Below are 258,521 nucleotides of genomic sequence, written 5' to 3' on the forward strand. Positions count from 1 at the left end.
GTCACTAGGAAAAGGTGGGTATAGGGGACTGGAGTTCCCTGGGAGGGCAGGACCCCAAAGGGCAGGGGCATTGTTGTAGAGTAATAATAGGAGGAAAGGGAACTGTGGGCAGGAAGGGACACAGGGTCTAAACCAGTGCAGAAGACAGGTAACTGAGGGTGAGACACTCGCCAGTAGAAGGTACTCCAGTGATGAAGAGCTGATTCCCTGAATGACAAGCAGGAGATGCTGCAGCAGTGAGACATGATCCTGTTACATGTGGTTAGCAAGAAAGAGGGGATTACTAGAGATGAACCTGCAAACAAAGGTCATGCAGTACTTGAGGCAGTAAAATAACAAAAACTGTTCTAACCCTGAGAAGGCAAGTTGTGCCTGACCTATCTGATTAGCTTCTATGATGAAGTAACTGACTCTGTGGACATGGGAAAGTCAGTGGATGTTATATACCTTGACTTTACCAAGACTTTTGATATGGTCTCCCACAATATTCTTGCCAGCAAGTAAAGGGAATGTGTATTGGATAAATGGATGGTAAGATGGATAGAAAGCTGGCTAGAAGGCCGGGCCCAGTGGGTAGTGATCAATGGTTCGATGTCAGGATGGCAATCGGTTTCTAGTGGAGTGCCCCAAGGTTGGGTTTTAGGACCAGTTTTGTTCTGTATCTTTATTAATTACCTGGATGAGGGGATGGATTGCACCCTCAGCAAGTTTGCAGATGACACTAAGTTGGGGGGAGAGGTAGACACGCTGGACGGCAAGGATAGAGTCCAGAGCGACTTAGACAAATTGGAGGATTGGGCCGCACGACTCCTTGCTGCTTTTGCAGATTCAGACTAACGCAGCTACCCCTTTGATACAAGAAATCTGATGAGGTTCAACAAGGATGAGTGCAGAGTCCTGCACTTGGGATGGAAGAATCCCAAGCATTGTTACAGGCTGTGGGCCAACCAGCTAAGTAGTAGTTCTGCAGAAAAGGACCTGGTGGTTACGGTGGATGAGAAGCTGGATATGAGTCAACAGTGTGCCCTTGTACCCAAAAAGGCTAATGGCATATTAGGTTGCATTAAGAGGGGCATTGCCAGCAGATCCAGAGGTGTCATTATTCCCTTTTATTTGGCTCTGGTGGGGCCACATCTGGAGCATTGTGTCCAGTTCTGGGCCCCCCACTACAAAAAGGATGTGGACACATTGGAGAAGGTCCAGCAGAGGGTGACCAAAATGATGCTCCAGCCCCCCAATATGACCTATGAGGAGAGGCTGAGGGAGTTGGGTCTGTTTAGTCTGCAGAAGAGAAGAGTGAGGGGGGATTTGATAGCAGCCTTCAACTTCCTGAAGGAGGTTCCAAAGAGGATGGAGAGAGGCTGTTCTCAGTAGTGACAGATGGCAGAACAAGGAGCAATAGTCTCAAGTTGTGGTGGGAGAGGTTAGGGTTGGATATTAGGAAAAACTATTTCACTAGGAGGGTGGTGAAGCACTGGAATGGGTTACCTAAGGAAGTAGTGGAGTCTCCATCCCTAGAAGTGTTTAAGTCTCAGCTTGACAAAGCCCTGGCTGGATTGATTTAGTTGGGATTGGTCCTGCCTAGAACAGGGGGCTGGATTTGATGACCTTCTGAGATCTCTTCCACCTCTATGGTTCTATGATCCTATAAGTTGCCACTTACCAACACCCGTCAGCTTCAAAACTTATGGCAAGAGCCAAATATTTTGTTTGATTTTAGTCCTCATTCAAAACACAGGACATTATTAAACTAATAGACAGGGCCTTTGGTCCTTACCCAGCAATATTTCATTAAAGATAGAATGTACATACAAGTGTATGTAACTAATGAGTAGATGAAGAAATATAGCTGGAGGATGAGAGGTAAGCAGGAAGATTTAAAATGCAAGGTCTTTACTGGAATAGTGAGAATGAATTACCAAAAGCTACATCAAAGAGAAAATGTTCTGAGGGCATTTATGCCTTTCTATTCAATATTTGTATGGGGAATGGATGGGAATATTAAAGTTATAATTGACTAAATTATTGGAAATATGTCTAAGCCCTTATATAATCACCCCTGTTTGATGTGCCTGAACATACAGTGGAGGACAGTATGGTAACAAGATCTTGATTTTTTTTTCTTCTTCTGTCATTTTTTTGAGGAATATATTCCATGCTTCCTCTCCACTGGATTTCTTCATGCTACAAATATTTATGCATTTTCCTTGATTATATGTAAAGTTGTATATTTGTTATGATTTCAACTGTCCTTGATAAAATTACAGAATAACATGCAACCAAAATCAGTCATCTATAGCCGTGTTTCTCAACCAGTGGTACGAGTACCTTCAGGGGTAGTTGAAGTCTGGGGAGTATGTCAACACAACTGAAATTTAGAGAAAACTGAATTTTTGTGTTAAGTTTTACAGCGCTTTATTATTTTTCTACTTTTTACACCTAAAAATTTAATCACCCACCCGGTTACGATTAAGTTGTTTAAACAAATGTGTTGCAAAAAGGTAGGAAAAAATTGTCTCAACTGTAGGTACTGGGGGTACTTATAATTTTTTTGTAAAAAAAAGGGGTACAGGCAGTCCCCGGGTTACGTACAAGATAGGGACTGTAGGTTTGTTCTTAAGTTGAATCTGTATGTAAGTCGGAACTGACGTCCAGATTCAGCCGCTGCTGAAACTGACCAGCGGCTGACTACAGGAAGCCCGAGGCAGAGTTGCTCTGCCCCGGGCATCCTGGAATCAGCCTCTGATCAGTTTCAACAGGCTAAATCTGGACGCCAGTTCCGACTTGGGGACGCCTGGGGCAGAGCAGCTGGGATGCTGCTGGGTTGCTCCAGTAGCACCGCTGAAACTGACCAGCAGCGGCTGAATCAGGACGCCTGGGGCAGAGCAGCTGGGGTGCTGCCGGGTTGGTCTAGTAGCGCCCAGAGTGGCGCTGCGGGACCAACCGGCAGCGCCCCAGCTGCTCTACCACAGGCGTCCGGAGAAAAGCCTGGACTGCTGGGGGGGGGTACTAGCTGCGCCCCCCGCCCCCCAGCAGACCAGGGAGACGCAGGCGGGGGACCGAGACGCACCGTGGTCCCGCTACCCGGGTCCTCCACGGCTTTGCTCTGCGTCTCACTGGTCTGCTGGTCTCCAGCAGACCAGGGAGATGGGGAGGAAAGCCGCGGAACATGCTGGCAGCGGGACAGTGGCAGCTCGTCTGGGCTGTCCGCTTCCTGCGTGCTCCGCGGCTTTGCTCCCGGTGTCCCTGGTCTGCTGGAGATGGTCCCCAGCAGACCAGGGACACCCGGAGCAAAGCCGGGGAAGTGGAGGGGTCCCGCGCCTCTGAGGCTTTGCTATGGCAAAGCCTCAGAAGCGCGGGACCCCGCCGCCGCTGCGGCTTTGCTCCTGGTGCCTCTGGTCTGCTGGGGACCGTCTCCAGCAGACCAGGGACACCGGGAGCAAAGCCTCCGCCTCCCCGGCTTTGCTCCAGGTGTCCCTGGTCTGCTGGAGACAGTCCCCAGCAGATCAGGGGCACCCGGAGTAGCTTTTCTCGCCCCGGAGGTCGAGGTGGCGGGACCGCTGCGCTCTGGGCGGTCCCGCTGCCTGCGAGCTCCGGGGCGAGATAGCCCCATTCGTAAGTGCAGATCCGCGTAACTCGGGGATTGCCTGTACTTTATAGATCAGTGTTTCTCAACCTTTTTTAATAGTCAGCTAAAATTGTTACTTCAGTTTACAATTGACACCATGACTTAAATAGCTACATGCTTCATAATTTTCTGGGGGAAGATTAGAGGTAGGATGGAATAAAGAGGAAAAATTGTACCTGGACTAGAAGAAGGCAAGGAGGATGACAACGAGGGAGTCATAATTTACTCTATGCAAAGAATGTTATAAAAATTATTTAATTAGGGTCAACTTGACTGCAGTAATAAGCAAAAATCTCAAACAGGAAGGATCACCAGCAGGTTTTTACACGAGTCTCTCTACTGTAATGTATGTTAAATGACCCTAGAATCAGATTAGGTCCTTTGGTTATCACAGCAATTGATGGTTCACGCTAATTTTGCTGATTAGAAAACAGGAACATATTTTTTTCCTTGAGATGATAATTCTTGCTCATCAGCTAAATTAGATAAATTATAAGTCTTTATTGCCATCTTACTGGTTCTACCAAGAGTGTGTATATTTTTCAAGCAATAGTCATATTTTGAATACTTAATATGATTTAAGTTACACAGTTCATTCAACAAGAGCATTGTATCTGGAGGAGAGTTCCAAGGCATGAAGCACATAGAGCAGCTCATAAATTGATGCTCTCCATGATATTCTGCCATGCAGATCTGGGAGGAAGGTGAACCAGCTAAACTGATTAGAAGATCCTATTGTCATTGCAAAACAAAAAAGTTTGCTGAACCAGTTACATGAAAAGTCATGTGATAGTACAATCTGCTGACAACGAATAAAACACTGTTAGCTGCCATAGTTACTAACCAAGTTTTAATCTTATTGCAGGCAGGCACAAACCTTGTTTAGAGGCAATCATGATAAACTGATTATAAACTCCATTTAAAAAGTGCAGTACATGTTGAACATCTCTCAGGCACCTTCAGGACCTGAGCAGTGTCGAACCAGAGAATTTGCTGAACCAGGGAAGTCAATATTGTCTAGTTGCATTACCAACACCTCCACTGTTTACTAGGCTCTAAGGGGTAAATTAGAGCTAAATGACTGCACAGAACACTAAGGGTGCATCTAGACTGGCAAGATTTTGCGCAAAAGCAGTCGCTTTTGCACAAAAACCTGCCAGCTGTCTACACTGGCCACTTGAATTTGCGCAACAGTACTGACTTTGTAATGTACAAAATCAGTGCTTCTTGCACAAATACTTTCACGCTCCCACTCGGGGAAAAAAGCCCTCTTGCACAAGAATACTTGCCCAAGAGGGCCAGTGTAGACAGGGAAGAATTGTTTGGCGCAAAAAAGCCCAATGGCTAAAATGGCGATTGGGGTTTTCTTGCGCAAAATCGCATCTAGACTGGCCATGGATGATTTTGCGCAAAAGCATCTTTGCCAATCTAGACGCTCTATTACAGAAATATGTTTAACCGAAAAACTTTTCCGTTAAAAGTATTTCCACAAAATCATGCCACTCTAGACGCAGCCATGGAGCTAGGACTGGTAGCTGCAAACAAACTTTATGAGACTGCAGGAAACTTGGCCACACCCATGGTAAGTGGATATCTAGCTAAAAATCATGCCTGATCACGGATGTTGCTGGACCAGAGTGCCAGACTAGAGAGGTTCAACTATATCGTCAAAGCCTTGCAGAACTCCCATTGACTTCATCAGGTATACCTAATAAACATTTAGCTACTATAATGATGAGCATAGTATATCTGCTTTGATAAATACTCCGTCCTCATTATCTTAGTATCTAACACCCAGATCCACAAAGGTATTTAGGCTCCAAACTTCCACTACCCCAAAGTGCTTATTTTGCTCTCTGAACTCTGCATAATTTTTGCAAACTTCCTCCTTTTCAGGGGTTTATATGTAGAAAGGTGGTCTCACCCTGTGTTGTAACAGAGGCCTCTACGTTTAATTGTTTCCTTTTTATTTTAGGGCACCCAACAACAGCTGTGTCTAGACTGGCCAGTTTTTCCAGAAAATCAGCCGCTTTTCCGGAAAAACTTGCCAGCTGGCAGCTTGAATTTCCGCAAAAGCACTGACTTCCTACTGTAAGAAATCAGTGCTTTTTGCAGAAATACTATGCTGCTCCAATTTGGGCAAAAGTCTCTTTTGCGCAAAAGTTTTGTGCAAAAGGTCCAGTATAGACAGCTGAGATTTGTTTTGCGCAAAAAAGCCCCGACCGCGAAAATGGCGATCGGTGCTTTTTTGCACAAAAGCGTGCTTAGATTGAGCACAGACGCTTTTCTGCAAAAAGTGCTTTTGCGGAAAAGCATCCATGCCAATCTAGATGCTCCGTTAAAAGCATTTGCAGAAAATCATGCTAGTCTAGATGTAGCCAACCTATTTTTACGTATAGCTGTTCCCTTTCCTCTTACCTTCTTTATTGTCTTTCTGAGAATTGCTCTCCCCCACTTCTTTTCCTTTTTTTTTTCTTTCCCTTGTATTGCGGGTCCACTAGTCTGTTCCTTTATGTGCCTGTACGTTAATGATCGCATGTTCTGTAATGAACTCCTGTGAAGTCCTCTGGGCTATTTTCTTGTTACTCAAAATATGTGCAAACCAGTGACCTACCACATCATACATCCTACTTTTCCACTATATAGGAAACTTCCATATCTTTCTGCTTAAAGCTACAGCTGACTTGAAGGGAGGTTATACATGCAGAATGATAGCACACACAAATCCTGTGTCAGAAGTGGAATAAGTCCTTTGAAGTCACTCATTTTCAACTCCATCCTGTAGTAAATGTACATAGGCAAAACTCATTAGTGTATGTACATTTAAAAAATTAGCAACATGCCTGCTGATTTAATCTTTAAGGCTAGGGTAAGAACATAAGAACGGCCACACTTGGTCAGTCCAAAGGTCCATCTAGCCCAGTATCCTGTTTCAACAGTGGCCAATGCCAAGTGCCTCAGACAAATGAGCAGAACAGGTGATCATCAAGTGATCCTTCCCATATCACCCATTCCCCACCTCTGATGGGCTAGAGACACCATTTCTAACCATACAGCTTAATAAGCATTGATGGACTTATCCTCTATGAATGTATCTAGTTCTTTTTTGAACCCTGTTAAAGTCCTAGTCTTCACAGCATCCTTTCTCAAGGAGTTCTGCAGGTTGACTGTGCATTGTGTGAAGAAATGCTTCATTTTGTTTGTTTTAAACCTGCTACCTATTCATTTCATTTGGTGACACCTAGTTCTTATGTTATGGGAATGAGTACGTAACTTTTCCTTATTCATTTTCTCCACACCAGTCAAGATATTATATACCTCTAGCATGTCGTCCTTTAATCTCTTCTTTCCTAAACTGAAAAGTCCCAGTCTTTTTCATTTCTCTTCATATGGAAGCCATTCCAAACCCATAATTTTTGTTGCCCTTTTCTGAACTTTTCCACTGTTATATCTTTTTTGAGATGAGATGACCACATCTGCACACAGTATTCAATATGTGGGCATACCATACAGAGGTAATAAGATATTCTTGGTCTTATTCTCTATCCCTTTTTCTAATAATTCCTAACATTTTGTTTCCTATATGACTGCTGCTGCTGCACATTGAGTGGATGTTTTCAGGGAACTACCCACAATGACTCAAAGACTTTGGGTGGTAATAGCTAATTTAGTCCCATCATTTTGTACGTATAGTTGAGATAATGTTTTCCAGTATGCATTAATTTGAATTTATTGACATTAAAATTCATTTGCCATTTTGCTGCCCAATCGCCTAGTTTTGTGACAGCCTTTCGAAGCTCTTCACAGTCTCCTTTGATCTTATCTATCATGACAGTTTAGTATCATTTACAAATGTTGCCACCTCACTGCTTACCCCATTCTCCAGATCTTTTATGAATAAGTTGCATAGGATTGTTCCCAGTACGGAACCCTGTGGAACACCACTAGTTACCTCTCTCCATTCTGAAAACTGACCATTTATTTCTACCCTTTGGCTGTGTCTACATTGGCGCAATCTTGCACCAAAGCGGCTGCTTTTTGTGCAAAAACAGGCTGCCTATCTACACTGGCGGGGAGTTCTTGCGCAAGAACACTGATGTTCTAATGTGTGAAATTAGTGTTGCTTGTGCAAGAACTATGATACTCCTGCTCAGGAATAAGCCCTCTTGTGCAATTGTTCTTGCGCAAGAGGCCAGTGTAGACAGGCAACATGAATTTCTTGCGCAAAAAAGCCTGATGGTTAAAATGGCCATCGGAGCTTTCTTGCGCAAGAAAGCATCTACACTGGCACGGATGCTCTTGCGCAAAAGCACATCTCTTGCGCAAAGGCACATGCCAGTGTAGACGCTTTCTTGCGCAAATACTTTAACCCAAGAACTCTTGCGTTAAAGAGTATTTGCACAAGATCATGCCAATGTAGATGTAGCCTTTGTGCCTATCTTTTAACCAGTTATCAATCCATGAGAAGATCTTCCCTCTTATCCCATGACAACTTTACTTAAGAGCCTTTGGTGTGGGACTTTGTCAAAAGCTTTCTGGAAGTCTAAATACAGTATAGCCACTGGATCCCTCTTGTCCACATACTTGTGACCCTCCCCTCTCTTCCCCACCCCCGCCACAAAGAACTCTAGTAGATTAAACAAAAAACAGCACTATGTAGCACTTTAAGTGCTACATAGTCCTGTTTTTTGTTTCAGCTACACCAGACTAACACGGCTACATTTCTATCACCATTCTAGTAGATTAGTAAGGGATGATTTCCCCTTATAGAAACCTTGTTGACTTTTCCCCCAACAAATTATGTTCATCTACGTGTCTGACAAATTTGTTCTTTACTATGGTGTCAACTATAGTAATTTGCCTGTTATTGACATTAAATTTACTGCCCTGTAATTGCCAGGATCACATCTAGAGTTCTTTTTAAAGATTGACATCACATTAGCTATCTTCCAATCATTTGGTACAGAAGATCATTTAAAGGATAGGTGAAAAACCACAGTTGGTAGTTCTGCTATTTCACATTTGCGCTCTTTCAGAACTCTTGGGTGAATGCCATCTGGTTCTGGTAACTTGTTTCAGTTTAGTCTATCAATTTGTTCCAAAATCTCCTCTAATGACACCTCAATCTGCCCTGGTCTACACTAGGGAATTATTTCAAAATAACAAGCAGACCATCCACACTACCAAGTCTGTTATTTCAAAATAATAAGCCGGATATTTCAAAATAATAACTCCTGCTTTCCATGAGGAATAATGCTTATTTTGAAATAGTGGTAGTGTGGATGCTCCATTGTGTTTTTTTGAAAACTACTTCCCAGAGTCATTCAAAGTAATTACTCCCCACTGCTTCCTGGGCCTCTAAGTTGAGGTAGTGCATCCATTAAAAATATGTGTCCCGGATTGAAGTGTCATTAGAGGAGGTTTTGGAACAAATAGAAAAACTTAATGTTAACAAATCTCCGGGACTGGATGGCATTCATCCAAGGGTTCTAAAAGAACACAAATGGGAAATTGCTGAGCTATTATCTGTGGTTTGTAACCTATCCTTTACATCAGCTTCCGTACCTAATGACTGGAAGGTAGCCAACGTGACACCAATATTTAAAAAGGGCTCTAGAGGCGATCCTGGCAATTACAGACCGGTAAGTCTAACGTCAGTACCGGGCAAATTAGTCGAAACAATAGTAAAGAATAAAATTGTGAAGCATGTAGAAGAACATAATTTGTTGGACAAAAGTCAACATGGTTTCTGTAAAGGGAAATCCTGTCTTACTAATCTATTAGAGTTCTTTGAAGGAGTTAACAAACATGCGGACAAGGGGGATCCAGTAGATATAGTATACGTAGATTTTCAGAAAGCCTTTGACAAGGTCCCTCAACAAAGACTCTTGTGTAAATTACATGGCCATGGGATAAGAGGGAAGGTCCTTTCTTGGATTGAGAACTGGTTAAAAGACAGGAAACAAAGGGTAGGAATAAATGGTAAATTTTCAGATTGGAGAGGGGTAACTAGTGGTGTCCCCTAAGGGTCAGTCCTGGGACCAATCCTTTTCAACTTATTCATAAATGATCTGGAGAAAGGGGTAAGCAGTGAGGTAGTAAAGTTTGCAGATGATACCAAACTGTTTAGGATAGTCAAGACAGAAGCAGACTGTGAGGGACTCAAAGAAGATCTCACCAAACTGAGTGACTGGGTAACAAAATGGCAAATGAAATTTAATGTGGATAAGTGTAAAGTAATGCACATCGGGAAAAATAACCCCAACTATACGTACAGTATGATGGGGGCTAATTTGGCTACAACAAATCAGGAAAGAGACCTTGGAGTTATCGTGGACAGTTCTCTGAAAACTTCCACACAGTGTGCTGCGGTGGTCAAAAAGGCAAATAGGATGCCAGGAATTATTAAGAAAGGGATAGAAAATAAGACCCAGAATATCTTAATGCCCCTGTATAAAACTATGGTACGCCCACATCTTGAATACTGTGTACAGATGTGGTCTCCTCACCTCAAAAAAGATATTTTGGCCTTGGAAAGGGTTCAGAAAAGGGCAACTAAAATGATTAGGGGTTTGGAACGGGTCCCATATGAGGAGAGGTTAAAGCGACTGGGACTTTTCAGTTTAGAAAAGAGGAGACTGAGGGGGGATATGATAGAGCTCTATAAAATCATAAGTGGTGTGGAGAGGGCCGATAAAGAAAAGTTATTTATTAGTTCCCTAAATAGAAGAACTAGAGGACATCAAATGAAATTAATGGGTAGCAGGTTTAAAACTAATAAAAGAAAGTTCTTCTTCACACAGCGTGTAGTCAACCTGTGGAACTCCTTGCCAGAGGAGGCTGTGAAGGCTAGGACTATAATAGAGTTTAAAGAGAAGCTAGATAATTTCATGGAGGTTAGGTCCATAAAAGGCTATTAGCCAGGGGATAAAATGGTGTCGTTGGCCTCTTTGTCAGAGGCTGGAGAGGGATGGCAGGAGACAAATCGCTTGATCATTGTCTTCAGTCCATCCTCTCTGGGGCACCTGGTGCTGGCCACTGTCGGCACACAGGGTACTGGGCTAGATGGACCTTTGGTCTAACTCAGTACGGCCGTTCTTATGTTCTTATATGTTCTTATGTTCTTATGTATACACAGCAACATTATTTTGGAATAACTGATGTTATTTTGAGATAACAAAATGCATGTCTACACAGCAAGCTGTTATTTTGAAATAATTTCAATATGGAGGACTTCTTACTCCAACTCCTGTAACCCTCATTTCACAAGAAGTAAGGAAGTCAAAGGAAGAATGTTCTTTCTTCAATTTCCTGCTTTGCAGACAGCACAAAAAGCTGAATTAAGCTATTTAAACTTCAGCTATGCAATTGACGTAGCTGAAGTCCTGTATCTTAATTCGACTTTTGCCCTGCAGTGTAGATGTGCCATATGGGAGCCTGCCTTGGGCTAATTTCAACATTACCCTGTAGTGTGGACAAACTATTTTGATTTTGTTATTTTGGGAGTTATTTCTTCAAAATAAACTATTTGGGAATAATTTCCTAGTGTAGACATGCCCTTTGGGATTATTCCTCAGATTTGTCACCTAAAAGAATGGCTCGTGTTTGGAAATCTCTCTAACATTCTCAGCTGTGAGACTGATGTAAAAAATTCATTTAGTTTCTCCACAATGACCTTATTGTCCTTGAGTGCTCCTTTAGCATCTCAATCATCCAATGGTCCCACTGGTTTGTTAAGCAATAGGTTTAAATTATAGTAAAGTCTGTTTGGATTGGACATTAGGAAAATCTTATCTGTCATGGTGGTTAAGCACGGGAATAAATTGCATAGGCAAGTAACAGAATCTCCTCATTGTAGCTTTTAAGAGCAAATTAGACAGTCAGGGATGGTCTACTTGAGATAATACTTAGCCCTATCTTGAGTAAAGAGAATTGGACTAGAAGACCTGTCAAGGTCCCTTTCAGTCCTATGTTTCTGTAACAGTCATGCCAAATGGTTATTATTAGATATAAGTCTAATTTTTGTGATTTCCTGCTATGTAGACGTAATGTTCTGCAGAACAATTATCTCAGGGGACTGGGAGTTCTAGTTGTAACTTGTGCTTTATAATGAACAGTTATCCATTTATTCTCCCTATATGTCCCCAACTCAGTCCCACTGGTTGACCAAACTAGGCTCAAATTCCACCTTTGGACAAGCACATAGCTCCCATCAACTTCATTGGGATCTATGTTTGTGTAAGGGAAGCAGAATTCAGCTCTTTGTTTCACTGTACACTGTTCATTGATTATGGGATGAGTTGCCACTTGGTAGCTGGCATTATTTCAGTAACAAAGATCAAGTCAGTGGTCTGTTAATGGCACCTTCTTTAACTATAAAAACAGACTCAAAATGTCTGATCCATATTTCTGCTGAATATCCTTCATGGAAGATGAGATACTATAATTCCCCACCACCACCCTAACTTGAATGTCAGTTCTGCCTGCCAGATTAGCAACTACTTGCGGTCAGCATTGTAGTTCCAGTAGTTAATTGCCTCACACAACTCTTTTTTTAAACACAGCATGACTTCTCAGCATGCTTCTTTCTTCAAAGAATAGCCTCATTAGAGATGGTCTGGATACAGACTACTCTGAGAAGGACAATCTCATTAATAACTTTCCCTCCTGAAAGATAGATATTTATTTTCTAAGACACTTTATTGTTTTTATATTCCTGTTTCTACTACAGTGTTTGACAGGGTTTCCTGAACTCCAGCATACAAATCCCATTTTAAATTAAAATATATAAATAAATAAAAATGTTTATTTCTCAATTTTTTACATCATGACATTATGAATATAAGTTGAATATTATTTCTCAGTTAAAGCACAGCACATCTCCAAATGAGAACTGCAAATCTGTAAGCCTAATAATAAGTTTGTAAATATACCAAATAGCCATGAAGAGGTAGATTTTGAGATCTAAGCTACAAGTTGAAGAACTGTTCAAATACCACTAAATCCTTAATTCTACAAACATCGTTCATTTGAATTCCCTGCTATTTACTCTGAAAAGATTTTAAGAATAAGAACCTAAAAACTGTCTTGTCTGTATGAATATTAATGCATCTATGGCATTTTTCCTCACAGCTGGGATTTGTGCCAATTCTCTTAGCCAATATTTCTCCTCCTAGGATATTACCCTACAGGACAACCCAACTCAAATATAATGAACTTGAAACTGAAGGACAAATCCCTCACCAGCCATCATCTCTTTGCACCTAGGCCTTAACACTATAGTTTATGCATTCACATACACACCAGAGGCAGTCTCAAATCCTCACACACTCTTATGTTTCTTAACCAACTCACACAGAAATTTGACTGCCATTCATCAGCAAAACCCAAACAAGTCACAGCAGAAACCTTTCCTTTTTCACCTGCTACTATAATGTCACACATTCTGCAGCAAACATTCCCCCTGAGTTAAGGCCCTTGGAGTGTCACCATCCCATTTATGTTCATTCGGATGAGAATATCTTGATTGAACACATATTCATCACCCTGTGGGCAACAGAGACAGGTGCTTAGTGAAAACAAGTGATTTCTGTGACAAACAGCCAATCCTAACTGCATGGATTTTTTGCTACAGCTTTAATTTTTAGTCTAGCTGACATATTTATATATTCATTGTTTCCACTGTGTAGCCAACACATCTCCTTGTTATAGCTAGTACATTTCAGTCTCCCTAGAGTGGAGTCTTTTGGGATCTAAGCAATATACAGCCAAATTCAGTACGCATTTCTTGTGACAGAAAGTCAATGGCCAAACTCCTAATGCCTTAGTGAGCTCAGGAGTTCACCCAATGTGTTTGTTTGTTTGGGGTTTCTAGTTTTATATGTTATCAAGTTTTTGCAATTAAGCCTACTAAAGTGTGTGGGGGGGAAGAGGGGACATTTGCCCCAGGGAGTCATAGAGGCCTAGAATTGGCCACCACAAGGGCGGGCAGAGCCTTAGACCCCTTTGAATTATCATAGGAGTGGCGGAGCACTGCTCTGTGCAGTTTTGAGGGCTGGGAGGAGGGTGCACCATAGTATGGGTGGTGCCAGGGGCGGATATAGGGCAGGGTGAATGGGGCGGCCGCCCCGGGCCCCGCGCTTAAAAAAGCCTCGTGCATGCGCCGTAGCGCCACCACGCATGCGCATGGCGTCACGGCGCATGCGCCATGGCAAGGGGGGGGGGCCGCAGAGTTATGCTGCCCGGGGCCCCGCAAAATGGTCATCTGCCCCTGGGTGGCGCTAAGGGCTGGTTGCCCTTGGCTCCACCCATTCTGGGGTGCACAGAGCCAGGCTCTCTCCACACCTTGCCTCAGGGCCCAGCAAGGCTGTCGTCCCTGCTGTTTGCCATCCAGTATAAAGACATAATGACTTAGATATTTAAATTCCTCTTTTCCATTGATTTAAAAAAAAAGTAAGAAGCCTAACTACTTTTGAGGGTCTGGGTCAATGTTCCTTTAATTATCTGTAGCATTTGAATTAAATAAGAAAATACAGTGTGTGTCATTAATTGATTATGTCACATAGGTAACAAAATATCTGACTTTGTACAATTTACCTTCTTTTCTAAAGGCTAATTACTATAGGAGATCTGGATTTCCTTATTGTCTGAAGATCCCCAACAAAAATCAGTCCAGACACTTTACTACTTACAATGTGGCTCTGCAAATTTAAAAATGATGGTGGAATGTGAGCTACTTATTACTCACATGGGTGGCCATTTTTCAGTCAATAGCTAGACTCATATCTGTGCCTAGACTTAACTGTGGTAGTTGTTCAAGGTATTTTTATCCAATCACCAAAACGAAAGTTGCCTAACTGCTCTCCGTCCTCAATTTGTGGACTGTACCACTCCAGCTGAAAACACCATCATTAGAACTACATTATGTTTGAGGTGGAAAATGAAGATAACAAATCTGAAAAATTCCTTTCCCCTTAAGCAGATTACTGTAAAAATCAGCAAGGAATCCTGTGGCACCTTATAGACTAACAGATGTATTGGAGCATAAGAATAAGCTCCAATAGATCTGTTAGTCTATAAGGTGCCACAGGACCCTTGTCGCTTTTGCAGATCCAGACTAACACGGCTAACCCGCTGATACTTGTAAAAATCAGGTTATTTATTGAGCAACTGTTGTTCTACAAATGTGTTTCCTAGTCATTAATCCATTTAGAGTAGAAAAAGTCAAGCTATCCCCAAAGTGGATGTAGCCAGACAGGAACCCCCACCTGTAACATCCATCTTGCTTGCCTGGAACATACAGGGCACACACAGAGCAGTAAAATCAGCATAGTCTTTGAAGCCTTGACAGGAGGCCCAGATATGCTAGCTCACAGTGACCCTGGATGGCTGTAAACAGAGATACGCCAATTGTTGACCTCGAGGCTGCGAGAACTGCCTTGGCTGGCACCTATATTGATACGAACACACACTCGTCCGGGGGGGGAATCTCCCACCCAGTAAAGAATGTCCAGGACTCACAATTTAGCTATCTCTCTTGCAAGTGATAGAAATGTAGCCGTGTTAGTCTGGGGTAGTTGAAGCAAAATGCAGGACAATGTAGCACTTTAAAGACTAACAAGATGGTTTATTAGATGATGAGCTTTCGTGGGCCAGACCCACTTCCTCAGATCAAATAGTGGAAGAAAGTAGTCACAACCATATATACCAAAGGATACAATTAAAAAAATGAACAAATATGAAAAGGACAAATCACATTGCAGAACAGAAGGGGGATGCGGGGGGGGGGGAGGGGGAGGAAGGAAGGTAAGTGTCTGTGAATTGATGATATTAAAGGTAGGGAGAGTGGGATGTTTGTGAGTTAATGGTATTACAGGTGATAATTGGGGAAACTGTCTTGGTAATGGGTGAGAGAGTTCAAATTCTTGTTAAGTCCTTGTTGGCAAGTGTCGAATTTTAACATGAATGACAGTTCAGAGGATTCCCTTTCAAGTGCAGATGTAAAAGGTCTTTGTAGCAGAATGCAGGTGGCTAAGTCATTTAGAGAGTGTCCTTTCTGGTTAAAGTGGCAAGAAACTGTTTTCTCTTTGTGATCTTGTCTGATATCTGTTTTGTGGGCATTAATCCTTTGGCGAAGTGTCTGAGATGTTTGTCCAATGTACATAGCAGACGGACACTTTCGGCCACTATGGGTATAAAGATGGATCCAGCAGCACACTCACTCTGAGCATCAATCTACCATCTATCTGCTGGTTGGGTTAGGTGATTGGCCTCCGAAGTTTCCACAGGGACGCCCACCTCGTATTCGTCTTTCCTAGGAATTGAGGGACCAGCCCTGGCCTGATACACTGGAGTTGAGAGGCCCAGAAGGGGGTAAATATTATACCTGGATGTGTCTTTTGTCTTAAGTGTACACATAGACTTAGAGCTCTTTAAAGATTAAGCTGTCACTTGGTACCATTATTTCTATTTTCTATCTTTATTTTCTTTGTAATCATTTTTAAGACCTATATTTGCTAGCAGTTAAGAAATAGAGCAATAGCCATTGTAACCATATGATTTATAAGCTTCTTTAATAAACCTGTAAGGGTGCGTCTAGACTGGCAAAATTTTGTGCAAAAGTGGTCACTTTTGCGCAAAAACTTGCCGGCTGTCTACACTGGCCGCTTGAATTTGTGCCAGAGCACTGACGTTCTAATGTAAGAATTCAGTGCTTCTTGCACAAATACTTTGATGCTCCCGCTCAAGGATAAGCCCTCTTGCGCAAGAATGCTTGCGCAAGAAGGCCAGTGTAGACAGGCACCTTAATCTTTTGCGCAAGAAAGCCCGATGGCTAAAATGGCCATCAGAGCTTTCTTGCGCAAAAACGTGTCTATACTGGGCACGGATGCTTTTGCGCAAAAGCATCCATGCCAATCTAGACGCTCTTTTGCGGAAATACTATTAACAGAAAAACTTTTCCGTTAAAAGTATTTCCGCAAAATCATGCCAGTCTAGACGCAGCCTAACTGTTATGCTTTAACCTGACTCCTTCAGTTGCTGTTACAGAACCAAGCACAATTTAAAAGAACTCCAGCCAGTCATAGGGGCAGACGCAGGCAGAGCTGGGCGTTTGGATTGTGTCGCCTCCAGGGGGCAGATCCGTAGGGGCATCCGTCAGCCTTCCGTAGGCTGCCCGCTACGGAGAGACCCCGGTCCTAGCAGCTAAAGACATGGACGTAAAACGTCTCAGGGTGCCCGTCGGCCTTCCCTAGGCTGCCCGCTACGGAGAGACCCCGGTCCTAGAGGCTAAAGACATGGATGTAAAACGTCTCGGGGTGCCCGTCGGCCTTCCCTAGGCTGCCCGCTACGGAGAGACCCCGGTCCTAGAGGCTAAAGACATGGATGTAAAACGTCTCGGAGTGCCCGTCGGCCTTCCCTAGGCTGCCCGCTACGGAGAGACCCCGGTCCTAGAGGCTAAAGACATGGATGTAAAACGTCTCGGGGTGCCCGTCGGCCTTCCCTAGGCCGCCTGCTGCAACAGGAACTCGTGTCCTAGCAGTTGAAGACTCGGGTGTATAAGACACACACACGCACTGCCTTGACCATCAGCTGATAGTGGAACATTTCAAATGTTATCCAAGTCTGCCACAGTAGCTTTACCAAGTGTTTCTGAACCTTTTTGAACCAGAAATCAGCTTGCTGCCTTCCTCAACTGTCAGAAAGATCTCTGGTATTGGCACCGGTCCACAGGAATGTTGGCCTAGTCCAAAAGCTTTATGATAACAATGGCAGTTTTAGCCCAATAACTGCTAAAACCCAGCTGCACTACAACTGACTAGATACAACTATTTTTAAAATGTAAATGCAGAACTTCTTAAAAGAAAGACAGACAGACACAGATACACACGCCCACTCTTCTGTACTCCTGATCAGTGGGGCCAACAGCCTCACCAGACCCCTGGACAAGGTGGAGGGGACTGCTCTGCACCCCCAGAAGGGGTGGGACCTCAGGCATATGGGGTGGGGATAGAGTTAGGCAGCCCTTAGTGTGACCAGAAAGTGCTGCACCTCCCCAGACATCGCACAATGTTTCCCATAGCTACATTTACATTGGCAAGATTTTGCGCAAATACTTTAACGCAAGAGTTTTTGCGTTAGAGTATTTGCGCAAAAGAGCATCTACACTGGCATGTGCCTTTGCGCAAGAGATGTGCTTTTGCACAAGAGCATCCATGCCAGTGTAGACGCTCTCTTACACAAGAAAGCTCCAATGGCCATTTTAACCATCAGGCTTTCTTGCACAAGAAATTCATGTTGCCTGTCTACACTGGCCTCTTGTGCAAGAACAGTTGAGCAAGAGGGCTCATTCCTGAGTGGGAGCATCATAGTTCTTGTGCAAGAAGCCCTGATTTCACACATTAGAACATCAGTGTTCTTGTGCAAGAACTCCCCGCCTGTGTAGACAGGCAGCAAGTTTTTGCGCAAAAGCACCTGCTTTTTCACAAAATCATGCCAATGCAGACACAGCCATACTGTGTGGCGTGGCACTCCAGCAACAATTTAAAAGGCCCGGGGCTCTGGCCACTGCTGTTGCCACAGTAGTGGCAGCCACAGCTGGAGATCTGGGCCCTTTTGTATCGCTGGACCCAACGGCAATTTCCCCCAATTCTGCCCTCCTCCCCTTCAGCATCACCAGGCCTGTTCCTGATGGTCTTTGCTGTTCAAAATAGTTCTGTGGCCAGGCACACTTCTTTTACAGCATGGTTTTGTGGAGGTAATGTCATTAAGGAAAACAGTATTTTTTAGCTGTGCTATCTATACATTAAAAGCAATCAAAGTTCATGCAACTCTTACATTGGTTCTCCTGTCAAGTTTTGGTTACTATTTGTCATTAAGAATTAAGCTCCAAAAGCACAGGTGTAGTTTGCAGCATTTTGTGACGTGCATGCCATTGAGATTATAGATGTGTAACACGCTTTCATTTTGACTTTGGCAACCTTTGTCTTGTTAACTAATTTATGTTCAAAATTTGACTTCTTCAACTATAGTCAGATGGGGAAAGTCCTCCACATTCAAGTAACTATAAAAACTGACAGGTTTATATAACTGAGAAGTTAAAGCAAAAACAAAAAGAGTTTACATAAAGCCAGTCAAAAGAAGCATAAATTAATAAACCCAGAAATATGCTGACATAACCAAAGACTCCTTCAATGATGTAATAGGCAAAGTCATGTGGTGGTTGTTCCATAAGTAACTGCAGAAACTTTTTACAGGTTGGTACAGGAATTGATAGTAAAAATCTGGAAACATGTAAGCACTTCTTTTTAACTAGAAATGATAGTACCTCTGTGGCTGCAGAATGGGAGAAATATTTTTGGCCTAAACTGTTTTGGTGTGGGTTACTGGGTTCTTCTGCTTGTTGTGCAAACTTGTCTAATACTGGTGCCATTCACAATGGCTATGTCTAGACTGGCAAGTTTTTCCGCAAAATCATCTGCTTTTGCGGAAAAACTTGCCAGCTGTCTACACTGGCCGCTTGAATTTCCGCAAAAGCACTGACGATCTCATGTAAGATTGTCAGTGCTTTTGCGGAAAAACTATGCTGCTCCCGTTCAGGCAAAAGTCTTTTTCCAAAAGGCTTTTGCACAAAAGGGCCAGTGAAGACAGCAGAGATTTCTTTTCTACAAAAAAGCCCTGATCGTGAAAATGGCGATCGGGGCTTTTTTGCGGAAAAGTGTGTCTAGATTGGCCACGGACGCTTTTCCACAAAAAGTGCTTTTGCGGAAAAGCGTCCATGTCAATCTAGACGCTCTTTTCTGAAAATGCTTTTAACGGAAAACTTTTCCATTAAAAGCATTTCCGGAAAATCATGCCAGTGTAGACGTAGCCAATAGGTCATTTCTTACAAAATTCTCAGGATGCAAAACGTTAGTATGTATGCACTTTTACCCCATAGAGTTCAGGGGGCATATTCACAAGTAAAGTTATGTATACATATCCCTGAGTATCATAAGATCAAGACCTCAGAAAGAGAAAGTTGCTGTTAATCAGACAGCATGAAAAACATGAAATTATGTCATGTTTTCTACTGTATTTCTCCAGTATTCCACTAAACAATGTCTAAATGAAACTTCATTTTTCAGATTTTCTTTTAATTGACTGTAAAATATCTATGCAACTCCATACATTCAAAAAGATTCTTTTATTCTATATCACATCATTTATTTTCAAGACTCAGGGATGGTCCATTGTGATTTTTTTTTTATTCTTCATAAATGCATGTAATTATATTCCCAAATTTTAATTTAGATGAAAATAACCATGTACAAATAATAGTATGCAAAAAAGTTCTTGAGCAGTTGAATTTCTTTGGTATTTGTGATTTTTAGCTCACTTTGGGAGAAGCTTTGCTAATGAAGCTTTTGAAGCCCCAGTGGCAATGTCTGATTGTAATTGCTGAAAGGTGCCTCTCTTAGAGGTTTATTTGCACTAATCAACACCATGTTGTGCCTCAAAGCTAAAGTTCTCTTAGATGCATTGCTCCTACTGGGTTATTCTGCAAAAACTAAACAGCTTCTTCTGTTTACTTTTGTTCTGGCCCCATATCTATTTTTAATGGAATCCTTTGAAGCTATTCTCTAAACTTGTTGCACAGCAGAAGGTTTATAATTTTTTAAACACATTCCTCCCACGTTCACCCTTTTCTCCTCCTCAGCCCCCCACTAAACAAACCTTTAGCAAAAGCATTAATGTAAAATATCCAACATCTTACAACAGCTTTGAATAACCACATGGCGCTTAGGTACTGAATCCATTAAAATGACAGATTGGATACAGAGGTCATTTCTAGTAACAATCAATGTATATTTTCATGGTAGTGGCAATTTGGAAACATTGCATCCACAATGCTGAAGTGTGCGACAGTATTGGCAGGTGATTTTTGTTAAATAGTTATAGGGGGCTTTGAACAACACATTCGTGGCCTGGGTTTTGCTATTATAGTTCCTCAGTATGGTGGAAAGGGGTCATGAGTTTAATTCTCAGAGTTTGTTATCAAGGGGAAAAAGACAAGTTTCCCATTTATTGTTCACATTAATCTTTGATCCATTAGCCGCCAAAATTCCATTAGATAGTTTTCAAGGAAATTAATCCTGAGGATTTTGAAAGCAAGTCAACAATTGATGTGAGATACTGAGTTACTGAGCAGCTGTCTGTTCTTCTGATCACTTTGCCATTGCCATCTATGTTGTGCTTTGCTCCTCTGCTCAGGCCTGTGCTCATTATAGAAATTCCCCCATTTTCCCAAGTTTCCCTCTCCTCCATAGTCAGCTGCTTGTCTCATTCAATATACAGCTTAGGAAGGAAGGTGGAAGTGGTCAGAGGGAATCTGGCTCTTTAACACCAATCTTTGAGTGGTTCCTAAATCAATTTTTACAGACCCTGCTTGGTATAATGGGAGCTTTTTCTGCATGTGTCTTAGTACTCATGGATTTGCAGGGTGTTTGTCATACTACCATTGTTGCCAGCTGAAAAAAAAATTTGTCTGAGGCTTCGAGAAAGTTTGGAAAAGTACAAAATGTCCTCCTCACAAATCCTGATTATATGTACTGGAGAAAGGTAGCTGCTCCCATTTCCTCCTCACATGCACACTGTCAACAGATTTTGAGAAGATGAACTTGGTAGCTGTGCAGTGCTGGAGAAGGGGGCTTGGGCCCTTGATCAGAACTGTCTAGGGTAATGGTAGAGCCTTTTCTCTGCAGCCTGGCAGGGAGACAGCTATGGCAAGTATGAGAGAGTGGTACTGTGAGGCATGCTTGGCTCCCCATTTTTTTAAGTCCTTCTAGTTCCCCTATCCTGCTGTGTTGCCCTGTGCTGGATGTTGCAGAAAGGGGAGATCTGAATGAGAGCAGAAAGCATTCCATAAGCAATTTTGGAAATACATCCTAAATAAAGTGAGTTGGAAGCAAGCAGTTCATTCAATATAATAAAGCCACCAAGCATAACTGGCACTACTGCTTGAAAGCCTTAGACCTAAACAAATAGGGAGACTGAATTATGACTTTCCTTCCAGACAGGGTGAACCCTCCAGGACAGAGCTGAGATCACTGACTAGACAGAGCCGAAGACTCTGAGCAGTGATGATTCCAGAGTGCAGAGATATAAAGAGAGAGCTTATAAAATATTTTAAAGCAACATTAACACTGTCATGAGCACAGGAAAAAATACAGACCTAGATTTATATGGGAAGGTTTCACTTTTGTGATTGCAGAAGTTTCACCTTTGGGAAAAAGAAGTCTCTGCGCTGAGGTTTTAAAAAACAAGGTCTTTTATTGAATGTGTCTACGTGGTTAGGTAAGGCACTGGGACCCAAACTGCTTGGGGTTCTATTCCCAGGGAACATGCACTGAGTGTGGGAGTTGGACAAGTCATTTAACCTGTGAATGTTTCAGTATCTCTATCTGTACAATTCAAATAACGCCACCTCACAGTGTGTTCTGAACATTAATATTTGTAAATGCTTGTAACATGTTCCATGCCTGCTAGAGACTCTCTGAGACCTAGGGAGATGCTAAGGTGTCTGAAAACATGTGAAGTCAAGTCTGTTGCTTAGAAATGCAGTTCCATATCAGCCACACAACATCCAACAAAGAATTCAATCAGCTTTATTATAGGTAAAAACTCACATACAGTTTTAAGATTGTTTTAAAAACTATTGTTTAGTAACCTTGCTGTCTGCATTTTCAGAAAAACAGAGCACTTTGCCATCATTTTCCTTGGTACATGTGTAGTTAGCTTTGGTCATGGGACTATGGGCTTCTCCTTGCTACAATTTTATATTGGCCTGTCAAAAGTTTTTGATACAATACCACAGAGGCCAATTAAGACTCAAATTATTACTTAACAACTTGAAGCTGCCTAAAGCTAATAGATATATGTAATTCCCCAGGCTTATTAAACTTTGCAGGAATAAAGGTAGGGGCTGTTGATGAAAGCAAACAGAATACGAGCAGTATGTAATAGGTAGTGCTGGAGACACAAGCCTGCTTCCCATCAGCAGCCTTTGGAGGATCCTGCTGTCTATCATAATGGAAAATTTCCAAGAACAGACAGCTATAGGGCTACATAATCTGATTGTTTCTAAAGCACGAGGGGTTGTGGGGGATCAGTGTTGCCAACTCTCTTGTCTTAATCACATCTCATACTTTTGGGAGGATTTCAAAGCCCAAATTCTAAAATCAGTTTATTACCCAAGAACTTGAAAAGTTGAATGCTACAGATTCAAAGACCAGGAAGCAAATAAAAAGCACAAATTCATCCACACCTAAACATCCTGCAATATTAGCATGTGGTTGGACAAAGAGGAGGTATCTGGACTGTGACATTCCCCAAGGTACCGTCTGGATGGCTGAACAGCTGTGTCCCCTAACCTCTCCAGTTGGGGCACCTTTTGCACTGCTTTGCTGTGCGAGCAACCACACATGGTCTGTTCACACACAGCCTGTAGCATGCAAAATAACTTTCAGCTGAATTACATGAGTGCTTTTAGTCAGCCACTCCTGACTTATATTACAGAATGACACTAACATATTCCCAGTTCCTAGCTAGTCTCCAGAAATGAGCGTTTTGTAATTCCTAACTCTTTCTTTCTGAACAATTAAAGCTGAGAGGGAGTCTGTCACTTCATGCACAGACCCTGTTATCTCAAATGGAGGTTCCCAAATAGGTCAGTGCTAAACACCCTGGCTTAAAAGAAACAATAAAACTAGTTCATTAATTAAAAATAGATTTTTAAGTGATTACACGTAATGATGGATAGTGTCAGAATTGGTTACAAAGAAATAGAAGCTAAATCACAAATGAATACGTAATTTAAGCTAAGTGTACTTAAACCAAATGGCTTTCTCTCATACTATGTTCATAACAGTCTGGCAGAATTCCTTCAGTCAGGAGAACTCTCTCAGTTCAGTGATGCTTCCTGGTTCAGTGGTTCTTTTCAATGTTGTTGATGCTGTGAGCAGAGATGAGGGATGACACATGTTAAATGGCCTCTGTTCCTTATTTTTGTCTTTTTCTCCTCTGCGAGAGTCATCTGAAGCAGGAGGTCAGGTGACAAAGTCTGTTCCTTTGCCACAATGTCATTTTTTTCCCCTCACACCCTTCTTCCTGCCAAAGTATCATCACTTAACCAATAATAATTTATTTGATTATGTTGACACCTGAGATGTTGGCTAACTTTTATCTCTGGGGAAACTTGTCTGAAACTGTTTCCCAAGACTTTGGATAATGCCATACACAGTATAATTTCATAACTTTACATACAATGTTGTCACACATATTTTACCAGGACAATAATGATCAGCAAATTATGAGTTTTCAAATGATACCTCACAAGGCATACTTTGTACCATATTTGTATCCTCATTTTGTAAAAAGGATGGACATGAGGGTACAAACTGTCACATGGACAAAGTAGCAAATTATGTTTTGTATAATGAGATACTGTAAAATATACCAGAAGTCATTAAACAGTGCTTTCAATAGAAAAGATTAGTCTAATAATGAAAATTACTTTGATAAATTGATCACTTGTCAGGTGCTGCTTTGAGGCTCCTGGATTCATATTCATTTTTCCACACCTTAACTTACAATTTACCCCCCCCCCTCCACACACACACACACACACACACACACACACACACACACACTGCTGCCTTTACTGACAGAGATATCATTGATATTATAAAAAGGCACTCCCTGTAGGCAGGAAGAAAAATTAACTCACTCAGACCTATAGTAGGGAAGGTTTTATAACACAAGCAGCACAGTAGCCTGCATACTATTTCTTTCAAACACTCTGAGGCAGAATGGAGCTGGGGAAGATTCTAGGCAGCCGCTCTACAGTGAAGCAGAGTGGGGAGTGGCTGGATTGTTATGGGACACAAAAAGCCACATCCATTGGGGAATATTAACTTAAAAAAACAGAGAGAGAGAGAGAGAGAATGAATTGTGGACACCATATATCAGCCTCAAAGACATCCCTGCCTCCTCACACTTTTTTCCATGTGAAATTGGAGGATAAACATAAGCCTATAGGGTTGACTACAGCAGCAATAGAAACACAGCAAAATAGTGTCTGTCAAACCCCAAAGGAACCCTTCATTAGGGTTCAACTCCCAGAAGTATATTGCAAATAATCGAACACAGCCAAATTCACAGCACCTCATTGCACTTCCGTTTTGTTTCAGCTATGTGGAAAAGACCAGACCAGTCCTTTTGTTCTCTGAACTAAGGGGCTACGTCTAGACTGGCTTGATTTTCTGCAAATGCTTTGAACGGAAAAGTTTTTCCGTTCAAAGCATTTGCAGAAAAGAGCGTCTAGATTGGCACGGACACTTTTCTGCAAAAGCACTTTTTGCGGAAAAGCGTCCGTGCCAATCTAGACGCGGTTTTGCGCAAGAAAGCCCCGATCGCCATTTTTGCCATCGGGGCTTTTTTGTGCAAAACAGTTTTTAGCTGTCTACACTGGCCCTTTTGCGCAAAAACATTTCCGGAAAAGGGCTTTTGCCCGAACGGGAACGTCAAAACATTTGCGCAAGAAGCACTGATTTCGGACAGTAGATCGTCAGTGCTTTTGCGCAAAATCAAGCGGCCAGTGTAGACAGCTGGCAAGTTTTTGCGCAAAAGCAATTGCTTTTGCAGAAAAACTTGCCAATCTAGACGCAGCCAGAAAGTTGAGAGTCTTTCCAATTTGCTTTGCTAGTGAAAACCATTTTCAACAGACTTGAGGGGAAGAAAGAGATGCAGATGTAAGTAGGGTCTGAATCACTGCTTCCAATGCAGCCAGCTGGAAGGGGACAGGAATCCTGGGTGTGGTTATGCTCATTCAGTTGTTTGGCCCTGTAACGTATTCAACTGTTATGTAAATACAGTTCATGCTGGAATGGGAAAAAAAATCCTGGGTGTGCTTATGTAAATCCAGTTCCACCAGTGCAATAGGCTTGATGGATGCTTGTTAGAATGGTATTTTTCCTGTTGTAACTAATTTGGCTGTTGTGGGATCACAAACCATGTTAACCTTAAATGTAGGAATTGTAAAATATGACACCAGTGCTTGCAGGAGAGACATCGTCATTGGTAAAGAATCTCGGATGGACAAGCCTTTCCCTTCCAGACTCAAGTGGCTTGGATGGGGGGAGGGGCAGAAGGAGCTTGAACTAGCAGGCTACATGCCCTCCAGGCATGAGCTGTAAGACTAATTCAACCTGTTTCTCTCCCTTCCCCTTCTCCTCCCATCTAATGATAGAACTAAAGCAGACTCCATGAGGAGTCCCTTTATTTTTTGCTGGCCTGCACTGTGGGCCAAGAGCTGAAATCTCTGAGAGCTGAAATCACTAGATTTGGCCCATATCCAAACCCATCAACAGCAGGTGGCCAGCAGGGCGGCTGACAGGCGGATGGTGGGAGTGGCTGGCAGGAGCAGCAGCGACTGGCCAACGGAGTGGGTGAGATGTCTCCTACCCCCACCCACCCAGGGGTGGGAGGTGAACTCTGAAAATCACCTCTGAGCTCTGGTCTGCCCTGACCAAGGGCAGCCTCTGTGAGTGGGGTATGGAGAAAGGTTGAGCACATGACTGGGATACTTACATTGCTGGACTTGTGAGCCTGAGAGGCAAAGCACGTTGCTCAATGCACTCGAGCTGGGCTGGTTACTCCTGGTTTGGTTATGAACTCTGTTTGTGGTGTTTTCCCAAGTTAATGCCACGTTACTTCCCTCCCTCTTTCATTAAAAGTTTCTTTTCTACGCTCAGACTCTGTGCTTGCGGGCAGGGAAGCATTCCCTCTCAGACGTGCCCAGGGGTGTGTGTGAATTTCCCAGGCTCCTGGGTGGGAGCTCGAGCCAGTTCTATGTGGGAGGAACCCCTAGATATTGAACCCGGCCCTGGCTGCTGCCAGTGCTACCTGGCAGAAGGGTGACACAAAAATTCCTGCCACCCTATTTTGGACATTCCAATCAGGAGAATGTCTACACTACTGAGTTTAGTTGAGGAAATTAATGTTGACATGTAGAAATTGCCAATTAAATAAATACAGTTTGCAAGCCTTGTTCACACTTGCTCCATCTGTCAACAGACTGTGTCCACCTATTTAGCTCTCCCATCACCAGTGAGTGTGTATCCCACAGTGCCTGGTGATACCACCTGTTGCTAGTGTTATGGGACAGTGGAACAGAGGGCAGGGCATCTCGGGACCATGCAAAATATCTCACCGGGCATCACTTGATTCAGGGGCTTTATTCAGAGACCCTGTACGCTCTTTTACCAACTGCTATTCTCTGCACTGCTGAATCTGCAGTGAGAAAGAATGGACCGTGCACTTCTCTTGCATGCTCCGCTAACTGCTGTTAGGACCCGGCCGTGGCAGCCGAGATCATCTCGAAGTTATTGACAGAGGAAGAAGATTCAGAGGAGCTTGACAGTGCTCGTAGTTAGGCCCGCCAATGGGGGAGAGGGCCCAGTGATTCAAAGAGGCCCGGGGCTCTCAGCTGCTGCCCCTATCACAGTAGCAGCATCAACAGCCAGAAGGCCGGGCCCCTTTGAATTGCAGCTGGTGCACCACGGCGCTTCCCCGGCTGCTCCACGTGACTCTGCGGACCTGTCACAACTCATGGGTAGCGTGAATGGTTGGCATGAGTGACCTAACAGTAAGTGAGCTGAAGGGAGGCCATGCTAAGGTCTGAGCAAGAGCCCCAAAGGATTATGGACTTGTTAAAGGTATATTTGGGCTACTGTGGGTTTTTCCTTTTGTTCTGTGATGCGGAACCGAATGCACCTTGTGCTACAGCCTGATCAACTGGGCCACCATGCCCTTTTGTGACGGCCTGGAAGGAGGAAGGGGTGCGCCATAGTCCGGGCGGCGTTGAGAGTTGGCCATCCCTACCAGGCACCTTTCTGCAGATGCAGAGCTCCTCTCCCCCCTCCATCTTGCCCCAGGCCCACAGTGGCTGTCAGCCTTACTGTCCACGATGGCCCTGTGCACTGGGGCTGCCAAGATGCACAATGCATAGAAAGGAATCTGTTGACGTGCATTCCTATATTGTAACATTTCATTACAAACCCATTTTCCAACATTTTCATTCACTGTGTCACTGACCTTTGCAAGGAACCCATCTTGGCAAGTGTCATGATCATGCTGAGTGGGGAGGAGGCTGATGGGTGTGCATATGGACAAAAGAAATTCCAGACGGGGTTTGAAAATTCCTGTTGCAAGGACATAGCTCTAATTATGCCACACTTCTCTACCAGTGCGTAATCCTCTGGCAGACACCTCCCTGCGCAGGGTAAACAAAGAAACCAAGGCACAGCTTTCACCCGGCTCCAGATGCAGCTCACCCATGTTCCACTTTGGTTCCTGCCCAAGCGATTGATGAATGGAAGGGGCTAGTGCCCTACACTGGGAGAGGGGCAAAGCAGCATGCCATGGAATCTGAGCCAGAAAAATTGACAAATACCTCTCCAAGAGCTTTAATAGCCTCTCTCTGCGGGACTCCATTGAAATCACAGCAAGCAGCAACATGGTGGTCAGTCACATCGAGTAGCCTCAAGGGTATGTGCAGCTAAAAGTACCACAGCCAGCTTCCCACTTGGCAGTCCTGCACTGCTGCTTACCCTGCATCTTATCCCCTGCTTCCCGGTCCCTGGAAATTCGCTGTTCAGACTGGCTGGGTCTGTCAGCAGTGGAGAAAAGTTCCTGGCTGCCAGACACATTTAATGACGTGCTGGGAGACCCTCATCCTCATCTACCTGTGAAGTATCCACCGGGCTCTTGCCAGTAGAGATGGGGTCACTACCAAGGACAGTGTCCACCTTATAGAAATGGCAGGTCTTCGGGAAGCACCGGTGCGTTGTTTCACTTTGTGGGCCTTGTGGTAGGCTTGTCTGACTGCAGCATGTCCCACTCCTACCCCTTTTCACACAAGGATCAAGAAATGTGCCCGTACGCATCCCAGTTTCTATAGTCACTCACAGACAGAACTGAACAGACTCCTCTCCCCATCCACTTATCAGATCCAGCAGTCTAAGTGCAATGGTCAGGCATGGCCACCATATGCTGAGCCCACACATTGAGGGGAGGATGTCCCAGATGCTCAGGCTGCAGGAAATGGGATTTAAATTTTATGGGGTGTGCAAGGGGGCAGGGTAGGTAGTTGGTCTCCTGGCTGAAGGGCAGCAGAGTTCAAACTGCTGACCAGAGGGGCTGATTGGGAATTGTGGGCCACTTCCCGGAGGCCATAATCAGTTACAAAATGCCACAAGGTGTCTTCACTGCATGTTTGTCAACAACGCGGGGAGGAGAAAAGACAGAAGTATCTCGTAGAACTGGAAGTTTTATGTAAATGAAAATGGCCATTTTTTGCAAGAAAATTCACAGTGCTGCATGCACGTTCATGCATTTTTGTTGACAACACATACTTTTCTTCAACAAAACTTGCCAGTGCAGAAAACCCCTAAGAAGGCAGTGGGGAGAAAAGGTGAGGACCAGTAGCACTCTTCTCACCCAACAAAACAAAACACCACAGGGATGGGTGTTTAGTCATGCAGAAGGATTCCTCCGTTTACTAACAGTAGTGATGTTTTTCTTCAAAGCACTGAAAATTACGTAAACATTCATGAATAAAGCCTCAGTTCTAAACACTCCGTGGGGCAGATTTTATACATAAAGAAACAGATACAGAAAGATGAAATCAAAAATACCCAAAGTGGCATACATTAGAAGTGGAAATGTACAGGAAAAGAGCCCAAAATATTTATTCCCTCTTTTTGTGTCTAAATTCTGGACCACACTTCCTTCCTTCCCTCATTAAAATAACTCTCAACCTGATGTTTCCATGAGAAATTTCCATTATAGATTTGAAGACTCTGGGTAGTCCTCTGCTGAGATCTTCAGTACAGGAAAACTCTAAGATGCCACCTTTTTTAAAAAAAAAATTATTTTTTTTTTTTTTACACGTTTGGGATGTTCGATTTTTACCTTTCTACCTCAAATTTAAAATTTTCCACTTAAGTTGAACACAAAATCAAACTTGCCCTCATGCTTGACATGGATCTACAAAAGGTCAAATAATTATTAATGAAAATGCCATTTTGTTTATATAAATTCTGTTTTTGACAGAGATGAAGTTAAGAAATTTTTACTCCTGGCATCTTATTAATACTGTTTCTCTGTAAAGTTCCTCGGGCAACTATAGAAATAATGACTTAAAACTTCAACAGAATAATTACTTACAATGTAGCCATTTTTAAGATGGAGTTAGGATGGGATTCAAAAATACAATTTGTTCAGGGCCTTGTTCTTTTTTTAGAAAAAGGAATGTGAAACATACACAATTACCCTAATGTATTTCAATGACATTTTGGTTTAAAGTCAGTCAATTCCTAGTACAATAAGGAAAATGGTGTCATTTAATTACAGAACGCAGCCATCCAAAGCATTTTTCTCACCATTTAATTTTGGAAACGTAAGTCTCAGATCTTACCCAGAACAATATTAGCAAAATTAGAATTGGTAAAAGAATTGGTCAAACATGTCATTTATAGGAAATTTGTATTTGTAGCTGGTGCACCAGGATGTCCTGATTATTCAAATAAATGGATGTATCGCAACACTGCACTGCAACTTTCTTCTTTAAGGCCACTTTTAATCTGAAAGGAAACTATACGAAAAATAACACAATTGTTATTTCTCATCAGATTTGCTCTCTGATCAGAATCTGGCCAGTTGGTTCCAAAGCAGAAAAGAATTATGCTGCTTTTTACTCTTACTAGCCCTGCAGAGCCAACACAGGCAAGAGGAAAGGATCTGGTTTCTCATCTAGTTAGTGCACCAACAGAACTGTTAGTCATTTTTGCCCCTATCTTGACCGTTTTTGCCTAAAAAACCCACCTCTCCATTGTTTTTCCTTTTCCTGAACTCTCTCTGTCCCCATTTTTGTTTTCACAATGTTGGTTCTCCCACATTCAAGAAGTGTGATTCCTGAAGGGCTCCTATGCCTGTCTCTGAATGGCATGCTTCGTGTGTTACATGCCTGGGGGAAGGCCAGGTTGCCCAGAAGCACGGATTTGAATTTCCCATGCTTCATTTGCATAATGGTGTCCGGGCACTTTTTCGAAATACCCTATTTTTAAAAATGCTGTCTAGACGGGGTTATTTTGAGAAAAACCCTTCTTCTGAAATAACTCTTACTCCTTAAAAAATGAGGCTTAAGGGTTATTTCGAAATTCAAATCCACACTTCATTTGCAATTTCGCTCAGCTGCATTTGCATTCCTCTCTTGTAAGAGGAACGCAGTGTAGACATTCGCCTGCTGTGCTCCGGATTGCATGATCTGAGGTAATCTGGGTCCAGGTATGGTAGAAACGGACAAGCAATTCGCAAAGGATGGGGAGGGATCCAGGACAGTGGTTGGTGCTCTGCCCTTGGGTGCACCCTCAAAAGTGGGGTGTACATCTGGGCAGCTGTTTGGAGGAGCCCTGATGTTGAGCAGAGGAGGACTGATGGGGCCCTTGCCTATTATTTTGTCTGCCCTATGACAGCCTTGGGATTGTCGGGGAGGGCCAGAGAAGAAATGCGAGAGAGGTTGTGACCAAAAATGCCATCATCAAGGAGCAGGCATATGACTGCCCAAGGACTGACTATGGAGATGCAAATCTGTCTTCTCATCAAAGAGTCCAGTTCCACCCACAGGCAGTCTCTGTATGGTATGCTGCACCTCTGCGGGGAGACCAGACACCTATAACCATTGCTGTGGGCATAGTGTGGGCAGCGAAGTCGGCAGAGTCCAGAGCTGCTTAGAGAGCATTTTGGTGACCGTGTGGCCTTTCTGCAATACCGCCATAAATTCCTGCCTGGCTTCTGGGGGAAGAAGGAACTTAGAGAGCACATACCAGGAGCTGAAGGTGTAGCAGCTAAGGAGTGCCTGTTAGGGTTGCCAGATACTTTCACAAAAACTCCCGAACATGGCGGGGAAAAAATTGGTTAAGCAAGAAAAAAAAATCAGCGTGCCTTTAAATCCCCGAGCTCTGCGCTCCCCCCGCCCCCGCCAGAGGCAGCAGGGGAAGAATGTCCCCATGGGCCTCTTGTCCAAGAGAAACAGAAAATACTGCACATACTGCACACTGTACTCTCCTTTTTTTTTTTTTTTTTTAAACCGGACAGGGCCACAAATACTGGACTGTCCAGGTGAAAACTGGAAACCCTAGTGCCTGTTGATTGGATACCCACAGCAGGAAGTCTCCAGCTGAATAAACCTTATGCCCAAAAAGGTTCAGCATCTTGGTCTCCTTATTCTTGGGCATGGGGCCCAGCTGTCTTTGGTGCTCTCTGTGGCTCATGGCATCAACCAGCAGTAACCCTGGCTGAGGATGAGTGAAGAGGTGTTTGTAACCTCTGTGGTGAGAAGCAGTGCCACTCCATCTTCTCAGCCCTGGGCACAATGGTTTGCCGTAACACAGTAGTGGTGGTCTGAATGGATTTAATAATAGGCAGATGCAACACTTGCTAGTCCCTCGGGCCAGGGTATGTCCCCTGTGGGGTCCGATTCCTCCACCACCTCGTCCTGGAAGATGAGGCTCTGGGTCAGATCCTGGAGTCAACAGAAGGGGGAGACAAACAGGCCCGCCACCACCTTGTCCAGGGATGACAATGATGATACCACAGGGAAAGCAGGAGCCTCCTGTCCTGTAGGTCTTCTCTCTACCTGCTGCAGTTGATCTGGGAGTGTTGTTAGGGGTTGTAGCCTATCAAGTTACTTGCCTAGCGTGCTAATAATATGGTTGTGTTAATTTAGGTTAACTAAGTAATAGCTAAGAGCTGAAATGCAATAAATCTGCTAAAGGCTGTGCCCTGCCTGCCTAGTGCCTCACACTAGAGCAACTGGGGGAAGGGTGGCATATCAGCCTGGCCAGAGGGCTACACTCGGGGGAGTGGGAGGCTGGCCTTGTAAAACCATTGCTCTCAGCATTCCCACAGGCCCTTTGTTAGCTTGTCTGCCCATTGCAGTTTGTGGAGGCCCACTGAATACTAGCACAGCAGCACTCAACTCCTTGGGGGGCTTTGCCATTGATCCACCTGGGTACAGGTCTGTGCCCTTTCTTAGCTGGGGCCAGGACATGTTGGTATATACGTCTAGCAAGAGCCCCAAATTAGTGGTCCTGATGCTCGTACCTGTCTGTGGACATATGCTGCTTGTCTTTCCCACAGCCAACCACAAGCCTGTTGGTGCCATGCACTGACTGGGCTGCGTGGCAGACCAGATGCCATTAGGTGTAGGAGCAGCATGGGTGCAGTACAGCCCAGCCGTAGGCTGTCTGGTGAGTCAGGTTCCCCTGCAGTGCAGTGGTTCCTGCTCTAGGGTATAACAAGATGGTGCAGCCTCTGAATGCACCTTCTAATGAGCGCCATGTCTGCATTAGGGCAGGATTGCACTTGAATGAAAGAACATACATAAGCTCACAGTCCAGGTCAAGTAACACAGGGGTTATATTTTATCTTTTGTCCCTGCTGTAACAGGCCCTTTGCAAGAGCAGCAGAAGCTGAGGTGAGCAGACTTCCGTGGTTGAGACATGGTCTCACCCAGATACCGGCCATAGCTTGTTTATAGTTTCCTGGAACTGAAAAAGGGGAACTTAGGTCTGGACCTTTCACCCACACAGGATGGTAGGAAAATTACTCTCAGACTCAGCAGATGTATTATTATATAAAAGTCCCAAACAATTGGTTCAGGTGGAGTTGAGTAATCAGGACACAGGTTACGATAGAGAACCACAAAGGCCCATGGCAACGAATTGACATACATGTTAAATAAGTTAAGAGCAATGATACATTGATCAATAGGAAAAGAAGGCTTCAGCATTAGAAACATCCCCTATTGAATATTCATCAAACATGTTCTCGTCAGCATCACTCGGTATAAAAGTGGGACCCCAGCTGACGGGTGATGGGGAGCAGATGTCATAGTCCTTGGAAGGGCCAGAATGATGGCCCCTGGTGATGGGGAAGATGAAGATAATGACCTAAGATTGTTCTAGAAGGAACGATGTAAGTATATAGCAAGGAAATATGGATGCACATTCTCTGTCTTATGAAATCGGGTGTTTGTGACTGTGCTAACCGTATTAATAAACTATATTTGTAAATATACAAAAGTTTCTATAGTGTGAATGTTGCAGCTGTGCACATCAGGGTTCTCAATCAGAGAATAATTGAATACTGGGCCTGATCCTGGTACAAAGAACCTGTCAACCCTTAAAGGCGAGTCATTAGAATTTAAACAAAACCTTAGATCAGGCTATAGGTGGGGACGGTGCAAGCACTTGCTCACAGTGGCCTACAGGTATCTCTGACACCAGAGGGGTACTGAGGAGGCAGGTGGTGGTACTCGCATGGAGGATGTGACAGAGTAGCCCTGGAAGGTGGCCCTTGCCCTTGGCTCTAGTCGTATGCCCATGGAGTCCAGAAGGGCTATTGCATAGACACCTGCCACTGGGGAGGCCAAGACGGCGCTGCTGAATCCGGGTGCGGGTGTCAGGAATGGTGCCAGGAGCTGGAGCAGTACAAGAGCTCCAGGAGGCAAAAGACTCGGCGTCAAGATTCAGACACGTATTCCGATGCTGACCAAAGGGGAGCCGAGGCCAATGGTGCCGGTGATCTGTGCTGAGGGGAGCATCTGGGCTGGCTCATGCTCAATGACTTTCCCCAGTGCTGCCCTGCCAGCAGCACTGAAGATGCCCCTGGTGCCGATGTTACAGGAGGGCGCATATGGTGTGCTGCAAACAGTGCCATGGGCACGGGCACCAATGCTGGAAGGATGTCTGTGGGCAGTGCCACAGAGGCTTGGGCAGAAGAAACAGGTGGTGGCACCAGGGCTGCTCTGGGAGGCAATGCCGGAGTCAACCCACGAGGTGATGCCACCAGTGGAGGGAAGGTGAGACTCATACAGAGATGGTGCCACAAACTCAGTGAGGTCCTGAGCGCCCTTGAAATTATCTGGTGTGGAGGGAAGATCCAAGTGCTCTTCTACCACTACTGGCTCTAGAGAGCCCACCAACCAGGACTCGACCACCCACCCAGGGTGCCAGAGCTTATGGTGCTGGGGTCTAGGTGTCCAGCCTGGGTGAGCTCACCATGGTACGAGCTGCCTCTGGGACATTGCTAAACCTCCTGAAGGAAGAATGGCCTGGGTCAGTCCTCTACTTCTTCAGCATTGGGAGTGTGACCAGTGCTCTGTGGACAAGTCTATCTTATGCAAAGGGGATAGGTGCTGGTGAGCCTGCCACTCGTGGTGTGGTGCCGAAGCCTCCCGCACCTTGTGGCGTAGAGGCTGCAGCCTGAGGCTGTGACCAAAGTGCTGACTCCACCAGGAGACATTTAAGCTGCTGGTCTTTCTCCCTTTTAGTTCTTTGCTTAAACCTCCTGCAAATGCTGCACTTATTTTGCAGATGACGTTCTCTCAGGTACTTCTGGCAGACAGCATGAGAGCGGCCTCTAGGCATATCATTCCCACACTTGGAATCACAGAACACTAGAACTGGAAGGGACCTCAAGAGGTCATCGAGTCCTGTCCCCTGCCCTCACGGCAGGACCAAGCACCATCTAGACCACCCCTGACAGGTGTCTATCTTACCTGCTCTTAAATATCTGAAGAGTTGGAGATTCCACAGCCTCCCTAGGCAATTTATTCCAGTGTTTAATGACCCTGACAACTAGGAAGTTTTTCCTAATGTCCAACCTAAACCTCTCCTGCAGCAGTTTAAGCCCATTGCTTCTTGTCCTATCCTCAGAGGCCAAGGAGAACAATTCCCCCCCCCCTCCTCGTGACACCCTTTTAGATACTTGAAAACTGTTAGCATGTCCCCTCTCAGTCTTCTCTTTTCTAAACTAAACAAGCCCGATTGTTTCAGTCTTCCCTCATAGGTCATGGTTTCTGCACCACCTCTCATCATCTTTGTTGCTCTTTTCTGGATCTTCTACATCTTTCCTGAAATGTGGTGGTCAGACCTGGACATAGCACTCAAACTGAGCACACTGTTTGAAGCCCTGGGGTTGCTGCATACCCCACAGAGTAACTAGCTAGAACACAAAGCTAATCTTCACTGCAAAGAACTATGAAGAACTATAACACTAAGGTCTAGCAGCTTGCAAAGCAAGAAGTCAGAAACTCCAATGATTATCACTGGAAAGAAGGAACTGAGCAGGCATCACATCTGCAGGAGTGTGTGTGTGTGTAATATATATACAGCGGTGTAGGCACCTCTCCGGAGGGTGCTACAGCTGACCCAACAGGTACTGCTAGGGCCGTGGTCACCAACTGGTCGATCGTGAGGGCTCGACCAGTCGATCGTGAGGCGTTCGGGGCCCCCCCATTTCTCCCCACACCCGAGAAACCCGACTACCTACCTCCAGCAAAAATGGAGGTAGTGTGGCTTCCTGTGGGGTGCACGGAAGTCCTGCAGCTGAGTGCCACTTCCGGGGGTTCCAGAAGTGTGCTGGCTGCTCCCCTCCCTCAGGTCTGTGGCGTGCCAGAGCTTGCGGGGCGGAGGGAGGTCCCCAGAGGAGGCGTGCGCCAGGGCTTCCCTCCTCCACAGGAAAGGGAGTTGGTCCCAGAGGAGGCGTGCGCACGCGGGGGGAGGGGGCAGTTGGCCCAGGAGGAGGCACGCGCGGGGGCTTCCCTCCTCTGCAGGGGGTGGGGAGGGGGTTCTGGGAGAGGGCTGGTGCAGGGGACTCCCTGTCCCCTACTGCAGAACCCTGTCTCTTCCCGCCGGCACACTGTCCCCTCTCTCCTGTTCCCCACTGGCACCCTGTCCCCTGGTGCAGAACCCTACCCCTCTCCCCTGTGCCCTGCTGCAGAACCCTGCCCCCACCCCAGCACCCACTAGCATCCTTCCCCAATACCATGTCCCCCCACTCCCACCAGCACAGTTGGGGCCACATTAGTGAGGCTTGGGGGGGGTTGGGAGGAGGGTTTTTTTTTTTTGCATCTCCCTTGTGGGGCCCCAACTGACTTTTCTGTGGGTCAGTGACCCCTAACTCAAAACAGGTTCCCTGCCCTTCTCAGAAATAAAGACAAATTGCAGAAACTTCGTGTGCTTGACTTAGTATTTTATTTAAAAATGAAGCCTGGCCAACAAACACCCAATTGGGGCCAAGCCCCCATCTGGCCACAGCATTAGGACACTCCTGCACCCCCTCAGAGCCTAGATCCGAGCCTATCATACACTGGAACCCCCTGCCCTGAGCCCTTCACATACCCCAACCCAAATTCCTGCACCCGCATAGCCACAAGCCTGTGCCTTGCATAGTACTGCAACCCTCCATCTGACCCAACACTCCCCAGCCTGGAGACCCCTCCCTGAGCCAGCATCCTCTTCTCCACCTCCTCCTGCATCCAGATTTCCTCCTAGAGCTTCCATCTCTGACCCCTTCCCACACCAAAATCCCTCATTCACACCCCAGAGCCTGCACCTCCTGTCTCAACCCAGCAAGGGTACGGCTAGACTACAGTTTTTCCAGGATTCCAGAAATATCCTGGAAAAACTCTTCCACATCCAGGGATGCATTTGTCCTTCTGTTTTTTTTAGTGGAAGAGCAAACATTCTCTTTTGGTCACCCCTATATTCCGTGTTCCACGAGAAATAAGGGGGATTCCAAAATAAGGGGTTTTTCTAACATTTCATCCAGTCTAGACAGGCCAAATGTTGGAAAAACCTCTTCCTATATACGAATTGGAAAAAAAGTGGTAGTGTAGAGTGTAAAAGGGCTGGGGATAGCAAGTGATGGAGAGAAGAATAGAGATGGCAGGACTTCAAGGAAGGGGTGGAGTCTTGGGGGAAGGATGGGGCAGTAGATCTTTGCTTGTTCTGAGATTTAAAAGGTGATCTTGGGTGTAAAAAGGTTGGAGACCACTGTGCTAGGGAAATGTCTTCTGATCGTGCATGTGGCATGTACACACACATATTGGAATGCATGTGAGCAATCACTTGAAGAATCATAGAACCATAGAGCTGGAAGAGACCTCAGAAGGTCATCAAGTCCAGCCCCCTACTCAAGGCAGACCAATCCCAATTAAATCAACCCAGCCAGGGCTTTCTCCAGCCGAGACTTAAACACCTCTAGGGATGGAGACTCTACCACTTTCCTAGGTAACCCATTCCAGTGCTTCATCACCCTCCTGGTGAAATAGTTTTTCCTAATATCCAACCTGGACCTCTCCCACCGCAACTTGAGACCATTGCTCCTTGTTCTGCCAACCATCACTACTGTGAACAGCCTTTCTCCATCCTCTTTGAAACCTCCCTTCAGGAAGTTGAAGGCTGCTCTCAAATCCCCCCTCACTCTTCTCTTCTGAAGACTAAATAGACCCAACTTCCTCAGTTTCAACTCGTAGGTCATATGCTCCATCCCCCTAATCATTTTGGTCACCCTCCGCTGGAACCTTTCCAATGCATCCACATCCTTCCTGTCATTGGGGGCCCAGAACTGGACACAGTACTCCAGATGTGGCCTCACCAGAGCCCAATAAAGAAGAACAATCACATCTCTGGATCTACTGGCAATGCTCCTCTGAATGCAACCTAATATGCCATTAGCCTTCTTGGCTACAAGGGCACACTGTTGACTCATATCCAGCTTCTCATCCACTGTAATCCACAGGTCCTTTTCTGCAGAATTACTACTTAGCCATTCAGTCCCCAGCCTGTAACAATGCTTGGGATTCTTCCATCCCAAGTGCAGGACTCTACACTTGTCCTTGTTGAACTTCATCAGATTTCTTGTGGCCCAATCCTCCAATTTGTCTAAGTCACTCTGGACTCTATCCCTGCCCTCCAGCGTATCTACCTCTCCCCCTAGCTTAGTGTCATCCACAAACTTGCTGAGGGTGCAATCCATCCCCTCATCCAGACCATTAATAAAGATGTTGAACAAAACCAGTCCCAGAACCGAACCTTGGGGCACTCCACTAGAAATAGACTGCCATCCTGATATCAAGCCTTTGATCACTACCTGCTGGGCATGTTTTCTATCCATCTTACTGTACATGTATCCAATCCACATTCCCTTAACTTGCTGACAAGAATATTGTGGGAGACCATATCAAAAGCCTTGCTAAAGTCAAGGTATATCACATCCACTGACTTTCCCATATCCACAGAGTCAGTTACCTCATCATAGAAGCTAATCAGATTGGTCAGGCACGACTTGCCCTTCGTGAATCCATGCTGACTATTCCTGATCACCTTCCGCTCTTCCAAGTGCTTCAAAATGGATTCCTTGTGGATCCCCTCTATGATTTTTCCAGGGCCTGAGGTAAGGCTGTCTGGTCTGTAGTTCCCTGAATCATCCTTCTTCCCTTTTTTAAAGACAGGCACTACGTTTGTCTTTTCCAATCATCTGGGATCTCTCCTGATCTCTACGAATTTTCAAAGATAACGGCCAAAGGCTCCGCAATGACATTTGCCAACTCCCTCATTACCCTCGGATGCATTAAATCCGGGCCCATGGATTTGTGTATGTTTAGCTTTTCTAAATAGTTCCTAACTTCTTTCCCTACCAAGGGCTGTCCACCTTCATCCCATATTGCATCACTTAGCACATTTGTCTGGGGGCTGACCTTGTCCATGAAGACAGAGGTAAGGAAAGCATTAAGTACTTCAGCTCTCCCCATATCATCTGTCACTAGGTTATCTCCCTCATCCAGAAGGGTCCCCACGCCCTCTCTGATCACCTTCTCTTTGCTAGCATTCGTGTAGAAACCTTTCTTGTTATCCTTCACATCCCTTGCGAGTCACAATTCCACTTGCGCTTTCGCCTTCGTGATAACTCCCCTGCATTCTTGAGCTATACATTTATACCCCCCTCTCTAGTCATCTGTCCAAGTTTCCACTTTTTGTAAGCTCCCCTCTTGTGCTTAAGTTCATCAAGGATTTCCCCAGTAAGCCAATCTGGTCTCCTACCATATTTGCTTCTCTTGCTACGCACTGGAATGGTTTCTTTCTGTGCCTTCAAAAAGGCTTCTTTAAAATACTGCCAGCTCTCTTGGGTTCCCTTCCCCTTCATGTAAGCATCCCAGGGGATTCTGCCCATCTGTTCTCTGAGGGAGTCGAAGTCTGCTTTTCTGAAGTCCAAGGTATGTATTTTACTACTCTCTTTTCTTCCTTTGGTCAGGACCTGAAATCTACCATCTCATGATCACTGCTTCTCAGGTTGATACCCACCTCTACTTCCCCTATTAGTTCCTCCCTTTTTGTGAGCAGCAGATCAAGCTGCGCACAGCCCCTGGTCGGATCCTTCAGCATTTGTACCAAGAAGTTATCCCCAACATTCTCAAAAAACTTCCTGGATTGTCCGTGTACTGCTGTATTGGTCTCCCAGCAGATGTCAGGGTGATTAAAGTCCCCCATGAGAACCAGGGCCTGCGATCTGGAAATTTCTCTCAGTTGTTTGAAGAAAGCCTCATCTACCTGATTCAGCGGCCTGTAGCAGACAGCAACCACAACATCACTGCTGTTGCTTGCACCTCTAAACTTGACCCATAGACTCTCAACAGGCTTTTCTCCCTCTATATACTGGAGTTCTGAGCAATCATAATGCTCTCTTACATACAGTGCAACTCCTCCTTTTCTCCCTTGCCTGTTCTTCTTGAACAGTTAATACCGTTCCATGACAGCGCTCTCATCATGCGAGTCATCCCACCAAGTCTCTGTTATCCCAATCAAATCGTAGTTCTTGGACTGGGCCAGGGCCTCCATTTCTTCTTGTTTATTACCCAGGCTTCTCGCATTGATGTACAAACACCTTAGATAAACAGCTGATCACCCTACCCTCTCCATTCGAATCAGGGGTCCTCCTTTGTTGCTTGTTCCTCTTTGCATTTCTTCCCGGTATTCGACTTCCCCACTCCCCTCAGGGTTTTGGTCACTGTCCCCTAACGAACCTAGTTTAAAGCCCTCCTCACTAGGTTTGCAAGCCTGCCTGCGAAGATGCTCCACCTTCTTTTTGTTAGGTGGATCCCATCTCTTCCTAATAATCCTTGTGCCCGGAACAGAGTCCCATGGTCGAAGAAACCGAAGCCCTCTCTGCGCCACCACCTGCGCAACCACGCATTTACTTTCTCAATTCGACCATCCCTACCCAGTCCTTTACCTTCAACAGGGAGGATGGACAAGAACACCACTTGTACTCCGAATTCTTTGATCCTTCTTCCCAACTCTAGGTAATCCTCAATAATCCGCTCAAGGTCATTCTTGGCCGTATCATTAGTTCCCACGTGGAGAAGCATGAAGGGGTAGCGATCCGAAGAGCTGATCAGCTTGGTAAGACTCTCAGTGACATCCTGAATGCGAGTTCCCAGCAAGCAGGACATCTCTCGAGATTCCAGGTCCAGATGGCAGATGGATAGCTCAGTCCCTCTTAGGAGGGAGTCCCCAACCACCAGTCTTCGTCTTTTGGGAGTGGTGGTCATGGAATCCCCATCCATAGGACTATGCATCCCATGCCTTCCAGTAGAAGTGGTTCCCTTCCGATTTCGTCCTTGTGAGATCCCTTCCAAAGCATTCACCATCGCAGAGCCTGTGAAGAGAGCCTGAAAGTGATTACTTACCTCTGTAGGAATGGGGGATTCCTGTACTGGCTTTTTTTTCCTTCTAGAAGTTACATGCTGCCAGTTCTCTTCCTCATCCTGTACTGCCCTCTCTGGCTCTTCCACCTGCCTTGCTTGCAGGATTAAACGCTGCCTTCTCTCAAGGAAGTCTTCATCCTCTCTTATCAAGTGGAGGGTTGACACTTGGGCCTCCAGTCCTCTAATTTTTTCCTCCAAAATGGCAACCAGCTTCCACTTAGTGCACATGGAATCCCTTCTTTCTTCTGGGAGGAAGACAAACACAGCAAATGCTATGCAGGTAGCAACAGCAGAGCTTTCACCATACATACCTGCTGACCTAAAAAAGGGTTTAAGGAAAGGCAAGAGTACCTCACCCCCCTTCCCTCCCCTTACCTGGAAAACTCCCTCTCTAAACTCCCCGTTTGCATCAGCTCTTCGTAAGCTCCCTGGTCGCTGACTCGCTCCTGTATATAGCCCTGGACTGCCTGATAGTTCTTCCCCCTACCAAGGCTCAGTCAATCAGCAGAGGCTTCTAGATTTCAAACTTTAATTAGAAGAAAACAACTTCCAGCTGCCAGTCACAGCACACACTCCAGGGAGGGGGGGGGGTGGAAGGGGGAGAAGAGAGAGAGAGGGAAAGGGGGAAAAAACCACACCCACAAACACAAATTCAGCACACAGCAAGAAAGCCCCAAACACAACACATACTACAGAAAGCCACGCCCCTCAAGAGTCCTGTAGTCACTTCTCCCTTACCTGGAGAACTCCATCTGTAAACTCCCTGTTTGCAGTCACCTGTTCACAAGCTCCCGGGTCGCTGACTCACTTCTTTATAAAGCTCTGGACAGCTTGATAGTCCCTCCCCCTACCAAAGCTCAGCCAATCAGAATAATATTTGTGTGTGCACTCAGGCATGTGTGAATATGCACCATCAATAGGAACACAAAACCTAGCAACGGGCGCTCTGCTAATCAGCTGAGTGGAGTTTGAATTTCTCCTGGCCTTCCGCACAAGTACATAGCTTACAGGGAACACTGATCAGGGCAAGATCTTTTTTGTTACTTTTTGGCTAAGTCTAGACCGCCCTCTCTTGTGCAAGAAAATATGCAAATGAGGCAAAACTGTCTGAGCTGCTGTGGGCACACTGCTCCCTTCAGGGTGCTAGCCCCAGGAGTGCTACTGCTTCTCTGTCTACCTGAGCTGGGCATTGCTCCCAGCTGTTGGGCAGCCAGACCCTCAGGCTATGTCTACACTACGACTTTTCTCGGTAAAAAATACGCTAATGAGGGACTCATTTGCATGAGCTGCGATCTCATTTGCATATTTTCTGCCAATCTGCTTTTGCGCTGGGGTTTTTGCACAAAAACAAGCAGTGTGGATGTTTTCTTTTTGTGCAAAAACCCCTTGTTCTGCAAGATCAGAAGCGATGCCCAGAAAAAACCCCAGCGCAAAAACGGATTGGCAGAAAATATGCAAGTGAGATTGCAACTCATGCAAATGAGTCCCTCATTAGCATACTTTTTGCCAAGCAAACTTGTAGTGGACATAGCCTCTAACAAAAATTTCCCTGCTGTCTTCAGGAAAGACTTAAAGGTGACACTAAGGAAATACTAAAAGACAGTGTTTAGTTATAACATCCTAGCTACAAGTCTCTAGAATGGCAATGGTCAACATGTGCTGAGCTACTACATTACTGCCGCCTTTAGCTCTGGTTTAAATAGAGTGAAAAATCTCTAAAGCCTCCAGGTGTGGACTCTTCGTAAATATGCACATTGGACAACCACTTCTCTGGTCTCCATTTCATTGTCTCCAGTCACTAAGTGGGCCTTTGTTTCTCAGTGCAGGATGCTATTTTGATGATCCTTCTCCATTTAACACAATGCAAGTAAGTTTCAAAGAGCAGTTGGAATCTCGTCAATGGCAGCCTTTTTAGATCCATTAGACCAGGCCTCCTCCTGGGCAGCAAACTGAGAACAAGATGAAGTCATCATTGAAAATACCAGGTTCCAATGTGGTGCCTCAGTCACTTTTGTCATTCAGGCTCTTATTTGTTTTATCTTTGTATGTCGTTATGGGAGTTCTTCGTTATGATTCCCCTGCTCTAAAAGCTCCATTGTGGGAATGCTCAGCCTGAAAGTAGACAAATCACTAGGTAACAAATCGCTCTTACCTTACTGTCTAGTTTGCTCTTTCATTTGTTCCAACCATGGCAGGGACAATACTGGGGCATTTGGTAGATTAGACCAGGTTCATCATTCTTTTCCATATTCTGTTTTTAAATTAAATCCCTTGTCTGTCTGGTAGGTAAGAGAGGTGGGATTTCTAAAACACATAAGATTTAGAGCAGTGGTCCCCATCCTTTTGGGGCTGCCGGGCCGCGCATGTGCCCAGAGGCGGGGCCACCCACATGCTGCGTGCCCAGTGCCACCCATGCACTGCACTCCCGGGGGCGGGGCTGCCCATGTGCTGCGTGCCCGGGGCTGGTGCCGCCCCTGTGACGTGTACCTGGGGCCAGCGCCATGCCTGTGCCGCGCGCCCAGGGGCCAGCACCGCTCATACGCCGCGTGCCCGGTGCCGGCACAGCCCTTGTGCTGTGCACCCGGGTGTGGGGCCACCCATATGCTGTGTGCCTAGGGGCTGGCACCGCCCAGGCACCACGTGCCCGGAGGTGGGGCTGGCCCCGATCACTCGGTGGGCGCCTAGAAACGGCCTGGCGGGCACCCTAGCGCCCACAGGCACCACATTGGGGACCACTGATTTAGAGAATATAGACAACTGGACAGACAGCCAGGTAGTAAATACAGGGCAGCAAAAGATACTGCCATAAACTGGTTATTGTACATAGGTACTTGTGACAGGCTGGGCAATCCCGCCCTGAACCAGGTGGGGTTAAAACCCTGTGGGCAGAGGAAGTCCCACCCCTCCACCCAGACTGGGCATGCTCCAAATGCTGGGACAGCATAAAAGGAAGCTGCTCAGCTCATTCTGGGCTAACCACGAGAGGACTTCTAGAGTCACGCCAAATGGCAACCCAGACAACAGGTGCCAGGAACCCCAGAGACCATGGCAAGCTACCAGTGCTGAAGGAGCCCCAGGGAGAACCAGCTGCAGGAAAACAAAAGCACCTAGAAACCACATGGGACATTGCCCCACCAACACCGGTAGAAAGTGACCCAGAGGGTGCTGGAGTGGTATCTCCCACCCGGGGGAGCTTGGTGTGTTTTGTCTGGATTCCTTGCCGAGCGAGTGGTAGAATGCTCTGCCACTCAGGGCCCTTGGGTTGGGACTACTAGAGTAGGGTGGGCCTGGGTCCCCTTATCGGGGCTGTTGCCCCTAACTTATTGACTCTGGCCATTAGGCCATGCTGCCCTGAGTTAAGGGCTCCCCCTTTCACTGACTCTGGTTGTTAGTGTAGCCCTTAGTCAAGGGATAACTCCTATTGACTCTGGCCTTTGGGTTGTGCTGCCCTGAGGAAAGGGCTACCCTATTAACTTTAGCCATTAGGCTGTACTATCCTAGCCTGAGGATTGTTTCTCACAGACTAAAAGGGATTGATGACAACCCGGCAGCCGACTAGGCAGCATCCACACCCGGGTATTCTCGCCCCAAGGGATGGGGTGTGTACACACCACAACAGTACCACTGCCCTCTAATAGGACAGAAGGACAACTGCTGACCATGTACCCTGTACTGCTAACAGCTTGGGGCAATTCTCATCTAGATGTTGGAATAGATTTAACGTCTATCCCCACTGACACCAAGCACCCATAGGTATTAACGACTGCTGAGTGTCCAAAGGCCTGTCACAATACCATATTAAGTGTGCTTACAACATTCTATGGCTGTCTTTACCTATATACCAAGTGTCACTTATCAGAACCTCATAGCTTTGTATCTCCAGCTGACAGCTTAGGTAACTAGAAATGGAAGGTATTACTGGAAAGGAGTTATCAGTGAGAGATACCTCCTACATAGGTTCCAGGTCACACTGCGACACTGAATATGAAATACTGTTAATCTCAAAACAAGACCATAAATACACTGTTTTTAGTTTACGAGTCTCCAAACAGCTACAGCATCTGAGAGCCTTTTAAGGTTTTATGGATGTTTTTAAACTTGTTAAAATGTGTCAGATCGTACCAGTGGAAAATGTGGCTATAGATATTTTTGAAACATTACGTACATTCATGGCAATATTAGAGCTCACCTGTTTTGTAGTGATAAAAACATTAGGCTGGCAAACATGGAAGTGTTTATTGCAGCTCGTTGGTATCTAAAGTCCTACATGACTCCATCCTCAACCCCACTCCAAGGCCCAAGCAAAGACTTGTTAAGTGGAAAACCACTGGGCGTGTATGTTGGCAATTGTGAAACCTGTTTGCCTGAGATTCCTATGAATAAGGACAGACACGGACTAGGAAACTGAACGCTTGCTGGAGTCAACACCTGACTAAATCCTTGGGAAAGTAACCGTGCAACTCTGGTTAGTCCTCAACGTTAGTTACAGAAATTCCTTGGGATGTTACATGCCATTAAGAATTAGCTATCCATACTTACCAAAGCTGCTACCCCAGGGTTCTAGCATCACATCACTTTGTGATAAGTGGTGGCTACCTTAGGTCTAACTATGTTGTAGGATCAGAGTGGAAAGGTTTCTTCTCTCACTCCTATATGCCATTCTTAATTTAGCAGCATATTTCTCCCAGCTGATGTGTCTAGGGCCCCTGGGGCTATGACATCCTCTAATAATCCATGCTACTTTTTTAGATGGATGGCCAAGGCCAATCAGCTGCAGGTGATCCCCTTTGGCAGGCTGCAGTTAGAAAGCTGGAGTAAATAACATCTGACATTCTCACGCAATAACATGCATTAATAGCCATTTGCAGATAAAATAAGTGTCCAAAAATAAGAATGATCAACAGTGTCATGTGTGCTTCTGGATCAACAGAGAGCATGGTATGGGGGAACTGATACAATTGGTAACTGGTGAGAGGGTGCCAGGCTCTCAACTGGGCATCCTGCAAGGTTATGAACAGGCTCTTTAACATGACAATGCCTCAAAAGAGGGGAAAAAAAGCTTTTGGCTACCAGTGGATTTTCCATGTTAGTGTTTGAATGACAGGTTAGTTGTGTCCTCATGCAAATAGTTCTACCATCAAAGAGAGCAGATGCTTCCTTTAATAAAACTGATGACCAAAAGGGTGAATTTCTTTGAGTTACATATGAGACACATGGCCTCTGGCTATGATATTTACTTTTTTTAAAAAGGCAATCAACAAGGAAGTAGGGGGCAATGTTAGAGAGCAAGCATCCTGCCCATGTAGGATTTGCATGTGGTGTGTGCGGGGAAGCAGGCACTTCAACCTGCCTTTGATATTATCTGGTTTTAAAAGATCATTCTGTAGGAATATTTACATATGCAAAACAGGAATCTTAGTTCATGTGTGACAGGCTGAAGACAAGCTAGAGCAAATATTTTACCATTCAATTAAAAGGCAAATTGTCATTCACTTGCACCAAGCTGAATCTTTGGTCCCTCATCCTCAAGATGAGCAAACAATTTTTCAGAGGCTGTGGTTTGCTGGATACTTCCTGCTTTAATCTGAGATATCACTGCCATTTCTGTCATAGCATTTCTTAGAAACAATAAAATCTGTAAAATTCCATTGTTATAGCTATAAGGAAATAATGTGTCTGTACGTACCGGACCTCATTCAATATGATTCATGGGGGTAAGACTTCAATGAACAGCTATATGTACTGATGATAAGCTTGGGTTTGATTAAGGCAGATCTTAAAATAAATTCTAGACAGACAGACCAACGTAACATGTAGGGTTGGTTGCTGCCTTCTAGACTACTGTCTAAACAATTTTATATCAAACACTTGATGAGAAAGTACACACACTTCTGTAATGAAGAAAATTGAGCTTGAAATTTATTTACAATTATCGTAAAGTCTTTTCTTATAAGTCTCACACCTTCCAGCTAGTGGGAATCTCAAGGTATTTTTACTAATTGATTGGGCAAACAGAATACATACGGCAGTAGCTATTTAAAATTTGTTTTTTGAATGCTACTGTTGTATTTCCTACACTCTCTATAAAGCAATGTTGTGAATACCATAACACTGTTCACTGCTTGCCAATGAAATTAAAGAATTTATTAGCCAATCATACGTTCACTTGCACACTAAGACACACAGTTTATTCAGTCAGATACCTACAAAAAGTCACTTAGCTCGTCCTTGAAATTTATAGTAATCTTTTAAAAGAATGAAATAATTGATCACTACTTAGCAACAGCGCACAGACAAACAAGAGAAGGTTTAACTGGACTACTCTTTGTTACAATTTATTTTAAGTCCGTTATACTAGTAGTAAACAGTTATACATAGCCAATATTGTACAGTGTAAACAGAGTGGCAACCTCAACCCACCTCAATTTTAACTGACGTAGATCAAGATCATAAATAATGAAGAGGAGAAAGTTATGGTCAAATTTTTTATATATTTTATTCCTACAAAATCATGTAAACAATAGCATCCAGAAAAATCAAAATATGATGCATAAACAGTTTAAGAATGTGTCAAGAAAATTTCAACAATCTGTAAACTAATGTATTTAGCTATGGATACACATGACTGACTGAGGAATTTAGGTGAAAGCTGTACAGTACAGAGGCACTCTGTCCCCCTCACCTGATTATAAGACCACACTCCAGTCTAACAGACTGCCCACCATAGTTACATACTGATCATTCTATTTTGCAGCTAAAACACAGTATAAAACAATTGCTGGGGTAGGAAGTTGAATTCTGTTTTTGCTACATATGTTCAAATACACTTCTTTAAGAATTAAAAGAATACAGCATTCCACAGGTTTCTGGGAGAGTAAAAGTCTAGCTTCTCTGACTGCAAGAGTAGTCCATAAACACTCTCCATTTCTTAACATTTTGAATGCAACACCAGAAGTGCCTCTGGCTAGCTCAGGGGTGGGAAATAACTTTTGACCAGTGGCCACTTCAGAAATTTTTGAAGTGGCTCCGGGATCACCCCGGAAGGGGCGGGGCCTCAGGGAGAAGGGGTGGGGCCAGGGCACTACCGTGCTTCCCCACCCACAGACCCTGATTGGTCTGGGGATGGGGGAGCATACAAAGACTTTGCCCCTCGCCCCCCAGCCCTCCAAGAGAACTGCTAGCTGTTTTGAACAGGTGGCGGGTGCCTCTGGTGGTGGGAGACTTTGTGCGCTCCCCGCTTCTGCCCCCAGGCCAATCAGGGCTTGGGGGTGTGCTGTAAAGTCTCCTCGTGCCCTGTAATGTAGTGCTGTGCTTAGAGTCAACTACCAGCTGAGCAGCAGCTGGCAGTTGACTAAGTGCTCAGCCCCTTGCCGGGCAGGAGGACATTTCACACACTCTCCCCGCATCCAAACCCTGATTGGCCTGTGGGCGGGGAGAGTGCATGAAGTCTCCTCCCAATCTGCCCCCATCCTGCAAGGAGCATGCGGTACTTAGAAGTGCCACACCCCTCACAAGGCAGGAGGAGACTTCGCCTGCTCTCCCCCTCCCCGCCCCCAGGCCAATCAGGGCTCGGGGGCAGGAGGAGCGTGTGAAGTCTCCTCTGGCCCTACCAGAAGCGCACAGCACTTCTAAGTGCCACACACTCCTTGCAAAGTGGGGGCAGGGAGGGAAGAGACATTGCACGCTTGGCTCTGATTGGCCTGGGGGCGGGGGGAACAGCGGAACCTCTGCAGGTTGGATCAACTCACTTGGTGGGCTGGATTCATCCTGTGGAGGCCCATTTGCCCACCCCTGAGCTAGACAGAGTGCTCAGGAAAGTTCGGAAATGGATAATGGTGACTGGGTAGGAAAGAGGTACAGCAAATATTACACTGACCCAAAGTTATTCTTCTGGCTTTCATGGGTTTAGTTTAGTTTTCTTGCAGACAACAAAGATGTTGGGAATATAATGCTCTTAAGTTTTTAACCATATGCTATATTACTTCAAATCTGCACAAGTAAATATAATCTTTATGCTGTTCTCAACATTATACTGTAAGTGACCCCAATTTTCCCCTTTCAAAAACCAAATTCATAAGAATATAGAAGATATTACTTCAATTTTTTCAGGTGACTATATATAAATTAAATGAATTCTGTAAGAACTTGTGAAAAAAAACCTAATAGTTTATTAACTGCATTTCAAAAATATAAGGGAGAAACATAAAGAACTGAGCTTGAATAGGGGCTTTCTCTGCTCCACCATTATTTAATTCTCCACAATTTTAAGAAAAAATAATCAAAATAAATGTAATCACATAGATTGTTCTGGAAATTCTTGACACTACAAACATCTTATTCTCTGAATTGAATACGCTATGGTGCAGTCAAAAATAAACTTGAGAAAATTATTCTATAGTTACAAATATTTTCCATTTTCATGGCTGAAGTAGCGAGAAGGAATTCATTAGCTAGTTTGTTTCTCTTCCTTGCCCAAAGATGAACACAATGCTTGCAGACATGAGAAAACATTTATTTTAAAAAAGGGAAAAGTTATGCTTAACTACAGGACTTGCCGCTATATTGTCTTCCAGGGGGGTAGGGCCAAATCCTTTTCACCTATAAGTAGCAAAGTAAACAGGACTTGACATTTAGCTTCAATTTTCTGTAGACATTCATGATCAGGTTGTGTTCATTATCAGGGATGCATTTGGAGTCAAATCCTAAAAACATGATCCTTAGAGCAAAATGTCTTTACATCACAATCAGAATCTGAGCAGTTTCTGGGATAGAAACATTCCCCTTAGCTCTAAAGCCACAGGTATAAATCAAAGAAAGGTGCTGAAAGTCTCTTTATCAAGATTTCTTTTTCAATTTGTGTTTCAATGGTTTGGATGGACAGAAAGAACAAGAGTTGGGAACTGCAGGGTTAAATCACCTGTGCCATAATGTATTAAATCACAAGGAATGCTGATGTTTCCTAATTCAACCATTAGCATAACCATGAAGACATTTTTACAGAGCCTCTGCACTAATCTTTTTTAAAGTCCCAAATTCCCCACTAGTTCAGCTCCAGCAGTATGAGCAGCAGGAGGAGATTAAATGGAGGCCGGAATCTAAATGTGCATCAGTATTTAAACACCATGTTATCTAAGACCCTCAAAGGAGATCTACCAGACATCATGCCGAAAACCTTGGTAACAACCGTGCTTTATCTATTTTACAGCTTTCAGCCTTACTACCACCTGTGAAGCTACATCACTACTGCTACTGCTGCCACCAATGTGTCTGGACAAAAAAGCTTAATGGAGAGAAGTCCATGCTTTCCAATTTGGGGCTAAATTATAGATTGCTTACAGAGGCAAAACTTTCACTGAAATCCGTCGAGTTTAGCCAGTATACATTCCTGGGGCGTTATGGTACAGTTACGTTCCTGAAGCTTTGAAACTCATTTGTTCATTTCTTTACTGTACAACAGCTGTATTCATTTTGGACTCAAGGAGATGAAAACAGCAGACTTTCTACACTACTTCCTATGACGTTACTCCATTGTTATCTCTTTCATACTTCAAGGTACAAACACAAACCAACTCCCACCGATAGTTGCTGTTTTAATGTTTTCTTTTTTGTAGGATGGAGAGATTTCCTGGCCACCAATGCCTAAGTAATTATCACTTCTTAGTTTCATTTCTATTGTATGTGCATTTATACATACCTATATGAGTATATCTGTATATATACTAGGTAGAGAATAACTGATCTATGATAACTGATATGTTGCTGTAAATCTAACCAATAGCTGAATTCCAGCAATATTACAAATCACTGAAGCAAACCGTGAGTAATTTTTGACACATCATCATGTTTAAGAACTTGTTCACTGTTTTATATAATACTTGGATCCTACTATTGATAATTAAGAATAGAAAATTATGTGAAATGTTTCCCTCTGCTTCCTCTAATGTTAGTGTTTCTCTCCCCTCCGCTTTATAGCTAAGCCCCCTCTTTCCCAGTCTAACTTCCTATTACCCTGCTCTCCTCACAGTGCCAACATCAGAAGAGTAGTTGGGTGATGCTTTAATTTTTGCTTCCCCTTAATTGCTGCAGTTTTTAAACTTTGTATTTAAAACACATTTAAAGTTGTGATGGTTTTAAAGCTGCAGAAATTAAGAAGTTGACAATTAAAGGCAAAAGTGCCACGGCAGCTCCAGGGCTGCAGTGGAACTGTTAGAATTCCCTGTGAAATGGGGAATTACTGGGCTTTCCTAACATCTCACCTATGAGTGAGTGAGTTTACTAGTGGGTTTACTAGTAATCATTTTATGTTGGAAATTTGCATGTCACAGGCTCTTTAAAGAGAGAGTTTTCACAAATTGGTATTTGTTGATTCCAAACAGTAACAAATATAGACTAAAATCTGCTGGTGAACAAGATGACATGCAAATGCAACTAAGATTTACAAAACAAACCCTTTATATATATATATATATATGGATGGATGGGGTTTCCATTGTATAAGCAGAAAATGTCACTACTGAAAGTTTGGTTTTAGGTTAGGATAGTTTATCGGATTATAAATGCAGTATTATACACACTGATATTAAATTAAGCCAGTCCATATATTACACCCAGCAATTCAAACAATATATTAGGAGAGGAAAAAAATCCTCACTTTTTTTTTAGTCATCAAAACACAATCCTTTCTCCTCTTCATCAGTGGAATCTATATAGGATTCAAGAGTGTTATAGATGAAAGAGTAAAGCTTCACATCTGGTCCTGGAGTAGAACAGCTTCTGCATTCTTCATTGTAATACCGGAGCAACAGCCTGTAAACATCCCCTTGAAAATGAGAAAGAATAAACAATGCTTATGTCTAAAATGACTGCTTCACACGTAAGTCTGTGCATATTCACAGCCAAAAACTGTGCAGGCCAGAGCATGTGCTTGCACATGGATTCAGTGGCCAGGAACATTGTCTAGGGGAAGTGAAGGGGCAGCAGCTCTTACTTCAGTTTGCAGACCGGAACTGTAGGCCAAAAGGGGCCATGTCACACCTTGTGCTTTACTAGCAAGATGAAAACAAGACTTTGGGCCCCCTTCTGCTTCTCAGTTCTTTACCCTAAACCAGGGGTGAGCAAGATGTGGGCTGCAGGCCAAATCCAGCCTGTGGCCACCCTTGCTGCACTCCCATCCACAGGCCAATCAAGACCGGGCACAAGATAGCATATGAAGTCTCCTCTCCCCATCAGAGGCGCGGCAGCACCAAAGGGAACCACCAGCTGTTCAAAACAGCTGACGATTTCCTCAGGGCACCACATGCCCCTGGCAGGCCAGGACAGGGAAAGAGACCACCCATGCTCCCCCACCCCACAGAGAAGCATGTTAAGTCTTCTCCCTCTGGCTGTGGTGCCTAGAGGGAACCACCACCTTCTGGGGCTGGTCTGCAATCACTACCAACATCACTGAAGTGACCTCCCCCCCAAATTATTGCCCACCCCTGCCCTAAAGCCATTGCTTGCAAGCTCCTTTCACAAAATAACCTGAGCTCTGCACAAGCAGTGATGCATGTCACAGTAACAATATATGTATTCTTTCTAGTTTTAAAACAAATCATTACAGAATGGATTATTTTCTCAACTGATTTGGAAAGACTTAAATTTGGAGTTCTGTTTCCCCCGAAGAAGTAAAGACACTTCTCTCAGCAGGGCAAAGCATTTAGCTCCTCTTATGCTGCTATTGGCACTCAATGGGTTCCAATGTCTTCAAATATGGCTACTTAAGCCTGCATGCAAGCTTGCAGGATAAAACCCCATAATGCCAGACCAGAGTAGTACAATGAACAAAAATGTGGGTTCTATATTTTTAAAAGACAGAAAAGCATTTCAAATTTTATTTGGAGCTCGGACAGGCCTTCACTTACCATACACTAACTTAAATGATGGCACATGTTTATTATGGATGACTTTTGCAGTAATAGCTTCTTTCATAGATCTGTAGTGTTGAGGTTTCCTTTACTTATATCCAGAACTTTAAGATCCTAGTGACTACATTTTTTACTGTTCAGCTGTCACACTGGAAATTGATTTATTCTTCTCTATTTCACAGTGGAGAGGGATTGTTTTATGCTTACCAACAGTTTGGCCCTTATCGGTGAGAAAAGCGTGCATGTTGTAAATATCTCTCATCAGCTCAGCATCTCCAAAGGTAAAGTAAACCACATCTCGTCCAGCTTCAGCAGCTGCAAGGATTTGTATCAAGGCTGCAAGAACAACAAAACAAAACAAAACAAAACAAAACCAAAAAAACTTCATAGACCACAGGTAAATAGAGGATAATATTTATTATAGAAGCAGAGTGATTTGTGGTCTGTTGGGAGCTTTTACAACTAATAATCATACCACACTGTATTCTTCACCCGGAGGTTTTAAAGCCCACTTTTTGTAAAATTGCAAATATACAACTTAGGTTAAAAAAAACTCCCAACAACCAGAAACTGAAGCACAGAAGACCGGGTCCATTTAAACACATAACTAAAATTAATTACATTCATCTCATACAAGATAAATTTCAATTTGGGGGTGATATTTTAATTAAAATGCTGAACCAGCAGCCAATGGATTTGGTAATAGTTCAGTAGTTCTGTTTTATAAAGGGCTTGATGAATTAACCTGCATAGGAGAACTGACTCACAAATCTTCACATTTAGGCCAAACAAATAATCCATCTGCATATTACCTGCGGAGTATGAGAAGGTACTCTGTACATTGCTTTCCACCCCTGGTTTTAGTTTTAATTGCTAAAAATTGGAAATTTGGCATTCATGAAAGCAAGGAACAAACAGTGGCTTCACTCAGACTTCAGATAAGCTTCCAACCATGCAGACCTTCCTTTTCCTTCTCTCTTCTCTACTAGGCCCTAATCCAGTGCCCTTTGAATACAATAGAAAATACCTCCTTTTGATTTTTCAGGATTTTTGGACAGATTTTTCTGTTACTGAAGTTTTTTATGAACCCCAATTTGAGTAATTCAGAAGTACCTTGTCACATGTAATCACATACCACATTAAAATATATTGATCTGAGGCTAAAAAGGTACTGGACATTCAGCATTTATTTTAGTTATTTCAGACCTTGCTCTACCTTTTAACTGTAAGGTTATGTCTACACAGCAGCATTATTTCAGAATAAGTGACACTACTCCGAAATAACAAAGAACGCATCTACACTACAAACAGTTATTTTGAAATAATGGTGAGCTGGAGGACTTCTTATTCCAACCCCAGTAACTCTCATTCATGAGAAGTAAGGGAAGTCGAAGGAAGAGTGTTCTTCCTGTTGGGCAGACAGCACCAAAAAGCTGATTAATGCGTTAAAAAAATCATTCTGCACATGCGCAGATCGCCCGAACCCGGCTCCTCCGGGTTGCAATCTACTCGCCACAGGTGAGTAGATTGCATTATTTGTCAAGCCCTAGCGATTAATCACGTACGCCTCCCCTTTTGAAACGCTGTGGCGGTGTTTCAACGGGGCAGTGCTGAATGGAGCCCGGGATCAGCTGGAGTCCCCTTGGAAGTGCCACTGCAGCGTTTCCAAGGGGCAGCACATTAGGAGCCTGGGATCAGCTGGGGACTCCAGCTGATCCCCTGGCTCCACTTGCACTGCCCCTTTGAAGCACCGGAGTAGCACTTCAAAGGGAGAGCGCAGCATTAACACCTGTGATTAATGCGTTAAAAAAATTAACGTGTTAATCCTGTCCTGCGTTAATCGCAGGTGTTAACGCAGGTCAATTGACAAGCATACCTTCTATACAAGAAGCATCACTTCAGATTACTCCTCCCACAGTAGACAAAGGAGCCACAAATCTTAAGTGGAACCTTTTGGCAGTTTTGCAGTATAGTATTATGACACATTATTAGATTTTTCTAAAGAAAAAATAAGTCAGCCTGGAGGAAGTGTTCCAATAGGAATCTACAGAAATCTACAGAGCTACTTCATGGAACTGTAGGAGAGAAGGTAGATGCCAAACAGCTTTTATGCAAAGCAATTTAAGATGACATGGGACTGAAACTGATAACTATGGTGGCTGTTAAGACTACAGTAAGTCAGAGAGCCACAGAATAACTGTATGCATATCCTTAATCCTTTTCAGTATATGGAGTATGTAAAATGTGCAAATGAAATTAGGGAATAGAAGAAGCATGTAAATCCTTCAAGAAAAAAAGCTTAGTGTTGTGTGCCACAGAGCATTGTTCAGAAATATAAACAAGTGAAACCCGCCTCATAATGTTAAAGCAGAATTTTTTCAAGGTGCCAAAAAAATGCATTTCTCCAGACGCCTGTGGCAGAGCAGCTGGGGCGCTGCCGGTTGGTCCCGCAGCGCCGCTCTGGGTGCTACTGGACCAACCCGGCAGCACCCCAGCTGCTCTGCCCCAGGAGTCCTGATTCAGCCGCTGCTGGTCAGTTTCAGCAGCGGCTGAATCAGGACGCCTGGGGCAGAGCAGATGGGGTGCTGCTGGGTTGGTCCAGTAGCGCCGAGGAGCGGCGCTACTGGAGCAACCCAGCAGCACCCTAGCTGCTCTGCCCCAGGTGTCCCCAAGTCAGCTGCTGCTGAAACTGACCAGCGCTGACTACAGGAAGCCCGAGGCAGAGTTGCTCTGCCCCGGGCTTCCTGGAATCAGCTGCTGATCAGTTTCAGCAGCAGCTGACTTGGGGACGCTTGGGGTTCTTAAGTTGATTCTGTATGTAAGTCAGAACTGGCGGTCAGTTTCAGCAGCGGCTGAATCTGGACGCCAGTTCCGACTTACATACAGATTCAACTTAAGAACAAACCTACAGTCCCTATCTTGTACGTAACCCGGGGTCTGCCTGTAAATGTTTTAATTGGAATAAAATTCACTAACTCGAACTGTCCAAATGTGATCACAGACTGCAGTAGATTTGGCTCTTTGTAATGACGACCTGACTTTGGTAATTCATTTTATTTAATGGAAAACAAAAAACAGCTGTCAAAGTCAGTAAGCAGAGTAAAAATAGGCTCTCATTAAGTAACACACATTCGAAAAGAAAATTAATGAAGCTGGCAGTCCGAAGATCATGATGCTTACATTTAGTTTCTAATATAACCAACTAAAATAGTCACTAGGTCTGAGCTACAAAACTAACTTTTGAAAATATTTTTATCACCCCAAACATCAAGCAATAAAAGCAGGAAAATAGGTAAATTTCTGTTAAGATTTACATTATGTTAAATTATACCTATGCAGAATTAGATTTGGGGTCTACCAATCCAAGATTTGAATAAGTGCTTGATTTGTAGATAACCACAAAGTGGGAAGTAGTTCAAAATTAATCCAGGACTTTGGGGTCTCCTGCAGGCTGAATGCCTTGATTAAGGACTGAACAAGAGAAATCAAGGGATCTGGGTTGCAAGGAAGAAGAAATTCAAGAGTCTAGGGATCCCAACCATACACTTTGATTTTTCAGAAGGCAGAGAGCAGGAGGCATTTATAGACGCTTCAAAGGAACTGTACTGTCCTTTCCTGAGAATGATGTTGAATATGTTGCATTGGGAACTGATGCACTCAAGGGAGAAAATGGGGCATAAGTTCTCCTAGAATGCAACTTATTGTTAGTAGCCAACAATCTTCACTATCATAATTTATATTTTACATCTTCAGAGTGGTACACAGACATTAATCCTTGTGGGGGTAGATGGGCAGGCATCAACCCTGTTTTGCTCAAATTAGGAGTCTGCTTAATGCTTTTTTTCTGTAAAAAAAAAAAAAACCATTGCAAATATACAATGGCTAAACATGAATAAGAATAACACTGTATCAGACAGAAGAACCTGAAAGCAAGGCAAACTGTAGTTGTAAACTGAGGTGGCAAATAACTGCAGACATTATTTTGCAACTACAATGATTTGCACCTGCATTTTAGGTCATTTAGCTATCAAAGCACTATACCTGAATTGTGAGTACAAGTAGGTAATTAAGACAGCTTTGTAGGCCCATAAATAAATGTCCACTTAAGATCAGGCTCAAAGTTTGGCCCCAAGCCAGTTGCAGCAACTACTTTAAAACTCAAATTCTTGGCTCTTATTCCCATTTCATTTAACCTTGCCTGTCAAAGAAGTATTATGTCCTCTTTCCACTGTAATGTACAACACACACGAATTTCAGAACTAGCGTGTTCCTTTTTAGATTAGTATTACAGATGGTTTTAGTACTACTTCAGCCCTTGGCTAGCAGTTTGCTATAAAAACTCTTTCAATTTTTGGGACATTTAAAGAGGGCAGAATAAAAAAATATTTTCTTGCAAACCAAAGTGCCCGAGCACTTAAAATTGAAAAAATTCTGCAACTTGACATTTGATTCATTCTGTCCATAAAACACTGCCATTATTTACCTTTCAATCTGGAATCTCCTCCGAAGGCACCACATCCCCAGTTTCCTGTGGCTACTGCTGAAAGATGCTGAGGGGAAACAGCAGGTCTAGCGAAGCCACAGTATGCCTGCAGGTAGATAAAAGGCACATCAGCAGAAGAGATTTTGACACCAGTTCTGATGATCTATTCTTAAACTTATTGTTAGATAACAGGAATCTGCATTTTTATGCTGCTGTTTTTCTAATAACCTAAAATTCAGTGTAACTTCAGGCTGGCTTAAAAACAAAAGTTAACACACTAGTTTATTGGCAAATGAGCAACGATAGGCAATGGAAATATTTAAAATGAAAATTAGACAGGACAACAAAATCCTAGTAATTTCTCCACGCTAATGAGGAGTAAGGAGTCCTCTGTGCTTGAAACAGAATCCCAAGAATAGGTGAAAAACAATGTCTTTAATTCTATAAGAGCCTAAGGCACTTTATCCATTTAAATGTAACGTGTACTATAGTGAAAAGCTAGCTTGATCCACTTGACACATTTCAGGTGAAACAACTACACTATGCTACAGTTTAGCATAGAAAGGGGATACTTGTATTCAGTTGAAACTGGAGGGCATATTTTAGGTAAATAGGAAATCATTTCTTAATCTGAATGTGGCTGAGGCATTGGGATTAACCCTGCTTGCATGGAAATGCTACAGTCGCTTTAAATTACCATACTGGTCAGGGCCTACTTTTTCTGTCTCATCTGAAAGCAGTACAGCGCCATTACACACTACCTCCTTACAGGGTGGCCAGGTGTCTGGTTTTGAACCAGACAGTCCATATTTGAGCTTTCTGTTCGGGAAACAAACTGAGAAAATATAAATGAGAAAATATATAAATAAGATGTAATATAGATTGTGATGGCATGTCAAGTGTGTCCGGTATTTTTGTTGAAACCATCTGGCAACCCTACCTCCTGAACCCAGTGGTCTCCAACCTTTTTAACCATAAGATCACTCTTTCAATGTGAGTGAATGTAAGATCTATTTAAGCCAAAATATCCTTGCCCTCCTTCGTTCCCCTTGTTGGAGGCCCTGCCCCTCCTCCACCCCTTTTCTGAGGCCTCCCCCTACTCACTCCATCCCCCTTCTTCCCCCATCATCACTCACTTGCACCAGGCTGGGGTAGGGGTCCAGGCTGTGGTCTTGGGCCAAGGGGTTTGGAGTGTGGGTGGGGCTGGAGGCTTAGCCCAGGGTGGGTGATTGGGGTCCAGGAGGTGTTTGAGTACAGGGGGAGGAGGGCAGGAGGTTGGGTGTAGAAGGTTCAGGATGCAGGCTCTGGCTGGTCACCATTTAACTGAAACGGCTTCCAGGTGGTGGAACAGTGGATGTAAGGCAGGCTTACTCCTGCCCTGGCCCAGCAGCACTCCTGAAAGCAGCTGGCATGTACAGCCATGGCTCCATGTGCTGCCCCATATCTATAGGCACCAACCCCACAGTTCCTACTGGCCACGGTTCTCCATTATTGATCAATAGGAGCTGCAGGCAAGGACAGCATGTGGAGACCCCCTGCTCTGCCTTTTTCAGGGGCTGCAAGGACATGCAGCCACTTCTAGGAGCAGCAATTACCACAGGGATAATGACTCCAGTCATGGCAGGTTCGGCATTTTAGAACTCACTACTCAAAGAATTAAATTTAAATGTAAGAGAGAAATGAAAGTTACGAAATGCACAGACCAGTCAAACACTAAAAATAACCCACTTTGCAAGTAGTAACTCCTCCCAGGCATGTGTTGGGTCAGGAGATGAGAGGAAGGGCAGTGTGTGTTTGTGTGCCTCTGTCATTCTCACAGTGTGTGAGAGTGATAGAGATTTGCACTGCCAAGCTTCCTCCATCCCCATCTCTCTGTATGGAGATGGGGTACAGGAGTGGGGGGAGGAGGGACACCCTGACATCAGCATCTCCCCTTCTCCCTCCCACACCCTGCACAGCAAGCAGGAGGCTCCCGGGGGGGAGGGCAGGAGCAGCACAACAATGGATCGAGGGGCAACTGAAGTGCCAGCACTTGATAGCTTCCCAGCCAAACCAGTCAGGATCACCTGTCAGAAGCTTCAAGATTTACCGGTAGATCCCAATCTACTGGTTGGTGACCACTGTCCTGAACCACATTAGGTAGAGGGCTTCCATCCTAGGTAGGTGAACCGACAGACTCGCTGGATCCATGGGCAAGGGAGGAGGGGCCTGGATCTTTGCTAGCAGAAGGGGCAGGGCCAGGGCAGCTGGCCTTCAGTGCTGCCCGGACCGTGCCCCGTCCCCCCAGGTGCCATCTGGAGTGTGCTGCTCAGTGCTCCAGCAGTGATTTAAAGAGCCTGTGCCTTGGTCACCACCACAGTAACAGCAGAGACAGCCGGGAGCCCCAGGCTCCTTTGAATCACCGGACCCCGAGGCAGCTTCTCCCACTCCCCATTGGCAGGCCTGCTCCTAAGACAGGCATTTATAGTAACCCTGTGCACCTCCTGCTCCCAAGACTCTGCATAATTGTCACCTTTCAAGAATAAAGAAGCACTTCTAGCTTTCATAAAATTAAAAAACAACAAATGGTCTGCTTCATAAAATTAAAAGTTAGACTAGTTACTGGTTTAAAATGGAAGAATCTTTTCTTACTTTGCCCCTCTCATATGCCAGTGCTGTTCAGTTAATAAAAATATTGTCCTTTTTCTTTTTTAAGGTTGTTTGTGTCTTTTGACCACCCAATTGTTTCTCATAAAGGTTTAAAATCAATTCTTACCAGTTAAACAATCAGAAGTTAAAGAACATGATCAACTTGTGATTGGCAAGTTACCTCAACAATGAAAAACAAACGAAACTCATCTGAGGCAAGTAAACAGAATGACCTTACAAGACAGGGAGACAAAATTTCCCAGCACTAAATTAAATGTAATGAGACATTTTTGTGATTGCTTGTGAAGTGAAAATAGAAAGACTGATCACTGATCCATACATGGAATATTATGAGACCATTATGTAACAGCAGGACAAATCTGCTCCATGTTCTTTAAAGCCCTGAAACTGAGAATAAAATACACAAAGCCATCTTAAAATACTGGTCTTATATAATATTAAGCTAGGGGTGGTGGAAAAATAATCTCTCAGTCACTCACAAACCTTGGATAAAGAAAAATGCTTCTACAAAAGACCCAGGGGGAAAAAGGGCAAATCTCTCCATGAAATTTTTACAAAGGCATAAACATTTATTGAACATACTGTCTGGTATGGATTAGTAAACCTGTTTTTTTACACCCCCCCCCCCCCAATCTGTAAAATCTGACAGATATTTTAGTTATAATTTGCCTGTACATCATTATTCAAGATTTACAACAGAGAGCTTACACAAGAGTTCACAAATTACTTGTTCCATCAGATGCATGTGGCTTTTTAAAGTCAGAAATATTGGTGCGCTCAATGACTTAAGCAGGTTAGTGAAAAATGACAGCACCTAGCAAACCATTACATAGCTGTGTGGAAAATAAATCAAATGAAAGTACTGGATCTGTTTTGGAACAAGACAGCCATTTTGTCCCTGTATTTATTTGCTGGAAGGACTGAGATGTATTTTTGAAGTACACAGAGAAAATACATGGAAAATGCCTTTATATTCTCTCTGTATCCTATTTAACAGCAGACAGAAGAGCTCCAAAAGCAGCAAAGCTGAGAGTGCCTAGAGCAGTGTTTCTCAAGGTGGTCCATGGATCCACTCTGAGAAATCCGTGGTTCCCCTTGGCTGCAAACTGGAGCCAATGGGAGCCAGTAAAATAACAAACTGGAGCAGCCAGTTAGCAGGTTTCTTCGAGTGGATCCGCAGACCTCTTAATGCTCTACAATGATCCTTTAAAGGACCAATATAAGGGTGGAGTTGCCTTGGTCATAAAATTTCTCAAATTACTCAACAATAAGTGATAATCTGCTGGAAATTAAAAACATCAAGTTGCATCTTGATTATTAAGCTATAAAATATCACCAGGGATAGACTATTAACAACTAGCACTATTCTCAAGGGACTTATGATGATAACACCTTTAAGAAATGTAAAATCCCATTTAATTGATTAACCAGTTAAATATGATGTTTAACCGGTTAACCAATTAAAGGGCAGGTCAGACAGTGGGACTGGAGCAGCTTCCACTATCACAGGCAGCCCCCTATCCACAGCAGGCAGAAAGCTGCTCTGACAGGTTAACCCTTCACATCCCTAAGACCTTTGTACCGACTTACTATTACATTTCTTACATTGTGTATTTGCAAGTTGTACTACTGAAATCAGGCACAATGGTTGCCTTAGAATTCTAAACAGCTGATGTCAGAAAATCAGTTTTTTCAGGGATTGGTTAAATCAGGTGTACAGCTGGCTTTGAAACCAAAGAGTTATAGTCATGTTAAATGTAGTTAAACATAATATATTTGCTTTATAGCTTGTGTCTAATGAGCGGAAAAAATCCTAATCAGCAAATAAAGAAATGCTGTAAAAAAATGGGGTTTGATGATCTCCCATATTAATAATTTCAAATAATATTAATATTTTCAACACTAGGAGTAGTTGTTAATCCCAACAAACTGCCTCTTGGGAAAATTAACTGATAACTAACATCTGGCCCCACTGAAATAAGTGCAGCTTAAAAAGGAGATGCAATACTAACTTATAAGATAAGATTCTTTTGAAAAATAAAATCAGTCCATGAAATGTGTGTGAATCATTTCTAAGGCTTAATAACAGAAATATAACAGAACTACCAGAGTCAATGAATAGTGATCTCTATCCTATGATGGGATGCCATTCTTGCATAAACAGGTATTTGATTACCTAAATAAAAAAGCTGTGCCTCTGAATAAATGGTCTAATTAATTAAATCATACTATAATTAAATACTATACTATAATTAAATCATACTATATATTGGATAAGAAGAAATGGTAACACTTTTTGTTTGTTTTCCCACCGCACCCAAAATTGACTCTCTCAGTTTAAATAAACTATGACTGAAAACCAATGTAGACAAGTGATATGATGTCTTCAGAAGGCATGGTCATTTCAAATACGATTTAGTCTAGCATTGCCCCTTATACTTAAGTTTACCTTACTTAATGAAATGTAAAATGCATTTCACTCAACAGTTGGCTTAACATTATCCTCAGTTATGATTAACCAATTCATGTTGAATTGCTGCCTAAAAGGCATTCTAAACAGAAGAAAATGCATAAATCTATCCTAATATATTAAAGGATATGCATCTATCTATATGATTGATAACTTTACTCTGACCGCAAATGCATTGGAAGTAGGCGATTTAGTTTTCCAATTAAACTGTCACTGAAGTTTACTAAACTCATTTACTGCCATTTTCAGGACTTATTTCATTACCATCAGTGATGGAATAACGTGATATATGTTACTTTATACAGGAAACACTGGTTTTTAAAGTACAATTAAGTCTTGATTGGAGAATATCATTTTCAGAAAAAAATTACCTTAAGTGATATCCTTTTTAGATGAAAAATTAATGAAAAGGTGGCCCTCACTTGCTTGAATTTACTTACATATATATAGTAAATTCCTGACCCTGAAAGTTGCTGAATTATTCAATTACAGGCAGTCCCCGGGTTACGTACAAGATAGGGACTGTAGGTTTGTTCTTAAGTTGAATTTGTATGTAAGTCGGAACTGGTACATATTGTAGGGGAAACTCTAGCCAAACATTACTCCAGAGCTCAGTTTTATTCTCCCACACCTCACTTACTTCAGTCCTTTATTCTCAAGCTGAGGTGTCTGCTGAGAAAAGCCGCTCCGCGTCTCCTTGGTCTGCTGGGGGGGGGGGGGGGGTGCTAGCTTCGCGTCTCCCTGGTCTGCTGGGGGGAAGCAGCTAGTGTGGGGTTGCCTCACCCCATTTGTAAGTAGGGATCCAATGTAAGTCGGATCCATGTAACCCGGGGACTGCCTGTACCACTGATGTAAAATAGCAACAAGTTTCCCAGTACCTTTCACAGTTGGGCCTATACAGTACATGTGTAAATCTGCTAAAGATTAATTAAAAGGCATAGAAATTAATGCAAAACCTGCAACTGGAAAAGTATATCAAGACTATACAGTATCATCAGAATTCAATGTTTAGTTGGTTTCCAGATGGGGCTAGCAGCTGATCCATAATAATGCAAGAGAACTCCCTCTCCAGTTTCTGGCTGAAAATAGAAACTTAAGTTGGATACTCATTTAGATGGAAAAAAGTTAGTCTAGAGTTTGATCATCAATTAGAAACTGCCAGCAGGGAAGGGTGTTGTTAACCATCAATCTATAGAAATATGAGGCCTTTATTTATTTATTTATTTTAAATAATAAGGTAGACTTGATTCATTCTAGCTAACCAATCATAAAATACAAATTACAGGAAATACTGGTAGTGGTAACTTCTTAGTACTGGCCTTAGAATCATTAAAAAAATATTGGGAAGATTTGGACAGACCTATTAGTTTCTATTTAGAAAATTAAAAAATGTATGCCAAGACAGAAACCATTAACCAACAAGCATTCTATCTGGCATGCTTAGACTTTAATCTTACTATTGCAAAATATGAAGTATGCCTATTATGAAATGGTACAGCAATTAAACAAAATGTCCCCTTCAAAGGCGTTGCTGATGCTGCAAGGATTATTGGGAAACATATTTCCACCATTAATGAAATGGCTGTAAATAATGGACCTTAGAATTTACTGGCCTTGTTGAGTTCTCTTCTGATTTTCTCAGGAACAAACTGATCAAGGAAACGTCTGAAGTGAAATGCATCGATAGCAACAATTTCAGTGCAGCGCCTCTGCCATTCATCCCTACATTGGGAAAAGGAGGACAGCAAAACGTGTGTATCAGTTATATCTTGTCAAAGAAACAATTCTAAGAACCGAAGTATTACTCAGGCTATATAACTCATTCAGCAGGTTAACTCTTACACGGAGGAGGTAAGAGCATCACCATAGCAAGCTGTACAGTCTCAGGAAGACACTTGGTTGCTCTTTGAAAGGTTTTCTTTGGAACCATAAGAGACATTACCTAAACTACCCTGTCTGAAATAATAGACTCTGTAGCAAATGGTCATGCCATAGAATACATGGAGCTTATCTATAACAAAGACCCTACATGTTTTATAGCAGTTCTTAAAAACCCAATTAGTCAGATCTGTAAAAGAGAAGCTAAAAAGTGCCCAAGAGCTGCAGTTCAATGTTCAGGATAGTTTCCTTACTCCATTTTTCAAAAATAAAGGCTAAACTTAAATTGTATAATGATCTCAACTGCTCAATGCTAAATGTATTACCTTAGGGTATCATCTTCATGGCTTCTTGCCCATCGGTATGTTTCTGCATAGCCTGTATATTCACTGTATTGCTCACTACCTGAAATAAACCATTCATCATATTACACAATTTGCTGATGTTTTTCTTAATACAATGTCTCCCTCCAAGGAATCTTTACGCCTCTGAATATATGTGCAATTTATGTTAATGTTTAATGGAAGCTACACACGATCATTACAGGGCAAACTGAAAATTAATGAGAGTCTTTTCAAGAGAGGATATTAAGTGTCCAGCACAGGCAATCACAACCACAGGTCTCTCTTACCTGTGTCCACAAGTTGTAACATACATGTAGTTCTCAACCTCCCCAGTCCAGAGTGAAACTAATCAGGAAAGACACCTTGGTAAAGGCTTAGGATGCAGAGTTTGGGAGTAGAAAGTTAATTTGGGGGAAGGGAGGAGAATCAAAGGACATGAGTTAATCCAACACCAAATTTTTCCAATAAATAATCTATTTTTCCTTACCCAGATAGATTTTTTTGTTTTAGAAACAAAGAAAATCGGTTTGCAAAATTGAGTAGAGAGAAAAGCTTGAGAGATGTGTCTGGTTAGCATTGCTGTAATGCCCTGATAGCCTAATTGTAAAGGAAAGAGGCTGACATGCTTGATGTACACAGAAGAACCAGAAAAAAGGTTGCATGATCTCTGTTGTTTTTCTCTGGGATGGGCACAGAATAGTTCATTGTTCTTTCAGACAAGCAAAAACAGCTTCCTGAATTTTAGACATCTGACAAGGATTTCTAATCTATATTGGTGAAAGGTCAGAAATTCCATGCCAATCATTTCTTAAGAAGGTTTGCGTTGTTAGAAAAAAAGAGTTCCTCTTTCATCTAGCAATTCAGTTCAGACATTTTTGAAATACCACGAGTCAGCAAAGCAAGGGAAATGGCAGGGAAAAGTCATAATATGACAATGTTTACATGTATATTTATACATCTAAATATTGCATATGAAAACCCAGTAGTACATAGTTCAACTCTTTAACATGACATGAATTATTAATTCATTCAAACCAGGAGCTATGTAGGCAACAGGTTCACAGATGCACAGACACTGAAACAAGTTCACACACACACATACTGCAACAATAAAATACTCCACAATTCAGAATATAATTACACTGTATTAACCACCATTCACTCCAAGACAGGAATGACAATCTTAAGGAAGGATACACAGTAAGAGGAGGGAAATGGGATTTTAAAAGAGGAGTATATTGTCACAGGGCAATTTAAATTTCTCCGAAAGAAAGCCTAAAAAATGAATGAAGGTGCAAGAGCCACTATTAAGCAGTTATTATTGCCCTGTTCCAGGCATGGTGCAGAGCTTCATAATCCCAACAGGAGTCCTGGGCATCCAGACTGTTCAGCTTAAAATCAATATGTCTGGTCTAGGGCTGTTTTACCTCAGAGACCCCTGACTGCTATTCCCACCATGTCCATAACCCCACTTGCACTCTGAAGGTCATCAACTGGCAATGCACTGGTGGAGTGTTAACAGTGTATAATGTGTCCCCATGCCTCCAGATCATGCTCCCCTTCATTTCCAGACTCTGCATCCCCTCCTACATCTCTCTTCCTGTTCAAAATCCTCTCCTGCACCCATACTCCCTCCAGGACCCTACACCAGGTCACAACTCCTCCTTTCATGCAAACTCTCAGATTCCACTCCCTGCACCTGAATACTTTACTCCAAATTCTCTTCTGCATCCAACATCCATCCTCAACCCCGCTCCTCCCCCATTAATATCAGGTAAAAGTGCATCTGGAATGGTCCCTCATCAAAAATTATTACCCATCCCTGGGTTAAACCCATTAGACCCTCTTTTTTCCCTCCCTGAAATCCTGTCTCATTGTTACCTTTCAATTTCTGCAACAAATGAGGCAGGGGTCTTCCATACCACAGCCTCCTTCATGACACAACCTTTATTCACCTTCAAAGGGTGCATGGGTGCAGGGGCGGATATAGGGCAGGGCGAACGGGGTGGCCGCCCCGGGCCCCGCGCTTCACAAAGCCCCGTGCTTGTGCTGTGGCGCCGCTGCGCATGCGCATGACGTAACTGCGCATGCGCCATGGCAAAGGTGGGGCCCCGCGGAATTACGCTGCCTGGGGCCCTGCAAAACTGTCACCTGCCCCTGCATGGGTGGTTGGTGCAGCTGGGGCCGAGGGAGGCAGGACGCCAGCCCCAAGTACAGCACCGCCCCGATTGCTGAGGCCCCACACCCTGCGGAGAGGAGATGCAGCAGCACACCGAGCACTTCCCAGGTTCTCTGGAGCACCGGGGAGAGGAAAAGAGAGAAGTGGAGTATGTGTGCAGTGCGGCTCCCAGAGCACTAGGGAAGGAGAAGGGGTGGTTCCAGCCTGCCCAGCTAGGAGCACGGGGAGGCTGGGTTCAGCAACAGTCCGCCCCCGGAACGCCTACAGTAGGTGCTCTGGGTGCAGAGTGTGGGTGTGACCAGGCTGGCAGTCTGGGAAGACGGAGCCACCAGACGCCCATGAAGGGGAGTATATCCTGTGTACTGGAGTTCCCCCAAGCTTGACCCCTGCTGTCCAACCCTATTCCTATCGCTTTCCTATCCCTGGCTCCTTGTCCAAGTCCCACTATCCTTTTCTATCCAGTTCCTATTCCTTGGGCTTCTCACAGTCCCTCTCTCTTTGCCTAGCCACTAGTAGTCTTCCCTTCCAGGGTCCTTTTTCAAGTCCCAATCTCTTCTCCCATGTCGCCAGTCACTTCCCCTTCCAATGTCCTGTCTCCGTGCCCCCACCATCCCAACTCCTTGTTCCCAGTCTCCTTATCCAGTCAGTACCACTCTCCCCTCTCCGTGGCTCTTCATCTGATCCATCTTCCCTTACCCTGGCTCTCAATCCCAGTCTTTTCATTCAATCTGTTTCCTTTCCCATCTATTCCCTGACTTCTTGTCTCCCAGCTTCTTTGCCAAGTTAGTCGCAGTCCTTTCCCAACATCCATGCACTTGGTTAGATCTGTCTCTGCTCCCCCGTATTTCTTTGTTGGGTTCTTAATCCAGTCCCTTCTTTAGCCAGCCAGAAGTCTCCCGCTTCTCCCACCTCAGTGTTCCCCCACTGGTTCCCAGTCCTTCCCCCCCCCCCATTTCCTCCACTGGCTATCAGTCCCAGAATCCTTGTCTAACCAGTCCCAGTGTGCCCTCCACAACTGAGCTCCTAGTCTCTCCCCCCTCTAATTTCCAGTTTCCTTCTCCTTACTCTCCCATCCCAATCTACTTCAGTCCTGTTTTTGCTCCTTTAGCATTCAATGGCTTCCTTGTCTACACTGCGTGGTTGCCAGCAGTAGGTCAGTGACAGCATAGAAGAGAGAGTGCATGCATAACAAAGGAAGTCCCCTTTCTGGTTTATGTACTGATGCATTCCTTGATGAAGACACTATGGGTACAGGAGTCCCATCAACAGCCCTGGTGCAGTTAGGAAACCCATATTCTCAAAGCTATCAGTGTTCTCAGGAATATCTTTAATTCCTGCCCCCTTGGGGTAAACACATGCCTGATTACCTCAGAAACCACTGCCACCACTTCATCCACAGTTAACTTTCCAACACCAAATTGGCTGGCAATAGACCAGTAGCAGTCTAGAGTAGCCAGATTCCAGACAATCATAGTGACCTGCTTCTGGACTGGCCAGGGTAACCTCCTGAGTGTCCTTATGCTGGAGGGTTGGGGGGAAAAACCACTGGACCTACAACTGGTCATCCCAGGTCTGCATTACAGTGTGATCCCTACAGTCTGTGCTTGTGGCCCTGTACTAGACGCAGCAGTCTACATAGGGAGCATCAGCAGTTATGCCAAGTGTACTGAGCAGTATAAGGTGCGCGAGTCTGCCATGCCAGGATATTGCCCCTCCTACATCAAGCAATCCATCAAGTATCTGTTGTGGTCTGAAAATGCTGCCAAAATGTCCACACATCCCTCGTGGAAGCTTTGCCCATTTCCTGATACATAAATGAAAGTGCAAGCAAGAGAAATTCCTCAAAAGGCATCTCCTTCCATGTTGCTGGCTCTTAGATGAGAACACACAGACTAAAAATTACTCTGTGGCAGACTGTGCTGGGCTAGTCAAACATCTTGTAAGATGCAGAATGGGCAGTAAAGTTTTCCCATAGTGCATCATGCTCAAAGGACTAGAGGCCACAATTCAGGAAGTCACGAGGCTTCTGGGATACAGGTGTACATACTGCAATGTGGATGCCAAACCTGGATTAGAAAGTCTTAATTCTGGCTGAAGAATAAGTGTAGAGGCACAGGTCTAGGTGTTTTCCCCACAGGCCAGCTAACTCAAGTCCCATTAAACCTAGGCTTACACTGACGTGTCGACATATCCTATCTACTTACCATAAGTTTTTAAGTCTCAGCTTGACAAAGCCCTGGCTGGGATGATTTAGTTGGGGTTGGTCCTGCTTTGGGCAGGGGGCTGGACTTGATGACCTTCTGAGGTCTCTTCGAGCCCTGAGATTCTATGAAAAATGCTAAGAGAATCTGGCATAGACAGAGCATTCAGTTATTCATATGCCCACAAATGCACACAGCCATACATAGCTGTGTGCAGTTTATAACATATTAAATACAAAATAAAATCTTACTTTGAAATATACAGACTAACAGCTTTCAATACAGGCTGTTCCTGACTTTCTTAAAATTCATATTTTTTGACGTGCCTGGGGAAAACGTCTGCACAATGAGAAAAGCAAATGTGAGCTATTAAGTTCTCTCTTGGTACAGCTTAAGAAATTTAAACTTTAAGAAAATGTTCCCTTTAAGTATAGCAGTTAGAAGCAAAGCCCAGGGTTATCAAAAAATGAGAAACTATACCATCTAGGATAGTTTAATCAGTGTAAAACAATTCTTTAACAAAATAAAACTAATACCTTTCATTTGCTTTTACTAAAGTACAACTTCTGACAACCAGCTCATGAAGATAAATTAATCATTAAGAGGGTCACAGAAATCACCCAAAATTTAAACTCGCATTCTAGAAATCCAGCATTGATGAAAACCATTGATTTTCATAAATGAAAGCCTGGAAAGATATCAGGCAGAAATGATCATCTGACAGGTAGCAGCCTTGCCTGTGACTTGCAGTGTTATAAACCGAGGTTGGAAAAAGAATCAGATCTGCAGACATTTCTGGAGAATTTCAGAGACTCCTTTATCTTCTACCATATATTTTGGTTTATTGATTAGCTTTTCCAACATCTAAATTAAAATGAAAGTAGACACAATAGCCCAATGCAGAAATACAGGGAAAAAAACAAGTAGAGAAATGCAGGAGGACAATTTACCATTCACAAAACAGAAAACCACCAAGAAAATGAGAGCAAAAAGGCCCCCAAATAAAATACATAGACAAAGTGCCAAGGTTCAGAGGACAAGCCATGAAATAAGAGGAGACTGGTGCTTATAAAAGGAGGAAGCATAGATACAACAAAGTGGCAGAACATATCCTCTCTAGTACTTCTGTGAATTACAGAAGTTGAGAAAAACTATTCTTGCCATATGCTAGAGCCTCTGGGACATGATTCTAAAAAGAACTGTATGTTATTAGAAAGAACATAAGGACTCAGGATCTTACTATGCTTACAGTCTAGCCATGTAAATTATATTACTGAACTACAAAGGAGGAGAAAAGCGGCACTGCCCCACCTTCTCTTTCCCATATTGTCTGAATTTGAAGAGGCTGGAACATCATACCCTCTACGGGAGGCAATTTAGTACCACTGGTATCCAGTGAAACAGCAGAATAAGCAGCCTGTTTATACATTGTTGAACATACTTGGTCCCACATGATAAAAAGGCTGAATTCAGAGCATCAGGCCTTGTTCACGAGGAAATCAATCTGTCAGCTGCAATAGTGGTATACAGCCTACAGCAGAAATATCTCACTGGAATCTCCAGCACTCCCTAATAATATTTCTCTAGGCAGACAATTCTGTGTGTATTGAAGAACTTGTCCATTTGCATGACCAGTTTTATATTCATTACAGTGATGATCTCAACCAGATGTTGTACAATCAGAACAAATTTAATTTCTTTCCAATTTCTCAGCCTTTTCTGCAAATTTGAGTAGCATAGTTACATCCATTAGGCCATTGCATCAAGATGCATCATAGAAAAATATAATTTATCAGGAAGATAGTAGCATACAGGGAAGACTTGCCTAAGACCCAAGATGGAAAAAAGCCAGGGAACAAATGAGGATGATGAAATGGCCATTTCCATTAAGGGAGCAGAACATCACATCACATATATTAATTAGACGGCACTATAATAAAGTAAAGTGGATTTAAAAAATGGGAGAATACTGTCTGAATGAAAAAAGTCATGGTTGTTTGACCTTACTAACAAATGCTTGCATTTTTGAAGGTTGCTAGCTGCCCCAAAATCTTTGTTTACTGCACCCACAGATGTAGAATTCCCTTGGAGGGGACTTTCTTTACCATCCCTTTTAGTAATCTTAACCAGGAACATCTAACCCTTTCCAGAGGGGGAGTTATTCAATGCTTTAATATTTTTAGTACCTTATACAAGGCTTGTGACTGAGAACCTCAAACAAATGTCATCTTACAACAAACGTATAATGCCACATGAACTATACTCAAAGATATTTGCTTACTGATACAACCATATATAAGGTAATCAAATATAAAATGAACAACAAAACAAACATTCAGAATACAAGAGAACCTGCACAATTGATACTGTATTAAACAGTATCTTTTGTATAAGTATATTCTTTAATTAAGTGTTCTTTTAGAGCGTTTCATCAAATATGTGCATAGATGTTGTCAAGAATGTTCCCTACTCTGGCACTGAGTGTGGAAAGTGGGTGCAAGAGACTTTAAAATACCCTGCTGCTAAAGGCTTGCGTTAAAAACCCCTCAAAGTCACAGATTCCCTGGACTGATAGTGCTGCCACCACCCAAATGCAAAAACCCCTTTGGAAACCAAAGCAGGCACACTTGGGAATTCCTTCCTGTGAGGTACCCTCAAACTCTGTTAAATCTCTCTCCAGAGGGAGGGTCATTTTATCTTAGTAGTTCGGCTTTGCAGTCAGTCTTAGGCAAGTGCACAGAACCTCCTGCCTTCTAGGGTACAGGAATTCGATCACGGTTAATAAAAATCACCCTTTTAAAACAAAAACAGAGAACACTCTTGGGTGAAACATTAGTTGATTGCTAGGTGTTACAGAGCAACTAAAAAGAAAGCATTCAAAACACAGAACATTGCTTTCCTGGGATTCAGTTTGGAAAGTTACAGTGTATGGGGGGTATGCTCAACACAGAGAATTCCAACAAACCCCCCAAATAAAGAAGAAAACCTGATCACATCTGACTAAACATTCCCTGTTCTACTCACATATCTGTAGTTTCAAAATTTAGTTCTTCCCTAGGCATGAATGTTGTTGGGTTCTCCATGCCTGGCTCATTTCATGTCCTCCCAGGCTTCTCTGATCACAGAACAGGAAGGCTACTGCTTTCAATTCAAAAGCCCACACTCTTGTTTCCACTGGCACTCCTGGCCTCCTGCCAACTTACCTCCTCCTACCCTAGCATTTCTGGAGGCCCTCTAGGACCCACTGTCTATGGTTTTAACACTTAAAGACAGGACAATTAGGGTTAGCTCTCAAGAGTTAACTACTGAGAACGATTTTAGTTAACTGTATGGCTGAAATGTCATCACAGATGTATTTATAAACTGATAAAACAATTTTTAAATTACTGTTTAACTCTGGTCTGAAATAAAATTGAAGGGATGCAGGATCCCATAAAATATACATCCCTCATACCAATTTTGATCCCCTCTTTGCCCAAAAGAAATTCTTCCCTTCTTCCCAGATCCCTGACAGACTCATCTTCTATTCCTGAACTCTGGGTCTACTTTCCAGTGATGCAATCCATTCAAGCAGTCAGTTGAGCATATGATTATTGAAGGTGACCCTACATAACCTAAAGCCCTAGCTCAGTCACCTTTCAACTCTGTGGAGCTCAGAAGCCCAATTTAATCCATCCTGGTTTGGTGCTAGAAGTGATATTAACAAGAGTAACAGTAAATTTCAAATTGGAAAAGGTGTAGGAGATTGCACATTTCTGTAGGCAGCCTCAAAATAACATATTCCAGGCACTGTGCAGATCCTGAGCATATTCTTTCTAAATAACTTGCAAAATCAACAGTCTGAAAGGGACTTTTTGGACTGCCTTGCCTTCTTCTGGTCTTTTGTGTTGATTGATTTTTTTCCTTTTTTGTGGTTACTGTAAGTCAGTTTCCTTCTTCAGACTTGAGTTTTCAATCTCCCACTGTAATCAGGTTAAATGTAGCTGATTCCAGGAAGGAATTTAAAAAAAAAAAAACACACAGTTTTCCAACAAAACAGAAGTATCTGCTAATGGTGACTGATTGTTGCTTTTACTTACTGACTCGTCTTTGCAGCACTCTTTAGTTAAATCTTAAAAAATAGCCATGGAGACTGTTTAGGAGTCTCCAGAGATGTGTGTAATAAATGAGTTTTATTTCCCTTGTCAGCCTGCTGTTACCCACTTTTTAGTAACTCGTTCACAAAAATATTCTATGATATATATTGGCTTTTTCTCTGGAAATGGTCAATTTGTTTTTTTAATATACGTGCACTATACCACCATTTTAAAAACTTGAAATGGAAAGTTAACTGGAATATTTTCAAACCACATTCAAACTTAACAAAATTAAAAACACTGCAAGCTATTAGTTCATTTCCACTGCTCTCTCACATACAGTGACAGATTAAGAAATCTGTGATTAGGCCACAAAGAAAGAAATAGTAATAGGGAAAATATTTCAGGTTGCTGATAGCTTGATCTTTCCTATCAGTTAATTATAAAGTTTGATTGTATTTTATTTTAGTCCACGTCTAAGGGCGTACTCTACCTCCTTTGCAAAGTCAATAGGAGCCATTCCAATGACTTCAGAAGGAACCAAGACCTTAAATTAAGTGTAAATATTCTCCTTTTATCCTTGATGTCTTGGCCAATACATATATGGAAAATGATAATCCTGTGTAGTGTTAAATCTACTTATGTATTCATATTGTGTTCTTCATAAGTATTCCTTGCTATATGTTATTAAAACAACACTGCAAAGATTAAAACACCTGTCATTTTTAAACCCCTTATGTGGCAGCACTTCAAACAACAGATAAAGTGAGTGGAGCACTTTTAAAGATAGAGTTGCTTTGGATTCATTCAGGATAAATGTCACAATTTCACTATAAAGAGAAAGGATTAATATGCAAAGCACGCGAGTTGTGAACGATTGACATATCAGTTAATCCTATGTATCTCCTAGTTACGTTAATAATGGAACCGTCCTGATTAATAGCTAGTCTCTATTCTTGACCACAACACTAACATAACCAAAAATGAGACTACCTCAAAAAGAAGCTATTTCAGATTTCACACTGGACTTGTGACTTACTAAAATGTGAGGATAGTGAATATTCTGTACATAACTGTGCAGATTAGACATCTCCAATAAGCTTTATAGCTATTAACTTCAATATCAAGAAACCCATAGTAAACTGTGACATTAACTAGAATGAATATTAATGTAGGTATTATAGCTAAGTTATAACAAACCCTAAGTGGAATTTACAATCAGATCACTAGATTCAGAGTCTCTTGCTTTGCTTTTACTACAAAGTCTGTTACTGAGTTATCTGAAGTCAGTGGGATTTTTAGCATCAACTCATACTGGAACATAACTAGGCAATTAATCTCTTAGCACTATAATTACTTATTTGAGACCTGCCTACAAAGATAAATATCAACTAACAGAATTGCAGTGAGTGTGAAAACTAGGAGCTAGGTACAAAGGACACTTTTAAAATTTGCTTAGCAATACAGATGGTAAAAAACAAGCTAAGAGACATTTGCAATATTTTTCATCTCAGTTTTGTGATCCAAAAGAAACACAGCACGAATAATAAATCAGTGTGTATTAATCATCATAAACAGTGGTTTGAGCCTCTAAGCTGTTAGAGATGTCAATTGAAATCTCTTGGCATCACGCTGATTCCACATTTAATACAAAGATAAGTATTTGACACGTTCTGCGGAGAGTTAACAAAGACTAACCTGTGATTATAAGACATTCATTGTGGTCCAGGACTTCAGTGATGAGCCGAGATACAATCAGCTCTGGATTGATTAAAAAACGAATTTCTTCTTGTACCAGTCCTGCACCAGTGACACCACCTCCAACAAAACGGTTTGCAAAATCAACCTAGTAGAAAAAATGTCCTAGGTGATTACAGAATAGGCAAACATCTTTACATCCTTTAGAGGGGTAACTAGTGGTGTACCCCAAGGGTCAGTCCTGGGACCAATTCTTTTCAACTTATTCATAAATGATCTGGAGAAAGGGGTAAGCAGTGAGGTAGTAAAGTTTGCAGATGATACCAAACTGTTTAGGATAGTCAAGACAGAAGCAGACTGTGAGGGACTCCAAGAAGATCTCACCAAACTGAGTGATTGGGCAACAAAATGGCAAATGAAATTTAATGTGGATAAGTGTAAAGTAATGCACATCGGAAAAATAACCCCAACTATACGTACAGTATGATGGGGGCTAATTTGGCTACGACAAATCAGGAAAGAGATCTTGGAGTTATCGTGGACAGTTCTCTGAAAACTTCCACACAGTGTGCAGCGGCGGTCAAAAAGGCAAATAGGATGCTAGGAATTATTAGGAAAGGGATAGAAAATAAGACCCAGAACATCTTACTGCCCCTGTATAAAACTATGGTACGCCCACATCTTGAATACTGTGTACAGATGTGGTCTCCTCACCTCAAAAAAGATGTTTTGGCCTTGGAAAGGGTTCAGAAAAGGGCAACTAAAATGATTAGGGGTTTGGAATGGGTCCCTTATGAGGAGAGGCTAAAGAGACTGGGACTTTTCAGTTTAGAAAAGAGGAGACTGAGGGGGGATATGATAGAGGTCTATAAAATCATGAGTGGTGTGGAGAGGGCTGATAAAGAAAAGTTATTTATTAGTTCCCATAATAGAAGAACTAGAGGACACCAAATGAAATTAATGGGTAGCAGATTTAAAACTAATAAAAGGAAGTTCTTCTTCACACAGCGTGTTGTCAACCTGTGGAACTCCTTGCCAGAGGAGGCTGTGAAGGCTAGGACTATAATGGAGTTTAAAGAGAAGCTGGATAAATTCATGGAGGTTAGGTCCATAAAAGGCTATTAGCTGTCAGGCTGTCTGTCAGAGGCTGGAGAGGGATGGCAGGAGACAAATCGCTTGATCATTGTCTTTGGTCCACCCTCTCTGGGGCACCTGGTGCTGGCCACTGTTGGTAGACAGGATACTGGGCTACATGGACCTTTGGTCTGACCCAGTACGGCCGTTCTTATGTTCTTATGTTAAGATAAATAAATGTGCGAGATCCATTCTGTTCAGCCTCTCGTTTGCCCACTTGCATTTAGAAATGCAATTAGCAGGACTGAGCCACTTTGCCCTCACTGAATGTTAAGCCCTATGTCAAGCTTGATGAAGGTGGTCCGTTGTCCGCATTTGATTGCAAAGGTGGCTTGTCCAGCAGACTGACAGGAAAGGGGTTATTGCCCCTTTACACCACCATCCCTAGTTCTCCACCGAAGAAGCAAAAAGCAGTTTGTGGATCATGTGGAGTGGGGAGACTTGCCTCCTTCTATATAGGGGACTGTGTGTGTGAGGGAATAAGAGGCTGGTATTTATACAAATGCTAGAAGTCTAAGTAGTAAAATCGGTGAACTAGAGCGCCTAGATTTAACGGAGATAGAGATGTAGCCGTGTTAGTCTGGTGTAGCTGAAACAAAATACAGGACTATGTAGCACTTTAAAGACTAACAAGATGGTTTATTAGATGATGAGCTTTCGTGGGCCAGACCCACTTCCTCAGATCAACAGAGATTTAACGGAGGATATTGATATAATAGGCATCACAGAAACTTGGTGGAATGACGACAATCAAAGGGACACAGTCATACCAGGGTAGAAAATATATTGGAAGGATCGAACAGGTTGTGCTGGTGGGGGAATGGCACTATATGTGAAAGAAAATGTAGAATCAAATGAAGTAAAAATCTTAAATGAGCCAAAACGTTTCACAGACTCTCTATGGATAGTAATTCCATGCTCCAATAATAAGAATATAGCAGTAGGGATATATTATTGACCACCTAATCAGGACAGTGATAGCAACTATGAAATACTAAGGGAGGTGAGAGAGGTTATCAAATTAAAAAACTTGATAATAGTGGGGGATTTTAAACTATCCCCATATTGATTGGGTACACATCACCTCAGGACTGGACTCAGAGTATTTCTTGATACCTTAAATGACTGCTTCTTGGAGCAGCTGGTTCTGGAACCCACAAAGGGAGAAGCTATTCTTGATTTAGTCCTAAATGGAACGCAGGATCTGGTTCAAGAGGTAAATATAACTGGTCCACCAGTGATGGGAAAACCACCTCAGCAGCCCAACACTGTGGCATTTAATTTCAGAAAGAGGAACTACACAAAAATGAAGAAGTTGGTTAAACAGAAATTAAAAGGTACAGTGACAAAAGTAAAGTCTCTGCAAGCTGCATAGAAACTTTTCAAGGATACCATAATAGAGGCCCAACTTAAATGTATACCCCAAATTAAAAAACACAGTAAGAGAAGCAAAAAAGTGCCACGGTGTCTTAAGAGGAGGTTACTCACCTTGCTGTAACTGACGTTCAAGATGAGCATCCCTGGGGGTTCTCCACAGTAGGTGTAGTTCTGTCCCAGTGCCTCAGAGCAGATTTTTGATAGCAGTGCATCCAGGCGGCACATGTGCGCGGTCCCCCACACTCCCGGCACCATTGTGCATGTATGGCCACCCTCCCTTCAGTTCCTTCTCTATCTGGGACCCAGCGCAGGAGAAAGGCTCCCCCCTCCCGAAGTAGAGGGGAAGAAGGGAGGGTGGTAGAGCACCCCAGGCACACTCATCTCAAAGAACGTTAGTTACAGCAAGGTGAGTAACCTCCTCCTCTTCTTCGAGAGACGTTCCTGGGGGAGCTCCACAATAGGTGACTGCAAAGCAATTTGTGTTAAAGAGGTAGGGACTTTGGATCGGACAGGTAAGCTTTTTGCAATATGGTTTTTGTGTAATGAAGAGGCCCAGAGGAAAGTGCATAGTGCTTCGCAAAGATGTGTTCTGATGCTCATGTAACAGCAACGCGTGTGTCATCATGGGAACCTTCCTCGGGTAAGTGACTGATGTGGGGATCGCTCTAGTTGAGTGTGCCCAGATTGAGGTAGGTGATGGTAAGCGGTTGAGTGAGCAGCACAGGGTGATGCAGTCGGAAATCCAATGAGATAATCTTTGGACTGATATGTGACTTCCCTTGTTGCAGTCAGCAATGGAAATGAAGAGTTGTGGAGACAATCTGAAGGATTTTATTCTGTGGATGTAGAAAGAGAGCACCTTTCGGACATCAAGGGTATGCATCTGTGCCTCGAAGGCGTTGGCCGGTGTGAGACTTTGGGAAGAATTCAGGTAATTGTGTCATTTGGTTTAAGTGAAAGAGGGAGCGCACCTTTGGTAAAAACTTAGGGTGCAGTCATAGAGAAACTTTGTCCTTAAAAAAGATGGCAAACAGTGGATCCACCATTAGGGTGGCCATCTCAACTACTCTACGTGCCGACGTTATTGTGACTAGGAATGCCATTTTTAGGGTTAGGTGGGGTAAAGAGCATGTGGCCATGGGTTCGAATTGAGGTTTCATGAGTGTCGTCAGTACCAGTTGTAGATCCCATGGTTCCTGAGGAGCGTTAATGTCTGGGTAGAGGGCCTGTGGGCCTTTTAGGAAGCGCTTAGTTACAGTATGCGCAAACACTGTGGTGTCATCGTCTGGTGTGTGAAAGTTTGTTATACTGCCAGATGGACTCTGATCAAGCTCAAGGAAAGTTGCAATTGCTTGAGATGCAGTAGGTAATCGAGGATTGTAGGGAGTGGGGCATCCTGCAGTGATATATTGCAGGAGGCCGCCCAATACGCAAAATGAGTCCACTCGTTAATATGTGCCTTTCTTGTTGTAGGGACTTGTTAAGATGTGTCTCTATTTCGCACTTGTCAGATGTGATGATGTGCCATTTGTCAAGAAATGGTAGCAGGCAGTAAGCGAAGGATTTGGTAGTATTTGGGAGCTCTGGAGGATGTAGTATGGTTTTTGATCTCTCGATGAACGGCTCAAATTTTCTTATTTGGTTTGGGTGGGCAGTTGGAGGTATTAGTTTGGGGCCATCAACGCTGTTGTCTACTACAGCCACGTTGCTGATATGGCAGGTGATCTTGCCTTTGGTAGCGATATGTAGGTTGTGGGTATCTTGGCGTCTGGTATTGTTGATATAGGTACCGTTTTTTCCTTGTTACAGGTGTCTGAATCCCCAGCAAGCTTAAGGTTGCCCTGGAGTCTTTCACTGAGTGGAGGATCTCATTTGTTTTTGATGAGAATAGCTTCTCTCCCTCAAACGGCAGGTCTTCCACTGACGGTTGGATTTTTTGAGGGAAGGGTGACGAAAACCAGGAGGCTTGCCACGTGACAACTGCCGTGGCTGTTGTTCTCGTAGCCATATCAGCTGCGTCCAAGGTAGCCTGAAGTGCTGTGCATGATATTGCCTGATCCTCTGAGTCAACTGCTCTGAATTGAACCTTCTTATTGTCTAGTATATCATCAATAAAGGTGTTAAAATTTGCATAACTATTAAAATCATATTTGCTGAGAAGTGTGGCGTAGTTGGCTACTCTCATTTGTAGCGTAGCTGATGCATACACTTTCTTCCAAGTGAGTCAAGTCTCTTATTGTCCTTGTCGGACTGTGTAGAACCGTTTTCTTATTCCTCAGCTGAGCCGTATCCACTACCAGTGAATTCGGTGGTGGGTGAGTGAACAGAAATTTTTTACCCTTATGTGGGACATAATACCTGCGGTCCGCCTTTTTATAAATCAGAAGCAGAAAGCCAGCTAAACAACCAGTGGAGCACTTGGACGATGCTGAAGGAGCACTCAAAGAAAATAAAGTCATTGTGGAGAAGCTAAATGAATTCTTTGCTTCAGTCTTCATGGCTGAGGATATCAAGGAGATTCCCAAACCTGCACCATTCTTTTTAGGTGATAAATCTGAGGAATTGTCCCAGATTGAGGTGTCATTAGACGTTTTGGAACAAATTGATAAACTTAACAGTAACAAGTCACCAAGACCAGATGGCATTCACCAAACAGATGGCATTCACCAAAGAGTTCTAAAAGAACTCAAATGGGTAATTGAGGAACTATTAACTGTGGTTTGTAACCTATCCTTTAAATCAGCTTTCGTACGTAATGACTGGAAGATAGCTAATGTGACGCCAATATTTAAAAAGGGCTCTAGAGGCGATCCCTGCCAATTACAGTCTGGTAAGTCTAACATCAGTACCGAGCAAATTAGTTGAAACTATAGTAAAAGTATAAAACTGTCAGACATGTGGATGAATATAATTTGTTGGGGGAAGTCAACATGGTTTTTGTAAAGGAAGTCATGTCTTACTAATCTGCTAGAGTTCTTTGAGGGGGGTCAACAAACGTGTGGAAAAGTGGGATCCAGTGGATATGGTATACTTAGATTTCCAGAAAGCCTTTGACAAGGTCCCTTACCAAAGGCTCTTAAAAAGGTAACTTGTCATGGGGTAAGAGGGAAGGTCCTTTTGTGGATTAATAACTGGTTAAAAGAGAGGAAACAAAGGCTAGGAATAAATGTTAAGTTTTCAGAATGGAGAGAGGTAACTAGTGGGGTCCCCCATAGGTCTGTCCTGGGACCCATGTTATTCAACTTATTTATAAATGATCTAGAGAAAGGAGTAAACAGTGAGGCGGAAACATTTGCAGAGGATATCAAACTCCTCAAGATAGTTAAGACCAAAGCAGACTGTGAAGAGCTTCAAAAAGATCTCACCAAACTAAGTAATTGGGAAACAAAATAGCAAATGAAATTTAATGTTGATAAATGTAAAATAATTCACATTGGAAAAAATAATCCCAACTATACATACAATATGATGGGGACTACAACTTCTCAAGAGAGAGCTCTTGGTATCACTGTGGAAGTGGCAGTCAAAAAAGCAAATAGAATGTTAGGAGTCGTTAAAAAAGAGATAGAGAAAAAGACAGAAAATATCTTATTGCCTCTATATAAAACCATGGTACGCCCACATCTTGAATACTGCGTATAGATGTGGTGGCCTAATCTCAAAAAAGATATATTGGCATTGTAAAAGGTTCAGAAAAGGGCAACAAAAATGATTAGGGGGCTGGAACAGGTCTCATATGAAGAGAGATTAAAAAGACTAGGATTTTTCAGCTTGGAATAGAGGAGCCTACGGGGGGATATGATAGAGGTCTATTAAATCATGACGGTATGGAAAAATGAATAAAGAAAAGTTATTTACTTATTTCCACAATATAAGAACTAGGTGTCACCAAATGAAATTAGTAGACAGCAAGTTTAAAACAAACAAAAGGAAGGTTTCTTTCACTCAGCGCATAGTAACCTGTGGAACTCCTTGCTAGAGGATTCAGTGAAGGCTAGAACTTTAACAGGGTTCAAAAAAGAGCTAGATAGATTCATGGAGGTTAGGTCCATCAATGGCTATTATCCAGGATGGGTAGGAATGGTATCCCTAGCCTCAGTTTCTCTGGAGGTGGATGATAGGAGAGGGATCACGTGCGGACTACCTGTTGTGATCCCTACCTCTGGGGCATCTGGTATTGGCCACTGTCAGCAGACAGGATACTGAGCTAGATGGACCCCTTTGGTCTAACCCAAATATGGCTGTTCTTATGTTCTTACCCAGGACAGAACCAGGAAACCCTCTCCTAAACTTCTTCCAGCACAGCTAAGAAACAACTCCACTGAGATGAACCAAACTTTGTTACATTTTCCTCTGTATTTCAGAGCTAAGTTAACCTGGCTATGTATTTTAATGTGTGTATACTTGAGAAGTTAAAAACTAAAATCTATCTTTTTTCATTATTTGACAAAATGCTCAGCCCAAGAGCCTTAGAAGGAACATGTTATTTTCAACCTTCTATTAGAGTAAAATATAGTAGTTTCTATTTTTACATCCTTTTACAATTTTCCCATTTTACAGGAGTTAGAAAAAATACACATTACATACTCGACCATCAGCTGCATGCCCTAAACCCTTTAGACTGGTAATGCAATTGTATAACTAGTTCTCTGCCTAGTGAGATTTAATGTAAACTTTGGGTGATGACCCCTGAATGGGATGAGACTTTTTTTTTTTTTTTTTTTTAACAAAACAAAGACAAGACACTGTTTAAAATAGATAAGCTTTAAGCCCTCCCTCCCAGAAGCACATATTTTTCACTTATGAAAAGTGTCAACACACAGAAATAAGGGTGTGCACTAACCCTTGTATATTAATGATGAGGTAGACTGCAAGGAAATTAAAAGTGATAGAACAGATAAATCAGAATCTATTTAGGTTAAAATCACTTTGGAGAAAAAAGTTAGCAGAGGTACTTCTGGGATAGTGGTTGGACCCAAAATGCTAGACACCTCCAAAGATATGTTGTAGATATACACAGAGACCACTAATATTTTAATCAAATAAATATTACTGGAAATTGTGTGATTATAGGAGACTAATTTCCCAGACACAGATTGGAGGACGAGTACTACTAATAATGGTAGGGGGCTCAGATTCTCCTGGATGTGACAGCTTTCCCCACCAAACAGTCAAACAAGAGGTTTTAGATCTGCACTGGTGAGTAGTGAGGGGACCATGGAAGAACCAGTTGTAGGGGAAAATTTTGGTTTGAGTGACTTTGAGCTGAATCAGTTTAAACTATATAGAAGGATAAACAAAAACAGATCTACAACTAGGCTCCTTAATTTCAAAAATTCAAACTTTCAAAAATTGAGGAATTAGTTAGGGAAGTGGACTGAACAGAAAAACTCAAGGACGTGAATGTAGAGGAAGCCTGGAATTAGCTTCTGCAGCCATGGCTAAAAGCATCTCATGCGTACTTCCCAAGCAAGGGGAAAAAATTCATAAAGAAGGGTCACAGACCAAACTGAATGAATAAATATCTCAAACAGGCTACTAAGTACAAAGCCCATCAGGAATGGATGATGGGATGGATCAGGAAGGAAAGCCACCTACAGGAGACTGGAACAGCGATTTGTGGCCAACAGGAGCTGCGAGTAGCTGTAATTGAAGATGTTTAGGGAAATAGTCTGGTGGTCCACCAAGGCTAACTCTGCAGGCCACTTATTGCCCATTTTGGGGCTATTGATTTGAAAAAAGAATTTATCACATTCAAGGAGGAATTCAAACAACTTAATGGGACCAAACTGGGTTGGGCCCAGATAATCTCCATCTAAGAACGTTAAAGGAACTTGTGCATGAAATTGCAAGTTCAACTGCAAAGATTTTTAATGAATACATAAATTCGGGAGTCAGACCTTCTGACTGAAAAATTGGTAATATAGTACCAATTTTTAATAAAGACAGAAAACCGGTGATATGAAAAACTACAGGTCTGTCAGTATGATCTCAATTCTATGCAAGGTCTTGGAACAAATTTTGAAAGAGAAAATAGTTAAGAACATGGTGATAAACAATAACTGGGATAAAATACAACAATTTTACAAAAGCTAGATAGTGTCAAACCAGAAAATAACTGATTTTCTAGACAAGAAATAAAAATAACGCTGACATGTTAATGTCTGTTGATAAAAGGTGAAGACCCCCACTTTTTACAGTGAACTCTAAAAGCTAAACGTATCACCCCTTCAAACTGTGGAAGAAAACTACACATTTCTTTATGGATATGAAGAAGAAATTCAGTTTTAGCGGACTGGCTCTCAGACCAACCCAACTGTGCTGCCAGCAGAAAAAGCCTTGAACTACTGAACTGGTCACTAGACGGGGCACAGCAACAGCTTTTAAAAAATAAAACCAAAAACTGTGACATCCTGTTAAGATCTCACACAAAAAACTCATTTCCTGTCAATCTTTAGTCCATGTCTAAACTAAATGACCTGAAGCTGTCCAGGTCTTGTGATTTTCTGTCAAATGGTTTTGGAAACAGGCACATGTGAAAAACAAGGTGAGCTGGAGAATATTAACCCTATTAAGGCTGTCAAGATGATTAGTTGTGTTGTTTCTTCTATACTGTATAAATATCTCACTACTTAAGAGCAAACATAACAAGGAGGTATATGAATAACTTTGCCAAACTGCCCAGTCATCAATACTGTGCCAAAAGCAGAACATAAGGCCATATATTTGTTGTTATACACTTACCTGTAGCATACCACGTCCATTGCTTTCTATGGTGCCCTCATATGTGACATACAGCCTGGTCAGTTTTTTATGAGATCTATAATTTAAAATATATATTTAGATACTATGTTACCTTGTAAAGAATCAATTAACCATATACCGTATATACTCGAGTATAAGCCGACCCGAATATAAGCCGAGGCACCTAATTTTACCCCAAAGAACTGGGAAAAAATATTGACTCGAGTATAAGCCTAGGGTAGGAAATGAGGCAGCTACTGGTAAATGTAAAAAATGAAGATAGATATCAATAAAATTACATGAATATTTATTTAAAAGAAAAACAATAACCTAGCTCTGTAAGTGGAAAAGGGGGTTAACAAAAACAATATGGTTCTGCAGGCACGGCCACAGCTCAGCCCCCGCCGCCCCCGCCCCGCAGCCCCCACGTTCCGGCCCCCTCGCCTGCCAACGAGCCCCCTCTAAACGAGCCAGCGGGGGGGGGGGGGGGGCTGTGAGAGACCAGAGCCGGGCATCGATGGGCCAATGAGCCAGCGGGGGGGGGGGGGGGGCTGTGCGAGACCAGAGCCGGGCATCGATGGGCCAATGAGCCAGCGGGGGGGGGGGGGGGGGGGCTGTGCGAGACCCGGGCCGGGCGTCGATGGGCCAATGAGCCAGCGGGGGGGGGGGGAGGCTGTGCGAGACCCAGGCCGGGCGTCGATGGGCCAGTGAGCTAGCGGGGGGAGCGGGTGCCGGTGCTGGCTGGATTTTACCACAGGAGGGGAGGGGAGGGGGAGCAGGGAGCAGCAGCTGGTCCTTGTGCACCTGCCCCAGAATCGGGCCCAAGCTCGTGATCAGGGCTCCCGGGCGCTTCCAGAACAGACGCCCACGGTGCCGAGTCGGCTCCTGGCCCAGCTGTTCCCGAGCTCAGCGCTGCACCCGAGCGTCATGGCGAACGGCCCCAAACGCCCTTCCTCCCACGCGGCAAGGGCCCATGGTGCCAGGCAGGCAGGGGCTGGGGGGCCAGGAGAGCCAGGAGGGCAGGGGCTCGGGGGGACAAGGGGCCAGGGGGGCCGGGAGGGCCAGGAGGGCAGAGGCTGGGGGGGACGAGGAGACAGGGGCTGGGGGGGACAGGGGGGCTAAGAGGGTCAGGAGGGCAGGGGCCGGAAGGGCCAGGAGGGCAGGGGCTGGGGGGCCGGAGCTCCGGGCTCACGCGTCTAGGCCCGGCCGGCGGCAGACGCCCGCCCGCGAGCAGGAGGCTGACTCGAGTATAAGCCGAGGGGGGCATTTTTCAGTACAAAAACTGTGCTGAAAAACTCGGCTTATACTCGAGTATATACGGTAATCAAATGTAAAAGTCTCCATTCTAAAAATCTGCAAAAACAAACAATTCTGTTCTCAGTTACGTGAGTGTAAATCCAAAGTAACTCAGTTGGCTTAAATGAAACGCTTTCCAAGGGGATAATCCAGATATACAATTTAGACCAGGATAACTTAGGACAGAATTTGGCACGAGACAAAAGTCAGTTGTGAGTTACGGAAGTGGGAGGTGAAGAAAATGATTATGCATTAATATAGTACCATCCATCCCTATAGTTATCCACTCCCTATGAAGAAATCAGTCAAATTTCCCTACCACTTGGTGAATCAGGTTTTATTATTCCCATTTCATAGATGGTGAAACAGAAATTAGATTCCCCACCCAAGGCCAGAGAACAAGTAAAATGCAGATCTGGGCCTAGAATTCTGATACTCCTGGATGTGGCTGGGTGCAGAGGCACCACTCAGTCCCCAATAAACAAAGAAATAACTACAGCTTCAGTTTCCTTTTCTGTTTCTCAGTAATTCAGGAGAAGAGTTATAGCCAGGCATTCTGGAAAGACAAAGCATGCCTGTTGGAAGGCAAGACTCCATACCTAGTTACTGAGGTTATGACCTAGAGTGTTTACAGCAGTATTCTGTAGCTGCTGTAAGCCAGAGAGCTTTTCCAGCAGCTTAATTACTCCAGTCTCCTTGAGCGGCAATAGCGATGTAGGCGGGGGAGCTTTTCCCACTGCACTAAGTGCTGTCTACAGCAGCACTTCAAATCAGCCTTAATCATGTCACTCAGGAGTAGGGTGGTTAATTCAAATTCCCGAGTGACATAATTTATGTCGACTTAAGCTGTAGTATAGTCATAGCCTGAGTGAACCTCACCTGGGGGGGATCTTTTTGTTATAATTTTTGTTTTAATTTTTGTTTACAGTAACTTTTTTAAATCTCTGCTAATAAAGATTTGCTGCTGCTAAAAAAAAAAAAATCTCATGGCTTGCTGAGACTATTTCTGCTGAACTATGCCCTTCAGCCCGCTACTCCGCCTCAGATTTGCACAAAATTGGCATTGTTTGGATCAGTGATCTTTTTTTTTAATTAACTTCCACCCAGAATTGTAAATTAAAATAATCACTTAATTTTATAGGTTGATCACCAAGTGTTGTAGATAGAATATTCTAATCTACCATATACTTTTGTTAACAATATATGCAGTAAATCTAAAGGTTAGTATATAGACTAAAATACATTCATATTAGTAATGTCTTAGATTGCATTTTAGCATATGAGAAAAAATGTTTTGTCAGTGTACAAAAATTAGCCACTCAATTTCTATTGAGATTAATGGGAAATATGTCTATATCCTCAATCATCAATGAAAAGGCACACAATTGTGTATTTCATGCCTCTAAATAGTAGCTGAACATATTGTACAAGTAGAGAAAAGAAGCATTATAAGAAAAAAATTATCTTGCAGAACATTTGGCCAAATTTTGAAAAATAATTTGGAGTAGACTGGGAAAAAATCAGGGACGTCAATGGAGCTAAACTGATTTACACCAGCAGAAGTTCTGGCCCCTTATATATACAATTGTAAGAGTATTCCGCTTCCTGAAAGACTAGAGTAAGCATGTGTACTCTGTTATTACTAAACATGCATGATTTGATGTACACCAAGACTTACAGTAATTGATTGTTTTTAAAAAAATATGTTTTTGACCCCAAAATGACAGCATCTTTTCTGATCAATACATATATATCTATTTACTTCTACAATTCGTGAGTTAAGACGACATTATAAATTGACTCATCTTTTTAAAATAGTGGCTTAATTCTTCTGTGCCACATTTCAAAGTTTCTGGAAAACTTAAACAATGAATAGTTAAACAGTATTAAACTTAAAACAATAGCAGCACCTTAAAGACTAAGAAAACATGTAGATGCTATCATGCATGAGTTACCATGCATTTCTCATATAGTATATTTGAGAACTGGTGAAACTAAAAGGAAGAAATCCATGACACGCTATTTGCAAGATACTGTAGCAGATCTTTCAGTCCACAATATATCTAAGAAGGGTGCATATTTTAAATTATAGTTAATATACAGCATATAGCAAATAAATCAAAAGTGAACGTATAGGAATTATTATAGCACATTGATTCTAGAATTCCAATTCCAAAAATTTTTCCTAACCCAACAACTCCAACATCTGCAAACATCACTTAAATCTAAAACTCAACGCTTCCACACAAACAGCCACCATCCTATTTGGAGTGTTTGCTGCTGAAATTGGAATAACCAAGGAAAAAGCTGGCAAATCAAATTTTCGTGCTGCCTGTCAGCCCTATTGCATTAGAGCAGGGGCTCTCAAATGTCACTGAATTGTGTCCCCCTTCTGACAATAAAAATAATTATATAACCCCAGGAGGGAGGACTGAAGACTGATCCAACCCTAGCCCTGCTGTGGGGGGAAGGGAGGGCCAAAGCCAAAGCTTTATTTACCCTTGGGCTTTATTTATCCTCCGGCAGAGGGCCTGCAATCCGAAGCTGAAGCAGTAGGGCTCAGTCTTCAGCTTTGGCCCCAAATCCCATTCGATCTAACACCAACTATGGTGACCCCATTAAAGAAGATTGTGATCCACAGTTTGAGAACAACTGCATTAAAAGTCCTGTCATTGCTGCTTCAGATGAACCATCACACCCAGACATTCCCCATCCCCACATACATACCTGCACATGTTCATAGAAATATCACCATTTAAATACTCATTTAAATCATGAACCAACAAAATGAAATACATGTGATCAAGTTAGAAATTTGAAACAACCCCCGCAGTGTGTAACACTCCTCCCAACTGTTTTTGCATCAATTCTTTTGACTCTTCTCCCTCCCCCCAAACTCGATGAATAAAAAGAATAAAGATCCATACAAGATAATACATAAAGATCCATACAAGATCCATACATATTAAGAGCCTGATCCAACTCCCAACAAAGTCACTGGGGCTGTGTCTAGACTACATGCCTCTGTCTGCAGAGGCATGTAGATTAGACACATAGGCAAAGGCAATTGAAGCTGCGATTTAAATGATCGCGGCTTCATTTACATTTACATGGCTGCTGCGCTGACCCGACAAACAGCTGATCAGCTCTTTGTCGGCTCGCGCCCTAGTCTGGACGCTCCCCTGCCGACATCAAAGCCCTTTGTCGGCAGCCCAGTTATTCCTCGTGGAATGAGGTTTACTGGGGCTGCCGACAAAGGGCTTTGATGTCGACAGGGGGAACGTCCAGACTAGCGCGCGAGCCGACAAACAGCTGATCAGCTGTTTGTCGGCTCAGCGCGGCAGCCATGTAAATGTAAACGAAGCCGCGATCATTTAAATCGTGGCTTCATTTGCCTTTGCCAAAAAAACAAATCTACATGCCTCTGCCGACAGAGGCATGTAGTTTAGACGTACCCTGGGAGTCTATGACTTTAATAGGAGGTGCAAGAGGCCCTAAGTCATCACAAGCAATTAAAACAATTTCTCACACAGAGATGTTTTTAAATTACCTTTCCCAGTCTGGAAGGTCTTGAAGACACTGTCTTGTAAATGTCACCAATCCGGTTGGTTCTATTTAAACACAAATAAAAATAGTAAAACATACATTAATCAGCTGTATGTTTCAATTTTTAAAAGCTTACCACTTAAATCATGCAGAGACTAAGACTACAACACGTGGTTCTTATTCAGAAATATTAACAAGCAACGTAAAATAAAAATGCTAATTAAAATAAATGTTTGTTTCTCCTAAGGAAAACCAGTTTGATTTCCATCAGTGAAATTGTCAGTGCTGAAACTGATGGAAAGATATGTGATGAGACTTTCACCTCCATGTCCCCACTTTCATTTATATCTATTTTTTTAAATCAGCCAGCAAAAGTAAAGTGATGATATGACATGTCATAAGTGGGGAGTATGATTTATGTTCCTTTCCAGTTTGAAAACTTGATAGTGTCTCCCCCCCCCCCCCCGCCCAATATAAGATCAAAGAAGGAAATCATGTTATTTCTCAAATATTCCACTTAAGCTTGGAAACATGAGACTGGCTTGGCAGGACTGGTAAGAGCAGAATGCAGTGACCTAGGCAAAAATAGACTTCAGATCCTGAGCAAGGTGGGCAATAATTATTGAGGAGGGGCCACTCAAAGAACCTGGTAAGTGATCAAGGGCCACACTCTTTCATGATATTAATGGAGGAGGTGTGGGGTCTGGGATGGAGGATGGGTGCAGAAGAGAGCTTGGAGTAAGGGACTGCAGAGTAGGAGGGTGTGTGGAATCCAGGAGGGAATTTGGATGAAGGAAAGGGTTGTGACCAGGGGCAGGAGACTGGGGTATAAGGTCCATGATGGGGGATGGGTTCAGGAGAAGATTCTGAGCAGGAGGAGGGTTGCAAGGCCTGAAGGAGCAGTGTAGGAGTGGATGCAGGATCTGGAAAGGGGTTACGAACTGGGGCACAAGGGTAGGAGGGGGTGCAGGAATCTGGGTTGTGACTGGGGGGTAGGAGATTGAGGTGTAAGGTGTGGGAGAGTATTGTGATCCGGAGGAGTGAAGAAGAGAGTATGGGTACAGGAGAAAAGGTACAGATGATTTGGGTTACATGGAGCAGAGGTACAAGAGGCAGGGCATTGGGCTGGAGGGAGGGACAGTTTGGGGAGCCAGAGGCAGGGTCTGGCTGGAAGGCACGCACTTGCATAGCTCCCAGACAGCAGCTCTGCCCACCAGGTTACTCAGCCAGGTGGGGGCCATGTGTAGTGCTCTGAATGCTGTGAGCCCGGGGGAGGATTACAGGGTGCTCCTGCTATAAGTCGCCCTTGCTTAGTGCGGAACGGATGTAAAGTTGCTGATGCTTGTAGGACCTGATGCTCTTAAGCATTCCCTGCTCTTAAGTTGTGAAAAAAAGATTTGCACAAATTGAAATCAGCTGTGGGGAAAAAATTCCCTGCTTTAAGTTGTTTCATTATAAGTCCAAGTTTTTTGGAACATATCTTGGACTTATAGTGAGGTCAGCCTGTACTTTGTATGCTGCCTGTCCTTCAAATAGGGAACTCCCATTGGCTGGAAACCTTTATTTATGTAACTTTTCTTTCACTAAAAGTTGCAGCAGCAAAGATCAGTTTGTGTATATTTGGAAGAAACATTTTTTATTCAATCTGTTCTTTGTCCAAAAAGCAATCATCTTTCTTCCATGAAAAAATATTCTTAGAGTGAGAAATTCTTAGAAATTGTTAGAGGCAATTGTGGTGCCATTGGAATAAAAACATATTTTAAGACTTCTAATTATTTAGGAAAGCACAACAAACCTATTCTTTAGAAAGTGTTAACTATTCCTATAATGCTGTTAGAAATTGTGTGTGGCTATTAAAATTTTTTTTTAAAAAAAGGTTAGCTTATTTTTTAAACAGAAGGTCTTGTATTAAGTGTTTCTGCAGAAGGGTTCTGTAATATTATGAAGGCAATGTTTCACAAATTAAGCATATGTTTTGAGTAGTAAGCTTTAGTTTACAGACGCTCCAATGTATTCTGTTACAAGGAACTCTGTTATTATTTATAACAAAAGACTGGGGAATTAAACACTTAATTTCCACTCATTTCCAGGGCAAAATTACTTCAGTCTTAATTCATTATACGAGGGGAAAAAAAAAAAAAAAACCTACAGAACCAAACAGGTCTATTTGAAAATGTGATACAAATTACTAATTTAATGCAAAACATTTAAGAATCCCATTAAATATTATTTGGAATTATAGCATAAAAAATGCTAATTCACCAGTTACATGCAACGTAATCCCATCTGATTTTAAGTACATAAAGAGGCAGGGCAGCCATATAACTTAGAAGTAGGAGGTTGCTGCAATTCAGTTTGCATATAAACATTTTTTCACTCACGTGTAAAAATGCAGTAAAGCTATACACCAAGTCACATACATAGTGTCACATTCTGCTTATGACCTAAGTGAATAATATCTATTGACTTCAGTGAGACCTTAGAAGCTATATCCAGTTTAGGATGTGGTTCTACTAGTTTGCATAATGGAAGTATAAGTCCTCAAGTCAAAGAGTAATTGAGTCAGGTAAAACAGGAACTTTTTTTGGGTGCAATTTTGGGAGTAGTTAAAAATATTTAACATTACAAAAGATATGATACTTCAGATATAATTAAGATATATATTATACAAATGACTATGCATACAACTAGAGCATCATGGGTACATGTGTACTCCAATGAGTGCTCAGCCACATATATATATTTTTACAAGTTTATGTGAATGTGCCCCATGACAATGTAAGAAATTTCAATTAAGCATATTAACTTGAATCTCAGATAGCTTATGTAATCTTACTGGAATGTCCAATTACACACAGGCACTCTGAGCAATTTGCTGCCTTAAAATCCAGTTAAGTTCCATGAGAGTTGAGGGTGCACAATGTCTTGCTGGGATGTTCATTTAGTGGGTTTCTTTTAAAATACGAATCAGCTCTCTTATGAACTTTTAATGGGGGGAATAGAATAGCAGTGGTTGAGGAAAAATGAAACACGCCCCCTCCCCCATTGCAATATTTAGAGCTGAGATTTTGGAACCAGATAAGCAATTAAATTCAAAGTTAGTTTCCTGAAACCATTATTTTGACATTGAGTGTATATATTTATAGTTGTCTAACAACTGCTGCTATATGCCTGAATGTGCGCGCTCTCTCTATAGGCAAGAAAGAGAATGGCAGTTAGCAGCATATGGAATAATTAAGTTAATACACTTCAACATCCTCAATCCAGGTGTCTGATCTGGGAATACCTATGGTTTGGAACCCTGCATGGCCTTCCCAGATTCTGCACTTCCATCCCCAATAACCATTTCAATATAGTGCATTAAGGATTTCATCTTCTGACATGTTATACATCTACAGTACTCTATGAAAATTTGTACAAAAGCTTTATGGTGAACACCCATGCAACAAAAAATTCCATAATCCGGCATAGCCTATTTCCCAAGGTTGCCAAAATGAAGAGATTCAAGTGTACATATATTTTAATTTCCAAATATTCTTATAATTGGCATGCCATCCCATATTAGAGAGAAAGTGGGCGAGGCAAAAAACTTTTATGGATCAACTTCTGTTGGTGCGAGATACAAGCTTTTGAACCATACAGAGTTCTTCTTCAGGTCTGGGAAAATTACTCTGTGTGGCCCACATAGCTAATCCTATTTACTAACAGAAATTTCTCCAATAAAAATTATTACTTGACCTTCTTTTTCTTTCCAATATCCTGAAATCAGCATGGCTACAACTAAACAACATACTCATGTACACACACAAAAGTGTTAAAGAATGAATGTGTGTGTGAGAGAGAGAAAATTTGTAGATATGCATTGCAGTTAGCATCTTACACAATAATTCAATATTTTATATATTCTCTACTTCCAGGCAAAGCAACAGTTCCTGTGGGAATCAGTATTTTCAAATTCTTGAATACTTTTTTCAAAACATTCTCTATAACATTGTATTGCCATAAATTTGTCCATGTATTATGTATTCCTTATGTGTTTGCTGTAAAAGTCAGACTAAGTGGCATATTTCACAGTATTCAAAAGAAATGAATTAATAAGAGGCTATACTTTTTTCTGTGACTCTTCTAAAGTAGCAGAAAAGTGTTTTAAGCTTCTCCGGCTTCCTTGGTGACCGTCCTTCAAACAATCTGAATAAAAATAAATATATAAAATTAAATAACTATATTAGTTTCAGTGGCACACTATGTAATAATTAAGTGTTCAATAAGAATGATTTTATTGGATTTTAAAAGTATTAACGATAACTTTAAAAGACTTTTCTAGATGTTTAATAAGTGTCAAACTCTTAAGTTGAGAAAGAACATGGAAAACAAATGTGATTTCTCTGTTTAAAGAGAGATGTAAATCAGAAGTTAGCTACATAATCTTCTCTTTACCGATTAGTAGTACTTACACCCTCTAGTTAAAATCCACCTTGTTTCCATACACAAGAACAGCCATACTGGGTCAGACCTAAGGTCCATCTAGCCCAGCATCCTTCAGTTTTAAGCAGATGAAGTAGACTGACAAGAAAAAAAATCCACAAAACAGCCAAGTGTCAGGTTCCAAGGCTGCTACATAGCCATTCCACAGCCACTGTTCCAATCTATAAGCTTAAAACCACAGCTGTAAACATCTGTATGGGATGTGGATACACAACTCTTGCGAGTCTGCCCCCACTGCTGTATTATATGGTGGACTAGGCATGCTGAGAGCAGAGAGATTTTCAGCAGCAGCGGAGGGCATGAGGCATACTTGCATGGCTGCTAGGCCAGTGGAACCTCTAAGAAGCTAACCTTGTGGAACCTTTATGACGGTTTAAGTAGTGCAGAAAGCCTGGCATTCACCCTTCAGATTGGGTTAATTTAATCTCACTAGTATTAAGTGATTAAAAATCAAATTATTTTGGTTCATTAATTAAAAGGAGAAACACTTCCTCTGTTTTTTAAAGAAAAAAATTATGAGATAATGTTGCATAACTAAAGATTCAGATCTCCCTGGAATCTTCAGTTCTCTAAGACACTAAACCTTTTACTATGTTATCAGTTTCCTTAGACACAAGTGTCCTTTGAACAAGAATTTCACAGAAATCTGTTAAAAACCCTAAAAATATATTTTCCCGTTTTCATGTAATCCTCCTCCATTACATTCTTATTTATATTGCAATTGTACCCAAAATATACCAGGAACTCTGAGGCCATACAGCTAGACAGTCCCTACTTCAAACAATTTAGTGTATGGCATTGATTCTCGAATTCCCTAGATTTCAATGAGACTACTCAGGTGAGAAAAGTTACATGTTTATTTGCAGTACTGGATCCTAAAAGGACAAAAAACTCAGGCAGATGATGAAAAGCCATATGAAATAAAAAAAGATCAATGTGACAAAGGACATGTGTTTCACTAGTTCTTTTTTGCACTATTGGTTTGCAAAATACAGATCCACTGCAACTACTCAACCTAGCTAGGATTAGTTCCTTCAAAATGCAATATAATATACATAAACTATCTCTAATTGTTCTAGCATTGGAATTTATAGCAATTTGTAAGGAACAGCTGTTCATAATCATTTATGATAAGGATAACATTTTTTTAGTTTGCCAAACTAGCCACCCATAACTCGCATTCCCTAATCTGTGTTAATTAGAACCACTAATCCCACTGCCTTCCCACTCCTCAAATGCCTCATCATGCAATGATGGACCACAAAATGAAAGAAAAGACTACAATAAACTTCTCCTTATTTGCTTCTGGCAATCAGAATCTGCCACCTCTGTGTTTCCTTACTAGAAACTAAAATCTGGCACCCAGGCCAATGTTTGTTGGGCAACAACTTCATCCCAACTAGACTAAATACTTCACTTCATAAAGAGGCAGAGCTGAGCTCATGTACATCTACAAATAATAGCTGACAACATCTTAAAATTAATTCAGGAAATGGTACACCCGATACAAAGTCAGTATTTTAAATTAGATATAAATGAACTTATCAAAATATTTTTTTAAAGACTATAGATTTGGGGATTTTTTAAAAAAAAACTGAGGTTGCCAATATATGTTTCTGCAATTGGAGCCAGATGGGAGGACCCGGGAGTTTATGTGGAATCGCACTGGAGACCATCTGATTCCACAAACACATGCTGGGCCAACTGCAGGACCAGAGTCAACATTAGCACACACTTGGTCTCTTGTATTTAAAATGCAGAATTTAAAAGCAGCATAATTTATGGAGTCTACCTTCTTTTCTCCAAGCTTAAGACTGACACATATTGGGTGAGAAAGCGTGGAATAAGTTTACACTAGTCGTTGCTGTACTTGATAATTTCAAAATTATTTCATGACTTTACTATTCATGAAAGATACCATACTGAAAATTGTAGAAATTATTCTCTATCCACAGAAGAGCTACAGCAAGGGAAGCAGGAATGCAAGCTTATCTGTGTTACTCCATTGATACTTTGAAATTTAGAGATCACTTCTGAGGTGAAAAATTCATTCACTTGCTATGTCTATTCCATGTCTCTCTGAGGAGACTGCCAACAAAAAACACCAATCACCAATTAGTCCTATTTACAGGGATTTTGTAATGTCAAAAAACCAAACCAAAATAAAAACCTGTCCTCAGGAAATTGCTGCAGAAATGACTAACTCATTACATACCGGCTGACTGGACTAGCAGATATTAAAGAAGGTCTGTTTTTGTTTTGTTACTGATCTGGAATGGCACCAGGAACCAAAGCTGCAAATCCAAATTCCAATAGCCTAAGCCTTCCAACTCCTCCAGACAAACCTGAATTTTATCTACTTACACATCAATGATCATGCTGGAAAAGAAAACGCAACAGTGACCTTCAGAAATTTCATTGCTGGAGGAAGACAGCTAATCTGTCTTTAGGATAAAAAAAACCCCAAAACCTAAAATAAAATAAAACAAAAACAAGAAACGCTCCAGTTTAAATTACCTACAGGGCTATGACTGATGGATAGAAATCCATTTATGAAAATGTAAGTAATAAAAAGAAACTTTCCTACTTTAAGCCATTAAGTGAATGCATTCTTTCAATGTTAACCAAAATACTATTTTTACTGCATCATCTCGTTTCCAATAACCTGAACTTGTATTGCTTAATTTAGTTTCCTATAAAATGACATGGCATTGTTATTGGTAACACATAATGCAATTTGTCTGGAGGGAAGAACATGGGGCTTTGGAAACAATATGCCTTAAGTAACAAGTTCACTAAAAGATGTCTGATACAGTAGAAGCCCTTGGGGCTTACGATCTCATTTTTGAAAACCATTCTTAAAGTATACCAAAATTGGCTGAGAATGGGAATGCAAAGTGACACAATGTTATTCATACGCCTCCATGTAGTGCAATGACAACACTGCTTCAAAAGCAGAAATCTTTAAGTGAATTCTACCTACTACTATCGAAATTGATTCAATTTTTCATATTTAGAAAAGACAACTTAAATAAGAATTATGTGAAGTAGTATTCAACAAAAACTGATGAATTTTACTGGAATTATTATTCAGTAAAAGAAATTAATTGGGGAGAAAAGGAGGGAAGGTAAGTCTCTAGTCTTGATTTCATTAATCTGGGGAGGTGGGGGACTGTAAGCAGGGACTTTCGGAAAACAAATGTTACTTGCATAGCCCATTTTAAAATGGTGTTACTGCAGGCATTAATAAAGCACAGTGCTCATAGAGCTAAGGATACAATTTGAATCAGCAAATAAAATAAAAAAATTAGGTTATGTGTTAAAGGTTATTCTCATATTCAGTGGATAGCAAAGTCAACAATGGGTCAGTGTAACAGACAGCTTCTGTACAGAAAAAGCCCAGAACTGGAAAAACAATGCTCAGTGTTGGCCTAACTTTCCCATTGCAATAAGTGAGATTTTTATCATTGATTTCAATGGTGTGGAATTTAGGTCAATGCAGAGGTTTTTTTCCAAAAGTATTTTTGGGTGAGTTTCCTAAGCATGAAAGCCTTGCTAATCATTAGATGAACCCTTTTGGCCTTTTAAAAAAAAAAAAAAAAAATCTATGAACTGATTTCCAATTCCCGTCTCCCAGTTTCGGTATTTTTTTCACTATTAAAGCAATGGAGAGTTATATTTACTATCAAGAAGTTCATTCATGTTAAATATTTTTTCTTTTAAAGTTAGTTTCCAATCTAATGATTTATAGTTAAGATAAAGCCTTCACCATAGTGCCTTTTATCATGATGGCAAGCAAAAAGGTAGAAAAGAGGATTTCACAGGCAAAGGCTTATGAGATGGGACTCCAAGCCAGCGGTCCCATACATACTTGGGGGGGAAAAAAAGGTAACCCTGACTCCTGTTCCATATCCATGTTCACTCCAATCAGAATAGTTCTGAATTCATCAAAATTAATGTTTGTTCAAATTAAGTAATTTCACCAAATGAAGTCATGATGTGGCAATTTAAAAGATGAATGAAAATACTGCATGAATCTGTGTAGGCTTAGTGTTAGTAAGTTTGTTGGTACAGATCTAAAAATATGGTACAGCTGCCATATTTTTTCTAAATCACGTAGCAATACAAAACATTTCTTAACTGTTGTTTTTTGAGATACGTTGTTCTTGTCCATTCCAAATAGGAGCGTACTCACATCATGCACAGTCTTTGGTAGGTTTTTACCCTAGTAGTACCCGCCAGATTGGCTGTGGAGTCCTCTGGAGTGGCATTACGGTGCTCTATATAATCCATCGCCAACCCACTCACCGTGCAGTTCCCTCTTGCCGGAAAATCCCAAAGGAGGGGAAGCAGGTGGGTCTTGAAATAGATATGAACAAAACATCTCAAAGAACAGTTACAAGAGATAAGTAACCTTTTTTCCTTCTTCAAGTGATTGCCCATGTCGATTCTAAGTAGGTGATTCCCAAGTAGTTATCTGAAGCACTGCTCTACGGAATCTAGCATTCTCCCTCCTGGCTTGTTAGGCAATGGCATAATGAGATGTAAATAGATGAACTGAAGATCATGTCGCTGCACAGCTGATGTTCTGGATGGGGACAAGAGCCAGAGACATGGTGAATGAAGCTTGTGCATGTGTAGAATGTGCAGTTAACTGAGAGACCAGGACCGTGGCAAGGTCATCGCAGGTTCTAATGCACGCCATGATCTAACAGGAAATCCTCTTGGACGAAATAGGCATACCTTTCATTCTGTCCAAGATAGTGATAAACAGCGGAGTGAATTTTCTAAAGGGTTTAGTCCATTCTATACAAAAAGCAAAATATTTCCTAGTTCCCAGAGAGAGTAGTCGACGTTCTTTGCTGATTGCATGAGGATTTGGATAAAGCACTAGTAGAAAACAGTCCCAATTGGAATGAAACAATGACACCACCATAGATAGAAATGATGGGTACAGTTACAGCTGCACCTTATCCTTATAAAAAACTATGTAAGGTGGCTCTGATGTCAGGGTCTTAAGGTCTCATACCCATGTAGTCAATGAGATCATGACTAGGAATGCTATCGTCCAAGAAAGATAAAGTAGGGAACAGACGGCTAACGGCTCAAAGGAGGGGCCTCATCAATTTGGAGACCACAAGGTTAGGTAAACTTCAACTGGTCCAGAATGTGGCTGCTCGAGTTTTAACTAATACTCGTTATACGGAGCACATTATGCCAGTGCTCCAGCAGCTGCACTGGCTTATGGTATGTTTACAGACACAATTTAAGGTCTTGGTTATGACCTATAAAGCCCTAAATGGGTCAGGTCCAGGTATCTGAAGGACTGTCTTTTCTCATATGAACCTGCCTGGGGATTGAGGTCAGCTGGGGAGGCTCTGCTCAGTGTTCCCCCACTTACGAAGATAACATTAACATCTGTGCAGAACAGGGCCTTCTCAGTTTTGCTCCCAGGCTGTGGAATTCTCTTCCTTAGGCTATTCGCATGGCGCCAACATTAGCATTGTTTCGGCGTCAGGCTAAAGCCAACCTTTTTACTCATGCTTTTATTGGTGAGTGTGTTCCTCCTCTTGAGACTTTTTAGCAGGTTTTATGTCCCTCTGGGGTCTCATATTTAATATTTTTTTTATATATATATATTTGTATTGTGTTTTAAAAAATTTTGTAAGCCGCTTCAAATATTTTAAATAGAAAGGTGGGGAAAAATAATTTAAATAATAAATAAGATCCCAGCGGTGGACTGGCTCTCTCAAATGAAGGTACAACCTGTCCAGACCTTTTAAAAAGCAACCTATCATTGGGTTAGTGAACAAATAGCAGCCTGCCAAGTTGGGATGCACTGCAGGTAGAGGGCTGCTCTAGTCCTGCCAAACCCCTATACGTGGCTGCCGGCTCCCAGCCCACACAAACCGGAAGTCAGGCTGGAGCAGACACCATCCATGACCCCTGTTCCCACCTGCTCCCACTTAATCAGTTAACCAGTTCACTTAATGTTTAACTGGTTAACTAATTAAACAGCATTTTATATCCCTATTCCAGGAGGTTCCACAGCCAATCCAATAGCTACTACTAGGGAAAAAACCTTCTAATGACTGTGCACACAGCACACATGCACCTTCTTGGAATCAACATGAGCAATTACTCAAAGAACTACTTCTGTTCATCTGAGGCTCAAACATCACTGGAAATTCCTTATCAACACTCAGGGCCTGAGTCTAAGGCCTTGGAAGTCAGTGGAAAGATTCCCATTGATTATAGTGGTCTAAAGATTAGGCTACAAACTGTTACATTTATCAGTTTATGAAAACTCATCCAAATATAATCTCAGTATGCAGTTTAGTTCATGTGTCTTGTTCTACAGTGTCCAAAGAGATTAAATTACCAATTTAGAATACTTCCAAATGGCACCAAACGTGACTTGCAAGCAAAAGGACGGAACAGGTGGGGGGAGGAGGTATGTGGCTTCTTTTTTTGGTATAGGGACTACATTGTGATGACTGAAGACCTGAAAGATTGTTGGGGTTTAAAAGCATTTCACATTTTAAAACAAATTACATTGCTGGAGGGCTCCATGAATGACTGTATAACTAGCTGGATTATAACATAAAAAGCAAGCTTGAAATCTTCAGGGAGAAAAACCCAAGCAAACGTACAAACAATCTTTTAGGCCTATAAATTATAAAGCAGCAGGTCATTTTTATGGCAGTCTGCTTATTTCCATAGTAATAGAGAGTGAGGGTTTCCAAAGCACACTCCATTGCATTAGCCACGCTCCCACTGAAGTTGGAGGGAGTTTTATAATTAATTTCAATGGTAGCAGATTTAGGACAGTGTTGAATGCATTTTGAAAATTCTTCCCATAAAATTATTGGAGATGTAAGTCTCAAGCTACATCTATATTAGTACGTATACATACACATTAACTTATACTAAACAGTCTCAGCTCGTTAGTTTCCAAAAAAAAAACCTCAATTAAAATCTACCTACTTCCCCCCCCCCCCCCCACACCAGACTAGTCTGCAAAGTGCTGAGAAGGGCTGTAAAGTCAACCAATTTCCACACATGAGAAGCCTAAAGCCCTATTTTCAGAGGGTTTTAATTCCATTGATGGCAATATGAATTTTAGGTGTTCTGAACGTCTGGGGGAGGGGGGGAATTAAGTGCTAGACTTCTATTCTCTGAGAAAGTGAATCTATTCCAGAGCCAAATTCTCAACTGCAAGAGTAGAGCTATTTTTTCTGATGGTAGGGAAGAGGAGATGGACTGAAAATATTTTATCTAAATAAACAAAACATTCCCTACAAAGAAAAAGCCCAAACTACACAAGAAATAAATCATGGCTTAAGTGCAAATGGAAACAAAGCATTAATAGAAATTGCCAGGACACTGGGAAACAATTAATATACACACACAACAACCCTGAGTATCAACTCTTTCTATGAAGAACCAGAATATCCAATATTAATTTAATGGTAAGATTGTTAACATCTGTACTAGCTTACATGAAGCTTAAAGTGAGTTGGTCAACATAAAACATTATGGAAACATTTATTTAAAGTACAAATTTTTCTGTAGTTTTAAAAAGAATAGGTCGAGTTGAGCAGAATACATATTAACTGATGTTTTCTTAGCTCTGAGAAGATATCACACACAAAAAAAACGCAATTCCCTGAATGGAATGTAAATGATCAATTTACCAATATAAGAATCCAAGGCAAGAAACCATTAATACAAATTTTAAGAATTCATCCAACTGAACTGCACTGTAAATCAAACTCAAAGCACTGCAAGCCCCATTTTAAATTGACGTAATTGATAAATGACTTGCAACTGCATATTTTCATTCAGTAAGCCACTTCTGCTTTGTGCAAGATGTTCTGTCAAACTGCCACACAGCTACTTCAATTTGGTAGAGAGACAGATGCAAAAAGTCTGCAGAGATGACCACTGAGGCGACCTACAATTTATCTTCAACCTTCTAGCTTCTAAGCAAATGCAGCAACAATGCTAATCAAATTGGATCTCTTTATATAGATATTTTGGTATTCCAAGGAACCAAGGGGACAGGTAGAAGTGAAGGTCAATGATAAATATAATCAGACTTGTAGAAGCAATATAACAAGACATTCAGTTAACATTAGCTGCCAAATCATCTGTTCTTTCTGATTTAATTTTCCACTGTTTTCAATGTTTATGTTCTGAATATAAATCCTGTGCTTGATACAGAAAAATTATAAAAAACTACAATAGTTTTGTTTCAACATATTAATGTGCCACAAAATAGGCAGTATGACAAAGTATGTGGCAGGATGGCAATAGTGGTGAGTAGTATTTAAAATAAACCATTTCAATGCTATATGACTAGAAACAAAGCAAATATTTTTAAAACCCTCTTTAATTTAAAAATTTGATTCCACTGAAAAAAAACTTATAAACATGGAATCTTGTGATGCCATTTCTGTCTGAATTATTTATACACAGAATGTATTATTTTTACAAGTAAACTTTCCCGCACCTCTAGATCAGTGGTGGGGAACATAAGGCCTTGGGGCCCCTTGCTTGATTCCAGACCCGAGGTTCAAGGTCCCCCCTCCAGCATTGGGGAGCCTGCCCTGGTGCTCCAGTTCCCCTCCTTTTAACTTCCGTGAGGCCCTCAACTGATTTTTCTGTGGGTAAGTGTCCTCTAACCCAAAAAAGGTTCCCGACCTGATCTATTCTAGATCATCCCTCATAGATGTCTATCTAAACTGCTCTTAAATATCTCTGGAGATGGAGATTCCACAACCTCCCTAGGCAACTTATTCCAGTGTTTAAACACCCTGACTGTTAGTTTTTCCTAATGTCCAACCTAAACTCCCTATGGCAATTAAAGCCCATTGCTTCTTGTCCTATTATCAGCGGCCAAGGAGAACAATTTTTCCTCCCTCCTCCTTGTAGATACTTGAAAACTGCTATCATGTCCCTCCTCAGTCTTCTCTTTTCTAAACTATACAAGCCAAATTCTTTCAGTCTTCCCTCACAGGTCATGTTTTGAGACCTTTAACCATTTCTGTTGCTCTTCTCCAATTTCTCCACATCTTTCTTGAAAGTCAGAAGAATCTCTCTAAAGAGTGTTTGCAGACTGTGATGTTTCTGTAAGTGCAGCAACTACCTTCGAAAAGTTTCAGGTTAATAATAAATGCACTCAATATCACTCGTGTCAGCCTTAGACAAATATTTTCTATGTACATTTTAAACACATTTTGTATTCATCCTACAGAACTTTGTGTGATTATGTTCTGTTGAATTCCGTTATTGGCTAAAGCCATGACGATGACCAACCAGCTACAGTAAGCATTTGGTATTATCATTTACATTCCCATCATCTAGATAAATGGTCTTCACAACATTCCACTAGTGCTTTTGTGGGAAACAGTAAGTTGGACAGCTTTAAAAGTGCAGTGTCAGCAACAGAGCATAGGATGGTAGACCTGTAGAAATGTACGGAAATTGGAAATTCTACTCTCTAATAAAAAAGGTAAAATACAGCCATACTTGTTAGCATATGGATAAGTCCTAGTGTCACAGTAAGCACATAAAAATGGCAACTACAAATAATGTTACTCAATATTTTTAAAAAGCATCCATGTGACTTGGGAACCCAAGCCCCACTGAAAATTTAGTTAATCCACTTTAATACTATTGAAAATTTTACTCTACAAGCTGTTACAGAGTTTAGAAACCCCAATACAAGGTTGTGGGGTAAAACACAGGTCTCTCAAATGGATTAATGAGAATCTTCTTTTATAATGTCAAAATTTGACCCAAACAATTCACCTCAAAGATCCAAAGTTGAACTATCCAGGTGATAATATCCATTATGAGAGGTGAAAAAAAAAACTGTCATAACAGGTATCAAGTAGACTGCAGATTATCACTTACGTGGCAATGCAAGAGAGAATGCAAATTATATAACCAGCTATTATATTTTCTAGTGGGGAAAACCTCAGAGCAAACTTATTCAAGTCAAACAAAGTACTGTGAAATAAATAGATCTGGTACTGCTGTGTATCTTTTCAAGTTAATTAAGAAAATATCACATTTCTACATTAAACCTGTCTTTTATTCATCTCTTTAAATAAAAAGTAGCTTACAGATTTGAGATTCCCTTGCCTCAAAGAGAATATACAAACAATATTTCAACCATTTAACCTCACAGGCAATTTCTTCTCTTATTTACTGTAAACTATTAACAGTCACAGGTGTAAAATAATGTCAACAAAACTTAGACAAAACCAGAGCACTGAACCACCTGATACTTAATTAGAAATTTACCTTTAAAACAGAGTTTTTCCACTGAGGTCTGTATGAACATACACATGTGCAGCAATGCATTTTTGTTGAGCAATCCAGTTGAAACACTGAGCTCCCTTACCATACCCATAAACACAAGACGTTACTCATTTCTAGGTGTTTACACCCACGATGGGTAAGCAAACTGAAGCAAAGAAAATAATGGAAACTTATCTTTTTTCAAAGTTACTGTGCATCTTTTTAACTCTTAAGAAATTGAATGTACACTAAGGAGCAAGTCTTACTCTTTCTGAAATTAAAGGGAACTGTGGGAGCTCAATAACAGAAGATTAGATGATAGTTCAACAGTTAGGCACCTGAAAACTGAGGATTTCAAAAAGCGAAGTTACTCGCCTTTGGTGCAGTAACTGTCGTTCTTCAAGGTGGTGTCCCCGCCGGTGCTCCACTACGGGTGCCGGGCTTGCCCCGGCGCCACAGATGGAAGCTTGTGATGAGCAGTGTTTGGCCGGACCACGCATGTGCTGCGGGCTCACTGCTTTCATGATCTTTTCTGTCTCGCACGGTCCAGCCCCCCGCCAGTTCCTCGAGACCGTCTTGGAGTCTGTAAGAGACAAGAGCAGAGAGAGAAAGAGAGGACTCCAAAGCGGGGAAGAGGGCGGGTAGTGGAGCACCCGTGGGGACACCACCTTGAAGAACGACAGTTACCGCACCGAAGGTGAGTAACTTCACTTTCTTCTTCGGGGATGCCCCCGCGGGTGCTTCACTATGGGTGACTGCGTAGCAGTAGTCGCCAGAATGGAAGGAGGGCAAGGAGTCCCTATTTATCCGCTGTGGAGAGCACCGCAGTTGCCACTGCCCCATCTGAACGAGTGCCTAGAGAAATAGAATAGTGTTTGGCGAGGTCTCATGTGAGGACCACGTCGCCATCCTGTAGATGTCCTTCAGAGATACCCCTCTATGAAACACTGTAGATGTGGCCATGGCTCTAGTGGAGTGGGCACGTGGTTGGGATGGAAGGGGTAAGCTTTTCGCTGCATACAATTGCGTTATGCAAGAGGTTATGAGATTGCAATCCTCTGGGAAGGTAGGCGTTGACCCTTTGATTTCTGTGCCAAGGAGCTGAATAAGTGGTCCGTACGCCTGAAAGGTTTAGTGTGATCTATGTAGAATGCTAAGGCCCTGTGGGTGTCCAAGGAGTGTAGGGCCACTTCTCGTGGTGAGGCATAGGGCTTCGGGAAAAAGGTTGGCAGGATTACTGGTTCACTGACATGGAAATGGGAGACAATTTTGGGTATGAATCTTGGGTGTAGTCTCAAGACTACTCCGTCCTTACGGAAAATTGTACATGGTGGCGTGGCCATCATGGCGGAAAGCTCGCTCACTCTGCGTGCCAATTTTATGGCAAGCAGGAAAACGGTTTTCAAACTGAAGAAATGCAAGGACACATTCACCAGAGGCTCAAACGGCAGCCTCATTAGGGCATCGAGGACTACATCCAGGCTCCACACCGATGGGACTGGGTCGTGCGGTGGGACCATACTGGTAAGGTCCTTGAGAAATCTCTTAGTAGTAGGATGGGTGAAGACAGAAACACCATCTGTTGGTGATGTGAATGCTGATAATGCTGTGAAATACACCTTGATGGAGGCTAATGTGAGGCCTTTGTCCTTTAGGTGCAACGCGTAGTCCAGTATAGAGGGGATCGACGGACGTGTCGGATCATGGTGGTTCGAGGTACACCAGGAGGAGAATCTGCGCCACTTGTGAAGGTAAGTTTTTCTCGTGGTTTGTCGTCTACTGTGTACTAGGACGTGTTGGACTGGAACGGAGCAGAGGGATTCGAATGGAGTCAGCCAGTTAGGAACTATGCTGTTAGGTTCAGCATTTGTATCTGGAGGTGTTTCAGGCGTCCTCGGTCTTGTGTGAGGAGATTGTGGAGAGGTGGAAGGCGGATTGGTGTCCGCACAGAGAGACAGTGGAGAAAGGGAAACCAGAATGGTGTCCTCCAGGGATGTAAGGCCTAGGCCCGCCCTGGTGCAGTACTTGCGGCATTTTATATTGGCGGCAGTTGCAAAGAGGTCCACTCGGGGAGTACCCCAACGTTGGAAGATCTCACGTGGGACGCCATCGTGCATTTCCCATTCATGCTTCGCATGGAAGTGTCTGCTCAGGAAATATGCCGTCACGTTAGTGGTACCAGGTAAGTAGGATGCCGTAGGTGTTATTCCGTGGCAAATGCACCAGTTCCAAAAGCAGATGGCTTCTGTGCATAGGGAATGGGAGCGAGTGCCGCCTTGGTGATTCATGTAATACATGGCTGTGATGTTGTCTGTGAGTATCCTCACCGTGGTGTTTCGAATGTCGATGAGGAAGGATTTGTATGTGTTGAAAAGGGCGCGTAGCTCTACAAGGTTTATGTGTAGCTGTGCTTCTTGTGGGGACCATTGGCCTTGGACTGAGAGGGAGCCCATGTGAGCCCCCCAGCATAGTTGGGAGGCATCCGTTGTGATTTGGTGGAGTGGCTGCTGCCGATGGAAAGGTATACCTGACGGCAGGTTTCTGTGGCTGGTCCACCATAGGAGTGATTGGAGAACGGCAGGTGGCGGCGTTACCGACCTGTGGAGATCGTATCTGGTGTGGTCGTATACGAGAGTCAGCCAGTACAGAAGGGTGCGCAGATGTAGTCTGGCGTATTTCACCACGTATGTTGTGGCAGCCATATGGCCCATCAATCTGAGGCACGTGAGCGGAACAGTAGGACTGACGGTGATGGTGTAAATGAGGTCTTGGATGGCTTGAAACCTCTGTAAGGGTAGGAACGCTCTGCTGGCAAGTGAGTCCAGGTGGGCCCCAATGAACTCGATGTTCTGAGTGGGGCACAAAATGGACTTTTGCTCGTTGAGGAAGAGTCCGAGCGATTGAAAGACTTGCCCTCGTGAGGTGAACCATCTGGGAAACGTCGTGTGCAGAAGGGCCCTTGAGTAGGCAATCGTCCAGGTAAGGGAAGATGAGTACCCCTTGGCGCCAGAGGAAGACCGTGACCATGGATAGAACCTTTGAAAACACCCTGGGGGCTGACGATAGCCCGAAGGGGAGGACCTTGTATTGGAAGTGGTACTTTGCCACAGCGAAGCATAAGAACCTCCTGTGAGCTGGAGGGACAGGGACGTGGAAATAGGCATCCTGGAGGTCAAGGGCGGCAAACCAGTCCTGTGGATCTAACGCAGGGATTATGGCAGCTAAAGTCGTCATTTTGAATCGTCGTTTCTTGAGATATTTGTTCAAACGGCAGAGATCTAGGATGGGGAGCCAACCTCCAGACCTCTTCTGGGTGAGGAAATAATGTGAATAAAAGCCCCTGTTCCTGAAATCCTTTGGGACTGGTTCTATGGCACCCAGAGAAAGAAGATCAACTACTAGTCGGAGGAGGGTCTCGTGAGAGGGGTGCCTGAAGAGGACCTGGGAGGTCGACAAATGCTTTTGATGTCGACCACGGAACGTCCAGACTACCGCACTGAGCTGACAAACAGCTGATGTACTCATGTAAATTTAAATGAAGCGGCGATTATTTAAATTGCCGCTTCATTTTCCTATGCCGGGCAGTCTAATCTACATGCCTCTGTCGCCAGAGGCATGTAGTCTAGACGTACCCTAACAGAAGAACCAAGAACAGGACCCAGAACTCAGTTTTTATGCTTCAAGTATTAAACCAAATTCCCATTATCCAATTAAAGTTTTCTCTACTGATCATGCTAAGAATATAAGACTTTTGAATCTGCAATGTATACATTTTATAGCAAATTCACATGTATATGTGTAAGTTATACAGAAAAGTACATATTTAAAATTAAACATTTCCATCCACAGTAAATATTAACAGAATACACAGTTACAATCCTAATAGGAAAAAAATACTTAAACAATATTCAGTTCTTTGCAATGAAATGTTTATGATTAGAAGGTAACTGGAGCCACATTTTATATAAACAATATATATTCCTATTCCCTAACCAGATCACCTCAAATACACTGGATAATTTACTCCACAGAGAATACTCAGTGCTACGAAATTGATGTTGTTTATGGTAAGACACAATTGCATTATTGCTAAATCAGATTTCAGTTCCCTTGTATAAGTGTCTGTACAGTTTGTCCATTTCCTTTCCTATATTTAAAAAATCCATAAAAGATGCATATATCTTAACTAGTGTAAATTTTTTTCCTATTTCCATTCACTAAAATAATTAGCTTAAAGATCTTGCTTGACAAGGCTAGATTTAAATTTAGGATACATATTGGTAGTGTCAGAAGGGCCAGAATAATATTTTGTGGGCCTGGTGCCAAACATATTTGTGGGCCCAATGTAGTCATTATTGGCCCCTTCCAAGTTGTTATTGTGGGCCTAGCATGACAGTTCTATAGTATACCCGGTATCGAGTCTCACAGGCATTTTTCATTTTAATCACACATCTCTATGAGATTGTATGTACTGCTCTATACAGCTTCCTCAGCCTTCAGTTCTCTCACTGAGCTGTACACCTATGTAAGTTTACCAGTGTCCACAATGAGCACAAATGTCACAGTGATCGGGGGAAATCCCCACAGATTTATCTCCTTCCTTATCCATACATTCAACAGCTATGTCTTCGGTCACTGTATGTGGTTCTGGTTTCAGCTCAATAAAGTTTCACAGTCATCAGCTACCTGATTAATTCTGCCAAATCCCTACCCCAGCACCCAGTAAAGTGGGACAATTTTCAGTTTGTGTGATGGGAGGATATTTGGATTCATAACTGTAAGACTGTCCCACATAATGAGGAAAAGTTGAGGTGCTTTTTGTTCTTTTGTTCCACTCCTTGTTTCTGTGGGGAAACCATCAATGCAATATTAACGTCTTTGAAGAAAACTGAAAAACAACAACAAAACCCTAGTAATGGTGGTTGAAAATGGCAACTCCATTCCCAGTTAGAACTAGGCAGATGCCAGCATTTTTTGCTCAATTTTATCCCACTGTATTGCAGAAAAAGTAGATAAGCATTTGATTTTAGAGAAATGAATTGGCAGCAGCCCAAATTAAACTTGAACAATCCTGTTCAAATCTGGAAGGCAGATGTTAGATTCCCTGTCTAAATTTTAGGCAAAGCTGGAAAGGAAAAGCCCATTTCTGCTTACATGGCTGTGGAAATAGAGTAGAACCCTCTTGTGTGCTTGGTATAGTACCTAAAGCTGCCCAGGCCCTCTAGCAGAGCCTTCCTTCCCTTATTTATCATGTTAACCTCTCCTGGTGGGGTACACACATACACTCTTGCTAGACTTCAGACAGAGGTGCACTGTCCACTGAATTCCTTCTTTAGGGACAGCAAACTGAGGTCACTAGCATCCCTAATCCAATCTGGGAAAAGCTTCTGAATGTTCAATCTGGGCCAAAGCTGACTACTCTCCTGCGCACAGCTTCCTCACTCACAGCACCTCCTCCTTCCAGCAGCCCATTCACAGAAAACTGTTGCACACCCGCTCACAGCTTTCCTCTCTCCCTCCTCCCCTTTTCCTGTTAGTGGTCAAGGGAATGCTGGGAAATGTAGTCCCTTCCCTGGTCCAGTGCCAACCCGCTAGGCAGGGAGCTGGCCAAGGAAGTACAGCTGCCAGTAGGGAAGTAAGCAACTAGTCAACTACCCGATAAGCATAAGCTTATTGGACTGTTGAGTAATCACTCGACTAGTCACTTCCTCCCACTTGCTGCCTCTATCAGGGAGAGACAGCGGGGTGGTGGGGGGGGAGGGTGGGGAAGAGAACAGGAGCTGGTGCTGGGGGGGCAGGAGAGGGAGACGTGTCATTTCAAAGGCAAAGGTGCAGGACCGGGGACCTAAGTGGCTCTTGTACATTTCAAAGGCAGAGGCACAGTGGAATAGCGAACACCCCCCTTATTGACTAATCAAGTAGTCGATGGAAACTCCATTGACTACTCGATTAGTTGATTAATCAAAATTTAGCATTCTTAGCTCCCACGGTACCTTATGCTCCCCATCATGCCCTGCAGACTCCCACGGTACAGCGCAGTGCTGAGGGAGAGAAATGGGGTCTTTATGAGCTTAGGCCTGGTACTGGGAACAACTGGCCCAATGGTAAATCTGCCACTGTCAATATTTTATATTGTCAACACTACAGAAGTGCATCATAGTTTAGACATCTTTTATATAGCCTCATTTTACCCTCTAACTTGTGTGTCATAATATCTCTAGGTTTACACTGCTATGTGTACTGCTTTCAAATATGAAACTGACCCCAGTGATCTGAGCCATCCCTGTTAATAATTGGGAGCACTTTTAGGCTATGTCTACACTGGCAGGTTCTTGCGCAAGAACACATCCACACTGCCATGTGCTTTTGTGCAAGAGCATCCAAGGCAGGGTGGACGCTCTCTTGCACAAGAAAGCTCGGATGGCCATTTTAGCCATAGGGCTTTCTTGTGCAAGAAACCTCTGCCGCGCATCCATACTGCCCTCTTGCGCAAGAGGGCTTATACTTATTAGAAAAGAGCGTAGCTCTTGCACAAGAAGCCCTCTCTTCCGACGCCGTACTGTAAATCTTCTTGCGCAAGAGCGGGAGGACAGTGTGGACGCTCCATGGGTTCTTGCTCAAGAACGGCCATTCTTGCGCAAGAATCTGCCAGTGTAGACATAGCCTTAATGTGCTTAGTCTCTTGTTAAAGGAAATTAAAGGAGCTACTGTAACAGCATACCATAACTATAAGTCAATAGTTGCTGACAGATAAGAGCTGCATAAGTAAAGTACATGAGCTCTTGATAAGCCACTGAACTCCTCTTACAATTAACTGGAAAAGGGAATTGAGAAAAAAGTGTATTGTACCCCTATAACCTGACAAACTATTATATATGGCCAGTTTTTAAATAAAATCAATAGCTTCCAAGTTTAGGCATTTAAAAAGTAAGTTTGATAACTCATTAAAAAGAACAGACCAACTCAACAGCATCACAATCCATACAAGCCTTCGTGTCAGAGACCATTCTCATTAGCAATCCTCACACAAAATTAGTGACATTAAGAACAAAGGTACAGCCATAAATATTTTATTTCTTTATTTTACGAGGCAGTGAAGATGAATATTATATTCCTCAGAATGTGCTAGGATTGATAAGCCCCTGACACAAATCAGCATTTTTTTCTTTTCACAGAACAGATAGACCATAATACAGAAGTTTAAATTTCTTCAACTTCAGGGGGTAGTTGAGTTAGTCTGTTACAGGAAAAAAAAAAAAACACAATAAATGGTCTGGTAGTACTTTATAGACTAACAAAACATGTAGATGGTATCATGAGCTTTTGTGGGCACAGCCCACTTCTTCAGATGACCAGAGTTATGAGTAAGGGGTATGAAAACTCAAAATAAATAGGAGTGGGGAAGGGGGGGGGGGGGGGGAGAGAGAGAGAGGAAAAAAAGGAAAAAGGAAGGGGAGAGAGAGACAGGGCATCATTAAGTATCTGGAGAATGGGTACTTGAACCTAAGCAGATCAAAGTAAAGCATCTATTTATTTACTTTGATCTGCTTAGGTTCAAGAACCCATTCTCCAGATACTTAATGATGCCCTGTCTCACACACCCCTTCCTTCCTCTCCCTTCCCCTCTTCTATTTATTTTCATTTTTCATATCCCCTACTCATAACTCTGGTCATCTGAAGAAGTGGGCTGTGCCCACAAAAGCTCATGATCCCATCTACATGTTTTGTTGGTCTGGTAGTACTTTATAGACTATTTGTTGTTTTTAACCCCAACAACATGCCTCAACTATGTTCTGGAAGGATGACCTTAGAGTTCAACAATGCAGCTCATTCTCTAAGCACAGCCACCACCTGACCTACCTGCAGAATTCATCAAGAAGGGTGTCGCACAGGAACACATTTAATAACTATTTTGTGATGGAAATAGCATTCTATGAGAGCTGGATCGACATTTCAACCACAATACCTACATTTCATGACTGAATTAGAGAGACAGACAGAAAAGTTAAATGTGCATTTTCTGCATGTCAACTTTGTCCCCCCCCCCCCTCCCTTCTATAATATTGCTGACAGTATTGTATTAGGAAGAAGTGCAATTAGAATTCTAAGGCAACATTTTAGCACTCTAAATCTGTCTCTAACAGTTTTAATTTTGGAGACAAAAATATTAATTGCTTTTTATCAGTTATACTTCTAATTTATATATTATGCTATTAATGTCTTTAAAAAGACACATCCTTGCCAGTTTTTAAAGGGATGTGTTTAATCACATTGACAAGTATCGTATTACTTAATGGTTTCTAAGTTTGCAGGGGGAAGAACAATCTAAATCTGCATGGAAATGTTGCAATTTACTACAAAGTTAAGCACTACAAAGTCAAAGATGCACTGATGCTATATATATATGTATATATATATTTTAGGTGTCAACAGCATGAGTTGGGTTAGAAAGGGCAAAGTGTAAAATGGCTTCTGTTATGCTGACATGTAAGTGTTCTCCCTTCCAGGTGACGATAAAGTCGTCAGCCTGCAGAAAACACTCAGGAAACTTGCATTCATCAGCACATTAACAAGCAGTGTCACAAGTGAGATGGTTTCGGGAAATAAAACAAACGGCATGTTCTCGTACCAAATATGGCATGTTTGATAAACCAGATTGATGGTCTTGTCAAATCACAGTAGGTAAACAGTGACAATTTTTATTTAATACATACATACGAAGTATACCATTCATTTCATTTTATTTCCTGAAATGGCCAAGCCCTGTAGTAGAAAAGAGGAGATATTTTCTGACAGAAAATTTAAAGTGCTTTAAATTAGACTAAAGACCATCTCTGGCTTAATCCTGTATGAAGTACAAATTTTAAATGTGTTTAAAATAAACAGAGATTAAAAGAGACATGGTTGGTTCTGCAATTTGACATAAAAGCCAAATCTGCACAACTACGAAGGTACAGATCATCTTTACTTTGAAACAACATTTTAACAGTATGGAATGGATATTATGGAGGTCAAAGCACCATCACCTTCCATAGACTCTAGTGAAATACTTTGATCTGTTTAGTCTTCTATCAGGCCCTAACTTTACAGGATTGAAAATATCTGTATTTGGCTATGGACTTTTCTGCAATCATCACTGAGCACATGCACATCTTGCTGGAATAATACAATAAATCAATACAAAATATTAGGAACATGACTGCTATATGAAATTAAAGACATTTGACTAAGAAATTACTTATGCATATGTATCTTTTACCTAAACAATATGTAGTATGTATGTTAGGAAAGCAGAAAATAAGTTTAATTATGGAATAACGATTTGTTAAAGAAATAAATCACAAAAATGCAATACTATGCAGTTATTCTGCTTCATGAAAGTAGTATAGTAGATGAATTTCTACAGGCAATAAACTAAGTAATTCTTTCAGTTATACAGAAGATAACATGTAGCAGTTTCCACATAATTTAAGTCTAGATGCCATAGCATATTGCTGTGGGGAAGCAGGGTTGCTACAGCAAAACAACTTCCAATATATTTTTCCCTATTAGGCTCTGCTCACCCTGGGGCTTCCACAGCTCCAATACCAAGGGACTGCTGGGAGGCCATTGTCTGAGGGCTGCTGCGGGTGGGCTGCAATGCTTCTCAGGCACCGATACAGTCATAGCTCCAGGATGCCAGGGCTGCTATGGCTCCTCTCCCCGGGCTGCTGAACTGTTATTCCGGGATTGCCGCAGCTTCCCAGTTCCAGTGCTGCAGGGCTTGGGCCATCAGCCATGACTCCGCTCCCCAGGGCCACCAGGGCTCCATTCCTTGGAGCCGCCAAGGATTCTGCAGCTTTGCTATCCTGGGTTGCCAGAGCTGCAGTGGATCAATTGCTCTGGAGCCACCGGGGCTCCGCTCCTCAGGGCCACAGCTCTGTTGCCCCAGGGCTGCCATCGCCAACCCCATAGACACTCAGCCCTCTGGTCCAGGGGCTCTCTGGTTCAGCAATATCTGTGGTCCGATATTGCCAGATCAGAGCGTCCCAGACAAGAAAGGCTCAACCTGTAGCTGCAATACATTTGACCTTTCTGTAGACATGCTATTCACAGCACTGCCTGGAGTAAGAGTGAGACACAGCAAGTAATCCCATGTGGACTGGAGGGTTGCTAGTGCAATGGAGGAACAGCCCAACAACGTGTGGAGGATTGCATCCCCATGATTTTGCTATGTAACAAAATTGGTAGGGAAGGTGAGTGGTACCCATTCAGACAGTCTGATGTCAATTACACCAACACCAGTGGACAAAATTTGCTAAGGTTTACAAAAACCATAACAAAACATGTTCTTTGTAAAAACCAAAGGGACACTGATAACTCCTGAGAACAGACTGTTACATTTTTCAAGGACACTGTATGTTCTCTTCTTGTCTCCAACATACCACCACACCAGTAGCCTTGCAGGCAACATTCTACCCTATCTAAACAAAGGAACTGATTTGTTTTAGTGTGTTCTGAGTAGGTGATTTGAGAAAGTTTGATTTAACAAGTGGTAATAAAACAAGCATTAACAAATTTATAATGGTCAATGGAAAAAGAGTTTACCGAAAGTAAAAAAGGAGGAACAGGCAGACATCAGAGGCAAACAACATGGCATAGATCAGTATAATATTTAACAAAACATGTGAATTAAAAATCAGTGTAATTGTTTCAGTGCATGTTTGAGCCCATTGAGATGAGAATTCCACTGGGTTTAGTTAAAGGTGCAATTTTAACTGATTTAGCGAAACTAGTGCACAAAAGACTGGGTGGATACACCCAGTTAAAGCCAGACATATTTCAATTTCATTTACTTCCATGAAAAACAGGTTGAAGCTAAAAAGTAGTAAGGCACTTATTAAAAATAAGAAATGATACCGTGCTCTTACACAGCACTTTTCTTAAATTAATAAATGTTCATAAATGGAAAGAAGAGTGTCCACACAGGGGGTTGCACTCATTTAATTAAACCAATACAAGTTTGTGAACAGACATGGGTAGGTCAACCTTGGTATCAAGCATTAACTTTTTATCCATAAGAGGCCCATATTTCTCACTGATACTGTGATTAACTAATTTCCGGTTTTTTCTTTATAATTTTAGAGACAAGAAACCAACTGCTGAATTAGTGTTAATTGCCTTTTAATGATGCGAATGAAATAACAGGATACCCCCCTAAGTGACTACAATATTTTCCTTGAGGGTCATCTGCTCCATTTATTCAAGAATGTCATACCTGTTGAAGTTAATGTCTGGATAACTAGAATACTCAGACTTCATCTTGGCATTGCGTCGTGGAAAAGTGCAGAAAAAAGCATTGGCTAGAAAACTAGCAATCTGCTCCTGTGACATTGTGATGGAGTGATTCATCTTTTGTTTCAGTAAAGGTATTGGCTATGAGCAGGGAACAAACAGAGAGAGAGAGAGAGAGAGAGAGAAAATAATTAGTTTAGCCATTCAAAAAAAAAAAAAAAAAAACCCACACCACACCACCCACTACACAACCCACCAGGATTACAAAATTACATTTGCTAAATTAGAGCAAGAGTAATTTAGGGCCATTGGTTGGTCCTTAAATCAGCAGCACCATTAAAGTCAAGGGCTGTTCAGCTAAGATGATTGGGAACAAGCTTGTTTGACAAATAGCAGATTTGTAATCAACAACAATACAGCCAACAAAACACAACTTATCAGAAAAAAAACCCAGGCTCAATAGGTAAAAATAGATGGATTGTACAGGTTGGACCTCCCTGGTCCAGCACCCTTGGGACCTTGACCGGTGCCAGATGAGGGATTTTGCTGGACCGGGGAAGTCATTTTTGGACCCATGCCACTGGGGCCCCCAGCCCAGCCACTGGGGGTCCAGGTAGCTGCGCACACCGCCCGCCAGGGCTCCCTGAGCAGTACTGTGTGCTGGTCAGCAACACTCTGGTTCTCCCAACCGTGCTGGGCAGCCACACTCCAGGTCTCCCAACCATGCCAGGTAGCCCCACTGCCACACATTGGGTGGCCCCGCCGTCAGCTCCCTGCAGACTGTCTACTACTCTGCTGGCTCCACGGGGATCCTTGTTACTTGCCCTCCACTGGGCCTCTAGTCCTGCAACATCCATGCCATACCATGAATGTTTGCTGGATCAGAGCATCCTGGTTAAGAGAGTGTCTACCTGTGGTAATAACCGGGCAATCTTAAAGTCAAGTAAGATGTAATATTTGTTCTTTATTCCAGCAGCTGGATTCTAAAGTTATCCCTGGGATGCAAAGGTTCACTGGTGGTTCACTATTCTGTCTCAGCTATTCTTGTCAGGCCTGCCTTATTTTCTGTATCTCACACACTGGTGTCATGATTGTATCAAGGTTGTCATGTAAAATCTGTGTACCACCTGGCAACATAATGACACAATGCAATGTTTTGGGGACATGTAAGAGGCATATACAAAGGATTATAAATACGTTCCAGAATTAAGTTATTAAAATGTGTTTGGTAAGGAATTCTTAAAACGCAACTGTTCCAAAGGAATATGATTCTGCTTGATTGAATGTGTCCACAATGAAAAGTAGGCAAGATGTGACCAGAGACAAAGAAAAGCACATTTATGTGCAAGATAAAGCAAGGAGAGCAAGTGGAGAGAGCTGACTATTTAACAATCCCAATGGGAGATGAAGATTACACTCCAGAAACCCTTCCTAACTTCTAAAACAAGGTCAATGAACTTTGAAAAGATATAAGGGGAGAGAAAACGCTATTTTGGCATCCTTCACCTGAAGGGCAAAGGGACTGAACACTCTGAAATCTCTAAAGCATCCTGGCCAGAGATTCTGGTCACTCATGGTGGAATAGAGACTTGAGAAACACTTCTCTCAAAAAGAGAGTTTCAGTTTGTTGAATCGGGTTTAGTCTTAGAAGTCTATTTTTACTTCTGTTTGCTTGTAAACTTTCTTCCTTATTCCTTATACTTGGCACCATCTACTTCCATGCCCTTTTGTTAAATAAACTGCTTTACTTTTATTATAAAACCATTCAGACTCTTTAAAGGAACAACAAATTTAACATGTCTGAATGTCCACTGAGGAGACTGAACATTGCAGGGAGATGTCTTTGGAGAAGATGGGAAGTGTGTGGGGAAGTTTGTAAGCTGCAAAGATTCGGCCTGACAGAGTTCTGAAGAGTTTACTGGCAAGACTGACAATCTGGTGTGTCAGGCAGTTGTCACACTTCCTAGCAATAGCAAAACTCTCACCTGCTGAGGCTGAGAGGATTAATACTAACTCTTGATTCCGGGAACCTCAGGATATTGTCACAATGCTGTTGCCTGGTTTAAAGAAAATGTATGATTATAGTAATCACTCATTTACAGCTGTAAAATGAAGACAAATGTCAATTACTACAGAAGATGTAATTACTCAAAGATTTATTTTGACTTCATCTAATTTTGTGTTTTGGACATCTAGAAGACTGAATTAAAGAACTCTCAAGAACAAGCAACATGCACCATTATTATTATACATTTATTTTATGACTGGCTTATCAATTTGAAATGTTACTTCTTTCTCCCTGTCCTATAAAATATGTGCAGTACATAAACTAGAAATGTTGTCCCTTTATGATATGCCCAAGGAAGAGGATGTTGGATAAAAAGGAAGAGTTGGGAAGGAACTTAATTTTCTATTTTCTCTCCTGTGAGGAATGTAGTGGACTGGAGTGGTCACCCACTGACCCAGAGTGGGAGGTGCCCTCCCAGAGCCTTGGTGGGCCGCACCTGGCCAGTAACCAGGGAGCAGGGCCAGAAAGATAAAAGGCCTGCCAGAAAGGCCAGTGAACGAACCCCTGGCCACTGAAGGAGTAGCTGAGAGAAGCTTCCCCTGCACACTCACTGGAGGAGCAGGACCCAGGAGAAGCTGGCTTACAACTCCCAGACTGCCTGGATGGTCTGACATGGGCCTACGACACTGGGCAGGCTTAGAAGCTAGAGAGCAGGGCATGCCCGTCCCCCAGGCAGAGTCCCTTCAGAAAAATTGAAAATCCAACAGTTTACAAGTACTTACTTGTAAAAGGAGTGCTTGCTACAGCTAAGGCTGGTGCATGCTGCTCCAAGCACTGTCACCGCCAGTAAGAAGGAACTGAAGTGGGAGGGAAGGGGCATATAGGGTATAGCAGTACCCTATATAGTGCAGGATGCATGTGCCTCTCCAGGGGGTACTGGGAAACCCCACCCTCTATGGGTACTGCTGAGAGAAAAACTTCTGGCACCAGCGCATGTGGCAGGCACACACACCTAATGTTGAATGAACATGAGCAAGCACTCAAATAACTAAAATATCTTTACAAAGAATATTTTTGTTTCCCTGTCTATAAGGTCTAATCAGACCGCAGTAGGATTTGGGATGGTCTAAACATAAAACACTACAGCAGCATAGCTGCATCACTGTAGACACTACCTACTCTGACAAGAAGGATTCTTCCATCAAGTGTAAGTAATTCACCTCCCCGAGAGGCAATAGGGAGACTGACAGAAGAATTCTCTTGTTGTAGTGCTGTCTACATATGGACGTAGATCAGTTTAACACCACTAAAGAGTGTGGATTTGTCACAGCCCAGCCTATGTAGTTAAACTTACCTAATTTTCTAGCACAGTCCATGTCTTTTGAGTCTGCTCCCTATTCTGACAAGTCACTTGCTCATCAGAAATGGACATGAAATGACTGTGGAGATTGAAGACAGTCCCCCCTCCTTACCTGAACACCAAATATGGCCTTTAAAATCACGGGAGTAATGTTAACAGATGAACTAAGTATATTCTGTAAGTTTTCTCCTCCACAAAATGTTCTACAGTGGGAGAGAGCCTGATGGATGTCAACTACCCAGGGAAAAAACTTAAAAGGGGCTATAACAAAAGGAGACTCTCCTTTGTGGCACTTCCACGTGAGAGTTCTGCCAACAGATTAGCAGGGGGTCATACACTACAAAGAATCTTTAGGAACAAACATCTGGTATGTCTAAACAGAAGACACAGGGAGCGTCAATAATTTGAGCAGACATTCCCAACACAGATTTAATCTATCTAGTTTGGGTTTTGGAGCAACAAAAACATGGCAACAAACGCTTCAGCAAGAGTCTTATGAGCTCAAGACCCTTGGTAATTACTAGCCCTGAAAGTCTGCACTGAAGCTAGCTAGATTCAAGTTAGCTCATGTATGTCTACTTGAGCTGGCATCAGACTCTGTGGCTGCATACAAACAGATGCTTAATGGAAGCATCTCTGAAAACATATCTTCTTTCCCCTCCTCCCTGCAAGCAACACACTTACAGTTAGAATAGGCATGGACAATAACCTGGCTGCTGCCACTATATTTACCTTCACGGTCTCAAGTACAGGAGAAAGCAGCTCCTATTGGCCACAGAAGGTGGTTCCCAGCCAACAGGAGTAGTAGGACCACGTGCCAGGACTGGAGCAAAGGCTGCCCGCGGTGCTATTTTTAGTACCACAGTCCTGGTCCACACAGGCTGCCCTGGCTCCAGCTGGAGTAAAGCAGTAGCCTCGCAAGGCCCGTTCCGGTGAGGCTGCCCCAGCTTGAATGCGCCTCGTGTGGCTGCCGCTTGATTCCACTTGGAGCTGGGACCACCTGCGGGGACCCAGACCATGGTACAAAAATAGCACCATGGGCAGCCTCTGCTGCAGTGCCAACACCTAAAGAGCCTGATCACTGCCCACCCCGCAGCAACCTAGCCGGGCTCTGCGCAGCTCCTGCCGGCGCTCCAAAGCAGCCCAGAGGAGGAGGCAGTGCCACTGGACCAGGACACCGTGCAACAGAGGTGGTCCTATAGGGAGCGGGGGGAAGGAAGGTGGAAGAGAGAAGAGGAAAGGGCCGTGTGCCATCGGATGCTGGCCAGGTACCTTATGAGCCCTACTGGAGGCGAAGGGGGAGGAGACTGCTGCACTGTGGGAGGAGCAATGGCATGGTGTGGTGCTTCTTCCCGCAACCCGGTGTCCCCATCAAGTAGTGAAATGTCCAATAGGGCTTTCTGGGACATTTCACTACTTGATGGAGCACCAAGACAGAGTATTTAAATTCGGGACATTCCTGGAAAAATCGGGACAAATCGTCAGCATATCTGTGCAGGACAGCCACTTTACAAGTAGGGCTGTAGGAATCCAGAAGGCTTGAATGTGTAAAAGGAGAGAACCTGAATAAGCATATTGGAGCCACTGCTGAAAGTGACAGACAGAAGAGATTTACATAATTTCCTCCCTCTCTCTAAATTCTTCAGCAATAAGGAGCAGCAATAAGTGGGAGATGGTTATTTTTGCTTGTTTTGGAGGTACATCTCCTCTTGATAAGTAAACTTGCTGCAAAACAAGCATCCAGTTTCCACAGTACAGTTAGAAGTTTGTGCCAAGCTCAAAGGTAGACTATAGTATTTATATAAAAAACTAAGTTTTTAGTGGTCCCTGATAGTTATTTTATTGTCATTAAATTCTATACCATTCAGTGACCTTTCAACTAGAGTCACATCCATTTTTGCTTTGCATTTCTTCCTGCCCTATTTTCCTTTTTTCCCCTCCCTCTTTATACCTTTCCTCTTACCTTCAATGCACATTTCCCTCCTTGTATTAATTTTCAGTTCTCATTCTGCGTAACCTTCACTCTCAATCTCTTGCCCTTTCAGTCCATGACAGTGATCAGAAATTAAGTAGTTAATGCTGACATCTAAAGCAGCATGCTGAAGTGTTAAAGTCAATCACTTAATTAGATGAATGGGAGTGAGGGAGTTAACATTTCTCCAAGCTATTGTTTCAAGTTCTGTGCAAAATGATCCACATTTCCAATGTCTATTTTCTAACCAAGAGAAGCCAACTTTCCTCTTCCCCAGTGAAGGTTTGAATTGTGCAGGATGTGAACATGCCAGGGATGGGTGGGGGTCTGTCTCTGTCTCTCTCTCACACACACACACACACACACACACACACACACACACACACACACACTTCTGATTTAGCGTAAATATTCAGCATTAACTAGGAAATCCTGCTACAGCAGTATGTCTTGAAAAGATTTTGTTAAAAGAGGAGAAACTGCATATTGGCAAAATACAATGTGTTAGAATAAAAACTATTGAGACAACACCAGAGAAAGCAAACCCTGAGATGTATGAGCAGTCTCACTATTTTATTAGCAGATCTCATTATTTTTTAATGTCAGGACCGGGAACATTAGTTGAAACTATAGTAAAGAATAAAATTGTCAGACACATAGATGAACATAATTTGTTGGGGAAAGTCAACATAGTTTCTGGAAAGGGAAATCATACCTTACTAATCTACTGGAGTTCTTTGACAGGGTCAACAAGCATGTGGACAAGGAGGATCTACTGAATACCATATACATAGATTTCCAGAAAGCTTTTGACAAGGTCCCTCACCAAAGGCTCTTACATAAATTAAATTGTCCTGGGAGAAGAGGGAAGATCCTTTCATGGACTGAGAACTGGTTAAAAGACAGGAAACAAGGGTAGGAATAAATGGTAAGTTTTCAGAATGGAGAGAGGTAACTAGCAGGGTCCCCCCAAGGGTCTGTCCTGGGACCAATCCTATTCAACTTATCTAGTAAACAGTGAGGTGGCAAAATTTGCAGATGATACTAAACTGCTCAAGATAGATAAGACCAAAGCAGACAGTAAAGAGCTTCAAAAGGATCTCACTAAACTAAGTGATTGGGCAACAAAATGGCAAATGAAATTTAATGTTGATAAATGTAAAGTAATGCACATTGGAAAAAATAATCCGAACTATACATACAATATGATGGGGACTGTGATGGGCCGCCAATGGCCCACACTCCGAGTGGCCCGAGCCGCCAGGGAACGAGCGGGGCCGCGGGCACGACCCCCGCCCCGTGCGGTGGGGCCGGAACCTGCCGCCACGCCTGTGCTGGCCGGCAGCCTCCAGCCCCTCCCCTCGGAAGGCTCAGGGAGGGCTCAGGGCAGAGAGCGACAGCCGGGACGTGGCTAGGGAAGCTTCCACATCACTGGAAGGGCGGGGCCCCCAGACCGCATCCAGTCCAGCTGGCCAGTTCAAAAAGGCGCGCCGGATGAGGAGGGGGGCAACCTCCTCGCAGGGAGCTAGGAGAGCTCCAGGCCCAGGATGGACCAGGTGTGTGACCGAGGCCGGCAGGCGGCCTGTCCCCGTCCCAGGGGTTCCCAAGACGGCCCCCGCAGCTGGCAGTTGACCAGTCCTGGGTCGGGCAACGACCGGACCCAACCTCCCCGGCCCCGGAAAGAGAGGCCGGGACGAGATAGAATCCGCAAGAGTGGACAGACCCGCAGGACGTCGCCGGAGCAACCCCAGACCTGGACTCCCGAATCCTGGTAGGCACCAGGGAACGTCACGGGTACTCGAGGGACCATGGGAAGGGAGGAAGGAGCCCGGGGCGGGGCTCTTTTGGCGACCCTGGGCGGACGGGTTATGGAAGGAATTACCCCCGTCTGCCGCGCAGGGGTGAGAGTAAGCCCCTGTGCTTAGGGCCCCAGGCTGGGAACCGGAGAGAGGGTGGGACCGGGTCCACCTCCCCATTCCCCAGGGAGGATCCAATCGCGGTCAGCAGCAGAGCACACACGAATCAGCGAAGGGTGACGGCAGTCCAGGGTACCAGTCCAAGGAGGGACCAGACTAGGGGTGCAGGCCCCCTCCCACTCCAAGACGGGATACAGTCACAGGGTCCGCTGAACCCCCTCTCCCCCCTCCGGCTTTGCCAGGAGGGAGTGATCGCACCCAACTGACGGGGCTTGTGACTGGGGACCCGAGCCGGGACCCAGTTAGAGGACGAAGGGATTTGCCAAGCCCCCCTTCCCTTCCGGGAGGGGGTGATCGCACCCCGACTCAACCACAGGGACTAATTTAGCTACAACTACTCAAGAGAGAGATCTTGGAGTCATTGTGGATAGTTCTCTGAAAACATCCCTTCCGTGTGCGGCAGCAGTCAAAAAAGCTAACAAGGTTAAGAACCACTAAAAAAGGGACAGAGAATATCTAATTGCCTCTATATAAAACCATGGTACACCCACATCTTGAATACTGCGCATAGATGTCGTCACCTCATTTCAAAAAAGATATATTGGCATTGAAAAAGGTTCAGAGAAGGGCAACAAAAATGATTAGGGGTTTGGAATGGGACCCTATGAAGAGAGATTTAAAAAACTTGGGACTTTTCAGCTTAGAAAACAGGAGACTAAGGGGGGAGGGGGAGCTATGATAGAGGTCTATAAAATTATGACTGGTATGGAAAAAGTGAAGAAAAGTTATTTACTTGATCCCATAATCTCCAGGAGATAACCAAATGAAATTAATAGGTAGCAGTTTTAAAATAAACAAAAAGAAGTTTTTCTTCATGCAGTGCAGTGAACTCCTTGCCAGAAGATGTTGTGAAGACCAGGACTTTAACAGGGTTCAAAAAAGAGCTACATAAATTCATGGAGGTTAGGTCCATCAATGACTATTAGCCAGAATGGGTAGGAATGGTGTCCCTAGCCTCTGCTTGTCTAGAAATGGATGACAGGAGAAGGATCACATGATGATTACTTGTGTTCCCTCCCTCTGGGGTATCTGACATTGGTCACTGTTGGCAGACAAGATACGGGGCTAGATGGACCTTTGGTCTGACTCAGTATGGCCATTTTTATGTTCAGTTCTACAGGCCTCAGCTAAATGTAACAGAACCCCCATAGCTTTCAATAAGATACATAACATGACCATAGCATTTTGACCCCAGCCCTTAGTTAATCTGCCCAGAGGATGAAGCTGTCTGCGTTTACTTACCTGGGTGCAGATACTAGGGAGACAAAGTGCTAGCTTTACCATATCGGGCAAGATGGACTGGAACAAATGCTGAGACTCTGCATCTTCAAGCACCTAAAAAAAGAAAGATTTCTTTTACACCAAAAATGTGATTGATATTGACAAGATAAAGATTGCACAGGTCCAATTTTCACACTGGAAAATGGTAAATATTAGGCAAGTTCATCTTAAAACAATTTTGTTTAATAATCACTGCATTTCTACAGCATCTTTCATCAACAATTTTCAGTTAACTTTACAAACTAATTACCTCTCTCAATCTATAAGGTACAGAATAGGTAACCATTATCCATACATGTCACTTAATTGTGTGATGAGCAGACAAGTGAACTGACTTGTCCAAGACAAAATTAGAAGTCTTATCATAACAAAGCAAGGGGCGGGTTTGTTTGTGCCAGGACAATGGGATGTGCCTGAAATTCAATTGTTTCTCATAAAATAAAAAGGGAGGAGTCTTCTGGAAGCGACAGTTATACTGTAAAATGAACACAGGGAGGGGAGCAAGAGGCCAGAGACAGGGACTGGAACAGCTATAACCCCACTGGATAGGCAGGGGACAGGGTAGAGAAAGGTAAAGTTACCTCCAATCCATTACAGAGAATTTGCTGGTGTGTGTCTGTCTCCCAGCTGGGGGGATGGATATGCACCCAACCTCCTGGCTATGCCCACTGCAGCAGCCATGAACAGGCATTTCTCATCTGGCCCCAAGCTGCTGTGGTGAGAAATGGCTTAGGTAGCCCTCTCCCCCTGGGGCAACCTGCATTCTGAATCCTTCATCCCTATACCCAGCCAAGAACAATAGTAGAGAGAGGACTTAATATAAAAAATACTGGTAAGTGTGATTTACTTTAACCATACATAAGGATTCAGAGATTAAATAACGAAAAGCTAAAAAGAAAATATTATTTCTTTTTAGTCATCCATTTGGTGAATTTTCTACTTCTAGTGTCCATTATACGATTTCACTTCTTTTTTAAATTTTGCTGATTTCTTGAAAAAAGAAGATCTTCTAGCTTCTACTGGTCCACCATATACAGCTTTGGGTCCCTTCCTCCCGTTAAAACTCCTGCCTTCAATTTTCTCCAAATTATTTCTATAGCAACTCTTATTTTAGACTGTCTCCTTCATTTACAGGAGAGAGGAAGGAATTAATGAGTGCTTGGGAAGTTAAAGAAATGTATGCAACAATTTGAATGTGTGAAAGAAAGGAGGCTAATACAACCTTAGTACATACTCAAACAATAATCTAGAGCCATGCTATGTAAGTGAAAGCCTGTGTTATCATTTGGGTGTAAATTCATAAAATGTTAAAAAAAAAAAGGCTGAAAAATTAGAAATTGGACATAAAAGACAATGAATTCCTGTAATGATTGAGCCTGATGTTTTACACAGAAAGGAGCTTTCAACAATCTTTGTAGCTTTTTCCTTTGCGTTGCACTGACTCAGACATTCTAGGCTTCACAGCGAGGCACAGAATTACTATCCTGGAATCTTGTAACATATTCATGAAAAAGAGATTATGAATGTAAAGTTTTAAATTTCCAATTAATACCTTAAATTAAAGCTCTTACTTTGCAAAGAAAGTAGTAAGTCTGAGAAATCTGAAGGAAATTCAGCTGCAGTGGAGTAAATGAGTCCAAGCTATGTATCATCATCTATTATAGAATACAATATACTTTCAGAAATGGGACGTGTAATAAAGCACTTATTTCACTGCAGCATCTGGCTAGTATTCTTCAATTTTAGCAGGAAACTTCAAAGATGTTGGCTTGTTCTTCCACAGCATAAGTAATGAGAGAAACAAAAAAGGGTTGCAAGCCTGGAATTTCAGACTTCAAACCATAGAATAAAATGAATATATATATAAATTAAACCTATTCAAAAGACGACATTTAACCTTAAATGTCTACCAAGCTGTCAAATTCTGAAATTCTCTCTCCTTTGGGTAACACTTACTATCTTTTAAAACTGACACATGAATAGTGGCCGCCATGCTTTGCTGACTGCCACAAACTATAGAGTATCACTTATCTGGTGACACACTAAGGTACTGAACTTTGTCACAGCTGTCAACACTTCAACCTTTTGTTTATGCTCCTTTGCAAAAATGTAATGATAGTATGACACACATCCTTCCTGAAACAAAACCAAGGCCAGCAACTTCACAAGTCTGAGGGCAAATGCATAATTAAATGAATACAAGTGCACATTTTAAATTCTGAAGTTCTGTTTTCCTCTCTGTTTCTTTTCCCTCCCATGTCCCTAACAGTATCTTCTTCTGTCTCTTACCTACCTATAAGTTTGCTTAAGAATCCTCCTCTTACAAATCATGCCCAAATCATGGGACTACTTGTGTATAAAGGTTAGTACATGGATAAAGTATGAACAGAATCACAGCCCAAAGACCTGATTGTGCAGCACCTACACAGGTGAATAATCCCACTGATTATTTTAACAGAACTCACTTAACTAAGGACTACATGACTGGGTGCTAAATCCACAAGTATAGTAAGGAACTCCCATATTTTCCTACAGAGATTATCATTGATTTAAACCAGGGTGGGGCACTGGGGTCCACGTCATGAGTTTTGGTACATTGTCACAGGCTGTCTCCAGCACCCCAGAAGAGGTGGGGTCAGGTGGAAGGGCGGAGTTGGGGGCTACAGAGAGAAAGAGAAGAGAGAGTGTGTGAATGTGAGAGACACTGTGCGCATGCGAAGGAGACAGACTGACACAGATTGAGTGTGTGTGGCACAGAGACAAGTGAGAGTGTGTGTGAGAGAGACAGAGACAGAGACAGACACAAACTGGGGATGTGTGACAGTGACACAAAGAGTATGTGCTGGCTGCTGCTGGGTAAGTTTGAGAGAAGCCATAAGCTGTCCTGCTCTGTTGTCTTCCCCCTTTCCCCACTCGGCAGACATGGAATATGGGGAAAGAGAGAGAAGGAGAGTGCAAGCACATGAGCACTGAAATCTTAGGAATGGGGCACTGCCTCTTAAGACAGGCACTCCTCTGAGTCACTTAAGCATCCATTCTTCAGATTGGAGCAGCTCCGCTGTGTCTCCCTCTCTCCTGGCCCCTCCTCTACAGAGACAGGGAACATACTAACTTCAGCACTCTCCTCTCCCCTCCTCAGCTAGCAGGAGAATACTGGGAGTAGCTCAGCTGCAGAAGGGAACTAGGTGGGGGAGGGATAGCTGAACACACCCTACCAGCCTTACCTAGGCATGCTCTGCTTATCAGCTGGGCAGCACAGCTCCACTGGTGATTAATAAGCCCTGCCCAGTCAGCTCTGTGGATGGATCCCTGAGCTTCTGAATGGGCAGGGGATGGGTGAGCCAGATCTGGCCCATGGGCCTAATTGTACCCACCACTGTTTTAAGCCCTCTCCTTTTTAAATGGCAGAGTTCCCTAAATAGTTTGTATCATGGATTCACAATGCTTTTCACCTAGCAAAGGTGTAAAAGAAGGTACTTCCATTTTTAACCCAGCCCACAATCGATCTTCTCAATAACACTTCTCAACTTAATTAAGTAAAAAGTTTTCAGACAAACAAAAATATGCTAACACTAGAAGATTTACCTGGAATTCCTCAGGTCCTTAACTCAATTAACTATTGTTTTTCTCCATGTAAATAATTTCTCTGGGGTGAGCCTGGGAATAAGGGGTTCAGTATGCAGACCGCACCAAGGAGAGAGGACAACCCCAGCAGCTTGAGGTCAGGGAAGAAACGCCCCAAGCCAGGGAGAGAGGGAGTACATTTACCTGGCTGGGAGACAGACACAGACAGACTGACAGACACAAACTCAAATATATAATAGAGAGTTGTCCTTTTCTCCAACACTGCTGCCCCCCAATAGGATTACAGATGTCCTGGTCCCCATCTCTGACCCTTTGCTGCTCTTCTATTGTCATTTTACAGTATAACTGTCACTCCTACCAGACCCCTCCCTTTCTATTTTATGTGATACAACTGAATTCCACACATACATCCCTTACCCTGGCACAACTAAATGCTGACCTTGCCTTAGTTATAATAAGAGGAAGCTGCATACCAAATGTGGTGGTCTAGGTCTTACCGTTTAGGAGGAGTTCTTGAGGAGAGACAGATAGACATTTGGACAGACATATGGACAAATAGATTCTTTCAAATAATAGTAGATGATAGTTGCAGGATGCAGACCAAGAGCATGCTCTTTTATGGCATACCAAGGCATTGCAATCGCCAATGCTTTAAAAAAAAAAAAAAAAAAGTGGCAGTACTCCAGGGGAAATACTGTTGAGGAAAAAAAAAGGCCTAGGTGGGATGGGCATTGGCCTTTTAAAGAGACGCAGCCCGTTTAAGACATGCAGCCCTGTCGGATATTTGCGAACAGAAGTGCCGGTACGTTCCATTCTTTCCAGGTAAGCTCTGACTGGAGTTACTGGGCTGTACTGTCACAAAAAAAGCACTGCCAACCACTGTGACTCAGTTTCCCTCCTACTTTTACCAATAATTATCTTGGTCATCAGCACAGTTCCCCTGCTGAGGTGCTTTAATCCTCTAAGTTACAGGTCCTCTGACCCACTGACAGTGGCAATGAGAAAAAGTTACATATAGCAATATTATTCCATCAGATTCAAATAATGAAAATCTATTCTTGAGTGCAAATACCCAAACTTTAGAACATTAAGCACACTCATTTATGGATACATTTACATTATTTCTCTTTTTTTAATTCAAGGTGCAGAAGTATTAAAACTGTTGCCAATATTTTTGTTGACAAAGGAAAATAAAATACATTAGCAATAAAAACATTAGCAATAAAAACCTGGATTTGAAACTAAGTTCTCGCTCTCATTCATATATATATATATATATATATATATATATATATATATATATATAGTTTTTTCCTGCCAGGTGACAGAATGATGTCATCACTCTCTCACACTCGCTGCCCATGAAAGTAGCCAGAAAAGGGGGGGGGGGGGGACGGAGCGTGTGTGGCAAGTGTAGTGAGTATGGGGAGCAGCCCACTAGTCTAACTGAACAAAATCAAGAGTATATTTTACCTATCACCAAAATTTTGAAGGAATATTTAAAAAAAAAAATCTTTAAAATCTTCTTAAGGAGGTTTTATTTCTCAAAAATCAAGCTTTAGGGACTATTGTTCACAAAATAACAGAAGCTATTTGCCAAAATCTCTTGGTAATTTCATCAAGGTTTGCACCCGAGTGGCTGGCTGACTATGACTTAGTGATGCAAATAGTTGAATGAGTTGTAGTAGAGGTAAAAGCTCCTGGCCAAGGATACCTGACTTGCGATTTAGGAAAATGAACATTTATACTGCAGCAAAAGAACTCTGACTAAACACTACCATAAGTAATGGCCACTTGTCAATATAAACTGGTCCTCCAAATATAAGGAACAAATGTGCCTGACAGCCCAAATGAGAAGAGGCTGAGGTAACACATGGTGGTAGTCATGGTAGGGAGTTTAAATCTGACAGCCCATCAAATCAAACAAACTAAACATACGAAACATATGCATTTAGACAGCTCTATCCATCACATAAAAAGATAGACTAATCAAGCCAAAAAGGCAAAAACAGCATGCTTAGACAGCAATGGCATAACATTTTCTACGTGTTTGTTTTCTCTTCCCCTTTTTTACTGTGACAGGATGCTGACTGGCTTAACACTGCAGTAACAAAATGAATGCTTCCTTCTGACCTGATGAAATCTGAGTTTCCCAACTGTAATATATTTTGTCCATTTTACTCTTTACTGCTCCTCACACTACAGTGGGATTGTTCGTAAAAAAACATTTTTTCTGGTTTTAAAACATCTTGTCTCAATCAGCATCAGTCTCCACAATAATAGTTACAGTCACGAATTGCCTTTCCAGCTAAACAGGTTTGCTAACTATTATAAGACTAGATGTAATATAGATGAAGGTAGAAGCCACCCTACATTTAAAAAAAATGTTCATTTTATGTGACACGTTCATTATCATGTTATGTCTACTGCATTAAATGTAAAGGAGTTATGTTTAAATTTATCAGACGATAATATTTCCTCCTAGACAAAAATATCCTGAATATTCCTTAAATAATTATATTACGTGACAAGATCAATACATTATTTCTTCCTGGATTTTACATCTCTTAAAAAAATAAACAGTAGGGGGCTGCACCCTGTGCTCGCTACGGTCACCACCACCCCCTCTCTGGGACAGAGGCTGGCAACCTTTTCAAACCGAAGAGCCAAACTGCATTAAAATGGACAAGTGGTCAACAAACCACAATGTAAGAAAGCCCATTTGCATGAATGAAAATATACAAACTTAATATTATTGATAACTGACAATGATTAATCCTTATCAAAGTTTTTCCTACCAGATGAAAGAATGACATCATGATGTCATCAGCACTGAGAGTGAGAAAGAGAAGCAGCATGGCCACACCCACACTTCGCCTCCCCCCCCTCCACTCCGAACGCCTGCTGCAAGCATTCTGGGGGTGGAGTGTTGCTGCCCCCCAGCGCCTCCCTCCCTATATCCCAGGAGCCCGGGAGGAGGGAGCCACACAGCCTGTCCCTTCCCCCTCCCTGGTGCTCTGGGGAGGTGGAAGCCACACAGCCTCCTCCTCCTTGTGTTCCCCACGTGCCTCACCTCCCATCTCTTCCAGTGTGTGGGACAGGCATGGGTGTGTAGGATCTGGGCAAGGGCTGGGATACAGGAGGGGGTGAGGGTACAGAGTCCGGCCAGGGGAGGGAGGCAGGAGCAGACTGGAGTAGGTGTCTGTCCAGGAGGAAGGGTGAAGGAGCAGAGTGGGAGTGAGGGGTCTTGGTGGGGGAGGGGTGCGTGAGGCACGGGGGGTGCAGGTACTGGAAGTTTTCCCTGCTGGCGGACAAGGGCTGCTGCCGTGAAGTAGCCCCTATGCTGGCTCTGGGCAGAGGCTGCTCCAGCAGCAGCCTCTGTCCATGGGGGTCCCAGTTAGGGGCTGCTGGACCCAGTGTGAGCTGGGACTGAGCAATTCCATCTCACTCCAGGTCCAGGAGCTACCACCACTGCTGCTCTGCCTAGTACATTTAAACTACAGAGGCGCAGCGGGAGTAGGTCCCAACCTTGGCACGAGACAGGATTGAGGAAGCCTTCCTTTATCGACTAATCATGTAGTTGATAAAAAAAAATGTATCAACTACACAATTAGTGGATTTAATATCCTTACTTTGCAGTGATGCCTATAAAAACACCCTTGAAAATGCTTAGGTAGCTTGTGTCCTATGAGAGCTGCTTAACATATTAACCAATACTATCTCCCTGTTTTCTTGTGCTTCCCCTGTCTTCTGTCTAAGCTCCTATTTAACTTGCAATATTGCAGAAACTGCAGATTCAGCAATATTAGACTTCCACTGCAATTCTGACAGTGGGAGCCGCTGCTCCCAACCTTAGGAGGTCGACAGTGGAAGTCCCCATTTTCAGATCTAGGTAGATGGCAGTGCTAAATTGTGGCTAATGGACTTTTCCACAAATTGTCCACAACGCAGCTGAATTTTTTTTTTAAATAATCTTCCTGCAATTCAAGTAGGACCCTGCTTAGACTGTGAGCCCTTTGGGGTATGGACCATCTTTTTGTTGTGCATTTGTACCGCATCTAGTAGTTTGGTTTCCACCCAGAACTCTTAGTCATGGACTCTTCCACAATATAAAATAAGCAATTTTCTAATCTCACAAATATTTTACAAGAAAGAAGAATAACCTCATCAATAACCATTCAAGACTTCCCAAGAGGCATATGATAAATACTTTTTAAAAAATAATTCAAAACACACGGGATTCCTAAAAGTTGTTTTCAATATGAGTTTATTTGTAAGAACTAAAAACATCAAATACTTCTCTGGTAAATTTTTATAAACTACATACTAATATAATTTGTTCTTGGTTTGACAGCAAGATTCTCAGGACACCTTCTAAACAATGATTTAATTCAAAGTGCTGCCAGTATCTCATAACATTGTGTTCTTGAGTGGGAGATGATTATGATTCCATTTTGACTGCATTGCGCCAGCACACACCTACACAACTTATCAATGGTTTGTGTTAGGTACTGATATTAGAAAACTGCACACTCATATCTGCATAAGTATATTTCCTTGTAACATGTAAAACAAACTATTCATCATTGTCTTTACCAAAAACATTGAAGAAAGCAGGAGAAGAAAGCCTACGGCCTAGCAGCAAAAAACAGTAAGTATTTAGGCTTTTATTTTTTACTTTTATATTAAGAGTAGTTAATGAATTTTCCACATTAAAGGAAAAAAATAACAAAAAGATGGTCAAACAAATTAACTCTTTCCTCTTTTTTTTTTCAAGTTATCACATGAAACTAATTAAGAAACACATACAGCTGTCAAATCCATCCCATTACTCAGATATTTTTCCACTTAGAAATCATATGAAGGACAAAGTAATCTTTGGAGGGATAAGAAAAATCACAACACAGGATTATGCAAAGAACCACCTTACTTGAGAAAAAGAGAAATGTTTCTGACATTTATCAAAACCACAAACTGACACTTTGAAAAGAAAAAGGATGACAGGTTACAAGAGAAAAGTTAATTCATTTTTGTTTAATTTTTTTGAAGGCTCATATAGGTCTCCTGCCAACTCAACCCTGAAATGATCTCAGGTGTGTCATCCTTGACAGCTGCAGCTTTATTTTTACAGTCTTCCACATTTTTAAATAAAGTGCAAATGGCTTAAGAGAAATAATAATTAAAAGTATATTAAATCTTATTTTTATGACTCATTCTAATGTACTTTTAGGAAACCAGTTCATATTTCACCACAGTACTGGAAAGATAACATCTTCCCCAGGGGTATGAACATAATTGTCATCATCAATCTGGGTTGAGATGTGAGAAGTGACATACTATACTTTTTACATCCCAGTTACTGATCTACGTCAGAAATGATTGAAAATCACTGAGTGGGCATCTCTCTAGCTATGAAGGATTGTTCACATCAGCACTTTCCTTTGTCCAAGTGATGGGGCTTCAAACACTTGTGAGAAGTCCAAAAGTCTATCAGATATCATCAGGTACTCAGCTATTCAGTCTATATTCTCCCCTACCCCCGGTGATCTTAGTTTTATTATTATTCAAAAGTGTAATGACTTCTTTAATATATGACACATGCCTGGATACTAGATTACTGAGAGAGCTCTTCGGTCTTTATAAAATTGCAAAAGTAGAACTCAATTGTTTTATGAACACTAACAGAGCCCTATGAGTGAAGGCCAAGTAATTACAGATACTGAATTGTAGTAATGGAGTCTGAAATCATCAGAAATGAGTTATAGCATGGGCAGCAGCAGCAACGCAAGCTAAGGATGTTACATAGCGTGTAATTGGATAGTCATGTAACTGCCCCAAATGTTAGTGGTTACATGACTATTTGATAGTCCCTGGGAGCAGTGCCAGCAGCCAGTGCACTCTCGGCCCCACTTCCCGGGAGCCCCCTGCCGTCCTGTGCTGCTACCTCTCCATCAGAAGTGGCAGTCAGTCTGCAACAGGAACCATTAAAAAAAACCCAGCTCCCCATGCACATCAGCTCACCTGCTGCTTCTGATACAGAGGTAGCAGCGCAGGGTGGCAGCAGCTGCTGTCTGTGGAGGCCCAAACTCCCCATGAACAGGAGCTACTTAATGGGATGCGAGAGCAGCCCCTGTTCGCAGGGAGCTCGGAGCACCCTTGGACAGGGGTTGTACCATAGATAAGCATCTGGCCATGGTGAGCCTGTGCCTGCCGTGGCCAGAGGCTACTTCAATGGCAGCCTCCCCATGCCCCCCATGCTGCAGTGAGGGGGGAGGGAAGTGGGGGTAGGTGGCACTGTGGAGCCAGTGCTGGGGGGAACCAGCTTTTAAACAAATCCCCTTACGCTGACCACATGTCCCAGATTTTCCAGGACTGTCCTGATTTTAAATACTCTGTCCCCATCAAGTAGTGAAATGTCCCGGAAAGCCTCATCAGACATTTCACTACTTAATGGTGACAACAGCTTGCAGGGAAGAGAAGCCTGAGAAATAGCTCCATTCACTGCCATTTTACACTAGTGCAGCGCAGGAGCAACAGTCCTGCAGAGGCTCCACTGGAGCTTTGCCAGCGGGCAGCCATACTGGTTTCCAGTGGCATGCAGTTTCCAGCCACTCCACCACCCACTGCCCCACCACCACATGCTATGAAGCCCTTTCCCTCCCGCCACAGGACTGTTTCTAGCAAGTGGGGCCCCCAGTTTAGCCACGCTGCCTCCTCTTTCTCCAGGTCACTTGTTGGTACAGCAGCCACTGCTGCTGGGGATCCAGGCAGGTGGAAGGCAAAACTCAGCAGAGCCACTCCCAGACTTCTGTGCCTTGGAGCTGACACCTCAGCCCCGGCAAGGGTAAGAATGTTAAATTTAGAGTAATCAACTAATTGAATAGTCTATGCAAATTGCACTGACTATTTGATTAGTCGATAAGAGCACCTCCACCCTGAAATGTACATTTCACCTCCGCTTTTGAAATGTAGCAAGAGCCCCAGTACACTGCTACATTTCAAAAGCAAGGCCTTCACAGGGAGCAGAGGGCCAGTGAGGAGACTCCCGCTTGCTCCCTGGTCCCATGGCACTTCTGCTTTTGAAAGGTAGGAAGAGCTCTGCACAGCCAGTTCCCCTGCGCCGCTGCCCTCCCTACAGAGATGGTGCTGGGGGGAAACCGGCTTTTAATCCAGCTCCACCCTTCACCAGCTGCTGCTCCCCCCTTGCTGCCTCTCTCTGATAAAGGCAGTGGGTGAGGGGAACGACTAGTCGAATACAGTAATTCCTCATTTAACACTATAGATGCGTTTCTGAAAATGTTTGTGCTAAGTGAAAACGTGCTATGTGGGGTCAATTTTCCAATTAAAAATAATGGAAAAGGTGAGGGTTGCGTTTCAGGTGATGGTGGCAAAGTCAATTTTTTGTTGGTGCTGGGTTGTCAATGTGAACACAAGATGCATCAATGCGAACATGCGAGAAGTATGGGTAATAAGCAGGAAGAACCGGAAGTGCCAATAAATAAGTACAATTATGACATTGTTGGCATCACAGAAACTTGGTGGGATAATACACAACTGGAATGTTTGTATGGAAGGATACAGCTTACTCAGGAAGGATAGACAGGGAAAAAAGGTAGGAGGTGTTGCCTTATATTTTAAAAATGAACACACTTGGAGTGAGGTGGAGATGGACATAGGAGTCGGAAGTGTTGAGAGTCTCTGGGTTAGGCTAAAAGGGATTAAAAACAAAGATGATGTCATGCTAGGAGTCTACTACAGGCCACCTACCCAGGTGGAAGAAGTGGATGAGGCTTTTTTTAAACAACTAACAATATCATCCAAAGCCCAAGATTTGGTAGTGATGGGAGACTTCAACTATCCAGATATATGTTGGGAAAATAACACAGCGGGGCACAGACTATCCAATAAGTTCTTGGACTGCATTGGAGACAACTTTTTATTTCAGAAGGTTGAAAAAGCTACCAGGGGGGAAAGATGTTCTAGATTTGATCTTAACAAATAAGGAACTGGTTGAGAATTTGAAAGTGGAAGGCAGCTTGGGTGAAAATGATCATGAAATCATAAAGTTCACAATTCTAAGGAAGGGTAGAAGGGAAAACAGCAAAACAGAGACAATGGATTTCGGGAAGGCGGATTTTGGTAAACTCAGAGAGCTGATAGGTAAGGTCCCATGGGAATCAAGACTGAGGGGAAAAACAACTGAGGAGAGTTGGCAGTTTTTCAAAGGGACATTGTTAAAGGTCCAAAATCAAGCTACTCCATTGCGTCGGAAAGATAGAAAATATGGCAGAGGACCGCCTTGGCTTAACCACGAGATCTTGCATGATCTAAAAATAAAAAAGGAGTCCTATAAAAAATGGAAACTAGGAAAAATTACAAAGGAGGAATATAGGCAAACAACACAGGAATGCAGAGGCAACATTAGAAAGGCAAAAGCACAAAATGAACTCAAACTAGCAACGGGAATAAAGGGAAACAAGAAGACTTTTCATAAATACATTAGACGCAAGAGGCAGACCAAGGACAGGGTAGGCCCACTGGTCAGTGAGGAGGGAGAAACAGTAAAAGGAAACTTGGAAATGGCAAGATGCTTAATGACTTCTTTGTTTCGGGCTTCACCAAGAAGTCTGAAGGAATAACTAACATAGTGAATGACAGTGGGAAGGGGGGAGGTTTAGAAGATAAAATAAAAAAAGAACAAGTTAAAAATCACCTAGGAAAGTAAGATGCTTGCAAGTCACCAGGGCTTGATGAAATGCATCCTAGAATACTCAAGGAGCTGAGAGAGGAGGTATCTGAGCCTCTACCTATCATCTTTGGAAAATCATGGGAGACACGAGAGATTCCAGAAGACTGGAAAAGGGAAAATATAGTGCCCATCTGTAAAAAGGGAAATAAGAACAACCCAGGAAACTACAGACCAGTTAGTTTAACTTCTGTGCCAGGGAAGATAATGGAGCAAGTAATTAAGGAAATCATCTGTAAACACTCGGAAGGTAGTAAGGTGATAGGGAACAGCCAGCATGGGTTTGTAAAGAATAAATCATGTCAACCCAATCTGATAGCTTTCTTTGCTAGGATAACGAGTCTTGTGGATAAGGGAGAAGTGGTGGATGTGGTATACCTAGACTGTAGTAAGGAGTTTGATACGGTCTCGCATGATATTCTTATCAATAAACTAGGCAAATCCAACTTAGATGGGGCTACTATAAGGTGGGTGCATAGCTGGCTGGATAACCGTACTCAGAGAGTAGTTATTAATGGTTCACAATCCTGCTGGAAAGGTATAACAAGTGGGTTCCGCAGGGCTCTGTTTTGGGACCGGCTCTGTTCAATATCTTCATCAACGATTTAGATATTGGCACAGAAAGTACGCTTATTAAGTTTGCAGATGATACCAAGCTGGGAGGGGTTGCCACTGCTCTGGAGGATAGGGTCATAATTCAAAATGATCTGGACAAATTGGAGAAATGGTCTGAGGTAAACAGGATGAAGTTTAATAAAGACAAATATAAAGTGCTCCACTTAGGAAGGAACAATCAGTTTCACACATACAGAATGGGAAGCGACTGTCTAGGAAGGAGTATGGCAGAAAGGGATCATGGGGTTATAGTGGACCACAAGCTGAACATAAGTCGGCAGTGTGATGCCGTTGCAAAAAAAACAAACATGATTCTGGGATGCATTAACAAGTGTGTTGTGACCAAGACACAAAAAGTCATTCTTCCGCTCTACTCTGCGCTGGTTAGGCCTCAGTTGGAGTATTGTGTCCAGTTCTGGGCACCACATTTCAAGAAAGAGGAGGAGAAACTGGAGAGGGTCCAGAGAAGAGCAACAAGAATGATTAAAGGTCTAGAGAACATGACCTATGAAGGAAGGCTGAAAACTGGGTTCGTTTAGTTTAGAAAAAAGAGATGACTGAGGGGGGACATGCTAGCCCTTTTCAGGTATCTAAAAGTAGGTCATAAGGAGGAGTGAGAAAACTCGTTCATCTTGGCCTCTGAGGATAGAACAAGAAGCAATGGGCTTAAACTGCAGCAAGGGAGGTTTAGGTTGGACCTTAGGAAAAAGTTCCTAACTGTCAGGGTAGTCAAACCCTGGAATAAATTGCCCAGGGAGGTTGTGGAATCCCCATCTCTGGAGATATTTAAGAGTAGGTTAGAAAATGTCTATCAGGGATGGTCTAGACAGTATTTGGTCCTGCCACGAGGGAAGGGGACTGGATTTGATGACCTCTCGAGGTCCCTTCTAGTCCTAGTATTCTATGATATCTAGCAATACAAGTCGCCACAGTTTGTTAAACACAAAGATATAGACGTGAGTGAGCGGAGGACCACATGTAGTCATCCACTCATGTGTATTACCACTGTTTTCACCAACGTATACCGCTGGGCAAAGTAGTCTGCCACTTGATTATTTTCGTGTTATTTTGGGGACGGTCGTGTTATTCGAAAAACGTTCCCTAAAAAAATCGTGCTATTGCAAACGTGTTAAGTGGGCACATGTTAAATGAGTAATTACTGTAGACTGATAAGCACATGCTTATCAGATAGTCAACTAGCCGCTTATATCCCTAGGCAGAAGCCACGCGGAGCCCGGCTGGGGCGCTGTGGGGCAGGACACACTCAGGCTTGGCAGGTGCACTCTATGTGCTTCTGCATTCTCTCCCCCCCACTCTGCCTCACCCCACTGGGGGAGCAGCAGCAAATCTGGTCTGGTGGGGAAGGTCAGGCTTTCTGCACCCCCCGTAACACCCTGCAAATAGGAAGCGAGAGCTGGTGCTGCAGCCTTGCGGTTGCGCCAGGATCCCCAATGCGTTGGGGAAGGGAGGGAGCGAGATGAGCCCTCTACCTGTTTCCACCCTGCTGGGGGAATGGCAGTGTGCTGTTCGGAGGCTTTCCTTGCTGCAAGAGGGTACAAAGCCAGGCAAGTGTCCTGCCTCATGCCCAGACCTCTGCACCCCAATCCTCCCCCGCCAAGACCCTGCACCCCCATCTTGCTCCAAGACCCTCCCTTGCTTTTGCACCTCCTGGCCAGAAACCTTGTCTCCAGACAGTTCCTGCACTCTCCCGCTGGCCAGACACTCTACCCCAAATCCCCTCCTGCACTCTCCCTCCTGTTCAGAAACGCTACCCCAAGCCTGCTTCTCCACCCTTCCTCCTACCCAGACCTTGCAACCGCTCTCCCTTCTGTATCCAACCTCCTGCCTCAATCCTGCACCCCATCCCTATCCCACACAGCGCCAGCTTGGTCCCGCACACTGAACCCCTCATTTTTGTCCACACCCCAGAGCCTAAGAGGGTCCATAAAATCCACTAACTCCAGAACCTCAGAAAAGTAAATTTGGCCTATGGGAAGCCCTGACTTTAGCGCGGGGGAGAGGCACCAGCTCCCACCTCACCGTCGGGGAATGCATGTAGTTGACAGAATTAACTGATAAGACCAAGCTTATCGGTTAATCATGTAGTCATCTACACATTGACATCTCTAATGCAAGCCTCCCAGCATTGACCAACCAATGTACCCCAATCATCACTGGAGCAAACCATCTCTAGGAGTCAGCTTTCATGACTACTCAAATCTTTGACACATTTCTGCTGAAACTATCAAAAAAAGCTGCGATAAATCTTCTCTCACTGGCAGGACTACAAGGTTCAATCTATTACCCTTTTGATTACAGAATGTCCCCAACAATATTGGTTACAGACAAGCATGGGCTAGTTTGGTTACAGATATTAAATTCTTCTTCTCACATTCATGGAAGACAGGGGAGATTCCAGAAGACTGGAAAAGGGCAAATATTGTGCCCATCTATAAAAAGGGGAATAAGAACAACCCAGGAAACTACAGACTGGTCAGTTTAACGTCTGTCCCAGGGAAGATAGTGGAGCAGGTAACTAAGGAAATCATATGCAAACACTTGGAAGGTAATAAAGTGATAGGGAAGAGCCAGCATGGGTTTGTGAAGAACAAGTCATGCCAAACTAATCTGATAGCTTTCTTTGATAGGATAACGAGCCTTGTGGATAAGGGAGAAGCAGTGGATGTCATATACCTAGACTTTAGTAAGGCATTTGATACGGTCTCGCATGATATTCTTATTGATAAACTAGGCAAATATAACTTAGATGGGGCCATGATAAGGTGGGTGCATAATTGGCTGGATAACCGTAGTCAGAGAGTTGTTGTTAACCGTGTTAAATCCTGCTGGAAAGGGATAACAAATGGAGTTCCGCAAGGGTCTGTTTTGGGACCCGTACTGTTCAATATCTTCATCAATGATGTAGATATTGGGATAGAGAGTACGCTTATTAAGTTTGCAGATGATACCAAACTGGGTGGGGTTGCAACTTCTTTGGAGGATAGGGACATAATTCAAAATGACCTTAGCAAGTTAGAGAAATGGTCAGAGGTAAACAGGATGAAGTTTAATAAAGAGAAATGCAAAGTGCTCCACTTAGGAAGGAACAATCAGTTTCATACATACAAGATGGGAAGCGACTGTCTAGGAAGGAGCATGGCAGAAAGGGATCTAGGGGTCATAGTGGACCACAAGTTGAATATGAGTCAACAGTGTGATGCTGTTGCAAAAAAAGCAAACATGATTCTAGGTTGTATCAACAGGTGTGTTGTAAGCAAAACTCGTGAAGGCATTCTGCTGCTCTACCTGCACTAGTTAGGCCTCAGCTCCAGTACTGTGTCCAGTTCTGGGCGCCACATTTCAAGAAAGATGTGGAGAAATTGGAAAGGGTACAGAGAAGAGCGACAAGAATGATTAAAGGTTTAGAGAACATGACCTATGAAGCCAGGCTTCATGAACTGGGCTTGTTTAGTTTGGAAAAAAGAAGATTAAGGGGGGACATGATAGCGGTTTTCAAATATCTAAAAGGGTGTCACAAGGAGGAAGGAGAAAATTTGTTCCTCTTGGTTTCTGAGGACAGGACAAGGAGTAATGGGCTTAAAGTGCAGCAAGGGAGGTTTAGATTGGACATTAGGAAAAAATTCCTAACTGTCAGGGTGGTCAAATATTGGAATAAATTGCCAAGGGAGGTGGTGGAACCTCCCTCTCTGGAGATATTTAAGAACAGGTTAGATAGACATCTGTCAGGGATGGTGTAGACGGAGCTTGGTCCTGCCTTGAGGGCGGGGGCTGGACTCGATGACCTCTCAAGGTCCCTTCCAGTCCTATGATTCTATGGTGTACTTGGGGTCAAATGGTTGTTGAAAATTGACAAGAAACCATTAATGGATAGAGTGGACGGATAACAGGACAATTTGGGGAACTTAAATGATAACAGAGATCAATTTCTCATATTTCAAGAATTTCAACAGTGCACTCTACTCAGTCCAGCTGCATGACATGACCTACAGGTAAGCAGCTCCTGAATGACACACTTGATCCTGATGCACTGGAAGGACCATAGACTTCAGAATTCTTGATGTGGCGAGAGCTTCATAGTTTCACTCAACCAACTGTAGCCTGTTACAACTTTCAGGCCCTAAATACCCACCTTAATTTAACTACAGGCAGTCCCCAAGTTACGCGGATCCAACTCTGCCTTGGGCTTCCTGTAGTCAGCCACTGCTGAATCTGGATGCCAGTTCCGACTTACATACAGATTCAACTTAAGAACAAACCTATAGTCCCTATCTTGTACGTAACCCAGGGACTGCCTGTACTTGCATGAGGCCAGGAACAAAGATTTCTGTATTTCCCAAGTGGGAACTGCCTTGCAAAACACTAACACCTCTAGTATAAAGCAGAGAATTATATTTCACTGACACTGGTCATCGAATTGGTTACTGTGGAAATGCCCCACCAAAGCAGTCTCCTGCTGGAGATGTGGATTTCCTGTAGCCACACAATGGCTCTTATGGTTTGCAGCTCTAACACAACAACCATTTTGGCTAGAAATAGGCCAGGACTATGCTACGGAGAAGGTCAAATAAAGACACTCAACTCCAGATATGTTAATTATGTTGCAGGAGTCCAATTACCTTAATTTGAGTTTCTGCACGGACTCCACAGGGGGAGGTCTACAGAAACAAATACTCCCATCTGCTTCCCTTACTCCTCACAAGGAGTAGGAGTACTGGAGCCAACAGGGGCTCCCTCAGATTTCGATTTAGCAGGTCTTTATTAGAACCCCTAAATCGACCTCTGGAAGATAAACTGAGGCAGTGTCAATCTTCTCCATTGTGAAGAGTTGGCCATAGGCAGGAAGATTAATATAACAGAATGTCTTACACATTACTTTCCAGTACCATGTTTTGAAATATATCATGTGACGGCTTGCGTGGGTGCGAACACCTCCCCCCCCGAGGGGGGAAAGCGGAGGGGGGGGAGGGGGGGGGAGTTCAGCGGACCCGCCGTCTAGGGTCCCCCGTAAAGGGGCCCACAGTTTGAGTGCGATCACCCGGCCGTCAGTCCTGACCGGGGATCTGCGGACTCGCGTTCCCGACTCCTCTCTGGCAGCCCCGGGGTACTGGTCTGTCCAGGTGCTCGGGCGAGGGGACGGGGTCGTCCCCGGCGGCCTGTCCGTGGGCAAGGTCCTCGCCGGAGCGACAGGAGGGTAAGGGCCTTGGCCCCTGGGGCTTTGAGGCCCCCTGCTCGCCTTCTACTGTACTTTGCGTTGTTCACCCCCGCTGGAGGGGGGGTGTGATGCGCGCTGGGGTTTCGAGGTGGGGAGGGGGTGTGGGGGACCCGGGCCCGCCCTCTCCACCGAGTCCCAGCCCGGGGCCCTAAGTGGGGGAACAATGGAGGCGTTCCTCCCACGTCAGGTGGGGTCTATCCCCGAAACGCACCTGTCCACGGGCGCCAGAAGGACCCCGCCCCGGGCTTCTTCCACTCCCCGCTACCCTCCGCCTCGTTGGGGGGGGCCCCGTAGTCGCTTACCCCGCCCGAAGCGTCGGTCTCGTCCCGCAGCCATCGTGGGGATTCGGGTTCGCTCCTTCTGCTCCTCCAACGTGGGGGGGAGTTCCCCCTGGCAGCTGGGGCGGTGGCGGCAGCTCCTCCGAGTGCCGCCCCTGCCTGCTCCACCTGGCCGCTTTTCAAGCGGCCTGGGCTAGGGCGTCCTGGTGCTCCCTGACGTCACGGCCGGGGCGTGCCGCTCCGACACCGGACCTGTGCTGCTCAGCTCGAGCGGCGCGCCGTTTGGGCTCCCCGCACCTTGGCTGCGGCTGCTCCTGGCCCCTCCTTCCCCGACGTGGGGCTGGCCGCCCCTCCTCCGGCGGGGTTTCCCCCCGGGTCCGTTCTCCCCCGCTCCTGGGGCTGCCTGCCGGCCCGCCCGGCGGCCTGAAGGGGGTGCCGCCGGCTCCGGCTCTAGTGCGGACCTGCGGGGGTCCGTCACATATCACTTCTTGGAACATCTCCATTTACAGAAAGATTGGTTCTCCAGACCAGTGATTGAAACCAAATCACTACCTCACAGGTCAGTCACATTTGAAAAGATCTGCTCTAATTTTTTAGAGTCTTTGATTAACCTCTACAAAATAGAAAGCAAAAATATAACTTTGCTTCCCATCTTCCCTTTCTTTGCCTCCATTCACCTTCTTTTACTATTTTGTTCTTTTGTCTTTATTCTCTGTTCTCCTCTCATTGGAAGGCTGGGGGCGGGGGGGGGGGGGAGCGGGAGAGATGGGAATTCTCCATGAAATACAAAAAAAAAATTAAAGGATGTAAGGATGCAGTTTTCCCAAAAAGTCTACCAACAACAGCCTTACCACCAAAACATTGATTTGGTGATTCCACGAAAAAGGCAACCTATATTAACACATTTCATTCACTGTTGATGTTTCTGAATCAGCATTCCAAACTGCCAGCACTACACACCTAACATGACAGAGAGCCCTTCTCTAACAACATCTCCAATAATAAAGGTGCCTATGCCTGATTAGAACCTCAGTAACATTTACTGCAAACTCAAAGCCTTTAGTAAGTAGACTATGCTTGGTGACCAATTCTGTTGATAAGCACACTATAAAAAATAGAATCCAACATACTTTCTAAGATGAGATAGCTGGAGCAAAATGTGGTAAAAAAAAACAAACAAAAAAAACTTGTGTCTCTGGAATAAGCAAACGGGATTTTGAAGTCAGACTAGAAGCATCTACAGCATGGCCATTTTTTCTACTGCCACTTTTCAGAGGAACACTTCACTTCAAAGTTTTTGAAAAATTTTATCTTTGAAAGTTTTTCAGTAACACAATGAAATCAAGTAAGGAGAGGAAAGTTTTGATGAAAGAGCCTGTGGCGCATACATTTTTGAAAAGGAATTGTTGATTGTGGCATAGTTATTATATAATCTAACTAGAAGATTTACCCGGCATTGCACAGGTGGCTCAAACTCAAATTAGTTTTATTTTTCTTCATTTAAATCATTGTTCAGAGTGAGGCTGAGAATGAGGGGGTCAGGATGCAGGCAACCCTGGGGAGAGAGGACAACCCCAACCCTCTCTGACTGCAGCAGCTTGGGGCCAGGTGAGAAATGCCTTTCTATGGCTACTGCTGTCCCAGTCCCTATCTCTGGCCCCTTGCTGCCTCCCTATGGTCAATCTACAGCGTAACTTTCCCTTCTACCAGATCCTTTCCTTTGGATTTTATGATGAACAACTGAATTCCATGCACATCTCATATCCTGACACAACCGAATGCAGACCTTGCTTTAAAGTTACGGTAAGAGAAAGCTGCATACCAAATTTGGTGGTCCTAATTCTTCCTGTTCAGGAGTTCTTGAGCAAACAGACTCACAGATAGATGGACAGACAGATGCACATTCCTAAACTATATAGTAAGATGATTACAGTAAAATCTGCCTAAAGCAATCACTCAAAAATTCAACTGATTAACAGAAGTGGCTTTCAAATGAAGGTGGCATATATAAGTACCTTCAAATAAATTAGATGTTTAACAGGAACAGACTTTTGCGTAGTTTCTCTGAATTTTTTAAATCTAAAATGAACTTTTCTATATGGCTTAATGCATATGTACAAACCTTAAGCACACATCGCATAATTATAACGCCACATCTGTTACAAGAGAATAGCCTAATTTCCTGCTTACCCCACCTAAGGCAAATCTGTTTCTATGCCACGCTCATCACTGTAGTGCCTGCATATGCCATTTTTAAATAAATAATCACTAATGGATAAATATCACCTTTATGCCTATAATTCAGTCCTTATTACTATTGTCTAAAATGTTTAGCCTCTACATTTTACATCTGTACATTTCAGATAAATGCACTTTCAATATTTGAAGTCTCTTTTTCAGATATTCACATAGAGATGTTCATATTTTGTTCAATATGGGGAAAAATTCATTTCTGCTACTCTGAACAGAAAACCTTCCACTGCACATTCATAAGACCATTTCAGTTTAGATTACTCTTTTTTAATCTGACGTAATTCATCTTTTTGAAAACATCTGGACTAAAGTGAAATCTAGCAAGGAGCAATGGCTAAGTTATTTCAGGCCCCTTAGGACATTCTGTTTCTTCCTAAAAAAGCCTCCATTTGTAGTGCTGACCACTCTCAACAATGCTTACAATGTTAGCACTGTCTAGCCAATTATAAAGATAACTTATCAAAAAACCAGTCATCAGTACCGTGAGCCTGTATTTTAGATTTTCTTTTATTCTGGTTTCATTGATTCCAGTAATCATTCATTTAAGCAGTTGGTTCAAACAAATACATCAAGGTCTATTTTACTCTTCCCTACATAAAGGCCAATAGTTATACAGAAAAGTAATGGCATGAACTACCTCTCTCTCTCTATACACACACACAGGCTAACAAACAGACATTTAATTCTTGAAAGATAGAAGTATGGATTATGTATGCATTCTTATAATGAGCATTTTTCAAAGCTAGATGATAGTCCAGAGCATGGGACTGCAGTCAGAAGTTCTAGACAAGGACCTTTAGGCTTGTTGTTTAACTTGGGTCTCATTTTTATCATCTATAAAGTGAGGCATTTAACACTTGTATAAGGTTAGATAAATTGGGGGATTATTTAATATTTGAGAGTCATTTTGTACTCCTCCTGTGAAAGCCTACAGAAATATTGTTGTTGCTGAGACAGGGCCTTATTAATTTCATCCATATAAAAGAAACAGCAGCTCATCGATGTTTATGACCAGATCATTTCTCTTACAGAAGAACCAGATAATCTGACCTTTGCTTGTCTGCATACCATCCTCATTTACACACAACATTTGCTCCTTATGTCTCAAAGAGCTGATGGAGTGATGGTATAGTTTAAATATCACTACTTAAGCATCATCACTTTTAAATATGTCACGTCACCTTATACAACAGTATAAATCAAGTATAACTAGTCTTTAACAAATAAATGAACCACGTACATTTTGTAATGCATGATCTTGGATTGTGTGTGGTTTTAGTCACTAAATGAGCTAACCCAGTCTCTGGTTTTCCAGAAAACATGAACTAGCAAAGGTCTACCTCAGCAATAAAATTACGCCATATTTTACATTTGTAAATAACTCTGGAGTGCAAAATGTTGAATAATGGAATCAACACAGTTTTATTCGAGAGATGGGTTCCATCACAATGAACTTAAATTTACATGGCGTCTCCACACAAAACTATTTTCCTACAAGCGTGTTGTAAACAGGTATATTTGCAAACTACTTAAGTATTGTGACAAAGCTCCTCCTCAACCTTGGTGAGTCCCATGCTTTTAGGCAGATTACTTGCCTCAGAGGCTCACAGCAGTTTACTGTTTCATGAGCTAATCTCATCACTGGTCAGCATGGGGAAAACAGGGGAAACCAAACTTCATAGTCTCTGGGGCCACTCCAAGTGGTACAGAGCAGGACAAACCCCTGTATCAAAGTCAGTCTTCTTCCCATGATAAAATAGGGTGGTGGGGGTGGGGGGACCATGAACCCACCCTCAACACCGGGAGTATGTCTAAACTACATCCCTCTGTCGAAAGAGGGATGTAAATTAGGCAAATCAAGTGGGGATTTAAATATCCCACACTTGATTTGCAAAATCGTGTCTCAGTGGTCTTTCGAAAGTGAAACTGACATCTAAACAAGGTTCTTTAAAAAACACACAAAGAAACCACCTCTCTCAAAAGATCCTGTACTCATTCCTGTAAACATTTCCCCACAGCTTTCCGGAGGACCTTCCTTACCGCAGGTTATTCCTTTTGGTACTCACTTGCACTCTCTCTTCCCAGACTCCCCATAACACTCACTCATCAGCTCCTTCCTCACACTGTACTAACAGAAGGGAAGCCTTTTTAAACCAGTCTCAACTGGTTCTTAATTGGCTCCCAAGTATAATGATTAGTCTGAATCCTTTGTGTCTGGAAGCCTCCAAATTGGTTCCAGGTGTTTTAATTGGCCTAATTACTCTGATTCTAGAAAGGCTCTTGCTGATTCTGTATCAGCTCTTGTTAAGTCTACATTGGGAACAGGGAGAGGACCTATTTAAGCTAAGGCTAATATATTTCCCTTTTATCACTCTCCTGTAGGCCTCCAGCCTGACCCTGACTCCACTCTGGAGTTCTGACCGCCTTTCAAGGCAGAGGTTGAGATGTCGTGGGGAGGATAAGGGGAACCTGGGCCCACCCACTACTCCGGTTCCGCCCCAGGGACCCCAAGGCTGCAGCAAAAGGCAGGGCTACTGTCATGTCCCCAAATAATCCCTCCCAGCACATTTTCTTTGGTACCTGCTTGGCAGTCCTCCGCTCACCCCCACACAGCTCCTGCACACAGCACTTCCTCTTTCCCGTCCTTCACTGTTTTCCTTCCCCTTCCTTGCCTGGATGAGCCCTTTTAAAGCAGCACCACAGGCTTTAATAGGCTGCTGGTGTCTAATTAGCCAGTAGCTTCTAGCAAGTTCCAATTGACTCTAGGTACCTGCTTGATTATGCAGGACTTAGGCTTGGATTTTTTTTTTTTTAAACTCAGGGAAGAGAAAGCTGTTTACCCAAACTCCAGCATGTCTTCCCTCCACCAGTGAATGGCAGATGGCTATTAACAAATGTTAATGAAGAAAAACACATGTATTTGCAATAAAGCTGTCAGGGCTGGTCTCCATTCTGGCACTCTGAGTGAAGAAGATGGGGGCCTGCAAAAGATCCTAAATACCTTGTCTCTATGGGCTCTGCTTACAAAAAAACTCCCTAGAGTCACAGATGCACGGACTCTGGAAAATTGGCCACCACCATCAAGTGATTTTTTTTTAAAAGAACCCAGAAAAACACAAGAAGGAACACTTGAATTCCTTCCCCAAGGGTACCCCACGCTCTTCTGCCACAAGAGAGCTTGAAAAAAGAAACAAAAGGCAGAACAAAAAACAAACTCTGTTGTTGATAGCTGACCTCCCAGGCTAGGCAGACGCACACACAAGACCTTCCGTTACCTTCCAGGACACAGGAATCAAATCATCGCCTTATAAAGGGAGATATTATTAACAAAACAATAAGGAATACATGATAAAGCATATCTGGTTGCTACGTGTAGGGTTACTAGGTAGACTCCCACCTCAAAATGCCAGACACACTTGATTGTGGGCCAGGAGTGGGGCGGGGCAGGCCGGGAGGAAGGGGGGCGGGAGATGGGGCTGGCGGGGGCTTGGGGGCCGTGGGGCTGGCTGGGAGGAAGGGGGGGAGCGGGAAGCAGAGCTGGGGGGGATTGGAGGCTGGGGGGGCGCTGGACGCGAGGGGGGGTGAGAAGCAGAGCTGGCGGGGGGGGAGGGGAAGAGGTGTGCAGCCACTGGCTGCAGCCAGAGTCTAACAGGCCACGTCCCTGGCAGGCACTCCCTCTAGTTGCTAGTAGAAGCCGGGCGGGGTTGGGGGGAGTGGCTAGGAGCCACTCCCCCCACCCAGCTTCTGCGCGCAACCAGAGGCTCCCAGCTGGGAGGCGAGGCCATGATTGGCTCTGGGAGCCTCTGGTTGTGTGCAGAAGCCGGGCGGGGGGACTGGCTGGGAGTCCCAGACACTGCTCTCACCCCGCCCCGCCTAGCTTTTGCACGGGGCTCCCAGCGCCAATCACGCCCCACCTCCCAGTTGCTTCCCCACCCCTGCCAGGCTTCCGTTTGGTGCCCAGCCAAAAATTCAGAAAATACCGGACATTGCACGTCTGGTATTTTCTGAATTTTTCTACTGGACAGAGGGTGCAAATACCAGACTGTCCGGTAGAAAACCAGATACCTGGCAACACTAGCTAGGTGTTACAGAGCAACTAAGAAAAGAACAGGTCAAAACACAAAAAGGAATCTTTTGGGGCTGTAGCTTAAATAAGGCGAGTGGGGGAGGGAAGGCACATGGGAATTCATACAGAGAAGTTTAACAAAACAACCAAAACAAAGAAAATTACCCTGACTGTGACTAAGCATACATTCTCCCCTTATTTACTCACAATCCCTTCATGGTCCAGTCCAATTCCATGCCCCAGATTCCTTGGGGGCATGGCAGTCCTGATTATTGCATACTGTACCCTCCATCCCTTAACGTAGAACTCACACAAACAGAAATGGCATCAGGTATGTTTATACAATTCAAATGTCAGCACTGTATCCCCACTGGTTCTTCTGGCCTCCTGCTAAACACTCTTAGGGTATGTCTACACTACCACCCTAGTTTGAACTAGGGTGGTTAATGTAGGCAACCGAAGTTGCAAATGAAGCCCGGGATTTAAATATCCCAGGCTTCATTTGCATCTTGCCGGGCGCCGCCATTTTTAAAGCCCTGGTAGTTCGGACTCCGTGCCCGCGGCTACACGCGACACGGAGTAGGTAGTTCGGATTAGGCTCTCTCCTCGTGGAAAATTTCCTGAGACACTAGGCATCAAACACAGAACCTTCCAAATCTATATAGCCAAATCCAGGGTTTAGAAACAGCCAATATGTGCCCATATACAGGCAGTCCCCGGGTTACATGGGTCCAACTTAAGTCGGACCCCTAGTTACGAACCGGGGGGGGGAGCACTTCCCCCCGGCAGACCAGGGAGACACAGAGCTAGCGCCCCCTCCCCCCCCAGCAGACCAGGGAGACGCGTAGCGGCTTTTCTCGCCATGGAGGAAGCGGGCGGCGGGACCGCCGAGACGTGTCGCGGTCCCGCCGCCCGCGTCCTCCGCGGCGAAAAAAGCCGCTCCGCGTCTCCCTGGTCTGCTGGGGGGGGGGCGCAGCTAGTGCGCCCCCTCCCCCCCAGCAGACCAGGCTTTTCTTACCAATGCCTGGGATAGAGCAGCGGGGGGCTGCCGGGTTGGACCAAGCCAGCAGCACCCCAGCTACTCTGCCCCAGGCGTCCCCAAGTCAGCCACTGCTGAAATTGATCAGCGGCTGACTACAGGAAGCCCAAGGCAGAGCTGCTCTGCCCCGGGCTTCCTGGAATCAGCCGCTGATCAGCTTCAGCAGTGGCTGACTTGGGGACACCTGGGGTAGAGCAGCTGGGGTGCTGCCAGGTTGGTCCCCGCAGCGCCGAGGTGTGGCGCTGCGGGACCAACCCAGCAGCACCCCAGCTGCTCTGCCCCAGGCGTGTCCGATTCAGCCACTGCTGGTCGGTTTCAACAGCGGCTGAATCTGGATGCCAGTTCCGACTTACATACAAATTCAACTTAAGAACAAACCTACAGTCCCTATCTTGTACGTAACCCGGGGACTGCCTGTACCATACTGGCATCTGTCTATGTTACTACTCATGTCTTTCAGAATCACAGCTTTCTTTTAAAAGTTTTAGCCATAATTGTTGCTAAAAAGACCCATAAACATTTGAACTTAGCATAGCCAATGCAGATGTAAATTTGGAGAGAGTGTGGAACAACAAAGATGTATCAGCTGACCCCTTCGTCTCAATTCCTATGCCCAGTGGTAGTAAACCATGTTGACATTTAAATGATTTCATTCCTCACAGGAAAGAAGGTAGACCCTAGGTTGTCTCCATTTTTTTGAGTGACATCATTTTGGTTTTAAAAGGGCTATTGTGATGAACTTCTTCTGTGACCCCACAAAAAGGAGTCCATCAAAACACATGCAAACCCCACCAAGAGAAACCAAGATCAAAGAGTAAAGTAGAGCCCAGCAATCTACATAATCTAGTAAGAGCTCCATTCATTTTGATTACTCACATGGGAGAAGCTTCATTTTTGTTGATGATCTTAGAATAGTGTCACCATCACTTCCGCTCCCCACCTCAGTCTGACCCCCTAAGCCAGTTCTCCCTTCTTACCTCTTTTTCTCCACAGAAAATCAGTCTGGAACTTCATGAGTCCAAACTTTTCATTTACTATTCCATACTTAGGAATAACCTATAAAGGTTACAAATTGTTCTTTAATGGCATGTTTAAATATAAACTTTAACCCTTTCTGTTACTAAATAACGTAACACAAACATCAATCCACTCACTGTGTGCGCTTACTCAGTGCACAGAGACATTTGGAGTGTCCTGAAGGACATATATACATTGTCTGCATGTACAAAATGACAAGACTACAGCATACAACTGCTGGTGGGTGTCTCGCTTCCCACCCCCTTCGGCAGCAGCAAGAGAAGAAAGCAAAATATAATGGAGGGGGGGTCTTTTTGGTTTTTAGGTCTTTCCTTTCATCTAAGTAGAACAGGCAAGTACATTATTTAGCTGTTTATTTAGTCTGCAACAAGTTTTAGGAGTGATAACATTTATTTTTTACTACTAAAAATCGAAATTAAAACTGTAGACTTCCTTCTCATGAAAGGAAGCTGATTTGACTCCAGCCGTGAGTGTTTAACAGGCAGCTTTACTGTTAGCTTAAATACTGCAGCTATGGTTGCCCAGTTTTATACAGAGGGCAGAAGCCTCAGCTGGATACAACTCCCCTGCACAATCAGTGTAACAAGAACTTAAAACTAACTTGTGCCAACTCTTCTGCTGGTTAATTTGGCAGGGTTCCAAAGATTTCACTGAAGACTGGGTTCTGAAGCTGGAGAAAGCCTTCATTTTGTGAAATCAATGGAGTGCCGTTTGGCCCTGTTTGTATAAATATCTACTACATTTTATATAACCAAAACTAAATTTGCAAGCTGGATTTTGTTTTTACAACACTGATCACTCCAACTCTTTGTGCAGTGATACAATATCTATTTAACATTCAAAAGCTTCTCCAATCTTTCAAAGAACAGAGCATCCACAGGCAACAGAAGAGCACTTCACAAAACAGTATCAACAGCATGCTTAAGCTCAAAAAGTTTAAAAAATTGTTAGAAAGTAACAAAGGACATCTTACAGCTGACCAATTTAGATGATATAACCATCTTTGTCCTCAGAGAAACAATATGAAGTGGAATGGTAAATATACACAAAAGGAAAAAAGTTACAAGAATAAACAGCACTGTTATTAAGGGACCATTTAATAAAACCCACTGATTTATCTTCATAGCCTCACTACCGAGTTATCATCATCTTGCCATGGGACTGCAACAACCCCTATCCCGGCCACATTTCCCTTTTGCGTCTCCTACACTTCGCCCTTACTTTCATTGCTACTCTTTTCTATCACTTCAGAAGTTTTGCATTTCTATTCAGTGCTACCGGATTAGAGCCCACCATAAATTCCAAGCAATGAGAATTTCATTACCTAGGTGACATTATTAGCAATGATGTGTAAACAAACCACAGCTACAGATACCAGCCTCTTCGAAAACAAGAGAAAACAGTGTGTCAATGCCATGTATGTCAACAGAATTGTCCACCTGTCAGACATCGATCACAAGTAGCATCCATGTTAAGCCATCTTAACAGGAATAGGGTGCAACACTGCTTACTTATATCATTAAAAAAAGTTTCATTTTAACTTTGTTTCTTACAAAATGTTTAATGTTCCTTATTTTTGGAATGTGATTTTGCATTCACATACTAAATTACACCCAGAAAGACAGTATGTATAAAACAGAGTATGAGCTCCCTCTTGTGGAACATTTTGTCAAAACTGAAATATTTCAAGGAGACAGAGCTCCATAGGACCCGACTGCCTTAAAAACCATGGCACTCAAAGAGTGAAGGTCCAAGGAGTCAAAAAGTACCAAGAACAACAAGCAGTCCTGTGACACTTTAAAGGCTAACAAATTTATTAGGGTATTAGAGAATAATCTTTTGTGAGCTACAACTCGTTTCCTGAGATGCTGAACACTTGATATTTAAGTTGCCATAGCACAGTTCACATTTCCTAGTTTAATACAAATAATATATAGCAGTCTTAAATAGAATGCCTCAACTGTTTTAATGAGACACACACAAAGTGTAAATGTCATGCTACATTAGGTCTAGCTCATCTTATCTAATGGTTCTGATTAGCTCCCTTGTGGTTTAAACAGTCCTTTTTAATTAAATTAGACTGAGCTGTAAAATAACGAAGGCTGTACTGATTAAAAAACCCTATAATTCATGTTGGACAGAGTCCAGAAAGTGAGCATTTCCATGAAATTTTAAATCTGAATTTCAAAGCACAGAGACAAAACAAACATCAGATGGAATCTTGTAAGTATGAAATATATTTTCAGTACGGACTACATTCAACAAACATCCACAAAATTGCAGAAAACACACCTGAAGAGGTACATTTAAAGAGATACAAAAATCAACCTTAAGCATGATTCTAAGTCATACAATACGGACATATGATAACTTCGTGTTTCTTTTAAATTAGTTAGCTAGGGCTTCTGTAAAATAATCTGAAATTAAATTATAAAAATGAAGGCAATTTATTTTTGGTGAGTTGGAAAAACCTCTTACCTATACATTTTGCCAGATGGTCATGTAATACCTGCCATAACATGACAGATGTTTTATGCCTCAGTCCAATGTAATTAAAGAGAGACAAATTTACCTAACTTCTGATGTTAGTATTTCAGCCTGTTATGCTTAGATATGCAATTAGGGCTGTGCCACTGAAAAGCATTTTTGATTTTTTACAATAAATGTAAGAGAAAAAAATTAACATTCTAATTTCATCTGCAACATTTCACAATAAGATGAATCAAACAATTCCCAGCTGGACATTAGCATCCTTTGTTGATCAGCCAGGACAAAAGAGAAAATGTAATTCCAACTATACCACTTTATCCACAGACCAAATATATAATTTAACATAGGGACTACTTTTCCTTGCCCTCAAATTACAAAAAATTATTTTAGAACTGCAGCCTCCCAAAAAGAATACAACACATAAATTAGGAAAAGCATGTTATGCATGAGATTTGTTTTAGGTTTTAATGATGCCTCCACAAGTCATTACATTATTCCTAAGAAATCCAAAGAATAAGAAAAATTCACAAAGTGAGGAAGAAAATCCTCTATTTGATATCATACAATGTTTATTCAAGTTAACAGTTCTTTAGAAGCTGTTTAATATAGAACATTATTTCAATAATGTAAATTTCACTTTCAAATGTAGTAGGCATGCAAGTAATAAAATCAAAGGATTGTCACAAAACACAAGCTTCCAAAAGTACCCCGAATACGTTAGCACCAGCGACCTTCTTCCTGTAATGTATTGTCACATATTCTTATGAAAAATTGCCACATTAAGCATATTGATTCATTGAGAATATAAGTTATTAGGCAAGTGTTTTGGATTTAATTTAGTGGAACGCTACACAGGAGAGCCATAAAACAAAGCATATTAGTTTCTGCTGCTTCCAGCAGCTGGCAGAGAGGAAGACCAACATTAGCACTTAAAATGCAAAAACACACTAACTATTGCCACTTCAGCTCAGCACCATTTTCAATTTTCTAATCATAGACAGAATGATAAATTACAGTTAACACGTTCACCTTTACTTTATTCTGATAGAAATATGATTAAAACTATTACGACACACAGTCGTTTTAGCTAGATGAATACTTCCTCCCCAATTCCCTGTCACTTTCTCATGACATATGAAAGCAGTGGTAGGCAACATGCAGCCCATGAGGGTTGTAACATCCCTAGTCTTAGCCAAGTCACTTGCCAACCTCTGAACTCATTCCTACAGCCAGTTTCGCTTTCATCCCACCCTCTCGAATAACTTGTAAATAAGAGAAATCATCAATCATCACTAAAACGGTAAGTGCTAGCTCCCAAAGTCAAAAGGTTCAAACTCTGCACTTCACTCCAGCTAGCATGTTTAGGTCAATCTGCAACCATTTCCACTAAGTGCCCACTGAAACTCAGGTTTTCATTCAATAGCTCATCTATTCTGATACTGCTAAGCAAACAAAAGAAGAGATTTTGATAATTTATGGAATTTTTCAAAGTTTCCATATGCCTTATTCCAAAATTAATTTAAAAGACTTGCTATATCTAAAAATATGTGTTTTTGTTTGCAGTGTTGTTCGCAGTGTTGTTGTAGTTGTGTTGGTCCCATATATTAGCATGACAAGGTGAATGAGCTAATATAATTTACTAGCCAATAGCCCGTCATAAGATGGGATTTTGCAAGGAACTTAAAAATCATAAGACGGGTGTGTCTTGGTGGGGACTGAGTGTCTCCCTGCCCCACCTCTTCGCCCTGCCCTCGGGTTTCTCCTCCACATCCTATTCCCTTTCTATCTCGATCTTCTCTCCTGAGCCACTGTTCCCCTCTCCCCCCTCCACTTCTCTCCGCCTCCTCTGCTCTCCTCCTTTTGAATCTGGAGCCCTTTTCTGACGTAAGAGACGCACGCTCGTCCAGGCCCCACCCCCTGGCCATGTATGTCACTGCCCCGCTCCCCTTCGCAGCGCTCGACTGATTTCTGCGCTGCTCAGCGGGGCCGCCGTACAGGAGCAAGCTGCACAAACGGCCGTTTGGGCTCCGCAGTCCCCATGCAGCATGGGGGTTGGCACCACTTGAGTGCGGGGTGGATCGCCCTCGCCACCGCGGTGCGAACCTGCCCCGTCATACGGCGCTCAGTGCTCCACTCCGTCTACTGATCAATGCCGTGACGCCGCTCAGAGGCAACAGAAAACGTTACAGAGGCACAGGCACGGCTCAGAGGCAACAGAGAACATTACAGCGTTACAGAGCCACAGACATTGGGCTTTTATATATAATTTATTAGTCTAACCTCTCAGAGTGATAGAAACAAGCTTTTGCATTTACTCAGATTTTCTTCAGATTTGTAAGCTCAAAAGCTTGTTTCTATCACCATGTTGGTCCATTAAAACACTCACCCTATGTCTCTGATTTTTGGGCATTCAACATTTTAAAAAAGTATGAATTCATGCATTTCCATGAGGCGATTTAGCTATTAGGGGAACGGGAAAGTTAAAAACTTTGGAAAGGGAAATTTCTCTGTTCCCTAGCTCTAGACATTTAATTTCTGAATCAGAGTATGTATTTATTTTCTTCTCCTACAATTTCTGTGATTTTCATTCTTGTTTAATATTTTAAGATACAGTATTCAAGCCTGATCTGTAACTCAGACTTTGGTACAACTTTCCTCAATTGCTGTGTTACTTTGTGTCAAACTTCCTTCTCACCTTTGGATGGATTTATACCCACTATTAGTTTATTACTTTATTATTCCTATCTTCTCCAGTGGCAGTTGATATTACTTATTGTCTCTAGACGATCTCTCAATCAGACCATCCAGTTTTTGAACTCACACATCACTTGCATGCAAACTCAGACACATTTCCAGCTGTGCAGCACCAATTTCAAACATTCCAATGTATTTTTCAATAATAATTTTAAAATATATTGGAGACTGTCACTGACCCTTTAAGAGTGAAAAGACCAGTGCATCTGCGACTGGTCAGTTGATCCAAGCTGGGCTTAAAGAAACACACTCGAGGCCATACATTTGCACAACATAGGAGGGGTCAAGTTAGAATTCCTTGGAAATGAGAACTGCCAGGGATCAGGAGACTAGAAATTCCCGGAATGAAGCTATAGGTGGTTTTGGAGGAGTGGGGTAGAAGGGAAGAGGAGGCTAATGACAGGCGAGACGGAAGAGGGGTTTGATGATTGACCATCTAAAATGGAAAGCCAGAGCTAATGTCTGAGAGTAGGAGAAGGGGTTGCCTGCTGAAAAACCAGAGCCAGAGAGGATAAACATATTAACATAGCAGAAGGGTTTCTAAACTGATTTTCTGAAGAAGTGGGCTGTGCCCACGAAAGCTCATGATACCATCTCCATGTTCTGTTAGTCTGTAAAGTGCTACCAGACTATTTGCTGTTTTTTAAGTTTATCCCATACAGACTAATGTGGCTACCCCCTGAAGCTTTCTAATCAGATAGCCAAGGCCAGAGAGGGATGAAGACAAGAAAAACAGCAGAGGAAATTGCTGGTTGGAAACGAAGGCCAAAGAAGGCTGATGGAAATAGAGCAGCGGAGCAACTTACTCGATGGCCTGTCTGACATGAGAGGTTAATCGAACAGGGAAAGTGATAGATGCTTCCTGGGTTAGGCTGAACCTCCCAGCAGAGAGGCTTTGTAGGGGAGGAGGGATGTGAATTCTCCACCAGGAAGGAAAGGGTTGCATTCCTGCTGACAGGGCTGGGGTGCTGTCCTGGCAGAAGGTCAGCAGAAGACTAATGAAAAGCTCAGGCACAAACACCCTACAGTGCAATATGCGCTAAATCAGTGGCCTAGAAATCGTGATATTTTTAAAGAACTATTTACACTATGGGCAAATAACAGATGATGTTTTAGGCCTTTTGTTATGGACGAAGTTGCACTAAATTTCATAATAAACTGGCCCCAATGAGGATATCAGTGAGTAAAGCTTGTATGGAGTAGGGATGTTACGGATTAGTCAACAGAACACATATTCCTGCGCATCCAGAAATATAATCTATGCTATCATGTGCCGAAAGTGTCCGTCTGCTATGTACATTGGACAAACATCTCAGACACTTCGCCAAAGGATTAATGCTCACAAAACAGATATCAGACAAGATCACAAAGAAAAAACAGTTTCTTGCCATTTTAACCAGAAAGGACACTCTCTCAATGATTTAACCACCTGCATTCTGCTACAAAGACCTTTTACATCTGCACTTGAAAGGGAATCCTCTGAACTGTCATTCATGCTAAAATTCGACACTCTCCAAAGAGGATTGAACAAACACTTGAACTATCTTACCCATTATCAAGATAGCTTCCCCAATTATCACCTCTAATACCATTAACTCACAAACATCCCACTCTCCCCACCTCTAATATCATCAATTCACAGACACTTACCTTCCTTCCTTTCCCCCCTCCCCTGCATCCCCCTCCTGTTCTGAAACGTGATTTGTCCTTTTCATATGTGTTCATTTTTTTTAATTGTATCCTTTGGTATATATGGTTGTGACTATTTTCTTCCACTATTTGATCTGAGGAAGTGGGTCTGGCCCACGAAAGCTCATCATCTAATAAACCATCTTGTTAGTCTTAGACAAAGTGCTACATTGTCCTGCATTTTGCTTATCGGATAGTCTGTCAACTAGTTGATTCCTCCCCTTGCTAGGAGATAAAGGCAGCAAAGGGGTGGGGGTACTTCCATGGCTCAGCTGTGCAGTGCTGCTCCTTTAAACGCCTAAGCACTGTGGAGCCCAGGGTCAGCTGGAGTCTCTCCAGCTGACCCCAGGTTCTGAACATCATTTCCCCAGCTGGAAATTCCATTGACTACTCAACTAGTCAATTAACTGCATTTTAATATCCCTGGTATGGAGTTGCAGAAGACTCTAATGCAGGGAAACTGAGGCTGGTAGGCTTGTTTTGCCACAGCCTGCTATTGGAGGGTAGTCCTCACAGGGTTGCCCTAGGACAGGCATTTTTCCTCCCACTTTTGTATTTTATAAGCTGTTATATTTGTTGAAATATTATATTACTTGATCATTTTACAGAGCACCTAACAGACCTAATTAAATTTCTGGTGGTGCAGCCAAGGCGCAAAGACTGAATGGTGGAAAGCCCACCCAGAGCAAGGATGCAAAACACATACACAACTACAATCACTGCTATGCTAATGGTGTAAAGCTAGCCAATGCAGCCCCAAAAGCAGATGAACCAGGAGTAGGAAAGAGCAACACCCGAGAGGCCTGAAGACAGACTAATTCAGCACCTTTTACAGACAACCTTGACATAGAGGGATCCTATGACACGTCCTGACATAGTGCCACCACTATGTTGTCACAGAACCAAATCCTACTCCAATCTAACTGTCCATGAGAGCATGAAAGAGGTATTTATAAAGCAGACTGCTTTCTTCCATCCATCAAGTTGACCAAACGTTTTTATACACACACAGGCTACGTCTACATTGGCATGATCTTGCGCAAATACTCTTTAACGCAAGAGTTCTTGAGTTAAAGTATTTGCGCAAGAGAGAGTCTACACTGGCATGTGCCTTTGCGCAAGAGAGATGCTTTTGCGCAAGAGCATCCGTGCTAGTGTAGATGCTCTCTTGCATAAGAAAGCTCCAATGGCCATTTTAGCCATCGGGCTTTCTTGCGTGAGAAATTCATGTTGCCTGTCTACACTGGCCTCTTGCGTAAGAACAGTTGAGCAAGAGGGCTTATTCCTGAGCGGGAGCATCATAGTTCTTGCGCAAGAAGCCCTGATTTCACACATTAGAACGTCAGTGTTCTTCCGCAAGAACTCCCCGCCAGTGTAGACAGGCAGCATGTTTTTGTGCAAAAGCGGCCACTTTGGCGCAAGATCATTCCAATGTAGACACAGCCACAGTGTATGAACTTACAAAAAAGAAAACCTGCGAATTATGAAGAAAATTATGAAACAGGACTATAAAATCATGACTGGTGTGGAAAAAGTGAAGGAGAAAAAGTTGCTTGTTCCCATAACAGAAGAACTAGGAGACTCAAAATGAAATTAATAGCTAGCAGGCTTAAAACAAACAAAAAAGGAAATTTTTCTTCATGCAGCACAGTCAACCTGTAAAACTACTTGCCAGAGGATATTGTGAAGGCTAGGATTTTAATAGGGTTCAAAAGAGAGCTAGATAAATTCATGGAGATTAGGTCCATCAATGGCCATGAGCCAGGGTGGGTAGAAAAGGAGTCCCTAGCCTTTGATTGTCTGGAAATGAAAGACAGGAGAAGCATCATATGATGATTACCTGCTGTATTTATTCCCTCTAGGGCATCTAGCATTGGCCACAGTCGGCAGACCGGATATTGACCCAGTAAGGTCGTTCTTATGTTCTTAACAGCAATTATGTAAATGTACAACTACTTTTGGATACTTACCATTTCTCCTATGAAAATTTTTGTTTGTGCATGTGGTAAAAATTGGTGAACAAAAAAAGAAAATATATTTCTTTCTATTTTATGGTAAAGGAAGCACATTTCAAATTTTCTAGAATATCTTTGTAATTACTATGCAAAACCTCACAAAAAATCCATAACTTATTAAAAATTCTTCTTTATAGCTTTTAGTTTGACCAGTCAATACAAATCATATTCAGTTTCAACCATACCTGAATTGCCTAATAGTGTACTCCTTGCTAGAGATCCATCCATTATCTTTATCACCAAAACAAAGAACAAAGGTAGCCTTGTGTATTTGCCTAATACATTTATTTCTCTCCTTCCACCTTAGAATCTGTCTCCTTTTTGGAGCTCTTAAACTCAAGACAGAATAAAATAAAACATGTTGTATTTCAGTTGTTGTATTGCCTTCATCAACATGGTAACTAAGCACCTTGGAGAAATGCATTAAGCAATGTTACTAACATCTGTAATCTGTAGCTTACATCCTCCATCCACTTACCAGAAAGGAAGTCTGAAGACAGAGATATTGCTCCCATCTTCACTAGGGTTTGTCTAAAATTTGAACTCAAGACCTCTTATATCCTAAAAGAAAAGTATACCACCACACTTACAACTAGCCTATGTGACAGAGAAACAAAGATGGATGAATGAAACTGGAGAGAAATATAAAAGTAACAGGTTTCTTTTTTCGAAAGAAACATTAAAAACACACTAGAGTTAACTGGGTAACAAATCTGGCAACCTAACAGGATGATCACAGAGTAAAGCAGTTTTTTATTGGAAATAAAAGGTTCAGGAATGCTCTAAAACTTCCAAGCTAGTACCACAAAAATCTAGAGAACACTAACCATTACAGCTACCATTGCCAAGGAAATAATATTACATTAAGGCTGGTTATAAAAATGGGCAGCTGGTGAGTTTTGATAGAATGAAAAATGAAACAAAATGTAAAAAATATATAGTAAATACAGCCCGAATTCATTGAATTATCTTTTACATTTTCAAGTAAATTTTCTTACCTTATCACAGAAGTCAGTAAGAGCGGTAAAGTCCCATTTCTTGGTATAAGCAACATTGTATCTCAATATAGCCTCCTGGAAGAACACAGTAACACAAACATACAAAAACAAAACAAAACAAAAAACACTTTAAAAAAACCCACTTGGAGAACACATACTGGAATCTAGTATATATTTTAAAGAGTTTGTGCAAAATAAAGTCATATTTTGCAATTACTTACTGATACTAAATTTTGCATAAACAATCTTGCCACTTAAATAAGCCAAATGCACTGCTTTTTACACTGAAATGTGCTGGCTGAAAGGTTTAAATAATGTTTTTGTTTTTCATCCAAAAAAGGTCATAATTATTATAATTACAGTTCATAACAAATATTTGCTAACAAAATTGAAATCAAGTGGCCTATTCAACTGCCATTTCAGTGCAAAGAAAATGTTTACGGTTACAAATCACAAACTAATTCAAATTAGTTATGGAAAGCTAATGGAAGCTTTACAAGTTTCAGATTCAAATTTATTATGTATGGTAATTATTCAGTAAAATGAATAATGTTTGAAGTTGAAATCCTACACATTTAAAACTGTTATTTTACTTCCCTTTTGCTAGCACATTAAATAAAAAATTCTATTACCCATAGAAAAGTTCAAGAAATTAAATATAAGTGTCATCTACACAAAATGACTTTGCCTGGTCAATGATGCCTCACCTGCTAGTAATACTACAGATCCTTGGAAGGTATATGATAAACTTCAGTGAAGTTAAATCTTTTTTGAGGAAACACCACCATCTACTGGCAAAAGCTGTCAGTACACAACAGATTTGCTCTCTCAAGCCTGACCTGCAGACTTTATATAAGCAAAACAACCCCTTTGTAGCTGAATCACAACCATGACACAACCCCTTTGTAGTTGTAATCACAACCATGACACAGTTAAGCAGAACAACTAAAGAAAAAATATAAGTTCAAGGACTACACAATCTTACTAAAATAATTCCAAGGAAAGCAATTTTAGTTCTTAATTTACAATACTCTGTGTGTGTATATTTGACTTTCTCTAACATTTTCTTTTTGTCTAATCTAACTCACTTTTTTTTTCTAGCAAAGAACCATGTTTTAGAACATCAATTTTACACTGCTTCAAGAAATCGGTCAGCTTCAAAACACAAGCTAGGAATTGTTGACACAAAATAATTCAATAGTTGATGTGTCATCCATGAAACAAAGAAAAAGAACATTTTCTTTAGTTATCATAGGGCATAAAGGCTTTTAATTTTTTTTAAAAGGTGTAAAGCCTTACCAGCAGCCTGAATTCTTGTGAAATAGAAAGAGAGGCAGGCATTCCTGATGGCCTCGAGTTGCAACAAATTGATGTGGAGACTGGTTTTCTAAGTTCTCCATTTGCCCTGAGGCATGAAAGCACGGAGATGAGTTCCCCATACGGACAGTGATAAATTTGTTGCTAAAGTTGAGATAACTGAGGGACAGAAGAGAATGCCCATGCAGATTTGAACTGATCTTTCCACTAATCCGGTCCAAGGTATTTGGCTGGAGAATAGGTCATTCTGAGCTAGCCTTGAACACAGCAAAGGCCTAGCATGGCATTATCAGTCACAAAAGTGCAAACTGCCATATGTCACAGGAGTGACGACAGTTCCTTCTCGTATTCAAGGACTTGCCTGAATGGTTCATACTACACTTGACAAGGCTATAAACCCTTCTAAGGAAGCATAGGTCCTTGCTGTTGACAAATCCAAAGAAGCCCTTATATTCTTTCTGAGACTTAATGGGGATTTCTTTACATTTAGCTCAAAACCCATTTAGCTTAGAAAAGAGCAAGGACCAGTTGGATGGAAGACAGCACTGCTTCATAAGAAATGCCCTTGAGTAGCCAGTCATAAAGATACCTGAAGACCAGGATTTCCTCCTGTTAGAAGTAGGCAACCACTACCACCAGGACCCTGGAGAACAGACTCCAGGTGGAGGCGAGACTGAAAGGAAACATTCTGTTTGCAAACTATCCAGACCTTTAGTAAATCGTAGATTTTTTTGAGTGAAGAGTATATTGTCATATGAAAACAGGCATCTTGCAGGTTAAGAGCTAAAACCCAATCCCCTTTTTCCAGTGAAGTAATTATAGTTGTCAGAATCACCATACTTAACTTCTTAGGCTTTACAAAATTGTTTAGTAGTCTTAGATCTAAAATATCAGTTTCCACCCTCCATCCTTCTTGCAGTACCTCAGGGTCATCATTACCAGCAGCAAATTATCACTGTAGATGTAGAGATGTGGGAGATAGTCCAATGAGTCAGTATACCCTGGAAGCTGCTTTTTTGAATAAATCCCTGATTTCAGCTTGCTTACTTGTCTTCTGTCTCTTTTGCATAAAAGTAGAGTGCAGAATATCCAACTGCATAACATACTGGGCAGTATACTGGTTCCAATTAACAGACTTGAGGGATATCAGAAATACTAATTAATTGATCTTTCTGGTAAATGGACTGCCAGAAAAGAGAGCTTTTTCCATATATTTTCCCAGTTTCTTTATTTTATGCATTTGATAGTAAATTTTGCAGAAGGAGTTTTCCATTTCCCCTTACATAGTCACTTTCTTCTCTTGCTTATGTAGGTCCATCCCTCAGCACAGAAAAAAAGAAAAGAAAACCAGGATTGGCAAGGGCACTCCTAGACAAATATAGTACCTGAATCTACTCATAACTCATTTTAACATTAACTTCATTTGGAATTGTTGGCCTTACCTTCAAATCATGTGAGCTAGTGAACTTGTTAAGCAGTGCAGTCTGGATTAGCTCCCATCGGCTTCCAGCAGTCCTATCACCATTCTTTAAAAAAATAATTTTTTAAAAAATTAACAAAGCAAAGAAAGCCAATAAAATCATATTCAAGCCAAAAAGCATGAAACAATGTTATATTCAGTGACATCAACTGTAGAGGGGAGAAAAGGAAAGAGGCACTATTGGTCTACTTTTAGGAAGAACTGTGCTTTGAGCAATTATGTGATTTACTAATTATTGTCTCAAATAACACTTCATTTTCTTTTAAAAATATTTTTAATTGGGGCATTTAAAAAAAACTGTATAGAAAGATCTCTCCTTCATGCTGACTGCACTCTTTCCTATATTGCCCCATCAGCCATAAATAACCCATAAATGGTCCATAATGCAGGCAATGGTTGATCAAAAGCATGATTAGAAGAGATCACTACTGAAGGGAGTTTAATAGCTGAAGTGTGATTGACTTCATCTTTTAAGTCTGCCTTTAGACCCAAAGGTTGGACATCTATGAACAGGTAGCAAAAGTGCCTCATTTGCTCTTAACTACCAAAATCGTTTAAACTGGTGACGACGAAGTCCCTAAGTGAGCCAAGGCCCAAATCACGTACAGCTTTACTGACTATAAACACTGTTAATCATACCCAGAATCAGAAGGAAAGACCATACAATTAACAAAAACTGATACTCTATTCACGTTATACTAAACAAAGAAAGGTGGTATGATCAAAACAAATCAGAGAAAAAATTGCTAGTGAAGATTTAGAGCAGGGGTGGCCAACCCGCGGCTCGCGAGCAGCATGCAGCTCACGAAGAAAAAAAAACTGCGGTTCCTAATGGAACCGGGACGGAACCCAGAACCGCTCAGGTCAGCCACTGTCACGGCCAGGCTGCTGTGAACCGCATGCATGCTCGTGGCCCCCAGTGCACTGCATCATATCCTGCACATGCAGGCCAGGTCACACACAGAGTCCCAGCCTGCACGTGATAGCAGCCAGCTGCTCAGCACAGGCAGCAGCTCCGGGTGTGGTGGCAGCGACGGCTCCGAGACCTGGGCATAAGATTAGTGGGGAAAGGGGATTGGGTTAGAGCGAGGAGGAGAGGTGTCTGGCTCTGGGGAGGGCGAGAAGAGGAAGGTTGGGGGGGGGGGGGGTGCGCTCGGAGTGCTGGCCACTCAGCGCATGCACCCCAGAGCTTGGAGCGAGATGTGCGGCTGTAGCGGCGGTGACTCCAGGACCCTAGAATTAGGTTAGAGTGGGAGGGTGGGGGTGCCTGGCTCTAGTCTGGGGTAGGGGAAGGGATGGGGATTGGATCCGGGGGGCAGTGGAGGGAAAGCGGGGTGCACACAGCGTCCCAGCCAGCACCTCTCAAGGCGGCTGCTCAGCACACGCGCCCCAGCGCGTGGAGGAAGATGCGTGTGGCTGTAGTGGTCGCTCCGCCTCCAGGACCCAAGAATTAGGTTGGGGGGGTGAAGAGGGGTACTGGTATAGAGGGGAGCCAGTGCCTGGCTCTGGGGAGGGAAGGGGACTGGGTTGGAGGCGTGCGCGCCTGGCTCTGGGAAAGGGGATTGGGTTGGGGGTGTGTGCACTGGGGTCTGGAGAAGGCGATTGGGTTGGGGGGGGGGGGGCCTGGCTCTCGGGAAAGGGGAGGGGGACTGGGGGAGGGGGGGAGTGCCTGGCTCTGCAGAAGGGGAGGGAGACTGGGTTGGGGAGGTGTGTGCCTGGCTTTGGGGAAGGGGATTGGATTGGGTGGAGGTGTGCCTGACTGAGGAAGGGGGGAAGGGGAGGGGGACTGTGTGTGGGGGGGTGTGCCTGGCTCTGGGGAAGGGGAGGGGAGGGGAGGGGAGGGGAGGGGAGGGGAAGAAAAAAGCAGCCAAGCGCACTTCCGGAGACCCAGGATCCCCAGGTACTGGCTCCAGCTGTGTCTGTCCCCTCCTCCTGGCCAGACCCCGCCCCCCCCTCTAACCCAATCCCCCTCCCCTTCTCCAGAGCCAGGCACACCCCCGAGTACCCTGCCCCAGCACCCTGTCCCTTTCCCCTACCAACACAGTTGTGGCCATGTCAGTGAGGCCTGAGGGTTTTTGGAGCGGTTGTTTTTTTGCATCTCACTTGTGTGGCCCCGACTGATTTTTCTGTGTGTCAGTGACCCCGACTCAAAACAAGTTTCCCGCTCCTCTCATAAAAAAAGACAATACTGAAACATTGTGTGTTTGACATAATATTTTATTTAAAAATGAAGCCAGGCCAATAAACCCCCATCTGGTCGCAGCATCATAACAATCCTGCACCCCTCCAAGGCCCCAAACCTGAGCCTATCATACACTGGAACACCCTGTTCTGAGCCTCTCACATCCCCAAACTCCTGCACCCCCACATCCCCCAGTCTTCTGCCACAACACTCCTGCACCATCCACACACTGCAAATCTGTGTCCTGAGCCCATCATACTCCCAGCCTAGACCCCAGCCCAAACTCCTGCACCCTCACAGCCACAAACCTGCGGCTTGCTCAACACCCCAGCCCACCACCTGACCCCAACACTCCAGCCTGGAGCACCCTCCCTGAGCCAGCATCCTCTTCTCTACTTCCTCCGGCACCCAAATTCCCTCCCAGAGCTTGCACCTCTCACTCCTTCCCAGTGCTTTTTTGGAGAGCCACAATAGCAGGGGAGACAGTGTGAAGAGCTGGGGCAAAGTTGTTGAGCAGAAGAAAAAAAAAAAGCAGCCATGCCTTAGGATGGATGTACCAGCACCTATTTCCCCCCCTGCACGGTGCCTTACGCCCCCTCTCCCCAAACATCTTTGCCCCGGCTCTTCATGCTGTCTCCACTGCTATTGTGGCTCTTCATCTGGAATGGGTTTGCCACCCCTGATTTAGACCATCTGGAAAGAAAGGTGAGAAGAGAGAGGGTTATAATTAGCATGGTAAGAGATGATCAAGACTTGAACATGGGTTTCAGAAATGAGGATAAAGTGGGTTTTTCATGACAACATAATATGGCCAGTGTTCTAAAATCTACACCAAAAAAAGGTCACTTTTCACACTCAGAATAGTAATTTAAAAATTCACATTTCAAACAAAGGGGTTTACAAAATCTCTTATTTTTGCACGTATTCAAATTAAGGCATATCATCTAAAAAGCTTAAAAGATACTGGGAAAAACTCCCGAGCTTACTCTACACAAACACAGGCAATTTTTAAGGATGGTAGGAGATTTCTTGACAAGACAGTTTACCTCTTCAGAGTCATGCTAATGGTCTTGCCTAAGTGGCACCATACAGTGTTCATGAATCCTTTTCCAATAAAGCATCAACTCACTAGTTATTATTTTATTACTTTTCCAGCTTCATAAAAAAATACCACATAGCTGAGAAAGTCAAAAAAGTCTGTAGTCTGTTAAAGTATGTGGCAGCTGTCAAGAGGCAACAGAATTTGGTCTCCACAAGGGGACACAGGTCCATCTCTAAAAATGTTTACCTAAAACTAAAAAGTCTTTCAGTCACCTGTCTTCCAAGTGGTAATATGATACTCAAGCCAAAAAAAATCTTTAATCTAGCAAAACTAAGCCATTTATGGGTTAGCCAGTAGCACATTAACGGAGGAAAAGAATATACACTTAAAAATTGTACATGATTAAGTTACAGTTTGTCATTCAACATTCAATCTCATTCTGCAAAAGCATAATGGTCACCTCCAACAGGATCAAGTCTTCTTTTTTCCATGCCCAATCTGCCCCTTACCCTTCTTCCCTACCACGTATAGCAGGGCTAATCAACTTTGGAAGCACCAGGGCCCGCAATGAAACTCACAGCACATGTCAAAGGCCAAGGCCGCAAATTAAGTGTGGTTGCATATACATACAAATATATATGCAAATATATGCAAACAGCTTATTCCACACTGAAGGGCATGAATACAAAGATTAAGGCAGACTACACAATATGCAGGCGCCATTTAAGTCAGTTCTGCCATTAATAAAATGCAATATTTACCCAATTTCCACCCATATGACATCACTTTGAAAGAGCGATGACAGTCCAGAAATTTCACTACTAAAGCACATATTAACAGAAGACCATTATATTGACTATGTTTTTGTTTTGGCTCCCACTCGCGGGCTGCACGTTGAGCCCTGTGTAAATCCAAACCACACCGTGGGCTGCAAACAAATGGGCCACGGGCCAAATGCATGTTGAATAGCCCTGTTGCATAGTGTTCATCACACAAATGACTATATGAATTATTGGCTGGTAGAAGTGCTCTCTTCTTTTGTATGAACCTTAGCAACCAGACCAGATAAACCAATATTCCAATTCAGTATGGCAAACTGAGTATCTAAAACTATAGTAGAAGGCACAGTCATAGCTCCTCATAATATCACTCTGGTTTTTATTGCCCAAACTTTCTGTGGTATTTGTAAGGAAATATTTTGTTTCTTACCTCATCTTCTACAGGGTATAAATTTTGTTCTGAACAGGGCATTTTAACATGCTTATTGTCCCACAAATCTTTATAATGAGTTGGAAAAGGTTTGGGCACCTCTCCTTCCCTCAACAGATCTACCTGCAACAGAGAATAGAAAGGAAATTCATGCTGTGCAAAGTGCTTGTGAAAGCTATATAAACAATAAACAGAAATCCTTTAAGTAGTGAGCCAAATTTTGGCCGCAGATCCTTTTTCACACATTCCAGCAAGCTTAATGCCATTTGTATCCAAACATCTAAGAACAAGCATTGGCCCATATTATATACTCTTAGACTTAACTACATACATGCCTATGTAATACTGCTCTTGCCTAGACTGTCTGAGGAAGGAACTCAGGATCTCTGGGTCTAAGAGTACAGGCTTGAGCTAAAATACCTGGTGAACTAGGCCAACAGTAGTGGTCTCAAACTTCTGTACGTAATCTAGCCACCAGAAAGGGTCGAAAAGCGCACTGTGCTGGTGAGGGTTACACTTGATTTCAGTGTAAGGACTTATTTTGGTAGAGTAGACACTTTCATTCTAAGATAGTAGTTTTCAAGGTATTTATATAATATTTTCTGAAACGGTTTCACTTTGGGCTATAGGAGTATACTTCCCCATTTAAGAGACAAACTGGAGTCTACAACCAAGACAACCAGAGTGTAATAAAAGAGGCCCCCTACCTATCTCAGGGAATGGCAATTTAAACAGGAACACGAAGATGAGCAGGAAGAATGGATCTAGAAATCAGACCTTCTGCAAAGGACAAGAGTCTCGCTCACACCCTAGGGAGCCATTCCATCCAGAAGATTTCTTTGTAGACTTTTAGCTTGGGAATTCTGAAACGGACTTCAGGTAAGGGCCTATGAATTGCTGTTACAAATGCTCCTTTCCTAAGACAATACTAAAGGGGCGTATACATATGCTGTTTCAGCTAACCCTTGCCTAGATTCTTCAGGGTGTATCTAGACTACTGAGGTTTTTTTTTGGAAAAAGTGGTCTTTTTTCAAAAAAAAAAAAAAAAAAACTTCATCTGCATCTAGACTGCCACCGTGTTTTTGAAATTAAATCGAAAGAACATGGCAGTTTTTTCGACATTGTTAAACCTACTTTTACCAGGAAGAACATCTTTTTTCAAAAGTGTGTTAAAAAATGCCTTTTTTTCGAAAGAGCAAACAGGGCTTTTTTGAAAGAGAGCATCCAGATTGCCTGGGTGCTCTCTTTCTCAAAAGCGGATCTCTTTTTCAAAACCCTTGTGGCTGTCTAGACAATCTCTTTCAAAAGAGGCTTGTAGTCTAGACGTACCCTCATAGTGGACTCACTGGTGGACTCAGTCGAAAACACTAAGGCAGAGTGTATCTGCCGCATATATCCAGGCACAAAAGCAGCAAACAGGGAAAGCACACATTTTTACACACATTTTTACTCATTTTTACACACAGCCCAAAACTGGATTTCTTTAAAAAAAATTATAATTTTATTTGGCATCTTTTGAACCATTAGAATACATAAAATTATCATCATGCTTTTATAAAATGTGTTATATGCTGTTCTGCTTTCTAACTAACTCAACATGGATAGGTGTTTTTTTTAAACTCCAGACATAACACATTCATAATTCTCAATGCTGATATTACTGGATGAGGTTCTGTGGCCTGTTATGCTGGATGTCAGAGTATGGGACTGTAATGGTTCCTTCTAGACTAACATTCTATGAAAATAAAGTGTGATCATTTGAACTTTTAGTGCACTATGAAATAAATATAATACATGCAATCATTTTAAAGGTCCCCCCCAACCCAAAAAGATTTAAAAACACCCTCAAATCTATTCTAAGCCATTATGGCTGGAAATTTACAAAAAAGTCAGACAATTATGGTTCCAAATAAAGCCATAATTATGTGCGTGAATAACACTATTATTGCACATAGTAATGACTAGTTGTGGATGCAATGAGAACACACCTTTAAAATGCCTGACTTTTAGATAGTAAATTCTGTTTATATTGCTTTAACAGTTCAATACCACATGCCTTTTAAGCAACACGTAAGTTCAATAAATATGAGTGTACTGAGAATTAATGCAATTTTTAGATGCACTTTTGTTACATGCGGCCAGTTTTTTTATCATATATTTCACATTAACAATTATTTTACTGTGTATTACTTGGAAGAGACAAACACGTGCCAGGATTAGTATGGGATGCAAGGCTAAAATTCCTTCGGACTCCTCTTTACTAATTCCCTTATCTTTTACATGTTGATTCCAAAATGGAGAATTTTGAAAACAGAAAACATTGACAAATTCTGACTACAGCTATAACATACTGTAGCTCCCAAAACTCAGAAGTCAAATGGAAAGGCACAAACCTATCAAGAAAAGTTTGTTAAATAAGCAGCAGAATCAAAATCTTAATATTATTTCTGGATCATATTCAGCCAAACTATAAGACCTCTGTATCACAGAAGGCGAGTTGTTTTTCTGCATATTGGATACTTTAGTTAGCTTTCCATGGAAAGTCAAAAGTTTCCACAACCAAGTAAGGCTGCAAAACTAATAAATGGCAGCATCAATCTTATGCCATCTAACATCAATTTAATAATACAGTTGTGTGTTCAAATAATATTCTGAATTATCATACTCTGATGGTCACTGTATGATTGGTTGATGGTCTCAAATGAGGAAGATGAGCCCCACAAATAGGCATTCTCCTCATCTCTTCAATAGGTGTCCCAAACCATTTCTTATTACTTGGAAGTGAAGGTGGGATATATTTAGGAATCTTCCTTCCTGGCCTTTGGTATCTGAATTCACATGATTCTTTCCTGCTGTTTAAAACAAAAAGATGAAGCACATCTTATTTACTATGAAAATATACATGCTTAGCTGCAGAGTTTAATATTAGGTTTCAAACTAAATTTGTCACTTAAGCAGTTTTCTTTCTAAAATCCTTTTTAAATGCATCCAAAGCACAGCAAAAAAATGAATCCAGAAACACTTCATTTTCAGCAACATGCATAATTTCCGTGGAGTTTTATTGCATGCTCAACAGCAGAAAAGCCATCCTCAAAACTGCTCCAAATATCGTAACTTTAATATACAACCAAAATACTGTCTGAATGCTCTCCAAAAAAGTTTATCAAGGCAGAGGCTCGGACAGCATTCAAACAGAAGTAGAGCTGAGTATTTTCAAGTGCTTGAGCATTCACAGTTGCTATTAAAGTTTATGGGATCTGGAAATGCTTTTACATTTCAAAATCCAACTTTGCCTTCCCCTTACGTAGTCATTTACAGGTAACGAGTCACATCCATTTTGCACATGCATAAATGACTACACAAGATATAGGGCAATGGTGAACTGAGCCTAACACACAAGCAAAGATTATGGAAACAAGCCCAAATTTTGTTTAGTTACACTGGCATTACTTCAGACTTCCACAGTTAATTTAGAGCAATAATTTGACTATTTCTTGAAGATGGCTGGGGTTAAACTAACCAAAGAGCCTCCAGAAACCAGACTGGTTTTGGTGATCAGTTCATTATTTATTAATTCAATTCCCAGAAGTCTGTCTGATGCCCAACAGATGCAAGAGACAGACTCATAAAGCTTTGTTTTAATCTACATTTACTAATATTATGCTATAATAAATATGTACAATATGTACATTAATTTATGTAGAAATTCCCCTTGTGCAAGACTCATTTGTTATGGTAATCTCTGCCAGACTATACACTGAAACACAGACTATGCAGAGGTCTCTGTGCTAATATAGTTCATATAAAACCAACAATTGTAATAGGTGGGAGGCAATTTATTCCATGTTCTCATTCATTACCAGCCACTGAGGATAAAAAAATTCCAATTTGAACTTTCTTCAGAAGTAAAAAGATCACCATAATAATTTTGACCAACTATATTACTAATTTCTTCTGTTAAACTACACCTTACAAAATTGTCACACATCCATTCTTCAGGTGGAATTTGATTAACTAGTAACTTGGACCAAAGGCTATAGAAATTGCAGAAGTTTGAGAAACCCCTAACAATAAGGATATGTCTACACTGAGAGGAACCATAAAACAGAAGCTGTGACTCAACTTTAAGTATAATATATACCATGAGGTACACTATAATAAAAGTACACACACATAATTGTTAGATACATACTAAAGAGCCAAATTAGAAAGCAAAGTCTTCAATTATATTACTCAGTAATATGTCAGTAGATGCCAAGTATTCTGTTTCCACAGAATAGACATAGCATACAATAATTTTTTTTAAGCAATAGTAACCTTGCTTTACTAAAGTAAGAGCAACGTCATTAAAAACTTACATTTCTACTTTCACTAAGGATGTTAAAGAGCAGTTGTCTGGCTAATTGTGTAGTCGATAAAATTTGTGTTGACTATGCAATTAGTCGATATGGGAGACAGCTCTACAAAGCTGCAACGGGGGTTACAGCAGACTGCTATCCTTCTGCATTTTAAATGTAGTAAGAACCACTGGGCTCTTGCCACATTTCAAATGCAGGGCCACAGTGCGGGTAGCTCCTGGAGCCAGTGAGAGCCAGGACTGAGTCCTGCCACCCACTCTGCATTTTAAATATAGTAATAGCCCAGGAGCTCTTACCATGTTTAAAATGCAGAGGTGCAGCGCTCCCAGACTGGCAGAAGCCCACAGTGCTCGGTCCTGGCTTGCACCAGATCCAGTAGACCCTGTTCACAGCAGCCCGAGCAGGCCACAGACAGGGGCTGCTCTGGCAACAGCCCCTGTTTGCGGCGGCCAGGGCTGGGCTTCATGACTCTGTCTCTTGCATCTTCAGCTACTGTTGGAGCAACCCCTGTTCATGGAAGCTGGGGCTGGCCGTGGCTGCTTCGCAGCAGCCTCCCCTATCTCCACCCTGCTGCCTCCGATAGAGGCGGGGGGTAGGAGGCCAAGTGGCACCGCAGAGATGGTGCTAGGGGAGCCAGCACCACCAGTACTCCTGTTCTCCCTTCTTGCTGTTTCTCATACAGAGACAGCGAATAGTCAAGTACTCGACTACCTGAATAAACTTAAACTTATCGGATTGTCGAGTACTCAGCTACTTGCTTACATCCTTAATTTGCACAAATGTTTTTTTACCAGCTGCTCTTCGCTTTTGAGAGCTGATATAGCTTAATATCTAGCTTTATAGAATGTGTCATATAATCAAAAAACACCTCTTTGAACACAAATCGCTAGTCTGTCCTCTTTGTCCTCTTTTCAGAGTTGCTCAGAATTTACAGTGCTGAAACTGAAATCAAATCTGGCCCAAACTCACTGTCCTCTTTCATGTATTTTAACCAAAAGGTTTTGTACACTGTGTTGAAAGGATCTGTTCTTCTCTTAACTCCACTAGTGTCAATGGGATTTACCTACACGTGTAAAGGAGAAACAGACTCTTCAGAAGTTCAGCATTTTCAATGGACTTCCAGCTTTTCAAGTCTGTTGTCAGTGCAAGGTACACACTGGATTAACAGAACATTTGTGACACAGTCCTGCACAATGCAAACTCACAGATCAAGTGTTTACTTTGTTTTCTATTTCCGTCTTAGTTTTTCAGTTCTACAGTAAAACTCCAATTGCCTGGCGTCCAGTGGTCCGGTACTCCTGATAGTCTGGCACCAACTGGAACCCGGAAGTGCTCCGGCCTGCTGGACAATTGGAGCTGCTCCGTGCAGCTTCCCCAAGTCTGCTGCTGCTGCTGAAACTGACCAGCTGAAGATTTGGGGAAACAACACACAGCAGAGCAGCGAGGGTGCTGCCGGGTTGGTCCCACAGCGCCGCCCCTCACCCCCCTGCTTGGCGCCCAACAGCACCCCCGCTGCTGCCGCTGCTGAAACTGACGAGTGGCAGACTTGGGGAAGCTGCAGAGAAGAGCAGCTGGGGTGCTGCCGGGCTTCGAGCAGGGGGGCGAGGGGCAGAGCTGTGGGACCAACCCGGCAGCACCCCAGCTGCTCTGCCCCACGGCTTCCCCAAGTCCCTCGCTGTTGAAACTGACCAGCGGCAGACTTGGGGAAGGGCGGGCAGAGCAGCTAGGGTGCTGCCTGGTTGGTGCCACAGTGCTGTTCAGGTGAGGGGCAGCGTTGCGGGACCAACCGGGCAGCACCCCAGCTGCTCTTCCCCAGGGCTTCCCCAAGTCCGCCGCTGGTCAGTTTCAGCAGCGGTGGACTTGGGGAAGCCCTGGGGCAGAGCATCTGGGGTACTGCCGGGTTGGTCCCGTGGCACCGCCTCCCCCAAGCACCCGGTTGTGCACTCTTTGTGGCAGCTAGTGTTTTTGCTGTATTTTTATAGCACTTAACACAATGGGGTCCTAAGCCCTGACTAGGACTCCTGCCCTTTATGGTAATACAAACAAAAATAATAGCAAGGGTCATCCTCACCAGTTTCCCATTTACAGCCTCTCTCGGACTTACGAACCGGTTATGGACCAAGCAACTGGTCGTAACTCGGTTTGTTCATAAGTCGGACCCCACAGAGTTACACGCGACCGCGCTGTTTGTAAGCGCAGATCACGTTCGTAACTTGGGGTCCGCCATTTACAACAGCTTCGGTTGTAACTGCGAACGGTCGTAAATCCACTGTTCGCAACTCGGGAACCACCTGTATTTATATATTTCCCAAAGTTTTCTGGGCTGAAATTTTCTTGGACTCAACTCAAAAGTCACTATTTTGGGAAGTTTGAGCAAAACTAAGTCAGGCTTGTTTATTTTTAACTAAATAATGTAAGCACTGGGGGAAAACAAACCCAACTCCCACAAACTATTCTGACTGAATTTTGTAGCTTCCGCCTTCTTTGCATTAGAAAAATACACATACAAAAGTCTAGCATTGTTTAATATTATCACTGAGAAAGGAAAAAATTGAAGTTTGAAGGAAATCATCTTGATCAGTGGCTTAAATTCTTTACCAAGACACCTCAAAAAATAGATTATTAGTGTATTTACAAATTGGTCCACATGATCTTTTAAAAAGCTACTAAAAATTGTATTAGATTATGCCATAAAAAAGTAGGCCAAATAAATCCTTGCTATAACTGTACTGACTTCAATAGGAATTTAATTTGGTCCTATGATCATACTAATGTTTGAGGAAAAAAATTAACATTCAGAAGTCATTCCACAATTCACAGTACTAGTCTGCCAAGATATAGCACAAGAAAATATTTACCTCTTTATTTTAGAAGGACCCTGCTATTACAGTTACTAAACAACGGGTAATAAAGCAATTCTTTGTCAAAGCTGTCCTATGCCATTGTTTGTTTCCATGTATTAAAAGACAATTATTCTATCCAATTTCTTTTACAAGATACACTGAGAAGTACTTCATATTACTCTGGCATTTGAAGGTCAGTATTAATTCCTGACATTAATATTTATTTGGTGGTACAGAAATGGCACAAAACAAGCAGTTATTTTGTAACCTTGAAAAAAAGTTATATAAATAAACACTTAACTCATCTGCTGTTTTTAAAGAATGGTTTCTCCACTTTTATGTAGCATTTGGGAAAATGCTTACAAGACAAACATTTATTGTGCTATTACTGAAGACAAATATATTTAAGAGGGAAAGAAGGAAGAGGACAAATGAAGTTTACCTTTTTTCTTCTGTTCTGGGTATCCTCATGAAATGGGAAGTAATTTTAGAGTCCTTTTTCCCACACTGTTTTGCACTTTTGCAATCTGATGAAAGAGCAGGAAAGATCTCAGATGACTTTGTATATAATTCATCCTCTTTCACAGAGTCATCTGTCCCCTCAAAATGGAGGTTATATCGAGCACCTTCACAACATTTGGAGGAAAATGGTGATCCTCTCATCTCCAGTTCAGCATTCCCCAGCTGAAACCTGGAAGATTTGCTTGCAGCTTTTGATGTGTCAACATCCTCTTGCTCATCAAAACATTGAATTGTTTCTTCATCAGCCTCTGTGCCCTGGCAGATATATTTGGAATTATCCACATCCATTGGTGACTCAGGTTCACTTTCTTTCTCAAAAGCATGTGACTCTCCTGAATTACTTTGATATTTATTCAGTTTTCCTGGACCTCCAATATCAGATATACAGGCATCACCACAAGCATCTGAAAGTGGGCTTTCTGGAACTATATCCACCACATCCTGTTCACTAGTCACGCCAACTACAGGACTGCAGCTCTTTAGCTGTTGTGGATTACATGAAGTCACTTTTTCTTCTGTTTCATTGTCTTTTGATGTAGATTTTGTATTTACCATCTTCACAGACCTGCCTGATGATAATTTCCTGTGAGCCCAAATCTCACTATTTTGTTCACTACCTCTGTGAACCTGCTTGCCAGTTTTGTGCATTTGATCAGTGTTGGCATTTTTAAATTGATCTCCAGTACGGATCCCTTTAACAGGCTCTGTGGCTGATGGATGATCTCTCCGTGGTCCCTCTGCTTCCCGTTTACACAGGCTGCCACTCTGAGGCAGATTTACATGGTTTGTATTCGTTTCCACAGATATTCTTGGATAGCTTTGTGGACAAATACTCTCTAGCTTTTTAACATCATGTTCACACAAGTTATCCTTTTTAACAGAAGTCATCTTGAGATCTGCCCCCGTATTATTAGTTTTATTCTGCAAACTGTGGAAGAAAAATTTAAAAAGCTAGGTTTAACTGATTCTTGCCAAATAAAATTCTTGTTTGTAGATTTAAAGGCTAGAGGGACTACTACAATGACGTAAAACAGGTCATCGAATTTCACCCCAACAACACCAGCAGTATTATATCAAGCAGCTTATATCAAGCCCAGTAACCTTCTATTTGTTGTGTTTTAAGTATAGGCAAACCAAAGTACATCTTTTAGAAAGATAACATGTCTCCCTTTAAAGGCTACAAGTGAGATAAATTAGTTACTTCTCTCAGTCATCTGTTCCGCTGGTTGATGACACTCTCAGGTAAAATGTCATATCTTATTTTTAATTAAATGTTTCTGCCTTCGCTTTCTAGCCACTGAATCTTGTTACGCCTTTTCTGCCATCTTAAAGACCCTTCTAAATGAGATTTCTTTTCCCTCAGTATAGGTAATTTAAGGCCATGATTATCACAAACAAGGTTTAGAAATGAGCTAATCTAAATACACTATTATTTAACTAGTTCAATTTAAGCCATGTTTCCCAGACTTCAAATAGTTTTTGTAGCTTTTCTCTGAACACTCAGCAATTTTTCTACATATACGTGTGGACACTAGAACCGGACATAAAAATCCAATTGCTATCTCACCAATTTCTAGACCCATGTGTAGATACAAAATTTGTATCCGTATCCACAAAAATAACATGTGGATAACCACCACTAAAAAGTGGATATCCACAAATTTGTAGGGTACTAAATACAAAATTTGTATCCGCAACAATGAGCTGTTGATATTCAAATATATGGATACAGATACCCACAGATCTGCAGGGCTCTACCCATTTTATATATATCCTATTCAACATATATCCAGTTTATACATTTATGTACGATTCTTGATACAGTGGTCTGAACCACTCTGAAGTTTAATGAAAAGTGATATTTATTAAATCTGTTATTATTTTACAGTTGAAAGTTCTTCAGGTAAATTCTAGACTAAATGTTACACTAAACGTGTACAAAGGTATGATCTACTGGTTAAGTAACAGGCCTGTAAATCAAAACATCTAGTTTATCAACATGCACCCAGGCAGCTTTGCGAAAGTCAATTCACTTTTGTGTGTCTACATCTGCTCATCTGTAAACCTCTATAAAATATAAAACAGCCCCCTCAATAAGTGAAAACATTCTGCTATTCTTAGAGCAAGTGTGGGCAACAATTTTTGATGGCGGGCCCACTTCAAAAATGTAGTAAGTGGTCAAAGGCCACACGCACTGTTCGATGACATTAATAGAGAAGGTACAGGGTCTGGGAAGGAGGTTAGGTACAGAAAGGCACTCAGGGTAGGTGACTGGGGTGCAGGAGGGAGTGTGGGGTCGGAGAAGGGGTAGCAGTATGGGTACAAGAGAGGATTCTGACCTGGAGGAAGGGTGTACAAGGGGGATGCAGGGTCTCAAAGTGGATTGTGAACTGGTGCAGGAGGGGGTGCAGTGATTTGGGTTGTGACCTAGGGTAGGGGATTGGGATGCCAGGTCTGGGAGAGGGAATAGGTGAAGGAGCAGTGTACAGAGGGTTTGGGTTACATGAGACAGGGCTGCAGGAGAGGGGAGAAAGGAACTGAGGACTGGAAGGAGGGAAGGGCTGGGGTGCCAGAGGCAAGATATGGCCAGGAGGCACTTACCTAGGCAGCTCCTGGCCAGCAGCCCAGCAGATCCCTCAGGCAGGCTCCCTACTTACCACACCCCCGAATGCTGCTCGAAGTGGCCAGCTGCAGGGTCCATGTGCTGCTCTGAGCGGGGGGTGAGGCGGGGTTGTAATTTGTGTGCTGCCTACCCTCAAACAGACAGCTCCCACTGGCTGGTTTCCAAACTGTGAGACTGTGCTGGGGACAGGGCAGCACACAAAGCCTTTCCCCACCATTCCCTGGCTTGTGGCAGTGCTCAAGCCTTGCAGCCTGCTGCTTTGAGCAGTATGTGGGAGCAGGGCAGGCCTGGAGCCTTCCCAAAGCTCCCGCTGGGCAATGGACCCAATCCAGAGTCTTGGCAGGCTGGATCCAGCTCGCAAGCCATATTTTGCTAGCTCCTATCTTAAAGGATACTATGGATGAATAAACTGATTACTTGTTGTGTACTACGAACTGAAAAATGCAAATTTATAGGATAAATGGGCTACTACTCAATACCTGACACTGAAAGCACAGAAACTACAAGAACACTAGCTATAACTAAAATAAGAAAATAGTTTGGTGGCTTTCACCTTACAATATTTACATTCATCTCCATTAATCAATATACTTAGATCAGTTTCTCTACTCATTGATATTTCTGATATTAGAGTTTACTTCTCAAAAAATGGTAATTTAAAATATCTTAAAATGACACTGTCAACTTTTTTTAAAAAAAAGACCTATCTAATTTTTAATATACTATTGCTGTAAGTAACACCTGTGCTGACTATAGCTAAAAGAGACTAGTGGGGAAAAAACGCTTACTCACATTTTATAATTGTTGATCTTTGAGTTGTGTTGTTCATATCTATTCTAATTAAGTGTGTGCAACATTTTGGCAAATTTTATTCCAGCGCCTACCCCATCGGGTCCACTATGGAGCCCCCTGGAGTGGAGCCATTGCGGTGCTCTACTTATGATGATGCTGACCCATCTGCCCCTCGGTTCCTTTTAGCCATCTACTCAGACGGAGGATGAGGGATGGGTATGGAAAGAGTCGGTCCTGGGAATGATTTTGTTCAATATCTTCATTAATGATCTGGATAGTGGGATGGATTGCACCCTCAGTGGATGACACTAAGCTGGGGGGAGAGGCAGATACTAGGGATGTGAAGGTTAACTGGTGGGACTCCAGCAGCTCCTGTGGACACTGGAGCAGCCCCTGCCTCTGGGGTGCCCTGGTCCACCACAGATAGCAGCTACTCCAACCCTGTGGGGGAGCCCACCATCGGCTTGCCACACTGGAGACAGCACCAAGCTTGGCTTAAGGTAAGCTGACTCCAGCTATGTATTTTGCATAGCTGGAGATGCGTACCATAAGCTGACTTTCCAGTTCTAAGGTAGTCCTGGCTTTAAATAAACAGAAAGAGAGCTCAATACACTAAGGACACTGGGGCAAGTGGGCCACAGTTTCAACAAGCATCACCGGCGGTAAGAAGGAACTGAGGAGCAGTCAACTTGGCACGGTCGTATATAGTTTTGCACTAGCGCCACTGCAGGTGACTCCACAGGATACCCAACAGGTAGGCACTAGGATGGGGGTGGGCAAAAGGGCCTCCGCAGGCCGAATCCAACCCATGGAGGCCCTACCGCTCCCCCGCCCCCAGGCCAATAGGGCCTGAGGGCAGGGGGAAGCACAAAGTTTCCTCTGCCCTGACAGGAACATGCAGTGCTCAGAAGCACCACATGCTCCTGGCAGGGCAGAAGGAGACTTCATGGCGCTCCCCTGCCTCCAGGCCAATCAGACCTTGGGTTGGGGGGAGTGTGTGAAGTTTCCTCCACCCTGCAAGGAGCGCACAGGGCTTAGAAGCGCTCCTGACAGGGCAAGGGAAGATTTTGCACACTCCCCCACCCCCAAGCCCTGATTGGCCTGAGAGCAGAAGGGGGCAAGCACAAAGTCTCCTCCCACCACCAGGGGCCTGGGCACCTAGGGGGAACCTCTGGGGGAGGGGCGGCATAAAGTTCACATGCTCCTGCACCCCAAGACGCATCATGGTCTGTGGGTGGGGAAGCAGGGAAGTATACTGGCCTCATCCCTTCCACTTGATGCCATGCCCTTTCCAATGTGGCCTGGAGACACTTCAAGAATTTCAAATGTGGCCCCTGGCAAAAAGTTATTGACCACCCCTGCACTAGGGTAAAACCTTCTGACAGCCATGCACGTGGCACACACACTAGGGATGTAATAGTATAGTCGATTAACCAATAAGCAAAAGCTTATAGGTTAATTCTATAGACTACACCCATTTCCCTCTCCCAGCTTGCCAGGAAATATTTTTAGCAGGCTGGCCAGCAGCCTGGCTCAGTCCTGGCTTGTGATAGGTTCAGGACCTATCCCCGCTGTGGCTCTGCATTTAATGTGTGTTAGGAGCTGGGTGAGCAGGCAGCACGGCTCAGACCTGGCTCATGCTATGTCCAGGACTTACCATTGCGGCTCTGCATTTAAAGTGTATTAGGAGCTAGGTGGGCAGGCAGGCCGACTCAGTTCCAGCTTGCACCAGATTCAGGACTTCAGACCGCCCCCAGACAGGGACTGCTGCCACCCCACACTGCTGCCTCTTTATCAGAGGCAGCAGCAAAGGGCAACAGGCAGCTGGCCCATGACAGGAGCTGTTTTTTAAACTGGCTTCCTTCGCGGACCAGCTCCAGCCTGCCAGACTGCACTGCTGCCTCTGATACAGAAGCTGCAGCGCGGAGTGGCAGGGGGCTCCTCAGGAGTGGAGGCAGACCACACTGGCTGCCAGTCCTGCCCCCTGGGACTGTAGAATAGTCAACTAACCAATAAGAATTCCTGAGGTTATACAACTATTCAATTAACTGATATTTAACATCCCTACCATACACCTCTACAGCCTCTCTCTGAGTTACAAACGAGTTATGGACCAAACATTTGGCCGTAACTCGATCTGTTCGTAACTCAGACCCCACTGAGTTACACGCAACCACGCTGTTTGTAAGTGCGGGTTGTGTTCGTAACTCGGGGACCGCCTTTACGACCGCTCCATGGGAGCTTTGGTCGTAAGTGTGAACGGTCATAACTCGACCGTTCGCAACTTGGGGAGTGGCTGTAATTGGAATTGATATGAGCAAGCATTCGAAAAAAAAACTTTTTGGTTTTGTACATGTGAAAGCAAATGTCACAGGTTTTACTGCAGAGAACGTCAGAACCCCATTCTGCAAGCTACTCCATGTGGGTACAGAATTCTACCTGCGTAGAACTGCTTGCAGAAACTCAATTTTCCCTCTTTGTGCAAGCCTTTACAATAGCAGGAGTCAGAACACAGGGATGAAGGGGAGGAGGTGACATCTGATTAAAAGACATAAAAATTGGGGGGGGTCTATGGAGTAGGCATATGTACCATTCACAACTTTCACATTTTTTAAGTTTCAAGTTCACCATGTCCCTTTAAAGACCTTACGTAAGAGCCACAGCTAGAAAGGGAATTTGTAATAGACTCTCATTCCATCCTTAAATCACCTTTTTGTGTCACGTATTTCACTACATATGGTGCAAGAAATTACACAGCCATCTGAGGCCCTGTAATATCCATGCATAAAGAGCACCACTTAATCAGTCACTTGAACAGAATTTCCTTGATTTTGTTGGTTATTTTATCACCATGACTGTCACAATTATTTTATAACTGTGAAAGATAAATCTATTGACATAATGATCAGAATGGAAAAGTTACTACTTTCTGTTGAGAAGATATTGCCGGATATTACTTTATACCAGACACCACATAAATTAAACCTACATGGGTTCAGTTATGTATTGGGTAGTATTGTTAATAGCTTGTATCAGCAGAAGGATGAAGATGGCACATCAAGTTTACCTTTATTTGACACTACTGTAACAGCGATACTGTTACACCAACTTATGAATGCAAGATTGACCATTAATACTCAGCAAAGAGAACATGCTTCAAATGAAGGGTGGACAATAATTTTTGATGAGTGGATCCATTCCCAGATTTTAGTAAGTGGTCAAGGGCCGCACTTTTCAATGAGGAGCTGTGGGTTCTGGGAAGGAGATTAGGTGCAAAAAGGAGCTTAGAGTTGGGGACTGGGGTCTGAATGGGAGATTGGGTGAAGGGATATGACAGATCTGAGGCAAGGGACTAGATTCAGGGTCCTGGAGGAGGAGGTATGCGCGCAGGAGAGGAGTTTGGCCTGGGATAGGAGTATTGGAGGGGGTACAGGTCTGGAAGGGATTTATCACCTGGGGCAGGAGGGAAGGTGGGTACAGAGGGTTTGGGTGATGACGTGAAGCCAGGATTTGGGGTTCAAGGTCAGGGATACAGTATAGATGCAGGAGAAGATTCTGGCCAGGGGGGAGTGGGTACAGAGTCTGGGAGGGAGGTGTGACCTGGGGGAGGGGAGGTGCAGCAGGTTTGGGTGGTGACCTAGAACAGGAAGGGCTGGTGACCTGCAGCAGGTCATTAGGGTGCAGTAGGGGTTGGAGTGCCAAAGTCAGGCTCAGGCCATTAGGTACTTACTGAGGCATCTCACGGTCAATAGCCCAGCAGGACCCTTAGGCAAGCTCCCTGCCTGCTGCAGCCCAAGCAGCTGGCTTCTCACTCCATTTCCGGCCAATGGGGGCTGAGAGATTGTGTTGGGGGCAGAGACAGCATGTGAAACCTGCCCGCTGGAGGTGGCACACAGAGGCAAATAGGCACTGTGGTGCTGTTCTCTGCCTGAGGGTCCAGTGGGGCGGGCAGGAGGCCGGATTCAAAGGCTTGGTGGGCCAGATCTTGCCTGTCCCTGCTCCAAAGTAAACCCAGGTGGGAACAGATACAACTCAGTCACAATCAAAGGAGATGCGACCACCTTACATCAGAACTGAATATGATCCTACAAACTGTGGGTACAGCAAAAATATTTTCTGAAAACAAGATTACCTCCAGATCTTTGACTTATTAATATTACACCAAAATGAAAACAGAAACATCTCTCAAATAGTCCTATTTCTATTCCAAAATAAAATGATTGCATAAGCAAGCAACAATAAACCTTTGGACTAAAATCCACTGTAGAGATAATTACATTAATTGTTCCATTTAAAAAAAAAATCTTTCAGGTAGTTTATAATACACTTTTACCTCTTTAAGTCTGTAGTCTTGGGTCCTTTATTCTCCATCCAAGATGTAATTGTCCTTTGTTTGTAAACTGAAAAACCATAGCACAAATATTACAACACACATTGCAATATTGCCAAAAATATGACATTTACATTTTATATTAGCCACATGTAAAATATCTAAATTAAGTTTTCATTACTATAATTGTGTCAGATATTATCCTGACTAATGAGGTAATATTATATCACATGTAGATTTAACATCTCCAATAAACTCTTATAGTCCTTGTCAACTTCAAGCTTGCTTTTTGGATATCATCACAGGTTTCTTCCCCTTCCTCTCCACCACAGGATAATAATCTGCACAGCATAGCTAGTGCATTGGCTACTGAGTAATCGGCTGGACCTAATGGAATGGGTTGGAAAATTACCATACCAATTCTGCTGCTCTTGATGTATTCACTTCTCAAACCTGAAAATTAGATTCTTCTTTTTATCTTTAGCTATTGGTATCAACATACTCCTTTAGTAAGCGGAAAAGGCTTACTGTGGTCTTTACATGGCAAAATGAAGATAGTCAATCTTGCTTTTCTAACTGCTGCCACTGCTCCAAATAAAACTGTATTATTGATCAGTGGCTAGGTGGGGGCTACACTTGAAATTACAATAGCATAGCTGTTGGTCAAGGGTGGGGAAAAAAACCCATATAGCTTTGGCCTAGAAAATTATATAGTAGCTATAGAGAGAGAGGAATTTCTAATAACATAACTAACAGTGCTAAGGGAGGCCTAGGCAACCAGGAAATCCTTTTTAGTCAGTGCAAGCTGCTTCTACTATATGGGGCTGTGCTGACACAGTCTACATTCTGCACATATATCCGCAAATAGTGAACAAAACCAGACTCATTCTAGCAATTGAACTTGCAGAGTGCATATGGAAGGGGGAGAAGGTAAGGAGGGGTGGAACAAAATCCTCAACAACCTCACTAAGCAGAACTTTCCTTACTCTTCATTCAATTGTAGTATCATAACAGACCATACGTAGTACCTGGCCGATAAAGCCAATTTGTGCACAGTGTGTAATGAAACATGGGCCTTGTAAAAATTAAGGTATTAAAATTGACCAAGAGAAGATTTAATTTATGCACCACTACAACCACCAACTCCTATTACTGCAATGGCTTCCCATTTAGGAGTCGTCCTCCTCCTTCATGAACAACTCTGAATGACTGCTTGGGCTGCTACTCATTGGTTTAATACAGGAAGTCCCCAATTTACAAAGAGGCTGTGTTCCAAAAGTTTCTAAGTCGGTTGTTTGGAACTCAGAATGCATTTTCCCATAAAGCAGTTAGTTTCCTAGGCTAGCCCATAAAATCCTATTTACCCCATAATGTAGCTGAAATACTGGGAGTTTTTTACTTAACTTTTAACATGTCTTTCCTCAAGTACCACATTAATTAGAGGATGAGGACATAGGTGGAGCTTCTGAAGGGGACTTGTGGGCATACCTCTGACCACTCCCCTGTGGGATCAGTACTAGGTTCTCTTGCTATTCCCATTCCATGCCCCCTGTGGGTTGCGCTCAGCCTCTGCTCACTAGGAGGGTAGTGTGGATTGGAGGACTCCAGAGAAGGGGTAGCTGGAGAGAAACAGTGGTTTCCCCTTCAAAGCACTGCTCCACACAGCCAAGAGACCACTCCTTGCTCCTCTGGAGCCCTCTGGCCAGCACTTATGCTGCTTGCCACCACTTGTGCTTGCCTGCTTCTCTGAGACCAAGGCTGCGCTGTCCTTACCCACAGGCAGGATATGCAGCCATTTAGGGCATCTGAAAATTTGAGGCACCACTGGGTCTTAAAGTCTGTTTATCACACCTATTAGCAGAACACTGAACCTGTGAAAGAGCTATTCGAGTGGTAATGAAGCCATTTAACAAACATTTGCCAACTCCAGGTATTTAACTGTCCATTTCTTAATTTATTATGTTAGTCTACTCTACAGGAGGTTAGTTTAAAAATTGCTATAAAAATATTTCATTAGTGTGCTGCTGAAGATTATAAACCCACATCTCTAAAAAATGTGTCATCCTCCCCCCACTTCAGAGCTGCCATTGGGCATAGGGACACCAGTTTAATAGTACTGCGTAGGACCCCATAAATCCTAAGGACATCCCTGTCTGAGACCGCAGATGACCTTTGTTTGTAGGTGGGGATATTAGTAAGTCCAATGTTTGTAACTGCAGTAGTGGCAGTAACATAAAACTGACACAATTCTTGTTGGTTTCAAAGCTGCCTAAAAAGGACCTAAATTGCAGAAAGTGATGGAAGTCTTGTTAATTCCATGCAGTTGCTACAGCTTGGCAAGTTTTGAGCAAAAGCAGAGGCTCACAAACATCTTCAGACTGAGGAAATCAACACTGTATCAATTTACATTCAGTAAACACTTGGGAAGTACTCATTAACATAAGGAACTTTTTTTTTTTTTAAATAAATATTTTGCAAAAGTTGACAGGAATGAATGGAGACACCAGGCGGACATGAGACTTATATCTAGGTTAAGTTACATCCATTAGGGATGTCAAATCTCTTTTAATTGGTTGACCAGTTAAACTAAAAGGGATAGGCAGGGGGTGGGGCACACTAACTAGTTGGAGCGCCCTTGTCAACAGCAGGCCTAGTCTGAGCCCGCCACAGATAATAGCTGCTCTGGCTAGGCCTGCGGTCCACTGTGGACAGAGGCTGCCCCCCCCTCCTATATTTAAAATGTAGAGGGAGTGAGGACTGAACCGGGCAAGGCTCTCACTACATTTAAAATGCAGAGCCACATCAGGAGTAGGTCCCGGACCTGGCACAAACCAGGACTGAGTGCTTCTTCCATTATCGACTAATTGTGTAGTTGATAAAAATTCTATTGACTACACAATTAGCAAATTACCCACCTCTTACCATCTTTACTGAGAGTTGTGCATCCAATCAAATCACTGCTACAGTTCAATCAGCACACCCCACAAATTCCAGGGAAGTGAACACTGTTAGCAAAATGACCCCATCCCAAGAGAATCTTATTTATGACAATTTTGCAATGCACTGAGATGAAGAAGGGCCACTCATGCAGCCCAGTCACTATCCTAGGTCACCAATCACTGGGCTACATATTTTACACACCACTTGGACTGTAGCAATACAATGAGTTTGTATAGAAAAATGAAAGAGGAACATCACATGGTATGATGCATAGCTACAACAGGCATGAACAGAAATGGATACTGCAGCTTTCAGGAGTCCCTTTTCCTTCCCTCAGGCAAACTGACCACCTCATACTTGACATTTTAAAATCTTTAAGTCTGACAGTCATTACTTCCTGTAACTCCAATGGATGAACATGAGAAACTTTCGACTACTGAATCGGGTACATCCTTTTGAATTTAACTTAAGCATTTCTCTCCGCTACAGTCATCATGCAGCGAGGCAGCACTTGAAAGATCTGAAAAGTAGCCAGTGTTCTAGCTATGTGAAGGGATGCTCTCCATATACAGCTGACAGAACTTAGGCTACAGTGTAAAAAGCATTAGCGGGTTATCTCCCTGGAAAAGTGGGGGAATTAACTGTCTGTGCAGGCAAGATAGAGAAGAGCTCAGAGGAGTGGGCGAAGGCGCCATGTGGCCCATTTAAAGTACACGAAAGCGAACAAAACAATCCGGAGCTGAGCAACACCCGTGTGCTCGTGCGCTGTGGCAGGGGCGGGTGCCGTAGGGCGGGAGAGGAAAAGGCTCCCCCGCCACGCACCAGGCGAGGGAGGCGGGTGGCACCAACCTTTGTTCCCCACCGTGACTGCCAAGCTCCGGCTGCTCCCGCCGCTCCTGGGCCCTGGCTCCCGGGGGGGCGGGGAAGGAGGCGGCGACGGTGGCGGCCCCTTTCTGCCCGAGGAAAGCGGCTGCTCCTCCTCCGAGCCGCGGCCGCCGCTGCGAGGGGCGGGGGGTCCCACCCGGACTCTCTTCCTGGGGGTGTCACACTCAGCCCCTGCGCTCATGCTTAGGAGACCCCCCACGCACCCCCACAGCCGCGGGGCTGGGCTCAGCAGGGAGGCGAGGCAAGGCCCCGTCCCTGCCGCATCCTCCGCGGCTCGCCCGCACCTGAGCCTCGCGGGGGGGGGGCAGCGACCCAGGCAGGGCTGGACTCAGGCCAACGTGGGGGCAGGGGCTGCAGCCACACACCTCAAAATGTCTCCCCCGCTCCCCATAGCAACAGCGGCACCGCCCCCCCTCGGGCCGGAAAGCAGCTTGGCTCGGGGCGTCGTAAAGCGGAAGAGGGGGCGCGAAAGTTGCGGTGCTGAGGAGCCGCTTTACGGCCGCGGGGCGGGTGCTCGCTGTCGGCTGGCTCGGTCCCGGCAGGCCCTGTCCCAGCGGCGCATGGAGGGCGGCGGCAACTCGAGGGGCTCCGGCCTCGGCGGCCTGTTCGGGGCGGGGGGAGTCGGGGGCCCGGGCTACTCCCACGCGGACCTGGCCGGGGTGCCGTGTGAGTATCCGCCGCGCCCGCCTCCTGCCCTTCCCGCCGCGGGGTTCCCGTGCGCCCCGCCCAGGGCCCTGTCGGGGGCGCAGGCCCAGGTCAGAGCCGCGGCAGGGGGCGCTCCCCCCTCGAGCCCTGGCGAGTGTCATGGCAGGGGAGCCCGGGGTCGGCCCCGAGCGTGGCGGGGGTCCCGTCCTCCGGAGCCGAGCCTTGTGCGGTCGCGACGAGCCGGTGCCCGGGTAGGCGGGTGAAGATGCGACGTGTCTGTCGCCAGCCAGAGCGCTGATTCAGGGCGCGAGGCCCAGGGTAAAGGTCCCGCGGGGCTGCTCTGGCTCTTAGTGTTTCCACTTGCCGTAGCTTGGGGCCCGCGTGTTGGCCAGGATTTATTCAGACCGGCTGCTGTTAGCACAGAAACATGAGTGTTCACATCCTCGCTGTGAGTACTGCTGAGCAGAGAAGGGGGCCTTGCTGCTTAGTCAGAAAAACTTCCGTTTGAGCCGATGCGTGCTAGGCTTCATATATAGTTGGATGGATTTGAGAGTTAATGGTACTTGACAGGTACTATGGTCATAGGGAGTCTAAAGTTTGATTGGGGGGAAGAAATGAGTATCCTCTTATTGAGGCCTGCCTGTAGCCTGAAATAAGTATAAAAGCATTTTGTAACTCTGGAACCTCAGTATAATTCATAGAACTTTTAGAACTCTCAGTTCATAGATGACAGTAATCTAACTTTGTAGGTCAACTTATCCCATTTCACAGATGGGGAAATGGCAGTAGAAGTTAAGTGACTTTTTAAGGTCACACAGTGTCAGTGGCCTAGTAGAGAATGGATCCCAGGTTTCCCAACAACCAATCTCTTCATCATACTATTTGTCTCCGCTCTGACTTGAAATATCTTATTGCTTAGAAATGTTTATGTAATGGAAGTTATCTTGACAGTTTTTTAATAAGCTATATAATTTTAAAATTTCTCAAAATTCTCACTACCTTCTTTCCATAACCCCTTCTGACTCAATGTTTGGAGATATTGCTCATGCTGATTTCAGTAATAAAGTGTTCTTTTTCTTTCATCTTTCAGTAACTGGAATGAGCCCTTTGTCTCCTTATTTAAATGTGGATCCCAGATATTTAATACCGGTAAGAAGCATGTTTGTCTTGATTTTTTTTTTAACTCAGTTATCTCAAATGTGCATTGTCTCCCTTGTGCAAAACTGCTTTTCCTAAAGTACGGAAGTCTGATTTCTCTCTCATATTAGCAGTAACAAATTGAAGTAATTTGGAAACTTGAAGTTTGTATAGATTATTAGGGGATGAGGGCTTTGGGGTGTACTGCAGTGTTTGGATTGCAAGAATGGGCTCCAGGCTGGGCTAAAGGGTTTGGAGTGCAGGAGTGGGCTCAGAGCAGAAGATTGGGGTGTGGGGCACTTACCTGGGACAGCTCCTGTTTGGTAGTAGTGGGGAAACAGGTGGGTCCATGCTGTTCTGCGCTCACCTGCAGGCACTGTTGCCCACAGCTCCCTTTGGCCATGATTCCTAGACAATGGGAGCTGCAGGGGTGGAGCCTCCAGGTGTGAGCAGCAGAGGGATAGAGCTTCCTGGCATTTGCAGCAATGCAGCTCCAGCCAGGAGAGTGGGGAGGAACAGCAGCACATAGAGCTGACTCCTGCTACCAGCCCCTCAAGCCCCTTTTTCAATCTGGCCTTACTGGAGCTGAAGAAGCACACGTCCCTCCTGGCCGTGGCAGCTCCGTGCTGGCGGAGAGGCGCACTCTTCTGGCCACAGCAGAGAGTTCCATACATGGCAACCCTGGGCCCCTGTGTGGGGCTTAAGCAGCTATATATCCATGCACCGCAGAGGAAAACTTGCCAGTGACTTGTCCATGACTTACAACAGAAATAACCTTGATTGAATCCTGGGGAGGAGATGGAACTGAGGAGCCCTGGAAAACTAGCAGCTGTTCTGGCTGCCCAGGATCCGCTGCCAGGAGACACCAAGCTGCAGCTGCTTCCACTGGCCCAGGAACTGTTTCTTAAGCAATTTGCAGGGTCAGCTGCATCTGCTGCTGCTTGCACAGTCCCTGGGGCTTTTAAGCCAGCTCCCCCCAGCACCAGCTCCTGCTTTTGCAGCCTCTGATATAGAGACAGCAAGGGGGTGATGGGGAAATGTGTAGTCATTAAGATTAATCAATAAGCTTTAGGGATGTAATAGTGTAGTTGATTGATTAATGCATGCTATAGACTACATGCATTTCTTCCCCTGAGCCAGTAAGTTTTTTAGCAAGCTGGCCAGCAGCCTGGATGAGTCCTGGCTTGCGCCAAGTCCAAGACCTACCCCTGCTGCAGCTCTGCATCCAAAATGTATTAGGATCTGGGCAACCTGGCTTGCGCTGGGTCTGGTCTGGAACCTACCCCTGCTGTGGCTCTGCATTTAGAGTGTTTCAGCAGCACAGGGCGACAGGTAGCAGTGCGGAGTGTCAGGGGGCTCCTCGGGAGTGGGACAGAGTATGTGGTAGTGTATGTGTGACAGTGACTGTGTGTGTTGCACAGAGATAGTGTGGCATGGACTGGGTGTGTGTGACAGTGACACAGTGTGTATGCTGGCTGTTTCTGGGTTAGTGTCTGAGAAGCCACACTCTTTCTCTAAGGCAGAGAAAGCTGGTCTGCTCTGTTGTTTCTCCCCCTTCCCCGCTCTGCAGAAGTGGTGGTGGTGGTGGTGGCGGGGCTGGGTGGGGGGTGGAGAGAGAGAATGAATAGTGCACTGCCTCTTAAGAGAGGCTCTGAGTCACTTACCATCCATGCTTCAGATTGGAACAGCTCTGTGTCTCTCTCTGACCTCTGCTCTGCAGAAATGGGGTACAGAGGAAAGAGGACACCCTGACTTCAGCAGTCCCCTCTTCCCTCCACCCCTTGGCCTTTGCTGTGCACAGCCAGCAGGAGAATCCTGGGATGGAGCAAGGGGGCGGAGGGGCAGCTGGACGCACATAGCTGGCTGTAAGTACGCACCTCTGCTAATCAGCAGGGCGAGCTGGAGAGAAATCCTTGGTGGGCCGGATCCAGCCCCGAGGCTTGTTTTTACCCACCTCTGCTGTAACATTATGAGAGGTATAGAAAATTAGAGTATTACTGATTTGATTTTTTTTCCTCTCTGAGGTGTTCAGCAACACTTAGGTGAAAGTGTTCTGATTTTATTTAAACCTTAGTATGGTTAAGTCAGATAAAATTTGAGATGTCTGAAATCATGCCTCCTTGGAAAGTACAAATGTACAAAACACTTTAAAAATTTCTGTTTCAGGATACAGATGAGTTTATCTTACCTACAGGAGCTAACAAAACTCGGGGCAGATTTGAGTTGGCCTTTTTTACCATAGGAGGATGTTGTATGACAGGTATGTGGTGGTATTATTAATATGAGACTGTTACTGTATTACATTCCAAGTACATGAGACTCTCAATCAAACAGAAGAGATGTTGTTCTATAGTATTTCCCTGCAGGATGTATGTTACTCCTGAGGGAATTCTGCACCAAAAAATTACAGATTCTATGTACAATATTTTAAAAGTCTGCATTTGATTCTTAAAATAATCACACCTGAATTCAGTTATTTTGGCAATTTATTAAACTACAGTACCATGGATGGAGAATGGGGTTGGAGAGCTTTGGAGGAAATCCCCAAACCTCTTCTCTCTGATAGTAACATAGCTACTGTTGATCCTTTATTTCTAGTTATAAGTCAAGAGATACATGCAGCCATATGCTTAGTGTTACATCATAGACAAAAGCAAGCATGGGCTGGGGCCTCAAGCTCTCAATTTTATATTGACTGCTGATCATCTCCAGAAAGCAAACAGTTCATTGATCACATTTTGATAGGATGTTCTTTCAGTCCAAAAATTAGAGTTCTAAATCACTAAAGTACCATAAGCATTTATAAGCCCTTTACAATAATACTCCTGTACAGCACACTGGCCATATAAAGAAGCCTTAAAGTTTGTACACCTGTTTCATATTCATGGGGAATTCACTAAGACAAAAGGCTACAATTAACTAAGCAGGCAAGCAGCTGCATTCTGCTCTGCCGGAGTGAACAGAGCCTGCCCCATACCTTCCTCCTCAGAAACACTCCAAAGCCTTACCCTTCCTCTAGAGACATAAAATCCTATTTAATTAGTTAACCAGGTAAAAGTTAAGTTTTAAGTGGTTAACTCATTAAATGTGGGAAGTCTGGGGGACTTTTCCAGCTCACTGGGCTGGAATGGCCCCTAAGTCACAGGGAAGGTGCTCAGTTCCGGCTTGTGCTGGGTCTCGGACCATTCTCACTGCAGCTCTGCAGTTGAAATGTAGTAGGAGCCAGCCTGCCTCTTACTACATTTAAATTGCAGATCTGCAGCAGGGATAGTTCCTGACCGTGCACAAGCTGGGACTGAGCTGGGCTTGCTCAGTCCCGGCTTGCGCCGGGTCCAACATCCCCTGTCTGCGTGGGGTCCCAGCAGAGAGTTGAGACCCCTGTGGATAGGGGCTGCTGCTGAAGCAGCCTCTGCCTGCAGCCAGGGGCCTCTTTGTGGCAGTAGCCTATGCTGTGGCTGCTGAAGCAGCAGTCTCCCCTACCCCGAGGGAGCAGGTGGCTCCGCAGAGACAGTGTTGGGGGGGAACCAGATTTTAAGCTGGCTTCCCTTGCCTCCCCTGCTCCCCCCAGTGCTGGCTCCTGCCTCTCCTCCCCCGCCTCCACCCTCTGCCTCTGATAGAGCACTGGTACAAAGGCAGCAAGGTGAAGGGAGAAATGTGAGGAGTCATCTTGACTGATGGATAAGCCTATGTTTCAGTCGACCACTCGCATTCCTAGTATGTATTTATATTATGCAATAGCTACCTAATTCTTGTCTGTAGACTTGCAAGATGAGGAATAAATGTATCTATTTACTTCATTCTTTATAACACGGGTGGGGAACCTAGGGACTGGATGACTTATAAAGTAACTGCTAATATTATAATTCACTAGGGGCTGCATTCGGTGCACTGAACGGCCTGCGTCTGGGATTGAAAGAGACGCAAAGCATGACCTGGTCCAAACCTAGGAATGTACAGTAAGTATATAAATAGTACACATATGTGGGTATTTCTCACCATCATTATTAAAATGGCTACAAGCCATGAATTTCATCGGTGACACTTCACCCTTCTCAAGGGGCTATGAAAAGAGAATAAATGAAGCACTAATGATCTTACTGAAAATCCACCATGCATCAAGACTAGTTTTCTACAGATTGAAGTACTCCTAGAGGAATTACAAGTTGTCTAGAGACTTTTTTGTTTTTCTTGTCAGTACTCCCAGGCTTTGTAGGATCAAGAAAAGATAGACTTAGGCTGTGTCTAGACTACAGAGACAGTTGGCATTGCCCTCTTGTGTAAACAACTTACATTAATGGAGTTTTTCTGCTGGTGTAAGAAAACTGCCACTCCAAATAATGAACAGAGATAGGCTGGTCCCACACTACCTTCCACATCCTAATGACTTAGTAAACCAACCAAACAATGGAGGTGCTAATTGTTCTTTTAACCTCTTGTAACTACTTGAACAATCTATTCACTGGGTTTTTTTTCCCATCTCTTCCGGTTCCCCTCCCCTTCCCCCCTTCCCTTATTTATTCTTGGATCTGGACTTTTAATACTTCAGTCATCTGAGGAAGTGGGTTGTACCCACGAAAGCTCATGATACTATCTACATGTTTTGTAAGTTTTTAAGGTTCTTTAAGCTTTTCTAGTTACAGACTAACTCAGCTACCCCTCTGAAGATTCTAAATGATGTTAACTATGTACAACAACTCTTCACTTAATGTTATCCTAGTTAACATTGTTGCTTATCTATTAAAGTGTGTGTGCATTTAAAGTTGCACAACATGTCCTTATGTCATTTGGCTGCCTACCTTCTTCACTGCTTGCAGGATTCTCTGGAATCAGCCCATACTTGTGGGGGTTTGGAATGCTGGTGTGCTGGCACCATCTCATCAGCTCCCCTAAATTACCTGGAGATTGAGCAGCTGCAGTGCTGTTCCTAGGAGCCTCTGCTTGCTGTATGCAGTGGGGGAAAGAGTGCTGATGCCCCTTCTGCCACCAGTTGAGCCCCCCACTTTGTACCCCATCTCCACAAAGCAGGATATCACAGATACAGAGTCCTGAGTCTGAACTTCATGCTCTACTGTACTTAAAAGAGCAGTGTACTTGAAGTTGGGTCAGTGTCCTTAAAGGGGCAATGAGTATCTGTCTGCCTCTCTCTCAAACACACACACACACATAATTTGTGGGTATTTCTCATACACACAATGAATAGTCTAGTAGCACCTTAGAGACTAACAAAACATGTAGATGGGATCATGATCTTTCATGGACACTGTGCAGCTGTGTATGCACTGGCTGGAGGAGAGAGTGGTACGCTCCAGTGGGATAGGGTGGGTTTATCATCCTGTTCATTTTCGGCAGAGATGTGTTACAGGTAGCCACTGCCACTCCCTTCTGCCTTTCTCCATGCTATTTTGTAGAGTTAGAAGATAGAGCTATTTTGTACATTAATAACAACATGTTAACCCTTGAGGGCTCAGTCAAGTGCTAGTTCATCATTCAGTAGCAAGACATTCCCTGGGAAATATTCCTCCACTTCAGTCAAACTTTACCATTATCATTGTTGTGTATAGTATTAAACTGTTAGTTTAAAACTTGATATTTTATATGTATATACTGTCTTGTCTGCTGAAAACATTTCCCTGGAACCTCACCCTCCCTTTACGTGGGGAAATTGGATTCACATAATATTGTTTCACTTAAATGGGCATGTTTCACTTAAAGGGGCATGTTTCAGGAAAATAACTACAATGTTAAGCGAGGAGTTAATGGAGGCAAAAGTGCTCTTCAGTCAGAATAGCTACACCTACACTGGGATTTTTCTTGGCATGATTATATTTGTCAAGGATATGTCTTTTCTCATACTTCTGACAAGGCATTGCTGAAGTGGAGACCAAGCCTCAGAATAGAATCAGTCTCCCTGTCCGCACAGAAAACAAACATCTGATTTCCCTCTTCTCCCCCCCCCCCCCCCCCCCAGGATTTTTTTTCCATAGACTCCAAGGTCAGAAGGGACCACTATGATCATCCAGTCTGACCCCCTGCACAGTACAGGCCACAGAATCTCACTCACCCCCTCCTAGAATAATCCTCTTACCTATATCTTAGACATTGAAGCCTTCAAATAGTTTGAAGACCCCAAGATGCAGAGAATCCTCCAGCAGTGATCTGTACCCCATGCTACAGAGGAAGGCGAAAAACCTCCAGGGTCTCTGCCAATCTACCCTGGAGGAAAATTCCTTCCCGACCCCAAATATGGTGATCAGCTAAACCCTGAGCACGTGGGCAAGACTCACCAGCCAGACACCCAGAAAGTTCTCTATAGTAACTCCTATCATCCCTCTAATGACCTATTTTCCACTGATAATGAATGGTCAATTAGTTACCAAGATCATGTTATCTCATCAAACCATCCCCTTCATAAACCCATCTAGTTTAATCTTGAAACCAGATAGATCTTTTGTCCCCACTACTTCCCTTGGAAGGCCGTTCCAGAACTTCACTCCTCTTAATGGTTAGAAACCTTCGTCTAATCTCAAGTCTAAACTTCCTACTAGCCAGCTTATATCCATTTGTTCTTGTGTCCACACTGGTATTAAGCTTAAATAATTCCTCTCCCTCCCTGGTATTTATCCCTCTAATATATTTAAAGAGTTCAATCGTGTCCCCCCTCAGCCTTCTTTTGGTTAAGGTAAACAAGCCAAGCTCCTTAAGTCTCCTTTCATAAGACAGGTTTTCCATTCCTCGGATCATCCTAGTGGCCCTTCTTTGTACCTGTTCCAGTTTGAATTCATCCTTCTTAAATATGGGAGACCAGAACTGCACACAGTATTCCAAATGGGGCCTCACCAATGCCTTGTATAATGGCAATAACACCTCCTTATCTCTACTGGAAATACCTCGCCTAATATATCCTAAGACCGTATTAACCTTTTTCACGGCCATATCACAATGGCGGCTCATAGTCATCCTATAATCAACCAGGATTCCAAGGTCCTTGTCCTCCTCCGTTACTTCCAACTGATGTGTCCCCAGCTTATAACTAAAATTATTGTTATTAATCCCTAAATGCATAACCTTACACTTCTCACTATTAAATTTCATCCTATTGCTATCACTCCAATTTACAAGATCATCCAGATATTCCTGTATGATATCCCGATCCTTTTCTGAATTGGCAATAGCTCCCAACTTTGTGTCATCCACAAATTTTATCAGGACACTTCCACATTTGGTGCCAAGCTCAGCGATAAAAAGATTAAATAAAATTGGCCTCAAAACAGATCCCTGAGGAACTCCGCTAGTAACCTTCCTCCAACCTGATAGTTCACCTTTCAATATAACCCGCTGTAGTCTCCCCTTTAACCAGTTGCTTATCCACCTCTCAACTTTCATATTTTTCAAAGTGGGGGCAAACAGAAGTTCCACTGTTGCAAAGTCAAAGGTACAACATTTGTTGTGGGGTGTTGTTACTCCGGATATCCTTAACATCCCTCCAAGTCCCCAGGTTAAATTCCAAAAAAGGATGAGCTACTGTCTGACAAACAGGCTTCATATATTGCTCCTCCCACCTTTAAAGAATGCTTTTCTTGGGGAGATTCCTGTAACTGTATTGACATAAATATTGAAAAATGTCATTTTAAGATGGGTATAGTCACCTTTCTTGGAGGAATTAGTCATCTGGTGGAGGAAAATTAGCACTTGCTAGTAATTTTTGTGAATCATTTATCATGGTTGAACACTGTGCATTCTTCCATCTTTGCCAGTGTGTAAAGTGGGGGGAAAAAACCCAAATATTCAACAGTATACATCTAAAGTTACTTCCTTAATGTTTTAGGAAACTGTAAGTTTATCAAACCATTTTAAGATATCCTAATTTAAAGATTTGGGTGGAGATGCACTTCAGTGAGCAAATTGAGGCAAGAAAATTAACTATTTCCTTGGGACTGTCCTATGAATATTTTTGATCAAGTTGAGCCAGTAGATGGCAATAGACACACAGTCTCCAGCTAAGTTTGTTCTTTTCTGCAACACCAGTGAAATACATTGAAGGTCACCACCTTGAAATACTGTACGCAATCCACCCTTTCATATTCAGTTGCAAGGATAGACACTCATCACATGTCTCTTATCCGACAAAACAGTTTCATTTACATCTCCGTCAAATGACATTTTCTATTAGATAATCACTAAGGTTAAGATTCTGCATCAGGTACTTTTTAATAAGTTAGGGACAGGTCATGGCAATAAAAAAGAAGAGAGTTCACAGAAAACTGTTCCTGACTTTTACTAAAAGACGTAATGAGCTGATCTCTGGCAGTTGCTCTAGCCACATCACTGCTCTGGCAGCCTTGGAGAAGGCCGGCTGCTGTGGAAGATCACATGAAGGTCCTGGAAAGTTATGGAATCCATGACCTCTATGACAGAATCGTATCCTATAAATCATCATCACAAACAATGTGAATTAATTTTTGAAAGATGGCAGAAATATCTACTTTCAATAATATATGCCAAGAGCTTCTGCCTGCTTCTTAGGTGGAGAGCATTGTGCTACCTGAAGTTGATGGAAGTTTTGACACTGGTGTCATTAGGAGCAAGACTAAGCCTGACTCATCTAATGACTACATTGAAAAGTCTTTCCTTAATTCTACCAATAGTAAATTTGAGTTTTATTGCTGCCAGTAACTATTTGAACTAAAAAGCCTTTTTCATGAAATTCTGTTCTTTGCCTGTAGTTTATTAGAACAATCTGTTTTTATACTGTTATCTGATTACATCAACTTAAATAAAACCATACCTTATTTATCAAAGTAAGATGACCACTGAAAGCTCCAGCCGTTGTCAGGGAAGACCTGTGCTGTCCAGTCCCATTTAGTTAAATGCTCAATAGGTTACGTAAGCTTATCTTTAAAAAATCACATTCCTAACTTTAAATTTACATTTATGTAAACACTAGAAGACTTACCCAGCATTTGGGGGGGGACGACATGCAGGACACCCAACAGCTGCTCCATGGGGTAGCTTGGAAGGGACTGTTCCCCAGGGCTGGGCTACTTGCTTGCCCCCCTGTGGTCATTTGTGTCACATCAAACAAAGGGAGGGGTGTGATAGCAGGGAGAGTTATACTCACAATCACATTTCATGATCCTCCCATTGTCCTGGCACAACCAAAGCCTGACCTTGCTTTAGTTATGATAAGCAGAAGTTGCATACCAAATTTGGTGGTTCTAGCTTTCATAGAACACTAGAACTGGAAGGGACCTTGAGAGGTCATCAAGTCCAGTCCCCTGCCCTCCCGACAGGAGCCAGTACTATCTAACCTGCTCTTAATATCTCCAGAGATGGAAATTCCACAACCTCCATAGGCAATTTATTCCAGTGTTTAACCACCCTGACAGTTAGGAACTTTTTCCTAATGTCCAACCTCCCTTGCTGCAGTTTAAGCCCATTGCTTCTTGTCCTATCATCAGAGGCCAAGAGAACAATTTTTCTCCCTCCTCTTTGTGACACCCTTTTAGATACCTGAAAACCGCTATCATGTCCCCTCTGTCCTCTACTTTCCAAACTAATCAACCCCGGTTCATTCAGACTTCCTTCATATGTCATTGTTCTTTAGACCTTTAATCATTCTTGTTGCTCTTTTCTGCACCTTCTCCAATTTCTCCATCTTTCTTGAAATGTGGTGCCCAGAACTGGACACAATACTCCAATTGAGGCTTAATCAGTGCAGAGTAGAGCAGAAGAATGACTTCTCATGTTTTTCTCACAACACTCTTGTTAATGCATCCCAGAATCATGTTTGGGTTTTTTTGCAACAGCGTCACACTGTTGATTCACATTTGGCATAATGTCCGCTATGACCCCTAGATTCCTTTCTGCAGTACTCTTTCTTAAACAGTTGCTTCCGATTCTGTATGTGTGACATGGATTGTTCCTTCCTAAGTGGAGTACTTCGCATTTGTCCTTATTAAACTTCATCCTATTCACCTCAGACCATTTCTCCCATTTATCCAGATCATTTTGAATTATGACCCTGTCTTCTAAAGAAGTTGCAACCCTTCCCAGCTTTGTATCATCTGCAAACTTAATAAGCATACTCTGTCAATATCTAAGTCGTTGATGAAGATACTGAACAGAATCAGTCCCAGAACAGACCCTGTGAAACCCCACTTGTTGTGCCTTTCTAGCAGGATTGTGAGCTGTTAATAACTACTCTAATAGTTATTATTCTGGAGAATAGTTATCCAGCCAGTTATGCACCCACCTTATTGTAGTACGATCTAAGTTGTATTTGCGTAGTTTATTGATAAGCTATTTAAGAGTTCTTGAACAAATGGACTCATGGACAGAGACAGATGCACAGATTTTTTTTTTTTTCTGAAAAAAAATTAGCAATACAGCTAAAGACTTCATTTAACTTTCAGCTATTCAAAACGTGTATGCAATAAGTCCCAGTTAACATTGCTATTCTTTTTGAATTTCCTGGTTGTTTAAATTCTCAAACTTCATGTAAAACTGGTAAATCGGGAAAATGGAGAGTGTCGAGTTGTTTCAGAAAGATGGATATACTTGCATACCTCTTCTGTCTTGTACTACACCAGCTGGTTTCAGAATGAACTTCTCCATAGACTTTCAAATCATTGAAATCTGGAAGCATTCAATGTTGTACTGTTAATGCACAAACAGGAAAAATAATGGGGGGAAAGCTTGATAGTTCAGAAACTAAATGTAAAATATGTTTTCATAGTTTGATACTGAATTCCAGTGGCTATAAGCTGAGGCTTTACCTGACCTGTGATACTGTTACACTGCTGGTACATAAAGATATTGGCCATTTAATCGTATGGCTGTAATCACACTTTGAAGGCAGCTGCCACCAGTGTAGAACAGTGCTGAGGTTCCCTGAGAATGTGCTAATAATTTGCCTTCACTCTTGAGTGCAAATCTGTCTGGAAGCACACATGAAACATTAAATTTCTTAAGTTCTTATAGTGTACATGACTGCAGGAGCAAATAAATATGTAGAATTATTTCCTTTAATCATCTTTTAAATATACTGCAATTTTCTTTTAGCCTAACGTGTCCCAGTACGATCAGTTGTTACTAAAACATGCATGTTGGACCATTTCAAATGCTTCCATTTTAGTGAAATAGTTGTTCTTCAAACTAGCCACCCTCTCAGTCTTCACTACACTGCCTCACATTTGGGTGCTGGTTCAGTGTTGACGTCAAGAACAAGTGCCAGCTGCTGGGCCTACCAGCTTCAGCTCTTGGAACGCTGGCTACCTGGAAGCTCTCATCAAGTAATTGTCAGCCTATGTTGCTGTCTCTTAAGCTACAAGTGAGCACACTAAGTCATAACTGGGTCAAAGATACCTATTGTACTGCAGTAGTTGGTGCTGATAATCAGGGCTCGACATATTCTATTCGCCCATGGAGAGTAGATTTCAGCCGGTCGCCCCGTTCACCGGCGGTGCGTGCATGTGCAGAGAGGGTCTGGCACATGCGCGTGTGGGGCTGACAAGTGGATTTCTCCATGGTTTGTCAAGCCCTGCTGATGATTAAATAGGTTCAGGTTTGACCATCATGATCCTACGCTTTTTGGACATGACTGGTTCCAAATGAGGGAGTTTGCTGGACCAGGAGTGGTCAACACCTGCTACCAGACCAACTGATATCCTGGCCCTGGCAGGGGCTGCTGCCAGGCCACTGGCCACAGTACAACTAATATTGCTGTAACGCAGCTAGCAAGTCACTCACAATTATAGTATAATAAAGTTTTAAAACTGAGAAGTTGGGTTATTTGGAGAAGAATATGCCAGGTGGTGCGGGACATTGGAAAGAAGATATTTTCCATTTTGTTTAGGTCCTGACCGGGCAAAATACTTGTACTCAGCATTGAGTGGCTAATTTTTTATTTGTAGTATCCGTGGTAGAAATGACATGGCAAGAAGAAAATTGATTGGCTTCCTTGTCCAGTTCCCTCCTGTCATTCCCATGTCTTAAGTTATTAGGGGAGTGAGTCAGAGGCTAGGTCTGCACAACAGTCCTTGGAGCAGAACAGCTTACTACTGTAGGTCTGCTACTAGAAGGTCACCTGTGTAGCTGCTCTACACTGGTGGGGAGGAGCTCTCCCATCACCATAATTAACCATCTCTAATGAGCAGCAGTCGCTATGCAGAGAGTGTCTCCTGCCACCATAGTACCACACTGGTACCTTACTCATGAAACTTATGTCTGTGAGGGTGGTGGTTTTTTGTTTTGTTTTGTCTGTAATTTACACAAGTTTTACTGACAAAAGTGCAAGTATACACAAAGCCTAACACCTGGTGTGACTAGAAGATCAGTACTATGGTATCATTTAGAAGCACTCTAATAGATGTCATTTGGCATTTGACTGTCACTTTGCACTTCCAGAAGTGGAAAGGGACATTTTTAATAACAGAAACTGTTTTGAACTGAACAGCAGTACCAGAAGTCAAATGTTTTAAATTGACTCCTGAAATGAGCAAGTTTTAAGAATACATGGTTTCCTCTGATGATGGAATGACTTTATATTGGGTCCTCATATTGTAGTTGTCATATTAAATATATAGAATTAAATATGTATTACATAGTGCTTAGTATCATCTTGATTGGAGCCCATAGGACCTGATTATTAAATAAGGTGTTTAATGAAACTTATACAATGCTTTTATTTTAATCTTCAGAATTTTAAACATGGTAACAAGGCAAGGCGCTCTATGGGCTAACACTCTGGGATCCTTGGGTAAGTCAAACTTATCTCAAACTAAACAATGAAGAAAGAGTTTGAAGCCAATTAAAACACCTGGTTATTTTGGATCTCAATTTTAAGACCTCTAGAAGGCCCAATTTTTCAGAGACTGGTGCTCTGCACTGTCTGAAAATGCAGTCCCTTTCTGGTGTCTGAAGTTGGTCATCCAAATTCTCTAGTCTTCTGAACAGTGACTTTTGTAGAATTAACTTGACCTTACTCTGGAAAAACTTAAAACTTGGCTACCCCTCTGAAGCTTTTGACCTTTCTCTGTCAGTCTTTCATTTGTTTTATGACAATTGCTTAGTCATTAATTAGTAACCATTTTTTGGTCTCTGAAAAATACAGCAAACATTGAGAGAAATTTGAAAGTTCAAAATGAATTTTGAAGACCAAATAGCTAAATGTGTGTAAATAACAAACTAAAGGCTTGTTTTAGTATATCAGAAGTAAGAAGACTGAACAAAAATCAGTGGGCCTGCAAGAAAAACAAGGATTAGTGGGAGTAATTAAGGACAATAGACAACCTAAAATGATATATTTGTATTTCTCTTCCCAGTATTGTAGATAGCAAATTAAATTCAGTATTGCTAAATGCCAAGTAGTGATGCACACTAGAGGGACATGTATAGATTAGGTAATTTAGAATTCCGTATATGCTGTCTCCACCCAAGAAAGGGATTTGGGGGTGCTGTAGGAAGCTCAAAGAAGTGCGCTGCTTTGGGGCAGCTGTAGCTAAAAAAAACTTAAAGATACATAAAGGAATGGGATTATGAATAATTAAGATTATAATATTACATAAATCAAAGGTGAAATACTGTGTACAGTATTAGCCGTCCAGTTTCTTAGGGTATGTCTGAACTGCAGCTTGGAGCAATCCTCCCAGCCTGGGTACGTAGACTCAAGTTAACAGGGCTCAGGCTGCAGCTCAGGCTCTCAAGCCACACAACCCCTTAAACTTGAAAGCCTGAGCTGTATTGTCCACATTGCTATGTTCAACCTGCTATCACAAGGCAGTCTTACTCAGATTAAGAGGCTGATTCCCAGCTGCAGTGTAGACATATCCTAAAAGGACATTACAGAACTAAAGAGGCTCCGGAGGAGAGCAGCAAGAATGATCAATGGCCTGAAGAGAGATGGACATGTTTGGGGTTGTTTACCTTCAGAAAATAAGACTAAGAAGTTGGGACATGATAGCTTGTGGCGAGAATGTGAATCAGGAACTTTTGTTCTCCCTCTCTCATGCAAGAACAAGGGATGAGGGTTTCAGTGAAATAGCAAGGTGAAGGGAAAAAAACCTGATCAGTGATTTATTTGTATGGAATGTTTGATTAAACTAGGGAATAAATTGCTGCAGGAAGTTGATACTAAGAATTTAAGGTGTCCCAAAAGGGATTGGATAACTTCACAGATATCCTGAGGCATAATTAATTTACACCAATTTTTGGAGAACATACTTTGTATTTCAGGATTTAAGCCAATCTGTAAGGCTGCATCTAGACTGGCAAGTTTTTCCGCAAAAGCACTTGCTTTTGCGCAAAAACTTGCCAGCTGTCTACACTGGCCGCTTGATTTTACGCAAAAGCACTGACGATCTACTGTCCGAAATCAGTGCTTCTTGCGCAAATGCTTTGACGTTCCCGTTCGGGCAAAAGCCCTTTTCCGGAAATGTTTTTGCACAAGAGGACCAGTGTAAACAGCTAAAAACTGTTTTGCGCAAAAAAGCCCGATGGCGAAAATGGCAATCGGGGCTTTCTTGCGCAAAATCGCATCTAGATTGGCACGGACGCTTTTCCACAAAAAGTGCTTTTGCGGAAAAGCGTCCGTGCCAATCTAGACGCTCTTTTCTGCAAATGCTTTTAACGGAAGAACTTTTCCTTTAAAAGCATTTGTGGAAAATCATGCCAGTCTAGACGTAGCCCAACTGTTAGAAATCTGGATGACATGATGTGGGGAGCAGATTACCCGATATCTGCTCGTGCGGGATTGTTTTGCTTGCTGTTCATCTGAAGTCTCTGGTACTTGCCTTTAGGGATGTGAATGATTAACCGTTAAGCATCACCCTTACTGGGTAATGCTTACTGGTTATGCTTACTTGGCAGCTTGGCCAGGTTGGAGCAGCTCAAGGATACTGTCCCACTGCACCACGGGTGGAAGGTGCTCTAGCCTGCCTGAGCCATCCTCCTGCCTCGGTTCAACCGGTTAACTGATTAAACAGGATTTTACGTGCCTGTTTCCCATTGTCAGACAGGATATTGAACAAGATGTACTAAAACTTCATAATGACAGTTCTCTCTTAGATTTACCTGTTTTCAGACTAGTTTTACATTTATTAATTAGGGTATGAATTATCATTTTAAAAATATGGTTACCTTATCAGACTGGAAACCATATAGTGAAAACATGCCTATGGAAAAAGTACTGCATGTTGCAGTTCAAGGTTCTAGTGTCATGAGTGAAATATTAACAAATTCTTAACAGCTGTGTTTGTTTTCTTGAGTAATCTTCCTTTTCAGTGTTTGCCTTAGTTATATTGGCATGCATTCCAGTGGCCTTCTGGTGTGCAAATTTCCTATAGAACATGACCTTTCTAGTCAGCATATTATACTCCTTAGGAGTGCCAGGCATGACATGAGAATTGGTTTTCCTGTTTTAGGTGCTGTGGAAGCGCCATGATTTTTCTCCATGTGGAGTGCCTTGTGTGTGTGTGTCAGCAATAAGGAGCAACCCTCTCCTTTCCCACTTGACTGTTTGTGTTAGTTTTCAAGAGTCTCTGCAAAACAAAGATGGTTCTGCACTGTTACAGGTGTCCATTTATGGAGTGATCCATTTCAGAGGAGTCTGTAGAACAAGAGTTTTTTCCTATAACACTGCACACTTAAGGCCAGATCAGTATCCTTGTTCATATTAAGTAGCATTTTAATTGAGCCTGTTTGGGGAGGAATAAGTACTGGCTTTTAGAGCAGCAAGAATAGTTAACAGTATTGTGTCTGTTGTTTTGAGTGGCATGACATTCTTTATTAGTCTTTGCCCTGTATGAAGATTTTAGATACTGTTAAGTTATATCAGAGATTAGTTTGTTTGCTGGTATGGGCTCATGCACCCTTACTAAGAATTCATAGATTCCTTTTGGCCATGGAGACTGTTCTTCAGATCAATGCTTTCCTGTTAACTAAGTGCATAAGGTATCGATGTCTTCCTTACAAAACAGAAATGATGAAACATTAAAGACTGAAAAGACAAAAGATGCAGTCTTAAGGCATTTATGGTAGAAGTAAAAGGACATTGCAAAGACTCAACAAGAAATGCAAAATATGAATGATGAGCTCCAGATGTACAGCTCTGAAAGCTGTAGTGAGGCCACAATTCAAGGCCTGGTTAATTTTATCTCTTCTAGTACGTGTATGTCATTTGCAGGTAATTTGGTGTAAATGTTTTGATATTTTACCAATAACTTATTTCTCTCCCAGCATTGCTTTACAGCGCATTTGGAGTCGTCATAGAGAAAACACGAGGTGCAGAAGATGACCTGAACACAATAGCTGCTGGGACCATGACAGGAATGCTATACAAATGCACAGGTAGACTCACAAAAATATTTATATTATCCTGTCAAACGTGTGAATGAAAACGTAGGTTTTTAAAGTGCAATTCTGCTCTGAAAAGTGACTGTATAAAAGGGGTGTACTTTTGCTCAGCAAAGTTGTTTCCACAGCTGCAACTATAAATACACAGGGCTTCAGTGTTAACCAACACAGCAAAGAATGCGAGCTGTTTTACTGCTTTCTGTATATCACATTTATTTGTTAAAAGCCTTTAAAGAGAATGTGGTTGCATGGGTTGCGTGATTCTGGGTGTGCAGAATCTATTAGTACTTGTGTTTGAGAATGAAAGAAGCCATGTGGAGTTTATAGGACTGGAAAATTGTCTATGTAAATTTAACCTGGAAGTCATTTAAGCAAATATGAATCTCCACAACGCGTTCTTAAAGTCATTTTTCAGACTAGTTTTACATTTATGAATTAGGGTATGAATTAGCATTTTAAAAATATGGAAATGTTTGATGGAAGAATATATTGTCTACTATATATTTGAGAGAGTTTCTGCATCTGTCTGTGTATCCGTCTGAGTCCATTTGCTTAAGAACTCCTTCTAAAAGATAAGAGCTAGGACCTCCACATTTGGAATGCAGCTGCTTCTTATCATAACACAAAGCAAGGTCAGGGTTAGGTTGCACAAGGACAATGGGATGGGCCCCAGAATGACCACAGGAGGACAACGAGCAGCCACTGGCTGGGCTGCATGGCCCCCGCTGTCCCACCTACTCTCAGACCAACTCTGGGGAGAAGCCACTGACTACTCCCACCCCTTGAGGGCCCCCTCCCCCTCCAGACCTCTAACCCCTGTCCTCCAACCACCATCCCCTGCTCTGACTCCTGCACCCCACCCACACCCAGCCACCTGCCCTGAAGGACCAAGCAATGCCTGGTAAGGCTTCTGGTATGCTATATAGTAGATGCACAATAGCCACTTAAATGTATTGTTATAGCAATAACTGTAAAATCTTTAGTGCCTCTTAAGGCAAAATGAAGCAAAAGGACTGAGAAGTAAACATTGTTTAAGGGAGTAAAGTATCTTGGAAATCTGACCTGTAAAACCCTATGAAAGTTTCACTGTCAGAACTTAAGTCTATGATAGGCCTTGTTTTCTTAAAAAAAAAAAAAAAAAAAAAAACCCTAAAGAATCCTTGAAAATTACTTGTTTCATTCTCCAGCATAAGTATTAGTGAGACTCTCCTGTCCCTGATATGCCCTTTTAGCTTTACCATGAACCACTGATAACCACTCTCGGGGAACATTTTCCAACCATTATGCACCCACCCTATGGTAGCTCCATTTATAATATATTTCCCTAGTTGGTTTTTGAGGTCACGAAACAGCATCAAAAGACTTATTGAAGTCAAGATGTACAACGTCTACCCTATACACAAGGTTTGTTATGTCTGTATTGGCATTAGCATTACAGTAAAATCCCTAAGTATGTATTGTCTGTAATAGTAACAACCATGGCAAAGAAAAATAAAATTACAAAAATGAAAATCTAAAAAATTTTAAGTAGCCTTTTTCTTAATGAGAATGGAGAATTTGGTATGGTAATTGGGAGGTTTTTAAAACATTAGTAAACATATAGTATATTGTATTTTGGAAATATAATTACATCGTTCTTTGTAAAGTTCTTAGTGTTTGTTGTGTAACTTGTTCCCTAAGCCATTAAGGCTTTGAATCAAACATCACTGTGGATTGCACTCTGAAGCTACATCTACACTACGATTCTCTTCCGCAAGAAGAAATGCAAATGGAGTGCTCATTTGCATATGTCGCAGTCTTTATTTGCATTAACCCCTCAGACCCCTTTTGTGCAAGAGGTTTTTGCACAAAAAAGTGCTGCGTAGATGGCTCCTTTTTGCGCAAAAAAACCCTTTTGCGCAAGAGCCGTTCTTCCTCATTTTTCCTCCAAAAAGAGTCAGTAGTCTGGGAGCTGACCTTGTCTGTGACGACAGAGGCAAAAAAAAGCATTGTGTACTTCAGTTTTTCCCATATCATCTGTCACCCTCCCTCATCCAGTAAGGGCCCCACAACCTTTCTGATCACCCTCTTATTGCTAACATGCCTGTAGAAACCTTTCTTATTACCCTTCACATCCCTTTCAAGCTGCAATTCCAATTGCGCTTTCGCCTTCCTGATACCTCCCCTGTATTCTCAAGCAATATATTTATACTCCTCCCTAGTCATCTGTCCAGGTTTCCACTTCTTATAAGCTTCCTTTTTGTGTTTAAGCTTACTGGTAAGCCAATCTTGTCACCTACCATATTTGCTTTTCTTACTGCGCATCGGGATGGTTTCTTCCTGTGCCTTCAATAAGGCTTATTTAAAATACTGCCAGCTCTCCTGGACTCCATTCCCCCACGTGTTAGTATCCCAGGGGATCCTGCCCATCCAATTCTTTGAGGGAGTCAAAGTCTGCTTTTCTGAAATCCAGGGTGTGTATTTTGCTACTCTTCTTTCTTCCTTTTTGTCAGGATCCTGAAATCTACCGTTTCATGGTCATTACTTCCCTGGTTACCACCCACATCTACTTCCCCTATTAGTTCCTCCCTGTTTGTGAGCAGCAAGTCAAGCTGGGCATGGTTCCTGGTCGGTTCCTTCAGCACTTGTGCCAGGAAGCTATCCCCAGCATTCTCCAACAACTTCCTGGATTGTCTGTGTACTGCTATAGTGGTCTCCCAACAAAGTGAGTAAAGTCCTCCAGGAGAACCAGGGTCTGTGATCTGGAAGCTTCTCTTAGTAGTCTGAAGAAAGCCTCATCTACATGATCTGGTGGTCTATAGCAGACACCAAGCACAACATCACCCCATTGCTTCTGCCTCTAAACTTAATCCGTAGACTCTCAACAGGCTTTTCTCCCTCTTTATACTGGAGCTCTGAGCAGATTATCAAGTGATCCCGGCCATCCAGTCCCTCCATTTGGCAATCAGATGTTTAGGGATAGCCAGGGGTATGGTTCCATGCTCTTGGTATGTTGGCTAATAGCCATTGTTGGACCTATCCTCCATCTAATTCTTTTTTGAGTCCAGTTATACTTTTGTGTTTCACAACAAGTTTCACGGGTTGGCTGTGCATTGTGAGAAGTACTTCATTTGGTTGGTTTTGAACCTGCTGCCTTTTAATGTCATCAGTGATCCCTGATTTGTGTGTTGTATGAAGGGAAAAATAACACTTATTTTTACCACATCATTTGTTTTATAAACCTTTATCCATCGCCTCTGTCATCTTATGGACCATGTATTTCTTTAATCCTGTCTTGAGATGACACAGGCATGGATACCCTTTCCCTTGTAGTATTTCTTCAGCGTACTGACTTTCTCCATTTCTTTTATTAGCTGCTATACTATAAGTGTGATTGCAACTTTCCTACGTTTGAGAAGTTTGTTCCTTAAGAGAACATCACCGATGCTATTCATATTTGTTGAAAGGAATGCATTCCCTCTTCATTTTCTAGTCTCCACACATCTCTGAATCTTCTCCCCACTCCTACTTGAGCTTTATGCTCATTTTATTCCTGTATCTTTCCAGGCTCTATAGTTTACCCTATGCACCTGAATGCTTCTATACTCCCCTTTCTGTCCTGCTGCCCTTATGCCAGTAATCTTCTACCTGTATCCATTATACCCTCCTTTTCAAATGCACTTCTCATTAAGGCTATTGTCTACGGGGCGGGGCGGGAGAGTAGGGGTGTTGGAAAAAGATATGCAAATCGCACTTTGCAATTTGCTTATCTTTTTCCGCTTCTTTTTTCGGAAGAGGCTTTTCCAACATTTGTCCCATCTACACGGGGCCAAATGTCAAAAAATCCTCCTCTTTCGGAAGATCGCTTATTCCTCATAAAATAAATATCACTGGTATCCCAGAAAAACTCTGCAGTCTAGACATAGCCTAACACAGTTTCTCAAATCTAATTCTGACCGATCAAAACTGTTCATGTGTACCATGCAGAAACAAGCAATTATTTCACTGAATCATACCAGTCACTAGGGACGTTAACGGCTAAGGAGCTGATTATCTGTTAACAGTCCCTCCTTCCCCACGTGCTCTGAATTAAAAACTTGGACCAGCAGGCTAGCTGAGTCTCTCAGCCCACTGGTCCGAGTTTTAAATAAAGAAAACACAGGTGGTGGCAGCCCCTGTCCTTCAGGCCCCCTGTGTACAGGGGCTGCCTGCTGCCTCTGGTACAGAGGCAGCAGTAAGGGGCTCCCTGGGATTGGAGCTGGGAGTACACAGGCTGCCGGCCTCAACCTCCCAGGTGGAACCAAGTAAAATTCTTAGCGGTTACATGGTTATTAAAACAACCGATTTCTAACATCCCTACCAGTCATGTCGTGTCTAACAAAGATTTAAACTCCTCAGGGTGGGGACCGTGACTTTGCCTGCTGTGTGAAGAGCTCAGGAACTATATACTACTTTTAATTAACATGTCCTGGAGAGGCTTACATGTTAAGAGAGGGAACATGATGAACACCTTTTACTGGCAGCTGGAAAAGCAGGATAGTGCCCAATTTCCGAATCAGCTCCATTTTATAATCCGAACAGGGTGATGCATTTGTGTCGGAGGTTGTGTTCTTGCTGCACACAAGTGTCATGTCTCCCTCTTTTCGTTTAGCAATGAGTTAATAGACACAATTTATAGGTTAAAAATATATACAATACTATGTTTGGCATTAACTTTTTCAGCAATACATGGACGTAGCATTGTGATTCAAGACCAGCAGTAGCTTTGCGAGATTGAACATTTCTGTGTCTGCTTGCTTATTGCCTGGATTTTTAAATTGCATTGGCTGAGCTTTTGTTGAGAGGAAAAACTGGCCAGAAATAGGTCATGGACTGGCCATTGTTGCAGTCTAGTGCATTCTGTTGCTACTTAGAAAATTGATGCCCCAAACTAACGTTTTGTCCTTGTGAGAGTTTTAAATACACTGTTAAAATGTACAAAAGATGTCATAAGATTAGAATAGAGAACTGTTGTGCAGAATTTAGATAATCAACAAGGTCTAGATTAGCAAATGTTTAGAAATGACTCTTAAGCAACAAAACAAGAATGAACTTTGGAAGCATACACGGATCACTCTGGACAACATTTTCCAAGCTTTTCTATTCATGCTTTGGTAGAAGCTTAAATGCTGTGATTTGAGACTAGAACTGCAGCTAGTTAAGTACAATATTAACTGCTCCACTACCCTTGCAGCTTGTCAGGACACATATTGGGATCACACTTTACACTGGATGTTCCAATTAGACATTTAGTGATAGACAAAAGGAAAGCTCATGTTTCTGTTACCAGTATTATAAGGATTGTAGGGAATTATAGGGAAAACACTCTGGGCCATCAAGGCACATAAGCTGTTCATTTTGTAGAATGCCTTTGCTCCACTTTTTGCCTGCCAAAAGCAGTCTTGTAAACTAATTTATAATCTCAGGAAAAAGCCTGTCAGCAGCACTTCTTCGTCTTCCCCCTCGGGTTGCAAGATATTGTAAAAGTTTATGGAGAAGTGATTCAAATGAGCTCAAGTTCAAAGTCTCACTTCCTTTTAAAGATATACCAAAATCCCCCCATGGAAGAGAGTAACATCATGTAGATTAAAATGAGCAAAAAATGCCCATAAACGCAATAAGGTATCCCCCTTGTTTAAAAATTTACCTGTTGGGAATTTTACTCCTTATAAATAGGCAGAAATAACAGTTGAGCGCTTGTGATCAGAATTACTGCAGTGGATGTTATGATGCATACATGTTCAGACTCATGCTTACGAAGTGAGCTTATCTTTGTGAGTTTGCTCATTGAGCAGCCTTTCTTTTAATTCAAAACAAGAATCACTGGAAACTTCAGTAAAGCTTAAAACAAGTTTGGCAGATTTCAACTGAACTGTTCCGCTCTGAAGGCAAAGCTCTTTGCACAGTGCATTGAGTCAGCAAGAAACTTTCCCCTCTTTACTGCTTAGTGCATTTAGCTGTTGTGGGGACAGCAAGGGACAACTGACATTTGGGAGAGGGACTGTTTCTATTAATGTGTACATCATCTTGTAAATGGGGATCCTGATCAGTGTCTCCGGATCACATGTCTACTGCAATTAAAATATTTGTTGCAATCAGGAGGTCCATCTGAACCAGCAGTGTCACATGTTAATAAGTAAAGGGCCAATCATCTTTTCAAAATACAGGACACATCCTTGAAAATCAACAAATTTTAAATTAATTAAAACAGGGCTAATCACTTCATTGCCACCAATACAAAGTCTGATTAGGCCAGATCTAGAGACTAATTTAAAGTAACTGTAATGGGCAGACGTTCAAGAAAAATGGTCCAGCTGTAAAAGAAGCTATAGAAGACAAACTGCAAACTGGGGCCCATTTTGTTCAGTCAAGGTTTTCTGTTTCCTTGATGAAAATCTTAGCCTTTTTAAGTTCTCTACTAGGAAGTAGCAATTCTCTTGGTTAATCCCTTTGTTTCTTCAGGGACAGACTCTTGAGGTATTTTGCAATTTGCTGCAGATACAGGCGCTGATATCTGAAGACAAACAAGATAAAATTAACTGTAGAAGATTTTGCTTCCTAGCTGTAAATTGAAATCCATTCAGATAATTTACAAACATAATGATCAACAAGTGTGGTCTGCCACCTTTATAGTGTCACAACTTAGGTGATAGCTTGACATGAATTCTATGCTCTGATCCAACAGATGTTCCACATCTGGTAGAAGAAGGGAAGGGGGGAGAGATTTTTATGACCTGTCTTGCTACACATTGGTATGTTATATATACAGATGGGTAGTAGTAACTGATTTTCAGTCACACAAGAGGATGATCAAAGACAACCCATTTGAGGGTTAAATAGTTACCTTTGTCTTCTACCTGTTCCTAGTTCTCTCAGGTAGCAGCAGAGTAAAATAGATCACTTTCCTCAGCTTCACTGCTGCTTGGAGCATTCTGGATTTCACCAGCAGAAGTACAGAAGCTGTCTGCAGACTCATGAAGATGATACTGCATTGGTTAATAGATAGAATATGATGCTAACTGCCATCATAGTGCTGTAAAGTTGTTGGGTTTTTTTAAATGAAAATTTAGTTTATTTAGAAAATGCCTTTCCCTTAACCCAGACCAAAAAAGGAACTAGTTTCCTAGTTTCAAACACAGCACCTGTGCTTCCTAGAAGTTTCACCAACAAAAGCGTCAGTGTGGAGTCCACAAAACATGTCTCTATGGGAGACCTTACAGCAGTACAGCTGTGTCACTGTAAGGTCTGTAGTGTGGACAGAGCCTAAGCTTTAAGTATAGATCAGGCTATAGCATACGGCTACATCCATTTGAATCTGAACTGTTTCTCTAGAATTTCATTTATTCACCAAAACTTTCCCTCAGCAAAGGCCCATTGGTATAGAAATTACTATCTTGGAAGCTTTCAAAACTTTCCCAGGACAATAGTGAACTTTTAGAAAATGTTCTTAGATCTACATTTAACGACACTGATAAGTTTAAAAAAAAAACCCCAACAACGTGTGGGCCTGATTCAGAAATGCCAATTAACTAAAGCTTCATTTTAAGTCTGTGGGAATTGAAAATGCTGCTTATCTCTGAAAATCAGGCCCTTTAAACCTTGGAAGCTATTTTTTTTTATAGGCTTCAAAAGAAAGATTTCTCATTCTAAGTACTTGGGAGGCAGATGCTGGAATCCATGGCATGTTTAGATGTAACTAGCTGCTTTGTTCTATTTGGTATGTTTTGTAAGACTAGGTTTTTTTGCATAGTGTTTCTACTGTCTACCTATTAAAGTAATAGCCAGCAGTTATCAGTGCTGACATTTTTCTGTTTTCAGCCCCTGTCCCATAGTTTTCCTTTTTTAAAACTTTCAGAAAATGAGGAGGAATTAAAGTTGCCTGAAATCTCTGTATAATCCAGTGAAAAGAATAAGCTAAAATGTGCCCATTCAGGAGTACACAATTCCCCCTGCTCTGTCAGCTCCAGTTTTGTGAAGAGGCAGTGAATGAGAGTTGTAGTCTTTGAATGCAACCAGTATGCTACAGAATAAAAATGCACACTCACTGATCTGGTAAGCAGCCAGGACACACATTGGGTGATTTAAGGTATAGGGAATGTATCCTTAGAAACATTGGTGGTTTCTTTAAATTGTTTTTACTTGTCTAACCCTTAATGATCTGGTTTAATATTGGAATTTTTAATGAAGTGAGCCTCACCTTGCACATGTCCAAGTGAGATAATGGCATGACTACGTATGTCTCCTGGGGTGTGCCAAAGCAACTTGCTATCAAGACTAGCAGAATGTGATTGCAGAGGGGGAGTGGCAATTTAGCCTATCACTTAGTTTGCACCCTTGGGATGGGGGTGGGTGATTCTGAAGCAAGGTCCAGGTCAGAACACTTAGCATAGCCTGCTCAGTGACTTGTTTGGTGGGACTGCGGTTTGCCAGTTAGAATCGAGCTCACTGGAGGGAAGTGGGAGGACGCTCCATTAGCAATGCACTCCTGTGTCTGAATGCTTTGGAGAGTAGAAGGAACTTGTGAAACTCAATAGGAACTAGGCCTTCAACAAATGCTAACACCTCCAGCTATTAGTATGTTCTTTTCACTTATCAGGAAGGTGCCCAAGAATACCCAGAGACCACTCTACTCACGGAAGTGTTGTGGGCAGTAAAGCCTTGTGTGAGGCTTCATTACTCAGCGACTTGGCCTACCCACCTGATGCCTTTGGTTTGTTCTAAGCAGTGCAGTGCCATCAGAGCTGAAGAGTCCAAACTTGCACAAAAAATAGCTAGACAGGCGACTCATTGCAACAACCAAACATTTCTGTCTTTTAAATGAATAGCTTTGTAGTGTCTGGAATCAGTGTAGACCTTGCAACCTCTCCCTCTCTTCTGTAGGAGAAAGGGATTTTTAGAAAGGGTTTACATTGTTTAGCTACTGTACCTGGTTTTTGTTCTATAAATAGGTGATATCTTGAAAATTCCTTTGATCTATCTTTATACCTAACTGGTTAAAGCCTTCCGTTACTTAGTCTCCTTGCAAATCCTTTCCCATAGCGCAAGCTAAGGTTACGTTTGGGTTTTTCCGGGATGGGATGGGTGTTAAGGTTTTGTTGTCCTCTCCTCATGATGATTACTGCACAAATGTCCTGCCAGCTCTTTACCTCCTCTTGTGCTGTGTGCCCAAGACTAATTTTCAAAAACAGAAGCCACTCCTACATCCTGTTTTAGATACGTAAGTATAATTTTCAGTGTTGCTGAGCATTCGTCACCTCCATAGGCTTTATAAGGAGCTACTTGGATGCTCAGTACTTCTGAGAAACAACCCACTTATTTAGGAGGCTAACTACAAACAAGGGATCCTTGTAGCTTATGTAAGCACAGCTAATCTGGCTACAAAGTTATAGAAGGTAGGTCATCAGTTAGTCCCTCTGCTGTTTCCTGGTTCTATTACACACCTAATCCCAATGCAAATAGATTTAAAACATAGCTTCAGAGAGATCCTGCTTAATGATGCCTCCGTTTAGATTAAACTAACAGGTTTGTCCCACCACAAGTAACCTACCAAACCGTGGGCAGTTTAGAGAGGAGACAACTAATTCCCTAGGAGGAATTGGTGAATAGGCACAGGTTACCATGGCACTTGTCCTTTTTCTGTTTAAGACTGAAGAATTTTTGGAATTCCCCTGATATTACTTCTGATTCCCACCTAGCAGGCAGTTCATAGCTAGCTTTAAAACAAATCCATTTAGAAGGCTATGCCTACACTGCAGGGAAAAGTCGGAAAAAGATACGCACATTTCAAATTGCAATTTGTGTCTTTTTCTGCTTTTCTTCCGAAAGAGGCTTTTCCGACATTTGGCCTGTCTGCACAGGGCCAAATGTCAGGAAAAAACCCTCTTTCAGAATATCCCTTCTTCCTCATAGAACAAAGTTTACAGGGATGCCAGAAAAATGCGTCTGCCTTTCCAAATTTTCAGAAAAGCAGACTCATTCCTTGAATATGGCAGAGCTTTTCCAGGAGAAAAACCCTGCAGTGTGGACATAGTCTGAAACTTAGGCTGTCTCACTGAAGGTTCCAATAATCAGTGACCATTATGAATCCTGTCCCTGATACTAGTGCATGTGCAGAGTATTCTTGACACTGTCCAAGGAAGCTCTAAGATGTTAGGAAACTGCAGGGCTGTGTTTACATTGGCGCAGTCTTGCGCCAAAGCAGCCGCTTTTGCACAAAAACATGCTGCCTGTCTACACTGGCGGGGAGTTCTTGTGCAAGAACACTGACATTCTAATGTGTGAAATTAGTGCTTCTTGCGCAAGAACTATGATGCTCCCACTCAGGAATAAGCCTTCTTGCGCAACTGTTCTTGCACAAGAGGCCAGTGTAGACAGGCAACATGAATTTCTTGCGCAAGAAAACCCTATGGTTAAAATGGCCATCAGAGCTTTCTTGCACAAGAGAGCGTCTACATTGGTACGGATGCTCTTGCACAAAGGCACATGCCAGTGTAGATGCTCTTGCGCAAATACTTTAATGCAAAAACTCTTGTGTTAAAGAGTATTTGTGCAAGATCATGCCAATGTAGACGTAGCCCAGAAGTCTCCATTTTACTGCTTGAATTCAGCTTTCTCTACTGTAACAGTGGTTAACAGTGTAGGATGTTAAACAGTGCATAGAACTGAAATACGAATAGTCAAACAACTAAAAACTTCATCTGATTTATATTCCGATCATTGGGCAGCTAAACTCACATTTTACCATTAGTAGTAGAATTTTTTTAACCAACAGCTTTAGTGTATTTCCATGTGAGTGTGTGGTGGCTGGATAAAATGTTTTTTCATTGCCTTTTCGTTGACCTCAAAGGCCTGATACTAGGAAATGTCAATTGATCCACTTCTAATGCTTGATGACTAATCCTAGTCCCCCAGTTTATTCCAAAATTAACTGAACAATAAGAACTAGGAACAGTTCTGTTTATCTTTATTAAAGGACTAAGGCCTGATACAAAAAAGTTCTGTTGCAGAAGCTCACATCTGCTTTGACTGCTGGCTGTTGTTTGCTTGTCCTCCCATTTCTTGTACGTAAGATCCTCTTAGAATCTGAAATGAGCTGCACTTTCTATAGGTTTTATTTAATGATATTTCTTTTTTTTTCCAGGTGGACTGAGAGGAATAGCACGAGGAGGCATTGCAGGCTTGATGCTTACTGGCCTCTATGCTCTCTATAACAACTGGGAGCATATGAAGGGTTCCGTACAACGACAGTCCCTCTGAGCAGGGTCACAAGAACTGAATGTAGGACGTTCATGTAGTTCACCAATCAAATTGATTTCAAAACAGTCTGGTGATGTCTTCTCATATTTTATCTACAATTAGTGTGAAACTAAATGGAAGCGAGTGTACTGTGAGGAAATTCATTAACACCATTTACCAAGACTGGCACGTTACTTCTGGTCAGCAAGGGAACAGTGTGGCCATTAACTTCTCTTCAAAAGGCAGATTGTCTCCACAGCATGCCACTATGTTAGACCTGGATCTGAGCTCCAAGCTCTGGTCCCCTAACGTGGCTCACATAGACAGTGCTATGCCACCAAGTTCATTCAGTTATTGGTGTATTACAGTTGTGCTGCTTTCTAGCCAATAAAGTTTGTGTGTCTAGAGCTGATCACTTCAGTTAACAGCTGCAAAACCAAAAGTGGTTTTGTAAGCTAGTGTTAATTCAGGTGGAGTCTGTCAGTAGCAGTAAACACAAGCTAAGGGCTGTATTAATGGCAAAAGCACCATGAAAATGGTAACTATTTTCAGGAGTAGAGAGAAGCATGGTACCAATGTAGTGCTTTTTCTCAGCTGACCCTCTTTTGCCTGACAAGGCAAAGGAACATGCAGTCCAGGGCATTTTGTTTTAAGGAGCAATGTGTAGAAATCCAATAGAATAGAAAAGCCATGGGGCAGCTCGCTCCTGCTTCTAGGTAACTGGCGAAGTGATAGTTTTAAAGGGGATAATTGAGTTGGCTGTTGTATTTGTTTCTATTCTGACAGAGGGATTCATTTTTTTCATGCAAGCTCTAGGAGGGGTAGACTGAGAAATCTATATTGCTGCAGAATAGTTTCACATTGAAACAGGTGAGTTCTCCAAAATTAAAATGTTCAGTAAACTGAAACCAAGCAAACAGTAGAGCACTGTTCAGAAAACAGTTTCTCCTAAAGCCATCCATCTCAGCCTGATAGACTTCTCCAGGGAGTCGAGCAAGATTTTTTTTTAATGGCTTATAAAGAAATCTGGACCTTCATTGACAGTGAAAAAGGACAATTTCTCCACAAGCTGTCTTCACGCCCATGCTTCTCAGCATAAATATAGTGATTCTCCTTGTTACATTAAAGTAAATCAGGAGCAACTCCCCTGCAGCCAATGGGGAATACTGCTGTTCAGAGTTGGGAAGAGTCGTCATCCTAAGTGTGGGCAGAACTACAAGTAGGGTAGGGGATTCCTTAAGTATATAACATGTTAACAGTTACTGCTTACAAAAATGTTACAGCTACTTTTAACTTCAGATGCCTACAGCTGAGTGTATGCTTCAGAGAGCCATCCTACAGAAGTACCTATTAATCCAATTCATTTTAAAAAGCCTATGATCCTACTAGGAATCTAGTCTAATATGATTCCTTCTCTTCAAAATAAACCCTCCTTTGCTTTTTCTTAACCCCATCCTCTGGCTGTTGAGACAGTTTGTCTACAGGAATCTTCTTTACTGTAGTAGTGTTCTTGCTTAGTGCTGGGAAGTTCTTACAACTCAGAGGTGGCTCTTCATGGAATAGTATCTGCTAACGTGGGTGGCTACCAGCCAGATCTGCTCGGTAGGCTCTTTCCCTTCCATGTCCCTGCAGACTGCTTAAACTATGGGGTCTATGTGCTGCTCTGAATGCTGGGAGTGTGTGTGGTGGTGGGGGGGGAGAACCACCCCATGGGAGCTGCAAGATTGTGTTGGGGGGCAGAGGCAAAGCCTCTTCCACCTGTGCCTGGCTCACCTCTGCTCACAGCAGCACATGGCTCCTGGAGGTGGGGATGAGCAGGCAGGAAGCCTGGCTATGGCCCCTGATGAGCCATGAGCTGGATCTAGTGGTTGGGGAGGTTGAGTTTTCACTCCCCTGCTCTAGGACCAGCTTTTATATAGCTAGTTAACAAGCCTTATAATTGATACCAATTAACCTGAAAGTTAGAGTGCAATTCCTAGCAGGTGTTTCAGTGTATAACTGGATCTAGCTGAGAGAAGCCGAGCTCTGCCACTGGAACAACTTGAAATTAGGTTTTTGTGACTCCTGCTTGAGAAGTACCAAGTAGGGAGAAAAGGAAGAATAGCAGCTGTTGTTTCTCCTTACTTGGAGCTTGTCCTTCATTTTAGTATATAAACATATGTATTGCTCCCTCAGCATACATTGACCCTGCAGTGTTTAAGAATAACTGACATTTCAAGATAAAATGTGCACGTACACAGCAAGCTTTTGAAATATCACGCTGGAGGACTTCTGACTCCTGTATCCCTCATTTCACAAGGAGTAAGGGAATTTGAAGGAAGTTTTCTTCCTGCTGTGTAGACAGTGCCAAAAGCCAAATTAAGTTATTTGAAATTGAGCTATGCACATGACCTAGCTAAAGTTGTATAGTTTAATTTTACTTTTGCCCTGCTGTGTAGGCGCGCCCTCAAATTGGATTTGTATGTTCTAGCACTGTAGAGAGTTAGAAAGCAATACCATCCTTTGTAGCCATAGAGGGATGAATTGATAAAAGGGAAAAAATATGCATGTAGCTTTATTAAACTCCCTCACTACCTTTTTACTCCTCTGCAGATGTCAGTTTTAATGTGTTCTTTTCTGCTGCTTTGTAATGGTGCAGAAAGGAAATCCAAAATCCGAGGTTTTTGCTTGAGAAATCAGGAATGTAAAGTTTCCTCTTCCTATTTTGCTGGAGTGGTGGTGTTTTTTTTTTTTTTTTTTTAAGAGCACTGAAATCTTGCCTCAGAGCTCTGAGATCTTAACTAAAGCGGAAGAGGTTGCAAAACTGAACAAAATGCTGAAATTCTCCAGCAGCATAGAGGCATGCCAGCTAATATAGCTGAAATAAAGTTTTAAGTGAAAAACAGTTTCCCTCAATTTCAGCTGTTTGATTTCTGCTGTCAATGCTACTCTGTCCAATTAATTGGAATCCTCTGTCCCAAAAGTGTTAAAACCTGATAGGAAAAAGAAATAAGACACAGGCTTCAGCTCCTTTGCAGGTCACCTGTAATTCATTAGATGTAAAATTAGTAACTACCCTACAGTATGTTCAGATTCACGAATGCCTTAAGCCAATAAAGGCTAGATTGACTATAATTACAAATCAGTAAATCTATTCTGTGTAAGTATCAAGTGACCTTGAAAAGGTGTCTCCATTAAAACAAAGTAGGTTTGTGTCAAAGAGAAAACTTTAGCTATTCAGCACTTTGTATATCCAGCTGGAGGAAGCTAATTTTTAATCCTCCCTTGGCTTCTGTAACCAAAAAGGAATGATGATAGGCTGGGATGGGGCAGGGTTAGGATAAAACACCAGCCCTGAGACTTTACAAGGAGTACAATGGAGAGCAAGTGACTTCATTACAGGGTATGGAAACCAGACAGCTCAAGAAGTGTATTTCAAGGCACTGGTTTAAACTGCTAAAATGCATTTAAAGATTATAGGAAAGTGAGAAATGGCTGGTAAATGTAAAGGCAGCTGGGGGAAAACAAAAATTGCTTTTAAGCCTGTTGAAGGGAAATTATCTAATATCATGACAGACGGCAGTTCAAGAGTTTAATTTCTTCAATCTGTGCTGTAGCTAAAGCTGACAAACAAGAACTGCTATGGCCCTTGTCAAAGTTATTTTGTCCTTTTGAAAGAAGCTACTCATGCTTTTACTCTCCATAACTGGGAACATGCAAAGCCGCCACACTGTGAGTAACCAACTTACCATACAGTTTAAGAAAACTTACTCCAAGCAAGATCTTGACATTTCAGGTTCAGAGGGTTGTCTTCATATCTTATAAGCAGCAGCTAAAGAAAATTCATTTGCTGTTTCCTTTCACATAACTTTTCTAGTCATTCTTATCCAATTACCTTTCAGCAGATTAAATTTGGAAGTTCCAGGACCCTAGTTCCACAGGAGCATATAGTAAGTGAAGGTGTCTCTCTGGGCACTTGTTACTGTCTGCCCTGCATTTTTCAGAGCTATACAATAAGAGAAGGTGCGGAAGAGTATCCCTTTTTAAAGTCCATGTTCTAGCAGAAAACTGACTAGAGAAGCTGTAAAGCACAGTCCTGTTCTGCAAGGAAGAGTAAGATTAGTACAGTGACATTGCTGTACTAAATCACACATGTAAAATATATATGAATGTCCAGAAAAGTGAATTTCATTCATCCTCAGAGAATATTTAACCTATAAACACAAGAAGCAGCCCTCATCTATGCCTTTTAAAGTAATGTGATTAAGGTCTTGTCTATGCTGTGGATTTGCCAATATCAGGCAAGCAGAATTGACTAGCAGTGGAAGTTACAGCTTACAGGCAGTCCCTGACTTACGCGGATCCGACTTATGTCGGATCCGCAGTTACGAACGCGGCTTTTCTCGCCCCGGAGGACACGGACTGCGGGACCTCGCGGTCCTGCCGCCCGTTTACTCCGGGGCGAGAAAAGCTGCTCCGCGTCTCCCTGGTCTGCAGAGCAGGGAGACGGGGAGCAAAGCCGCAGATCACGCCAGCAGTGGGACAGTGCGGCGCGCCTGGACTGTCCCGCTGCCCGCATGCTCTGCGGCTTTGCTCTGTGTCTCCCAGGTCAGCAGACCAGGGAGACAGAGCAAAGCCGTGGAGGACTTGGGCGTCCCCACCCCCGTCTCCCTGGGGGGGGGGGGGGGTGCAGACCAGGCTTTTCTTGCCTACCCCTGGGGTAGAGCAGCTGGGGGCTGCCGGGTCGGTCCCACAGCGCTGCTCCAGACCAACGCGGCAGCACCCCAGCTGCTCTGCCCCAGGAGTCCTGATTCAGACACTGCTGGTCAGTTTCAGCAGCAGCTGAATCAGGATGCCTGAGGCAGAGCAGCTGGGGTGCTGCTGGGTTGCTCCAGTAGCACCAAGGAGCTGCACTACTGGAGCAACCCAGCAGCACCCCAGCTGCTCTGCCCCAGGCATCCCCAAGTCAGCCGCTGCTGAAACTGACCAGCAGCTGACTACAGGAAGCCCGAGGCAGAGCTGCTCTGCCCCAGGCTTCCTGGAATCAGCCGCTGATCAGTTTCAGCAGCAGCTGACTTGGGGATGCCTGGGTTTCTTAAGTTGAATCTGTATGTAAGTCAGAACTGGCATCCAGATTCAGCTGCGGTTGAAACTGATCAGTTTCAGCAGCGGCTGACACCAGTTCCGACTTGCATACAGATTCAACTTAAGAACAAACCTACAGTCCCTATCTTGTACGTAACCCCGGGGACTGCTTGTATAATTATTTCTGTAGACTAGAGCTTTTCACCACTGCATTTACTCCAGTGGTAAGAGCTCCAAAGAGATATCAGTAATTGCCTTTTCTTCAGGCCTGTTCTGAGTTCCATGATCCTGAGCTATATCTTATATGAAAGAGGGTTTACTTGCCACAAGCTGATTACAGGAGCTAGCCAGTAAATTTTTAAAAAGGGAGAGAGTTTGCACTAAGGAGATTTCTACCTAAGGCTGGCTTTAAGTTTTGCCCTGCTCAAGATGTAGACAGCAATGAGGGAAAAAAAAAAAAAGAGATCATGATTTGCTTCCTCTGATTTCACTCAGATAGGAAGAGGCCTGGTAGTGAGATGTTGCCCTCTCCTTCATGTCAAGTATGCTTTCCAAGAAGCAGTCAGGACCAGTCTACAGGTTGTCTGCATAAAATAAAGGATCTTGCAGTGGCCAATTACTCTTGCTTATGACCATCCTTCCCCGCATGCTATACCTTTTCCAAATAGCTTCTGTATTAAAGAGCATCTACACAGTCTACTGCAGTAGCTCCCAACCTTTTATGTGCTGTGGACCAGCAAGCCCATTCACAAACAATTGGTGGACCAGTAATATTTTATTTCAACATTCATTACCAGTCTACCTGGCCCCAACCCAGCCCCTTGCGCCCTTTGATCCTTTAACCTCTGACCCCTACGTCCAATGCCAACACCCTCTTTCCTCATAACCCCACCCAATATCCCTTTGACCCCAATCCCTCTAGCAAGGCTGCCCCCTCTAGAGAGCATGGCCTTTACTACCATGTGGGCAGGGAGAACAGCACTCCTCCCTCCCCCAGCACATCTTGCACCCCCCATAGGCGCACAGGGAAGGAGGGGGAGCCGGTACGAAGCCCCAGCTGGCCGCCATTACAGGCGGAGGGACAGAGGCACCTGCTCTGCTGCTGCCTCAGCCCCAGTGCTGCCACCAGCAAAAGCAAGTGCATAGGCAGAAGGAGTGGCAGTAATGTGCCTCCCTCCTTTGTGCTGTGGGAACGAGGAAGGGAAGCATCTCCTGCTCCGCCTGCTCCTGCCCCCACATGAGCCACCATGGCTGCCAGAGCTGAGCTGCCAGGAACAGCCAGTTTGACCTCTGACAGCTGCCACAGCCCTACTGAACTGTCCCATGTCAGTCAAAAGGACAATATGCAAACCTGTCAAATACTTGCTCCACATGAGTATGGAGGCTATAGAAAAAAACAGTACAAATCTAAGTTACAAAAAGTTGAGTGACTGTTTTCAAAATTCCCCAAATAAACCTTTTCACAAAGCAATAAAAACCACCACACCCACTTTTGGCTGCCATGTTTTTAATGGAAAAGACTAATCAACACTTTGCATAAATATTTATTAGTATTAACTAAATTGAGGTTTTGTGAAAAGCAAATTAATACAGTGAGAAAGTTAAGGCATAATGAATTGAATATAAAGGTAGCACTCACTGACTAAAATAACTCACCTTTATAAACTTGTCAGACATCATTAAATTTAATTGCTAACTAAGACAAGCTATCACTGAAGTTAGTCATTCCATGAAGCATCTGGTGACATGGTCAGCTAAAAACAGAAGATCAAAACACTTTGTGATTTCAGTAGACATCTCAAACTATTAAAATAAGAGGTCGCAAGTGGTCTTAAGCCCTTATGGAGTTTGTTTTCAGTGTGCAAAATACCAAGATTATGTAAAACATCAGTTAACAGGCTGTTAGCATAGCTGATACCACATTAGTACTTTATTGCTGTGTAGCACTAGGCAAGTGGTTTAAATCCTATCAAGACTTCCTTTCTGCACTGAAAAGATGGTCATTTTTACTCCAGACAACCTTTAAGAAAACATTAACTTTCTTGATGATTTTTAGAGAATACAAATGAACAGAGGAAATTTTAGCTTTGCTAATTCCTCATGCAAACTAGCAAGCCTGCTGCCTATTTGCACCTTGTACACCAATGGCTTTAGACTATGCAAGGTTCCATAAGGGTTTAATAAAATGTATACTAAAAGGAGATCTAGGCTATAACAATCACAGCGTGACACCGCTTTCCAATTCTGATACCAAAATGATAGTTATCCTAAAATATGGTGGGATCCATGCAGATCACCAGCTAGAAAACACACTAAGGCTCTCTAATATTTGAGATTTTTTATTTATAATTTTGTCCATGAATCAGCTAAGGAAACATGACTACTAGCAGTTAACTGCCAATTAGCCTAAGAAAAGATGTTTTTGTACGCCAAATTATTTCACTAAAATTGCAACTATTACATCAAATACTGGGCACATACTAGCTTCAGAGTCTACTGATTCACAAAGACTAACAGCACTGAAAAGTTGTCAGTTTAAAAGCAATTTTAAAAGATTTAGGTCAAATCTGTCTCAGTTCTCTGCAGCGGAAGATCTCATTTACAGGAAAAACTGGACAGGAAGGTCTTTTTAAAAATACACCTCACAGTTCTCATGTGTTGGGGCAAAAAAAAAAGTGTTCTTTCAAAAACTAGAACACATTTAACAGCCTTGGCTGAGGGCTGAGTTGCACATAGGATGCAAGCAACAACAAAACGTAATTGCTTCCAACAAAGGAATAAATCTAAAAAAGATGGAATTCTTCTCAGGATAAAGTTTCAGAACATGAAGGACAACCTTTAGGTAAGGAAACTGCAAAACTATAATACAGTCCAAACACCAGAGATGCAGGTTTCACAACAAAGACATTTCATTTTACAATTGTTCCAAGCTTCAAATGACAACCCATAAAAGAAGCTTCACACAGGCCCATAAAAGATACAATCTTACAAATGCCTATTGTACCAGTGTGCTTATATTCAGCAGGCCTGCACTCAGGAGTCATTTATAACTAAGGCATTTTCTGCACCAGGACTCAGTTACATATAACTATAGTTTGTCTTTATACTTAGAAGTTTGGAAGAAAAATAAAGCAGACTCATCAGATGCAAACACGATGATTCAGCAGACTGCAATGACACTGTGGATTTGTGGCAATCAGCAGGAATGTGACTTGTTCTAATTCTTCAGTTTCTTTACTTCTAGAACAAAACAATTCAGAATGCAGTTATTTTATTTTGTTCTTTGGCAAAAGAAAGTAATACTCCAAAAGAAGAGTATACAAAAGTGATACAGAAAATGCTTTATGTAAAGATACTATTTCTGGAGCTACTTTTCTTGGTATTTATGGGTTTGCTGTTCCCTTGCCAGCAATGGTACTTTCCAGGAAGCTAAAAACTGAGTACAGTAATTCCTCATTTAACACTAAAGATATGTTTCAGAAAATGACCGTGTTAAGTGAAAACGTATTATGCGGGGTCAATTTTCCCACTGAAAATAATGGAAAAGGTGGAGGTTGTGTTTCAAGCGGTGGTGTCTGTTGGGACCAGGACATAAGGTTGGGGGGAAAAAGGGGACTGAGTTAAAGCAGGGAGGGGAGGGGTTTGGCTCTGGGGAAGGGAAAGGTGATTAGGTTGGGAGTATGCCCCTGTAACAGGTCTGCCAGGACTTGCACTGCATTCGGCGGGGGCGGGGGGGGGGGGGGTCGCCGGGGAATGGTGCAGCATGTGGCAAACCCTCCACCACTTTGCAGGGAGGCGGAGGAAGCCCCGTGCAGCCGCAGGTAATGGGCCAGTTGGGGAAACTCAGCTGCTGGCCTGCAGGCGGGGGCTGAGGAGAGGGGGCAAGGCGTCCGTCGAGGGGGAGTCAGTGGCGAAAGGAGCGGCGAATCCTCCGCCGCTTTGCAATGGGCCTGGCTGGGGAAATCATGTTATTCCGGGGACGGTTGTGTAATTCAAAAAACATTCCCTAGAACTTTTTTTTTTTAAATCATGAAAACGTGTTACGCAGGCACATGTTAAATCAGGAATTACTGTATGTTCTTCTGCCAAATATCAAATATAGGATTCTGTCAAAGTATAGCACACGCACAATCAAATGCATAAAAATTAAGAAAATCCCAAGTTTACCACAAACCATATAAAGATTAAATATTTAATATCAATTTACTAACATGGGAATGATTCCCTCAACATCCTCTGGTGGAAGAGGATGAGAGAGAGAACAGTGAAGGAGCAGGTGGCAGTGGAGAAGGCTGAGCTATTAGATACAGAAAGGAAATTGTAGGCTGCTTTTAATATTTAAATGTAGGTATCATTAAGGATTATAGAAAGCACAACTGTGTTTACAGAAATGCATTTTTGCAATGATTAATCCTACCTGTAAAGGAGTCTGGTACAGCCACTTTTCTCTATCACCATTCAGTTTCATACAGGCAAAAAGATCACAAACTGTAGGAAGCCCATAGTCCTGAAAAAAGGCAGAGTCCTTAGTAATTATGTCCAAAATGCATCTAAGTTAGTTTTCCCATATGTCATTAGAGAAAATTACATCTAATATTTCTGGAGATGAATTTTGGCTATACTTGCTTTCCAAAGTTAGCTGGATTTCAATAGTGAGTTCAATTTTATTTAAGCACATTAAAATAGTGGTTGAGCACCAAGGAGAAAAGACTTTTTTTAAAAAACCTGAGTTTGGTGTAAACGTAGCAAGAAGTAACACTAGTAATTATACTGGCTTAATACATTATTTAGGAACAAAGATCAAAGGCCATGCTCACTTGTGCCTTCTTGCGTAGCAGCCATTTATCTTCCACTGGAGGCTGGCTGACGTTTTCTATATTCTCTGAGGAAAACACCCAACTATTGACATTCAGAGGAAGGTGGAACGGGGCCAGGAGCTCTACAAAGGGACTTTTAAAGCTAACTTCTGACTTCTCTCTTTTTGCCTTTTCTTCTGTGCTTGCTGCTTTGTGCTCTGATTTGACTAGCCAAGTTGTCAATGGACTCTCAAGCAATGCCTTCAGAGGTTCTATAACCTTCACTGAACTATCCAATTTCACTGTGGTAGTAGCAGATGCCTCTGTAAACTGACTGGAGGGATGAAGCCAGATGTTGACAGCAGATTTAGTCTTCTCTGGCTCAGGGTTCACTACAGGCGTCTGGCTTACTGGAATGCCGTTTTTATCCTTCCCCTCTTTCTTCAGGAGCCATCTACACAGAGCTTCCTTTTCACAGCTTTCATCACACACACAATCTGAAAAGCTAGTGCATGGCTCATTTGCTTTGCACACGTCTTGCACTTTAAATGGAGTCTGTGGGTGCTGCAGAAGCCAGACATTATTAGTGGATACTATGGGTGATTTCTTCACATCCTGATGCTCATTCAGGCACTTAAGATTTCCAAGGTTCTCTATCTCTACACCCTGGGCCTGGTTGCCATGACAGTTAGTGCAGGAGTCAGCTCTGGGAAGCCAATCATTTATGTTATATTCCTCCCTAAAAGGTTTAAACATGCACTCCCATTTCTCTTCTGAGGCACTACTTCCATTTTCTGTGTCAGAAGGAGCAAGTAGCCAGTCAGAAAAGTCCATCTCTTCTTGCTCAAGCAACTCCAGTTCATCCGTCTTTTCAGTGGAAAAGGAGGAGCAGGGAATGGAATTGGAGCTCTTGTGCTTATGAGGATCTATTTTTTCAGAAGCTTCTTCTCTTTGCTGATTCTGCAGGAGCCAGTTTTCCAAATCTTTCAGACTTCCCCAGGCTTCCTCAAAGTAACAGACTTTGGAAGAGTTTAAATCCTTAAAACAAAAACAAAACAAACATTTATTATTTCTACAGCAACAGATCACAATATTTTGAGAATCAAGAAAGAGGTAAGCCCAGAAATGTAAAACGGATGTGCTCCCCACCTTTCCAATTACAACTGCAGCATGATACAACATTCCTCTTTAATACATCTTATTTAGTGTAGGAAGAGCATACCTGGCTCATTTCTGGTACATGTTTTTTCATAAGCCAGTCATCAGGGTTGGCACTGGGAACATATGGAGCACGGCAAATGCTAGAAGATTTGCTTCCAAGTAGCCAGTCACTGAGTGAGGAACCCAATATTCCAGACAACAGTTTCTGCTTTAAAAAAAAACAAAAAAAACCCCACACACGTTATAAAAATAACTATTTCATTGCAGAGGCAATAGACTGAGAATCTTAGCATATGGCACATGTCCAATATGTGAAAGTGTAACCGTGTACACAGTTAACAGATGAGCCTGGGCTCATCGGTTAACCTTCCGGTTACATGCAGGCTCCCGGCACACACCAGGTCCCACAGAGCCACCTCCCCTCAAACTGCTGCCTCTGTATCATAGGCAGCAATGCAGAGGGGGTTGGTGGGAGCCAGTGCACATGAAGAGCCCACTGAAAAGCCAGCTCCTGCAAGCACTGGCTCCCAGGGAGCCATCTGTCGCCCTGCATGTAACAGGTGAAATTTTCAGCAGTTACAAGTATACCTGAGTAAACACATTTTATCATTCCTAATATATACGAACAGTTAGTAACCAAAAGAACCACAGAAGTCCCTTCTCATACCATCATCTAAAAAGTGTCTCAGTCATCTAGCAGAAAACCAACTTACTGCTAATGTAGTTTACATTTCCAATTGTTTCTAATTATCTAGAAACTGGATTGAGAACAGTTGTGTGTACAGTTAGTCTGCATGACACACATTAGACTGGAACCTATGATCATTATAGCGCTTTAGATCGTACAATCGCTTCATCTACATGAAAAAATATCTTGGTCTTGGTTGCTGTCCTGTGCTGGTCCCACCACGGTGCCTCCTAGCTGACCTATTGCAATACAACTAGAATGGTTCAAATCCCTGTCTGGCATTTATCCTCTAGCATTTCAACTAGAGCCAAGCTGGAGCTGCCCCATTCCACCCCAAGGGATAAATTAACTCAAGTTCATATTTGAGGAACTGATGTAAGGGAAGATTTCAAAAGAAAACTAGAACATTCATCCAATAGGCATTTCATTGTGACATAAAACATGCTAGGTTGTTACTAAATACTCAAACTGCAATACCTGAACTGCCATCATACAAATTACCAGTTAGGAAAGTTGACAAATAGCAATATTATGCCTATACTATCTTTAGTTATGTCATTGTTGCAGAAGACAAATATTTATTTTACTTGCTCATGCTGGGCCAGTGGGCAGTTCTGCACCGACATCCAAGGAGAAGGAGCACACTCTCTCTCAGGAGTTTGCTTTAAAAAAAAAATAAATAAAAAAAAAGATGAATAATCACTGCCCGCATTTTTTAAACTCAACTTTAAAACCAAACATTTAAAAATTAAGACTTAACAATGAAACAGCATTAAAGGCAGTTACAACTAGTGAACTTTTTTATACCACTAACTCCAAGGTTACTGAACTGTATTTAAGGGAGTGAGGGAAAACCCTTCAAAATAAAGATGTCATGGCAAATTTTAATCTAGAGCAATTTAACAAAATTACTTGTGCATTAATGTGCATGTATCTTTTTAAGTGACATTGTTGGAATTTAATGTGGGGACTTCCTTTTGTAAGTTGTAAGCAAAGAGAAAGCGCACATACCTGCTCACCCTTCACCCCTACCAGTCACCCAAACCTCTCAATCAATCTCTGCCAAAATTGTTTGTATGTGAATTAAACATATATTTTAGGGAGGCTGCTTCTCCAAACTTTACATATCTAGACTGGTTGCAGATGTAGCTGAGATTTTTTAAAACTAATTTTTTGCAGTCATCAATAGCTTGGGTTTTGTTATTACTGTGTATTAATAATTGCATCTTGCCCATGTGATCATAATTAATATATTTGAGTTACAGACTTTTTGAAGTGGAAAAAAAGTTGCTATGTGTCTAAAACTGTAATATGAACACACAAATATGTTTCAACTAGAGCTTTAAAATGAAGCCACTTGAATAAATGACAAAGGCTCTGAAGACACCCTCTCCCCTTAAAAATATCTGAATCAAGGATTTCCTACAGCGATTTTATTACAAAAGCGCTGGTACTCACAAGGGTTTTAATTGAGCCAAAGGACATGATAGCCTGGCGAAGAAAAGATGCATCAGCCTCAAAGTTCAAGTTTGAAGACTCTTCTGGTTTGAGAGTTAGACTGCCAAATCTAAAAGAATTAAGGAGGTCTTAAATAAAAATTGAAATTCGCCCATAAGTTCAGTTAAATCTTTCACAAGCTTTAAACTTATACAAAGTGAGCCAATATCTGTATAAAAGTTTTAATTGGCTTTCCTGCAAACAGCCACAAAGCTGAACTAATTTGCTTTAGTTTTTTTTTTTAATAACCAAAATATATATGTCCATCCAAGGCCATAAACAGTAAAAACAGGGGAGGGGGAAAATGTAATATCCATCAAAACAAACTCATTTCCCAACTTACCCTGACTCATAAATCAAATGACATCAAAGCTTAACTTGCACAAACAGGTGTGCTTGCATTATCATTTATGGTATTCTGACTTTTCTTTAAAGAATCTATTTAAAATTCTTACACTGAGATTTTTCCAAGCAAACCTGGGTATTTAACTACACAGATCTTCTATACTAAACTGTTTTGAAAATTTCACAATTTTTTTGTTAGTGATTGCTAAAAAAAGCTCATTATATAAAGCATTACGCATACATTCACAAAAAGATAATTATGTAGAAGAGATGAACTACAGAGGTTATGACCAGAAAACAGTTTAAACCCAATGTAAAGCTAAAATGAATAGCAATCTTATTTATATCATGTAATGTAGTATTTACCTCTCCAGGCACACTGAAATCTGATTGACTAGATCATTACTATGGGGGTGTTCCAGTTGGTGAATAAGACAATTGAACTGTCCCAGCAACTATATGAAAAATAACAAACAATATTATTGCCTTAGTTGCAATAAAGGCACCGCATGATCAAATTTAAATTCGTAATACATGACACGTAATATACCTACTCAAGATTTGTACTTTACCATAAGTACATATCAGAAAGACCAATTTATTTGAAAGGGCCAGTAAAGCTAAACTAAGTCACACACAAATCTTACCCAGTAAAGTTGATGTGTTTGCTGTTGTAAGGTTTCCTCTTTGAGCTGCTGAATCAGATCTACCTGTTCAAGCAGCCAAACTTCACGACTGCGCAGACATTCCATATGACGACTGATGCAGCTGTGAATCTGAGCTTTGACCTGCAAGATAAATACCAGCTCCGTTGAATATTTCTGGAATGTCTGCTGAGTAGTTAAAACCAGAGCATGCCCAATGTTTGGGGGTGGGGAGAGAAGGAAAAAGGAGGAAACCCACCCTATAATTATTTGCCACTAGGATTAAATACTATTATGTTTGTACTACCGGTTGCACCTCCCTGGTCCAGCACCCTGGGGACCTGAGGGGTCTCGAATGAGGGATTTTGCAAAACCAAGGGAGATCATTTCTCCCCTCCCGTCCCCCCCAGCCCAGCTCTGCTCCTAGTCTGTCCTCCCAGCATGCTTCCCAGGGGCAAGCAGCTCACCGCCCTGCCACTGGGGCTTTCAGCTTCACTGCAGCAAACCACTGCCTCACCACCAGTGCATGGCCCCACCAGCCCGCAGTCCTGTCGCCAGGACTCCCGCACTTCTCCCTCTTCCCACGGCAGACTTCTGCTCAGCCACCGGGGTTCCCCACCTTGCCACCCCTACCTGGGCAACACCAGCGCCACTGCCAGGGCATCTGGCTCCGCCAGCCCTGCTGCAGCAGCCCTGCAGTCCCACCGCTGGAGCTCCTGGCCCTGCCAGCGCTGCTGCAGCAGCCCCGCCACCAGAGCTCCTGGTCCCATCACAGCTGACTGCTGTCCCACTGAAGCCCACTGGTATTCTGACTGCCCTACCCACCAGCTCAGTCAGATTCCCTTGCAGGCAGCCTAGCTGGATTCCCAGTCCCAGCAGGGCTCCTGCCTCTGGCCCTCCACTGGGTCTCTCTGGTCCAGTAATAGCCAGACCAGAAAGTCCCAGTTGAGAGAGGTTCAACCTGTAATCACAATCACCTTAAACTATAAACTTGAAATGTCTTTGTTCACAGAACACACCAAAGCCACCAACCTTCACATATCATAGGACAATTTACACATTAGTACAAATACTTTAAAAAACCATTACAAATAAAAAGCTATTAATAAAACCAAGACACCAACAGAAAACAGGCTCGTGAGATTGGATGTTGAGAAACTGCACTTTTTATTTTGCCTAGTGAAATTAGCAATGCTCAAATACTTACGTTTTATAAGAGCTATAGTTAAATAACAGCGAGATGATGGTTACAGCTCTGTTCCTTCTGTGACTTTCCATGACTTCTGCAGTAGTCAGTGTGGCTGACCCTTGACCCACCCAAGCAGCTGGGTCCTCCCTCCCACAAGCAACAGCCCCTTTGGGTACATCACTCTTCCCTTCACCCCCAATTTAATCAAGGGTATTTGAAGTAGAAGACGTGCAGATCATAGACCACAAATTTTTGTTTATTGCCTGTGATCCATCCATGACTTTTACTAAAAATGCCCATGACTATACTGTAGCCTTAATATTGTGACAGACTTAACCTTATTGTCTCAAAAAGTATCTTGCAAAACTACCAATCAAAATTGTGGTAAAAACTGGCAAAATATTGGGTTTTTTAAAAGTACATTTTAAATACCTCTCTCCAGTTGACTTTAATTTGTTGTTCAGCCTTGACAATTCCAGCAATAGCTGTCTCCAAGTCTTTCTTAGCTTGAAGGCACTTCACAAGGGGCTCCTTACTGTAGGTGTTTCCACTCTTATCTTGTGGTGGGCTCATTCTCGACAGTGTTCCTAAACCACAAGGAAATTCTGTTTTAAAAGTGAAACTTACATTTCAAGAAGTTGGTGAAAGGATAAGAATGAGGAAGACATATTCTGAAGAGTCAGCTATTTCTGCTCTCTCGGTAATAATAATTTGCTACTTTCTTAAAGCTCAAAAGACTCAAAATAAAATGCTGGTAGAAGAAATTAGTGTCCAGTAACTTGCTCAGCATGTCCAAATTCACCAGCAGTTCTCAAACTGCGAACTGGAATCCCAAAGTGGGTCATGACATCATTTTAATGGTGTCACAGAGCTGTTCTAGACTTGCCAGGGCCAAAGCCCAAGCCCCACTGCCCAGTGTTGAATTGATGTTCTAAGGCTTCAGTCTTGGGCAGGTGGGCTCAGTTACACCTAGAAAATAATAACGTAATAACAAATAACCAGCATGGTTTTCTCAAGAATAAATCATGTCAAACCAAATCTAATTTCCTTGATGGTGTTACTGGCCTAATAGGGAAGAAGCTGTAGATATGACAAAGCTTGACTGCAGTAACGCTTTTTACACAATCACACATGACAGTCTCGTAAGCTAGCTAGAGAAAAGTGGTCTTGAAGAAATTACTATGACTGCATAACTAACTGATGAAAGGCCATTCTCAAGGAATGGTTCATTGTAAAACTGGAAGGGCTCATCTATTTGGTCTATCTTTGGTCTGACACTATTCAACACTTTAACAATTTGGATAATGGAGTGGAGCGTATGTTTTTAACATTTACAGATAACACCAAAGTGAGAGGATTCACAGGCACTTTGGAAAACCAGAATTTGAAACCACCTTGACAAATTGGGAGAATAAGTCCATTTCTGAAATGAACAAGACAAAATTCAATAAATGCAAAGTACTATACCTAAGAAAGGAAATATCAAATGCAGATATAAAATGGGGAATGGCTGGCTAAGCAGCAGTACTGCTGAAAAAGATCAGTGTGCTCCAGTCCAGCCAGGTCAACTGTGCCACGCCATAGGGTAGAAGGGGCACGTGTGCTCTAGTCCGGCCAGACCAATTGCACTATTCTGCTCCAGGTTGGCTGGCTACGGACCTCTAAGGGCTGGAGCTGGAGCACACTGCTCTTGCTGCAGCTGTTGCGAGTGGTGTGTCCTGCCCTATAACAGAAGAACACTCACAGTGCCACACCCCTTGCCCCCTGGCTGGGGGGGAAAGAGCAGGGGCTGCCTCCCCTGCAATCAGGGGGAGAGAGAGCCAAGCCAGACTTGGCCTGGCCCAGCCCCTACAGCAGCCAGGGAAGAGGGGGGGAGAGGGCTGGGCCTGGCCACGCCAGGGTTTCAACCCAGCCCAACTCCCCGAACATCCTGGCCTGGCCGTGGCTTTGGCCTAAGAAAACCCCCTGAAGGTCAGGGAGTAAAAGGGCCAGACCTGGTGTGGAGTTAGCCCGGGGGGAGGGGGGAGAAGGGCCTTAGGATTAATCCATGGTGGGAGGGGGAAGAAAGGGCCCAAGCAGGATGGGAGAAGGGGCCCGGGCTGGCAACATTGCAGCCCAGCCCTGGCCAGTAATGGTGGGGACAGCCAGTGTTGCCTACCCCCCACGAGAGTAGGGGGCACTGCCCCTTAGTTATATTTTAAAGTGCTATTAAATGCACCCACTAACTTACAGTAATCTTGCCTACCAATTTTTTCCAGAAGAGAGTGTGATTTTTTAAAAATTCTGCAAATGTTATGTTTGTATACATAATAAAAACTAGTAGTCCTATGGCACCTTAGAGACTAACAAAAATATATATAGAATTATAATTTCATCAGATGAGCTGGAGTGGAAAGAACAGAATCAAACATATACATATCAATATAAACAAAAAGGATTTACCTTTCAATTGTAAACAGTAATAAATAATAGTGAGCTTAAAAAGGTTTGGAGAAAGTTGCACTGGTTTTGCACGTCTACTAAACACAAAACCAATACAGGTTATATTTTGCATCTTACACATTTTAGAAGAATAAAATTGACAATACACTTGTCAACTGCATGGCTGACATTCACTGTCAATTTTGCTACCTTTTAGGAAAAAACAACCCTTTCAGTACTTCAGCTGTAACTGGACTAACACCATCTAGCTTTAAATATCACTGACTGGTTTAGTACTTTGTGTCCAAAACATTTTGCAACCACCTTAGATACCATCTTTCAAAATATTTTAAAGTTAAACTACATATACAGAGTACTAACAAAATGCAACCACCCAGAAGTGACTGAGACAGCCATTTCATCGTCATATTTCAAAACCCTTCCACCAGCATTACCAGTTGTGGAGCTGAAAGCTATAGCATAGGCAGGCCTCATGTATTTTACCTCCACGTCTCCCAATTCACCTCTACTCTACAAAGCTGCCCCTATCAGAACAATGCTATGGCTACAGCTACGCTGCCCAGTCTTGCGCTAGAGCATATGCAAATGAGGCATGGCGATGAATATCACTGCACCTCATTTTCATGCATGTATCTGACTAAGTGGGTCTTTGCCCACGAAAGCTTATGCTCCTACACTTCAGTTAGTCTATAAGGTGCCACAGGATTCCTCGTCGCTTTTGCAGATTCAAACTAACATGGCTACCCCTCTGATACATTTAAAATGCAGAGCTGCAGCTCAGGTGGCTCCAGGAGCCAGCATGAGACAGGACTGCTCAGTCTAGGCTCCAAGAGCAACCCCTGCTGCAACCCCTTATTGACTAATCATGTAGTCAATACAAATTGTATCGATTGCACGATTAGCCAAATAACTGCAATTTAACATCCTTAATTGGAGAGCATATTCACATTGGTTTAACTTTCCTGATTATCTCAAGTTACTAAAGGTGTAAAGGTAATACAAATAAATTAACACAAATTATCATGCCCTTCCCCCATGCTCTCATTCAAAAGAGGAGTTGCTGTTAAAGATTAAATGGCAATCTTCATAAATGTTCTTGGCCCACAATTACCTAGCTTAAGCTACAGCAAACTAAGGCCACTTTCCTACATTATACTGACTGTATCTGCCACTGTTTCAATTGTGTCATGGATACAAAGCCATTAAGACGTTATGCACTTCAAAAATCACAAAGAGTAGCACAGTTCAGCTCTTTTACAAATTTTGTATTTTAAAATTTTCTAGATTGCAATTAGCATTTTTATGTCTTTCAATAACTGCATGAAAGACTATATACGGTCATAAAAATGTACAGAGAAGAGTCTGTATGACTTATAATAACTTGTAGGATGAAAACACCACATTAGCTAAAACTGCACTTTGATCCTGCAATTGTTAATAACTAAAGTTGCTGCTGAACTAACTGTTAATGTTTTCTCTTTCAGCATCCTCTGATTCATAAGCTTTCTAGAATTCACCTAAAACCTCTTTTAAACAAAATTGCAATCCTGTTCCAAATACCCATCTGCTTGGAATGCACAGAACAGTTTTTAGGTGAGAGGCAGGAACACATGAATTTTTCACACAACAATGAAATTAAATAATTCTGCTAAAAAAGGGTCTAGAAACCGGAGACTTTTCTGGAGCTGTTTAACCAAGTCTCGTTCTCATTCTATTCTCAACATAAGAAACACAACATGCTTAAATAAATCCATGCAATCACAAGTCCTCATAGTAAATGTTATATGCAAATATTTAAACCATACTCCCATGTCACTGACTTCATGTTACATCCCTGCAGTCTGAAAGCCAAGCCTTTCCGTCCTACCTGTTTACTGTCTTCTGTTTGTCGAGCCCAAGTTCTCGCGGACTTCTGTCACTCCTGCAAATTTATCAGTTGTGAGCACTGAGCAGATTCCAAAACCCACCCCTCGAGCCCCACGTGGCCAGGGCAGCCACAGCTGATACTCAGTTTTGCACGTCTGCACAGAGAGGAGGGGCTGATGGGTGCACCAAAGAAACGCCTGAAACAACAACCACCGAGTATGCAAAGAGCAGCTCTCATTGAAACACTAGACCGGAATGCTGACACACGTAAAGCCGAGGGTGGCTGCAGCACAAAGCTGAGAGAACAGCAGAGACCACAGATTTGGGATTTTTAAGATTTAATAAATTTTTATTAAAATAAGCTTCTGTGGAAGTGGATTCTGCAAGACTCTACATGCATGGTTGCTACGCAGAAAGAACAGCACAGTTCTGCTGCTGAACACTGCTCTCGGCTTTGGAGACACGCCTTAAACTTTTATGGACTTCTAACCTCTGTCCAACAGGACAATGCAAAGGGGAAAAACTACATTAGGGGACTTTAAAAACAGCAAGTGGATTGTTTAGAGACGTGCCAAACTTTTAGAAATTAAGAGTTGGCATTTTCTTTGACAAACCTGCACACTAACAGTTGCTCAGGGCCCAGCATGCAATCACTGTAGTGGTTTTGCTAACAAATATGAAACAATTTTCCTCAAAAAGATCTGTACTTTAGTTTTTCATGTAATAAAGAAAATCTGTCCATGTCAAAATTTTACTTGTCCACTAGGAAAGGACAAAAATAATTGGCTTGAGAGCAGGGACCATATTCCCCAAGAGTTAGCTATCAGTCTTATACCATTCACAACCCACTACTCTCAGTATCAAACCATGAAGTAAGTTCCTTCCTAGGACAACTTTGCTTTTAGCATACTGTGCACTAGTTAATACTGCCCACGCCACAGTATGCACAAGACTCGGTCCAATTATTTTACTATGTGCCTACTTTAATGATTATTTTAAAACCAGGGAAATAACCACTGTTGGGGAAATGGGCGTAATTTTAAGATGTTTTGATATTATCTTTATTCATTTCAGGGAATAAGTGTAAAATGCATAGTTCACAAATTCTGTTTTAGAGTGTGATTTACACCAGCTAATGATAAAAATTTGGAATAGGTAAAACTAATAAAATTGTAGAGCCTAGAGTATGTCAGATCTGTTTAACTGGTACATAAAAGACCCTCCCTGTAATTCCAACTCGTTTTATAAAAGTTATGAAGTACTTTCTGGGTGCAGTTCCTGAAACAATTTTATGAAACACAAAATATACATACAGCAGAGCCAACAGCCTCTGTAGGCCTTGGGACAATGGAGCGGGGAAGGCTGAGTTCATCGAAGTAGTAGAGCCAAGGGCAGAAAGGACAGAGCTGAGGACAGCCAGCAGTACTCCCTCTCCCCCAGGCCTCAATGCTGCTTGAAGCATGTAATCTGGTGCTCTGGCAGCAATTTAAATGGCCCAGGGCAGTGAGCCCTGGGACAACTGTGGGACCTAAGGGTGTGGGAGATGCAGTAGCACCCCCTACTGCCTCCCATGCCAGCCCCAGGGCTCTACATTCCCTTCCCTCCCTCCCCTCCTCCCCAGCTGGGATGGAAAAGTGTAAGAGAACTGGCTTTCAGCACTCCCACTAATAAAATTATTTCTGCATTACTATTTCTTGTTGACTACGCGACGAGGAGTCCTGTGGCACCTTATAGACTAACTGAAGTGTAGGAGCATAAGCTTTCGTGGGCAAAGACCCACTTCGTCAGATGCTTGTTGACTATGGTTATCAATAATTGGTTTCTACAATTATTTAAATGAGCTACTGTTGAAAGCTGTTTAGGTTGCTAATGCCTGTGTATATCAAAAGACCAAGCTGCCTGTCTCTCCTTATAAGAGCAATATATTGTGGTTCTTCTCAAGCACCTATTCCAGAACACGGGCCCCACAAAGCTTCTTAACAAATGGAAAAGTGCTGTAGCAAAATTTAAAATGAAATCCCTCTTATAAGCATTTTTCAATCTAAATAGCATACATTTGTCAAAACATGGTGTCAGCACTCCTCTCCAACACAGGCCTAAAGACCTCTGATATACATTGTATCTTATAAACAGAAGCCTCCATAATTAAAGAAGCTACAGTAGGGCCTCCCCGCCCCTCACCCCAGACAGTCCCCGGGCTCCACCCCACTGAATGCCACTCTAAGCGCCCAGGCCAGTTTCCTCATCCAGCATGAACAGACCTCTCCTACCCACAGGTAACACTGGGTAAGTCTTCTAGTTTTAATACAAAAGAGAAGCATTCAGAGTAGGGTGGTATATCTATTAACTGGATATAAGTATAATCATTTAACCATCTGACTGGTGTCTGGCCAGCCCATTGAGGGCAGGGGACTCCTCCAGAAGACCCTCTGCAGGTAGGGAAGGCTGCTGAAGCCAGCAGCAGGTCTGAAATAAACACTAATTTAATAGGTGGTGGTGACCTGGTTACTGGGAGAAGCATTCAAAATGTAGTTAAATTATTGGGATTTAATATATTATCATTGTGAATGACCTTACAATGAAAATGCATCCTTTCCCAGTACTAAGGCCCTGCTCTGCCAATTATACTTTTCTTGGTACTACACGTCCATAAGTAGAGTCCTGCACAAATAAGGCACGCATATCCACTGATTTGCAGAGCTCTATCCAATAAGCATCTACCCCTCAATCATGCAACATACCCCCCCACCACGTGTTTGCACTGCAGCCTCTCTCCACCCCTTCAAAAGCCACATCAGATAGCTACTTATTTTGACCCTCCCTTCAAAACTAAGCACATCTGTAATATACCTGCAATTTAAAAAAAAAACACCTTGCATGTCTTACCTAGACTAGATTTAAACTCTTTGTAGAACACTATGCCCATTAACAGCACTGTATTTAAAAAAATCAAATTTATAATCACTACAGATAATTTCCAAAATGCTTCAAACTCAGACTCGCAATGACTCAGACTTGACCTACATTTAAAAGGTCAAAATAGCTGTCACAGGTCTGAAAAAAACCACACAGCTATGCTGTCCTAACCTGCACTACAGGCAACTATGTCAACAGAAATCCATGGACCCAGTCACTATCTTTTGAGAAACCTACACAAAAGAAAACTCTTTTGGTCAGTATAGCATGTGTCCACATTATGCTACAGGGCTGCAATGTCACACACAGCTATACTTTAGGCAATTAGATGTAGGGTAGAATTTTCAGAAGTATGATAAAAAAATCATCTTTGACTTACTCAAATATATTTACCAAGACCACATAATAAAGAATACTACTATCTTTACACAAGATTGTGTAGGTTAGGACACAAGAAACTGTTCCACACAAAGACAATCAGATTTTCAAAATTCTTTAATTTAATGAGGTTTAGTACATCCCATAATAAAAGGCTGATGAGTCTCAATTTTTAAAGGATTATTTTTCAATTGTGTAGGTCAGAGTAAACAGTTTAGTACATTCACATTGTGCACCCACTTTTTTGTTTAGCGTATCAACTAGGGAATTGTTTCCTTTAGTTTGTTTGTCAAAAAGTACCTTTTAAAAGAACAGCCATATTTATAACCACTGGACTCACTTTCCCTTGCCATGACATGGGTACAAAACTGACCGGCTCCTATCATGCAGATCAGGGGCTCTCAAACGGGCTACATCAACTCAACTGGATACTTGCCTAGTTTTACTACAGGCTACATAAAAGGCACCAGGCAAGTCAGTAGCGAGGAAGGCGTCACACCGAGCCGCGCGTCTGTGCCCTGCAGGCTCTCTCCCGAGCACGACGTGTATGTTGTATTAGGGCTACAAGAGCACCACGCGCGGCTGTTCAGCCGCAGGGCGCTGACACACGTTGGCTGATTAACGGCAGAGTGTCCGCACGGAGTCGTTAAGGGGGTGAAGGCCGGGCCACATGCAGCGCCCGGGAGCTGGGCTGGGAACGCGCCCCCGGCACGCGCAGCTCACCCAGGGGAAGCCCAGCGGGGCGCGCTCCCGAAGGCCTCGGCAACCCCTCCGCCCGCGCGCCCGCCTGCCGGCACCGCTCCCCGCGCCTCACAGGCGTCACCCCGCCCGTTAGCGAGCAGCGCACGAAGCGGGGACGGGGCCGTGTGCGCAGGCCGGAGCAGCGGCACCTCCCTGGCGCACCGGGGGGGGGGGGGGCTGAGCCCGGCAGAGCGGGGGGGGGGGCGGGGAGTCGAGCTCCGGCGGGGGGCGGGAGCCGTGCTCGCTCCGTACTTACCGGGGGTGTCCTAAGGACGCGGCGGTTTGACCTCCCGGGACTCGCTGGAGGCTGAGCGCAAAAAGGGGGAGGGGGCGCGGCGTCTGCTCTCGCGAGAGCTCTGGCCGTGGCGAAGCTGGAGTGACTGCGCGTGGCTGCCCCGACAGAGACGGTACTGCCCGACGCTGCCCGCGCATGCGCAAACCCATTGAGCACGCCCCTCCCCCTCCGCCGTGCTTCCAGTGCGACTCCCCAAGGGGCGCGAGCGCGGGGTCCCTCGGCTCAGGGCCGCCCCGAGCGCGTGCGCGCCCGCAAGGCAGAGCCCGTGGGCATTGCGCGGTCGCAGCGGCGGGCTGGAGGGGAAGCCCCGCGGGCACGAGGCCAGCTGCGGCCGGGGTGTGTCAGGGGGGGCGCAGCACAGAGCCCGAGCCCTGGGGAGCGCCGGGCAGGGGAAGCGCCGTGGCGTGCAGCGCTCCTTTCACTGCCCGGCGGGCGGGGCTGCCCTCGGCAGGGGGAGACTGCAGCTCGCCGCCCTCTAGAGCAGGGCCGGGCAATACCTTGCAAAGGGGCCGCTCCAAGCATTTGGGGAAAGGGCGCGGGCTGCGCTTTTCTAGGATAGTCCGAATGGAGGGGGCGGGGTTTGGGAGCAGGCGGAGGGGTGCGGGTCTGGAAGGGAATTTGGATGCAGGAGGGGATTCTGACCTGGGCAGGGGGTTAGTGTGTGGAAAGAAGCATGAGGTGCAGGCCCTGGCCCAGGCCGGGAGACGCTTATCACAGGCAGTTGGTAGCAGGCACTCAGGTGCATGCCGTGGTGGCAATTCAAAGCATCTGACTGCTGGTGGCGAATGAGTCTCTGCACTGTGGATGTAAAGGGTTAATGGGTTAATCAGTAAGCATGCCCCTTACTGACATTCTTATCTAGGTAACCCGTTTACTGGTGGAGGACTCGGCCCTAACCTAGCCAGGGCAGCCCCTGCCCAGCTGGTGCACTCCTTCCCCCACCCATGGCATGGTGCAGCGGGCTTGGGCTTGGCCGGGCCTGGCCAAAGCAGCCCACGGAACAGTGTGACAGGCTTAGCCTAGTCTGCCTCCCGTGGCATGGTGTATTGGGCTAGCCAGGGCAGCCCACAGGTGTGCTGGACTCAGCCCGGCTGGAGCAGTCTTTCGGTGCCATGAGCCCTCTTTGGCCCGGCCAGAGTAGCCCTGGGTAGTGCCCCGCCTCAGTTAACCAGTTAAATTCTTTTTTAACTGATTAACTACCTACCTGGGATTTAACATCCCTACTCTGCATGCCTCTTGAGGGGAGGGAGTTACCAGATGTGCTGCCGGTGCCTCTAAGCAACGAGAGCTATAAGGATGATGCTGGGGCAGGGGCGGGTAGTGTGCAGAGACCTGCTGTCTGCCTCCCTTCAAGGGGTGGGTAAGGATGTGCTTGTTAGCTAGGGATGTAAACTCCCATTTAATCAATTAACCAGTGGTTCCCTGCCTGTGGCATGATGTGGTAGGTCTGGCCAGGCTGGAGCAAAGCTGAGTAGCACACCGCCTAGAGCAGCCCCCTGCCAGTTAACCTTAAACTGAACTACCTGTAGACCAATGACAATTTAATCTCAAGATCTGGTACTCAGGAAAGGGGAAACATGGCAACTGCAGCACATTCATCTATCTTGCCATCTGCAACGAGCAAAATTAACCCCCAGTTAAGAAACACAAAATTAATTATTTTAAATTTTTAATTTTTTCCACTTCAGTTGTATTTCATGTCTTCACAAAAAGAAGTCCCGGATTCTGGTTGCTTCAATCCAGGAAATGTAAGCAGAAGTCCTGGTAAAGACAGTGGGTTTGTTCTCCACTTTGCATCCAATAGGTCCAAAGCTAACTATGCCATGCACTTCCCATTTTTCTCTTCTCATCCGGCAAACCAGTGGTCCACCTGAATCTCCCTGAAAGAAACAACCATTAGATGGGACTTGGAATTGCAGGAATTGCTGTGTTGCCAGTGACTTTGTACTCTTTAATAGTTCTATTAACAAACAAAACAAATCAGACTTTTTGCATGCTACATAATGCATAAAACAAAACACTTCTAGGTCTAGTTTTAACGGGTGTCATTAGGATACAGAAAAGAATGTAGACAGTATAGCAGAGTTCTTAGCTCAGGCACCTTGCAGTAAGGCCTGCCACTTACAAGAAGCGAGGAAAGCACCATGTTTTATGACGATAGTCCAGGTTAGGATTACCTAAAATGCAGTTTCAGAACTACATGAGCCTCATGAACGCCTTGTTTTGTAAAGCTGTCCAATCATTTATTGGATTAAGAAAGTGGACAATTCAAAGACTTGGTAACAGTATACAAGCAGCAATGGGCAACCTAGGCAAGTGAGTGGCCCTCCTTCATCTCAGTGGGCCACAAGACTTCTGTAACCAAGTGGGTCTCTCAGGATAAGGTATTTTTGCCAACTGTGCTTACGTACCTAGAATTTGCGGGGTGTGCTGATTGAACTGGAGCAGCTCTTTGATTGGATGCAGAGGGAATGCCTGGCTCCTACAGTCAATGTTGTGTGCACCTCACTTCAACTGCCTTTGCTTTACATGTTTGTCACTTTAGTAATACCAGTAGAAAAAAACCTATGTGGACAAAACCAGCGAAATCCAGCAACCATTGCCATGACGCAGGCAATGATGAACAAAATGTCTCGTGGGCCATGCACAGAACCCTGATGGGCTGCAGGTTTCCCACCAGTGTTATACAGTGTGTTTCATCTCTTAAATTATAAGTGTAGATCAAGGCTAGGTTGGTCATTACTAACATCTGACGGGTGTTCGGTGGCCCACATTAAGTGAATAAGCGGTCTTGATCCTATTCATACAAAAATGTGCAAATCACAAAAACCACTTCAGCTGATGCTAACATGCCCTATTGCTAAGCAGTGATAGGTCAAGGACTGAATAAACCAATGAGCCAGTTACTTTAGTAATGCTGAAAAGAATGCATCCAGAAAGGGTAAAGGTCATGTTGACAGCATTATGTAGGGAAGTTTGCATGACAGCTGTTTGTGCTGTAGCTGTTCTATGGAAAGTACAAATTACTTCAGTATGCAGGGTTATCAGTCACTTTTCACAAGGACTAAAAATTAACACTCCCAAGACTTCCCACATCCAAAAATGAAATAAAAATAATTGTAACCCGCCTACATAATGTTTGACCAAAAATCATCATAAAATATTTTAAATAATACATTCCTAGAAATTAACTTGGAATTGGTACATATCTTTCACTCATTATATTTATACAAAGAGGTTAACAAATTAAATACCTTTAATTAGGCTAGTCAAAAATGATAATACACAAACTTCTGAAAATAGATTCCTGTGCAGCAGCTTGGGGCATTTTTAGCAACCAATTCTCTAAGGCTAGATACAGCTATGAACATTTTCCCATGTACTGTTCCACTGCAATGGGCTTAAAATATAGGTTGGACCTCCCTGTTCTGACCCCCTTGGGACCTGAGTGGTCCCAAACCAGGTAGTTTGCTAGTCCAAGGGAGGTCAATGGTCCCCTGCTGGCCACTGCCTGGCTCCTCTCCTGAGTCAATGCTCCCTACTCTGCTGCTGACCCCATTAACGCTGGCCAGCCTGCCCTACTGCTGCTGGGAGTTCCTGGCAGGGACTGCCCAGCTGCTGCCACCCGGTGTTCCCGAGGCTTCCCAGCCAAGGGCCACCCAGCTACCACTGGCCCTGCTGCCACTAAAGTTCCCCAGGATGGGGCCACCAGTTCCATTGTTGCCAGGGGTTTCCCATGGATCCCTGGCCAATGCCGCCTGGCCACTGAGGGCTCTGCTGCCACTGGGAGTTCCCCAGCCAGGGCTCCCCAGCCACAGCTCAGCTCAGCAGCTGCTGGCCCACCTTGGGCTACCCAGCACTTGCAGGGACTGATCCTTCTCCTAGCCTCTGGGGTTCTATGGTGCAGCAATATCTGTGACCCTGCCAGATCACAGATGTTGTTGTTCCAGAGAGTCCCAAATCTGGGAGGCTCAACCTGTACTATCTCCTTGATTCTCACTCCTTATTTATTTATTTACAGCTACTACTGAGATCAGGATGCAGGACTAATGCTGAAAACCAGGACTGTTTCCTGTAATTTGAGGCCTCTGGATACCCTATTCTATGTCATTGCTTTAAAACTGTCTCTCTTCAACTGGATTAGGGCTGTCCAAACATTGTCCTACCAAATATCATGTTTAATCATCTTAATTATTCTCAGCAGAGAAATTTGCAGCCTTTATCCTAAACATTGGAATATGACCCTTGAAAACTATATATCCCAAAGTGGACCCCAGCATATAGAGATGTATAATGTTCACTGTCTACAAACACTTCTCTTTAAAGAGAGGAGCAGCAACAGGCCATTTTTAGAAAGCCACAAACTACATATTAGCTTCCTCTGTGCTGAACAGCCTGATGTTTTCATTCATAGTTGGAATTAATGGCTGATTTTTTTGTACCTGACAGGCAGCAGGAGACTCTCCAGCGTCCCTGAATCCAGCACAAATCATTGACTGCCGCACTCTGTCTCCCCAGAACTTCTTTAGGCGACATGTACTGAAATCTATGACTGGTAACTTGGCCTGGTTCAAAACCTTAGACAAAGCAAGGTTTTCTTTCCCACCTTAAAAATAGATGAGAAAAGGGAAAGTGAAACACATTTCCATTCTAAATATGAACATTTCAAGTGAAATGGTATGACAATTTAACAATATTCATGTACAAATTGCAAGAACTTGGTCTAATTTGTTCCAGATTAAAAGATTCCCACCATTCTGTTTTGGTTTCTAATTTGTTCATTCTGATTTTTTTGTTTGTTTGTTTGTTTGTTTTAAATAGTAATATGTGTGTCTATTCCACAAGTATACTCTAACTATTACATGCATTTCCCCACAATCTATTGTTGCCACAGTTTGCAGCTGGGATAAAGGATCCATCTATTTGTTCATCCCTGGTCAGGGTCCTGGTATGTTGGCAGGGCAGTAGAGGGTGGCTTGAACTACTCTTGTCCGTGTTTTATCTGTTTTGCAGATAAGGAGACTTCAGTTTCCAGGACTACAGAATCTTGCACTTTTCATGGACGCTTGCCCCCAAAGAGCTTATATCATAGATTTTTTTACAATTCTTAACATAATTGGTCTGTAATCCAGACTGGAACCACAAATTTGCTGCCCAAATATAAAGCAATAAATATATACATTAGCATGAAAACAGGGAAGAACCTCAGACAAAAAACTAATTGGTTGTTGAAAGATTTAACTGTGCAAGTATTCAGGCATGTGTTAGCATGGGCCCTAATGTCAGGTATGGTCTTTGAGCCAGGGTTTTTGAGCCAGGCTGTGTTTATACAGTGCCTAGTATAATAGTGTTCTTGTCCTTGACTGGGATTTCTAGGTGCTATAGTTGTACTGTTGTAAAATTAACATCATGTAAAAGATTAAGTCAGTCAGCTACTTCGGTTAGTGCTGTTATGCTAGGTACTGGCATTTCAGAAGCAATGGAAGTTATTTAGCTTTCTTGCATGCTCAGCACATAGCAATATAGGCAGGATGCCTTCCTATCTACTAAATATCTGAAAGAGTCATCGCCATGCCTCATTTGCATATCTTCTTGTGCAAGAATGCACAATTTAGACACAGCTTACATGTTTTGTTAGTCTATAAAGTGCTACCAGACCATTTGCTGTATTTTAAGTTTATCCTCCTAAACAGTTAGAGGTAGGACCATCTAATTTGAACTTCCTCTTTTCTTAACTTTAGTTGTGCCAGGACAATGGGGATGTGTGTGGCATGTGATTGTTTCTCATCAAAAAAAGGGAGGGGTGTGATAGCAGGGCCAGTTATACCCCTGAATGACAACAGCAGAACAGCAAGTGCCTTGGCCCTGGGGAGCAACTACTGGCCAGCTAGCGCAGCCCTTACCACCCCAGGCCAACCGAGGGGAGAAGCCTTGAGCCCCCAACCTCCTGCCCTGAGCCCCCTCTCACTCCACAACCCTTATTCCTGCACTCTTCACAACTCTAGCCGCCTGCCCTGAGTTTCCCACATCCCCAATCCCCTGCCCTGACTCCTGCACCCCTACTCCTTTAGTCCCCTGCCCTGAAGGACCTGAGCAACACTGGGTAACGCTTCTAGTGTGCTCTGTATCAGTGGGATTTAGAAAAAGTAACTGGCCAAAAGTTGGTCTCTGAAGGCATGCAGCTTCCATAGACTGGCTAAGTCTAACCTCTGAACTCATGCTACAAGAAGCACTCAGAAGTACCTCTTGTATCCCCCCATCCAGTCACCCAGCAGAACTGTCCTGGATGAAGAGTGCTGTCTCTCCTAGGTAGACAGGCATAATGAATAAAATGGTTTGTTATGATGTCTTCTGTAGGCTTGACCAAGGCGATATCATAATCCAGCTCGTTTAGATGAGGGTAGCGGAAATGCTCATGTTGATAAATTCGCTTCACATGGTAGATTTGCTCTGTGGATTCAGTATGATTAAGGTTATGCTTGCCCAAGAGAATTCGCCAGTTTGCTGCATCTTCTGCCTTTCCTCTAAAAAAATTAAAATAGCACAGGGTCTCATTATATTGAACCCAATACCTTTTTAATGTTCTTTTAAATGTTCTTTCCCCCCACCTGATTGTTATGTGAAATAGGAGCCACTTCCCAAATTCACATAGTTGACCAGAAGGCTGTTTACCTCAAACCTGCATGGCAGTTATATCAAAAGTTATGAGTTTAAAATTGAATTGTTTAGAAGTGCAAAATGAAAGTCTGCTGAAATAAGCGAAGGTGTATTTATTCTGAAAAGTAGGATCCTGCCACAAAAGTAGTTAAGAAATTAAAGAGGTTCTGCTGACACCACAAAAGAGCAGCTAGGCTAGTATTTAATAGCAACAAAGAGACAGCTTAACTTTGCACTGCAGGAGGAAACAATTCACGTTATTACACCAGGCCTCCACAAACTGGTAATAGTCATAGATGCTTAGGGGGCTATCTACACAATAAATACAACAATAATGAGGTTGAGAGGCTTGGTGCGCTTGTCGTAGACTTTGCACGTTGTACATGAATGTATAGTGAGGTTTTGCATCAGAGACAATACAATTTCTATCTGGCTAGGAGAAAGGAAATAATTTTATACATTTATTTAGGGTAAAATGCATTCCTCCTGAGTAAATTCGTTTTGTTACTAGGATCTTTGGCTCTGATTCAGGGAAGTATTCATTGGGACTATTCCTGTGCTTAAATATAGGCACATATATGAGTATCTTGCTGACTGAAGCCTGAGGCTATGTCTACACTACGAGTTTTCTCGGCCAAAAATATGCTAATGAGGGACTCATTTGCATATTTTCTGCCAGTCCGTTTTTGCTCTGGGGTGGTCTTGTGGAAAAAGGGTTTTTTGCACAAAAAGAAAACATCCACACTGCTTGTTTTTGTGCAAAAAGGGATCGGCAGAACATATGCAAATAAGATTGCGACTCATGCAATTGAGTCCCTCATTAGCATATTTTTTGCCGAGAAAACCCATAGGCTGTGTCTAGACTGCATCCCTTTTTCGTAAAAGGGATGCAAATTAGACATATCGCAATTGCAAATGAAGCGGAGATTTAAATCTCCCCCACTTCATTAGCATAAAAATGGCTGCCGCTTTTTTCCGGCTCGGAGCTTTGCCGGAATAAAATGCCAGTCTAGACACGGATCTTTCGGAAAATAAAGCCTTTTCCAAAAGATCCGCGTCTAGACTGGTGCTTTTTTCCGGCAAAGTTCCGAGCCGGAAAAAAGCGGCAGCCATTTTTATGCTAATGAAGTGAGAGAGATTTAAATCCCCGCTTCATTTGCAATTGCGATATGTCTAATTTGCATCCCTTTTACGAAAAAGGGATGCAGTCTAGACACAGCCCCCTAGTGTAAACGTAGCCTAAATGAGGATTAGGAGGAAACAGAATTAATCCCCTCACTGTTCTACCTATGGGCAGGGTATAGGACATGTAGCTTTACATGAGGTTTCTAACTACTGAATTTGTCAAGTTTTGCCACTGTACAACATACAGGGCATGATGGGGTTTAGACAGGGTTTTTGTAATAGGGTGAATTTCAATCTTATACCACATTACACGCTGGCATGAAGACTGTCCAGATATTTTCAGAAAGTGTGTTGTTTTCTTAGACTGTAACCTGGAATGTCTTATAGTTGACCAAGATCAATTGCATTACTGTCTGTTGTTATTGGTTGTAATATCTTTGACATTGTTTACCCACATGGTTTCTTAATACAATATAAACTAAAAATTCTAGTTATTTTAAAAGGGGAGTTGCAAAATGTGACATGTTCACAGATAATCATCACACATGATATACAAAAAGGAATACTAACTACAAAGAAAGTTTACCAAGTATAGAAAATAACTGCTTTCTGTATCATATAAAAAATAGTGGTATTTTGTTTGTTCAAAAACTAGTGTGAAATATTGATCACAGAAAGCAAAACATTTTAAGAACTGGGTAAACTCACTTTTGCTCGATTTTGCTTCTTCCTGAGATGATATCCTATCTCTCAATCGTAGTACAAAACTGGAAGTTCTTTTGACCTCATTTACATGCTCTTTTTCAACATATTTTCCTAAGTACAGTAATACCTCTGGGTTGTCATCTTTTGAATTTTGATGGATTTTTCTTTTGCTATTAGCATCCTAATTTTTAGGTTACGTTCCCTAGTTTAAACCCCATCCGTTTTCTTTGGTCAGTGTGACAAGGCGAGGGAACCCCGCACAGCCTGCAACAGGACCCTAAAGGATGGCGGCGGCCGGATGGCTCTTCCTACGGCGACAGCAGAAGCGGAGGCAGCCAAAACGCAATGGGAGGATGAAGGTGCTCCTGCGGCTGATGCAGGCATAGCGGACGCTTGTGCGAACGCCGAGGAGGACGAGCCGTGGAGCGCCAAGGCTAGGACGCGAGGATCCGGCTCAAGGGATGCTAGCGCATGTGCCTCGGGAGGGAACCCAGGGAACGCCACCTACAAAGGGGGGAGGGCCAACCTGGTTAGGTGGAGAGACAGGTGAGGAGTCGCCGGGCCAAAGGTGGCGGGAGGCCTGAGGAGAGACCTTGGGAGGGAGGGGAGGAGGTGGCCCAGGGTGGGCGGAAGGAGTCTCGCTTGCGGGCTGACGATTGAAACAGGTAGCCCCATCAGCCAGATGGGGGAGAGGACACCCCCTACCCTAGGGCCCTGGGCTGGGACCTGGAGAGAGGGTGGACTAGGCACCCGTCACACCCCTCTCGGGGTAATATACCACCAGGAATCCAAGGCGGCCCCACGGCTGAGGCCATATTGTGAGTTCGTGGGTAGAAAAAACAAAGGGGACCAGACATGAGGGAACCCATTCACAGTCCGTGTCTATCACTCTTTCTGATGTGTCTCTTCATGGTGTCTCTGAGTCACAATGGTTGAAGTGCAGAGCCCATCTAATTCTGCACTTATTTCTCCTTTTAGTGGTCATGAGTTTACAAAAATATATTCCATAACTTCCAAGAATTCAAGCAAAAACTGCAAATGCAAAACTTACTTCTGGAAGCAGTGAGCAGCAGTAAGAACCCAGCTTTTGTGAATAAGAGTCCCTCCACAAACATGAATAAATTTGCTATTTGTTTTAGTCCAAACCTAGGAAGAGCAATAAAGTTAGAGAACAATAAAAAAATGTACATCAGAGGGATATTTCATTCTTGGGCATGTAATGGATGAATTAATGCTGATGCAACAGTGCCCTCTACTGAACAATGTGTTTTATTAGCAGTTCACTTACCCCAGCATTCTTTTTTCTGTGTAAATTGATGCAAAGGTAGAATTGTTAAGAAAAAAGAGTCAGCTAATGTCATTGTGGAATGAAAGATGGGGTGTTGAAAACAACTGTTTAATAATAAGCAGCAGCAATTATACCATTGACATCAATAGGAGAAGCATTTGGCACAATAGAGATACAGATTACATTAACTTGCTTGGTTGCACACACATGCACTCACACTCTTAATAACTGCATTATGTCAATACAAATATTGCACTGACAAAGGACAGCCTGGTTTATTGATTTGTCTAAAGGTCATTGTTACCTGTAATGAGACTTGCCAAGGCCAAGAATGTGGCCTTACTTCATTGCCCAATATAATCCTCTCCACAGTATTTGGGTGAAAATATGGAACCCCACAGTCTGTTGGCCAATCTAAAATACACAGATAAATAAATAAAGTCATTAAGATCATGTTCTAACAGTGGTTGGCTGATTCCAGAATGATGGCGCATCCAACCCAAAAACTCAGAGAATTTAGAAAAATGACGTAATTAACAATCAATTGCACTGTATTCATCAGTCTTTTATTCATATTCTTTTTTGTACCATTATGCATGCAAGTATAGGGACATTTAAAAAGTTAGTGGATTTTAAAACTCCAAATAGATCAATAGATGAGTCTATTTTGTGAGCTTATCACACCTACACCTGCTGTTTTCAAAGGGTCTATCACTAGTTTGCTTTTGAGCCACAATTTCTTTAGCTTCTCAATTTACAGATTACTGTTTCTCTGAAACGTGTGATCACTTTTTGTTTTGTTGATTTGGAGATATCTTTTTGTGAGAAGATTTCATATATTTTATTGGTTTTGTATTACCTACAAGTAACTGGACATATTCTTTTCAGTTTACACTCAGCTACCTCAAACTATATCTTTCAAAAACTTGGATGGATGCACTCAGCCCTAGAAACAAATGCTCCTGACAGGTTCGAAGAAATGTGAATTAAAGGTAAGAAATTGGGTTTTTAAAAATAGTCCACCCTTCATCAGGAACCTGATTGTGCAATTTCTAGTCACACAATTGCCAGGTGTCAATAACACCATTGGAGTCTCCAAGACTTCCCTTTTAAAATTAGGCTTTTCAATATTAACAGCAATGGCAACTTCTGACCCAGGAACAGAAAAAACGACTTATTTGGACAATTGGGGGAGTTGCTGACAATATGACCAAAGAAAGAAATCCCAATGGAACCCAAACAGCTCCTTCTAATTGGGGTCCCAAATTAAGGGCACTATAAAGCAAGGAAGGATTGACCTTATCAAACAAGTTTAATGTGCATAAGATCTGCTGAACTTAAAATTCATTGGCTAATGGCATTAGCTTGTTTAATCGTTTTTTTTCAAAAACAGAGTATGTGGTGTCAACTTACCTATATTCAGGAATTTGGGATGACGTGCATTCTGAGGTGAAGATGCTTGTGCTAAGGAAAGCACTAGCCGCAGCATAAGCAACCCGTCTACAGTCATTGCCAAAAACTTGACCAGACAAGAAAAGAAGAGAGACTGAATTTTTGTACTGCAGCACCAGTGTCGTTACTGAACATGTCACTGAAGGGACGGGACCATAAACACCTCTGCTTGTTGTTTCTTTCGTGATAAATACAGTAAAACAATGCAGGGCAGATCAAAACACTAAGGCCTGGATGGTTCTGCCTGTGCTTAGCATTCTTATTATGACTAGCTATGAGAGGGTGGTTCTCATCAGCACTTTTACAATGGAGGGCAAAACCAAAATGGGCATTTCTGCAAGGCACTGTTGCATGTTTAGGGAATTTTGTCCCAACATCCACTTTATGATTAATGACTTATAAACCCAAATAAAGGAAGCCATTGGATTTTTATGACTTGATAAAACTGATGGGCAGATTCACCATTTTAGCACTAGGTGGGGCTAGGGAACATATTTTTTGTGAAGTAGCACAAACACACTTTAATTCATTGAAAGCTCTTGACCCAGATTCATTAAATTACTCTACCTTTAACCACATAGGGGACAGAAACTCTTCTTATGAGGCTGAACAGCTTGCAACGCCATGTGATTAATTATTGCTGTGGTTGCCTTTTTTGCCAGTACGTAAACAGCATGTGGTTGGAAGAGTGTTATGATTTGTTGGCATCATTTCCTCATTTGTGTTTATTCCCTTCCTTTTTAAATTTCCTTGAAAGGTTATTTGAGCAATGTGTTCTGTAATACATGGCAGGCTGATAATAAGATAGATGACATCTGTTTAGCTCACATATTATTTGGGATTAATGCTTCTAAAGACTTACAGACTGCAGCTTAGTACTCTGCTATCTGCATGCACTTACCCTTCTGCATGTAATGACTGTAAGCCGAAAACCCAGTCCAGCATTTTCAGAGCAACCGACCCTTTGAACAACTACAGCAAAGCCTGTGAGTGTATTTTGTTATCTGATACAGTCAAGAGTTAAGTGTCTGAAGAGATGGGACATCCAGCACTTTCCCCGGGGAGGCTCTTCTACAATCTAATAGCTGCAGCTCCCTCCATAAGAAAGCTTTTTCTGATATTCAGCCTACATTTTTCTGTTCTTAATTAAATCCCATTATTCTTTCAGGCTTTATTTTCCTAACAGGGGCTTCAGTTCTGCAAGCCCATATCAGCCCTGAAAGGGGGTGTGATGGGGTGAATGCCCCACATAGGAATGAAAAGGGTTAAAACAGCCCTGGGAAAGGGCTGATCCTGGGACCCAATCAGGCGAGGGCGTGAGGCAGACAGCCAATCTGGGCTGGGTTAGGCCCTCTGAAAAAGGACTGCAGCACCACAGGCAGGTAGTGACTCCAGCTTTGCGGAGGGAAGGACTGGCTGACTACTAGAGGCCAGATGTACTTTGGACAGAGCAGTACTCGGGAAGGTCTTGGAGAACTAGAGGAGCTGTGGCCTGGCCAACCCCCAGGCTAAGGGCCTGATACAGGGGTCTGAGAAGGTACTAGGGAGGCACAGGGACAACTGAGAGGAGAAACAGGTAGCAAGTTCAAGCCTCCTTGACAATGATGAGAGTGGCCAAGTCTTACTGTTTGCCCCTGAGGGAAGAGGCTAGATCAAGCAAGGGCAGTAAGCAGCCTGCAGGCCAGATGCAATTTGCCTGGGTTATGACACAGAGGGCCACCATGCCTGCAGGTAAATATAGCATCCAATGGGCCCCCCAAGGGCTAACTCTGGTAAATTGTATCTGGCCCCCGGGCTGCTTACTGCCCACCTCTGGGGTAGCTGAAAGATTGCTGTAGGTCGCGCAGGCAAGGCAGACTTAAGAGTAATCGGGCTTCCTGGAGGGGAGGAACCCAGATGCATGCACTGCCCAGTGGGCAGTGGCCCAAGGGAGGGGTGTTGTGGTCCGGGAGGGATGTAGGTTCTGAAAAAGCGTGGAGATTGACAGGAAGCTGGTAACAGTGGGTGAGACACCACCAGGAGAGGGCACTCGGACCCAGCTAATTCCCAGACTGACCCACTAGAGGTGCTATGGCAGTGAGTTGGACCCTTTCCAGGGGGTGACAGGAAGAGTAAGCGAGCATTCAGTAAAGGTATGTCTACACTGAAGTGCTATTTTGAATTAACTTAATTCGAAATAGTTAATTCGAATTAAGCTAATTCGAAATAACATCTATACACAAAAACTATTTCAAAATAGCGTTTTGCTATTTCGAAATAGCGCATCCACAGTGAGTGGACCCTGAACCAAAGTTAAGGCTGGCCGGAACCAGTGCTGGCAGGGCATCAGGTTAGGACTTAGCGTGTGGGGCTGCTGCTGGAGGCTAACTGAGCTCCATGCTGAAAGGGACCCTACCCCCACCCCAGACAAACAGTTCTCAGGGTTCCCCGCTTGCTTGTCTACCTCGATGAGGGACAGCAAAGCAGTCCTGTCTTGAAGTGCCCTGACTGCCCACACTTGGGACACCACAGCACTCGGCCACATGGAGCCAGAGCTGCCCCTGGGCATGCCGGTGCATCTCGTGGGGTCGTTACCATCAGCCCGACTGCACTTGCTGCAGGCTGCCATCTGGGGGGTTCATCGGGGGGTTCATCAGGGTGCTGTCAGGATCCAGGAGGCTCTGAGGGAAAGTGTCCACCCCGAGGAGCCCTCAGAGCCTCCCCGGTCCTCCCCACTGTGGGCTTGTGCCCCATTCCTCCTTCACATCCTTCCACTTCCCTCTCCCTAGCCCCCTTCCTGATGTGAAATAAAAGACACGTATGTTCAAAAATAGAAACTGGGTTTATTGAACAAAACTGGATGAGGGGGGATGAACCTTTGGGGAGACTGGGAAAAGGAGGTGGGAGAGGGGAGGGGGAAACCTGGGAGGAGGGAGCTGGAAGGGGGAAGCAAGGGGAAGAAGGGGGAGGGAAAGCTCAGGGTTGGAGGTCTCACCGGACCAACCTGACTTTCATGCAAACCTGCTCCTGGGTTCGCATGTGGCCTTTGGTCTAGTGCGGAGATCATGGAAGTTGGGGGCATCCCCACCAAACCTGAATAAGGTCCATGATCTCCACCCTGGATCAGGAAGGTGCCCGCCTTCTCCAGCCCCTGTCAGGCTCCTGGGGAGTGGTGGAGGGCTGGCTGCCAGTGGCTTGCTGGCTTATGTTTTGGGGCCCTGGATCAGGGGCCCCGGTGGCCACTGCTGGCTCTGGGCTGGCAGGCTTGGAGCTGGCACAGGCACTGTGGCCAGGGTCTACCCCTTTAATGGCTCCGGGGCTGGAGGAGAGGAGAGTAAGTTTTCCTGGTAGTATCCAAAGTGGCCACCAGGGGTTCCTGGGAAGGGCTGGCGGCCCCCTATTTCGAATTAAGTGTCTACACAGCATTTACTTCGAAATAGCTATTTCGAATTTGGCATTACTCCTCGTAGAATGATGTTTACCAAATTCGAATTAAGGGCTCTGCTATTTCGAATTAAATTCGAAATAGCCGTTAACATGTATAGACGCTATTAAAGTTAATTCAAAATAATGGCTGTTATTTCTAATTAACTTTGTAGTGTAGACATAATGGATTTAAAGGTGACTATTCGCTTACAAAATAATTTCAGGAATCAGCTAGAGACTGAGTCTGCGGAACTGGCCTTCATATGCAACTTTGACACTATCTCCCATGGCCTGAACAAAGATCTGAACTGGATGGGCCAGTATATTCGACACCCAAATGACATCAAAAGCTAAGTATCAGGCTCCTACAGCCCAGTCTCATTTAGCACAGACACTCTAACTGACACTTTTTCCCCCATCCCTTTCCCCTCTTTTTCTGCTTTATATTTGAACCTCTGTGCCTCTTGCTCCACATTTCTCATCTGAGGAAGTGGATTGTGCCCACAAAAGCTCATGATACCATCTCTATATATTTTTGGTTAGTCTCTAAAGTGTTACAAGAGCATTGTTATTTTTTAAGTTTTTTCACTTATATAGTAGTCCCCAATGGCAGCTGCCATCGCTCCAAGTCAGGAGGCAGTGGTGTTAAGAAGAACATTCACTTCATCTTTCCAAATGAGAAAAAACATAGATCTTGTTCATCCACAAATTAACAATCTAGTCCATCCACAAACTTGCCATGCAAAACGAATACACATTGTGTTACCTCTTTGCCCCATTATAGAGCTAGCCTATGTAGAACGTCCAATTCAACACGGGGGCTAGTCAGGGCTATTCATTTTCATTGTCTGTAGTGACATGGGGATGTGTGGTAGTTACAGGCACATTGAAAAAACAAGGGCTCTGCCCAGAGGAGCTTACAATCACTGATTTCTTCTCCTCAAATGGCTAAATGGATATAGTAACATGAACTGTTAAGAGGGAAGCTTTGAAAAGATGTGGGCCAGATTAGGGATGTAAGTGACTAGTTGACTACCCGATAAACCTAGGTTTATTGGGTAGTCTAGTCACTCCCCCGCAGCAAGGGGGAGCAGGAGCCGGTGCTAGAGGGAAGCTGGCTTAAACGCCAATTCCCCCAGCACCATCTCCATGGGGAGGTAGGCACAGGAGGCAGAGGCGCAGTGAGAGAAATGGTGCAAGTGGGGACTCAAGCAGTCCCCACTTGCACCAGGTCCAACTGGTGCGCCTCTGCCTTTTAAATGTAGTGAGAGGCCCCCAGCTTAAAAGGCTGAGGCACAGCATTCAGGACCACCTCCCCCTCATGTCCCTGTGGAACTCTTCTTGCATTTAAAAGACAGAGGCACTGCCGGGATAGGAAGTGCCCCCCATCGACTAATTGAGTAGTCAATGGAAAATCCATCCACTACTCAATTAGTTGATTAGTTGAAATTTAACATCCCTAGGCCAGATACTGGTTTTTGATTGAGCCCTTCATTTTACTGAATAAAGTGAAAAATGTAATTTATATACCCCATAATCTATGTCTTCCTACCCGAGAAAGCAAGACATACATGATAGGTTTTTTAAAGAATTCTGTGTAGTTATTTAGCCCACACTATAAGGTTTTCCTGAAAGGACTTATTTCCATTGAATAACCCATTCTTCTCCACCCCTACCACTACCTTTTTTCCAATTAACAGTACTTCTTAATACTAATATGGCATTTTTCATTTTCAAAGAACGTTGATTAATGACCTCAACGTGACTGCAAGGAACAGTCATGAATAGGCACTGACTCCATGGGTGCTCTGGGGCTGGAGCATCTGTGGAAAAATTATAGTGGGGGCTCAGAACCACCGGCAGACCCCTCATCAGTGTTCCCTATAATTTTTCCCATCTATGTGCAGAATAACTTTTGGTATGTGCACCAAGGTATATGTGGATGTGCACCATCAATAAAAATACAAGCTGCTGGCTGCTGTCAGCTGTTGGGTGCTCTGCTAATCAGAGGAGCAACATTTGACTCTTTCCTAGGTGACTGCACAAGCACTCAGCTTCTAGGGAACACTGCCATCAACTTCTCTCCCTTCCCCAGTGCCTCCCATCAGCTCGTGGCCTTCCCAATCAGCTGGTTCCCTCTCCCTCCCACAATGGATCTGCTATCTGGCCACATGCAAAAGGCGCTGGGAGGCAGGGGGAAGAGCGGGGATGGGTTGTGCTCCGGAGAGGGGAGAGGAAGACGCAGCGTGGGGATGGGAATCTGAGAGAAGGAATGGAGTGGTGGCAGTGCACGGGCAGAGTGAGGGTGGAGCATCCCTCAGGCAACTCATAAAGATGGTGCCTTTGCCAACGATCTCCTTCGCGGTTGTGAAAACTCAAGAGAGAATTGTCTTGCTTAAGTCACAGAGAACATCAGGGTCAGTTCCAAGATGAGTGCTAAAGAATTTCTGTCTCCTAATCCTGTGGTCAGAGCATAACACAAGGCCCATCCTCCTCCAAACTACATGACTTTGTTCATGTTTTTCCTACAAAGAACTACATGACTTTGTTCTAATTTTAACAAGGAACAACCCCCCTCCCACTAAGGACCCTTTCTGGACATATCACTATTTCCTCAGATGTACAAAAAACTGAATAATTGTAATGGGTAATACCTTTTGTACACATGGGCCTGCCACCACAGACGTGATCATTTATGGCTTCAAATCCTAAGGGGGGCAGGGAGAAATGCTTCCCCAACCACCTATAGCTGTGAACAACCAGCTAGTTGCCTTATGGTGAGTAGGGATGCTTTTCCTCTGAAATATCAGCCATAAGCCACACTGGGAGACAGACTGCCAGTTTGCATTCTTTCACGTGAAGCCAAGTGGAGCATTAGGTGTGAAAATTCTCACCTTGAAGTCCTGGAAGTTACACATGCATATCCTGGTGTGCCCTGCTCAGAGTATATGTTTTCTAACCCAAGGACCATATTAAAAAAAGATCAACAGGCATTTTTTATTTTTATGATTTTAGTAAGTGCTGGTGTAATTTGTTGTATCTCCAAAAAAAAGGCAAAAAACACTGGAGTGTGGTTAGTGCTCATGAAAGTTTGAAGATCAAAATCAATAACAGGTAAAACAGATAATTATTTTACAAGTTTCTTCACTGTCCAGCCCAATGCCTCTTTAATACTGATGCTGAGGGGCCACTTTCAATAGCTCAGAGAGGGGCTAACTCAGTTCTTGGCCTCTTCT

At 43.1% G+C, this 258,521-nt stretch overlaps 4 protein-coding genes and 2 long non-coding RNA genes across 12 annotated transcripts; 2 read left to right on the forward strand and 4 right to left on the reverse strand.

Annotated features, from left to right (window-relative positions):
- Window positions 1-47,756: 47,756 nt before the first annotated feature.
- PARG (poly(ADP-ribose) glycohydrolase) lies at window positions 47,757-187,688 on the reverse strand. Of its 4 annotated transcripts, none has more exons than XM_025189658.2 (18): window positions 187,612-187,688; window positions 183,425-183,491; window positions 175,597-176,604; window positions 170,619-170,805; window positions 167,954-168,076; window positions 163,483-163,566; window positions 160,724-160,798; window positions 123,886-123,978; window positions 115,311-115,468; window positions 93,366-93,445; window positions 89,262-89,322; window positions 84,416-84,491; window positions 75,161-75,308; window positions 64,989-65,067; window positions 64,398-64,506; window positions 57,666-57,771; window positions 53,390-53,518; window positions 47,757-52,098 (listed from the first exon to the last, which is right to left on the reverse strand). In XM_025189658.2, exons 2-18 carry the CDS (start codon window positions 183,460-183,462, stop codon window positions 51,938-51,940), a joined length of 2,715 nt encoding a protein of 904 aa, XP_025045443.2. In that variant the 5' UTR covers window positions 183,463-183,491; window positions 187,612-187,688; the 3' UTR covers window positions 47,757-51,937. The 4 variants fall into 4 exon arrangements, with proteins under 4 accessions (XP_025045443.2, XP_014434108.2, XP_006112458.3 ...); XM_014578622.3 differs by lacking the exon at window positions 187,612-187,688 and adding an exon at window positions 187,211-187,427 and having other exon boundaries at window positions 170,619-170,802; XM_006112396.4 differs by lacking the exon at window positions 187,612-187,688 and adding an exon at window positions 187,211-187,427.
- Window positions 187,618-217,038, forward strand: TIMM23B (translocase of inner mitochondrial membrane 23 homolog B). The gene is made up of 7 exons (XM_006112397.4): window positions 187,618-187,912; window positions 188,982-189,040; window positions 191,195-191,288; window positions 192,900-192,984; window positions 201,727-201,785; window positions 205,262-205,372; window positions 216,537-217,038. The coding sequence occupies exons 1-7, from the start codon at window positions 187,618-187,620 to the stop codon at window positions 216,650-216,652; spliced, it is 819 nt and encodes a 272-aa protein (XP_006112459.2). The 3' UTR covers window positions 216,653-217,038.
- LOC142830378 (uncharacterized) lies at window positions 206,506-216,537 on the reverse strand. The gene is made up of 2 exons (XR_012905563.1): window positions 212,241-216,537; window positions 206,506-211,910 (listed from the first exon to the last, which is right to left on the reverse strand). It is a non-coding gene; the product is annotated as an uncharacterized LOC142830378 (long non-coding RNA).
- A 6,147-nt stretch (window positions 217,039-223,185) lies between the features above and the next one.
- NCOA4 (nuclear receptor coactivator 4) lies at window positions 223,186-240,773 on the reverse strand. Of its 4 annotated transcripts, XM_075934814.1 has the most exons (11): window positions 240,615-240,718; window positions 236,325-236,378; window positions 232,448-232,602; window positions 230,830-230,970; window positions 230,549-230,637; window positions 229,799-229,907; window positions 228,928-229,002; window positions 227,714-227,860; window positions 226,513-227,529; window positions 226,113-226,202; window positions 223,186-224,935 (listed from the first exon to the last, which is right to left on the reverse strand). In XM_075934814.1, exons 3-11 carry the CDS (start codon window positions 232,586-232,588, stop codon window positions 224,930-224,932), a joined length of 1,815 nt encoding a protein of 604 aa, XP_075790929.1. In that variant the 5' UTR covers window positions 232,589-232,602; window positions 236,325-236,378; window positions 240,615-240,718; the 3' UTR covers window positions 223,186-224,929. The 4 variants fall into 4 exon arrangements, with proteins under 4 accessions (XP_075790929.1, XP_075790930.1, XP_075790931.1 ...); XM_075934815.1 differs by lacking the exon at window positions 236,325-236,378 and having other exon boundaries at window positions 227,714-227,857; window positions 240,615-240,773; XM_075934816.1 differs by lacking the exon at window positions 236,325-236,378 and having other exon boundaries at window positions 223,186-224,932; window positions 240,615-240,773.
- LOC112547456 (uncharacterized) lies at window positions 240,705-256,619 on the forward strand. The gene is made up of 6 exons (XR_012905565.1): window positions 240,705-240,765; window positions 249,376-249,686; window positions 250,119-250,212; window positions 251,317-251,420; window positions 251,822-252,866; window positions 255,510-256,619. It is a non-coding gene; the product is annotated as an uncharacterized LOC112547456 (long non-coding RNA).
- Window positions 242,347-251,974, reverse strand: LOC102455016 (elastase-1-like). Its single transcript, XM_014578727.3, has 6 exons — window positions 251,842-251,974; window positions 250,733-250,842; window positions 250,192-250,286; window positions 246,897-247,177; window positions 245,096-245,259; window positions 242,347-242,533 (listed from the first exon to the last, which is right to left on the reverse strand). Exons 1-6 carry the CDS (start codon window positions 251,936-251,938, stop codon window positions 242,357-242,359), a joined length of 924 nt encoding a protein of 307 aa, XP_014434213.2. The 5' UTR covers window positions 251,939-251,974; the 3' UTR covers window positions 242,347-242,356.
- Window positions 256,620-258,521: the final 1,902 nt, after the last annotated feature.

Source organism: Pelodiscus sinensis, chromosome 8 (genome assembly GCF_049634645.1).
Source record: "Pelodiscus sinensis isolate JC-2024 chromosome 8, ASM4963464v1, whole genome shotgun sequence".
Lineage (NCBI taxonomy): Eukaryota > Metazoa > Chordata > Testudines > Trionychidae > Pelodiscus > Pelodiscus sinensis.

Coding starts and splice junctions, on each gene's coding strand:
- LOC102455016 (XM_014578727.3), bottom strand. CDS start 251,938: ATGACTGTAGACGGGTTGCTTATGCTGCGGCTAGTGCTTTCCTTAGCA. Junction 250,843..251,841: donor TCCCAAATTCCTGAATATAG/GTAAGTTGACAC, acceptor TGTGTATTTTAG/ATTGGCCAACAGACTGTGGG. Junction 242,534..245,095: donor AGTCTCCTGCTGCCTGTCAG/GTACAAAAAAAT, acceptor TGTTTCTTTCAG/GGAGATTCAGGTGGACCACT.
- NCOA4 (XM_075934813.1), bottom strand. CDS start 232,588: ATGAGCCCACCACAAGATAAGAGTGGAAACACCTACAGTAAGGAGCCC. Junction 229,003..229,798: donor TTGGCTCAATTAAAACCCTT/GTGAGTACCAGC, acceptor TTTTTTTTAAAG/CAAACTCCTGAGAGAGAGTG. Junction 227,861..228,927: donor CACTGGCCCAGCATGAGCAA/GTAAAATAAATA, acceptor TTTTTTTTAAAG/CAGAAACTGTTGTCTGGAAT.
- PARG (XM_006112396.4), bottom strand. CDS start 187,427: ATGAGCGCAGGGGCTGAGTGTGACACCCCCAGGAAGAGAGTCCGGGTG. Junction 183,492..187,210: donor AGTCACGGTGGGGAACAAAG/GTTGGTGCCACC, acceptor ATGGTTTTTCAG/TTTACAAACAAAGGACAATT. Junction 75,309..84,415: donor ATGGACGTGGTATGCTACAG/GTAAGTGTATAA, acceptor TTTTTCTACTAG/GTTGATTTTGCAAACCGTTT.
- TIMM23B (XM_006112397.4), top strand. CDS start 187,618: ATGTCTCCCCCGCTCCCCATAGCAACAGCGGCACCGCCCCCCCTCGGG. Junction 187,913..188,981: donor GGACCTGGCCGGGGTGCCGT/GTGAGTATCCGC, acceptor TTCATCTTTCAG/TAACTGGAATGAGCCCTTTG. Junction 189,041..191,194: donor ATCCCAGATATTTAATACCG/GTAAGAAGCATG, acceptor TTTCTGTTTCAG/GATACAGATGAGTTTATCTT.